Source organism: Oryx dammah, unplaced genomic scaffold, assembly GCF_014754425.2.
Source record: "Oryx dammah isolate SB20612 unplaced genomic scaffold, SCBI_Odam_1.1 HiC_scaffold_20, whole genome shotgun sequence".
NCBI lineage: Eukaryota > Metazoa > Chordata > Mammalia > Artiodactyla > Bovidae > Oryx > Oryx dammah.
This window is the reverse complement of record NW_024070204.1, coordinates 15,038,544-15,326,901: the sequence shown is the minus strand read 5'-3', so window position 1 is coordinate 15,326,901 and position 288,358 is coordinate 15,038,544. Positions and strand designations below refer to the sequence as shown.

Sequence of the window (288,358 nt, the reverse complement as noted above, 5' to 3'; positions counted from 1 at the left end):
CCACTGATAGCACCTTATTGGAGAAGTTGCACAATCAGCATGCTGTATGTCCACACCTGCCAACTCCTCCCTGTGTCTGGGCAGCTCATCTGTGGATTAAGATGCTATAGGACAGGTTTAGGGGCTGTTGGCCCCCCGGTGCCTCTCACATTGAATTTTTTTTTTCTCTCTCAAATGGAAGCTTTGCTCTGCCAGAACTAAATAGAAATAAGCCAAAGGCATAGATTTGAGGCTACTTGTCAGAATATGCCCACATTTACTTTGAGTATAAAATTCAACCTTTTTAACCTACTGTAATGACACAGACCAGAGTTGCATGATTTTGATGAAATGGATCACATGATGTGTCCTAAAGCTCTTATATGTTGTGGATTTTGAAATTGTTTTCACTGGCAGTTGTAATACTGTCAGGAAATCAGTGAGTGAAATTGGGCATTTACATTTTTTTTTTTTTTTTTTAGAATAACCACTTTTACGTGAAGCCCAGAGTTGCAGTCAACAATTTTGGAGTGAAACACTATGCTGGAGAGGTAGCTCCTGTTTGAATTTGTATGATTGAAGTGTGATTGATTTACAGTATGGTGTTAATTTCTGCTCTACAGCCAAGTGATGCAGTTACACACACATATATATTCTTTTCCCATTAGGGTTTGTCCCAGGATATTGAGTATAGTTCCCCACCCTATACAGTAGGACCCTGTTTGTCCATTCAACACGTAACAGTTTTCCTCTGCTAATCCCAGACTCCCCACCCCGCTCCCCCTTGGCCACCATGGGTCTGTTCTCGCTGTGAGTCTGTTTCTGTTTCTTAGATAAGTTCATTTGTGTCGTTTTGACTCCAGATATAAGTGATATCGTGACATTTGTCTTTCTGATTTCCTTCACTTAGTATGGTGATCTCTGGGTCCACCCCTGTTGCTGCAAATGGCATTTTGCTCTCTTTGTGGCTGAGTAGTATCCCCCTGTATATACACGTACTGCATCTTTATCCGTTCATCTGTCGCTGGGCATTTAGGTTGTTCCCATGTCTTGACTGTTGTAAATAGTGCTGCTACAAAAACAGGGGTGCCTGTGTCTCTTGGAATTAGAGTTTCGTCGGGATAGATGCTCAGGAATGGGACTACTTGGCCATACGGCAACTGTTTTTCATTTTTTGAGGAACCTCCATACTGTTTGCTATAGTTGCTGAACCAATCCAACCAACAGTGTAGGAGGGTTCCCCATACCCTTAGACAGGCAACTTCTTAATCAAGATCCCAGCTGATATTTGCCCATTTGGTATTTAGAGAATAGTAATTTCAGAAGCCGGTCATACTGAATGATGGGTCCAGCTTTTAAAGGGGATGCTTCTGACTTGAAATGATTCTTTTGACCAGTTCTTCTTTTCTCGTTTGTTGTTGCAAACCAGGTTCAGTATGACGTGCGGGGCATCTTGGAGAAGAACAGGGATACCTTCAGGGATGATCTTCTCAACCTTCTGAGAGAAAGCCGGTGCGTTGGTCTCTTTTCTGCAATGTCAGAGTGATGTCTGTGCAGGTGCTTTTAATTCACGAACATAGAAAAACTTAATATGGGGGCAACTTAATGAAGTGTGTTCTTCCCTGGGCAATATTTGATCAATAAAGTGACCTGAGAGATATATAAACGGCCCTAGTGGTGGTAGTGGCTACCATTTAATGAGGTGGCGTTGGAACACCAAGCCCATAAATGAGATACTTTTATTCATCCTGTTATGCAGGTGAGGAGATTAGGCATGGTGTGGTTAAGTGACTTGCCCAGGATTCTTCAACTAGATTTGATCTGTTTTGCTTGGTTCAAGAATCTAAAATTTTAACCAGCATGACCTAGTTTCTTCATAGCAAGCTTAGAGCTATGCATTAAATTGATGTCAGCCTCGGGTCTTGTAGGACCTTATGTCTCTAGTTAGTGTAAGGGTTATCAAGAGAAATAAACAAGATTTCAGCTAAAATTACCCATTCATTTATTCATTCATGAATTGTAAATTCACACCATTAAATCAGTAGTTAAGGAAAATATGCTGAAAAGTTTTGATGATGAATTCATTTGTTTGTATATATTAAGCCAGGAGGCTTCCTGCTTTTAGGAGGCTTTGTGAGAGAGAAAGAGGGGGAAACAGCCCTTAAAGTCATCAATATGTGTCTTAGATCCAGTGTGAATCTCTAACACAAATTTTCAATATCTAAGGAAGGAAAGTAGCACAGTCACTAAAAAGCTGTAATACTTTTAGAAATGAAAGTCCCAGGTGGCCACCCTGTTGCTCAGATAGCTGTGAATTGGGGTGAAGAGAACCCATCTTAAGTGTCAGCTTAGAAGTTCAGGGTTCTGATCTTTCAATGTGTCTTAACCCTCCTCTATGAAGATTCCCTAATTACAACCTTGTCGGCTATTTTTATTTTTAGGTGCGTTTTCAGACCTGTGAAAAAGGTGATGTTTTAACCATAGCAGATAACCTCTCTCTCAAAGCAGATTTAAATTGCTCCATTTAAGTAAAAGCGGGGTCTTGTAAATGGAACATTTGGTGATGAGAAGGGCCAAGGCCTGGAGGCCAGCAAGATGGTCTTCCATTGGTTGCCTCTATCATAACATTAAGTGGAATTGGAGGCAAGAGTGTTGTTTTAGCCCAGGTTTCTCTTTGCAGATGGAGAGGCTTGGTGTCTTTGCCTCTCTGCTCTCTTTTGCCTTTGGCATCTGTGACATTCTGCACTCGTCTCGTCAGTCACGTCCAACTCTTTGCGACCCCATGGACTATAGCCCACCAGGCTCCTCTGTCCATGAGATTTCCCAGGCAAGAATACCAGACTGGGTTGCTATTTCTTCCTCCAGTGGGACATTTTAATGGCATCCAAAGCTTTTCTCCAAAGTGTTCAAAGTAGAGAACTTCGAAGAGCGAGAATGAACGAAACATCACCCTAGGACAAAAGTGAGAGAGAGTTGAACAGAACGAGAAGTGATGAGGGAAGCACTTTCATTGTCCCCTTGATGGGATGCGAAAGCCAGACTGTCTCTCCTGGTTCTAGCAAAGCCATTACCCACTACACCCCTGACCCCTGGTTTTTATAGCCCAGAATATCTTCCATTCAAATAGGATCAAAAAGGTCCTGAGGATTTCCCTAGTGGCACAGTGGATAAGAATCCGCCTGCCAGTGCTGGGGACACGGGTTCAATCCCTAGTCTGGAAAGATTCTACCTGCCTTGGGGCAACTGGGCCCTGCGCTAGACCTTCAAGCCACAACTACTGGACCAGCACACCACAACTACTGAAGCTTGCATGCTCTAGAGCCAACAAACCACAACTGCTGGGCTTGAGGGCAGGAGAAGGGGACGACAGAGGATGAGATGGTTGGATGGCATCACCGACTCAATGGACATGGCTTTTGGTGGACTCCGGGAGTTGGTGATGGACAGGGAGGCCTGGCGTGCTGCGATTCATGGGGTCGCAAAGAGTCGGGCACGACTGAGCGACTGAACTGAACTGAGCTTGAGTGCTGCAACTGAAGCCCATTTGCCCCAGAGCCTGTGGTCCACAAGAGAAGCCCCTGCAATGAGAAGCCCACACACAGTAGCTGGAGAGTAGCCCCGGCTCGCTGCAGCTAGAGAAAAGATGTCATGACAACGAAGACCTAGTGCAGCCAAAAATATAAATTAAAAAAAAAAAAAAAAGCTCCTGAGAAGTCTTTTACTTTGTCAGTAGTGGCAGTAGATTTTCTAGAACTTTTTAATAATAATAACAGTGATCATCAACACTTAGGATGAGCCAGGCGTCACACTCAGCCTTTTGCCTCCATTTCCTCATTTCATCTTTACCCCAGCTTCCTAGGTTACATCCTAAAATGACTCTCATTTCCAAGTGAGAAAACAGGTGTGGAGAGAGACCAGCATCTTATGTAAGTCATACAACTAGGAAGAGGGGACAGCAGGATTGAACCAAGTCGTTCTCACTCCAGCCTGGTGCCCTTCTTCCACCTGTTAACTGACTTCATCTTCACCACGCCGAGTTGCACAAGGCAAACGCTTCCCTTCCACTGGGCTGCAAAGCTCAGCTCCGGAGTGGCTGGTCACCTGGGTCATTTTCACACGTCCTCTTCTACCCAGCAAGACTCCAGCACTCTGAAGCAGCCACGTCTGCTTCAGTGCCTGAAGCTCCTGGGCGGTGGTGGGTGTGAAATCTTGGAACACTGTCTTAGCTCTTGCAGGCCTTGGTGTGTTATTTTCAGTGGGAACCTGCATTATAATTACAGTGATCGAGCACCTAATAATTGGGTGTGCACCCCTCATGGCCCTCCTGCTCTCTGCTCACACAGATTCGACTTCATCTACGACCTCTTCGAACACGTTTCCAGCCGCAATAACCAGGATACCTTGAAATGCGGAAGCAAACACCGGCGGCCCACGGTCAGCTCGCAGTTCAAGGTTAGTTTATACTGCTGGTCTGGATGGAGCCATCTTTATTGTGACTTTAGGAACTTACAATCAGAATGAGCATCTATGAGGTCTATGAAAGGGTTTACTTGTTTTCTATCATCCTTTTAAAACAGGATTTTAGGAAGAAAAATATACTTTTGTTCCCTGAGCCAGATTTTTTTTAAAAAGGGTTTTTTTGACTTATTAAAGATAAATAACTACTTACTCTATGTTTATGAAATAGTCATTCTTTTTAAGGACTGTTTTGTTATTTGGGATTGCTCTGATTTGTATTTAAAGACTCAGATGCATATAAGGTATATTTCTTCCTGTGTCTGGATTTTTAAAAAAATTTTCCTCAGTAGGTTTACAGTATCATAACTAGGAAGAGTAACCAAGTGCATGGTTAAATAAGATCAGTGTCAGTCACCTTGTTCAGATGTCCAGAATTCAGGGAAAATAAGGAACGTTCTTATTTGCATCATAAATATCTAAGCCCTTGAGAGAGTTTAGAGGCAGAGCTCAAGAAGGCCATTTCTCTAATTTAATTGTCCTGTTTTACCCCCAGATCCTTACATGAGGGGGAATGGAGGCATGTCAGTCATCAGACCTTTATTAAATTTGCCCTCTGGGAGACTCTCTTTCACGTAGCTACTCGGTTGGATGCCACGGGGTTGGGGGTGCTCTGTGAGGTTTGTTGTTCGATGTGTTTGGGGATCAGTTCGACTCACAGTCCCATTGCTGGCAGTAGTGGCAGGTGTGAGCCTGATAGGATGTATTTAATAATAGCTTAATAATCACAGCTGCCGTTTATTATATACTCTTATGTTACAGTCATGGGGCTAACACCTTTACATATGCTGTCTTGTTCACTTGGCTCATCATCTTAGAAGTATGTATTATTGTCCCCATTTTACAGATGAAGAGGCTGAGGTTTAGAGGAATGGAGGCTTGCTCAGTCCCTTTGAGGACTGAAGCTAGGATTTGAATGGAACTTGAGTCTGTCTGACTCTGATCCCTAGGCTCTTATTCATCCAGTGGGGTCATTATGTCGTCTTTTTCTAAGTCAGTGTTGCCTGGAGTTGTCTTGGAAGACTTCGTGATGTTGGTGACTTAAATTGAACTAGGAATCAGGCAATGGAAGAGAATGGGCAGAGCTTCTAGGTGGAGACAAAGGCAGGAGGCAGGGTCCCAAGTCAGGAATGAGTCCTGTTCCCAGAGGACTGGACTCCTTGTATGATGATAAATGGATACCAGAGTATGAGGGGCTATGAATTCCAGGACATTCCATCATCTGTGAGAAATCCTAAGGCTTTCTGAGCACAGAAGTAACTAGTCAAGGTAGTGGACAATCCAGTTTATTCAACAGTAAAATTATAAGAAAGAAACAGACAAATTTAGAGACTGAGGGAAACATACTGAAAAGACATATCAACCAACTGCACTGCATGGATCTAATGATTTGCATTCTGATTTCAAAGAATAAACCATTTAAAAATTACGAAATTTGAGACAGTTGAGTACTTAAAAATGAATCCTGAACTCATTGTACCTTTTCATCTTGATAGTGAGAAATATGTGTTAATTCTTTTCAGGAATGATATTGTGGTTACCTCTGTACCATTTTAAAGTATTTAGCCTTTGGTGATACATACTGAAATAGTAAAGGATGAAACAGCACAATGTCTGGGATTTGCTTTTCTGCTAGAAGTGGGTGTGGTATGTACAGAGCAGGGATCAGATGAGATGAGATTAGCCAGGAGTTGAAGCTGATGATGGGTACTCCTTACATGCTCTGTCTGCTTTGGTAAATGTTAAAAATTCTTCACAATTAAAAAAGTTTTAAAGAAAAGACAGCAGTATTACAGGAGATTAATCTGCCTGGTGATTGAAAGATCGTGGTTCAAAGACCAGTGAGAAGCTGTCACTGTGGAAGCTGTCATTTCCATGGAAATAATTAATGAGAAGGAACAACTCCAAAGGAGAGTTGATACTTCTCAGGTTTTCTGTATAAACATTGAAATATCCCAGGGTATTTTTTATTTTTATTTTTTATATTTTTTGCTGGTTAACAGAATAGTATTTTTTAATGGTACTATATCAAAGAAGTTAAATGTTTGCATATGTGGAATAATTTCTATGATAATTATAATACCTTTATTTTATTAGAATAACATGATTAAAAATCAAAGGGGCTTCCTTGGTGGCTCAGATGGTAAAGAACCTGCCTGCAATGCAGGAAAGCCAGGTTTGATCCCTGGGTCAGTCAGCAAGATCTTCTGGAGAAGGGACTGGCTATCCACTCCAGTATATATCAAAGAAGTAACAAATGAGTTTTGCATATGTGAAATAGTTTCTATGACAACTATAATACTTTTATTAGAGTGACATGATTAAAAATAAAATCACTATATTCCTCAGGTTTGTTTTTTCTTGTTTCTAATGAGTGCCTAGGGTGCTAAGAAGTTTAAAGACATAGAAAGAGACCAAATCAACCTATACTTTTTTCTTTCTCATAGGATTCCCTGCATTCCTTAATGGCAACGCTAAGCGCCTCAAATCCTTTCTTTGTTCGCTGTATCAAGCCAAACATGCAGAAGGTAAGATTTACGACAGTTCTCCCCTGAGACTGTCTTATTTAAGGCCACTGCTTTCTGGCATAGCTACTTGCTGATTTGATTTCTCCAAAGTTCTTTCATTATAGATGGTTGGATTTGACATTATTGTAACATTTAGTGGGGAAAAAAATCCCTTTGTCTTTTGGACCAATTTGCTTTTGAATGATGCCGTTACACTTTAGAGAAACCTAGTCTAAAAGGAAACATTTCAAAACCTTCGCATTTTTCCTTTAGCATTGCTTTCAGATTCTTGGGCAAGCTCCAGAATGTGATATATACCTTTTGGAAGAAATGATTGGTGTGTTTTTTGTTTTGATAGATTTCTTTTTCATTTTTTTTTTTCTTTTGCTTTATTGTTAAACGTGACAAAAATTCTGTATTCTATGTAGTGAATAATGGATTTCAGGGACTTTAGTTAGTTGTAACTAATTAGAGGACTCCTGTCATCAAAAGTTTTAGTGTCTCGGCTCTCGGTTTTAGCTTTTTAATGCCATGCCCTAATCAGAAACAGTGTGCGTTTTATACAGAGAATCTGTCTGAAGAAAGAAAAGAAAATTTGTCATTGTTCGGCCACTAAGTTGTGTTCGACTCTTTACAACCCCATGGGCTGCAGCAGCCAGGCTCCCCTGTCCTTCATTGTCTCCAGAATTTGCTCAAATTCATGTCCATTGAGTCTGTGATACTATCTAACCATCTCATCCTCTGCCACCTCCATCTCCTTTTGTCTTCAATTAAGAAAATGTAGTATTAGGTGAAAACAGTTGCTCTAAGGCTAAATGGGTAACTTGCCTTCAAGTGCTGTTAAAGAATTGACATGATCTTGATCTGGCAAACATCTGCTCTTAGCCCTGTGAAGAAAGGAAATCCCTCAACAAAATAATAATGTTAAGGCCCCTCGTGGGGAAGAATTAGATGCCATCCCCATAAGGACTCAGATAAGGAATCTGACTTCGACTGTTTCCTGTGAGACTTGTCTTATGCTCCCTAATGCTGATGTCCATAACTTTTCTGGTGCGGATCTTTTATCTTGTTTCCCAGTTATCTCTGACTTAATACTACAGTAATTTCTTCTTTAGAATTTAAGGTGTTTTTTTAAAGAACCACAATTTTGAATTCTGTCTTCTAGGAAGTAAAAACTGAAAAAGGGGAGATTATAATCTGTTTGGTTTGTTACTCTGAGGTGTGATGGGGAGAATTTGTCGTTTGTATGGCCTAAAGTGACTGAGATTGTGGTTCTGTAGATCTGTGATGACTTACGGTCCATCAGGTCTGGCAGTTGAATTAGTAGCTCGTCTTTTTGTTTTTCAAATTTTTAATAAAATGTGTTAGATTATCACAAAATAACAGCAGCTTAACAATACATAGGTGTTTTTTTTGGACAGAATGTTGAAAGTTAATAGCTAAAACATAGCTGTGTTCCATGAAGGACCCTTTGTATAGCCCAGGGAAGTCTGCTCAATGTTCTGTAATAACCTAAATGGGAAAAGAATTTATATATGTGTATTAACTGAATCCCTTTGCTGTACACCTGAAACAAATACAGCATTGTTAATCAACTATGCTCAACAAAAAAGTTAAATATAACCATGTCCCATGTCAGCTGGTTTATATCCCTTTGCTGTGCTTTATGGAGAAGGCAATGTCACCCCACTCCAGTACTCTTATCTGGAAAATCCCATGGACGGAGGAGTCTGGTAGGCTGCAGTCCATGGGGTCGCTAAGAGTCAGACACAACTGAGTGACTTCACTTTCACTTTTTACTTTCACGAATTGGAGAAGGAAATGGCAACCCACTCCAATGTTCTTCCCTAGAGAATCCCAGGGACGGGGGAACGTGGTGGGCTGCCATCTATGGGGGTTGCACAGAGTCGGACACGACTGAAGCGACTTAGCAACAGCAGCAGCTGTGCTTTATAAAGCTTCCCTTGTGGCTCAGCTGGGTAAAGAATCCGCCTCCAGTACAGGAGACCTGGGTTCAATCTCTGGGTTGGGAAGATCCCCTGGAGAAGGGAAAGGCTACCCACTGCAGTATTCTGGCCTGGAGAATTCCATGGACTGTATAGTCCATGGGGTTGCAAAGGGTCGGATAGGACTGAGCGACTTTCACTTTCACGGTTTCTAAAACCCTAATTGGCAGTATCTACACAATGGATAGAGGAGCTTTGTGTTTGCATCTACACTTACAGGAGCTGTTAACCTCTGCCAGTGTTTCTTTCCTCTTTTTACAACAAGGGTAACGTTAATAGTACCATAATTTGGTTTTTTATATATCTTTTAAAAAATAGTTGTTTGGCTGTTCTTTGTCTTAGTTGCAGGTCACAGGATATTCATTGAGGCATGCAGACTCTCAGTTGAGCCAGGTGTGCAGGGATCTAGTTACCTAACCAGGGATGGAACCCAGGCCCCCTGCACCAGGAACACAGAGTCTTACCCACTGGACCACCAAGGAAATCCCAGTAATACTGTAATTTGAACCTACATGTTTGTCCCAAATTTTAGGCCATGGGTATTGAAATACAATGTACAGCTTTTTTGGCAAACCATAGTTTAATTGGGAACTTTTTCTGTCTTCTTAGTAATGTAGTAATTGTGCAGTTTTACAGCTGTTGGCATCTTAGATTCAATGAAATGAGGGGGGCCGGCCTTGCCAGGCCTTATTTATAAGGATAGAAATTATTTTAACTTTAAAACCTTGGTCCTCCATGATTTTGTTTTCCTTCTTGGATGGCATGGAGTTAGTTTTTTTCTGTAAATTGTAATCACTTTTGAAATTAGGCCTGTTTGAAAGCACTTCATTCAGAATGTTGAAGAAACTGCCTCTCTTTGATGTTTAGTTTTCCTTACTGGGATTTGGTTGCGTCTAATTCCTTTAGTGTTTGCATTAAAAAAAAAAAAAAAAAAGAGCCAATCCAGCTTTTGGTTTTATTTCTCTTGGCTTACAGCCCTTCCTACCTCCTGACCTATGGCAGGCACTAATTAATAACCCACCAGGAGATGGACAGGACTGTCAAAGACTTTGAAAACACATCTTGTTACCATTTTAAAGGCACCCAGCAAGTCAGGCAGGAGAACTGAGTTGTTTCAGGCCTAAGATGTAGGTGTGATACCAAGTGTAAAGGGGCTAATTAGACTATGTGAAAGGTAAATTATGACTCGCTTAGCATTTGTTTAGTTCCATTGGACATATTGGAGTGTTACTGGTGATGATATAGGAAGCGTATGTAAACAAACCTCATTTGTAGTTTCTTATGACTTTTGTCCAAAGATGAATGCTTCCGGAAATGTCACAGAGAAAATCTTGTTTGTCTTTGTCCAGTCGTGGGGAGTGTGTATTTCCAGGCTTCATCTCATACCTTTCTCAAGTCAGACATTCATCAGGGAGCCTTAAGATGTATTATTTTTTGGCCATATCACGTGGCATGAGGGATCTTCGTTCCCTGACCAGGGGTGGCACCTGTGCCGCCTGCAGTGGGAGCATGGAGTCCTAACCACTTGACCACCAGAGACGTCTTGGGGATGTATTTAAAAATGCATGTATATGGAGCTGTTTTGTACATCATTCAGGAACATGGATCATGGGTTTTGGCAGCTTCTAAAGATTCCTTTTGGCAATTCTGTGGCCCGAAAGGGGATGAGAACAATGGCTGTGAAGTCTGTGGCCTCAGGAAAAGCGGGGGAGCTGCCTGATGCTTTTAGGGACCCGTGCAGCACATCCGAGGCTCCCGGCAAGCATGCACACTCGGCTCGTGCGCCCCAGGCCTGTGTTACAGGCTGCGTCCTCTCCTTGGCAAGAGTGTGACACTCAGGATGGAGACTTGGCCTGAAGTGTCTAGAAATCCTCTTCGGGGAATATGATGGATTTTCATTATTGGGGATTTTTATGTCTTGCTTTGAAAAAACTGGTGTAAAAAAGTCCTGTGTGTCTGTGCTCGGTCGCGTCCGCCTCTTTGTGACTCCGTGGGCTGTGCCCGCCAGGCTCCTGTGTGCATGGGATCTCCCAGGCAAGAATGCTGGAGTGGGCTGCCATTTCCTCCTCCAGGGGATCTTCCCGACTCAGGGAGCGAACCTGCGTCACCTGCATTGCAAGCAGATTCTTTATCACTGAGCCACCTCGGAAGCCCATGTGTTTTGCTTTGAAAAGCTGGTGTAAACGGGGAGAATATAACTGACTTGCTGAAACAGTTCTGTCAGCTCTGCTATAATAGTCTGTGGGCCTTTGTTGTGAATGATTTGGAACTAACCTTGGGTATTGTATAGACGGCACTTTGCTAGCGTCACTGGGAAGTCCTCCTGGCACTAGTTATGAAGAAAATAAAGGCATACCTCTTGGTAGGGGCTGGTCTGCAGCCAGTTCTTTGCCTCAGAAGACACTGGGGAGGACAGTCCTCCTGTCAGCTTAGAATCTTCAGTTTACGGAGGGCAGGCTTCTCCATTAGATGGTTTTCGATTGGTGATATGACTGTGTAGCTTTTTCCTATTGTGATTTGCTTGTTGTTGTTCAGTTGCTCAGTCGTGTCCGACTCTTTGCAACCCCATGGACTGCAGCACACCAGGCTTCTCTGTCCATCACCAACTCCCAGAGCTTGCTCAAACTCATGTCCATCGAGTCAGTGATGCCATCCAACCATCTTATCCTCTGTCATCCCCTTCTCCTGCCCTCAGTCTTTCCCAGCATCAGGGTCTTTTCAAATGAGTCAGTTCTTCACATCAGGTGACCAAAGTATTGGAGTTTCAGCTTCAGCATCAGTCCTTCCAATGAATATTCAGGACTGATCTCCTTTAGGATGAACTGGTTGGATCTCCTTGCAGTCCAAGGGACTCTCAAGAGTCTTCTCCAACACCACAGTTCAAAGCATCAATTCTTCGGTGCTCAGCTTTCTTTATAGTCCAACTCTCACATCCATACCTGACCACTGGAAAAACCTTGGCTTTGACTATACGGACCTTTGTGATTTGCTTAGGCAGTAGTAGTTTCTGGCCAGATGTGTCCAGACCAACCCCAGGAGATATTGGTATCAGAGAAAACCTGCTTTGCCTCCTCAGAATTTCTCCCCCAGGGTATCCTGTGATCTCTGCCTTCTCTCCTTGCTTGTTGTTTCAGCAAGTAATTTTAGTCAGAGAAGTCCATTAGTAACATTCCTCAGTTCGAAATTAAAGAAGGGAACAGATGGATAAATATCAGGAGAGCCTTCCCGGGCGTCCCAGGAGGGAAGCCCTGCGGTCTGTGAGTTGGACTGCAGCCATGTTTGGAGCTGGACACACAGGGCCGGCCTGGCTGTGACGGCCTTGTCTTAAAGCACCGTCTCCAGGCTCCGAGATAGGAGGACGGCCCAACCGTCTCACACCGAAGTCGTCTTCTAGAGACTTCAGAGGAGGCCAGTTTTTCCCCTTAAGTGAGTCCTGCGGGCCTGTGTCCCTCTCTTCATGCAGCCACTGTTGACACTGGCCCAGGTCCCTCTTTAAGACAACACTCAGGACCACACACGAACTGAGAGTGCCATGTAGTGTTACGGAAACTGGAGCCTTTTGTTTCCAGAGGCATCGTGATTTGATGAACAGCTTCATGAATCCGGCACATTTAGTCCTAGGGATTCATGTTTGTGTGGTCCCCAGGGGTGCTGCCTGCTATGTTTTTCCTTAGGGTTTTTGTTTGTTTTCACAGAGTCCACAATTAGAAAGTTCTGATACTATTATAGTGCATTTCCTACCTTGACTGTTTTGTCCTGTCTTCTTTTTTCTAGATCTTTTCCCCCTCTCATTTTACTCATCTTGTTTCTCTCGAGCCTTTTTGAGTTTATTCCAGGGACCCTTTACATTCCTTTTTAGGCTTTGGTTTCTCTACGCCAGTGCTGTTTTCTGAGTGAGTGAGTGAGTGAGTCGCTCAGTTGTGTCCGACTCTGGACTGTAGCCCACCAGGCTCCTCCGTCCATGGAATTAATTCTCCAGGCAAGAATACTGGTGTGGGTAGTCATTCCTTTCTCCAGGGAATCCTCCTGACCCAGAGATCGAACCCAAGTCTCCTGCATTGCAGGCAGATTCTTTATCTGAGCCACCAGGGAAGCCCTGGCTGGCTTATTTTCTGAATAAGTTATTCCATAAATACAGAAGATCTTGACCATGTACAGCTTTGCTGGCTGTGTCTTCCATCTTTGTGCCCTGCTGTGTAGTCCAGTCCACATCCAGGCCCTCATGTGTGCTCAGTAAATGTTGAATTGAATTGCTCATCAAAGGACACCATGATGATGCTCATGATGTGTGAATACTTGACTTTGCCAGAGATAGACTTATGCACCATCTTTAATCCTTACTGCTGTAAGGCAGTGGCACCCACTCCAGTACTCTTGCCTGGAAAATCCCATGGACAGAGGAGCCTGGTAGGCTGCAGTCCATGGGGTCGCTGAGAGCTGGACATGACTCAATGACTTCACTTTCACTTTCACTTTCATGCATTGGAGAAGGAAATGGCAACCCACTCCAGTGTTTTTGCCTAGAGGATCCCAGGGATGGCGGAGCCTGGTGGGCTGCCGTCTATGGGGTCGCACAGAGTCAGACATGACTGAAGCGACTTAGCAGTAGCAGCAGCAGCTGTAGATTCCATTCTAGTTTAGTTATTTCTGGTCTGTTTTTTGCTGGATCATCTTTGATTTCTGCAGTCGGAAGTTACCCTGGGGATACACCCGTAGGTCAGTATTACAGTGATGTTCTTACTATGATTCAGCCTTTCTGTATTAATATGCTATCTTTCTCTCTCTCAGATGACCCCTTCTCAGATTCAATGTCCCCTGCCCCTAGGATCTGGAGCCCTTTGGAAAGAGCCAATCACAGCGCAGGAGACTCATTCACAAATATTCAGAGTTGGGCTTGCTGCTTCATACGCAGACACTCAAATCCTTAAGTGCGATTCCCCTAGGGAATGTGTTCTCTGCCAGGATTTGGCGAGGAGGTTTGGGTCTACAAACCTGCTGGATAACAAGAGTTGAACCTGAGAGGTTAAACGCTATATTTTAGCATTTTGATTGAACTTTCTAGAATTTGGGCTTCCCTTGTGGCTCAGCTGGTAAAGAATCCACCTGCAGTGTGGAATCCCTGGGTTAGGAAGATCCCTTGGAGAAGGGAAAGGCTACCCACTCCAGTATTCTGGCCTTGAAAATTCCATGAATTCTATAGTCCATGGGGTTGCAAAGAGTTGGACACAACTAAGAGACTTTCACTTTTCACTTTCTAGAATTATACATCATCTAGTTCAAACATTATTACCGTATTTTATTGACCCAAAGATTCCCATGGTTGTAAAGGCATCATTATTTATACATCATTCTAAAAGCAGAAGCTGTTCCTAAGCCACTTAGCCAGAGCACCATGCTTTTTGCTTTGCGAGGGGGGTCGTTGAAATGGTCGATGAAATGGGAGTCATTCGTCCACCACAGATCCTTGCTCTGCTGGTAAGAGTTACACCTTGTCGCTCCATTTCCAGGCCTTTCTGCAGATAAAATGACTTTCCATTTCTTTGATGACTCTAAAGAGGAATATTTAGGCTACATTTAAAGGCCAGCTGGACTCAGTGCAAGTAGTTGAAATAGTGCCTGTGATTTTCAAAGACAGTGAAAAGCTGTGATGAAATCCGTGCACATGCGGGTATGGAATTGCATCATGATGGCTGTTCGGATGTCAGCAAGCCATGGACACATTCAGGCGTACGGAGAAAGGAACATGTTTGCATAAAGAATTGATGAAATATGATCTGTTTGTCCCCTTTAAATGATATGCCTCCCTCTTCCTAAACTAATCCTCAGGAACAGATAATTTACTCTTTGTTTACACCTAAAGGGACCCTGTTATCTTTTCTTTCTTTTTATGCCCTTACTATTTATGAGAAAGGTCTTCACTGATACTGAATGAAATCTGCACTTCTTTATCTTCCATTTGCTGATTTTTATCCAGTCACTTGAGATGAAAGTAAAATGGCAAATATTTATTCGTATGAGTATGTCAAATATTTTAAGCTCTGAATAAGTATGCATTTTTCCTGGTCTGGTAACCAGGCGCCCGCAAGAAATGTTATCTTAGAATTTTCTGTCGCACATCCGTACATCAAACTGCAGTATCTCTAGGCTTTTGAGGACAGCTGGGTTTGGTAGAGCTTCGCCTTATTCCTAACTCTGCTTGTGTCTTTCACGCCTTTGCTTTTCCTGTTCTTTTCAGTGCAGCTGTTTTCCCACAGCTGCTCTTACCACTGCCCCACATGTCCCCAGCTGCCCTCTGCGTGCTCCCGGGTCACCCATGGAACCTGGGTGACTAGGTCATTCATTCATGTACCACACCAAGGGCATAGGCAGCTCTGCTCCACTGCTGCTGAGACACGGGGTGCAAGTTGCCCTGGGTCTGGGGAGTTCTGAAACCCTGAGGCCCCACCCATTTAGGAAGGTGATTGCGCAGCCTCCCAGATGCAAAGGCCCCTAAAGCACTGGAGTGGAATTGATATAAGACAAAGGTTATCCGGTCCATCCAGCCTCTTATCACCAAGCAGTCGTATGGCCTTGGGGTTGTTGCCTACTCTCCCAAGTGTGCGTAGTGAAGGTGCCTGCTGAGCCCGCCAGGCTCCTCTGTCATGGGACCCTCCAGGCAAGAATACTGGAGTGGGTTGCCATTCCCTTCTCCAGGCGATCTTCCCAACCCAGGGATCGAACCCCGGTCTCCCACTTTGCAGGCAGATTCTTGACTGTCTGAGCCTCACTTACGAGAGCAGCTGTGGGTATTAAATGAGATAAAAGGGACATGAAACAGCTACACTTCAGTGTGTAACGGTCCATAGTTGCATTTCATGTGTGAGGTGAAAAACATGCTCCTTTCATCCTCACAAGTTTAACCTCCAGTTTAAGCTGAATCAAGGAAAATCTCAGACTATGTCTAGACCTCCTCCTTTCGGAGTTTAGTTTTAAACAGAATACTTTTGGAAGATTGTTGTAACTAGCTTCTTAATCTTTTTTTTTTTTTTAATTTCCATTTAGCCTTTGACATGGTTATGGATGAACATTTTAATTTCTTTTTTTTTTAAGGAACACATTTGAGTCCGTTGTAGTGAGATGGATAAACCTAGAGCCTCTTACAGAGAGTGAAGTACATCAGAAAGAGAAAAAAAATATCGTATATTAACCCAAATACATGGAATCAAGGAAAATGGTACTCATGAACCTATTTGTAGGGCAGGAATAGAGACACAGACATAGAGCACAGGGTTTTGGACACAGCAGGGGAAGGAGAGGGTGGGAGGAGTTGGGAGAGTAACATTGAAACCTATACATATACATTATCATATGTAAAATAGACAGCTAATAGGAAATTGCTCTTTAACACAGGGAGCTCAATGGCGTGCTCTGTGACAACCTAGAGGGGTGGGATGGGGAGGGTGGGGGACATATGTACACCTGTGGCTGATTGATGCTGATGTGTGGCAGAAGCCAACTCAGTATTGTAAGGCAGTTATCCTCCAGTTGAAACTTGGGGCTTCCCTAGTGGGTCAGACAGTAAAGAATCTGCCTGCAATGCAGGAGACCTGGGTTTGATTCCTAGCTCAGAAAGATCCCTTGGAGAAGCAATATTCTTGCCTGGAGAATCCCATGGACAGAGGAGCCTGTGGACTCTGGAGTTGGACATGACTAAGCACCAACATCCTCAAATTAAAAATAAATTAAAAACTGAATAAACCTTATTTTTTTAGAAATTTTAAAATTTACAGAAAATTTGAGCATAGCATACAGAGAGTTCCCATATTACTCTCCCCTCCAACACACAGACACACACACAATTCCCCTGTTAGGCACCTCTTACGTTAGTGTACATTTGTTACCATTAGTGAACCGATGTTGATCCATTATTATTGAAATTGAAAATTATCATTAAAGTTCACTGTGTTGTAGATTCTTTGAGTTTTGACAAAGGCGTACCATCATGATGTGTCAAAATATAAATGTTCATCATCTGTTTACAACCTGGTGAGCACTTTTTCAGGTAATATTTTATAAGAATAGGATAGTTTCGATTGCCTGGCCAAGTGATTGAGAATGAAGTTTCTGTGGTGCACAATCTGATTGATATTGCTTTATAGTTGTTGAGTCACTCAGTTGTATCTGACTCTTTTGCTACCCCATGGACTGTAGCCTCCTAGGTTCCTCTGTCCATGAGATTCTCCAGGCAAGAATACTGGAGTGGGTTGCCATTTCCTTCTCCAGGGGATCTCCTGACTCAGGGATCGAACCCACATCTCCTGCATTGCGGGTGGGTTCTTTACCACTGAGCCACTGCTTTATTGAAGAGAGACTAAATGAAAAAATGGAGACACAGAGAGAGCAAAGGAGAATCCAGGAGCCAGGTTTTTTTTTTTTTTTTTAAGAACTGTCTGGATTATCAGACTGACTCCGCCCTACATTCACTTAGTCTTGCAGCCTTTCTCTGCATCTATACTGGACAAAGCCCTCTTGGAAGCAGTAACCTTCCAGAACTCTTCTGTCGTTCTGATTGCGACTCCTGTCGCCTCTTCTCCTGAAACCAGAGCACTCATCGCCTGCATCTCTGATTTTTGAGAACATCACCTAACCACAGTCTAAGAAAAGACAGCTCTACCTTTTCAGGAAATTTTAGCAGGGGAAGCCTTAAAGCTACCATTCTTCTCCCTAAACAAAACAATCTCACTAAACCCCTCAGTGGTCACTTGAATCCTGTTTACTGAGTTGTCATGGCAACTATTCAGGAGCCAAATGCAAAGACCAGGATAAATAGCCATAAATGAAGCAGGGCTCAAGGGAGGGCTGTTGTTCTCAGGGTGGAGTTTCCAAGGTCACCACTAAATTGTGGCGTTTTGTCCCGGGACATTTTTTTTTCTTTTTAATATTAATCATCTTTGAAAAGTCAGGCTTTCTGAACCTTCCTAATGTCTCTGCACACGTGTTGGCGCGTAGAAGGTGGTTCGTTTGCTTCTGTGGTTGAAAGTCTCTTGGGCAGTCTCTTTCCCGCCCCAGCCTCGCCAGGCTGGACTTCTTTCAGTAAAATCAGGAATTGAACGAGCAGGGCCCAAGACACCACATAAAAGACTGCAAAAAGCAGTGAGCTGAAGAAAGCCCGTTTTTGTGTCTATGGGCTCAGATGCTTGCAGTCCGGACTGCTAAAGATGCAGCCATTTACAGTGGACAAAAGCTGAAGGGGGCAAAAGAGACCCAAGGTAGGGTTTTTTTCTCTTTATTTGCACCGTTTAAAAGTTTCACGATGATCGCAGTACTGAAATTTTTGTATGGAGGAGTTTTTCAAGCCTGAGAAAACAGGGTTTTTGCTGTTTTCCTCAGGTTTCCCTGAGCAGCAGAAGTGTTTAATTTCTAAACAAATGGGTAAGTGCTGATTTTGATTGTATATGCAAGTCTGAACTACTGTTGCTGTGTAAAAACAAAAGACTTAACCACGTGGATAAGGCATTGGTGATGCAATGTATTTTGTTTATGGAATTCATCTTTTATAGGAAAAAAAAATCATTTGTCTTATTAGGTCACTCTGGGAAATGGTGAGGGGAGGGTTTCTTTTGTTTGAATTTGTGATGTCAAAGAAGTTCCCTTTGGAAGAGTATATGCTATAGTTCCGGGGATTTTTCTTGCCCTGTGCTTTATACCAACCTTTAAAGAAATGGGCACAAGAATCAGCATCTTTCTAAGTCGGGTTATAAACTGGTTGGTACACAAGGATGGGACTGGGAGAAGTTACGGGAACTGAATGGTCATTTGTTAAACATCCTGTGCTTGTTTCGTGCAAGCATGAACTTGCTGATATTTTGCAATCTGCCTGGAGAAACCTGGTGAGACCCATTTTCTTGAGATCCTCTTGTTCCTCGGAGTAGAAGTCCCTAAAGATTTAAAGAACATAATAAAAGAGCGTCTGAAATGCTAATCTCTGCCTCTACTGCCACTTGAATGTGTTTAGCTGATTTCTATTCAGTTGCTAAAAGTGCCCTTTAAGAGAATAAGTGTTTTAAATGTGAAGGTGGGCTTTCATATTAAATTGACTTGCATTTAAAAGAAATGAATAATAATGTGGCTGACTGCCACTTAGCCAAATCTGCCTTCACAGAAAGAAATTCCTAGTGCCAACTGAAAACTGAATGTTAGAATGTTTTATTTTTAACCGTGAGTTTTTTCAATCTTGTGTGTTAGTCGCTATGTTGTGTCCGACTCTGCGACCCTGTGGACTGTGGCATGGGAGTCTTTTCTGTCCATGGAGTTTTCCAGGCAAGACTACTGAAATGGGTTGCATTCCCTTCTCCAGGATATCTTCGTGACCCAGAGATTGAACCTGGGTCTCCCGCATTGCAGGCAGATTCTTTACCATTTGAGCTACCATACAGGAAATTAATTAGACATAACATTTATAACATCATCAGAGAAAGATGAAGTGCCACGTGTTTCTGGCTCTTTCATTGTATTGGACTTCTGGGTTTTCTCGCCTTTCTGTGCTTCAATATGTGGAACTCCAGTTCCAGAATCCTATTGTTGTTTGCAGTGAGAGAATACACTCCTTGTTGGATGAATACTATTTCACTGTGAAGAGTACCATGGCATGGTGAAGAGCATGTTGGCAAAGGCAGCCCAACCCACCTGCTTACTTCCCACCTCGAAGGTGCCATCTGCCATAACAGGGTACATGTCTCCCCTGTTCCCACCATTCCAGAGAGCCATGCCACCTCCCTGCAGCCCTCCAGTGGTGCATTTTTTTTTTTTTGGTTGGTCTTGATGCAACTTCTTGAATAGCATCCAACCAAAATGAGTGATAGTTGCTCAGTCATGCCTGACTCTTTGCAAGCCCATGGACTGTAGCCTGCCAGGCTCCTCTGTCCATGGAACTCTCCAGGCAAGATCACTGGAGTGGACTGCCATTTCCTTCTCCAGGATCTTCCCGACCCAGGGGTCCTGCATTGCAGGAGCCACAGTGTTTGAGCCCGTCCAAGACTACCTGTCAGTCATAGGCAGGCTGAGTGGCTCTGCGTTAGCAGCGATTTCTGTTTGTGACCTTGTTGTAAAGCCCACCCTGCTCACCCAGCATCTGGATGAAGGATTCTAAAAGCTGTTTCTCCTCAGCAACCTTAGAGCAAAGGGTCCAGGTTTTGGAGCCCAGAGGGTGAGCGCTGGGGGCTGATTGCAGTGTGGTGAGCACTGGGGGCTGATTTCAGTGTGGTGCTTAGGCTCAGAGTCTAGTGTCCCTGGGTTTTCTCACAGCCTTGGAGAAAGGTCAGTCTGCCACCTTCTCTCCTCAGCACTTCCCTGTGCTGGCCTTTGACCCTGGGGAGTTTCCTGTTTTCCTTCCTCAGGCCAATTTTCTCCCTGATACTCAAAAATACTACTGCCATGAAGAGTAGCTATAATTAAACCATTATCACAGTAGTCACTAGGTTTTTCTTCCATCCCTCTCCAATACAAAGGCCATACTTATTGAGTATAAAATATTTAGAAACAGTGCAGAATCCAAAAAAAATATATCTTTACATTAACCTATGATTTTACTACCAAGAGACAGTCCTGCTTAGATTTTGTTGTATGCGTAGTTTTTCCTTTAAACTGGGATCATAGTCAACCTTTTTTTTAAACCAACAGATACTTACTGAAGTTTAGTTGATTCGCTATGTTGTGCTAATTTCTGTTGTACAGTAAAGTGATTGTTACATATATACATTCTTTTTTAAAAAATTCTTTTTCCATTATCACACGATATCGAATATAGTTCCCTGTGCTATACATTTACAGGAGGATCTTGTTTATCCATTTTACGTGTAAAAGTTGACACCTGCTAACCCCAGCCTCCCACTCATTACCTCCCTTGACCCCCTGCCCCTCAGCAAACACCTGTCTGTTCTCTGTGTCCATGAGTCTGTGTCTGTTGTGTAGATGGGTTCGTTTGTGCCGTGTTTTCGATTCCGCATGCAAGTGATATCATCTGGCATTTGTCTTTCTCTGCACTTTCGTGTGATCATCTCCGGTTGCATCCGCGTTGCTGCAGGTGGCAGTACTTCATTCTTTTGTGTGGCTGAGGAGTCTTCCGTTGTATATATGTTCCACATCTTTATCCGTTCACCTGTCGACATGGAGGTTGTTTCTGTGTCTCAGCTATTGTGAATAGTGCTGCTATGAACATAGGGGGTGCATAAATCTTTTTGAATTATAGTTTTGTCTGGATATGGTGGCTTAGATGGTAAAGAATCTGCGCCACAGTGTGGGAGACCCAGGTTCAATCCCTGGGTCGGGAAGATACCCTGGAGAAGGAAACCGCAACCTACTCCATGGTTCTTGCCTGGAAAATCCCATGAATGGAGGAGCCTGGCAGGCTAGTCCATGGGGTCGAAAAGAGTTGGACATGACTGAGCGACTTCACTTTGTCTGGATATATATCCAGGATTGGAATTGCTAGATCATATGGTAATTTTGTTTTTAGTAACTTACTTTTTTAATTAATATATCTTAAAACATTCCTGTGCTTTTTTTCCATGATGATATAATTATCAGTGGTGTTGCTTTAAGTCAAATTTCTATTGTTGGATTATTTCCTTTATTTCTTGTTGTAAACAGTGCTGCTTAGTATATTATCCCCGTGTGTGTAAACACTTGTGTTCATTTAAGACTGTTTCCTTAAGGTAAATTGTCAGAAGTTTATCTGCTAAAATGAGAGTCTGCACGTTGTTATGCTGTTGATGTATACACACACGGGCAACATGCCTTTCATTAAGGCCAACAACCCAAAAACTTTTTGCAGAGTATAATAATGGATTTAGAGCTTTAATATGTAAAGAGCCCTCACCAATTAATAAGAAAATAATAAATGTTTTAGCAGAAAAATGAGTAAAACACATGAGCAAGAAATCTGCAAAAGTTATAATACAAATGGGAAATAACCTGACAACCTCAATAGTATCATCAGAGAAAACATAAAATAGTGAGATAATACTGCTGATGTGAAGTGGATGAGTTTTTGGTTTTCTGTTATCAGTCACACGTCCCAGAGACTGTGACTATTTGAGAAAATTCGCATTCATGTACTTTGCCGCTGGAAGTTTAAATTGTTGCAGGCTTTCTGAAGAACAGTCTCACCTTGTTGTCTTGATTTAACATTTTCTTGCTTCTCCCGAGACCATAGTCCATCATTTTTCCTCTGTTGGGCTATAAAGAGTTCCTTCTCCTTGGAGCCCATCCCCTGGCTGACACTTTTGATCTCAGGTGGCCTCGGCCTGCAATGGCTTGGAGCGGGGTTTGGGTTCCCAGCCAGGGACTGAGGTCAGGTTGTGGCAGTGAAAGCACCATATCCTACCCACTAGACCCATGGTCAGTAACAAGGGCCCTGGCCTTTTGGCTTTGCAGAAAAGAATTCCCACAAAGATGGAAAGTAGTGAAGTAGTAAAGTATTTATTAAGAGGAAAAAAGTACAGTGCATATGGATAGACACACAGGCAGACTCAGAGAGTCACTGAGTCCCACCCTTGTGGCAGTTTGAATTACTCTCATGGGACATTTCTTCCAGGTTTCCTTCGGCTGGTCATTTTGATTTGCCTGATTCACAGCCCATGTTTGATATCTCTCAGGATCCTCCCATGTGCGCACGTGCCTCTTTTAGCCAAGAAGGATTCTACTGAAAAGGCCTGTGGGTAGCTTAACATCACTCCCCTTTGACCTCCAAGGAGCCTTTCTGCACATGTGTGATCAGGGAGGTCTCTTGACTTCGAGATTGAGAAATTTGCGATCTGGGCAGGGCCCAGCCACCTCTCTTAACTGTCCTATTGTCGTCTTGGAGTTTCATCCACGGGGAATGAATTCCCTGTCACTTTACTCTGGGGATCCCATCTAGTAAGTGTTAGTCGCTCAGTCGTGTCTGACTCTTTGCAACCCCATGGACTGTAGCCCTCCAGGCTCCTCTGTCCATGGGAATTCCCAGAGAAGAAAACTGGAGTGGATAGCCATTCCCTTTTCTAGGGAATCTTCCCAACCCAGGGATCGAATCTGGGTCTCCTGCATGGCAGGTGTATTCTTTACCATCTGAGCCAGCAGGGAAGACATACTCCTCCTGTATGTAAATATACATATTTATTTATGTAAAAGAAAGAGGAGGTAGGAATGAATAGGAGCTTCAATTGAGTGGCCTTCTTTTCAGTGCTGAAACATTTCTGAAAAGAGTCCATGCCCATTTTCTTATTTCCGAGGTTCTGCCATCCAGGCTGCCTCTGCCTCTGTCTTGCTGAAAGCTTGCAGGTACAGTTTTTCCCTGCCCTGCCCTCCTAATCCCTACCTCCCACCCCCGTGGCATCACCAGCCACCCCCTCCTTCCTGGCACTTCTCTGACCAAGCCTCTCCCCCTCCCCTCCCCCTCCCGCTCTTAACTGGTTCCCTGGGTGTGGGCTTGGCCAAGGGCCTGTGCTCAACTCCTCACCTGTGCTGCTCCCATAGGAACACTCACTCCTGTCCTGCTCTCAGCCCAGGTGAGTACCTTTCCCTTGTGTTTTTCCAGCCCCCAGTCCCCCCTCTAAGCTTTGGCCTCCTAGTCCAGCTTTGTAACCTACTTTTTTTCCCCTGAGTTGTGCTTCAAACTTGAAAGGTGTCCATAATTGAATTTCACATCCTTTTCCTTCCACCTCCTTGTTTAAATATTTTTTAATTTATTGGTTTGGGGCAGAGTGTCTCAACCTTGGCACTGTTGACCCAGTTCTCTGCTGGCGGTGGAGTGGGAGTTCTGTCCAGTGCATCTTATAAGGATTTGTAACAACAGCCCTACCTTCTACCCATAGATGCCAGTACCAAACCACTCTCCCCCAAGTGTCCCCCAGAGGGCAGAATTGCCCCTGGCTGAAAGTCACTGGGTTAAGATATCAATGCTGATTATTTGTTGGGCTTTATCCTTATTTTTCCATTGCTCTTAGTCAAAGAAAAAAAAATGACATCCACAATTGAATTTTTATTATAACATGTGTTATGACTTTGGACCTTGTTTTAACTGTTGAATTTATGGTGAAAAGAGTATCCTTTCACATTTTTCACAATTATTGAGTCATTAAGTGAAATGTGTATTATTGTTTTCTTTCCTCGTAAGTAGTACTAGAAAATTTTAAATTTGGGTGGAGGTGTGGAGCACCCTGAATATCAGTGTGTCCTGAAGGATTACGTAATTGCCCTGTGCTATCTGCTTGCTCGGATGAATGGCTGTCCTAGTTTCAGCCACTGTGAAAGGATGAAACAGCCCATTAAAGTGCGCCAGATGCTTCGTTTGCCAGTATTTCACTTAAAAGGGGATACTGTTCAGCTTTCGAATTCTGTGATAGACTCAGAGTTCGCCTTTATGAAATGACAGTGTCCCTGTTAAAAATGCAGTGAAAATTTCACCAGCGAACAAATGTTTCAGATACTGTTTAGTGATGCTTTTGTAAAAAGTCTTTAGAAACCAGAAGATGAAGTTTTTGAATATGCACAAGAAGTTTGAGTTCCTGCAATTTCAGCCTTCATGCTTTAGGCAGAGGACAGAGGCTTGAATATGAAATCTTTCAGGCATCCCTTGACATTGTTTTCAATGGAACAGTTTAAAGTGGTAACACATATGAGTAATTATTCTTGTTCAGTCGCTCAGTAGTGTCAGATTCTTTGTGATCCCATGGACTGCAGCAAGCCAGGCTTCCTTGTCCTCCTCCATCTCCCGAAGTTTGCTTAAACACGTGTCCATTGAGTCGATGATGCCATATAAGTAGATGATGATTTAAATAAGGTCGTTACACTACAGAAGTAGAGGACTGAGGCCAATTGTGCTGAGCCAGTGAAATCAACCGCAAATGTAAAGAATCTTTATTATGTTGATTGTGGCTTGAGAAATTACAGAAGGGAAATTAGCCTGGCTTGGCTTCTTTTTCTTTCTCTTTTCCTTTTGTTGATTTTGGTATTAACTCTGAAAAGTTGGCCTCCATGTTTGATTCCATGCCTTCATAACATCGATTCCAATGAAGCGTGGACTGTTCAGTTTACACTGAGCTGCGGGAGCACACGGAGGCACCCCAGGGAGCCTTCTGCTTGGAAGTGCCTTGCAGATTAGGAAAGTGAGTCTTGAGTGGAAGTGGAAGGGCAGGTCGGACCTGGTGGTGATGTCACGTGATTTGGATTTCCAGGGTTCAGACCCAGCCCGTTAGTGCCGGGGTCTCGGATCAGATATATGAAACACTGCAAATCTCAGTGCCGCCCACCAGCTCTCGGGCCAGCGATGGCCTGTCGCCTCGTTGCATCAGCGCACAGCCCACTCCCGCTCAGGTGCGCTGGTTGCATTTGCAGCCGTGCTGGGCCATTTCCTGGTTCACACAGGCTTGGCGCTCTGCCAGTGTCGACTGAGTTAAAGCCTTTCCCTTCTCATGCCTGATCCAAAAAAAAAAAAAATGAACTACAATACAATCGCCACTTGTTCTGCATTACTCACCTTGCCTGCCCAGAGCACATCCACTCTCCCTGTTACAACATGTTGTCATGAAGTATTGAAACAGTTGAGAAAGCGGTTTGGGAATATTCAAAGGGCCTTCAGCAACTGCCGAGGGTGTGCAGGCTTTTCTCTTCTGGGTTCTGCTTTGAGCCTAAAACCCGGCTTGCACTGTTGGGTGCTGCGCGGTTGGTAAACTGTAGAGCTGAGAGCAGGTGTAGAGAGATGAATAGACTAACTGACGTATCCTCACTTGTCAGTCACTCAGTCGCGTCCGACTCTTTGCGACCCCATAGTTTTCAAAGTACACACCTTCCACCTCCTTGGTTATACTTATTCCTAACCATTTTATTGTTTCTGATGGTACTGTGAATGGGATGGAGCTTGTTGGTGTTCACTTGCTCAGTTGGGTTTGCTCAAACACCTGTCCATTGAGTTGGTGATGCCATCCTCTCATCCTCTGTTGCCCCCTTCTCCTCCTGACATATTGGCATAGATAAAGCAATACTCTGGTTGACTAGTAACTGTACTTGAGGGGTTGGGTGCAAAAATACAGGAGGAAATGAACTGATGAATAGGTTGTCTCTAAATCATTTCCATTTTGGTTAATACATCATGTTTTGGCCTCAGATATAGATGATGAGGCCAAATCATGGATGTGGGAAAAGGTGAAGCCAGACCCAGGAGGACTTTTGAGAACAGTCACCAGTGTATGATGTGTCTCTCTACCACACTGGTCTTGCCTGGCCTGATTCCGTGGTTTTGTGGCCTGAGTCGCAAAAGTTAACCTCTAGTTCAAACCTAATCCCAGCCTGCCCAGTGACTCTATAGCTGTCAGTTAAACTGGGCCTGTTTTTCTACACATTCTAGAACTGATGGCATAAGGTTTTATGATTCTCAGGGGACAAGTTGATTGTATTTCTGTTTGCTAGTGAATAAGGCAACCTGTCCTTCAGACACTCTATAGTACACAGACTGATAAAACTGGTTAGTCTTTCAGGGGTTCTAGATTAAAATGATTAGCAAAGATGTATTAGAAGCCATGTAGTGTGGTGGACTTCCCTGGTGGCTCAGCCGGTAAAGCATCTGCCTACAGTGCACGAGACCTGGGTTCAATCCTGGGTCAGGAAGATCCTCTGGAGAAGGAAATGGCAACCCACTCCAGTACTCTTGCCTGGAAAATCCCATGGATGGAGGAGCGTACTAGTCCATGGGGTCACAAAGAGGCAGACACGACTGAGTGACTTCATTTCACTTCAGTGTGGTGGACAGAGTGAAATCTTATAGGAAATGCTGGACTCCCTGCCTTTCACCAGCCGTGTGACATTGGTGTAGCCACTCGAGTTGCCTCCTTGATGGTGTGAGGACCGAAGTCACGCATTTTTAAGATGGTTGCAAGGTTAACTGTGATCATGTCTGTTGGCTCAGACTCTGGCACACACTGGCCACCACTGGCCGTGGTGGTAGATAAATAATAGCAATCATACTCGTCTCTCTGAAAAGAGACAGCATCTGTGCATTGGTGGAGCCCTTCCACACTGACTGTGGCTGTCCCAACATGAAGAGGCTTTTGTTTCCTCTTGAACTTGTTCACCACTTTCTTAACTTGGGACCACACCCTCAGATAGAATTTATGAAGGACATAACATCGATGTGGGATAGATGTATGGAAGAGTAAATTCATGGAAAAAGTATTACCAGAACCCTGAAAACTATGCTTTAAATCTAAGAATGGGAAACATCAGTTCAGTCACTCACTTGTGTCTGACTCTTTGCGACCCCATGGACTGCAGCACGCCAGGCCTCCCTGTCTGTCACCAACTCCCGGAGTTCACTCAAACTCATGTCCATCGAGTCAGTGATACCATCCAGCCATCTCATCCTCTGTCATCCCCTTCTCCTCCCACCTTCAATCTTTCCCAGCATCAGGGTCTTTTCAAATGAGTCAGTCCTTCACATCAGGTGGCTAAAGTATTGGAGTTTCAGCTTTAGCATCAGTCCTTCCAATGAATATTCAGGACTGATCTCCTTTAGGATGGACTGGTTGGATCTCCTGGCAGTCCCAGGGACTCTCAAGAGTCTTCTCCAACACCATAGTTCAAAAGCATCAATTCTTCGGCACTCAGCTTTCTTCACAGTCCAACTCTCACATCCATACATGACCACAGGAAAAACCATAGCCTTCACTAGACGGACCTTTGTTGGCAAAGCAACGTCTTTACTTTTTAATATGCTGTCTAGGTTGGTCATAACTTTCCTTCCAAGGAGTAAGCGTCTTTTAATTTCATGGCTGCAGTCACCATCTGCAGTGATTTTGGAGACCCCCCAAAATAAAGTCTGACACTGTTTCCACTGTTTCCCCATCTATTTCCCATGAAGTGAAGGGACCAGATGCCATGATCTTCATTTTCTGAATGTTGAGCTTTAAGCCAACTTTTTCACTCTCCTCTTTCACTTTCATCAGGAGGCTCTTTGGTTCTTCTTCACTTTCTGCCATAAGGGTGGTGTCATCTGCATATCTGAGGTTATTGATATTTCTCCCAGCAATCTTGATTCCAGCTTGTGCCTCCTCCAGCCCAGCATTTCTCATGATGTACTCTGCATATAAGTTAAATAAGCACGGTGACAATATACAGCCTTGACGTACTCCTTTTCCTATTTGGAACCAGTCTGTTGTTCCATGTCCAGTTCTAACTGCTGCTTCCTGACCTGCATACAGATTTCTTAAGAGGCAGGTTAAGTAGTCTGGTATTCCCATCTGTTTCAGAATTTTCCACAGTTTGTTGTGATCCACACAGTCAAAGGCTTTGGCATAGTCAATAAAGCTGAAATAGATGTTTTTCTGGAATTCTCTTGCTTTTCCCATGATCCCAGTGGATGTTGGCAATTTGATCTCTGGTTCCTCTGCTTTTTCTAAAACCAGCTTGAACATCTGGAAGTTCACAGTTCACATACTGTTGCAGCCTGGCTTGGAGAATTTTGAGCATTACTTTACTAGTGTGTGAATGGGAAACATGGTGAGTGTTAATAAGTAAATTGGATCGCTAAGGGAAGTGTGTCGAGGTGGCCGAGTGTTTCTGGTGATGGACTACTCCATTGTGCTCTGCACGCATGGGTTCCAGTCCCATCCTTGTCCCTTTTGGGCTTCTCTGGTGGCGCAGATGGTAAAGAATCTGCCTGCAGAGCAGGAGACCTGGGTTCGATCCCTGGGAGGGGAAGATCCCCTGGAGAAAGAAATGGCAACCCACTCCAGTATTCTTGCCTGGAGAATCTCATGGATGGAGGAGCCTGGTAGGCTACAGTCCATGGGGTCACAAAGAGTTGGACACAACTGAGGGAGTAACACTTTCAGGGGAAGTGTGTGAAACCCATTTTTCTAAGGATGGATGAGGAGAAAGAGCGTGTTGTCTCAAGTATGCTTTCTGTTTCCTGTGCCTTCCTTGAATTTTCTCACTGGGTCCTCTTCCCCAGGTAGGGGCGTCAAGAAGAGCTTCTAGATTTCAGCATCTGGAGTCACACAACTCTGGGATGCTGGGACTCCAGCCAGAACCAGTCCTGTCCAAGCCCCGGGGATGGGAATAACTAGGCCTTTGGGCGTCGCCTGACCTCCTGTTTCCTAGCAACTTTCAAGTGCTCAGCTGAATATTTTGTGGCGTTCCTAGTTTATACTTAACAGATATTGGCTATGTCTAAGGCTGGCTAATTTCCCATTATGACTCGTAGACAGCCACTTTAATACATGAATAAGCAAGAGAAAAGGCTCCTAGGAGGCCGGGCTCATCAAGCCCTCATTTTCCTGCTGGAGAGTAGACTTTACCAAGGACTTGCCAATATGATGCCACCTCTCTCAGGCCAGACCGCACCAAAAGGCTTTCAAGTAACGTTCTCTGTTTGATTTTTTCCTATAGCCCAACCTGTATTGATGAATATTTATAAACCAGCCACGTCCATTATCAATGAGGTAACTCTTTTCTTAGCACATTCTTTTAGACAAATGTAGACAGGTTGCTTCCTCTCAATTTCTTCCTGTATAAATGGGATGATGAGATGGGATAATTTCTTAAGCTCCTTCCAGCTCTCAACCAACAATTGAGAATCTGATGAAATTACATTCTTCCTAATAACTAATAATGTCTTTCTAATGACATTCTAGGTTTTAGCTCAAAATTTTCTGAGTTGCTATGTTCATACTTTCTGACATTTCAGGCTCTTTGGTCCTAATGTGAGTTTTTATTTATTTGTCTCTATTGTTGTTCAGTGACTAAGTCTTGCCAGACTCTTTGTGACCCCATGAACTGCAGCACGCCAGGCTTCCCTGTCCTTCACTATCTCCCAGAGCTTGCTCAAATTCATGTCCATTGATTTGGTGATGCTAGCCAGCCATCTCATCCTCTGTCATCCCCTTCTCCCGCCGTCAGTCTTTCCCAAGGTCTTTTCTGATGAATTGGCTCTTCGAACCAGGTGGCCAAAGTATTGGGACTTTAGCTTTAGCATCCTTCCTTCCAATGAATATTCAAGGTTGATTTCCTTTAGGCTTGACTGATTTGACCTTCTTATCTCTAAGAATCATTGGTTTTTCTGTCTCTAAGAACTGTGTTTTTCTGTGCATCCTGATGTTTTAAAAAGAACAATTTTTTGAAACTTAAGTATGGTGAACAGTCTCTAGTGTTCAATGGGTCAGAAGTGTTTTGTCTCAGAAGTTCAATTACCTTAAAGCAAGAAATCACAAGTTTATTCTCCTGGTTGTTATCTGTATACTGATTTATCATGATGGCATGCCCTAGTCCCAGCTGATCAACATCATAAGAGTAATGACTCTGGTGGACTATGACAGCTCTCAGGTGGACACATTTTCCTGGATGCCTGGCTCTTGGGCACCCACCTGTCTTTCCTCCTCATCCCCTGCTTTACATTCTCTGCCTCAGCATCCTTGTCATATCGACATGACCTGGGTTATTGCAGAAGCGACTTGGTAAGTTTCACAGCTATTTTAGCATTTTCAGGACTGATTTGAGCTTTCTTGCCGACATCAGAGAGTGACAGCTGCCCCTCAACTGGTATTTCTCAGCATGGTTTTTCACAGCAAGTCTGAATAAAAGGGACTATGACCTGTCCTGTATGGTGGACAGAGAAGTACAAATAGTCCAGCAGTGAAGAGAGTGAGATCAGGGCTTAGTTTGGCAAGATAAAAAGGGTTTACTTACAGTCATTAGATAAAATCACAGCAGATGGTTCCCAAGAGGGAGGCTGCTCTGTGAGGATTTCCAGATAGGGCTTATAGCTTTAGGTTTGGATCATCTGTTGGCTCTGTCAGGGTTTGTGGTCTGATTTAAAATAAATCTTTAGTCCTTCCCTCCCTCCCCATTTGTCTCTGTGTTTTTCTGAGGTTGTCTTTCAACACATATTAATTGACTCTCAGGATCTTTTTTTTTTTTTTTAATCTTGAACTACTAAATCTCTGATTTTACATATATGTGACCTATTCAGAATTTAAATTTGCCATCCAACCTGCCCTCTCATCTTCCATTGTTTTTACTCCCTCATTTAGAGAACTAACTCATTTCTTTCCTTTGCACAGACCTGGGCCCCTTAGTTCCTCTTGCTCATGAACCTGTGTTGGGATTTCATTGTTTTCTTGCTTCAGTTGGATTCATTTGTTGGCCTTTCATGTTCAAAAAATGGGAACACGGATCACATATTTTAAGGAGCCATCAAACCCTACGTGTACAGCTTTGTATAATCACATGGTGAGCCCAGGCGTGAAACAGCGTCTCAGGTCTGGGAGGACAGGTGAGCCATTTAGTCATGAACCTGCAGAGTCTGTGAGGTGCCTTTGGCTCACTGACCTCACCTCCCTCCAGATGGACAGCCTTGTCTTGGGTGATACTCATGTTCTCCTCTGTCTCAGATTCCATGGTTTGCTGGACAATACTGAGAAAAGTGCTCCAGTGGATTCTAGGGCACGTTGGCACCAGCCTTGGAGGTGACCTCTGTGCCCTTGCCTCCCTCCCTCGAAGCCTTCCCACACCCCTCACCTGATTTCAGCCTTTCCACTCCTGCACATGACCTCACCTTGTGACCCACCCAAGGCCTGAGAACCTCTCTTCTTTGCCAGCTCCTCTGCCCTCCTTCTCCTCCTCCTCCTCCTCCTCTTTCCCCTTCTTCGGCAGGTCCTCGCTACACTTTGAGAACCTCTCACTACACTTTGAGAACCTCTCGCTACACTTTGAGAACCGCCTTCCTCAAACCACCGTGTCCCAAGCCTCCTGCCTATCTGGCTGTTTCCCATGAGACCACCACATACTGGTCCTCACCGTGCTCACAGAACCTGGATCCCATTCATTCTGTCTTTGATTCCAACATTCCAGACCTAGATTTGAACTTGACCACAACCGTGGGATGTCTGTCTGGCTTTGGCATAGCATACCAGTTCACGTTGCCACTGCTGACCTCTGCTCCATGGCTCATTTGCCTTCTGGGTGTTTTCGTGGCTGACAGTATTAACCACTAGAGTTAAAACCAGTAGAGTTTTAAGCTATGTATCAGCCTTGCATTTTCACCACACAGCTTGATCTTTCTGGTCTAAGTCCGTTCCCTGTTGGAACTCCATACTTCCCAGGGGTGATCCTTCGCTTCTAAAATTGAACCTCTTCTGTCTACCATCAGACTGTACAGGTGTGTCACACACATACACGGCACCCCTCAGTGTCCCTTTGGGCAGAGCCCCAACTCTCCAGTGATAAGACAACATAGCCAACAGTGACCTACACAAGAATATACAGATCACATTTAATAAGAAGCATTTGTTCAGAGACTTTGCAATATCAGGGCTTTACATTGATGCATATGCAATTCCATTGGGTCCTTCCTCAAGGTCACAAAATGGCTGCCATGGTGGCAACCATCACATCTTCACAAAACATCCTCATTTGGTTCTTTCAGCAGATAGTCTTTGAGAATCTGTTGTACTCTTGGGATGCATCTCTGAATAAATCAAACCAAGGCTTTGCCCTCTTGGAGTAAACATTACTTCTGAAAGGAATCCGGACTGTGCCAAAAGGAGCAGCTGTCCTTTAATTAGAAAGAAAAAAATTTTTTTCAGTAGATTTGCCTCACATCTCCCTGGTCCTGGCTTCTCTGCTTGGTTCTAGGGCCAGCTTGAAGCCTGTTGCTGAGCCTCACTCCATAGAAAGTTTAGAGTGAATATCTGGCAAAGGGGAATGGGTTTGCAGAGCTCACTTAGAATGATCTCATTCCCAGGACAGCTGCCCTGAGTACAGTGGCAGCTCCATTAACAAGGGAGCGTTCATGGGTCCCACTGGAAAATAAAAGTTTAGAAGAGTGGAAAGGATGAAGCTGGAAATAAGGAACTACAAAAATGTTTGAATTATATCTTGTGTACAGTTTGGAGAACCTTTAACAAATGTGATATCAGAGTTTCTGAATAGGTACTTTGTGCTTGTTGACAATTTTGAGGAAGGATTTAGATAAGTACATTTTCCTTATCTGTTGAGCTTGATTTGATGTTAAACAATAGAAAGGGGAGTAAGTCCAGTACCTTCATGCAAGATTGATCATGGTGTAATAACAGCAGATTCGTGTACACATGATTATCAAGAAATTTCTGATAAGCACTACCCCAGGTTCAGCAGTACTTCTTAAAATACCTTTGGCAAGAGAGGAACCCTTTTAATTCTTGCTAATTCGTTGTGGACTGGTACTTCTGAAAAACAGAATAAAAAATGATGTGGCCATGTCATTTTGCTGTTGAGTTCAAAGTTCAGTTGCTCAGTCATGTCCGACTTTCTGTGACCCCCTGGACTGCAGCACGCCAGGCTTCCTTGTCCATCTCCAACTCCCGGAGTTTACTCAAACTCATGTCCATTGAGTCGGTGATGCCATCCAACCATCTCATCCTCTGTTGTCACCTTCTCCTCCTGCCTTCAATCTTACCCAGCATCAGGGTCTTTTCTAATGAGTCAGCTCTTCACATCAGGTGGCCAAAGTATTGGAGCTTCAGCATCAGTCCTGCCAATGAATATTCAGGACTGATTTCCTTTAGGATTGACTGGTTTGATCTCCTTGCTGTCCAAGGGACTCTAAAGTCTTCTCCAACACCGCAATTCAAAAGCATCAGTTCTTTGGCACTCAGCTTTCTTTACGCTGTTAAAGTTCTTAAATGCTTCCTCTCTTTTTTGGGATCCATCTAGCACCTGTACTAGCACCTGTCACAGGCCACACTTGGAGTCACGCCTTTCTGGTTTTCCTACAAGAAGGAAGACCCAAAATCTAGGCACAGATCCTAGTGCCTGCCAGTCACAGGACCTCGGACACAGCACACAAGTTGTATCCAATGCATGCAATGGAATAATCATTCCGGCTTGCCCACTTCTCTTAATAGCGTTCTTTCAGGTTTAAATAAGGTACCAAAATTCTTTATATAGATAGTCATTCATATTTAAATAATAGATAGCCATTATTTGCTCCTTTGCATTTTAGAAGAAAGCCATCACTTCCTTTCAGTGATGAGAATTAAATGCCAGCTCTACTTTTAGCAATCCAGGGGTCTCAAGTTTGCAGAAACTCTTTCTGTCTGCCCCACGTGAGAAGCAGAGGGCATACTAGAAAAGTTTAGGGTGCCTGGTCCCCAAGAGGGGTCTGATGTGCAGGCCTGAAGACCAGGCTCTTCCTGCAGGGTTTCCTGGGGATCCGTGGCCCATAGGGAGTCAGAGTGCCTTCCCTGTATGCAGGAGAGGAGAGGAAACCCAGCAGTGAGCTGTATTCCACGTGCATAGTGAGCAAGAAGAGGAAGGGCGGTCAGAGCAGCAGGTGCAAGGCTGGTTGTTAAAGGCAGGAAACCGGAAAGGAATAAGAATGGAAGAAAGAAGCCATGGGAGGGTGGGGGGGCCTTGTATTCTTGTAACTCAAGGAACCATTCGACCAAATGTTAAATACGTGCATTTTTTAGGCCATTTGTGGCACTTGGAGACAAGTATGGGACATGGGCACAATGGCAGCTAAGAATCAAAGGAGGAAATGCCCCATGGATCCACTTCAGATGCTCCAGCCAAACTTTGGGAGCTGTTAGCTTGTGTAGCCTTTCCAGGCATTTACTTGCCAAGTTTGGGGGAAAGATGAGAATGTATGTGTTCCTGTTTTGGCCCATTCAGTCTAATGTTATGAGAGATTCCCCTTGTGGTACTCTAGTTCATCATCACCATAGGTGCAGAAGATGCTAGGTTCAATGACTTGTCAAACAAGAAAACACATTTAATTGCTTGAAATATTCTGAAGTGATTTTGGAAACAAAACATAAATTCATTAGGAAAATGAGATCAACATATTTCTTTTTAAATTATTTTTATTTATTTTTTGACCTGCTCCGTGGCATGTGGGATCTTAGTTCCCTGACCAAGGATTGAACCCGCGTCCCTTGCACTGGAAGCACAGATTCTTAACCACTTGATTGCCAGGGAAGTCCCAGAGATGAACATATTTCACTGGAGAATCACTGTATTGGTATTTTACACTTTATTTGAAGTAAATGGAAATTCTTCACATCTCATTTCTTTGTGTAGCGTCATTGCCCTCATGAAAACTTCTTCATGAGGTTTCTTCTATTTCACATTATTCATGTGAGTGTTAATTTTCATCTTTGAACAATGGATAATGTTTTCAATGAGAAGTGATAGGTGGTGTTTGTCTCTCTATAAGCCTTGTATTAAAATAGTCTTGACAGTTCATTTATATAAAAGATGCTCCAAGTTTCAAAGTAGAATTACAGTATTAGGCTTTGTTATTCTTTCACTCTCCAAGTCATTACAGGGCAGAGGGTCAGCGTAATTTGTTAGAGCAGCATTATCCAGTAGAAATAAAATGTGAGTCATGTATGTAATTAAAATTTTTCCAGTAGCCACTTTTAAAAGGAAGGAATTTTTGTGGAATTAGGCTTTAGCCCAGTAAGTCTGAGGTGTTACTTCAAGATGTAATACATTTCAAAATTATTGACATTTTATATTTTATTTGCATATTGATTTCTCACAATCTCGTGTAGAGTTACCCTTGGAACACAATTCAATTTGTGCTATTTGAGTGTGCCTTTTCCCTGGCTTTGATTCTCCACCTCAGGGGTTGGCAAACTTTTTCAAATACTGGCAAGACAGTAAATATTTTAAGCTTTGCCACTGGCCTGTGAAAGTAGTCACAAGGCATGGCTGTGTTCCAGTAAAACTTTATTTACAAACCAGGTGGCAAGCCAGATGTGACTCCAAGGCTGTCCTTTGCTAGCCCCTGCTCCAGCTGAATATATTGTCTCATTTGTATTTTAATCCAAGAAATTGATATCTGTTTTGACTTAAAGTCTGCTACCAAGATAGCTATTGTGATGAATTTCATTCAGAAATATTTAGGGCAAATGTATCAGGAAACAAACTCCATTGTTAAATAATGAATACTCTTCAACTGCAGGAACTTCCCACCCCGCCTCCTCAAAGAGCACCTTGCAGACCAGCGGGATAGCTTGTGGGTCTAGTGCAGGCTTGGTCCTCACTCATTGGACTCTGTCTCAGAGGAGCTTTGTGACCCTTGTGGTTTAGTCCTGTTCTGACCGACTCTTTGCAACCCCATGGACTGCAGCATGCCAGGCTTCCCTGTCCATCACCACCTCCTGGAGCTTGCTCAAATTCATGTCCATTGAGTCGATGATGCCATGTAACCATCTCGTCCTCTGTCATCCCCCTCTCCTCCTGTTTTCGGTCTTTTCTAGCATCAGGGTCGGTCTTTCCTAGTGAGTCGGCTCTTCACATCAGGTGGCCAAAGGGTTGGAGCTTTGACTTCAACGTCAGTCCTTCCAATGAATATTCAGGACTGATTTCCTTCCCGATTGACTGGTTAGATCTCCACGGGACTGTCAAGAGTCTTCTCCAAGACCACAGTCAAAAGCATCAATTCTTCAGCGCTCAGCCTTCTTTATGGTCCAACTCTCATATCCATACATGATTACTGGATAAACCATAGCTTGACTAGATGGACCTTTGTTGGCAAAGTAATGTCTCTGCTTTTTAATATGCTGTCTAGGTTTGTGACCCTAGATAAGTTAATTAACCTCTCTGTTCCTGAGGTTGTGCATCTGTTAAATGAGAATGATGAGTGCTACCTTAAGAGTTGCTAAAGTTAAATAAAACTAGGGGCTTTCCTGCTAGTCCAGTGGTTAAGATTCTGAGCTTCCACTGCAGGGGGTGAGGGTTTGATCCCCCTGGTCAAGGAATTTAAGATCCAAATGCTCCCCAAAATAATAAAATAAAATCTAGTATTATGAGCTGAGCGTACAGCATGACACTTATATGTGAGCAGTCATTATACTGCTACCTTGACGCTGCTACTAGTCTGTTACTACTAGTAGTATTAGTACTATTCCTACTACACCACCACCCTAAAGATTCATAAATACAGACTAATCCACGCACCAGAACAGAAGTACATCAGCCACTCACAGACAATCATAACAGCAAGTCACATGATGTCAGTTTGGACTTGAACTTGTCTATAAGTAGAGGAGTTCCTACATTCTAGGGAAGTTTCGGCAGAATTTGCAGGAATTCTGATGTTAGAAGTGGGTGCCTATCATTCATGTGTCCAGGTAACTGTGACTTGGATTAGATCACTCATATCCTTTGCACCTGTGTAGTGAAGATGCTAATTGCTGCCCTGCCCACCTCACAGGGTGGTAGAGATGAACACATGGCATGTGATCTACACAGTGCTATGCAAATATCAGCTAGTAGCGTTTCCTGAATGTCTGCCTCTCTTCACCTTAATCACACATTTCATTTGATCATCATGGACTGATTTACTCAGAGGTTGCTTGTAAAGATTGAGATACTCGTAAAGTGGAAAGAGGTCCCTGTTCCATGGGTAGGGTTAAGATACAACCTTTTACTGTAACCCATCTCTTTAGGTTTCCATCCATCATGTGGACTAGAAATACTATTAAATGACCTTGTTAGAGGGTGACAGATGAGCTCCCAAAGTTCCGTGGTCTGAGATGCTGGAACATAGTAGAAAATTTGCACCATTGCGTTGCAAGTTAATCGTCTCATTGGTAGTTTCTGATTGATTGACTAAAATGTACCGAAGTGTTGTTGACACTTTATATAATCTGGGAGTCCATGGTATAATCTTCTCATAGATCAAGAGCCTGTCTCACATATCAGGTGTCTTAGTAATTGTTTTTCCTTGCCAGTAGAGGTGGGATGATCTCCATCTTGGAGGAGGTTATAAGACTTCACACTGGGGTAATCACCTTCTGTTCTCTGGGGTTCTAACCATTGGCATCAGAGATACAGGATTCATTCACCATGAAGCAAAGAGGGGGCCCGGGATGGAGGTACTGATAGGAAATTCTCTAGTGTGGGGACTCCAAGGTTCCACTTTATTTCCTTTCATTCTGTAAAAGTGGGATAGAAAACAGCTCAGGGGAGAAACAGCCTCAGTATTCCTCCATAGGGAGCTGATTACACACCCATTCTGGTAAAGACATAGTGTGTTGCTGTGAAAAAAAACATGGGAGGTCTGTGTGTCGTAACAAGGAGCTCTCCAAGATTACCTTGGGTGAACAGAGCAAAACGTCGAACATGTCTTTATTTGCTTTCAAAAGAAAAAAAACACAACATCTCAAGAATGTGTTCATTCGTGTGCAAAGGTGCATGTCCATATCCCTGTGCGCATAGAATACATCCAGAAGAAAACATGGGAAGCTGGCAAGAGTGGTTTTCTCCAGGAGAGCTGTGGGACTTTCATTGCATATATTCTCTATATTTTTTATTTTAAAATCCCTTGGCATGCATTATTCTTTCCTTCAACGATAATGGAGAAAAACCAGACTTTGCTTGCATCTCCTGGTATTTTACATCTGTCCTCATTAAACTCTGTGCCAAAAAGTGCTTCGGTACATGGTGGGCTGAACTTTTTACCATAGAAACACATTCCAGTTGTGTCTTATAAATCGTTGAAAAACTAGGTGGGTATTGAGCTGAGTTTGGGGCTTGTTCCTTAGAAACACATTTTGAGGATGACTTGGACCTTGCGACTGGCATCCTTTAGAGTTGAGGTTGAGACAGCATCAGATTTGGGTTTTTCTGCTGCTGTTTACATGCAAGTGAGTCAACTCTAGTTGAGCAGAATTCGTTTCCTTAAGGTCTTTTCCACCATGCATCTGTTTATTTGTTCCATTCCAGTGTAAAGGTACAGTGGTATCAGAATTGTTCATTTACACCCCCCAGGAAACCACTTTATCCACCACAATATAGTGCTTTTATGTGACTCCTTTTACCCCTGAGTCTTAGAATAGACTCCGTGTCCAACGCTATTGTCCTTTAGTTGCAGCTTTTCCGCTCAGTCCTTCCCGTGATGTTGTTTCATACATTTGTAATACATTCAGATTCTTCTGTGATAATCTGAGTTATTTCCTAGGATCCGCCAAGGTTCCTTCTTTGGCTGTAAAGTTCTATATGTCTTTAAAATTTTGTTTGTTTTTAACTGGAGGGTAATAGCTTTACAGTATTAGGGTGGTTTCTGCCAGACATCAGTATGAATCAGCCACAGGTGTACATATGTCCCCTCCCTCTTGAACCACCTTCCGTCTGCTACCCCATCCCACCCCTCTAGGTTGTCACCGAGGACCTGATCTGAGCTCCCTGCACCGTATCTGTTTGGCGTATGGTAGTGTATATGTTTTTCCATGCCACCGTCTCAGTTCAGTCCACCCTCTTCTTCCCACCCCGTGTCCACAGGTGCGTACTGGGTGCCCGTGTCTACATTGCTGCTCTGTAAATGGGTTCATTAGTACCATCTTTCTAGATTCCACATAACAGAAAGATTAATATGTATCATGTCAGGTATAGTATCATATGAAACAGTTTCCTCAACCTAGAATTTTCCTATTTTTGACCTGTTCAGCCCTCCCCGAGGCCCTGGCAATCACTCATCTTTCTGTTGTCTGCATCCATTTTGGCCCCAGGGAATGATTTCGTAGAAGACAGTTTTTCCACGGACCAGGGATGGGTGGGGATGATTTCAGGATGATTCAAGCGCATTACATGCGTTGTGCTCTGTATTTCTAATTCCATGCCACCGCTGACAGGAGGTACCAGTTTGCAGTCCCAAGGTTGCGGACCCCTACTTTATAGCTTTGCCTTAGTCAGAATGTCAGGTAATTGGAATCACATACATAGTATTGCATTGGCCAGAAAGTTCATTCAAGTTTTTCTGTAACCTCTTATGGAAAAACCTGAATGAGATTTTTGGCCAACCCAATATATGCCCATTTCAGAGGGGCTTCTTTCACCTAGCACTGTGCATTTAAGGTTCCACCATGTCTTCTGGGGACTTCAGAGTTTAAAAAAAAAAATCTGAGTAAAATTCCATTGAATGAATACCACAGTTATTTTTCCATTCACCTATTGAAGGGCATGATGATTGCTTCCAGCTTTTGATGGTTATGAATAAAGCTGTTATAAACATTCACATGTATGTTTTTGTGTGAATGGAAGTGTTCAACTCAATTGAGTAAATATAGTTAACACTCCTGATCCAAGGATTTCACATCCAGGAATTCAACCAACCTCAGATCAGAAATACTCAGGAGAAAAAATACCACAAAGTTCCAAAACACAAAACATGAATTTACCAGCAACTATTTACATAGCAGTTACATTATTTTTTATAGCTATCTAGGTAGCATTTACATTGTATCAGGTATTATGGGCTTTCCTGGTGGCTCAGATGGTGAAGAATCTGCCTGCAATGCAGGAGACCTGGGTTTCGATCCCTGGATCAGGAAGATCCCCTGGAGAAGGGCACGGCAGCCCACTCCAGGGTTCTTGCCTGGAGAATCCCCATGGACAGAGGAACCTGGCAGGCTACAGTCCATGGGGTCACACAGAGTCAGACATGACTGAGCAACTAAGCACTGAGGTGAATTATACAGGAGGATTTGTATAAGTTATATGCGGGGGTGTGTGTGTGCATGCACACACGCTTCATTTGCTGAGTCATGTCTAACTTTTTGGACCCCATGGACTACAGCCTGCCAGGCTCCTCTGTCTATGGAATTTTCCAGGCAAGAATCCACTGGAGTGGATTGCCGCTTACTACTCCAGAGGATCTTTCCAACCCAGGGATTAAAACCACTTCTCGTTGGTCTCCTGCATTGGCAGGCAGATTCTTTACTGCTGCACCACCTGGGAAGCCCCCAGAAAACAAACTTACCCTTTACCAAAGGGGAAAGCGAAGGGGAATCAATTAGAAGTTTGGGATTAGCAGGTACACACACGATTTATGAAACAACAAGGACCTACAGTATAGCATTGGCACTTATATTCAGTGTCTTGTAATAAAGAAAGTGAAGTCGCTCAGTTGTGTCCGACTTCTTGTGACCCCATGGACTGTAGCTTCCCAGGCTCTTCCATCCATAGTATTTTTCAGGCAAGAATGCTGGAGTGGGTTGCCAATGAAGTGTCTTGTAATAACTTATAGTGAAAAAGAATCTGAAAAAGAAATACATATATGTAAATATATATGTAATACACATATATAAATGTAATATATATAAATCTGGTTTTTATATATAAAATAACCGAATGACATCTCTATACACCGGAAACTAACACGATTGTAAATTCACTGTCAGTTAAAAAAAAAAAAAAGAGCATGATGAGGTCACAGACGGCACGAATTTATGCATCCAGGACAATTTTATTGAGGAGGGAGTATTTGCAAAGCCCTTAAAAGACCCATGAAACTCAACAGAGACAACGGGGAAACATTTTAGGTGGGGAAGCTGGCTTCAGCTGAGCCAAGACAGGAAGTTTTAGTCAAGGAGCTGCTAGAGTTACTTCTCATCTGAGTTAGATGTAGAGGGTGGGTGGGACGCATTGATGGGGAAAACAGATTGGAATGTATTGGGTGGGGGGCTTCAGTGGGAAATTGAAGCTTTTGTGTTAATTTGGTGTGTGTGGTCAGTTCAGGAACAGGCGGGGGAAGGACAGTGCTAACACAGTGCCTTAGAAGTTTCATGATGCGCCTGTGTGTTATTTATGTTCAGAGTTCCCTTCCCCATTAAATAGTTGGGGTTTGTGTGGATCCGAGGTGAGGACCACAGTGCCCACCTATAACAGCTTGGATTGCCTTGCTTTTTTTAACTGAGCCCATCTGGGAAGGGTGTGGTTTGAAGGCTGTATCTGGTGGGTGAGAAATTTCCAGGCTATATAATCTGACCCCTAGCACTGACTGACAGCTTCAGCCACTCGTGTAACCAAGATGCTTCCCATTCCTCACCTGGGAGCGGAGTAGGCTTACTTCTTCTCCAGGGGAAATTTGTTTCTGCCTCTTTCTCAAAATGAAAAACTTAACCAGTAGCAACAACTGCCTTGAATGTTGAACAGCCCGGGAGAGAAGTGACTGATGGGAGACAAAGAATCTTTGTCTCTAGTTTAATTGGCTGTTGTTTACTTCCTGTTCAAGGTCAGGAAACTTACACTGCTCCTTCAGGAACTGTGCTTTTGAAAATCATTCAAAAGCAGGATAAACCCCTGTCCACTATTTATTAACTGCTTTTGAGAGTTTGATGTAATGAAACAGCCAATAAAGATTGAGAGGTCTTAGGTCTTAATTTTTTGTTAATTAGTAAGACTTAAGGATGGAGTCTTGTGGAGACTCAGTCACTGTAAGGCCAGGAATAATATTTTATTAGTGTGATCAATTTTTGGTAAACCCTCCTGTAATATTTTTACTTCTTAAAGTTGATGAAGAATTATCAGCCTTCTTAATATTTGTTTGCTTTTAAAGTTGAATTAAGGTAAAGGTTTATCCCATGAAAAAAGTGAAAGTGTTAGTCGCTCAGTCTTGTTGGACTCTGTGCAACCCCATGGACTGTAGCCTAGCAGGCTCCTCTGTCCACGGGATTCTCCAGGCAAGCTACTGGAGTGGGTTGCCGTGCCCTTCTCCAGAGGATCTTCCCGACCCAGATATCAAACCTGGGTCTCCTGAAATGGCAGGTGGATTCTCTACCGTCTGAGCCACCAGGGAGGCCCATATCCATGATCTGATCTTAACACAAATATACCTAATATATTAAGTCCTCTCTATTACACTGGTGTCTCTCTTTCACTCCACAATGTTTACTTATCAAAATGAAGAGTTATGTAATGGTTTTATGCAAGAATCAACTTAACAGTTCTTGGGATGCTAGGTACTAATCCTCCATAATATGGACTGTGTAACAAGTTCCTCCACTGCAGAGCTGCCATGTACGTAAATTTGACAATGTTTCATCGAGGAAGCAAATCAGAAGCCATTAAAAAACACAGTAAAAAAAAAAGAACTCCTTATTAGTTTTAGAATGTTATACCACTCAGTTTCAGTCTACCAGTGTTGTGCTGGGGGAAGTCTTCAGAGAATATAAAGTTTTTTTTTTTAATTAATTGATTGATTTTTGGCTGCTCTGGGTCTTCAGTGCTGCTCGAAGGCCTCAGTAGTGGCAGCTCTTGGGCTCTAGAGCCCAGGCTCAGTTGGCACACGGGCTTAGTTGCCCAGCAACATGTGGGATCTTCCTGAACCAGGAATCAAACCTGTGTCCCCTGCATTGGCAGGCAGATTCTTAACCACTGGACCACCAGGAACGTCCCTGGAATATGAAGTTAAAAACAAATGTATTAGGCTACTAAAGTAGAACAGTAAGACACACTTTGGTATAAGGCTTAGATCCCATGTCTGGTAATTCTGTGTTCTGGGGACTCATAGTGCCAGACCCAGGGTTCACCTCCATGTTGCATTCCAAGCAGATTGGAACCAGAGAAAGCCTACATTTGTTGGGTCAAAGCAGGGACTAGATTTGCTCTGGTGCATCCCAGAGCTTGTGGTTGTTCAGTCTATGGAAAAGTAAAAAGTGAAATTGCTCAGTCCTGTCCGACTGTTTGTGACCACATAGACTGTAGCCTACCAGGCTCTTCCATCCTTGGGGTTTTCCAAGCAAGAGTACTGGAGTGGGTTGCCATTTCCTTCTCCAGGGGATTTTCCTAACCCAGGGATCAAACCCAGGTTTCCCGCATTGCAGGCAGACGCTTTACCGTCTGAGCCACCACGGAAGCGCCCAGTCTATGGAAGATTCTTAATAAATACTTTCAATTGATGAAAATAGTAATGTTTACTTTTACCTCATCTCTAAGACATTGTGATCCTATCAAGTGGTTAGTTTTTAGACTTCAAATAAATTAAGCATCTCCTTAAGAAGGGAGAAAAGGACTCATTCTGGAAATCAGTTGTAGCCTGTGTTCAGAAGTACCTGCTTGAATGATCAAGTTGCATTCGTTGTGAAAGCAGGCGCAGTCAGCATGAAACGTGTTGCCCAGGCAGGCTCATGCCATGGGGTGGGGCTCAGTGAGTGTCTGTTGTGGGTCAGCTCTTCTCCGACCCCTGTCCATGGCAGCTGGTACCCAAGGAGGGAGGCGGAAGGAGTTGCAGCCACCAGGGGCTCAAAGAACAGTTAAATTCTGTCGTTTCTCTGGGCTGAGATGCAATGAAACATGTTGTCAGCCTTTCATTGTCTGTGTTAACAGTTACCAAAGATGGATTTGCTCAGAATTCGCTGTTAGATTTTCCAAAAGGTTTCCTCTGTCCACTCGTTATTTCCGTACATAGATATTTGACTGAACTCACAGAGCAGTGAACCAGTTTCTGCTTTACATTGCCATGGCCCTTAGAATTGTGGTCTTTGATCACCCGCGTTTACATCGTGTCTGTTCCTGACAGGTTGTTTCTAAGGCCCCCTCCTCAGTGTTACTATTTTTAGATACTGTCTCCCTGTGCCCGGAAGACCCAGAGTTTCTGGAAGTGCTATAATACAGGACACATTTTCTGCCTAGATTTCACTGTACGCTTTTCCCTAGAGAAGTTTCCAGCTCACTCCTTTGAGAATAGTATCCTATGGAAATATGCCTCCAATTTTATAACATACCAGTTGGAAAACATGGCTTGAATCAAGTTTGATCCACATACTAGTTTTCAGGAATGCAAATCACTTTGAACTTTGAGTGATTTAAGCAAATATTAAAACTGGTTTGACCAAGTCTTTTAGCCTTACTCACTTCCAGTTTCCTCATCTGCAAAATGGAATAATATTACTCATCACACCCACCCCATCAAAGTTCTGCATTCAAGTGCTGTACGAGTTGAAGGATGGCTGTGGGAATCTCCCGCGTATCAAGTAAGAGGACTTGATTCCTGCAAGGCTGCTAAGAAACCATTTGAAATCCTATGTGTATACTCATCAGTAGTTCTTTTGAGGGTAGATTAATAGAATTCTTTTTAAAAATTATTAATGTTTTTAAGATTATGTTTTTATGGTTCTTATTTTAGACTATAAAAATAACATAGCTTCCATAAAGAAGCTGATAATCTGTTGATTAACATTTGTGAAGCCTGTTTTGCCAAAAATTAAGGCAAAATAAAATACCTGGTTAACAGAAGTGACTGTTGAGAAGTAGATTTAAGTTTGAGCTTCCTGCCAACCAAAGCAAAACGGTGAATGTGATGCATTTTCTACTCTTTGCTCCCTTTTCATCACTGTGTTTATTTCCAGTTTATTTTATCTTGCCTAATTCCTCTTTGACACAGTGTGCTTAAGTAAATCACAGTGAGTTATGATAGTCATCAATTTATGAGTGTATAGTCAGATAAAGCATAGCATTTCTTCTAGAGAGAATAGTTTTCTCCCCTCATAGCAAATTTTAAAAAAAAATTGGTCTCATAGATCCATGTTAAATGATACTACATGACAGTGAGACAGCAGAGTGACTTTAGAGTTGGTTCTGTGCCAGCCTGGCGTCCTTGTCCAGCTTGTCCTCTCCCCTCAGGGGTCTTCTCTTCAGGAGACTCCAAGGCATGGAGAGGGTCTCACCTTAGCAGGAGGACTGGATTTCCCCACCACCCCCGCCTTGGTTTCTGGTCTATGTGGTGCTTAATCAGTGTGTGTGTGTGTGTCTGTGTCTGTGTGTGTGTGTGTGTGTGTGTGTGTCTGTGTGACTTTTCCCATCAGAGGAGAGAGGATGCCTTCTGTCTGCAGTCCTGGCTGGTCCCAGACACACACACACCCCTGCCTCTGTGTGGCAGGCTGCATTCCCACCCCCTCTCCCTGGGCCCTTCTCAGGGCTCCTTGGTTTCAAATCTAGAACGTCTCAGATCCGTGAGGTCTCAAACACTGAAAAGCATTAGAACTTCAAGGGTCCACAGATAATTAACTCCTTCTATATTCATTAATTAAATAAACACAGATTGAGCATCTCCTTACTATGGACAGGTGACTATTTCCAAGTCCCACTGTCATACTTCTTACTGTCTCTCTGTGATATTTTTGGAATTATGGAAGGCTAGGTAATATTCAGGGTAATCGTGTTCATCAGCACACAGATGCATTTTTCTTTTTTGTTGTTGTAAAACACCTTCCCTGTCCTGTGTCCCTGTCTGCCAGAACTTCTGTTGCCCTTTATGTAGACATTTAGCTACCTTTACCCAAAAGCTTGCCTTTACCCATAATTGATTTTTGTGGAGGGCTTAGCATGCTCTGTTATCCATCACTTGTTTTATTGAGGCATTATGAAATCTTATTTTTTCAGATTGTAAGGGGAAAGGTTCTATTTTTTGTTTTGTTTTGTAGAATTAAATTACCTGAAGCTAAATGTATTTAGTCCTGTCTCCAGAATGCAAATTTTCTCTTGCATCCATCTCTTTTTGTCCATTTTAAATGCCTCGGTGTCAGTCTGGCTTTTACAATACTTTTTTTCTAGGCTTTATTAAGCTGTAAATCGCATTGCATACAGTTGACTCATTTTAGAGCATAGCATTCAGTCATTTTTCACATGTTCACAGATCTGTGCAACCCTCACCCCCGACACTTAAAGCATTTTCATTAGCTTAAAAAGAAGCCCTCTTACCTGTCAGCTGCTGCCCCTCTGTCTCTGCAGCCCCGAGCAGCCACCACTGTACTTCCTGTCCCTGTAGATTTCCTGTCCTGGACATTTCACATGAATGGAATCATGGCACATGTGGTCTTTTATATACCTGGCTTCTTTCACTTAGTGTAGTGTTCTCAAGGCTCATCCATGTTGTAGCAGGTAGCAGCACTTCATGTTTATGGCTGATTATATTCCTTGTCATGGATATGAAGCACATTTTCATCTGCTCATCAGTTGATGGACATTTGGGTTGCTTCTACTTTAAAGTACCCTTCTAGCAGCTTCTCCCCTGTTTCTCTGCCCCCATTTCCACCTTATTCCATGAAGGACCTCTAGAATCCATTCTGTACCTGATTTTTTCTTTTACTTTGTAAAAAAATTTTTTTAAGTGTCTTCAAAGATATACAGCCAAACAGAAATGTCTCATGTGGTATGCATGTATGTGATTATTTCCTTCTTTTAGTGCCATCTGATTTTCCCCCTTTTTTCTTAGCCGTCTCTTCTTCCCACCACCCATAATAGTGCCCCCCACTCCACAACAGCCTGGCATGTCTCCTCCCATCCTTTTCTGCACATCGTGTATCTAGATGTATATATTCACACACATGTGCATACGTAGAACAGGCGTCATGTTTGATGGGACCACTGTTTGGTTTACAGTAATGAGATTCTCATCATACTTCTCTGCATCTTGTTTTTCTCATCTTACAAAAGGCTTGAGAGTTAACTGGGGTATTTAAAAATACATTTAGTATTTATTTCTATGTGACGTGAAAGTCGCTCAGTCATGTCCGACTCTTTGCAACCCCATGGACTATACAGTCCGTGGAACTCTCCAGGCCAGAATACTGGAGTGGGTAGCCTTTCCCTTCTCCAGGGGATCTTCCCAACCCAAGGATCGAACCCAAGACTCCTGTACTGCAGGCGGATTCTTTACCAGCTGAGCCACCAGGGAAGCCCATTTATGTGTTATTTAATAATTTTATATATTATTTGTATCTAATATTTATTGCTTATTTAATTTGTTAATTTTTTTTGAATTTATTTTAACCACACCACTCAGCTTGTGGGATCACATTTCCTGATCAGGGATTGAACCCACAGCCTCATCAGTGAAAACACAGAGTCCTAACCACTGGATCTCCAGGGAAGTCCCTACTGGGGCATTTTTAATTTGTGCTTATTTTTTAATGGGCACATAACATTTCATGATGGGCATGATGTCAGCGTATACCCGGCCATTCCTCTGGTCTGGTTTCCAGTTTTGCCACTACCAAGGGAAGGGGGAGGGGAGGGAGGTCCGTCTACAGCCCAGGTCTGACCCCGGCCGGCTGCCCCTGAACCTGGAAGCAGTGGCTTCAGACTTGAGTGCCGTGTCCACGGTCAGCACAGGTTCCCTCTCCGCCTTTTTGGTGTGAGCTGTGCTCTCTGTGTAGAATGTCCCGTCCCCCCAGCACTGAGTTGTAGATACAAGAGTCCAGACTCTGACTTATGGGATCTTAATTCAAATTCATGTACCAGCTGTACCATCTCGGTACTTTTCTTTCTTCTGTATTCCCAAGGAACATGATTTTGTTTTTCAATGTGTTTTTAAATTCACTTTGAATTGGAGGACAGTTGCTTTACGATATTGTGTCTGTTTCTGCCATATATCAACGTGAATCAGCCATAGGTATATGTATATGTCCCCTTCCTCTTGAACCTCCCTGCCGCTTCCCACCCCTTCCCACCCTTCTGGGCTGTCACTGAGCGCCAGATTTGACCGCCCTGCGTCATGCAGCAAATTCCCACTGGCTGTCTGATGTTGCATGTGGTAATGTGTATGTTCCGATGCTACTCTTTCAACTTGTCCCACTCTCTCCAACCCCCACTGTGTCCAAAAGTCTTCTCTATGTCTGCGTCTCCATTGCTGCCCTGCAATAGGCTCATCAGTACCATCTTTCTAGATTCCATATGCACTAATGTATGATATTTGTCTTTCTCTTTCTGACTTACTCTGTATAATAGGCATCCACCTTATTAGAACTGAGTCACATGCCTTCCTTTTTATGGCTGAGTAGTATTCCATGGTGTATATGTACAACTTATTTATCCATTCATCTGTCGGTGGATGAAGTTTGATATTAGACTGTCTACTATATAAGCACTGATGTCTGACATACCTGTCACCCTCCTAAATTCCAGGGTCATTGGAGACAGAATCAGCCCGTGAGGCTATGCAAGTGAAGGGCAGAAGGTATAAGGGATTCTCTACTTTCCTTTCAATTTTGGTGTGAACCTAAAACTGCTCTTAAAAAAAATAACTGTGGAGACAGTAGAAATATGAGTGGTTGCCAAGGGTTGGGGAGAGGTAGAGGTGACTAGATGAAGCCCAGGATTTCTGGGCAGCAAAACCACTGTGTGTGAGGCTCTGATGATGGACACATGTCATTACACACTCATCAAAACTCACAGAATGTAAACACCCAAGAGTGAGCCCTGACGTCAGCTGTGGGTGATAGGATGTATCCTGTGGGCTCATCCATTATAATGAATCCACTACTCTGGTGAGCCTGTTGGTTTAAGACACAAAAGAATCTAGCAGGTATTTTTTATGTTTTCTCCCCAAGCATGAATCACAAAACCTTGATGCATAGTAGGTGTTTATTCATTTAATATTCGGTAAATGGATCTCCTGGGACTTTAATTACCCTAGTTCATGGCTGTTATTTCCCAAATCCTCCTTAGCTGTTGGCCAGCAAAACTTCCCAGTTAGGACACTGCAGGGAGTCTTTGAAGGGGGGCCCTCCAGTTCTGGACAACCAGTTACCAGTGTGGACTGGAGGCCATGAGGGAAGTTTTAAAAGGACACATGCCTTTGAGTTGTGACTTGTCCCTCACCCCCCTTAGCTGTGTCATCTTTGAACCAGAAAGAAAAGGAAGTTAAAACTCAGAAGAGACCCACCAATGGAAATACAGGTCTACTCCCCTCACGATGGCCCTGTGGGTTGCCCAGGGTGACAGTCTGCCCAGAGATCCGCCTTCCCCTGGGTAAATTTCTGTGAAGGGGCAGAAGCACAGTCACAATGGGAGCCTGGAAAGAGTGGCCACTCCTGGTGGCTGCCTCCTGCCCTCCCCTCCCTGGGCTCCATGAAACCCTACAACCACACCACACTAATTAGCCCGAGAATGGAAGGGGTTGTCATGGCGACCGAGCACTTTTTAAAGCACAGGAATGGTGTTCATTATTGTTCAGTGTCTTTAGCTGTGGCGAAAAGGTCAGTGTGGCAGTTGTTTTCCATATGAATTTTGGCCTGAGAGCGAAACTGAATGTGGAGTGTTCCTCGGAAGGACTGGAAGATGGTAAGTGCAGCTGGACTTTATGGATAGGGGTGTCCGTTTAGTAGTATTTTTCAGAGTTTTAATAACTAGTACCAAACTAAGGAATTGCATGGACTTTGTTAAGTAGAGATCGGAAGAAAAGGAGCAAGGGAAAAATAGTATGGGTGAGGAATGGTGAAAGTTTAGAGAGATTTTTTAAAAGTTGGACAAGTCTCGAAGCATCAAATGATTAAACATGAAATTTGTAGATTTCTCTGACTATGAATTTAACAGCTAACTAAGCCTGATGTCTTATTCAGTGTTTGTTTTATGTTAGCTCTCTGGTGGTGGTTGTGGATTCAGATTATATCCCCAAATAAATTGAAGAACTTTTAACCACATACCTTCAGAACTGTTACAGCTCTCTATCTTTTAATCCAAAGATTAAGCACAGGAGTAACCAAGGCTAATTTTTTCATGCTTTTATTCTGTTCTTTATTGTCTAAGAATATTTGAAATAATTAAGACTAGAAACCAATGAGCCACAATTCTTTGGGTATTTGCCCTAGTTTATTGGCTAGATTTGGGTAGAATACTGCCAAGCAGAGACAGTTTGACTACAGTGTTTTAGGAGAAATTAAATAAGAGAGAAGTCATTCTGCTGCATGGGACAGCAACGTTTCCATCAAACGCTGCAAAGATTTGCAGAGCATTCTTCAGATTTACGTTTTGCTAGTTTGGAAAGCCCACAGGATAACGTGCCTTTCAGCCTGATTTTGTGCTAATGACTGGCTGTGTTTTTACAGCTCACAAATTTAAGCCACTTTATGTCTTTGCACTTTTTAACAACATCTTTGGGTCCTATGGCACTATTTTTCAGCCATCTTATACACAGTTCTGTAAGATAACAAAATACAAGTTACTTAAAGGAAATGGGGTGTCTGGATTAAAAAACAAATCGCTGCTCAAAAAGCTGTGAATGGGAAATGGCCTACTTTGGGGCTTTTCCCTGAAAGACCATTGTCCTGTCAGCAGTGCCAGTTTGTTTGGCAACTGAGCAGATCTGAGAATACGATTCAGAATGTTAAGTCTTGGTTTGATTTCCTCTGCCTTTCATTTGTATGCCCCGGGATTAATATATTTAGTGTTCATAGTACGGAGTGTGATAAACAGCGTGTTTGACTAGAAGTTGAGAATTTTTGTTTCTTTTCCTCTCTAGCCCCTAACTCTTCCCCCAGTCCTCCTTGGGTCACTTCACTGCATTCCTCAGCTAAAAAAATGCCTGGAAATTGAAGTATTAAAAACAAAGTGATAAACGTATGACACTTTAGCTTCTTTGGAAAACATAGAATTAAAAATGGTGGTCTGGTTATGATATTCGTAAAATAATCAGAAATTTGAACCTGGATATTAATGTCAATGAATTATTGATATCTTTTTAATATAATAGTATTGTGATGAAAAGTGATCGGAGGGTTAGTTGCTTAGTCATGTCCGACTGTTTGCAACCCCATGGACTGTGGCCCGCCAGGCTCCTCTGTCCAGGGGATCTTCCTGACACAGGGATAGAACCCTGGTCTCCTGTACTGAAGGCAGATTCTTTCCCATCTGAGCTACAGGGAAGACTCCTAATAGTGTTATAGTTCTATTTAAAAATGATACTGATGGGGGGACTTCTCTGGTGGTCCAGTTGTTAGGACTCCACGATTCCACTGCAGGGACACAGGTTTGATCTTCATTTGGGGAACTAAGATCCTGTATGCTGCACAGTGTGGTTTAAAAAAAAAAGAAAAAGTAAAAAAAAAAAAAATGATACTGATACGTTTAAAGATTAGAGGGTGTGCCGTCTGGGACTTGTTTCCCAAAAAAGTCCAGGAATGAAGAGTATGTGGGCGAAGGATGGGGCAGGGTTGATAGTGCTGGCTATTACGACAAGTCTAGAGGGACACAGGATGAGTTCATTTTCTCTTCCATGTATCTGTGTAGGCCCAGAGTGTATGTGTGTACAGCTATGGCATGGGTGGTCTTGTTAATAACCTTATCTTCTCACCTCTTGGCACATTTTAGATGCCCAACCAGTTTGACCAGGCAGTTGTGGTCAACCAGCTGCGGTACTCCGGGATGCTGGAGACGGTCAGGATCCGGAAAGCTGGCTATGCCGTCCGGAGACCCTTCCAGGACTTTTACAAAAGGCAAGATGGAGCTGCAGAGACCCTCTTTCTTTTCAAAGCGATTGGGGAAAGGGTTGTAACCCAAGGTGATGCTGGACATTCTCACGTTGCAGGTATAAGGTGCTGATGAGGAATGTGGCGCTGCCTGAGGACATCAGAGGCAAGTGCACGGCCCTGCTGCAGCTCTATGATGCCTCCAACAGTGAGTGGCAACTGGGGAAGACGAAGGTAAGATTTCAGAGGGCGAATGGCTGGCTCGTCAGCCCCCAGAGAGATGTTTAAGTTCTGTGTCCTGTGATGACTGCTAATCAGTTGTTTGTCAGTATTAGGAAGATGGTATCATGGTATCACGCTGGCCAACACTCTATGTCCTTCCACCATTAACCTTTTATTTGAAGTCCTTGACTCTTTGGAGACTCTGTTCTTGGGGACCCACTGAAGCATCAGGTCCTGAGTATGTTTTCATTCAGGCGGTCAACAGATGTTGGCTGATAAGCAGCTCAGTGCCAGCAAAGAGCTAGGCAGCCTCCAGCATCTAAGAAGTGAGGCACCAGATCCTCTAACTTTGCATTGTCGTAACGCTGCACGTTCCCTGTGCACCACGGGAGCTGTTGGGTGGGAGACCAGAAATCGTCTGAAATCATGTAGGTTGCCCAAAGTCCAGTCCCGAAAGCCAAGGTGAAATCCATTCTTTACACGTGCAAATATGAAGCCTTTACCCCTTAGCTAAGTGGTGAGTGGTCTGGCCTCGATTGCAAAAGTTAGCCATAAAATTGGCAGTGCAAACTTTTCTCCCAGGATCAAAAATGGCCAAAACCCTCATTTGGGCTTCCAGCTTTGTCTCCCGCCCCACGTCCAGTGTCTTATCACACGGGAGAGGCAGAAATGCGGGCAGCTGGGGCTCGGCCTTTGAGTGTGTGGATGTCCTCAGAGTTGGAGGTCTTCCTCGAACCTCACCTTCTGACACTGCAAGCAGCAGTGTAGGGCCAGAGAAGTATTTTAAAGTCGCTGCTCAGATTATGTTTTTAACCCAGGAGTTTCTTTGTATAAAAAAAGAGAGGAAGAAGAGGGAAAGAGAGACAGGTATCTTGCAGTTTGACTGTCTTCGTCTTAGAGCTGCTCTGATAAAATACCATAGCATGGCTTAAACACACACATTTATTTCACACAGTTCTGGAGGCTGGAATTCTGAGATCAGGGTACCTACGTGGTCAGGTTCTAGCAAAGGGCTCCTCCTCTCTTTACAGTCAGCTGCCTTCTTATTATGTTCTCTAACGTGACCTCTGGTCTGTCTTCCTTCTTTCCATCATGGGACCTCACCCTCCTAAATGAAATTACTTCCTAAAGGCCCAACTTTCAAATACCATCACACTGGGAGTTAGGGCTGCAGCATATGATTTGGGGGCAAAGGGGTGCTAGACATTCAGTCTGTAACACTGATGTGAAATTAATGTCAAGTATTCAGGCATAAATTGGAGGTGACTTAGTACACATCTGTTAGGGTAGAAATAGCATGCAGAGGTATTGTGTTGGTTATCTATTGCTGTGTAACAATCAGCCATAAACTCAGCAGCTTTCACAGCACAAGTCAGTGATCTCCTAGTATCTGTGGGTCAGGGGTCCAGGCATAGCGTAGCTGGCCCTCTCTCTGGGTCTCAGTCTGTCAGCTAGGGCTGCATTCCCTTCTAGAGCTTGGGGTCCTCTTCCCAGCTCATGTGGCTCTAGAACTGAGTTCTTTGTGGTTGTAGGACTGACTGTTGTTGTTCAATCACTCAGTCGTGTTTGATTCTTTGCAACCCCATGGACTGTAGCCCACCAGGCTTCCCTGTCCTTTACTATCTCCCAGAACTTGCTCAAACTCACGGCCATTGAATCAGTGATGCCATGCAACCATCTCATCATCTGTCGTCCCCTTCTCCTTCTGCCCTCAGTCTTTCCCAGGTCTCTCTTTTCCTGCAGGCTGCTACCCTGAAATTACTCTCAGCTTCCCACCCCATTTCTTACCCCATGTAGTACACGAACACTCTGCTACACGGTGCACACAGTAGGAGCTCAGTCAGCGTCAAGTGCTTAAATCAACACACACACACACACACTGTTAGGGAATGACACGAGATTGTTATATGTTTAGTCACTCAGGAAGACACCCACTGGCGTTCTCACCCTGGGCCCACCCGCTTCTTCGGGGCCAGCAGGAGAAGCTTGGTGGAGTCTTACATATAATGTACCCCTTCCCCTGTGCCACGTCCTAAAAGAAAGTCACAGATTCCACTCACCGTAGTCAGATTAAGCAAGGGCGGAACCCACTGGGGCGTTCGGGGTCCCTTGGGGTGTGTGTCCTCGCAGGTTTGTAGGTCTCTGTACCGGGAACTCTCCCCTCTTCTTGTTTGAGCCAGTCTATCCTTCAAGTCTGCTTGGATGCAGACTGATGGGAATCCTTTTTTTTTTTTTTTTTTTCTCTTTTTTTGAATTGAAGTATAGTTGATTTACAGTGTTGTGTTAATTCTGCTGTACAGCAAAGTGACTCAGTTATACACGTATATACCTGCTTCTCCATATTCTTTTCCATCATGGTTTATCACGGAATACTGAATATAGTTCCCTGTGCTATCCGGTAGGACCTGGTTGTTGATCCATCCTATAATAGTTTGCATCTGTCAATCCCATGCTCCCAATCCACCCCTCTCCCACCCTGCGCCCCCAGTATATTCTCTATGTCTGTGAGTCTGTTCTGTTTTGTAGATGCTTTGATTTGTAACACAGTGTAGGTTCCACATGTAAGTGGCATCACGTGGTATTTGCCTTTCTCTGGGAATCCTTTTTGACGTGTTCTTCTCACCCTGCACTGAGACTCACCCCTAAATTGGATTAAGCCCCCTCCTCTGTCATGGCTTCCCTCATAGATCAGTTGGAAAGAATCTGCCTGCAATGCAGGAGACCCCGGTTCAATCCCTGCTTCAGGAAGATTCCCTGGAATCTTACATTCTCTATAATATATTACATTCTCTATATTATACCCTCCTCCTATCTCACTTCCTTGTATGGTGGAATAATATCAAAGATCATTGACTTACTGAGCCAGTAGCAGTCACTTTTTTGAGCACTGAGCACCAAAAACCCAATCCAACTTCATTTACAAATGGAAGTCAGGCCCCAGCACAGCTTAGACCTGGGTGTTGCACAGGGATATAGAGACATTAAAGCATTGCCCCTGGTTTACTTATTTGCTGGGAGATGTCATCTCATTATTATTGTTGTTCAGTTGCTCAGTCATGTCCGACTCTTTGCGACCCCACGGACTGTAGCCCTCCAGGCTTCCCTGTCCTTCACTGTCTCCCAGAGTTTGCTCAAACTCATGTCCATTGAGTTGATGATGCCATCCAACCATGTCGTCCCCTGCCCTCAATCTTTCCCAGCATCAGGGTTTTTTCCAATACAACGAATAAATTATAGTGTGATCTCTTTAAGGAATGAGGACACAGCTCCAGGAGAGAGCTCACTATGAATTGAAACGACGAGGATCAGAAAAGTATTCAAGAAAAGGAAGTCTTTAAAGAGGAGTTAAATTTTAACTGGTGACACGTTGGCAGTAGAATGGAGGCTTATCATTTCATGTAAATCTTCGGAAGTAAATGTAAACATGGAGAGCGTTTGAATTGTATCTGCTAAATAGCTTTGACCTTGACCAACTTTTGACTTAATCATATGCTAGCAGTGTTTCTGTCTGTGCTACTGCCAGAGGTCTTTGCATTTAAACCCGTAAACCACTAAGGAACATCCAGATCTTCTGGATAAGAAGTTTCTGTCGACACTTACACGGTAGAAGGAACCGTGGGCAGCACTGTAGTCAGGAAATTCAACATGGCACCAGGTCTGAATTCACAGGCTTAAAAACACATCTAGTTGTTGGAAGGCAAGGATTCGTGTCTGCTGGGGAAGCACCCCTAAAGAAGACGGGAGGCTGGCTGAGCCCCCGGAGCAGCCCAAGCAGGAGATGTGATGTGTGTCCCCACTGAGAAGCTGAGTTTAGGGAGGCAGAGGTGACAGCTGCTCCCCTCTTTTTTTTCCTGGCTTAGACTTTTCCCTCTGCCCTGTGACTCCAGGACGTTGCACTTTTCCGATCACCTGGACTACACTGCCAGACCTTACTTCTTCTGTGGCAATAAAGTCTGCAAGAGGTGTTCTAAAAAGACATGTTTATTAGAATAATCCATAGGCTCTTAAGCTATCTAAAGAAAGAATTTTTTTTTTTTTTAAGAGCCACAGGAAAATATTCATATTGGGTAGTGAGTCAAGGTTGGCTGAGCAGCCCCCTGAGTGGGTGTTGACCTTTCCTAAGCTGTTTGATGATTCCCGACAAGGACCTCCACTCACAGCAGCTGGATCCTGCTAACTTTATCTTGGCTGTGTCCTGGGAACATGGTGACGTGGCAAAAGACACCCTGGGCTGGAAGAACTGGCATCAATTCCCACGTGTTACTGCGTAAATTCAGGGTAGATGTTCTTAATGAAGCCAAGTCAGGTCTCTAAAGCATTTTGCTCCATTTTCCATTATGGAAAGAGGATCTAGATAAAGATGTGGGTGTAAGTCTAATGGGCAGAGCAGAGAGCTCTCTTTGATGGGCATGAAACTAAAACAGGTATTTCTGATTCTGATCCAATCAAGAGAGTCTTTAGGCTTCTGATTCGGTGTAAAACGCTTTTCCCTTCATGTTGTTGTTGTTCAGTTACAAAGTCATGTCTGACTCTCTTACCCCATGGACTGCCGCAGGCCAGAGCTCCCTGTTCCTCACTGTCTCCCAGAGTTTGCCCAAGTTCACATCCATGATCAGTGATGCTGCTGTCTCATCCTCTGCTGCCTTCTTCTCCTCCTGGCTTCAGTCTTTCCCGGCATCAGGGTCTTTTACAATGAGTAGGCTCTTCGCATTAGATGGCCGAAGTATTGGAGCTTCAGCTTCAGAATCAGTCCTTCCAATGAGTATTCAGGATTGATTTCCTTTAGGATTGCCTGCTTTGCCCTCCTTGCAGTCCAAGGGACTCTCGGGAGTCTTCTCTGGCACCACAGTTCAAAAGCATCAATGGTGATCAGCCTTCTTTATGGTCCAACCGTCACATTCCTGGGGTTCCCTGGTGGCTCAGTTGGTAAAGAATCCACCTGCAATGCAGGAGACCCTAGTTTGATTCCTGGATCAGGAAGATCCACTGGAAATGGGATAGGCTACCCACTCCAGTATTCTGGCCTGGAGAATTCCATGGACTGTGTAGTCCATGGGGTTGCAAACAGTCAGACATGACTGAGTGACTTTCACTTTCTTTCTTTCCCACATCCCTACTTGACTACTGTAAGCATCAGAGCTTTGACTATATAGACCTTTGTCAGCAAGGTGATGTCTTTGTTTTTTAATACGCTGTTTAGGTTTGTCATAGTTTGCCTTCTAAGAAGCAAGCATCTTTTTCCTTCATAAAGCTTCCTGTTTGTTCATGTGATAAATATATGGCTCTTTGGAATTAACAGTTTTGTTTTATTATGTCACCACCACCATCATCACTCTTCATCAAGATTTAACTTTAGTAATCCCGTGGGGGTCCAGCAGTTACAGCTTCATGTCCACTGTAAGGGGCACAGGTTTGATGCCTGGTCAGGGAACTAAGATCTGGAATGCCATGCCACACAGCTCTGCCAAAAGAAAAAAAAGTAAATGGCGAATGTTAAAAAAAAAAAAAGACTTTATTACTTTTTCTTTTAAACAGTAAGCAGAAGCATTTGAGTAAGCTCCTTAATGTAGAAGAGTCATCTCAAAGAGAAGTTTAAATATTTCTTTGAAGTCCAGTCTTGGTGAAAACTGCTGCTGACCCATGGTTTAGGTAGAGATTTATATTTCTGGAAACTTTTTATCGTTATCGAACAAACACAGTTTATGCTTGTAGCTTCTGCTTTTTACTTTTTTTTTTTTTTTTAACTAACGTTGCAGTCTCTTTATGCATCCATGGAGCATATTACTTGCAACTGTAGGAAGAGCATTGTATGAAAAGGTTTTCTGGGAGAGGTATTGTGGGAGAGTTTTACAGATGCTCAGAAATCCACAGCAGGAGTAGGTAAGGTTTCTGTGAGTCACATGGTGGTAGAATTCTTTATTTGCTTTTTTGCTCAAATGTCTTGGAAGAAACAGAGCAGAAAGTCTGGAAGAATGTGCCATCAGGACATGATGCATCGGTGTAGGCCAGAATGAGTCACAGGAGCATAAGTCAGGAAATCACGAATGAGGGAGCGTGCCATTTAACCCCCGACCAGTATTTGGGATTCGTTTTTTTAGGTAATAATTCAAAACTTCTTAGATGTGCATCACATTGGAAACTACAAAATTAAAAGCTCCCGCGATTGAAAAGTGAAAGTGTTAGGTGCCCTGTTGTATCCAACCGTATATGACCCGATGGACTTTAGCCCGCCAGGCTCCTTTGTCCATGGAATTCTTCAGGCAAGAATACTGGAGTGGGTAGCCATTCTCTTCTCCAGGAGATCTTACCAGCTTAGGGATGGAACCTGGGTCTTCACTGTCTGAGCCACCAGGGACACCCTGCCATGATTGAGGGGAGGGTCTTTTATTTTCATACTTTTTCAAATACTAGGGATTCTGATACAAATGCCAATTGCCAGACACATTTATTTTACGTAAATGACAAGCTTAGTATTGAAGTGCCCATAGGCAGAAACAGGCCAACAGATAGCTACCGTCTGTCTAGTCCTGATTCTGATTGTCTTGTGGTGGCTGTAACATCAGTGATACAGTGCTCATTTCAAACAGTTTACAGAATTACTCTTAAATGTCAATTTTTTATGTGCTTTATTTTGAGGCCAAGAAGCTTGATTGTAATCACTTGACAGCGTAAAGAGAGACTTTCCACGTGATGACAAATAACGTTTTACAAATGTCTTGGTTATTTTCCCCTCCGTTTCTTTCTTTCGTCAGGGAGTCTTTTAATGCCTCTTGTTACTTAGTGTAGACTAGTGCTAGTCCCTGAACTGTTTGCTCTGGCCCACGATGAGATAAGTGTTTATAAACTTCAGTGGCAGTTTCACAGTCATCTTACGCCTGTTGATCTAATAATAACCAAAAAAGTAGGACTTCTATGTTAAATATCCTTTGGATTTTTTTCTTTCTGGTAATATATTTTTGACTACATTTTACAAAAGTCTTAGTCTTTGACAGATGGGATATTAAAAAAAATCCTTTCCCTACTAGGAATTTGAGATTCCCTCTGCTGGGCAGCATTGCTTTTTGTGTTTGGAGCAAAAAATCGGAGAGAGAAAAAAAGCCTTACTGCCACCCCCCCCCCCCCAAAATGATCTCTGACTCAGAGAGGCCTTCCCTATACCTGCCACATTCTGCGGTTGTGACGTGTCCCTCCCTCCTGGGCAGGTCTTCCTTCGTGAGTCCTTGGAGCAGAAACTGGAGAAGCGGCGGGAAGAGGAGGTGACGCGGGCGGCCATGGTGATCCGGGCGCATGTCTTGGGCTACTTGGCGAGGTAAGAAGTGTGTGGAGGGGCGGGGGGGTGTCTAGCATGTTTCACCCGGTGGTGCTGGCTATTATATGCTTTCATTTAAAATAGACCCAGGCGGTTTCTTATCAGGACTAGGCTAAGCAGAGGGCCAGGGCAGCACTCCTAATTGGTGATACCAGTTAGCTTGACCTGGGCAGGAAGTGAAAACAGGGGCTCGTGATGTCTCAGAGCGGTAGCGTCACTAGGGGGCACTGGGCGAGATATTTAAATAGTTTCCCTAGTTCCTTGGAGCCATATACTGAAGCCACAGGCAGCTCACCTGTTTACTTTGGTGTTGACCCATGGGGTCCACAGCGGCCCCCTCTCCCAGGTTTGCCCAGTGAGGCAGGTACTTTCTTGTGCATCCCTAGACCAGCAGGCTGGTCCGCTGGTCATCATCTCATCATCATACATTACATTTTCTCAAACATAAAAACCATCCTGCTGTGGTGAATCCTTTTTCCTTTTGCTCCTAAGAACAGCAGAAAGTATCACATCCCTTGATTCTGTTTACAGCCTCACTTCCTGCCTGGACTTTGCAAAGTCAGTTATTAGGAGCGATTTGTTTATTTAGCCAATATGATGGCAGGCTTCTTGCTTGAGTTCTGTTATTATTCTTTTGTTTTTCTTCTGTTTTGCCCACAAGGGCCTGCTCATTGGCTCCCTGTAATGAGTCCCAGTAATGAGTGGATCAGCCCCAAATAAGGTCCTGCTCTCTTGTCGTGTAACATTAACGTAAACTCCTGTGAAGAGCTCGTGGCCTCATTCCATCCTCAGCAATACTGTTGTGCTGTTTTCGTTCTCGTTTTTCAGAAAGCAATATAAGAAGATCCTTGATTGTGTAGTGATCATACAGAAGAACTACAGGGCCTTCCTCCTGAGGAGGAGATTTTTGCACCTGAAAAAAGCAGCTGTGGTTTTCCAGAAGCAACTCCGAGGTCAGATTGCCAGAAGAGTTTACAGACAGCTGCTGGCAGAGAAACGGGCAGAGGAGGAAAAGAGGAAACGGGAAGAGGAAGAAGAGAGGAAACGGGAGGAGGAGGAAAGGTATGGGCTTTCCTTATTTGCATGAAACAGGACACCTTTGGAGTTTTTATGCTCTAGATCCAGCCTTGAGGCCGTAATTCCCAAAGCAAGCTGCTGAACCTGCTGTTGGAAACAGTACCTTTTGTTGGGTCAGATAAAATTCCTTGGCACCACTGAAGACCCAGTTTCGTGCATATTTTTATTCATGCAAAGAATAGCTGTCTGTATTGCCCAAGGAAGACACCCCGTTCATCCTGCATGCCTTTTAAGTCATCTTTAGCAAAGCTTTTGTTAAAAAGTTCACTGTTAGCTCCTAGTAATGGTAGATGCCATTCTTGTAGCCGTTAACAGTGAGTTTAGCATGATTTAAGGGTTTGGGAGGGATTGTTAACTTAATTATTGCTAGGTTTATTTTTTTAAAGGTTTACTTATTGCTGAGCTGGGTCTTCGTTGCCACCTTCAGGCTTTCTGTAGTTGCAGCAAGCAGGGCTACTCTCCAGTGCGTGGGCTTCTGATTTCTCTTACGATGGGGCATAGCTCTAGGCTTGCAGGCCTTAGTAGTTATGGCACACAGGCTTAGTTGCTTTGCACCATGTGGAATCTTCCTGGACCAGGGTTCGAACCCAAGTCTCCTGCATTGGCAGGCAGATTCTTAACTAATAGAGCACCACGGAAGCCCAGTTAGTGCTCGTTTTGAGATGTCTATGTGAATAGAGTTGGCACGTATGCAACAATGTGGAAAACTGGGAGATGGGATCACAGTAATCTATGTTCCTCTGGAAACCATTTGAATATTTGTTTTATGTGGATTTTTATTGATTTTTCAAGCATGCTACTAAAGCGTGCCCCTCAACTGCTGAGCAAGCATTTGTAGCTTGTGCATCGGCAGAATGCGCCAGAAGCTTAGTGTTGTGACTTGTTTTTTAAACAATAATCTTGGGGGAAAAGAACCTTGGCTTTCTGAAAAGTGGTTCTCAGATTTTTTTTTCATTGCTTTCATTTATTTTCACTGTCTTTTTTCCTTGACTGTTTTTAGAGAAAGAGAGAGGGAACGAAGAGAAGCGGAGCTCCGTGCCCAACAGGTGAAAAATGCCATGACCACGTGGCATCTTGTCTGTTACCTTCCGATTACTGACACTTCTGGAGAAGGAAATGGCAACCCACTCCAGTATTCTTGCCTGGAGAATCCCATGGACAGAGGAGCCTGGCAGGCTACAGTCCATGGGGTCACAAAGAGTCAAAGTCAACTGAGTGACTAACACTTTCATTGACAGTTTGCCTCAGGGATGAGAAACTAAAATAAAGATATAGGGAGAAGGATTCAAAACTAAAGACACAGGAAGAAGGATTTTAGAGGAGATGTTTCTGTTGGCATTTTTAACCCATAATACAGTTGGGTAAAAATGTGTGAATGTCTTCAGATTTTTGTGCCAATCACAAAAGCATGCTAGCTCCAAACTGGTAGCGCCCCTGTGCATTAGTATTTGCTCAGACTGCGATAATATGTAGTGCCACAGCCCAGAGGGAATTAAACAAAAGAAATCGATTGTGTCACAATTCTGCAGGCTCCAAATCCAAGATAAGTTTCTGCAACGGTTGGTTTCTTCTGAAGCTTCTCCCTGTAGGTTCATGGTGTGTCATTTACATGGTCTTACACCTATGTGCATACTTCCTGGTGTCTCTGTGTGTGTGTCCCCTCCTATAAGGACATCAGTTAGATCGGCTTAGAGCCCTACCTTGGGGCCTCACTGTAACTTTATCACTTCCTTAAGGTCCTGTCCCCATATCCAGGCGTATTCCAAGGGTCCTGGGGGTTAGACTACAGAGGATGAGATGGTTGGATGGCATCACTGATTCAATGGATATGAGTTTGGGTAAACTCCAGGAGTTGGTGATAGACAGGGAAGCCTGGCATGCTGCAGTCCATGGGGTCACAAAGAGTCAGACGTGACTGAGCCACTGAACTGAACTGGGGGTTAGGGCTTCACATGGCAGTTTGGCGGAGGGAGGGGTGCAGGTCAGCCCACAACGGGCCCCATCGCATCATGCAGGAGGGCCGCTGGCCCCCTTCTCTGCAGGGTCACTTCCTGACCTCTTCCTTCCTCCGGGATCCAGGAGGAAGCATCCCGGAAGCAGCGGGAACTGGAAGCCTTGCAGCAGGAGAGTCAGAGGGCAGCAGAGCTGAGCCGGGAGCTGGAGAAGCAGAAGGAGAACAAGCAGGTGGAGGAGATCCTGCGGCTGGAGAAGGAGATCGAGGACCTGCAGCGTGTAAAGGAGCGGCAGGAGCTCTCCCTGACCGAGGCGTCCCTGCAGAAGCTGCAGCAGCTGCGGGACGAAGAGCTGCGGCGGCTGGAGGACGAGGCCTGCCGCGCCGCCCAGGAGTTCCTGGAGTCGCTCAACTTCGACGAGATCGACGAGTGCGTCCGCAACATTGAGCGCTCGCTGTCGGTGGGGAGCAGGTGCGCGGGCGAGCAGGCCGCTGGGGCTGAGAAGCCCAGCTTCAACTTCAGCCAGCCCTACCCAGAGGAGGAGGTGGACGAGGGCTTTGAGGCCGACGACGATGCGTTCAAGGACTCGCCCAACCCCAGCGAGCACGGCCACTCGGACCAGCGCACCAGCGGCATCCGGACAAGCGACGAGTCCTCGGAGGAGGACCCCTACATGAACGACACCGTGGTGCCCACCAGCCCCAGCGCCGACAGCACCGTGCTGCTGGCCCCCTCGGAGCACGACTCCTCCGCTGGGGAGTCCACCTACTGCCTGCCGCAGACCCCGGGGGCCCTGCCCGCCCCAGAGGGCGACTACGATTATGATCAGGATGACTACGAGGACGGGGCCATCACCTCTGGCAGCAGCGTGACCTTCTCCAACTCCTGCAGCAGCCAGTGGTCCCCAGACTACCGATGCTCCGTGGGCACCTACAACAGCTCCGGGGCCTACCGGTTCAGCTCGGAGGGTGCCCAGTCCTCGGTGAGTACCCGCTGGCCTGGTGCCACCCACTTCCTCGCCCCCCGCCCCCTGCCGGCCCTCACTGGGCTGGAAGTTGTCTGTCATCCACGCCCCTGTTGCACCTTCCCTGGGATGAAGACATCCCCCCACAGGATGGGCCAAAGGCAGGCTCTTAGAGCTGGTCTGAGACCCATCTCTCTTGCCAGAAGCAATCGGGTGAGAAAATGGGCCTATTGGAGCTTCAACACAAAACCCAGAGAACTGCATTTTGTCCAAAGTCTAAGAAAACTGGCATGCTCAGTGGAGAATTTGGCCAGTGTCTGTCCTGGCTTTGCAGGAGGTTGGGAAATAAGGCCCACTGTAATCTCTAATGAGGCTCACCAGGGACCTTTCAGAGAAAGCTCCAGACAGTAGCTTCAGGCTCACCACAGGATATTGTGTATTGTTCTCATTGTAAGGGAGGAAACTTTGCAGGCTTCAGCAGCCCCTTTTTAGCTTCTGGATTTATTTGTAGTTTACTTTTTTTTTTTTTTCTTTCTTTTCATTGACCATGTGTTAAATACTCTATGGACTTTCCTAAGATTTGAAGATACATTTAGCACAGTAACCTAGAGGAGATTAAACTCTTGAGTGGTTTGATTAAAATTATATGTTTAAGCAGTAGTGTTGTACTTAGAACACAGAGTCTCAGGATTAAAGTATGTCTCGTATGCTCCATCTCAAGTCCACCGACCACTCGACACCAGCAGTCAGTATTTCGTAATTCTGAATTCTTTTGATGACCACACTCCATTGTATTGTGACAAATCGGCCTGTGACTTCTTTGTCAGTTACTTTTATTTTTTCAGTGTGGATCTGTGCTGGGCATTTCCGGTGATTGTTTTCTGTCCTTTTGGCTCACTGTTGGCTCTCTCTCTCTCTCCTGGGTCAGTTTGAAGATAGTGAAGAGGACTTCGATTCTCGGTTTGATACAGACGACGAGCTGTCGTACCGGCGGGACTCTGTGTACAGCTGTGTCACGCTGCCTTACTTCCATAGCTTCCTGTACATGAAAGGTATGACCTGCAGCCATCCTGGTGCCTGGGTTAGGAGGTGAAGCGGTGGGAAACCGAGGCTGATGGAAGGGGGACGGGGAAAATCGCCCCACACCCCCCTTCCCTGGTGTTAGGCCCTGTTGGGTGGATGGAGGGGATGCCATGGTGGTATGACATTGGTGACCCGATCAGACTAAGGACGAAGGGTCTGCAGCCACCATCACCGTTTTCAAGCCATCTCTCTCTGCCGCCTCCATGTTTCATGTGTGTGTGTTAGTCAGTCGCATCCGACTCTTTATGACCCCATAGGCTGTAGCCCACCAGGCTCCTCTGTCCATGGAATTCTCCAGGCAAGAATACTGGAGTGGGTTGCCATTTCCCTCCTCCAGGGGATCTTCCGAACCCAGAGACTGAACCTGGGTCTCCTGCATTGCGGGCAGATTCCTTACCGTCTGAGCCACCAGGGCAGCCCTTCGCATCTCCTATCTGTGCTGGCTTCCTCCCTCTCTCTGTCCCTACATCTTTTCCCCTCTCTCTCTTTCTTACACATGTACAGACACACTTGTGTGCTGCTGCTGTGGGTGGTGCAGCATTATTATTTCCCATTCCAATAATAAAGCTGCATTTTTGCCTCCATTATTATTTCCCATTACAGTAATTAAAGCTGCATTTTTGCCTCCCATAGGAGTCTTAGAGACCCCGGAGGGATGTCTTATACATAGAAAAGTAAAGATCTGAGAGCGGGCCGCCCCTGGCTTGAACTGCCTATGACATCTACTGTCTGTCCCTTGCTCGTGATGAGAATTTTAATTCTGTTTTCTCACTGCTGTGGAACTTGGAATGTATCAAAGTGGATCATGATGCTTGGGGACCTTGAAGCACCCTCCTTCTGGAAAAGTACTTAATCAGGACCTTGTCCCTGTGGCTTATTCGTGTTCTCGACCTTGACTTCCAAATCAGTGAGAGGGATCGAGAGAAAGCTTAATCATCACCAGTTTTATGTAGGGCATCAAAAGAGGGCATTGTCTGGCTTCTCGCTCAGCCCTGGACTGGCTGAAGGGAGAGGCCAGGTCTTGAGGGTCAGGTGGAGATAACAAGACCCACCCTCCCCAGGTGGTTTAGGGTCTTCGTGTTTTCTCTGACGCTTTGTTTCTGTGCTTTGCCTTTGCTTCTCTTTTCTGTTGGTATATTTTCCTTTTCTCATATCTCTGTTGTTCTCCTTAATACTTTTTCTGTGTGTACTTTTTTTTCCCTTTTAACTTGGTTTCTTTTTACTTCGCTTTCCTTCTTTGACATCTGTGTAGCTGCTAACGTCAGTCACTTACTTTTCAAATTTCTGCTGTTCTCAGCCTCAAAGGGCTCATGGAAACCTCTCCAGGTTTGTTTTAGGGGAGATCTTCCTATTGGTGAAAGGTACTTGTTGATGGAAATTTTTGTAGTTGCGTTGGGATGAAAAAGATTGAGGAATTCTAATCAAATAATTGAGTGTTCATTGGATGAGGGAAAAAAAAAATCATCACAGAGGAGAGTCTAATAATGTAGTATCTAATCATAGCATTTAAAGATTTTCTCATGCATTTCCCAGAATAAAGATAAGCTTTTTATTATCCTTATATTTTCCTCACCCCCTAATTAATCTAGTTCTCTAAATTAGCTTAAAAATTCCCTGTAAATCACTCTTAATTGTAATATATAGCGTTCATTTATTATATAATTGTCTTGATTAAAACAAATAAGATTATGAAAAAGTAAATATACATTCAGAGCACTCAGACCCCAACATTAAAGCGTTAAAAGCTCAAGAAGGTAAGCAAGTAAACTTTTGGCAAACTCATCTCTTAATAAAACAAATTATTGTGTAACTGCATCACCATTTAATCTCCGATACATTGTTGTTTGATGTTTAGTAAGGCCTTAAGTTGTGACCAAAAGTTTCAAAGAAACGAGTGATAAGGCAAACCTAACCATCAGATTATGTTTTGTGAGTGTAAATCAGTTTACACCAGCCTAATAACCTCCTGAAGGTGTTTACAGTCAGGAAACTAAGAACACTGATCAGATTCTCTAGATGAAATATGAAAGGAGCCCCCGGAATAGGGGAGGGAGGGCTGGGCGTGAGTCCCATCGATAACAGAAGCACAACAGAGTGACTGGTAGTGATGACTGTTGTAATCCGTGTCTTTGAAACAACTGTGAATAACCCTTATCATTCAAAGACGATAAGATAATAGGATAACTTTGTACTGCAGTTTCCTCTTGGCTTATTTTGAGAAACTTAGATTAAAGCCACAAATCAAGAAGGAAAAGTTTTCTTCTGGTAGTCCCTGGCAAGTTTGTTGTTTGTTAGGAAACAGCTCTGGTGCTTGGCATGATCACAAAGGCTTGTCAGCTAGGTAAGCAGAACATTCTGTAGATACGAGACAGGGCTGTCGTCTCTACAAGTCAGCGAAACACGTGTGCTCTGCAACGCACACACAAACCAGTGTTATCTTTGCTTCTCTTGTTCCACTGTGAGATTGAGATCTGTAATCACTGAGCAACCATTGAAAAAATTAATCTGAGAATGTCTGTTTTAAATATGTTTCTAATCTGTAAAAGGAAAGCATTTCCTCTATATTCATTTTCAGTATCTACATTTAGATACTTTTTATTTGTGTTACTGGTGGATCAAAGAGATAACTTATGGACATCTAATAGTTGTTGAAGTAGATGTGGTATTCTTCAGTGGATTTGTTAAAACAGATTCGTGACTCATGGTGGCAAAATGTCACTCTTGAGTGTCTTGGGAATCTAAGAATAATAAAATTATCCTTCTGGAAGACTATTAGAAATATTTTTTATGTTGTAAAAGATAATATCTGTATATCCTGGTCTAGTTTCCTTCAACCAGATTTATTTCCACGAAAGAAATTACAGCTAAATTCTCATGTTCACGGTGCTATCACAGTTTGGAGTCTTTGTTTCGTAATCTAAATTTTATACCTTGTACATGTAAACCATTTTCAGATAATGATGTTTTTCTCTGAAAAGATGTTTATTGGAAAAAGGGGACATGTTATTTTCCTATGTAAGTTAGAGTTTATAGCTGAACTCCTGAATCTTATAGATGTTGTTCCTCTCACATTGACTAAACTAAGAAGGAAAGTGTTAACTTGGACACAGTTTTAAACTGATTTCCCCTCCCTGGGGTGTCTGGACAGAAACACGATCCATAAGTATGGAAATGGTTCTCCCCCCCGCAACCCCCGCCCCAACCCCCATGGTCCTGCCTCACTCCAGGGTTAGAATATCAGTCCCTTTGTAGTCTTGGTGTTAAGCTCCTCACCAAGATTTCTAAGCTAAGTGAGTAGGAACTTCTTTGGAAATAAGGAAAGATTATATTTCTTTTTTTGGCTACATCTAATGGTGTGCAAGATCTTAGTTGGAAGTGCAGTGTCTTAACCAATGGACCACCCAGGAAGTCCCAGGAAGGCTTCTGATGTAATTCAAGCAAGCCAGTGTGGTCCCTACCTTGTTCCCCCTGAACATGACCCAGCAGTGCTATGATCCATCCTTGGGAGCATATCTAAAGGGAGGACATTTGGTGCAAAGTTAAGGATGGGCTGAACCTTAAGACCTGTTGATCTTAACATCCAACTTGATGGACTTTCCTCAAACCATTCCCTTCCCCCCCGAACCCTGGGGAGACAGGTGGCCTCATGAACTCCTGGAAGCGCCGCTGGTGCGTGCTCAAGGACGAGACGTTTCTGTGGTTCCGCTCCAAGCAGGAGGCCCTCAAGCAAGGCTGGCTGCACAAGAAGGGCGGCGGCTCCTCCACCCTGTCCAGGAGAAACTGGAAGAAGCGCTGGTTCGTCCTCCGCCAGGCCAAGCTGATGTACTTCGAGAACGACAGCGAGGAGAAGCTCAAGGGCACCGTGGAGGTCCGGGCAGCCAAGTACGTTGATGGTCCCTGGAAGGGGCTTGGGGCTGCTTCATCAAGTAGGTCTCTGACTCCAGGCTGACTGGGACACATTCTCTGAAGCAGTAGGTTGTAGGAGGTGATCAAGAGTCCTCACCATTCCTTTTCAGTGGGTTGAATTATTAGGCAATCAGAGAAATAAGACCATCTGGGAGAATTCACTTGAGTTTTCAAACATTCAGCTCTGGATTATAAGATGCTTGCTGAACATAGAACTAACCTGTTGGAAATGTGATTGGCCGTACACACGAGTCATGGTGTGGACATTGGTCCATTGGTTGAGCATCTTGTCATCCTTCCATGGATCAGCCTATCACTTTTATTTCTTCTCATGCTCAACTGTAGCCAACAGATGGTGGCTATCCTGGGAGTGGACAGTCCATCTGGAGGGGAGTGAAATGAATCATTTGTGTCCCACCTTTGCTAGATGTCATGTAGCTATTCCCCACTCAAACTGAGCAATCATGTATGTTTAAAAAACAGGTAAAAATAAGCTTTGAGAGACTGAATTAACCCCTGAATTCATGAGACCTAAAAACGACATCCTGTTTTTACTCAGCCAGCATCAGGAACTTTAGAAAATGGTTCATTGAAAGGTGGAGAGTTTAATCAGTTATGTATTTAATTTTAAGGACAAACACTGACTTTGGAACGAACAGCAGAGTATTGGAACTTTCCAGGCTGCCCCTTTGGGGCTCCTTAGGAGGATCCCATGTTCCATAGTCAGATGGGTTCGTGGGAACTTGAGTCTGAGTCCTGCAAACGTTTGCAGCGTGGCCCAGCTCTGAGCCCCCTGCAGTCTCCCTCCTGCCGTATATACCACGATGGTCCTCTCTCCACCCCATAGGCGGGGGGAGTCACAGACGCCAGGAGGCTGAGAGAGACAATTACGGTCGTGAATTTCACCGGTGTAAATTTGCTGGATGTTCCTTTTGCTGCTCACTGTATAGCAAATGAATGCTTAATGGAGCCCTGTTCTCCAAGTGTTCTGTAGAAATTATAGAGGTAAGGAAGTGTTAGTTCTTCAGCTGTTGGTCATGTTCTGTAGAGAGAAGGCAATGAGTTGTTAAGGTTTCACCATCATAAAGTTTTCTTCATTTTTTATTTTATTATAGAAAAAATATATAGTTTGTATTATCGAAAATTTCAGTCATATGCAAGCATAGGTTGGAGACTAGAATGAAATTCATGTGCTCGTTACTCAACGTTCAGTGGTTACCCACTCCCAGCCAGTGGTGTTTCATTTGTGATCCCACCCTGCTCTTCCCCACTGCAAATTACATTTTTTGTTGTGGTTGACTGAGCTATGTGACTCATAGTATCTTCGTTCCCCAACCAGGGTTTGAACCCACACCCATGGCAGTGAAAACACCCAGTCCTAATCACTGGACTGCCAGGGAATTCCCCAAACTACATTTTTAAAGCAAGCCCTGACCATATAATTTCATTTGTAAATATTTGGTATTCACTTAAAGATTAAGATGTTTTAAAACATATAATCACAATATTATTATCACATTTAAAAAGGAAAATGAACTTCTTCTGTCATCCAAATTCTAGTCATTATTCAGATTTCCCCAGTTATCTTCTAAATGGAGGTGATGGTGTTATTGGTTCGGGTTGGTTTCTTTCTTCAAATCAGAATCCAAATAAGGTTCATAGTTTTTGATCAGCTGACAGATCATATCCTGTAGTTGACACGCTGTGTTTATTGAGACCCTGACAGTATCATCATCTCCAGGGAAGCTTTTTATAAATGCAAGTCACTGGGTTCTACCCTGATGAACTCCACTTGGGTTTTCTGAATGTTCCCCAGGATTCTGGTGGACCTGCTGTGGCTCGGAACCATGGCACCCACTCATTTTATACACAAGGTAACTGAGTTCCCAGGAATCTAAGGGGCTGGTCTGGGATGATGTGGTCTGGTTAGATTTCCCCTGAAAATTGTCACCCTGCTCCAGAGGCTGCAGTATCAGACACCTGGCTGACCGCTCCCCCGTCAGGGTCACCTCTCTCTTCCACTCTTGAGAAGGCATCACAGACTCCTGTGTGAATTCTGATCTTCTTGGTTTTTCAAAATATTTTATCTTAGTTGTTGTTCTTCAGTTGCCAGGTTATGTCCAACTCTTTGCGACCCCAGGGACTACAGCACTCCAGGCTTCCCTATCTTTCACCATCTCCCAGAGTTTGCTCAAACTCATGTCCATTGAGTCAGTGATGCCATCCAACCATCTCATCCTCTGTCGCTCCCTTCTCCTCCTGCCCTCCATCTTTCCCAGCATCACGGTCTTTTCCAGTGAGTGGGGTGTTCGCATCAGGTGGCCAAAGGATTGGAGCTTTAGCTTGAGCATCAGTCCTTCCAATAAGTATTCAGGGTTGATTTCCTTTAAGAAATCTCATCTCAGTGATTCTAGCTAAAAGGTCATACCGGGTTTATTTTTTCTAAGCGGACTGCTGGATGTTCTAGTTGTAAAATAAGTGTTTTACTGGAAACAGCTGTGCTACTTCAGCTGTCAAAGCAAGCTGTCTGTATCCCCAACACCCTTCTTCAACAAGGAGATCGCCATCTCTGGTCCCATCCCAACAGCTGCTTGTCTTTTACCCTGCTCTTCTTAGCCTGGTCCACTGAGTTTGAACCTCTAGGGTTGTTTAAGAATGTTAGGATCAGATCCAGGTGGAATTGAGATCTAGAGACACTCAAGTCCTGCTCTTTACCCTGAAGCCCCTGGTGGAAATATTGTGCCCTTACCAGAGGAAGTCAGAGGTGTCAGCAGTGGCCTTAAACCTTGATGGACCACTGTGATGACTGAAAGAGCTCTTGCAGATTGGCTCCAATGTAGGGGTCCTTTACAGAGCAGTGGGGGAGCCAAGGGAAGGTACAGGCAGACTGGGGCCCCTGAACTGGGTGGGCCTTGGGTGGGCCACTGGGAGAAGAGAGGCCCCTCCCTAGAGAAGTCAAGGATGCCCCCCAACCCCATTCCCACCTCTCCACACCCCCACAAAGCAGACCCCCCAATTTTCGAGCAAGAAGGAGTCTCCCACCCCCAGAGGCTCCTTCATCATTTCTCAAAGTGAAAAGGCTGAAAGGACTGGTGTCTGATTTTTCAGTTACTGTGAAATTTCTCTTCTTGCCCCTCCTTAAGCATTCATTCTCTGTTCCTGATCTGCGTTGGGTGCTTGTGTTCCCCTGCAGGGAGATCATAGATAACACCAGCAAAGAGAACGGGATTGACATCATCATGGCCGACAGGACCTTCCATCTGATCGCGGAATCCCCGGAAGACGCCAGGTGAGGCGCTGTACTGTCGACTCGGTCGTAACTACATCCTCGTTCCTCTGCCAGCCTGGATGTCACATGGGTCACTGTTGAGCCAACCAGCCCTGAAAAGCTCTTAGCTGATTTTTCTAGTTGGGTATTTCTGATAGGATGGTTGAAGGACTGAGTAGGAAGAGCTGAATGCATTGCATGCTTGTCTCCTGGGGACTCTTTCATTGGGCTTTATGTCTGTTACCGTAACAAAGCACATGGACTTCCAGCTTCACTTGCCACTGGACAGACCGTTTGATGGGTCCCCTCAGGCTTTTACCGTCACCAGCGGCATATGGAAACTGCACTCCTACACACAGCTGAAAGCCACCCTCTGGAAGCTTCTGAGCTTTGGAAGGGAGCAGCTTCTGTTTGCTTAAGGGTTGAAAAAGCAGGATCATTCACCACTGGCTGTTTAAACAAATGCCAGGATTGTGGCTTTTGGGAGGGTGCTTAAGGCTGTGACAGTGAAGAATTCTGTGGCTGGAGAGTTAGTTAACACTTAGAGGGAACTTACTATATTCCAAGCAGTATTCAAAATGCTTCATGTGTACTAACTCATTTAATTCTCACAACAACCCGATGGGGTAGCAGGAATTACCGTTAACCGATTTTATAGCGTAGGAGACAGAGGTACAGAAAAGCTAGTATAATCTGTCAAGTAAGGCAAGCTCAGTTCTATTGAACAGAGGCAGAAAGCCTCCGTTAGGAGCTTAGACTTCTGACTGAGCTCAGAAGACAGTGGTGTCTCTTATTCGCTGTGGCAGGTTGTCTGACTTTCCTGGACCTCGATGTCCATTGTTATGCCAATGGGCACCAATTAAGGACTGGGGTCTGCCCCTCAGTATGACGCGTGGCAGGATCACTCAGGAGAGCCTGTGTCTTGTCTAACCCTGCTGCTTTCTGGGTGTGTCAGGTCAGGTTGGAGCTGCCTGTCATCCAACGCCAACAAAAGGGGCTCATCTGAGCTCAAAATGCTCATCTGAGCAATGCCACAAAATACCTTCTAATTTATGAGGGTGACATCCTTTGGCCTGTGTTCTTCACTTTTCAGAGCTTCCCTGGTGGCTCAGATGGTTAAGAATCTGCCTGCAATGCAGGAGAACCCAGGTCAGTCCCTGGATTGGGAAGATCCCTTGGAGAAGGGAATGGCAACCCATTCCAGTATTCTTGCCTGGAGAATTCGCTTTTCAGCTCAGAAATCACTAGAATCTTCCAGAGAGTTCTCGGGGCCTTTATGACCCCATGCCCTTTGGATGTTTCTGTGTTGATACAACACCATGGCAGCAGCATTAAGGGCAAAGAAAATAATTCTTCCCATGGGAACGAACTAAAACCCCCGCTGAGATCCATAAATCATGACACACGCTGGAAAAACAAGCAGACCTGGGATTACAACCCCATCATTCTGTCTGAGACTCCTGGAGACCACGTGTGGTTTTCTGCGGTCCAGGGAATGCCCACGGCTTTGCAACTGAATTATAGACCCAGCGCTTGGCAGCAGCCCTGTCTGTTTTATGCCATAATGAACCTGCTAAATTTAACATTTGGAATATTATAGCCAAGGAATTTTTGCCCTGACCAGTGGAGCACATTTTTACAAAATCTTTTTCAGATTCTGAGTTGTACTTGATTTAGGAGAAGAGATTTTTTTAGATTTGAGGGGGTCACCTGTACAGATGGAAACCGTAGCAAATTGTGTGTGTGTGTGTGTCTGTCTGTCTGTCTGTCTGTCTGATCCCATGTGACCTACATGTATATGAAGTCTTGCCTTTGGATTAACTAGAGTTGATGAACAAATTCATATTAAAGTGTTTCCATTGGTCTCCCTAAGAGTCTCTCTGTGTTGAGTATTTATCTTCAAGCTCTTTGTTACATGTTTCTGCTTTAGGAATCACAGAAAATTTTAGTGCTTTGCTATAAATAATTTACATGTCTTACTCTTAAATATAGTATTAATTTTTTTTTACTTAAATATGCCATTGGATACCAAGTACTTTCTCAGCTTTAGTTACAGGAGTGTGTATATGTGTCTGATCAGCCCCTTGCAGGAGAAGGATGTCCTGGAATCTCACATTCGGTACCTCTCACTTGTAGTTGCTTAGTAAATAATGGATGGATGAATTGACAGGCCAACAGACAACTGGATATGTGTAGTCATTTTTCTCAAGCGTGTATTGTGTTTCTAGTTACAACATAACTTTTGTTCTGCTTGACTTTTCTGGAATTGACCTGTTTTCCTTCATTATCTGAATCTGATGAGGCTGGAAGTACCAAAAACCTTTTGAAATGAAGACAGAAGAGTTCTCTAGTCAAAATAATTTTCTACTTTAGGCATTTGTTTTCTATTTCCAACTCTCCTATGGTTTCATGTACCTAGGTAGAAATCCTATCAGGTGTTTGGAAACCTCATCCTGGGATTGAGTAGACACCCAAGATGATGCTCTTACATTATAGGTCTTCTTATCTCAGATACTTTTTAAAACTGAGGAGGCATTTGAATGTTTCGTAGGTTATAAATAATATCTTCAGTAGAGACTGTTGACCTCAGGGTTTTGGATAGAACTGAGGGTCTCATTTCTTGCTGCCAATTTCTCTAGAAACTCATTATCACCATCCATGTGAATGTAGGACAGAGAAAAGGGTTTTCCCACTGATTGGAAGTTGCATCAGATGGTACTTCAAGGTACTTTGGCTGTTTGTTCTACCCTTGCTCCTTTGGTAGTAGTATATCCACATTTATGTGTGAGGAACAGGCAAGTTAAGAAAGTTGTTCAGAGGAGATGTCATCTTTCAGGGGAGGTGGAACAGGGTGTCCCTGTTTCGTAAGTGCAGAGACTGGCCATCCCTTGACCCTCACTGTCTCCTTCCCACAGCCAGTGGTTCAGTGTGCTGAGTCAGGTCCACGCATCCACAGACCAGGAGATTCGGGAGATGCATGATGAGCAGGCCAACCCACAAAACGCTGTGGTATGTAAGCTGTGCTGGGGTGAAGGGGGCAAGGGGACCAGGAACTTGTGTGCAGTTTTTTTTTTTTTTTTAAGTAAGTAAGAGTATGATAATTTGGCTTTCCAGGTGGCTCAGTTGGTAAAGAATCTACCTGCAATTCAGGAGATGCAGGTTTGATCTTTGGGTTGGGAAGATCCCCTGGAGGAGGGCATGGCTACCCACTCCAGTATTCTTACCTGGATAATCCCCATGGACAGTGGATCCATGTCCTGCGTCATGGAAGGCTATCATCCACGGGGTTGCAAAGAGTTGGACATGACTAGAGCAACTAGGCACACACACACATGCTCTATAATAATGAAAGAGAGAAACAGGAACATTTTGGTAAAAATCATGCAAAAACACAAGAAATTCTAGAAGATTGTGAGTAGTAATAGATTACAGTTTACCCATCTTGAACAAAAAAAATTCCAGTTTTTATGAACTCGTGAAAGCTTATTATATTTTCTTCAAAAGATTTACTGAATTACAAATCGTATTCATTCTGTCTAGTGCTCTATCCTAGACATGTGTAAACAGAGCCACAAAGCCATATTTTAGAAATAGTTTCCTTTTCATGTAAATATAAAATTCAAGATAGATCATAATATAAATCAGAAAATTGGTACGATTGAAAGAAGTTTGTAAACACCCTTTACTGAAAGTATTTTAGGAACAAGACAGAAAGATTCGCTTATAATTTATTTAATGAGTAGACTGTAGATTCTGCCCTGTCTCAAGGCTGTCTGTACTGAATGAAGGGGAATGTTTCTTTAGATAACTATTACTTCACAGTTAACACAAAAAGAAGGAGCCTTTTTCGTTTGCCTGCTTGGAGAGGCCTCATCTAGGGATGTTATCATGATGCGTGCTGTACTCCAATGGTTCTCTGAGTTTCTCTGCTTTTCGCTCCTTTCCAGGGCACTTTGGATGTGGGGCTGATCGATTCTGTGTGCGCCTCGGACAGCCCAGATAGGTAAGCTCAGTTGTGATGGTTAACAAAAGTACCTGCTCATTACCTGCAGGCACCCACAGGCCTCTATGCTCTAGTCTTGGAGATGACTCCAGGCTTCGTGTTCCCACCTGGTCCGCTCCAGCAATCACGGTCTTCCTCTCTGGGTGTCTTTGGTGTGCGGGGGATCACGGGTGAGGGAGACCATGGAAACCTAATTTAGACAATCATAGAGACAAACAGGTTTCCCAGGTGGCCCCGTGGTAAAGAATCTCCCTGCAGTGCAGGAGATGTGGGTTCATCCCCTGGAGAAGGGAATGGCAACCCACTCTAGTATTCTTGCCTGGGAAATCCCATGGACAGAAGAACCTATGGTCCTTGGGGTCACAAAAGAGTCAGATACAACTAGGCGATTAAACAATAACAACAAGAAAACAGGGAGGAACTTGGGATTCATATAGGAAGAAAATGCTTGCGTCCCCCCTTCTATATTTTAATAATGAACTGGAAAAGGATTTTGATGGAAGTTTATATAGAGAGTATTAATAAATTAAACCACAGTCATTTATTTTCCTTGACATGCCTTCCTTACCCGTGCCCTTAAAAATAGCATGTTTTCAGTTTTGCTTGTTTTGTTTTTGAAGGCAGATCATCTTGGCAGTGGTCTCAGGGGTCTTTGTACCCAGTGACCATCATCTTTACCATCTTTATTTTGCTTCTCCACTTAAGAATTCTGAGTACGAGTGGAAAGTGACTTCTGCCTTCAATAACATTGCTTTAGAGAGAATGGAAAGGAATTCAAATTGACAACAAAAACCTTATCTCCTGGGCCAAATGAGAGTTCTGAGGTGTCCGTCACTCACCGTTCGCGGAGGCTTTTCTGAACTCTCTTCTTTGTTTCTACTAGTCAGCCTGCCCCTCCTCGTACCCGGCTCAGGAACCTTGAACACGTGCATGTCATGTCAGTCATCGAAGCCCAGGTCCTTATTCTGACGGTCACGTTCCTGCCAGCATCTCTCTCCTTCTAAACCCCTTCATCTGGCACGTTGGGCGTGTGATGATCCATGGGAGAAATTTCCACTCCTACCTGGCTTTTCCCTCTTCCCCAAGTTCTCACCTTTTTCCTTTCCCAACTCTAGAAAAATCTTGTTTTTTTAAGGACCACCTGTCTGTCCATACTACAGTCCTGTTCCTCTTTCTTTTCCTTGACTTTTTGCAGCACTTAGTTTCAGCAAACATTGGAAAAGTTGCAAAATATTGTTCGTAGTTCCTAGCTCCAGTGATTAAGGATTAATAGAAGCAAGGTCCTATGAGAGATTCAGGGCATTGCCAGATAAAAAAGATGCAGGAGAAAGTAAATTTCCATTATTAATTTATCTCTGCCTGGAAAAGGCCCCCTTGTCAGCTCACACTGAGGTCATGGATCCAGGTGGCTGTCTGTTCCAGGCATAGTCAAGTGTATAAGATGTTCCACTTACAGCTGTTTACTGATCTTCTGTTACTGGTGTCTGACATTTCATTACCGACCCACAGAAATATTATCCAAGGCAGGAAGAAATTTACTTTGGAGAGGCATCCAAAAAAAATCTTTCCCCCACGGTCACTTTGGTTAGCCTGCCTGGAACCAAATTTCATCTGGAAAGTTTTGCATGAAGAAATGTTTTCCCTTCCAGGACCTTTCAGAATGTGTTGCTCCAAGTGTAAAGGTTAATGAGGCATGAAATAAATCCTGCAGAAATGAGCGAGGTTTGCCTCAGCAGCAAATACAAATAGCACTGCCATTTTTCTCCCCGTGACCCGTAAGCCAGGAAAAAGACGTTCAGTCTTGGTTCACACGGAGGTGACGGTTTCAGTCGAGCTAAGCGGTTTTGCTTCCTTCTCTCCCCACCGCTCAGACCCAACTCGTTCGTGATCATCACGGCCAACCGGGTGCTTCACTGCAACGCCGACACGCCGGAGGAGATGCACCATTGGATAACGCTGCTGCAGAGGTCCAAGGGCGACACCAGAGTGGAGGGCCAGGAATTCATAGTGAGAGGTGATGCCCTGAGGCTTTCTGACTTATGGAGCCCTGTTTTCATCTACATGAGTATCTGCTGAGTTTCCATTTTGAGCCTCTTTTCTGAATAATTTTGCCTCTTTTTTTTTTTTTTTAATTGGAGTATAATTGCTTTGTCCAAGTTCATAGACATCAATTTGGGCAGACTTGGGGAGATGGTAAGGGACAGGGAGGCCTGGCGTGCTGCAGTCCACGGGGTCGCAAAGAGTCGGACACAACTCGGTGACTGAACAACAGCATAATTGCTTTACCGTGTTGTGTTTCTGTTGTACAAAGAACTGAATCTGCTGTGTGTGTGCATATATCCCCTCCTCCCTGGATGATTTTGCCTGCTGGCGTTGTTAAAAATCATCAAATAAGGAAGAATTGTGGCCATTGCTAGCAGATGTATAGAAAGACACCCCATTTGTAAGCCAGTTGTCACCTGGTATGAGATATTGCTCATCCTGGTTTTGAATTAACACTTCAGTCTGTCTTTCCAGGGTGGTTGCACAAAGAAGTGAAAAACAGTCCGAAGATGTCTTCCCTGAAACTGAAGAAACGGTGGTTTGTGCTCACGCACAATTCCTTGGATTACTACAAGAGCTCGGAGAAGAACGCTCTGAAGTTGGGCACCCTGGTTCTCAATAGTCTTTGTTCGGTCGTCCCACCTGATGAGAAGATCTTTAAAGAGACGGGTAAGCGGTGCGGTGTGCTTCAGGCTGATCATGCTTGAGACATGGCCCAATTGATATTAGGAGTTCCGGGTTTGCTCAGAGCAAAGGGGCGAGGTCCCCACCTAGCGTATGTATATTTTCTCCTCTCCCCTCCAAAAGTATCTCTTTCCTTGCTTAATTATCTTTTGAGGCTATCCATGGTTACCTATATGAACACTTGATAATGTAAACCATAGTAAAGGGTCCTGATTTATTGAGTTGCAGAAAGATTCTTCTCAGGGCAATGAAATGTAAACAGTCAAAGGTTTTCCTGCAGAATGCCGTGTTTTTCTGTGCTTGTGTTTTCGTCTTTCTCACCATTGCACCCTGAGAGTCATAATGCAGCCTAAAAGCAAGGTAAATTCTGGGTGTCAGTGAACATAACCCAGTAGAATATAAAGCAGTCACACAAGCTTCTTTTTCTTTTCCCCTTTGGGTATTATGAAAGATGTTTCTGGATTTTTTATTTTGATTTTTGTTGCTAGTTGTGACTTTGTGCTTTTTTAGTATAGTTACTCCATTCAAAAAATATGTATTTTTTTTTTTAATTGAAATCACTCCATTGCACTTTTGTCTGGTGTCTGAACACTTGGACTGCTTGCTTTGCACAGTTTCTTTTGAAGGGAGGAGGGAGAATCCTAAGGAAAGGAAGAGAAGGAACAGAATGGGGGGAAAAAGTCAGAAATCTGAGGCAAGAGTTCTCACTCTTGTTCTAGAGCCTTGAACAAGGCTTTAGTTTATGCCTATTGCTTCTTTTAAAGCAGATGGTACTAATTATATGTTTGATTCTGGGCTTATCCTTTTAATGTTTGTCTCTCCCTCTCACCTGTAACCGCCACGTGATTTTGGGTATCTAGTGCAGGGCAGGGCATTTGGAAGAAGTCAGCGAGTAGCTCCTGGACTAAATAATAAGGGCCTTAGGTGGAGACGACGTGGGTGCTGGATTTCTGGGACTCTGGTACGGGATGCCAGCTTGGCCCCCAAGGGTAACACTGGTATGTGCGTGTCCTGCTCTCACAGGCTACTGGAATGTCACCGTGTACGGACGCAAGCACTGCTACCGGCTCTACACCAAGCTGCTCAACGAGGCTACCAGGTGGTCCAGCGCCATTCAGAACGTGACTGACACCAAGGCCCCAATTGACACGCCCACGCAGCAGCTGATTCAAGATATCAAGGTGAGAATGGCCATAGAGGTCCATGGTAGCTCACAGATTCTCACCCTCAGGACACCATGATGTCAGCATTAGTCACGCTTCATTTTCACTCTGTAATCAAAACGAACTCTTGGTCAATTTCATGTGTGTGCATCCGGGTTTTAAAAAATCTAAATGCTTGACTGCATGTGGAATGTGATGCTAAAGCTATCATGTCTCGGGGCGGGGGGTGTTAGGCGTGGCCACTGAGGCAAACCCAGCTGTAGAACTGTGTAGGCAGAGGGACAGTGGTCTGTAATTTGGGGTGGGGGCTCCCCAGTCGCAGGGACGTGGTGTGATCTGTGTGGGGGACAACCTGCATGTCACAGATTCCACTTGAGCCCAAGTTGGGGCCCTTCTAGGAGTCACAAAGTAATTCTGCTTTCACGCAACGGTTTCTAGACCACACAAGTGGATTCACTAGGAGCCTATAATCCAAAACTCATTCCTAGTGCTCAGTCATGTCTGACTCTTCGCGACCCCATGGACTATAGGCTACCAGGTTCCTCTCTCCATGGGATTTTCCAAGCAAGAATACTGGAGTGGGCTGCCGTTTCCTCCTCGAGGGGATCTTCCTGACCCAGCGACCAAACTCGTGCTTCCTGCCTTGGCAGGTGGATTCTTGACCCCTGAGCCACCAGGGAGAAACCCAAGATGGGTCTAGAAAATTGTAATCCTTGTTAGGTGCTTCTAAACACACAGAAGAAGCTCCCAAGTTTCTGGACCAACATTGACCTTGTTACATTGTGATTTTCTGTTGACAAGATTACTTGCTCTGAATAGATATTGAATGAGTGATTAAATGGCAGCCATGAACAAGGATCATGGCACGGCGCTCATTTTCCAGGAATGAAAATGGAGACGTGGGGTGTTCTGGTTGCATTGTTCACATAACGGGTCAGTTCCTCGTGCAGAAGCAAGTCAGGGGAATTATTTTTATGCTATTCCTCTAAGTTTTCCACGTGGGCAGGGTTCCAATACAAAGGAAAGAGCCAGAGCTATGACAGAAAAGATACCAGAATGATAGTAAGGGAGGAATTTATTTACTGATGTACGTCAAAAGGAAGGAACTCATCAGATCCAGGAGGGAAGCTGTGCCTTTGCAAAGGTGGGAGAGAGTCTAATGCATTGATAGGATATTATTACCCACTAAATTCAAGTCAGCTCCTTGATTCCAAAATGATATGTTTTCTGGGCATTTGGAGTCAAATCCCTGCAAGTCAGTTATCCTACAAACTGCAGAGATGTTTGGGGAACCCTTGAAACTAATATGTCATTAGGAACACTTGAAACTAATGATGTCATTTCTTGTCGCAAAAAAAAAAAAAAAGAATTTTTTGAAGATTTCCTGTGAGAAAAGAAAGAAAAAAGCATATATCAGCTGAACTTTCTCTTCAAAGCTATATCTTATCTACTCCTGTTTACTATATAAATCAAACATGAAAGAGTAAATAGTTTTTAACTGTGAAAATGTGATTCTTAACATTTAGAAGCACTTCTTAACTTAGACAAATACATGTAATTCATTTGAAATCAGATGTTTAAAAAGTAAGTAGAATTTTTCGATATGAAGCAATGCTTCTTAAGAAATGAGTCAAGTTGCCCTAATTATTTCCTTATCAGATTTTTTAAGTAATTAAAACACATTTCCCTCTCATTTTCAGTTGAGTGTTACTGAAAAAGTTTCATAGTGGAAATGAAATTGCTACAATAGAATGATTTATTGCCTCTCCTCCAACTTTTCTGTTGATTGAAAGTTCTAAAAATAATTGTGAGTTTTTCAGATCCCAAATTAATGTGTTAGGAACATGAATACATGATGAAATTCTCTGAGAGGAGCTCTTATATTTCAGGGGTTCTCAGGAAATAACAGTCTCACTGATTGCATATTACAGTGTCATTTTCAGATGGAGGATACGAAAGACCAGTGAGAGAACTAGCAAAATGTTTTGTTTTTTTTTTTTCTTCATAGCAGCTACTCCACACAGCTTGCAGAATCTTAGTTTCCCACCCAGGGATCAAACCCAGGCCCCCTGCAGTAGAAACTCAGAGTCCTAATCACTGAACAGCTAGGGAATTCCTATTTTTAAAATGAATTACAAACCAAGATAGCATGATTTGCCAAATGACTTATGGCTAAATAATTAGCAAAATAAGTTATTAATTTAAGTATATGTAATTTCCAGAGATTGCTCCTTAGAAGAAAACCTATGACAAACCTAGACGACATATTAAAAAGCAGAGAAATCACTTTGCTGACACAGGACTATATAATCAAAGCTATGGATTTTTCAGTAGCCATGTGTGGATATGAGAGTTGGACCATAGAGAAGGCTGAGTGTGGAAGAATCGGAGCTTTCGAATTGTGGTGTTGGAGAAGACTCTTGAGAGTTCCTTGGACCACAAGGAGATCAAGGGAATCAATCCTAAAAGAAACAAACCCTGAATATTTATTGGAAGGACTGATGCTAAAGTTCCAGTCTTTTAGCTACCTGATACAGAGAGCCAACTCATTGAAAAAGACCCTGATGCTGGGAAAGATTGAGGGCAAGAGAAGGGGATGACAGAGGATGAGATGGTTGGATGGCATCAGTAGGCATGAGTTTGAGCAAAACTCCAGGAGTGAAGTGAAGGACAGGGAAGCCTGGCATGCTGCAGTTCATGGGGTCGTTCATACACGACTTAGTGACTGAACAACACCACCAACAATCTCCAGAGGGAAGGTTTTTAAATAACATAGGAAAATATATGCAGACCAAAGAAAGAGAATGAGAACAAGCTATGTAAGAAAAACAGGAATGTGTGATTTGTCCTGAAACATCGCTTGTGGGTATCTTGGTGCTTGAGATGATCACTGCTGGATTCCCACCACCATCCCCAAGCTGCAGGTGTTTTGTGACGTATGAAAACCGTTCATGTGCAGGTGGATACGGGTGGCTTTGTTCTTTCACGTGTATGCTTCTTATGATAAGCTTGTGGGCGTTCTCTCATGGCCCCATTCTTCTCAAGGAGAACTGCCTGAACTCGGACGTGGTGGAGCAGATATACAAGCGGAACCCCATCCTGAGGCACACCCACCACCCGCTGCACTCGCCACTCCTGCCCCTGCCCTATGGAGACATCAACCTCAACTGTGAGTCCCAGATTTCACCCGGACCCAGGACACGGTGCTGCGGTTCCCTGTGAACTCTTGAGCTCCATCAGATACACATTGATTGCTTATAGGGCATGAGGATTGTTGTATTAAAGAACATGCCAGTTCTCCCCAGGAACTCACGGTACCCTTCGTATACTAGAACTGGGGTTCCCAACCGCCAGGATCCAATGCCTGGTGATCGGAGGTGGCTGATGTAATAATAATAGAAATAAAGTACACAATACGTGTAATGCACATGAATCATCCCCAAACTATTCCCACCCACCTCACCTGGTCCATGGAAAAGTTGTCCTCCACAAATTCGGTCCCTGGTGCGAGAACGATTGGGGAATGCTGTGATAAGCAGGCCCTAAACAGGTGTCTTACCTGTCAAATGTGGAGCTTGTTTGGCATAGACCAGCTTCTCAGTAAGCATTTTGCACAGTAAAATAATTCAGTTATGTGTTTAAATAGTTTAAACTACTGAAAATGGTTTAGCCTGCCTCAGTTTGGCTGATTGGTGGGTCCCGGGCACGTGGTGGGCACTGCATCCTGAAATAGCTCTAGTCCCCAGTCCTGCCTCTTGTCCGCTGCTCAGTGGGTACCTTCTCCGAACCTCACGTGGTGGGCACTGCTCAGAGAGTACCATCTCTGAACCCCTCGTGTGACTTGTGTTTGTTTTGCTCCTCCTAGTGCTCAAAGACAAGGGCTACACGACGCTTCAGGACGAAGCCATCAAGATATTCAACTCACTCCAGCAGCTGGAGTCCATGTCCGACCCTATTCCCATCATCCAGGGCATCCTCCAGACGGGGCATGACCTCCGGCCTCTGCGAGACGAGCTGTACTGCCAGCTCATTAAGCAGACCAACAAGGTGCCCCACCCGGGCAGCGTGGGCAACCTCTGCAGCTGGCAGATCCTCACCTGCCTGAGCTGCACCTTCCTGCCCAGCCGCGGGATCCTCAAGTACCTCAAGTTCCACCTGAGAAGGTACGAAGCGGCTCCCCCCATGTTGAGGGGTGCAGTGGCCCATGGCTCCAAAAACTCAGACCCAGAACAGAAGATGCCTGGTGTGGGCCAGCCTCCTAGGTCACCTGAGCAGCTTACCGGGGGCAGACGACCTTCGTGTCTCTAAACCACACGGGGCTGGTCCAGGGATCAGGTCACTTTGGGGATTGTGTCCTGATGTGTAGGACGTTGGATAAATTAAATGCCACCACTCTATATGAGGGCTTTCCTGGTGGCTCAGCAGTAAAGTATCCATCTGCAATGCAGGAGACGGGTTCGATCCCTGGGTTGGGAAGATCCCCTGGAGGAGGGCATGGCAACCCACTGCAGTATTCTTGCCTGGAGAATCCCATGGACAGAGGAGCCTGGCGGGCTATATAGTTCACGGGGTTGCAGAGAGTCGGACGTGAATGAAGCAACTTAGCACATGCAAACTCTATCTATATAAACAGGAAAAAAACAAAAAAAACCTTAGATATTCGTTTCAAATCAAGCAGGTGGAAACTGTCTGATTCAGAAGCAGATTACTGTGAAAAAGGGATTTTCACAGGACAGTATGAGGCACGTGGCTTTTTCAAACATAATAGCCCTGCAGAGGTCAGCTGGTAGCAAAAGTTGCTCCTAGTCATACTTGGGGTCTTTGGTCTCTGGATTTTCTGTCTTTCTTCCTTCCTTTCTCTCCCTTTCTGCTGCTTCCGTCTTTAAACGGCACAGGATGAACTACAGAAGTGGCTGGCATTGGCTCTGCTCACCACTGGGACCCCACTGGCCACATTGGTCTGCAGAACCTTGAAGCTGCCCAACTGTCCCTAGCCAGCCATGCTCAGTCTGGCAACTAACAGTCGGTGTTTGTCTCCTAGGATACGGGAACAGTTTCCAGGAACTGAGATGGAAAAATACGCCCTCTTCATTTACGAATCTCTTAAGAAAACCAAATGCAGAGAGTTCGTGCCTTCGCGAGATGAGATAGAAGCTCTGATCCATCGGCAAGAGATGACGTCCACAGTCTACTGCCATGGTGGGGGTTCCTGCAAGATCACCATCAACTCCCACACCACGGCTGGGGAGGTAAGCGGGAGGCCCAAGTGCCTACGCGCTTCCTCAGATCAGGGAAATTGTGCGCAGTTAGGCTGGCGCACTGCAGCTGCTCAGTAAACGAGGAAGTGCCCGTAATCCTGCTAATCTGAGAAGCAGTGGCGTGTCTAGTAGAGATTATGGACCTGACTCAGCCGCCATACAAGGGTATATCTGATCGTCTCTGCAGTAAAATATTTCTGTTTACCACACAAATAATCTGGAACATGGGGTCTTCCCAGGTGGCTCAGTGGTAAAGAATCCACCTGCCAGTGCAGGGCCCCCAGTAGACATGGGTTTAATCCCTGGATCGGAAAGATCCCCTGGAGGAAACCAAGGCACCACTCCAGTATTCTTGCCTGGAGAACCCCATGGACAGAGGAGCCTGGTGGGTTACAGTCCATGGGCTCACAAAGAGTCAGACATGACTGACTGACGAAACAACAACAATCCATAACACTAGGAGAGGGGAACACAGTTTCTTTCTGTCTCTTTTCAATGTAAACTTAGTATTAATATTGTAAAACTAATGGGCTAAAAGGAATAGTACAATAAAACCCAGGCAAGCTGGTGTGGCAGAAATATCAACGGAAATCACTGTTAGACAAAAGGGCTTTATTTTTGTTTTTGTTTTTTACAATTTTATCTATTTATTTTGGCTGAGCTGGGTCTTTGTTGCGGTGTGTGAGCTTCTCATGTCTTGGCACACAGGCTTAGTTGCCCCGTGGCATGTGGATCTTAGTTCCCCAACCAGGGATCAAACCCACGTCACCTGCATTGGAAGGTGGATTCATAACTACTAGACCACCAAGGAAGTCCCCAAAAGGACTTTAGTTTCATGCACTTGGCTAGTTTGCAAGAAACAGCCCAGTATCTGCCCCTACCAGGAGGCAGAATAGCCTGTGTTCTTTTTGGCAAGGAAGACAGAGAACTGATTTCAAGAGAACCAGGGGGAACGGCACCTTTGATGGCACCTTTGAAATTCCACACACAATGGTGTCGGAAAGCTGCTTGGACCCTCGTGTGTGCCGGCAGCGCCCTCTGGCTTCTGATAAAGGCATGTTCTAGAACCACAGCTGAGGACCCCGTGTGTTCCAGGTGGTGGAAAAGCTGATCCGAGGCCTGGCCATGGAGGACAGCAGAAACATGTTCGCACTCTTTGAGTACAATGGACACGTCGATAAAGCCATCGAGAGCAGGACCATCGTAGCAGATGTGTTGGCCAAGTTTGAAAAGTAAGCTCCTTCTCCCTGAAGTGCCAGCAGATTAGAGGAAAGAAGTTAAGAGAAAGAGGGTTTGAACTTCTATTCCATTTTCAGCTTCAGCGCGTTTGAATCCGCCTCATTTTACCTGTGTTTAAGCATATTTAATTTCTCATCTCTCTCTGCTGCCTGTTTCCCTATAGAGCCACTGTCTCAAATAGGATCCACTCATCCTTGTTCCTCCGCCCCATTCTTTCTCTCAGTCCCCTGTTCCCATTAGCTCAGAATTTTCTGATTTTCTCAGATCTTCACTTGTCGTTAGCTGCAAAGCTGGGCGAGTAGACAGAAGCCAGCTTATAAACTCTTCAGACTCCATTCAGTATCTCTTGGACCTACAATATTCACAGGCCCCAAGTAATACAGAAGATATTCCTACTTTAGAAAGATGCTAGTGCCAATAACAAGACTCCAGCCAGGCTGGGCCCTCGCCCTCCCCAACTGCATAAGGGGCAGAAGCAGCTTTAAGTTAGAAATGTGGCAGGGAACCACGAGGTTTAGAGCAACTCCAAGCTTCAAGTCTCTGAGAAGTGACATCTTCTCTTCTGGGTGGGCCTCGTCTAAGTGCTTTGTTGGAAATAAGCCAAAATGGAAAAAAAAAAAAGAGAGAGAGAGATTTCTACTTTATGTAAACACTGCTTCCCTAATATTCGTGTCAGTTTTTGTTTGGGTTTTTTTGTTTTTTGCTCTGCTGTGTGCTTGCAGAATCTTAGTAGACCAGGGATCAAACTTGGGCAGTGGAAGGGCAGAGTCCTAATTACTGGACTGTCAGGGAATTTCTCAAGTCAGTTGTTATAAATATTTGAGAGCTGGCAAAGGGAATGAAGGAATAGGCTTTGTTTCTTTTCTTCCTCTGAATGCAGCAGAATGCTTAGCTGGAACTAACCAGAATGGTCACTCACACTCGTTAGCTCAATTTAACTGAAGGCTGCCTGTTTGTTGTCTTTAAAACTAGGATGAAAGCATGTTTTTCGCCTCTGGATAAGTTAGCAGGGAACTCTGAGAAGCTTCAGTCTGGCTCTGTTTTCTCTCCCACCACTCCACCTCCACACTCTGCTCTGAGCCCAGACAGGGTATCTGAATCCTGATATAGAATACATCCCATGCGCTGATGGCCTTGTGGGTCACCCTTGGCCCATATCCGGTTTTACTTCCTGCATCTCTCTCCGCTTCTGTCTGTAGGCTGGCTGCCACTTCAGAGGCGGGAGAGCAGCCCTGGAAATTCTACTTCAAACTTTACTGCTTCTTAGACACAGACAACGTGCCAAAAGACAGCGTGGAATTCGCCTTTATGTTTGAACAGGTAAATGGAGTTCTTAGGCTCCTTTGCAGACACGCAGGGGTGAACCCATTCGTACCGTACCCTTCTCAAGTTAACTGCTAGTCCTTAGAAACCAGGCGTGGCAGTAGAATTCTCAGTGTAACCAGGGAGGGATGCTCTTTTATTCACTGGTAGAAGGAAACTTGCATACGTATTATGTGAACTCCTATACCAGGAACTGTCCTAGTTGGGGATAGAGAGAAGTGAGAGGGAGAGGAAATAATAAGTACATGTTTGCAGTGGTACCCATTGCCAGGGAGAAATTTAAAGCTGTGAAGGGGCGTTAGGGTACCCTTTTATGGAAGATGGCATTTGAGAGAAATCCTGATGGTTTGAGGGAGCAAGCCAGGTGGGCTTCGGGTCACACGGCAGTGTCTGGCCCTGTAAAGCCATCCACCGCCTCTTCGCAGGCCCATGAAGCCGTCATCCATGGCCACTACCCGGCCCCCGAGGAGAACCTGCAGGTGCTGGCTGCCCTGCGGCTCCAGTACCTGCAGGGGGATTACACACTGCACGCCCCGGTGCCGCCCCTCGAGGAGGTCTACTCGCTGCAGAGGCTCAAGGCCCGCATCAGCCAGTCCACCAAGAGCTTCACGCCGGGGGAGCGGCTGGAGAAGAGGCGCACAAGCTTCCTGGAGGGGACCCTGCGGCGGAGCTTCCGGACCGGCTCGGCGATACGGCAGAAGGCAGAGGAGGAGCAGATGGTGGATATGTGGGTCAAGGAGGAGGTGTGCTCCGCGCGGGCTAGCATCCTGGACAAGTGGAAGAAATTTCAGGGCATGAGCCAGGAACAGGCTATGGCCAAGTACATGGCCTTGATCAAGGAGTGGCCTGGGTACGGGTCGACGCTCTTCGACGTGGAGGTGAGAGCGGGCTGCTGCTTCCTGGGCCAGGCTGCACACCTGAGTCAGTGTGACCTCAGTCAAGGTCACGGGGAAGGAGGACTGGGTGGAACCTGTGGCTCTCTCACCCTCTGAGGTTGCGTGCATGCTAAGTTGCTTTGGTCGTATCAGACTCCTTGCGACCCTGTGGACTATAGCCCACTGGGCTCCTCTGTCCATGGATTCTCCAGGGGTAAATACTGGAATGAGTTGCCATGCCCTCCTCTAGGGCATCTTCCTCACCCAGGGATCAAACCCGTGTCTCTTATGTCTCCTGCTTTGGCATGTGGGTTCTTTACCACTAGCGCAACCTGGGAAACCCAGCCCTCGTAGGTTAGAGCTCCCCAGTTTTACCCTTAACATCACCCCCCACCCACCCAAAGTATTCTTCCTCCTTTTTGGTAAATGCTTTTGTAATGTTAGAAGCAAGTGGAAAATTAAGATATTATCTATTCTTAAACAACTGACTCTTTCTTATTCAAGCTGTACACCCAATGAAAAAGTGCTGGTAAAAATCTGCATTAAAGTTTTTTAAAATATCTTAGCACTATGTCCATAAAATTAGAAAATTTGGATATACTTGGCTTTTAATTTTTTTTTCCCATGGCTATTTGTAGGGAAAAATTTCTTTTACACAATTGGAATTTGGCTAAGTTTCCATCAACCCAGTACTGATTCATATCCTTTTTCTTTTTTTAAGTAGACCATTTATTGAAAGAAAATTTTATTAATGATCAAGATCAAGCCTTGACAAACTGCAGCCTGAGGGCCAAATGCTGCCTGCCTTTTTTTTTTTTTTTTTTTGTAAAGTTTTATTGGAATACAGCAGTGCTCTTTCTTTTATGTATTTTTCTCTGGCTGCTTTCAGGTTGAAATGGCAGAGTTGAATAGCTGTGACCGATACCACAAAACCTAAAATATTTACTATCTGTTCCTTAACAAATAAGTTTGCCAACTCTTGGTCTAGATGAGCATCTATTTTTCTTATGATCAGAGTCATTCAGCATGTTATTTGTTGACTTTTAAAGAAGGCTTTATAAGACCTTAAATATTGATCTCTGTTCCATGAGTTTTCACTGGATGCCATCTTTGGGTGGGTGGGTTGATTGGTTGAGTCAGTTACATTTGTTTTTAAGTATAAGTCAGATGCTTTGTACAGGTACCTCATCTCCTGTGTCACCGATGCATATCCCTCTTGAGTCCCATTGCCTGGTGTTGTCATCCCTATATCCCAGCTCCTATATCTCTCCACTTACGTGTGCAAAAAAGTCTGTTGGTAAACCAATGAAATCAAGCACCATACACACAAAAGGTCACTGCTGCTACTTGTCAAGAGATGTGTTTTTCAGGAGGAGCTGAAACTGCTCAGCACATATTTGGAGAATTTCCCTCTATGATCCTAGATTTTGTATTTGAAGAACAACCATCCAAAACAGGATTGAGGCAGAACTAGAGATAGACAGGAATCCCTAGGTGGCATTAGTGGTAAAGAACCCACCTGCCAGTGCAGGAGATATAAGAGATGCCAGTTCCATCCCTGGGTAGGAAAGATCTCCTGGAGGAGGGCATGGCAACCCACTCTAGTATTCTTGCCTGGACAATCCCATGGACAGAGGAACCTAGTAGGCTACAGTCTGTAGGGCACAAAGCATCAGACACAGCTGAAGTCACTTAGCATGCAGCGATAGACAGGCTACTTGATTTGATGGGAAATTACTGTCAAGTTTCTTGCCTGTGGCCACCTTCTAATAGCTAATTCACATGGCCAAGACGGTGGTGATATTGAGAGGTGGAGAGTCCAAGCAAGATGCTGAATTTACCAGTTGGTGTTCTCCAAATGCGTGGGGTTGATGAGTTGGTCAGAAATCAATCAAGACAGCCAGAGAGCTACCATTTCTCATGTCTTGTATTTCAGTTGCCCTCTGCATAAGACACATTGAAAGTGTTCTGTACTCTGCAGAGGGCTGGGCTCAGAGCCCATCTTGTGGTTTCTGTGTCCTGTTTCTGACTTTGCTGATCTGATCTTGCCCCGATTCTTGCCTGCCCCCCAGTGCAAGGAAGGTGGCTTTCCCCAGGAGCTCTGGCTGGGCGTCAGTGCCGACGCGGTCTCTGTCTACAAGCGCGGGGAGGGGAGGCCATTGGAAGTCTTCCAGTACGAACACATCCTCTCCTTCGGTGCCCCCCTGGCCAACACCTACAAGATCGTCGTCGATGAGAGGGAGCTGCTCTTTGAAACTAGTGAGGTAGGAGGCAAATCTTTCGTCCGTGGCCTTGATGAACTAGCAAGACAACATCCCATTGCCTGATGCCTTTGACCAAATAGCTTTGTTTGCATATTTCGCTCTAAGACATAGGAAAATACAGTATGGTGGTCCCTCCCCTGCTGCAGGTTTCTCACAGGCCAAAATCTGACAGTCCCACGTTTCTTCTGTATACCTTTGTAATGGAGAAATTTAGTTTCCAGCTGTCAGGGGGTTTTACCCTTGCAGGGAAAGAAGGGAAAGGGAAGTGACATAGAAATGAAGAAATCTGGTTTCCAGCTGTCAGGGGGACTCTTACCCTTGCAGTAAGAGAAAGGGAAGTGACATAGAGGTCCAAAAATATATATATATATACATATATATATGTGTGTGTATATATATATGTGTATATATACATTTTGGCAATAAAGCCTTGTGAAAATTGTTAGACAAGGTGGCAAGCCATGAGACTGGGGCCAGGCAGTGTCCAAGAAGCAGGAGGGAGTGAGTGGCAGACCGTCCTGGGAAGAGCTAATTCTCACAACACAAAAAAAATCACAAAAACACCTCTGTATATAGGCCGCCCCACTCCAAAGCATAAAATGTCGTAGTAATCATGATGAGAATGCAGGAAGCCTGTTGAGGTCTCCATGCAGGGAGCTGTTAACAAGCAAAGGTGAGAAATGGGTGTGAATCCCATGCCTCCCATTTGGCTACTGGTGTAAAGTGAGGGCGAGGAGCTGGGCGGTGATGACTGGACCACGGATGTGGTGCAGGAGGTGTGCAGTGGGATGGAAGGAGGTGGAGGCTTTCCTGGGAGGGTCCCTGGTGCCCGGCTGCTGGGTGTGGTCAACTCCAGTAGAGAGCAGAGAACCGCTGTGAAATCTTTGTGAATAGTGTGTCAGGACAGCGCTTTCACAGGGATGTCCGGTGGCGTTAGAAGGGAGAGAGAGATCAGGGAGACAGAAGCCAGTTAGGCTGTCTCCGCAGGGACCCAGGCCAGCCATCAAGAGGAATGGGCCAGAAAGGGGTGGCAGTGAACACACCATGAAAGAGCTACTGTGCATGCAGAGTTGGCAAAGAGTAGAACGTGCATGGGTGGCTCTGGGTGGGGTGGGAGGTGGTGTTCCCCATTTCTACCCCCACGGCCCCCCCCCAGCCCTCAGTTCTGTTTCTCCAGCTGTATCACGAGGTGCTGACCGGCAGGGTGGGATCCAGTCTTTAAAAGCTGTGATTGTGGCTTCTGTCGTGTTGCCCTTATTTTCAGTGGGGACAGTCATCCCAGCCCTGATCATACCAAGACCCTTAATGTGATTAGGTGGGGGCTTTATTTTATCTGCAAAATGCGACAGTTTTACATCAGCCAACCACCAGGTGGTGCAGGGGGGAAGGCCACGAGTCCCTTCTCCCCACCACAAGCAAAAGGGCAAAAGCGGTTGAACTTTTGGCCGAATCCACGGCTTGCACAGTGGATTCACACGGGCAGGCTGCTGGCTTTTGCAGGCGGGATGGACCCCTGCTTGCCCGCGCTGGGCGGAGGATGTCTGATTGTTAGCCTGGGCCCCCTGGCCTTGTGGACACTTGGTGACCGTGGTCCGACTCTACTCCCCTGGCAGGTTGTGGACGTGGCCAAGCTCATGAAAGCCTACATCAGTATGATCGTGAAGAAGCGCTACAGCACCTCGCGCTCCGTGAGCAGCCAGGGCAGCTCCAGGTGAAGGCAGCCTGAGTCCACGCGAACTCAAAACCTGCACGCGCCACCCTGCTCCTCGGCCCCCACAGGCTCCTGCGTCTGCTGTCTGAGTTGCGGCCACCCCAGACTTTCCAGAAGCCCCTCGTCGGAGGGAGATGTCTTGGGGAACCTTTCGCCCTGTCCATTCCAGCGATCGGTGTATTCGGCTGTACCACCAGTTTCCAAAGCTTTACTTCTCTTAGATGACACATGCCTTAAAAAGAGAGGAAACGAAACCCACGCTGCCACCAAAGCAGCCAGAAGTGCCTTAATTCCGTGGAGCCGACACGGACCCCCCGTAAACTGTGCTACTGAAGGGAGATAGATGCTCACCCCTGCTTTTTGGGAAGGCTTGCTGAGCTTGGGGTGGGGGAGGGGCGTCGATCCATCAATTCTGCACTAACCTGATTTCCCCTGGGAGGGAAGGTGAGGGAGTGGGGAGGGGGATGGAGAGAGAGCGTGAGGGGATGGTCTGTTTTAGGTGGAGAGCTGCTGGCAGCCTTCCTCACAGACGCCTATTAACTTTTTCTCTTTTGTTTCATCTTTAACGTGCATGCGCTTGCCTGTGCACGCATGTGTTCATCAACACACACATCACTTTCATCATTGTTCCGCGAGCCTTGAAAGCGAAGGGAAAGAGGATGTGCAATGAATGGTGTAGCATCTGTATATTTTAATCGTTCAGAGTCAAGAGTCCTCAACTGTTACTTTGCAAGGTGGTTTTTATTAACAACCCAGAATTCTGGATTTTTCCTGTCTTTGCTGTATTTCAAAAGCCACATTTTTGACTCCAGTTTTGTTTTACGTGTAGCAAAGTCTGCAATCTGTGTCTGCTGTATTATAAACAGATATGCAGCCTGCAAATAACTGTATTTATAAACCACTCTTAAACAGCTGGCTCCAAGGCTGTTTTTAGAACTGTATGAAGTCACTTTGGAGTCTTCAGTTTCTAAGAGATTTAAGTTAAAAAATGTTTTCTGGAAGGTTAGCTTTAATCACTCTGTGGGTAGATTGTGACTTAACCCTGTTTGAATATGAGGGAAAGCTGTCACCTTCCTTGAAAGCAACTTGAGCAAATCTTTAAAGGACCCTGACGTTCAATGCTGAGGCTTTAATAAAATACACACCTATTTTATCCCAAGTTTATAATGGTGGCCTGAACAAGGCCCCTGTAAATAAATCAGCATTTATGACTAGATAAAAGATAATCTGGTCTTGGACTTCTATTTTTATACAGAAAACTTGTAAAGACTTAGGCCAACTAAGTCTACCCAACAAGAGAAGAAACTTGCCTTATCCCTATGGATAGCCACGCGGAATCATTGTTTCTTGGCTCAAGAAAGTCTGACAATAAAAGATACTAGCTAATGTTCAGTGTCTTTTCTTTATGGGGTGGCTCTCAATACCACATGGGCTTTGCTTGTGTTTTTGTTGGGTTTTCATTTTAATGCTTAAGGCTTCAAAGGGCCAAAGCTGTGTGTTTCATGCACTTGATCATCAGGACTATATGTCAACCACGTAGTCATTTCAGCAGCTTTTTTAGACACAGCATCACCCCAAGAAAGCGGAGAAGGTAAAACACCAGGTTCAGTGAAATCACAGAAATCTGAGGACTTGAATTGTGGATGTTGGACTGTCTCCTGTAGCTGAGCCCCAAGACACCCGATGGCAGAGCCTCTGTCCTGCTACCTGCTGCAGCCCCGCTCACCTGCTTGTGAGCAGAATACATAGGGAACTTGTTTAGCGACCAATGTCCTCCAAAGAACCACACAGGCTCCTCAATCAGACATGGCACGTGACGTCACTGGTCCCCCCGGGGTCTTTCTCATCACCTGTGTGTCCTGGAGCCGCCGCCTCCCGGGAGCGATCAGGAGGTGATCCGAAGGCAAGTGCCCGCCCCCCCGCCCCCGGCCAGCACTTGGCCTGGAGGTGGCCAAAGGTGAGCTAAGACTCCGGTATTTTGTTGTTATCATTGTTTTCATTTCAAGCCCCAAGAGCAGCCGGCAGAAGTGCCTTTTCCCCTGCTGACCACTCAGGACCTCCTCTATAACGTCTCATACCCCAGAAGGATGCCCCACGCCCCCAGTCACATATGAGGAAGTGGACAGAGACAGGCAAAGTGACGTGGCTAAGGCATTGCAGCAGCGCCAAACTTGGACCCAGGTCTCTACACAGAAGCTTTTACCCATCAATAGCTTCAACTTAACATTTTATCAGCCCTGGGATTTCTTTGGAAGGAATGATGCTAAAGCTGAAACTTCAGTACTTTGGCCACCTCATGCGAAGAGTTGACTCACTGGAAAAGACTGATGCTGGGAGGGATTGGGGGCAGGAGGAAAAGGGGACAACAGAGGATGAGATGGCTGTATGGCATCACTGACTCGATGGACGTGAGTTTGAGTGAACTCCGGGAGTTGGTGATGGACAAGGAGGCCTGGCGTGCTGCGATTCATGGGGTTGCAAAGAGTCGGACACAACTGAGCAACTGAACTGAACAGATTCAGGGGAATAGAACGTACAGAAAGGCCTCTACACCCTTCACCTGGGTGTCCCCAGGAGTAACATCTCACACAATTGCAGAAAAGATGACAGCTAAGAAACTGAGTTTCCTCCATCTGCAGTTTATTCTGATTTCACCAGGTTGACATGCACTCATTGTGTGTGAGACTAATAGGTTGTGCATGTGACCTGTGGTGTAATGTGGAGTCTCTGCTTATTACAGAGAAAGACATCAACTTGGACAACCTAATTTTTTCATTTGTTCTAATTTTTAATTCTTTTAGAAGATAATACACATGGGTGGGGTTTTTCTTATTCAAACATTGAGAGTAAAATGACATTTTCACCCAGCTGTGATCCCCTGGTATACCCAATTTAATTCCCCAGAAACAATTATTTTTACCATTTTTTAGAATGTCCAGAAATATTCCAAGCATATACTCAAATATTCCCAACCCCTTCCATTTTAAGAAATACACAAAAGCATAAACTCTCTTGCAACTTCCTTTTCTCCCAGGATATTTTAGATATGATTGCACATGGTATCTCTAGAGTTGCCTAGTCCTTTTTGTGTCCTAGACAGCTTTGGAGAGGGAATAAAAAGCCCACTTGATTTATCTCTAAAAATAGTTCAGAAATGTAAGAAAGCAAACATTTGTGAGACTTTTTACTAAGCACCTTAAGTTGGGTCACATACACTTACAGTAAAATTCTGTGTTTAATCTGTCTCATCCATTGGAATCTTATATATTCTAGAAATACATGTGTCCTCTGGGTATACAAATACGTGCTTCAAAGAACATAAAAATTCTCATCCACTAAACCTTATCATCTATTAATAATAGTGAACAAAACAATATATAAAACTGAAGACCTGGGTTTGATCCCTGGATCAGCAAGATTCCCTGGAGAAAGGAATGACAACCCACTCCAGTGTTCTTGCCTGGAGAATCCCATGGACAGAGGAGCCTGGCGGGCTGCGGCCCATGGAGTCGTACAGGGTCAGACATGACTGAGTGACTTTCACTCACTCACCCAAATTTAACCAGCACCTTTATGCCTATTTTGAACAATTGATCAGAGAAACATCGTGATATTTGGGAAAGCATTGGATCTGGATTCTAAGTTTGGCATTACCATTTTCAAGTCTGTAATTTTGATCTTTTAGGTCAGAGGTCAGGAAACTACAGCCCAGAGACCAACTGCTTTCTAAATAGTTACTGGAGCACATCTCTACCTGCTGATTTGTGTGGTATCTAGAAGTGTGATTACCGTTCAACAGCAGAGGTGGTGAGTTGTGACAGGAGCTCTTGCAAAGCCCAAGTATTTACACTCTGGTCCTTTGTGGAAGGAGTTTGTGGACCCCTGTTTTAAGTAATCACAGAAGTATGCCATCTCCTTTGTGACTAACTGTTGGCTCTAGTTGGGATTTTGATTCCACATGTCAGACATGGAATAGAATCCCTGGTTTTGGATCTGTTGCTTTGTCTTGTCCACCATATTGAATAACCTTCTTGATCGGCCCTCCTTGCATTTCTCAGCACAGATCTGGTTTCTACCTGATCAGTCCCTAGATTTTGATGAGAGCTTTTTCAGGACAGAAAATGTCTTCTGTCCACGTGCCCAAGAAATCCAGCATGGTGCCCTCCGGGAACGCCGCAGAAGCTTGAGTTTAGCCAGACACAGTGATCAAGTCCCAGCCCCAACTCTCCAGGAGTTGTGGAGATCAGACAAATGCAGGTGAAGATGCTCTGTGACCACACGAGGCGGCACAGCAGTGGTTGGGTGAGCTCCAGGAAGTCCAGGAAGCAGTGTTCCAGGTGCCCAAAGCACGCAGGTCCATGTGACTGGGAGCGGGTGGGGGGGGGCACCCTTGAGGGGGAGCCTCAAGAGTGGGGCAGCTTGAGTGGGTCTTGCCCTGTGGCAAAGGGGAGGAATTCCTGGGGGGAGGGCCCCTCAAGGAGCCTGAGCACAGAGCTGTAGGCATGGAGCAGGTGTCAGGACAAAGAAACCATGTCCTAGCCCCCCAGCCCCAGATGGCATCTTTCTTGGTCTCCATACTTCCATCTTTGGTACCCTTCACCCCAACCCCATATGCTATTCTCCACAGACAAGATGCCCAGAATGTCTTTATCAAACATAAATCCAAATACGCATGCATACTCAGTTGCTTCAGTTGTGTCCGGTGACCCTATGGACTGTAGCCCACCAGGTTCCTCTGTCCATGGGATTCTCCAGGCAAGAATACTGGACTGAGTTGCCCTCCTCCAGGGGATTTTCCAAACCCAGGGATCAAATCCAAGTCTCTTAGGTCTGCATTGGCAGAGTGCCACCTGGGAAGGCCAATACACGCTTGCACTGAAAACTCTCCTATAACCTAACCAAAAGATGAATCTCTACTACACACCCTGTGCTTTCTGCCCGCCTGCGTCCAGCCTTGTCTGATGTGCACACTCTGCCTCACCCACGTATCAGCCCATGTTGCTGGCTCCAACTCAGTGGAACATACCTTGGCCGGCTGGCCCTACTTTAATTTTGCCCCCCTTTTGTCAGCCCAGCTTAGAGCATTCTTCTGTCCAGCAGTGGGAAGATGACCCTGATGTTTACTGCTGAGACCTAGTGTCTGAACTCAGGACGACAAGAGCTGTAATTCTCCAGCACCCAATGTTCCAGCAGTAGTGACTTGCTGGCAGATAAATTCATCTCCAGGCTCCCCAGGGAAAACAATCCCACTTTGTAGTGTTTGCTGATTTCCAGGGTGGCAATATTCCCACTATGGCTGATTGCAAGCTCCGAGGTGACATTGCTGCACGCAGAGTTGAAATGAGATGCATAGTCAGCTCCCCAAAGCTGGTAGAAGCTGGATCCTTTACCCCCAACAGAAAAGACACATCAATAAATAATTTTTCAATAAAAAGCAGCATCTTAGAGGAAACTCTCTGAAGGAAGTAAAAAGGAAGATGCTTAGAAAGCCTGCAGCATTTTGAGTGAGGGAAAGATGTGGGGAAATTAAAGATGTTTTCAAAGTATAGAGACAGTGCCTATCTTTAGTTCACCCAGGCACTTTTATTTTCTCTTTCAGGTAATAACAGGTTCAGAGTTGATGAGCAGTTTGAGACATAAACAGGGTCTACTGTCCCAGAGGCATCCAGACGTTTGTTTGGTGGGAACCAGTTGCCAGATTAGAGGTCTCCCTATTCCCTCCTGGGAATGCCAGGAAAGAAAATGAATAATTCCTCTAACTCTGATGTCTTGGGGGAAATCATTCTCTGTACATTTACTTGACACTGAGGAAATTTAATAGTCCTCTTGATTAAAGATATGATAACCCCAAGAATAACACCAACCAGAACATAATTTAATTAATTTACTGAATATTTACTACATTCTTGCTGTTTGGATAAAAAAGCAAAACACCATCTCAGTGGGGTTTGCCAAGGAAACCCAAGAATTATCTAAATTGCTTAGAGCCTGAAAGTTGAAAGTATTAGTCACTTAGTCATGTCTGACTCTTTGTAACCGCGTGGACTGTGGCCCACCAGGCTCCTCTGTCCATGGAATTCTCCAGGCAAGAATACTGGAGTGGGTAGCCATTCTCTTCTCCAGGGGATCTTCCTGACCCAGGGATCGAACCCAAGTCTCCTGCATTGCAGGCAAATTCTTTACCATCTGAGCCAGGAGAGAAACTGAGCCTAGCTGGAGATAAAACCTATAAATACATGAAGCCAGAAGTTGATTCTAACATATGCTGACCATTGCATATTTGTTGAAACGTCCAGAAAATAAGAATTCGAGGAGGAAAGTTTTCAAAGGTGAATAATGAGCCAGAAAATGCAGGTTTGTGATGTGTGATGTGAGCTCATGCCAGCAGGAACGAGTCATTCCTTCTCACACTCCCCTTTCACTGTGTTTTTCCCTTGACCATCTCTCTCTGATGTGACCAGTGGCCTTAGTTAGCATTTGCTCAGCACATGTAATGGTTCAGGCTTGGTGTCAAGTACACAGTCGTCATCATCTCATTGTGTCCCTTCAGTGGCCGTGATGTAGTTGCTGGCAAATCTATTTTATGCTGAGGACACTGGGGTGTAGAAGGTCATTATTTATTTAACTAGCTGTAACAGCTTTGTTGTGTAACAAGTCACTCTAGAATCCAGTGGTTAATGCAACAAGGCTTTATTGAGAGCATGATTCTGTAGGGGACAGTTTCCCTGATGGTCTCACTCATGACTCTGCAAGTCACCTGCAGCCAGTCCTCTTTGTTGATCTTGCCTTGTCTTTGTCCTGTGCCTGTGAGAGACCATAAAGAAAGCTGAGCACCGAATAATTGATGCTTTTGAACTGTGGTGTGGGAGAAGACTCTTGAGAGTCGCTTGGACTGCAAGGAGCTCCAGCCAGTCCATTCTAAAGGAGGTCAGCCCTGAATGTTCATTGGAAGGACTCATATTGAAGCTGAAACTTCAATACTTTGGCCACCTGATCCGAAGGGCTGACTCATTGGAAAAGACCCTGATGCTTGGAAAGACTGAAGGCAGGAGAAGGGGATGACAGAGGATGAGATGGTTGGATGGCATCACCAGCTTGATGGACATGAGTTTGAGCAAGCTCCAGGAGTTGGTGATGGACAGGGAAACCTGGCGTGCTGCAGCCCTTGGGGTCGCAAAGAGTAGGACATGACTGAGCGGCTGAACTGAGCTGAACAGAGGCCTCAGATGGGTGGTTGCTCTATGGGGTCTCTTGTCCACTACTTAACTAGTGTTAGCTGATTCACAGGACATTTTGGCAAGACCTCAAGAAAGCTAGCAGGCAAAGTCTCTTGAGACTTAGGTTTAAAATAGTCACATGATTAATTCTGCCCCGTTCTATTGGCTAAACCAAAACCCAATGCCAGACCAGAACCAAGAGATGAGGGAACAGACTCCATGGCTTAAAGGAAGTTGCTGCCAAGTCACTCAGTCAGAGTGGGGAGAATTGTGGCCACTTTTGTAATCTGCCTTGCTGGCTGAAAAAGCATAAAACTACAACGGACAGAAAATTCAAACCTGGGTTCATGTGAAATCTTGCTCACATCACAAAGCTATATTAAAATCCAAATACTTCCTCTCTGTTTCTTCATAAGGCCACCTCCATCCTAGGGGGCATAGTTTGCAAGCATCCCACCGACAGCTTCCTCTAAATAGCTAAGCACTCTTAATGTAAACAGACACACATGCCCACATCACTCCCTCCTCCAGGTTTCTGTTCATGTTCTTCCCTTGCCTGAAATGCCCTTTCTCCCCTTGTATGTTTTCTTCATCTTTGGCAATCTGATTTAGATGTCAATTCCTCCACAAAGCTGACTGTTGCAGAGATGGCTAACCATCCACCAGGCATCTATCCATTCTCTCCTTTTACCTTTTAGTAATAAAATTCCCCTAAGCTTTAGCTTGCACCAGATACTCAGCTACAGAATACATTTCCCAGCCTCCCTTGCAGCTTAGTGTGTGTGTCTATGTGTGTGTGTGTGTGTGTGGTAGATTTAAAATATGCTGCAACTTCCTCATATTTGGACCATAAAAAGGTGAGTTCTCACTTTGTGAATAAAAGACCAGCCTTAATGACTCCAGGCTTCCCTGGTGGCTCAGCAGCAAAGAATCCGCCTGCAATACAGGGGTCACAGGAGACTCAAGTTCAATCCCTGGGTCAGGAAGATCCCCTGGAGAAGGAAATGGCAACCCACTCCTAACCTTGCCTGGGAAATCCCATGGACAGAGGAGCCTGGTGGGCTACAGTCCATGGGTCCCAAAGAGACACGACTGAGCAACTAATACCAGCTTAGTGACTCCACTTCTTATAAACGGGATGTGGTGAAAATGATCCTTCCTAGCTTACAAGCCAGGCCAGCAGCGGTGGCCTATCTTCACCTGCTCTTTCTCTTGGGAACCACACCTTAAGTGTGCTGAACTGACAGGAAATCCCCCTACCTGAAGCGGCAGTGCTGAAAAGATTATGTCAGGAGGCCATGTAGAGATAGACAAGCCCCAAGTGGACCCTCACCCACTGTTGGTCTCGTAAATCTCAACCATAATGTGTGAGGGTCTTTAGAACATCTCAGCCACTAACTTATTTTTACTTTTTTTAAAAAATGTTTTTTAAAAATTGTATTTATTTTTGGCTGCTTTGGGTCTTTCTTGTTGCGTGGGCTTTTCTCTAGTTCCGGCAGCCGTGGGCTACTCTTCGTGGCGGTGCCAAGCTTCTGGTTGTGGTGGCTTCTCCTGGTGCAGAGCACAGGCTCTAGGCCCTTGCGCTTCAGTAGTTGCAGAGCACGGGCTCCGTAGTTGTGGCTCACGGGCTTAGTTGCTTGGGAGCATGTGGGGTCTTCCTGGATCAGGGATCAAACCTGGATCTCCTGCACTGGCAGGTGGATTCCTACTGCTCCTCCACTAGGGGAGTTCCTCAGCTACTAACTTTAAATCACCCTTCATACAAAGTCCACTCCCTCCCTCTCCAGACCCATCAATGTCTTATCCAAGGCATCAAGTTCATGCTTGAGGCCTAAGACCTTGTCATCTAAATCAAGCTCCACTGTGAATGAATTGCCAACATCTGCTGGATCATTGAAAAAGCAAGAGAGTTCCGGAAAAACATCTATTTCTGCTTTATGGACTATGCCAAAGCCTTTGACTGTGTGGATCACAATAAACTGTGGAAAATTCTGAAAGAGATGGGAATACCAGACCACCTGACCTGCCTCTTGAGAAACCTGTATGCAGGTCAGGAAGCAACAGTTAGAACTGGACATGGAACAGACTGGTTCCAAATAGGAAAAGGAGTACATCAAGGCTGTATATTGTCACCCTGCTTATTTAACTTCTATGCAGAGTACATCATGAGACATGCTGGGCTGGATGAAGCACAAGCTGGAATCAAGATTGCCGGGAGAAATATCAATAACCTCAGATATGCAGATGACACCACCCTTATGGCAGAAAATGAAGAGGAACTAAAAAGCCTCTTGATGAAAGTGAAAGAGGAGAATGAAAAAACTGGCTTAAAACTCAACATTCAGAAAACTAAGATCATGGCATCTGGTCCCATCACTTTGTGGGAAATAGATGGGGAAACAGTGGAAACAGTGTCAGACTTCATTTTTGGGGGGCTCCAAAATCACTGCAGATAGTGATTGCAGGCATGAAATTAAAAGACACTTACTCCTGGGGAGGAAAGTTATGACCAACCTAGATAGCATATTGAAAAGCAGAGACATTACTTTGCCAACAAAGGTCCGTCTAGTCAAGGCTATGGTTTTTCCAGTGGTCATGTATGGATGTGAAAGTTGGACTGTGAAGAAAGCTGAGCACCAAAGAATTGATGCTTTTGAACTGTGCTATTGGAGAAGACTCTTGAGAGTCCCTTGGACTGCAAGGAGATCCAACCAGTCCATTCTAAAGGAGATCAGTCCTGAGTGTTCATTGGAAGAACTGATGCTGAAGCTGAAACTCCAATACTTTGCCAACCTGATGTGAAGAGCTGACTCATTGGAAAAGACTCTGATGCTGGGAGGGATTGGGGGCAGGAGGAGAAGGGGATGACAGAGGATGAGATGGCTGGATGGCATCACCGACTCAATGGACATGAGTTTGGGTGAACTCCAGGAGTTGATGATGGACAGGGAAGCCTGGCGTGCTGCAATTCATGGGATCGCAAAGAGTCAGACATGACTGAGCAGTTGAACTGAACTGAACTGAACTGTGAATGAGGCTCCTTGGGTGTGGTCCCCAGGTATAGCTCATTGATTAAAGTCTTATTGATTGAAAGGTCTCTGCACTAAAGAGACAAGTTTTCTATGCTCCCAATACCATAATGGGACTGGCAAAAGATAACAGCTGTGGACATTAATTTTTAAAGGAGGGAGGATAGGAGGCACATAGCCATCACTGTTGTTGTAAGTGTTCAGTTGCTCAGTTGTGTCTGACTCTGTGACCCCATGGACTGCAGCACGCCAGGCCTCCCTGTCCATCACCAACTCCCAGAGCTTATTCAAACTCATGTCCATTGAGTCGGTGATGCCATCCAGCCATCTCATCCTCTGTCGTCCCCTTCTTCTCCTGCCTTCAATCTTTCCCAGCATCAGGGTCTTTTCCAATGAGTCAGTCCTTCACATCAGGTGGTCAAATATTGGAGTTTCAGCTTCAGCATCAATCCTTCCAGTGAATATTCAGGATTGATTTCCTTTAGGATGGACTGGTTTGATCTCCTTGCAATCCAAGGGACTCTCAAGAGTCTTCTCCAACACCACAGTTCAGAAGCATCAATTCTTCAATGCTCAGCCTTCTAATCAGTCACTAATCCATAGCATTTAAAGAGTAATGAGTGGGAGGAATGTTCAAGTGGGAGGGGACACGGGTAAACCAATGGCCTATTCATGCTGATATTTGGTAGAGACCAACACAATACTATAAAGCAATTGTCCTTCAATTATAAATGAAGAGAAAAAGAAAGAATAATGACTCAGAGGATAGACCCAAGAACCCATGGAGAATGATTCCCCGTTAGTAGAACGGAGTCCTGATTGTATGTTAGCTGAATTTCAGAAGTGCATGAAAGAGAAAAGTCGATAATTTGGACCAGGGGACCAATCATGGTGGCTTTAAATGCATCCACAAATTCTCTGATAACCCTCGCATTGTAAGGTGGAGTTCGATTCTCCTCTCTTTCTAAAAAGTAGAATGTGGCAGAGAAACAATGTTCAACTCCCAAAGCCAAGTCATGAAAATGGACACAACAGTTGTTTTTTTTTTTTAACTCTCTTGTGGGATGTGTGCTTTTGGAGTACAACAGTTGCTGTACTGGAGTCGCCAGGTAAAAAAGCTATAGGGAGAAAGATAGCTTAGGCACCAGATGTCAGCTAATCCTAGAAACAAAAATAGGAGGAAATCAGTTCATAACCCAGTTTATTATACAGGTGAAGTAGCTAGACTCACCATTTTAATTTCATGGTCTTCTTAAATGATGCTTAGTGTAAAAAGTAATCTAATTTCTAATAAGACAAAATATATCCTTTAATGACAAAATCTCATCTATTGGTAAGTTGGAAGACTTTGCTTGAAATGTTTGTTTTTAAACCATCTGGCCTTCTGTTGCTTGGTAGAATCATGAATTTTTTAAAAGTAAATTTCTGCTGCTATTCACCCAGAGCATGCTACCCAGAATCATCCATGTGAGATGGCAAATTGATACCTGCCATTAAGGTCGCCTCTTCTTCCCCTCATTCTGCACAAATGGCTCTTTGTCATGCAGGTCTTGGTTTGATTGTCATCTCCCTAGAAAAGCCTTTCTTCACCACCAAATATAAAATGGCGAGACTTTTATCGCATCCCTGTGGTTTAAATAGCACTTGCCACAAATGGTAGTTTCTTATTTAATTGTTTCTTGCATGTCTTCCCCAGTTAGGATGTAAGCTCCAGGAGAACAGAAATTGTTTTATACTTATCACTGTGGCTCTGTTAACTAGAACGTTGTCTGAACATAGTAGATGTTCAGTAATTATTTCTTGAATCAGTGAAGGAATAAGTGGTGACTTTCAGCTGGGGGAGGAGGCACAGCAGATGAGATTCCCTAGAGAACACAGCCCAGGGCAGAGATTAACTGCTGAGGCTTAAAAAGGCCAATCCCAGGGTGGATGGGAAGCAAGGCAAAGGACCTTGTCACTGTGCCAGCCGCTGCCTCCCAGGGAACCGTGAGAGACCCCCCCGGGTACTCAGCAGGAGCCTCTCTGGGGCCATGGGCGATGTCCATGCACAGGTCCCCCAGGGAATTCCTGCCTCGGAGCTCTCCTCCAGGAAGGAGGAAAGAAATGTCTTCTTGGATAGGTCCTGCCTCCTGGTTCCCATTGGTTGAATTTTGCCACATAGGGGAGTCAGTTCCCTCACCTTTGGGCTTTCCCAATAGCTCAGCTGGTAAAGAATCCACCTGCCATGCAGTGGCCCCCGGTTTGATTCCTGGGTCGGGAAGATCCCCTGGAGAAGAGATAGGCTACCCACTCCAGTATTCTGGGGCTTCCCTGGTGGCTCAGTTGGTAAAGAATCTGCCTGCAATGTGGGAGACCTGGGTTCAATCACTGGGTTGGGAAGATTCCCTGGAGAAGGGAAAGGCTACCCACTCCAGTGTTCTGGCCTGGAGAATTCCATGGACTGTATAGTCCATGGGGTCACAAAGAGTCCAACAACTGAGCGACTTTCACTTCCTCCCTCACCTTTCCATGTCATCTGGTGTCTTTTAAGCCACGTGGGAAGCTATATTCCCCACGGTGGCAGGCTGAACTGTGGTCCCCAAAGATACCCTCATCCTAAAGGAAGATGTGGTACATATATATGATGGAATATTACTCAGCCATTAAAAAGAATGACATAATGCCATGTGAAACAACACGATGGACCTGTAGACTGTCATACTGAGTGAAGTAAGTCAGACAGAGAAAGATAAATATCATATGATTATCACTTGCCAAACATATATGCCAAATCTGAAAAGAAATTATACAAATTAACTTACTTACAAAACAGAAACAGACTTATAGACTTAGAGAATGAACTTACAGTTACCAGGGGCATGGGGGGAAAGGTGGGGGGAAGAGACAGTTAGGGAGTTTGGGATGGACATGTACACACTGCTGTATTTAAAATGGGTAACTAACAAGGCCCTATATACAGGACAGGGAACTCTGCTTGGTGATAGGTGGCAGCCTGGATGGGAGGGGAGCTTGGGAGAGCATGGATGCATGTATATGTATGGCTGGGTCCCTTTGCTGTCCACCTGGAACCATCAGAACATTGTTAATCAGCTGTACTCCAATATAAAATAAAAAGTTAAAAAAAAATCCTCATCCTGATCACCAGGACCTGAACATGGTACCTTGTAAAGCAAACGAATGGAAACAGTGTCAGACTTTATTTTGGGGGGCTCCAAAATCACTGCAGATGGTGACTGCAGCCATGAAATTAAAAGACGCCTACTCCTTGGAAGAAAAGTTATGACCAACCTAGATAGTATATTCAAAAGCAGAGACATTACTTTGCCGACTAAGGTCCGTCTAGTCAAGGCTATGGTTTTTCCAGTGGTCATGTATGGATGTGAGAGTTGGACTGTGAAGAAGGCTGAGCGCCGAAGAATTGATGCTTTTGAACTGTGGTGTTGGAGAAGACTCTTGAGAGTCCCTTGGACTGCAAGGAGATCCAACCAGTCCATTCTGAAGGAGATCAGCCCTGGGATTTCTTTGGAAGGAATGATGCTAAAGCTGAAACTCCAGTACTTTGGCCACCTCATGCGAAGAGTTGACTCATTGGAAAAGACTCTGATGCTGGGAGGGATTGGGGGCAGGAGGAGAAGGGGACGACTGAGGATGAGATGGCTGGATGGAATCACGGATTTGATGGACGTGAGTCTGAGTGAACTCTGGGAGATGGTGATGGACAGGGAGGCCTGGGGAGCTGCGATTCATCGGGTCGCAAAGAGTCGGACACTACTGAGCGACTGAAATGAACTGAAAGCAAACGTAACTTGGCATATGTCATGAAACTAAGGATTTTGAGATTATTCTGCATTATCCGTGTGGGTCCAATGTACTCACGTGTCATAAGGAGGAGATAGGAGATCATAGTCAGCAGGAGGAGAGGAGAAGGAAGCAAGAGGTTGGAGTGATGCAAAGAAGGGGCCACAAGCCAAGGAATGCTGGCAGCCTCTGGAAGCTGGGGGAGGAGTGGGCTGGATTCTCCCTTGGAGCTCTCAGCGAGAACCAGCCCTGCTAATAGTATTGGTCTTACCCAGTGAGCCTCATTTCAGACGTCTGAGCTCCTAAACTGTAAGAGAATCAACTACTGAGTTTGTGTTAACTTGTTCCAGCAGCGACAGGAAATTAACACACATGCCCTGTAGGGGGAGCTCTTCCTCCAAATCTGTGGCAGGAAGATCTAGAGGCCCCCAGATTACAGACACAGGTCAGTCTCAAGGGGTGGAAAAGGATGGGCCTGCAAAATGGCCATCAGCTACTTGACTCTGAGAGCCTAGTGTCCGACCAGGCCAGGGCACCTAAGGAGGTATGTGACATGTACACAATGCAGGGACTGGTATTTATTTATTTATTTATTTTGAAATTTGGCTATGCTAGGTCTTTGTTGTGGCACGTGGGATCTAGTTCCCTGACCAGGGATCAAACCTGGGCCGCCTGCATTGGGAGAGCAGAGTCATAGTCACGGGACCACCAGGGAAGTCCCAGGGACTGGTATTTTAAATGACCACGTATATTAAGAAGTTTTCTGCTCGGTCACTCAGTCATGTTCAACTCTTGCAACCCCAAGAACTGTATGTAGCCTGCCAGGCTCCTCTGTCCATGGGATTTTTCAGGCAAGAATACTGGAGTGGGTTGCCATTTCCTCCTCTAGGGGATCTACCTGACCCAGGGATCGAAACCTCATCTCCTGCCTCTCCTACACTGCAGGTAGATTCCTTATCACTGAGCCACTGGAGGAAATGCGTACACACTGACTGTATTAATATTGCATTTTATTATACTTCCTTTCCAGTCATGGTGAGAAATAGCTGCCTAGCTTCCTGGGCCTCCCAGAGTGAATTCAATACTGTCCCATAATATGTATCTGAGTCAGACCATCACAAACATGCCTTCAAATCTGGTCATAATCTACTGAGGCAGAAACAATTGTATTTAATGTAAATTTGATATAGAATTTATTTCATCCGAAAGAAAATCAGTCTTGAACATTCATTGGAAGGACTGATGCTGAAGCTGAAACTTCAATCCTTTGGCCACCGGATGCAAAGAACTGACTCCTTGGAAAGGACCCTGATGCTGGGAAAGATTGAAGGAGGGAGGAGAAGGGGATGACAGAGGATGAGATGGTTGGATGCCATCACCAACTGGATGCACATGAGTTTGAGTAAACTCTGGGAGTTGAAGATGGACAGGGAGGCCTGGAGTGCTGCAGACCGTGGGGTCACAAAGAGTCGGACACAACTGAGTGAATGAACTAAACTGAACTGTATGAAGGTAACTTTAGCAAACAAACTCCTACATTTGACTGCCTAATACAATTAAAGGTAATTTCTTACTTACATATCCATCCTATATGGGTGTCCTGTAGAGAGGGTGATGGTTTTGCTCCTGTGGTTATTCAGGGGCCCAGGCAGATGCAGGCCTTGCTTTCTTCTACATTTACCATTCAAGCCATCTTACTTGTAAATTGGTGGCAGAATGGGAACGGTTGGGTAAGGACGTTCACCTTTTAACCTCCACGGCCTGCAAGTGACATCACTTCTGCTTACAACCCTCCAGCAAGATCTGGTCACATAGCATTACTTCTATGCGGGGGATGCTGGGAAATATAGTTTCAGGCTTTTTGGTAACAACTGTACGTTAGATAAAGGGAGACTGAAGGTTTGGTGGATAGCTGCTCCTCCAGACAAGAGCTATCCATGAACATTCTTTCCCCCAAATATGGAAAACTCTTCCTCCAGCCAAAAAAAAAAAAAACCACCAAGGCACCAGGGGAATTTAAGCCAGCTTTTTCACTTTCTTTCACCTTCATTGAGAGGCTCTTTATTTCTTCTTTGTTTTCTGCCATTAAAGTGGTTTCAGCTGCGTATCTGAGCTGTTGCTATTTCTCCTGGCAATCTTGATTCCAACTTGTGAGTCATCCAGTCCAGTACATCACATGATGTACTCTGCATATAAGTTAAATATGCAAGTATTTGTCAAGACGGTATACAGCCTTGACTTACTTCTTTCCCAGCTTTGAACCAGTCTGGTTCTAACTGTTGCTTCTTGTTCTGCATACAAGTTTCTCAGGAGACAGGTAAGGTGTCTGGTATTCCCATCTGTTTAAGAATTTTCCACTTAGTGACTGACATGACTTAGTGACTGAAAAACAACAAAAAGGGAATTAACTCAAAATCCTATTAGGTACTGAGTCTCTAGGAGCAAGACAGATGGGTAGCCAACAAGAGATTGCTCAGCCTATACGGTGAAAAGGAGCCAAGGATGTATGATCAGAAGGTGGAAGCTGCCATCCCATAAAAAGTCACCATCACTTGTCCAGGTTCCAGATCAGAGCCAGTGTTTGGACCCAGGCCCATTGATTGAAGAAAGACTGTATCCGCAGGAGGCAGAACCCTACAAGATTACACAAGTGTATGTGGTCTTGGGTCTCCCAGTCCTTTACCAAAAGGACCTTCTTGGGCAACTCAAGTGAACTCTGAAGGTTGCCCAAGAATTTTGGTGACCAGCAGGCAAGGTCTTAGTAGACACTGACACCTAGAAACACTAATCACAATCACAGGCCTCTGTCAGAGTATAAGAATATTGGGACTAGAATACAAGTGGAGTTCTGAAGAAGGAAATGTCAATTCACTCCAGTATGCCTGCTGGGAAAATCCCATAGACAGAAGCCTGGAGGGCTTCTGTTGTTCAGCTGGACATGATTGAGCAGGCACACATAGAAATGGAGACCTGGCCAGATCCAACGTCCAGTGGGTTCACTGTGTCTGTGGCCCCAGCTAGTGGTCATTTCCTGAGAGCCTAAATGCTTAATAGTTGCACAACCTCACATTTGTTCCTTGGCTTCGAGTAAGACCACCAGAGTGCAGAGGCCAGGGAGAGTGCTCTGAAATGAATCCCCTCCCTGACCAAGATGGTGAGTCAAAACTGACAGGGTGCCCTGGGGAGAACGGCAGAAATCAGCATCATCCCTAAAGACCTAGAGGACCAGGGTGAGGCTCCCCCCATGCTGCCCTTTAATGCACAAGTCTGGACCCTGAGAAAACCAAACACGTCCAGTGAACCATGGCAAAGTCAACCAAACATCATCCCAGTCGCTGTGACAGATGTGGTCTCACGGCCGGCTCAGAATAGCCTGGCCTCAGTGTGTGCTGTGTGTGATTTAACATTCATTCTGCCTTGGAATTGTTTTCTGGACTAATTTCAAGTGAGCTGAAATCAGAAGATACAATTATATGTCTGAAGGTATATAAGAGGTTTTGTTGTTGTTGTTTAGTCGCTAAGTCATGTCTGACTTTGCAACCCCCTGGACTGTAGCCCATCAGGCTCCTCTGTCCAATCTGATTTCCCAGGCAAGATTTCTGGACTGGGTTGCCATTTCCTGCAGAGGATCTTCCAGACCCAGGGGTCGAATCCTTATGCCTTGCATTGCTAGGTGAATTCTTTACCACTGAGCCACCAAGAGAAGCTCATACAAGATGTTTAGGAAAGGGTTAATTGTTTTCAAAGAGAGTTATATAATTGAAGCTTAATAAATGACATAATAATAATAAAATTTTCATATGGTACTTATTTGGCAAGCTCAGTCATTCAGAACACGGCCAAATATTTATGAGGAAGTAAAACTTCACCTCGCAGCAGTAATTAATAATTGTTTGCTGCCTGGGTGCAGCCTGCTCTCCTTGTTTTAACCTTCTTCTTGTTTAGTGAGCATGCCAAGCTGGTCCTAGCTTCAGGATCATTGCACCTGCTGTTCCTCCATCCGTCATGTCCCTGCCTCCAGAACTGCACATGACTGGCTGTCTTCCTTCATTTAGGTCTCTGATCAAAAGTCACTTCCCTGACTGCCCTGTCTGTTCAAGCCCCCTCTTCTGAGTTAATTGTCTTTTTGCCCTATTCTGATTTTCTTCATTGCATTTCGCACATGTTAGGTTGTTATGCTTATGGTCAGTCAGTTCAGTTCCATTGCTCAGTCATGTCCAACTCTTTGCGACCCCATAGACTGCAGCACACCAGTCCTCCCTGACCATCATCAATTCCTAGAGTTTACTCAAACCCATGTCCATTGAGTCAGTGATACCATCCAACCATCTCATCCTCTGTCTCCTCCTGCCTTCAATCTTTCCCAGCATCAGTCTTTTCAAATGGGTCAGCTCTTCTCATCAGGTGGCCAAAGTATTGGAGTTTCAGCTTCAGCATCAGTCCTTCCAATGAATATTCAGGACTGATTTCCTTTAGGATGGACTGATTGGATCTCCTTGCAGTCCAAGGAACTCTCAAGAGTCTTCTCCAACACCACACTTCAAAAGCATCAATTCTTTGGTGCTCAGCTTTCTTTATAGTCCAACTCTCAAGTCCATACATGACCACTGGAAAAACCATAGCCTTGACTAGACGGACCTTTGTTGGCAAAGTAATGTCTCTGCTTTTTAATATGCTGTCTAGGTTGGTCATAAATTTTCTTCCAAGGAGCAAGCGTCTTTTAATTTCATGGCTGCAGTCACCATCTGCAGTGATTTTGGAGCCCCCCCAAATAAAGTCTGTCACTGTTTCCACTGCTTATGGTCAGTTCCTAATGAATCCCATGCTCTTGTGTTGTCCCCTCTCATGACGACTCTGGGCTTAGCCATGCCATTTACCTTGGCCATTGGGATATTAAAGCTGTGCTAGATAAAAGCTTGCACATTAGATTGCCTTCATGGAACCCCAGATGCCAAATGAGGAGCCAGAACTAGCCTACTGGAGAGGCCGTACGGGACAGCTGGCAGCCTCCTGCAGCTGCCATGCACCAAATGCCAGTTGATAGCAAATGCATAAGTGGAGCCAGCAACACCATGGTGTGGATCTGAGACATGCCTCTCCAGGCAGCCTCTCCCCAGTCTCCAACCCATGGAATCATGAGCACATAAAAGTCATTTTAGGCCCCTGAGTTTGGGGATGGTTTGAAATGGCAACCCACTCCAGTGTTCTTGCCTGGAGAATCCCAGGGACGAGGGAGCCTGATGGGCTGCCGTCTATGAGGTCGCACAGAGTCAGACACGACTGAAGCGACTTAGCAGCAGCAGCAGCAGTTATGCAGCAGTAAATTATACCTGTCACTATTTGAAATTTTATATCTACGTGAAGATTTGCTCATTGCCTGCCAACCCTTCTAAAATTTCAGCTCTGTGAAGGATAGGAACTTTACCTTGGGTACACCATGGTCTCCCAGTCTGTCTGGCCCATAGCATAGAGACTCCCAGAAGACATTTTTTGTTGAATGAATGAACAGTCTCTTATGGAACAGCCTCATCTGGTCCTCTGGCTTCCAGTAAGCTCTCTAAATTTGGCCCGTTAAACAGATCTGTCCCTGTGTTGTATTTGACCATGCAACAGGATCAACTAAAATTCAACATTTTCCAAGCTGATGTTATTCCTACCATGCCCACCCCCTCAGATTTGTTCCCAGCCATTTCCCTCTACTTCACATTTTAGTAAGGGCACAAAAATACAACCGGTCTTTAAAAGGGCCATGATGATGGTTAATTTTATGTGTCAACTTGGCCAGGCTTTGGTGCCCAGCTGTTCAAACATTAATCTAGATGTTGCTGTGAAGTTACTTTTATAATAAAATAAACAATAGATTTATTGATAAATAAATTAGATAAATATCAAGAAATGATATAAATATGACAAAATTTTAATAAATAAATATAAATGTGATTAACATTTATATCAGTTCAGTTCAGTTCAGTCACTCAGTCATGTCCGACTCTTTGCAACCCCATGAATCGCAGCATGCCAGGCCTCCCTGTCCATCACCAACTCCCAGAGTTCACTCAGACTTACATCCATCGAGTCAGTGATACCATCCAGCCATCTCATCCTCGATCATCCCCTTCTCCTCCTGCTCCCAATCCTTCCCAGCATCAGAGTCTTTTCCAATGAGTCAACTCTTCGCATGAGGTGGCCAAAGTACTGGAGTTTCAGCTTTGTATCATTCCTTCCAAAGAAGGGCTGATCTCCTTTAGAATGGACCGGTTGGATCTCCTTGCAGTGCAAGGGACTCTCAAATGTCTTCTCCAACACCACAATTCAAAAGCATCAATTCTTCGGCACTCAGCCTTCTTCACAGTCCAACTCTCACAACCATACATGACTACTGGAAAAACCATAGCCTTGACTAGACGGACCTTAGTCGGCAAAGTAATGTCTCTGCTTTTGAATATGCTATCTAGGTTGGTCATAACTTTTCTTCCAAGAAGTAAGTGTCTTTTAATTTCATGGCTACAGTCACCATCTGCAGTAGACCCTGAGTAAAGCAAATTACCCTCCATAATTTCTGTGGGCCTCAACAATCTGTTGAAGACCTTAAGAGAACAACCTGAAATCCCCTAAGGAAGGTGGAATCCTGTCTCCAGACTACATGTGGACTCAAGACTGAACATCAACTCATATGGGAATTCCCAGCCTCCCAAACTCCCTTGAAGGCTTCCGACTTGCCTGTGCCTACAACTTCATGAACCGATTCCTTAAACCTGCCTCCCTTTGTCGCTACACACACACACACACCCTGCTGGCTTTGTTTCTCTGGAGAACCCTAATACTACAGGGGTTATCCTGGCCCATCTCCTCTCCTCCCCTCCCAGCACTCCTTCGGTCCTGAGAGCCAATCAGTGCTTTGTCACGTCTCCTGCATTGACCCTTTCTCTGCCTTCGCCTACCCCGTCTTGCTTTAGGCTCTCAGTTAGCATTTCTCATCTCAACTATTACAAAAGTCTATTAGTCTCTCTGTCTCATCTTTTCTCAATCTCCTGCCACTCCACCACCAGGGTTATCTTTCAAGATAAGAATCAGATCACGTCACTTACTGTCAGAACCTTCCCAGGATCTACAGGATACGACTCAAACTCTTTAGTATAACATGAGATCTCCTGATTAGCCTCCATCTCTCTTACTCCTCCACAAATCCCCTAAATCTGAGCTTTATTTTACTACTTGGGGATCTCCAAACATGTTGTGATTCCTTGATAACTTCATGCATTTGCATACTTTGTTCCATTTGCTTGGACTGCCTACCAGTCTGTCTTGAAAATATTCTGACTTCCTCTTCAAGTTCTAGCTTACAGCTACTCCGTTCCAAAGTTGTGCCTTGGTGCCTGGTCATAATTTTTAGACCGTGATAAAGATCTTTTCATCAATCTTATTATATTGATATTCATGTATGTGTCTGTATTTCTCCAAAGACAAGGGGCTTTTTGATGGCCAGGACTGTGTCTTATTCATAATCAGATCCCCAGTCCTAGTCTTTCCTTTAGCTCATACGAACCACTCAAAGCATGTCAAGTCCATGTTTACATGATATTTTTAAGCCCTTTGAAGGCACGCATGGTACCTCTCAGAGGATCTTATATATAGTTGATGTTCAATGGAAGAAGATTAAATTCCATAGGTAAGCTACAGTTCTCTGGAGAAAACCTAAATATTTCACTTCCTTTTGCTGTCTTATGTCAGAAATCATCTGATTCCTATGCTCTGTGGTCACAATGATTTTAAGTCAAGCAGGAGTTCTTGGAAAGAAGAAATCATCAAAGGTCACAATCTTGGGCAAAAGAAAATAGAAGTGATGTGTGTTTTAAGATATTTATATATGAAAATTTTTTTATTTCTTATTCTCTCACATAGTCTTCTAAAAAATAGTTGTTTCCTTTGACCACATTCAAACCCACAGGAAAGTTGAAAGAAGACAACAGTGAACACCCAGATTCCCCTCATACAGACTCTCTAGTGTCTTGCCACACCCATTTCCTCTATGTCTGTATTTATATACCTCTCTATATACACACATTTCCTTTTTGCTGAAAGCAGATGGCTGCCCCCTGGTATTTCACCTCTAAATTTTTCATATTGCCTCACTCAGAAGTAGGACATTCTCCTACACCACCACAACACCATTATCACACCTAAGGAAAGCAACATTAATTCGACAAAATCACCTCCTGTGCATTCTGGACTCAAATTTCCCTAATTTTCCCTCCAAATGTCCTTAATAGCTAGTTTTTGATCCAGAATCCAATTAAGTTTCACACACCGACTTGGCTGTTGTATTCCTTTATTTTCAAGTTTTTCCTCTATTCTTGATATCAAACACTTTGAAGATTCAATCCAGTTGACCTCCAGAACATCTTAAGTTCAAGATTCCTCTCTTTTGTCAGGATTTGATGGAGAGCAAATGTTTCCAGTGGGTTTTGTTGTGTCTCACCCATGGCAGGAGGTCCATTCTTCAGAAGGTCAGATTGTCACACTACTGGTGATGCCAAGTATGACAAGAAGCAGATAAGGCCTCTCCAGTGCAAAGACACACTTTTGCTTTTGTAATTAAAAAGTAACCATGAGATTATGTCTATACCCTCTTTCCTAGAGTTTATTCCCCAGTGGTTTGTATTTTTCATTGATGAGCATTGCTTGAATCAGTTATTACAGTGAGGGTTACAAAAAGGTGCTTTTCTAAATCTGTAAGTTAGTCTATACTTACTGGCTTATAATTTTTTAAATTAATTTATTTTTTATTGAAGAATAATTGCTTTACAGAATTTTTCTGTTTTCTGTAAAACCTCAACATGAATCAGCCATAGGTATACACATATCCCCTCCCTTTTGAACCTCCCTCTCATCTCCCTCCCCCTCCCACCCATCTAGGTTGATACAGAGCCCCTGTTTGAGTTTCCCGAGCCATACAGCAAATTCCCCTTGGATATCTATTTTACATATGGTAACGTAAGTTTCCATGAGGGTGAGATGTACAGAAAGAGTAACAGAGAGCTTATAATCTTTTGTAAAGCAGAATTTTGTCTCTTTCTCTTTTGAGTCACTATCAGTTCAGTTCAGTTCAATCACTCAGTCGTGTCCGACTCTTTGCGACCCTATGAATTGCAGCACGCCAGGCCTCCCTGTCCATCACCAACTCCCAGAGTTCACTCAAACTCACGTCCATTGAGTTGGTGATGCCATCCAGCCATCTCATCCTCTGTCGTCCCCTTCTCCTCCTGTCCCCAACCCCTCTCAGCATCAGAGTCTTTTCCAATGAGTCAACTCTTCACATCAGGTCACCAAAGTATCAGAGTTTCAGCTTCAGCATCAGTCCTTCCAAAGAACACCCAGGGCTGATCTCCTTCAGAATGGACTGGTTGGACCTCCTTGTAGTCCAAGGGACTCTCAAGAGTCTTCTCCAACACCACAGTTCAAAAGCATCAATTCTTCAGCACTCAGCCTTCTTCACAGTCCAACTCTCACATCCATACATAACTACTGGAAAAACCATAGCCTTGACTAGTCGCTATGGAATCATAAAATTTTTTTAATTCAATATTTTGTAATCATTCACCAAGATTATTCCTTTTGATCCTCAAAGTTTCCCAGATTTTGTCAATGGAATCCCTTTCAAGTTGGCTTCTGTGTCCTTTTGATATGAACTATTAAATCATCTTTGAACACGTCTTTGCTTTCTGGCAGGCAACATGTTCCTAACTCAGACCTAGCATCAGCCAGTTCTCTAAGGAGCCTAGTTTCTTTTTTGGTGGAAACCAGGGCCTTCCGATGTGGCTTAGTGGTCAAGAATCCGCCTGACAATGCAGGAGATGCAGGTTCACACCCTGGGTGGGGAAGATGCCCTGGAGAAGGAGGTGGCAACCCACTCCAGTATTCTTGCCTGGAGAATCCCATGGACAGAGGAGCCTGGCGGGCTACAGTCCACGGGGTCACAAAAGACTTAGAGACAGCTCGGTGACTGAACAACCACAACAAACAGTAACAATAAGCTAGAAGCCATCTGCTCCCTAAGTGAGCTTATTGCTACAGGGTATCAGGTATTGCTACAGGTATTGAGTCAGGCTCTTTCTGTGGGCAGAGTTAGAATATTATCAGATCATGACCTCATACTTACTGATATCTCCAATTCAAACCCTACACCTCAGCCCTTTGATGATCTAGACTTGAGGCTTTTCTGCAAAAGCTGGGCCTTACCTGTGTCTGCATGCTCATGCTCACTCATGTCTGACTCTTTGCAGCCCTGTGGACTGCAGCCCGCCAGGTTCCTCTGTCCCTGGCCTTCTCCAGGCAAAAATACTGAAGTGGGTTGCCATTTCCTCCTTTGGGGGATCTTCCCAACCCAGGGATCTAACTGGTATCTCTTACATCTCTTGCATTGGCAGGCAGGTTCTTTACCACTAGCAGCACAAAGGTGGTGGCAAAATGACACAGAAGGAACGATTCCCTGCCAGTCAGCTAGCTGTACACCAGGGTGGCTGCCTGCCCGGCTTCTTGCAGTGGACAAACTTCTGTACAGAAAGCGAGGGCCCTCTCACAAGGGAAGGCAACTGTCCAAATGAACATTATCAAAACAGCCACTTGGGATCCAAAATTTACTTGCCTGTGGATTTTTTTTTTTTCAACATAAAATCAGGCTTCCCTGGTGGCTGTGACGGTTAAGTGGTGGCTCCGACTGTTAAGAATATACCTGCAATGGGGGAGATCCCCACGTCAGAAAGATCCCCTGGAGAAGGGAATGGCAACCCACTCCAGTATTCTTGCCTGGACAGAGTGGAGCCTGGCGGGCTACAGTCCATAGCGCTGCAAAGAGTCAGACATGACTGAAGCGACTTACACTTTCACTTTCTTTCAGCTTTTGAAGATTTTTCTACTTAGGAACAAATTAAGGACAAAGCTGCTTTTGTTGTTTCCATCTTTACCACTCAAAGCTACTTGACACATTACCCTGGAGAAAGGTTCCCTTTATTTCCTCTGAACAGGCTTCTCAGTGGCATGCTGTGGTTAAGCCACCTCTGGGGGTGAGACTAGTTTCTCTTTCCGATTCCGCACAGTGCAGAGGATGCTGTGAGATTCTATTAGTATACAAACTTTGGTATGTGTTGCAACAACTTTTGCACGTGGTATATGTCTTCCCGTGAGATGCTGGGTGATGATTACAGACTGGCTGGGGATAACATCTAGGTTCCCCACCCCAGGTCATGACTAGATTATCTCAAGTCATTCCCACAACGTTCTTGAGACTCATGTATTGACCCAGAGATGGCACTGAGTGAAGTAAACCAGAGAGGAGACATAAGCCATTCCTTATATGTGGAATCTTAAAAGAAATCAGATGAATGAACTTACTTACAAAACAGAAACAGACTCACAGTCTTGGAGAAGGAACTTACGGTTACAGAGGGGAAGGATGGGGGAATGCGTAGTTAGGGAGTTTGGGATGGACATGTACACATTGCTCTACTTAAAATAGATAACCAACAAGGACCTACTGGACAACACAGGGGACTCTGCTCAGTACTATGTGGCAGCCTGGGTGGGAGGGGAGTTTGGGGAGAAGGGATATAAGGATATGCATGGCTGAGTCCCTTTGCTGTTCACCTGAAACTATCACAACATTGTTGATAGGCTATACCCCAATACAAAATAAAAAGCTTTTTAAAAAGAAAAAGATGAGGAGGGGACTTCCCTGGTGGTCCAGTGGCTAAGACGCTGTCCTAATGCAGGGGCCTTGGGTTCGATCCCTGGTCAGGGAACTGAATACCACATACCGCAACTAATACCTGGTGCAGGCAAATAAATACATATATAGCTCAGCTGGTATAGGAATCTGCCTGCAATGCAGGAGAGCACGGTTTGATCCCTGGGCTGGGAAATTTCCCTCGGGAATGGCTAGGCTACCCATTCTAGTAATCTAGCTGGGAGAATCACCATGGACAGAGGAGCCTGGTGGGCTACAGTCCATGGGGTCGCAATGAGTCAGACACGACTAAGCACACAGCACACACCTATTAAAAAAAAAAAAAAAAAGATGAGGAAACCAAGACTTAGTGTTATAACAGAAAGCCAGAGAGTCACTATATTGATTCTAAGATGGCATAGATTTGAAGGTATATTTCATTCCCAGGTATGTTAAAATGGAGGTGGGGAGGACTTCCCCAGTGGTGCAGTGGATAAGAATCCACCTCACAGTGCTGGGGACACAAGTTCGATCCCTGACCCAGGAAGATTCTACCTACCCTGGGCCAACTAAGCCCATGCAGTGCAACTACTGAGCCTGCGCTCTAGAGCCCGGGAGCTGCAACTACTGAGGCGGCCGCACCTGGAGTCTGTGCCCCACAGCAAGAGAAGCCACCGCAACGGGAAGTGCACGTGCCGTAAAGGAAAGTAGCCCTGGCTCACCACAGTCAGAGCAAAGCCCGAGCGGCAACACAGACGTAGAGCAAGTGTAAGCAAATAAATATAGGGGAAAAGTGAGTCTTAAAACTGATAAAACGCAGTGGTTAGTGCTTGGACTTCCCTGGTGGTTCAGGTGGTAAAGCATCTGCCTACAATGCGGGAGACCCAGGTTCGATCCCTGGGTTGGGAATATCCTCTGGAGAAGGGAATGACAACCCACTTCAGTATTCTTGTCTGGAGAATCCCATGGACGGAGGAGCCTGGTAGGCTACAGTCCACGGGGTCACAAAGAGTTGGACACGACTGAGTGACTTCACTTTCACTTTCAGCGCTTGGACACTAAGAGCTACAATCAATGTAAGATCTTCATGACTTTGAAACCCAGGCTCTTTGCACTTGAGGAAGGATTTCTGGACAAGGACTGGAAAGCTACAGATTGGGGAACTAGGGCTTGAGAAGACAGGGAAAGGTTTTACTGAGTCAGCAAAGGCATAATGAGAGGGCTTGTGTGGAGTGTGGACTCAGTGAAAAGTAAATCTGACTATAGCTGAGTGTTCAGATTAGCATTAGTTAATGGCAGCCCTAGTGTTAAAGAACCCACCTGCCAATGCAGGAGACATAAGAAACGTGGGTTCAGATCCCCTGAAGGAAGGTAAGGCAACCCACTCCAGTATTCTTGCCTGGAGAATCCCACGGACAGAGAAGCCTGGAGGGCTACAGTCCATAGGGTTGCAATGAGTCGAACACGACTGAAGGGGCTTAGTAGCACAATCTGCCTATAAAGAAGTGCAACTTTTAGAGAGAGGTGACCCAGAACGTTAGAAGGTGGCTTATAATTATTTCAGTTTAGGGGTCCTGGGTAACTGGCATTGTTGGAAGCATTTGGGTGGGTGTTCCATGTTGCAAGACGTGTTTTGGATGAGACATGTATGGTGTAGATCAGAAGAGAAGGGGTTACTGCAGTTCAGACAGCACAGCAGGTGATGAGTCTGGGACAGAGAAGGTGGCTCTGAGACTAGAGAATAAGAGAGATGGGCATGGGAACATTTGGGAAGAAGGGTTCTCAGCGGTCGCTGACAAATGAGCAATGGATGGGCGTCTATATAGTTTATCATCCAAACCTGGACACCTTGAGAAAGAAAGCAAAGTGCTATTAATAACCATGCCAGACAGCAAGCATAAGCCAGGGCTGTTGTGGGCAAACCCGACATATGGTTACTCCAGACAGAGAAGGAGGGAGAGACCAGACTCAAAACTCACCCCAGTGTTTCTTGCCTTGGAGACTGCGTGTTACTGTGGTTCACAAGGCAGTCATAAACGTTCCCTCTTGTGCTGGAGTGGGATTTCTCTTTGTGATCTTCCCTTTTCCTCTCCAACAGGGCTTGTAAGGAATCAGTCCCACATAGGATGGGTTAACTCAAAAGAAATGCTGGAGCCGGGGAGTTCTCTGGCACCCATGGTGGGGGAGCATTCCCAAAGAAGGAGTCTCATCGTTCCAACTCTGTCCCCTCCCTTCTTTACAGGGCAAAAGTGACAACCAATTCGGGGCTTCCCAGGTGGTGCTACTGGTGAAGAACTCATCCACTAACACAGGAGATGAAAGAGACATGGGTTTGATCCCTGTGTCGGGAAGATCCCCTGGAGGAGAGCATGTCAGCCCACTCCAGTATTCTTGCCTGGAGAATCCCATGGACAGAGGAGCCTGGCAGGCTACAGTCCATGGGGCTGCAAAGAGTCAGGCATGATTGAGCAACTATCACTATCACTCAAAGTGACATGAGAGAACCACTTCCTCAGTGGGAGAAAAAATGGTCTATAGGTCCACTGGATGCAGTGGTTGGCAGAGTTTGGGAAATCCAGCTGTCCAGAACACGGGGAATATGAGAGCCTGTGGGTAGCTGGCTTTGAAAGTGGAGGCCTCTGAGTCTGTGGGACCTTAAGTTCACATGCATCTTCTCTCTGGAGAAGAGAGAAAGGCCTTCAGTCCCAGCCCAGCCCTTGTCCAGGCAACTGAGAGGAAGCTCCCAAGGCCATTTTGGGGGACCTGGTTTAGAGCAGGGGTGGGACAAGAGTGAGCATGCAGTGGGGGAGACAGAGACCATCAATTTTCAATAAATTGGTCTCCAAGCCAATACAGTGTACTGTGGATGCATGCTCAGTTATTTCAGCCGTGTCTGACTCCTTGTGACCCCATGCACTGCAGCCCGCCAGGCTTCTCTGTCCATGGGATTCTCCAGGCAAGAATACTGGAGTGGGTTGCCATGCCCTTCTCCAGGGGATCTTCTTGACCCAGGCATTGAACCCATGTCTTCTGCATCTCCCGAATTGCAGGGAGATTCTTTACAACTCAGCTACCAGGCAAGCCCCTGTAGTATACTATGCCGCTGCTGCTGCTGCTGCTGCGTCGCTTCAGTTGTGTCCGACTCTGTGCGACCCACCACGCTCCTCCATCCACGCGATTTTCCAGGCAAGAGTACTGGAGTGGGGTGCCATTGCCTTCTCTGGTAGTATACTATGAACTATATTAAATGCAATCTCCTAGTTCCTTTGATGACTCAGAGGGCACTTGAGTCCTGTAAAGCCTAAGGGTCCCCATGAACAGCCCTGGCTGGGCCCCTCCATGCACAGGTCTCAGAGGATGCAGGTGACACAGCCTGATTGCAAGTGCTTGGCAGTGCCTGTGCCACTCTGCCAGCCCAAAAAGTTACCAGGTTTTGTGCCCAATTTCTAATGAACTAAAATTAGTAAGAGGTGACAAAACAAATACAGACTTTGAAGGGATGTCCATGGGATGTAACACTTGCAGTGATTCCATGACATTCCACCACTCTAATTTTAGCTTCGAGAATACCCCTCGAGACTGAAGGCCTGATTTGGAGACCTGCATTTAGAGACAATCATATTCACGGTTTTGCTTTGACGATGGACGTCCAGCTGGAATTCCTGGGCCTCAGGCCCTGGAATTCTATCGTTTCTGCGGTAAAAACAAAGGAAAAGACAATAAAAAAAGAAACTCACAAATTTCAGGATTCCTCCTTTGCTCACAGAATTGGGTCTAAACTTGGCAGATGATGCTCAAAACTCCCTTCTGTTGATCTGTCTGTCCGAAAGTCTCATCGCATTTTCTGTTGCACGTGGTCAACCTGATCTGGCCTGTGAGCTCACACCAACCTCGCCCCTCTGCCAAGTTCTCATACAGGCTTCCTCCTACCTCTGATCCAGCTCTTGTTCAAAACCCCTGCTGCTCTCCGAGCCACAGATCCCGTTGCCCACCTGCTACCTGGCTTTTCCAAAGATGCTCCAACCCCCCCTTCCTTGTCTCCCCGGTCTTAGTGAAAAAATCTGTCCCAGGGTCTCTGCCAGGCTCTCTACAAGCCATTGCCCCAGATACTTTTCTGCAACACCAGCCAGGCCACTTGACTCTCCTGCTGGAAGCCTACCCAAGGTCCCAAAGCTCAGATTTCTTAGTGGTCCATCGGAGGAGACAGTAGATTTCCACCCCCAGCCGCCAGCATCCTGAGAGCTTGTTGGTGGTGGTGTCTAGTCCCTAAGTTGTGTCCTTCCACAGAGGCCTTAATGGAGCTCAGTCACACTGACCACCCAAATGATCTCAACACCACACCTGTCTCTCACGGCCGTGTCCTCGGGACCCCTCCCGCTGTGGGAAGAGTGGGCAGAACATACATCCCAGGACCGAGGAGGGGATGTGGTGCCTCCAATCACCTGGGTCCAGTTTGAGTGTCCATTAGAGGTCTCTTCCTCTTGGTGAACTCCTTCAATAGGACCGGAAGGGTGGCCATTCTGCTGAGGTGAGTGTAACTGCTGGGCCCGTGGGAAGGGGTTGACAGTTAATTCTCTGAAATCATTGCTGCTGCTGCTGTCTGTGTTGATGTGTGTGCCTGTGGGTGGATAAAAGAGTACCTTTCCAGGATATCCACTCCTGCAGTGTGACCCCAGGTCCCTTCAACAAACCCTCCTGAAGACTTGCAAAAGCTCTTTTGTATATTACTAGGGAATGATACCTAACACTGAGTACCCCAACTTGGTGTGGTTGGCCACCATGCTAGAGTTCATTTCTGGTAAGCATCCCCCTTACAGAATGCTTGTCAAATTAGGTTAGTCTGGTTTGGATATTCCAGTTCTTATAAGCACAACAGTCAGTCCCGAACAGAAAGGCAGTTCCTTTTGTGACCTGGGCCTTGGAAACCAGGCACACTCTTCCTTTGCATTCCCTCTGTTGCTGCTGCCATGGTGTGCTGTTCTTACTTCTCTCTGCTCAGTGTGATCTATTAGGCTCTCTCGTTGATCTTGTTCAGTCGCTAAGTCACGTCTGACTCTTTTTGTGACCCCATGGACTGCAGCACACCAGGTTTCCCCGGAGGTATCTCCCGGAATTTGCTCAAATTCACATTCATTCAATCGGTAATCCTATCTAACCATCTCATTTAACCATCTCATTCTCTGCCGCCCTTTTCTCCTTTTGTCTTCGATCTTTCTCAGCCTCAGGGTCTTTTTTAATAAGTTGGCTCTTCACATTAGGTGGCCAATGTATTGGAGCTTCACAAAATTAACAAAGCTTAACAAAATTATCAGCACACAAACATCTATCTGCCAGACCAATACAACACAACATGGGTACACAGCTCCTTCATGTAAGGACCTAGGAGTCTAACATGAAACATTTTAGGGGAAGAAAATATGGAGGCATTTCCCTCTTGTCCTAAGGCTTTAGCTTGAGGTTGCCTATGTGGCCTCCTAGAGTAGGAATTAATTATTCATTGCTTTTTTCTCCTATTACAAGCTTTCTAGCTACTTTTGGAAGAGAAAGGTGAGTGACCTCTTTTAAGAGTTCTTGTGTGTATTTTGGCTTTCTTTGCCTGACTGGTTATTTTCTAAACTGTCACTTAGATTCAGTGGCTATAACTGTTTTCTTTGTCTCGCTCTCTTCTTTTTTTCCCCTCTGACATATCCCCAGTCTCCTTGCTTTCCTTGGATCTATGTTTTCAAATTGTCTACCTCATTAGTCTGAATCACTCTGTTCCCCATACATGGTGATGCAAAATTCAGAAGAGAATCTTAAACGATAAGGTTACTCACAGGAGTTTTAAGTGTGATATGTTGTAGAGATGAGGGGACAAGATTTATTTTAAGCATCATTAGTATTATTTTGAGGCAGTCTTAGCACTGAATACATTATTCACACATTGCAAAGTTAATCAGACAAAAACAGTACTCTTGCCTGGAAAATCCTATGGATGGAGGAGCCTGGTAGGCTGCCGTCCATGGAGTCGCTAAGAGTCGGATACGACTGAGCGACTTCACTTTCACTTTTCACTTTCATGCATTGGAGAAGGAAATGGCAACCCACTCCAGTGTTCTTGCCTGGAAAATCCCAGGGACGGGGGAGCCTGGTGGGCTGCCGTCTATGGGGTCACACAGAGTCGGACACAACTGAAGTGACTTAGCAGCAGCAGCAGCACTCAGTTATGTGTCTAGGCCAGCATCTGCTCCTGTGACATTATTTGCTAGTAATCATTAGAGGTCAGAGGTGAAAAAGACAGATGACAGCACTTACTCTAGCTGTGTAGCATTTTAAGAGAGAAGGAAAGATTTCATAGAGCTGTGAGGAGGGAGATTTATCAATAAGTGGAGGTAAGCATTGCAACCCACACGTAGCAACTGAAGTTGAGCTTTTATGTGTCTTGGCTGTCAACAGCTTTTACTACTTCAGCATATCCTGATGACAGTAATTAAATTCCAGGGAGAAGAAGAATGTGTAGGATCTTGCAGACATGTTTCTAGAAGCACATCACCCTGGTTTGGAAAATGGGGATATCAGGTTTCTCAATTCCTCCCTCCAGTTGCAGAGTCTAGGGCAACCCTTGGGCTGTCTCAGTCCTTTGCTAAGCAAAGGCCAGATGACACAACAAAGCATCCTTTATCTTTCAAAAGCTCCTGCACCAATGCTAAGAGAGGGCACAACACTCAGGGGAAAATTGTTGTTGTTTAGTCATTAAGTAGTATCTGACTCTTTTGTGACCTCATGCCCACTGGGATCCTCTGTCCATGGTATTCTCCATGCAAGAATACTGGAGTGGGTTGCCATTGCCTTCTCCAGGGGATCTTCCCCACCCAGGGATCAAACCTGTGTCTTTTGCATTGGCAGGTGGATTCTTTACCATTGAGCCACCAGGGAAGCCCCAGGGAGAGACTGTTTCTTCTTTGGTGGTAAAAACACCAGAACTGTTTCCATATTGCTTTTTCATGCCTCCCTGGTTACTGTATTGGGTTGTCATGACTCTACTCACAGACAAGCTAGAAACATGAGACTCTGCGTTGCTGGCAGGTCAAAAACCAAACTTCCTTCCACTAGTGGATCAGTTGAGGCGATCTGCTGCAGATACACATAAGGAACCATGACTTCCACCTGTAAGTCCAAAACTTCGCTTGGGTTGATCTCCTGACAGACATGATTGCCTCTCCTTCCCTACCCTATCCTGCCTTTACTGTCCAGTTCAATTGCTCAGTTGTGTCTGACTCTTTGTGACCCCATGGACTGTGGCAAGCCAGGTTTCCTTGTCCATCACCAACTCCAAGTGCTACTCAAATTCATGTCCATCGTGTTGGTGATGCCATCCAACCATCTCATTCTCTGTCGTCCCCTTCTCTTCCTGCCTTCAATCTTTCCCAGCATCAGGGTCTTTTCCAATAAGTTGGTTCTTCACATCAGGTGGCCAAAGCATTGGAGATTCAGCTTCAGCATCAGTCCTTCCAATGAATATTCCTTTGCTGCCCTCCTGCTTACAATTCAGGACAGACACCCTCTATTCCAAAAAGCTCCCGGAAACCTGACTCCTCCACTTGTCCCTAATTTTGGACACATGACTGAAGTAAGGACTCTTAGCCCTGAGTGATTATTTCCATCACGGCAGTGATCACAATTGTCACTGGCCCTTCCTTGGACTGTGAGCTTCCTGTGGGTGGAAGCCATACCCACAGAGCTGAGCAAGGGGTTGGGTACATAGTAGGTGCTCAGTAAACCTCTAAGTAAATTAGGCTTACACCCTTTTTAGGTATAACATACACACAGGAAAGTGCGTACATTTGCAATGTACATGAGTGAATTTCTTCATATGTGTACACTGAGGTATAAACATATATAATAACCCCCAGATGAACACTCTAGAACATTCTCCAGAGGCTCCCTGGAAACAACAGGCTTTAAATAGCTCTGAGAATGAGCTCTATCCATCCTGTGAAAGAAGTTAGTTGCCGGTAGTAAACTCCAAGAGGATGTAAGATGCTCTGATTCATCAAGGTAGCATGCTCTGCAAAGGGAAGGAACATTTTATTCTAGAGGAAAGTGACAATGGGGATGAAGGAAGAGAACATTTAGAAAATGCAAATAGAGAAAAGTGAACATAAACGTTTACCTTTCATCCCAGCCCCCGCCCCTCCAATCACCCAGAAGCACCAGGGCCAGTGAGGCCAGGTCTGAGAGATCTCAGAACTCCTGGTCACCCCGTCACAGCACCTGACCCCTGTGTCCTGATGACTGCTGTGACCACAGTGACTGTGGCCAAACCTGTGTAACACACCCAAGCGGTCCTGCGTCTCAGCTCCCCGCTCACCTGTGCCCTCCATAGACCAGCGTGCATTTTTGGAGCCAGATGACTTTGTCCACAAGTCGGAGAGAGGAAGCCCCCTGCCACAATGCGGTGGCCTGGCAGAACCAGAGGGCCACGTGCTTCCGAATGGACCCAAAATGTTTCGCCCCCCCACCCCCCTCCTCCCGGGCCCTTTTCTTTCTCAATCCAGCCTTTAAATCATCACGTTGTTCTTAAGAGTCCTGAAGATTTCGGCTATGAAGGTGCAATCTGCCCCTGCAAGGGCACTCGGTGGGGATGCGGGACGGGGAACTAGGGGCTGAAACACGCTGCCAGGCTCAGGGGCGCCCCATTATGCTGCAGGATGGGCGATCGGAGGCCCTGGCCGGAGAAAGTGAGGACGGCCAATTGCTTCCGCCGGTGGCCCGGAGACTCCCTTTCAGATAAGCGGGCGGACGGAGGCTGGGAAGGGAAAAGGGGATCACGTTCCGGCGGCCCCGCTTGAGGGCCCCGGCTCGCCCGGGGACGCCGCCCGGCCCCGCCCAGCCCCGCGCCAACCCGGCCGCACCCACTTCCCCCGGGAGGCGCCCCGCCGCGGCCGACGCTGACGTCACAAGGCACCCAGCCGCCGGCGCCCCGCGGTGCGCGCCCCGCGCGGGGACCCGCCGCCCTCTCCGCGCGACACCGAGGCGCGCGCGCGCCCGAGCCCGTCCCCGCCCGCGCCGCCGAAGATGGCGAGCCCGGCGCCCCCGGAGCCCGCCGAGCAGGGATCCCCGGCTCCCGCCGCCGCCCCGCAGGCGCCGCAGCCGCCGCCCCGGGCTCCCCCCGAGGAGCCGGAGGGGGCCGCGCCCCCAGAGGAAGGGGCGGCGGCGGGCGCGGGCCGGCAGGTGGAGGAGGCCGCGGGCGGGGTGGCCGCCGCGGTGACCTGGCTGCTGGGGGAGCCGGCGCTGTGGCTGGGCAGCCGCGCCGAGGAGCTCCTGAGCTGGAAGAGGCCGCTGCACAGCCTGGTCGCCTTCGTCGGGGCCAACCTGGTGTTCTGGTGAGAGCTCGGGATGGGTGGGGCGGGGGGCCAGGGGTAGAGGGTGCGGGCAGGTGACCTTGGGGCGCCCGGGAGCGGCCGGAGGGCGCGCCCGGGGCCCGATATGGGGGGGTGGGGGGCGGTGCACGGCGGACCCTGCGGAGGAAGGTGTCCGCCGTGGCCCACTTTCGCGGCCACCCTTCCCCGCACAGGTCGACACACACTCCCAACTTTCCTCCAGACGCACCTCCCCCTGTAAGCAGCTGTCATCCTCCGTGTGGGTAGCCCAGCCTCGCGGACGAGACGATGGGCTGACCCCGCACGCACCTGGACCGGCAGGTGTGCCCCCGAGCGCACTGGACCTTTGGCTTTCTGAAACTCGCAGGTCGTGACCTGCTCGCCCAAAGCCCGCCGGACCACACGCACTTGAACCTGTGTCCGTTCTTGCCCCCAGAGAGGGCATATCTGGACCAGCTTGGGCACACGCTCAAGACTGAGCCATCGCCATCAGCCAGCTGAGACGGGCACCGAGTGATTTGTTTTTCTATCCCACCTGGAGGCTTGGGTGTACTGTCTCTACTCCCCGAGAAGAAAACAGGAGGCAGACAGGTGGATTATGGACATCACCCCGCCCCCAGGTGTGCATAGTGTAAAAAACAGTCTTATTTTTAGCTGAAGAATAAAGAGACTACCCAAGACTGTTCTTTGAAAACTCCCTGATCAACAGGTTTGTCTCTTCCAAAAGCGCCCTTCGCCCTAAAGACGGGGAAACGTCTGGCTCCTTCACGGAAGCCCCTGTCTGGTCATCTACTACCAGTCTAAGGCGGTGGAGAAAAAGCTGCTTTGTTTGTACCTGTGTTCTCATGACAAGCATGACCGACACTGTGCAGAATAAGCAGAGCTTCAGTGACCCATACCTTGTCACAGGACATTGATTTCTTAACCTTAATAAAGTTAGGAAATAAATAAACGAACAAAACATACCCAACCTGCCACTTCCTCAGTCAGCTCGTTTAACCATAATGTTTTTCTGTAGATCTGTGCCAGACTGATCTGGTCTTGAAACAAACTGTTTCTTCATCGAGCCCCTGAGTGTGAATTAGCCTTACTTTGGGTCTCTTAGCTATCATTGTTTCTAGAGCTTATTTTGTATTTCTCTAACCTGTTATGAAGTTATAGTGAACACTCAAAATCAGGAAGATATATGTATGATGCTAAATTGGGCAACAATAGTCATAGGGCTGTATCTCTCTCATTTTACCAATGAGGAACATGTTTTTAAAATTCTTAATTTTCAACTTTATTTATTAAAAAAAAATAGCTAATAGCCTCAGAGTTCACAAGTTTAAGGTACAAAAAGTTAAACCGTCTGTAAATGTCTTTCCCAGGCCTCTCTCTGGCTACCCACTTGCCTACCAGAAGCAACCAGTGTTACCAGTTTCCTGTGTATCTTTCCAGATAGTGCATATTTCAACAAATACAAAATATTCTCTGCAAATTGTGGACTACTGTCTGGGCTATTTTTCTTCTTAGGGCACTTTGGCGATCACTTTCTTGTGATCAGCTGAATCCCACTGTATGGATGTCTCAGATTAACCTGTCTCCTACTGACAGAATAAGATTATTTCCAAACTTTTGCTATGACAGCATTAAAGGGTCTGAACATGCATTATTTTGCATGTAAACAAGTATTGCTGTAGGAGGAAGTCCCAGAAGTGGAATTGTTGGGTCAGAGGGGGTTCGCCCTTGTAGTTTTGATGGCTGTCATTGTATTATTATACTTCCTTGGAGTGTTACCAATTTATGCTGCTAGCAACAATGCATGTGACTGCCTATTTCTTTTTATACCCTTGCCAACAGCATTTTATCAAACATTTTGATTGGTAAATCTGATAGGTAAAAAAGGCTATCCAGTATGGTTTTATGGTTTTGCATTTCTCTGAGCTTAAGCATCAGAGAAGGCAATGGCACCCCACTCCAGTACTCTTGCCTGGAATCCCATGGGTGGAGGAGCCTGGTAAGCTGCAGTCCATGGGATCATGAAGAGTTGGACACGACTGAGCGACTTCATTTTCACTTTTCACTTTCATGCATTGGAGAAGGAAATGGCAACCCACTCCAGTGTTCTTGCCTGGAGAATCCCAGGGATGGGGGAGCCTGGTGGGCTGCCGTCTATAGGGTCACACAGAGTCAGACACAATTGAAGTGACTTAGCAGCAGCAGAGCTTTAGTATTTTTTATTATGTTCAGGAACCATTATAATTATCTTTTCTATGCATTATCTGTTTACAGAAAACTTTTATCCATATTTTTAATTGAGTCATTAGGCTTTTCCTACTGAGTTGTTAAAACTCTTTTTATATTAATAACTTTAGCCTAATTTCTGTAACATGAGTTGCAAACATTTTTTCCTATGATGTATTTTTAATGTCTATTGAAAATAATGATTTTTGCATTAAATAATTGAAAGGCATATTTAATTTTATTTGGGAATGATGTCTTCCATCCATATATTTTTTAATAAGTATGATAGCAAGGCAAACAATGGCCATAGGTTTTCTGTTTATCTGTTTTATTTCTCCTTTTTGGAGAATTTACAATCCTATGGGTATATTTTCATGGACAGAAAAATGACTGTCCTGCTTTTTAAATTTGAAGCACTTGTTAATTGGAATTTCTGACCCATTTATTAATTTCATTAAAATGTTGTAGTTTTCCCCATTGTTGCTCCTAGGTTGAAATATTCTTTCAAGGACTTTGTCTTCTCTAGATAGTGTACCTCTTATCAAGCTATCTTAAATTATGTGGCACTGACATTCTGTGTCCCAAGAACTCTAAAACTCTGTATTTTTATGCTCACTAATGTTTTATTTATAATAGTGAAAATCGAATAAAACTTAAATGACAAAACATAAGAGTGGTTTCATAAACTGAAGTACTATGTCTAAAGAGTAGATCATGTAGTTGGCAAAGTATAATTAAGTATATGGCATAACATAAAGCTCTGTGTTTTTTTTTTATAAAAAATCAGTGTTAGAAGCATGAAGAACCCAAATTTGTGTGAAGCAATCATGATGATTTCACTTTGACTGATGTTATTTTTGTGAAAATTAACTTTTTAAATACATATTTTTGACTGTTTAGTACCTGGTACCAGCAGTAGCTCTCAGGATTTTGAGTTTGAGTTCAAAAGATCTAACATTTATTATCTGCCTGTTTTTTGCAAGATTTTAGTGCTGTGTATTGGAAGGACAACGCTGAGACGGGCATGACGGTATGGGTATAACTCAAGGCTGAATGGCATGAGTGTGGTTGAAGAGTCAGAGAAGGAATCATTCATTTTGATACAGCTTTTTGTTGGGCAGGTGGCATCCTGGATAGATGAGACTGTGGCGTCTTCTTAAGGAGACCCCATGCTTGAATCAGATTTTGACGGACAGGAATGATTTGAGTAGATCTAGTGCATGGCGGACAACCCTCCAGACCTAAGGAATTGTACTTAATGTTTCCAACAATATATTCAACTGATGCAGTGCCACATGAGGTAGTGGAGAAAAGTAGGGGAGATGAGACTGGCTAGGTGTTTTGGAGACCCATCTGGGGGCAGTGGTTGCCTCAAGAATCTGTTTTTTCTATAGCAATAGTGAGTGAAAGTGAAGTCACTCAGTCATGTCCGACTCTTTGTGACCCCATGGAGTGTAGCCTACCAGGCTCCTCCTTCCATGGGATTTGCCAGGCATGAGTACCGGAGTGGGTTGCCATTTTCTTCTCCAGCGGATCTTTCCGACCCAGGGATCAAACCCAGGTCTCCCGCATTGTAGGCAGACGCCAATGGAGACCCCAAAATGACTTGTGTAAGTGCCCCGGAATATTTTAGTGGGCAGGTAAATTGTGATTTATTCATTTATTCTTATCAAAAATTCTTTCCATGGAGCAATAAAAATAAACTAGAGCTATAGGCAACAGCGTAGATAAATTTTACAAATGCAATTTGGGGAAGAAAAGCACCTTTAATAACATGTACAGAATGATTCAGTTTTTTGAAAGTTTTAAGATGTCCAAACCTGAACAGTATTGATTAGGGATATATAGATAAAAGACGTTCTTATCTGTAAAATCAAGAGTAGAGGGAGAAGGTTTGATCACAGAAGTCACATGAAAGTTTCTGGAGTGTAGGCAGTGTTCTGTTTTTTTTACTTCGGTGGTGGTAGTTACCTGATGTTCAAGTTATAATTATTTTAAAACTGTGGTTATGTGTGCACATTCTTATCTTTGATGTATTTTTGAAAAATACTAAATTCCTAAATAATGCTTTAAACAATTGTTATTTACTCAGAGCTCAGAGGAGTTTAGTACAATGCAGACCATATAGTTCCTGTCTCAAGAAGCAGGGTTTCCATAACCTGAAATAGATTGGGCAACAGTCCAGTAGTCATAGGGTTGGGTCTCTCTCACTTTACCAATGAGGGACATGTTTATAAATTCTTTTTCTTATCTTAAATTTTATGGATTTAAAAATGGCTAATACTGCCTCATAGTTCAGAAGTTTAAAAGTATGAAATTAGATGTCTTTCTCACGCCTGTCCTTGACTGCCTGTTTCCTCCCATAGGCAACCAGTGACACCAGTTTTAAGTACACCATCAAATAGAATGAACCCAGTGAAACAGAAAATGCCCCATTTGCTTTTGTTTTTAAAGAAATAACTTCTTGCAGTATACTGTCAATAAAAATACACACATTCTAAGGGAACAGCCAAGTGTAAACACCTGTGGAATCAAAATGGCAATCAAGATCTAGAACATTTCATCTCTTTTAAAGGTTACTTTGAGTTCCTTTCCCATCCACACCCACCCCAGGGATTGATCTGTTTTCTCTCACTGTAGATTAGATTTGTCTTCCCTAAAGTTTCTTGTAAATGATACCTTATAATATGATGTCTTTTGCGCCTGGCTTTGCTTACCCAGTGTAAAGCTTTGAGATTCAAACATTATTGTGTTTATCAGCGGCTTCTCATTTTTGCTGACTAGTCTGCCTCTTCGGAGAAGGCAATGGTACCCCACTCCAGTACTTGCCTGGAAAATCCCATGGACGGAGGAGCCCAGCAGGCCGCAGTCCATGGGGTCCCTAAGAGTCAGACACGACTGAGCGACTTCACTTTCACTTTTCACTTTCATGCATCGGAGAAAGAAGTGGCAACCCACTCCAGTGTTCTTGCCTTGAGAATCCCAGGGATGGCGGAGCCTGGTGAGCTGCCGTCTGTGGGGTCACACAGAGTTGGACATGACTGAAGCGACTTAGCAGCAGCAGCAGCAGCAGCAGTCTGCCTCTTCCAGGACTTTCTGGAGGGCTCAGTGGTGAAGAATCCACCTGCCAGTGTAGGAGGCACAGAAGTCTCGGGTTTGATCTCTGAGTTGGAAAGAGCCCCTGGAGGAGGAAAGGGCAACCCATTCCAGTATTCCTGCCTGAAAAGTCCCATGGACAGAGGAGCCTGGCGGGCTCCAGTCCAGGGGGTCGCACAGAGTCGGACAGGACTGAATGAGCGTAGCACAGCACTGCTGCTTCAGGGATATACCACAATTTGTTTATCCATTTGCCAGCTGATATTCTTTTGGGTTATTTTCACGGTTGGCTGTTATGAGTGAAGCTACTGAAAAAATTCAGGCTCAAATCTTTGCATGAAATGTCTGGGTTTGGTGAAAGGAGTGATAAGCTCTCACTGTGCTTTGTATGGCCATATGGTGATTGCCTTGGATAGCAAGGGCTGGAGGAGCAGGTCCCTCCTGTGCTCCATGATGGTCATGATACTGAAATTGAGTCCTTCGCGATGCCACCCAGAAAGCTGCTCTGATGTGATTTGGTCTTGAACACGCAGCTGGAGACCATGCATGCGGAGAAGTCTATGCCGGGCCTTTTTCCTCAGAGCATCTATCACACTCACATGGTAACAATACCTTCCACTTACACAGTTAGTTCAACTGCAAGAAAGCGATTAGCCTGAGGTGATGATGCAAGGGTCTGCCTGGCAGGAGACCTTGAGTCCTCTGACTTTTGCCATTTCTCAGACTGGGCACCCGTGCAGTCTGGAATGCCCAGGACCCACTGGGAGTCCTTGGAGGCCCGTCCTCTAGAGTTGATTTGGAAGACTGCAGAATCCAACTCTCACTTGATGTCAAGAGCCCCCTCTATGCCATTACTGATGGGTTGGGCCAGCTGATGTCAGAGTAGTGCCCCTCAAAGAGCCAGTAGCCACCAGCATCATCATGACCGTCTCCAGGGTGCTTGTAGAGATGCAGATCGTGGGTTCCACCCCATTCCTTGAACCAGAATCCCTGGAGGTGGGGCCAGAACATCTGAGTTTTCTCCAGCTCCCCAGGGGACTCAAGTTTAAGAATCACTGCATTTGAGCACTCTCTGGGATCATGAACTCTTCTCCATAAGGCAGCACTTCCACTGTCGGACAACTCTTGACCAGCAACTATTTTTCTAATACTGAGTCAAACTCACCTCTTTGTTACCTCTCCAGCTGCCCAAGATCCGGGCTCCCTCCCCACGACAGTCCTTTATCTGTTTCAAGATTTGTTCTGTTCTCCATTTCTGCTGAGTCTCTTTTCCCCAGGGGAGAAATCCTGGGCTCCTTCGACTCACCAGGCTCTTCTGAACATGCTTCAGTTTATCCACATTCCTCCTCAAAAGCAGCATTCTGAGATGATCTGAGCAGTGTGAATATTCCCCCATCCTCCTGGACAGCATCCTTCTGTTCACATGGCCTGAAATATAAATTCTTTGTTCTACTTGATAGTAACTTGACAGCCGCTACTATAAATGATTGCGGCTCTCCTCAAACCATGCCTGTATATATAACTGTAGAAGCAGGTAGAGTTTGTCAAACTACAAATATTAAAATGATTAAAGACGCTCACAGTTAGCTCCTCATTAAGTCTTACAACAACCAGGGAAGCAGATATTGTTCCCTTTTTACACAAGAGGAAACAGACTGATAGAAGTTAATTGAATGATTAAAGATGACTTTGTACTGTTCCATAGGAAATTTGCAGTGATGGAAACAGTCTACATTTGTTCTGTCTTGTAGGGTAGCAAATAGCCTGCTGTGGTTATTGAATTTATAGTGTGTGGCTAGTATGACTCAGGAACTGTATTTTAAATTTTCTTGAATTTAAACTTTAATTTAAATAGCCACATGTGGTTAGTGGCTACCATAGTCAATAGCACAATCCTAACCTGGCTCCTGGGCCTAGCTCATGAAGCCATGTACTTTCTTCTTCTCTTCTTCTTTTTTTTTTTTTTTTGTTTTCATTCTATCACTCTAAAGTATAATAGAAGACAGATATGGGAACAAACTGCAGGAGGCATGGCAACCCGCTCCAGTATTCTTACCTGGAGAATCCTCATGGACAGAGAAGCCGGGAGGGCTACAGTCCAGGGGGTCGCAAAGAGCTGGACACAACTGAGCGACTAAGCACAGCACAGCATACATGGGAGCCAAAAATTAAGGCTTACATTTTACAGGTATTACAGAATTTCACTTAATGTTTTCAGCATAGGTGAAAATAATTTTATTGGGAGAGGATTGTTTCTACATTGAGAGGCATCTTTTTAAGCCTATTAGCAAATCTGGTTCACATCCTCCACCTTATCTCAGCTCCATCTGGGCCTGAGGAGCCATGGAAGAGTGTCTGCTTCAGGCCTACATGGCGCTGGGCCCAGGGGGTATACCAGAAGTCCTCGGTCTGCACTCAGCGCTGAGAGCTTGCTCTCTGCTTTTAGAGATATAGCTGGTTCAGTGAATTGGTTGAAACAATGTATCACACTTCTAAATTGCATGCCACAGGCTCTCTGGGGCTTTACAGTTTAGGAATAGTGACTATCAGAAAGGTTTGGCATAGTTGATAAAAGCTTTGTATGATTTACTGTATGTATGGCCTAGCTTCCCTGGTGGCTTATAGGTTAAAATCCTCCTGCCAATGCAAGAGACATGGTTTCAAACCCTGAGCGGGAAGATCCCCTGGAGAAGGAAATGGCAACCCATTAAAGTATTCTTGCCTGGGAAATCCTGTGGACAGAGGAGCCAGGCGGAGTATAGTCCATGGGGTCGCAAAAGATTCAGACAAGACTTGGTGACTAAATAACTGCAACAAAATAGGCCTAGAAGAGAAGATGTAACTGTAAAAGTAAGGTTAACAGTGAGGGTTTTCTGTGTGGGACAGACCCAGGAATAAATGGGGGACAAGCGCTGGGTATTGTCAGTCTAGGGAGACTCACCTGCCTCAGGCTGAGGATATATATCTGAGAAATTCTTATTCTCAGATACCTGAAACCATCGTGGGGTCTGAAATGCTATAGATATACTCACAAAGGTTTAGTGAACTGGGGTGGACTAGAGGATATTTTGGAGAAGGAAATGGCACCCCACTCCAGTACTCTTGTCTGGAAAATCCCATGGACGGGGGAGCCTGGTAGGCTATAGTCCATGGGGTCGCGAAGAGTTGGGCATGACTGAGCGACTTCACTTTCACTTTTCACTTTCATGCATCGGAGAAGGAAATGACAACCCTCTCCCGTGTTCTTGCCTGGAGAATCCCAGGGACGGGGGAGCCTGGTGGGCTGCCGTCTATGGGGTCGTGCAGAGTCGGACACGACTGAAGCGACTTAGCAGCAGCAGCCGCAGAGGATATTCCCCTATACTATGCTTGTATATATGTAACTATATAGGCAGGTATAGTTTGTCAAACTACAACTATTAAAATGATTAAAGATGCTCATGGTTAGCCTGGATAGGGAGAGGATGGTTTAAGGAAGGTCTTGCAAAATAGAGAATCTTCAGGTCATTGAAAATAGTGGGCAGTTTTTATTTTCAGCAAATGTTTCTTGAGTGGTGGCCACATGTGCTTATTATTAGACCCGGGGTACCTTTCATGAGTTTCTCTGTAAGGCTTTTCTCTAGATCTTGGTCTTTGAAGACCAGGAGCTGCTGGTGGGAGGTCCTAAGAAAGAGGGCTGTTTTTAACCAGATTAGTGTTTATTCTAGAAACCCATCAGGTTTTCTTCTCTAGTGTAATAACCACAAAGCTCATCTTTAGTGATTTCTCACAGTTTTATGGTTATGCTTATTTGGGTAATAACTTTGTCTCAGCAGCTTCTTGCTACTCTTTCTCTTCTTGTCCTGCTGTGCGTGAATGTTTTTAAGCTGCCTGATTGATCCAAACGAGTACAGATAAATGTGTTGTATCATTATCCCTAGCTGCTGGGAATATAGTGATGACTAAGACACATTCTGAACCCTGGTGAGAAGTGCAGATTAGTAAGCAAGTAATTCTAAGGTTATGCTGTGAGCTCTAAATTATCACACATGGGCCAAGAGGAGCCAATAGGATTTCCTTAGGCAGCAAATGAGGATATGGAGGCTGGGGAGAAGACAGGATGATCAATATATAAAAGTGGAAGAGAACTAATATGTACTGAGTAGTTATTATATACTGGGTGCTCAGTTAATTCAGGGATGCCTGAACAATGTCTACACACTGCTTATAAATGCTTATATTCATTTATACATACTGTGCTCAGTTGCTCAGTCATGTCCAACTCTTTGTGACCCCATGGACTGTGGCCCACCAGGCTTGTCTGTCCATGGGGATTCTCCAGGTGAGGATATTGGAGTGGGTTGCCGTGCCATCCTCCAGGGGATCTTCCCAACCCAGGGATTGAACCCAAGTCTCCCGGACTGCAGGCAGATTCTTTACCATCTGAGCTACAATGGAAGTCCAATAGGAGAAGCCGGATGTTGGGTGCTGGGCAAAAACTAAAGTAGGGACAAAGGACAGGTAGGGACAAGGAGATGCTACCTTCCTGGAGGACGGTCAGTGCTGGCCTCTCAGAGGAGCGACCATGAGCTGATGTCCAAAGAGCAAGTTAGGGAAGAATCCAAGCAGCTACCTCTGTGGTGGAATGCTCTTGACACAAGGAACGGGATGTGCAGAGGCCCTGGGGTGAGTGAGCTTGGGGTGTTTGCAGAACAGCATGGAGTCCAGTGTGACGGGTTGGGTGAGCAAGGGAGAGACACTGTTAGTTCTAGCTCAGAGCTTCATGCAGCGAGTGGACCAGATTCTGCTTGCTGGCTTTCCATCGCCCCTCCTTGGATGAATTAGGAGAGGGAAAACCCAGAGCCAGAGGTGGGTCAGGACCCCTTTGGAGGAGCATGTGGTGGTGAGGAGAGGCAGTGGGGTGGTGGAGACTCTGGAAGTAACATCGAGGGGGCTGAGGGATTTCTTAGGTGGGAGGAGGAGGGGGGAGTGACTCAGCCTCTCAGGGTAAGTGAGGAGTAGCTGGTATTAACTGTTCTGAGGGTCTCTGGGGTTCAGCAGGTTGGGGTCACGGGGGAGGAGGGTGTTTTCCTGATTGGGTGGGGGGGTGCTGTGCCCATGGGCCATCCACTGAAGTTACCCAAGTCAGTCCCCGCGAGGTTGATATATGGGAGATGCCTAGGGACAGGTTAGATTGAAGGACAGATTTGGGTGTGTTGGGATGCAGGTTTGGGGTGGTGACATTTCCCAGGACCACCTTCTGGGTCAAATGAGAAGAGAGCCCAGGAGGATGGAGAAAACCGACAGCAGGAAGGTGGTTTCAAAGGAGCATCTTTGGCAGGGGGGTCAAAGCATGGGGTCCCCGAGGGGCCAGGTCAGCTCGCAGCCGGGTCTGCTAGGATTCCAACCAGCAAGTGCCCTTTCCCGGCCAGCATGAGAGCCTGGTTCCTCGTCACCCCAGACAGGGGGACCCTCCCTTCCTCCCCGCGCCTCCCTGCCTCCTCCGGCCCCAGGATCACGGCTCAGCCTCTGTGGAGATTCCCTGCCCCGGTCCGCCTGGTCCCCTCTTTGTCTAGGTCCTCCAACCAGCTGCAGCCTAGGCCAGCATTGAGTCCAGGCAGCATGGGAAATCTGCTCTCTTCCCTGCGCCTGCCCTTCAGGCCCATCAAGATCTCTGATTTTGAATGTCAGTGGTGGGGTTTTAGCTGTTTCCATGTTCACTCCTTCCGTAGAGTTCTCATCACCTCCCCATGCCGTTCTCCACCCCCAGCTGCTTCCCAGATGCTCGGTGGGTCCTGTGAAGGGCGTGGGCCCTTGTGAGGTTGGAGGAAGGGAGAAGGAAGGGTGGAGATCGGGGGGGACAGGGACAGCAGGGGCTCTGGGGGAGCCCACGGGGGCTGGACTTAAAGGACACCTCCTCCTCTGACTCCTGAGGAACAGGGGGAAAGCTGGGCGCACCAGGTGGGCAGGTGGCCGGGGTCCCCTGCCAGTGGTGGCTAATTTCTCTTTGAAGGAAGAGGATGAGCTCCTGAGGTTGAGGAGGCTTAGGGAGGAGGAGACTGACTGTTGATTTCATGGGGAAGGGTAACAGGAAACCAGAAACTATTGGGTGGGGCGTTGAGGGGAAGCTCGGTTACATTTTCTTGGCTTTCTGTGTGTTTGTTGGGCTGTTTCTTCAGTGAATGCATTTTTATCAGGGTTGTGTATTTTCATCTTTGTCCTCATAGACCAGTGATTTTTCAAGGGCACGTTTCATAGAACAGCACCAAATTTAGTGCTGTGGTCACCTCTGTGCTCTATGAGCTTAACAGGAAATATTTTAGGGGAAGTTTCCCATTTCCTGAAGAAGCGAGATCGCCTGTGTCTGGGGTTTGCACATGTCACTACACGCATGCTGTCAGAAGTGTACAACGCAGGTATTTTCAAAGATTCTTTGTTCTCTGCTGATTTCAGTTCATTGTTCTCTGCCGATTTCAGTTCACTGGGGCAGTAAGTGTTTTTGTCTCGGGCATGAAGGCAGCACTCCCGAAAGGGAAACAGGTGGATCGAGGTGTGACCGCCTCTCACTCCAGGTAGCATCTTCTTCTTGTTTAGTTGCTAAGTCATGTCCAACTCTTTGTGACCCCATGGACTGTAGCCCTCCAGGCTCCTCTGTCCATGGGGATTCTCCAGGTGAGAATACTGGAAAGGGTTGCCATGCCCTCCTCCAGGGGCTTACCTCTTCCCACTCCAAGTCCTGTTTCCCAGGGAAACTATTGTTAATATTTTGCTTTTAGCTCTGTTAGGCTTTTCTAGATAATGTGCTTAAAATGCCATTTCTTTTTCCTCCCCTGCATTTATTTTACATTTACATGAGTAAAATTTGGGGGGTATAATTGAGCTTAGTTGCTCAGTCGTGTCCAACTCTTTGCGACCCAGTGGAATGTAGCCCGCCAGGCTCCTCTGTCCATGGGATTTCCCAGGCAAGAATACTGGAGTGGGTTTCCAGTTCCTTCTCCAGGGGATCTTCCCCACCCAGTGATCGAACCCGTGTCTCTGGCACCTCCCGCACTTTACCACTGTGCCCCCAGGGAAGCCCCATCACCACGCACAGTTACAAAATTTTTTACAATGCCATTTCTGGATGTAGCAATCCGTTGACGACCTCCCTCTACTAAAATGAGGTCAGTGTTTCGGGTTCTGTCTCAACATCAGCGTGGTTCATACACGAGCTGGAGGAGGATGCCACGTTCATGGTCCCTTTCTGGTACAACTATTTTGCCCTTGCTTCTAGCATTTTTTTCTGTTAGGTCTTTGTAACTCTCCAGCATTTCTAGAAAACTCCTTCTGTTAAAGATCAAGCCTATCAGGCCCACACTTTAGTTTCTCTGTCTCTTTCCCAGGGAGCCCCCTCTCTTGGAGTCCTCACCCCCCACACTGTCCCCTGGGCCTCCGAGCCCCCAGGATATCTGCATCATCACCTCACCCTCACCTCCAGGGTGAGAGCCTCTGCTACTGGCCTGCTGCTGAGAGCAGGGTCGGGACAGTCAGCTGAAATGGGGGAGCCTCTGTTTCTTCTCCTTGAGGTTATTCCTGATGGTTTAAGGTTTCCTTGTGTTCGCGCTTTGCCTCTGTCTCTTTTCTCTGTTGCTGAACTCTTTCTTGGTGGACCCTTCGTCCTGAGAAAGCACACCCTCTACCCTGGAGAGAGGACAGAGGAAACAGCACATTTTGAGAACTTGTGTGCAGAAATGTCTGTATCTCACCCATCCAGCAGGCTGCTGATTTGGCTTGGCATGGAATTCGGAGCTTGGAGTCATCTTCCTTTAGAATTTTGAAGCACCACCCTCTCTCACTCACATCTAGGGGTGCATTTCACAGAGGATACCTTTCCAGTGCCCCATCTTGGTGGATCGTCTGTAGTTGGTCCACCCAATGGTTTATCATTTCTGGTACTGGGGTAAGGAGTTGGCCTGAGTGCTGTTACTATAGCTTGTGCTTTAGATCTTTGGGGCAAGCTCATTCCTCTTTGCCTGACTTACTTCTGGGACCTAAAGCCCGCTTGCCTTGTGAAGGCTGCATCTGACTTCAGTGGTCTATTCTCGAGGTGGATGGAGTTGAACACGGGCTTCTGTGTACCTGCCAGGGTTGCTCATGCAGAAATGAGCCTGAGTAACACCTGTTGCCCCACCCCATGCCCACTCTGCTGGTCCCACAAGCTTGGCTGAGTCGTGCCTCCAGGGCGTCAGGCCTGGTACCTGACCTGGCTTTGTGGAAACTTACCATCCTAGGATAGGTGGGCCTAACTGAACTACTATGCAGAGTACATCATGAGAAGCGCTGGGCTGGAAGAAGCACAAGCTGGAAGCAAGATTGCTGGGAGAAATATCAATAACCTCAGATATGCAGATGACACCACCCTTATGGCAGAAAGTGAAGAGGAACTAAAGAGCTTCTTGATGAAAATGAAAGAGGAGAGTGAAAAAGTTGGCTTAAAGCTCAACATTCAGAAAACGAAGATCATGGCATCTGGTCCCATCACTTCATGGGAAACAAATGGGGAAACAGTGGAAACAGTGTCAGACTTCATTTCTTTGGGCTCCAGAATCACTGCAGATGGTGACTGCAGCCATGAAATTAAAAGACACTTACTCCTTGGAAAGAAAGTTATGACCAACCTAGACAGCATATTAAAAAGCAGAGACATTACTTTGCTAACAAAGGTCCGTCTAGTCAAGGCTATTTTTTTTCCAGTAGTCATGTATGGATGTGAGAGTTGGACTGTGAAGAAAGCTGAGCACTGAAAAATTGATGCTTTTGAAATGTGGTGTTGGAGAAGACTCTTTTGAGAGTCCCTTGGACTGCAGGGAGATCCAACCAGTCCATTCTAAAGGAGATCAGTCCTTCATTGGAAGGAATGACGCTAAAGCTGAAACTCCAGTACTTTGGCTACCTCATGTGAAGAGTTGACTCATTGGAAAAGACTTTGATGCTGGGAGGGATTGGGGGCAGGAGGAGAAGGGGACGACAGAGGATGAGATGGCTGGATGGTATCACCGACTGGATGGACGTGAGTCTGAGTGAACTCCAGGAGTTGGTGATGGACAGGGAGGCCTGGCGTGATGCAATTCATGGGGTTGCAAAGAGTCAGACACGACTGAGTGACTGAACTGAACTGAACTGAACTGAACTAAAAGGCTGGGAGAATTCATACCTTGACCTCGTTAGCACAGCGCTCAAAACAGGTGGTTCTATAGTATGACCAACTCAATGGACATGAATCTGAGCAAATTCTGGGAAATGGTGAAGGACAGGGGAACCTGATGTGCTGCAGTCCATTGGATCACAAGGAATCAGACACAACTTGGTGACTGAACGATGAAAACCACAGAACAAATAGTTTCCTTACTTGTCACAGACCAGGACGCTTGAGTCCAGAGTCACTGCTCCCTTTCTGGGTCTGGCGTGGAGCCGAATGCTACGTAGGTGTCCAATTCTGCTTTGTCTGCTTCCATAAAGCCTCATGGGTGCTTCCATGTGTGTGCTTTGCTGACCTGTGTATCACTGGATGAAATGGACATCTGGAGTTGCAGGTTGCAGCCCAAGAGTCATTGAGTAAATGTACTAAAATCAGCTAAGACCCTGAGCGCCCCAGTTCTCTGACGGTACAGACCTGCTTTTGGTATTTCAAACAACTGGGGAAGAGGCTTACTTCTACAGTCAAGTTGCAGTTGCTCTGACCTAGTAAATGTATTATTTATTTCATTAGTAACTAAAACCTTTCAAAGGCAGGCACCTGTGTGATGAAATAAAAGGTAGGTGATCTTTGCTTCAGTTTAATCACCTCATTTTATAGATGAAGAAACTGAGGCCCGAGGCCTCACAGAGAGCTGGTGACAATGCAAACCCTCCTCCAGTTTTAAAAAATATTTTTTAAAGTTGATATGTTGTATTTTCGGTTTTATTCAGTTCAATACATTTTTCTTTTTCTTCTTCCCACCCCCTTTTTTTTGGCTTCATGGCATGTGGGATCAGACCTGCACCCCCTTCAGTGGAAGCGTGGAGGCTTCACCACTGGACGGCCAGAGGGGAGTCCAACCCAACCCCTTTTGATAACTGCACACTGCCAAGGGTGGAAGCAGTGAGCAAGGAAACTTAGGAAGGTGGAATCCTAAGGTTCCCAGGGCAGAATCGCCCTTCAGATTTTGCAGGCCTGTAGAGAGGCTTTGCTGAGTTGATCCAACCATGTCTTTGGGGGGTCTTGAGCATCTGCAGTAGGTATATTGACCGGTCTCCCCAAGACTTGTCAGGCCCCTCCAGAGCTCCTTGCTGTGAACCTCAGGCATTTCCTCCAGATTTCACCCTCACTTCTTACTTACTGTCCCAGGATCCAGTTCGTAAAAGTCACTTTTGACAAAAGGGGCTTTCTCCTCTCTCGGTAGTCAAGGCTCGCGTTTGACTGCGTCTACTGGAAACAAGAAGTCTGCCGTCCAGGTGATGGAGATCCACCTTCTTTCAAGTGATGAGGTAACTCCATCCTGGGAGACCTTTCTGAGGGGGAATTCGTGTCATTTGAATATGCCTTTATTATTCAAAGGAAATATTTTTATATGTTCTTGAACTACAAACGGATAACATTTGCTCAGATATCATCCAGACCTGTTAAACTTGGCAACGTACTCGGTAACTTTGTTTCCAAACCCAGCTGAAGGACTTTTTTGTTGGTAATAAAGTCTCTTGAAAAGAGCTCTTGACCTCTTCCCCTCCAGCTCTCCTGTAGCTGCTACACATAATAAAAAACAAAAAAATAATTATGCACGCACTCAATATTTTTAAAAAGTTCAAAGTTTCAGGGGAAATAACAGCCAAATAAAAAAATGAGGATTAAAGCTATTCATTCGAGCAGTGAGGTTTAGGGACTGTGGTACACAAGATGGCAGCTGCTACTGATTTGCCCAACCTTGGTCCCGCCAGGGGAATTTCACTGGTAGTCCGGAGGTGGCCTTGTGCTCTCTTGCCTGGGGCTCTGTTGCTCATGAGTTACATAAAATCCAAATCCATCTTTGTCAATGGAGGGAATGGCTCATAAACTGGAGGAAAGAATGGTAATGAAATTCCTTCTGCAGCTGAGTTCCTGTAGTTGAATGAATATGTTTTGGACTATTGACTGTAGCTTGGAAACCTTACTTCATCTAAGTCATCTTTTTAGAATGAATATATATTTTCTTGTCATACCTGATGGATTTAACTTCCAAATACCTTTGGGATAAGTTCAAAACAATAGCTTGCATTGTTACATTGTGTAGGATATCTGAGAGTTATAGCGAAGCACTTTAACCAGTTTATTTTTATAATTTATGAAAAATATGGTACGTATGTGAAACTTCAAAACTTTTTCTTATAAATAACATCCAAATATTTAAAGATATTTAACAATGATGTTTCCCTTTTTGCTCAAGTTCTAAGTTTCTTAGATTTTAAACTATAATCTAGTGGAAATGGAAAATATGATCTTAGGTTGATTTTTTAATTCACTAGCAGGAGCAGACTCTAGTTTTCATTCATCAAAGTGGAAATTGATCAGTTCCATTAAAATTTTCAGTTTTAGTAATATCCTGAGTATTTTAGCTCTTATGTTGTCCGTGGAATCTCTGCTGTGTGTGGATTTGCCTGGCGCAGAACGTGGATGTCTTAAGCCTTAACAGCCCCAATTCATGCCACGCTTGCCGCGTGCCTCTGGCATCCAAAAGCAAGGCTGTTAAGAGAAGACCCATTGTTGGGTATTGTCTTCAGAGTGTCAAAGATGATCTTTGGCTTCTAGTTAGAGCTCCTGGATGTGTGGAAAGAAGCCCTGGCTCATACTGCTTTCACGTAAGCCTGGCTGCTTAGACAGTGTGCCATCATTGGCCAGGGCACCGTCCTCGGGGACCTGACCAATCACATCATTGCAGCAGGGCTTTATTCAGCACCGTGGCAAGTTCAGAGGGCCAGACTGACTTCCCATTAGAGAGATACATATTCACCTAGGCCAGAGTCCCAGGGCCATCATCTTATCAGTTGCTTTTCAAAAGGTCTTCCAAAACTCTGCAGAAATATTTATCTTCCATAGGCAATTACTGTCCCTTCCCCCCTACCTCTCCATTCTGGCAAGCTGTTACTGTTGTGATAGTATGATGGTGTGCTTTAGGGAGTTCATGATTCTCGATAACGTTAATTACATGCATAATTATTTAATTATGTTAATTGACCCATCCATTGAGTAAACACTGAATGAGCCACAATGCCAAGAGGCATTCTTGAGCACCAGTGACCAGCCAGGTGGTGGCCTTGTCCCGAGCTGACATTGGTGAACAGGACAGAGGGGACCCTTCCCTCCTGGAGCTAATGGTTTGGTGTCAGCAAGTGATACACAAGCAAATGACTGTACAGGTAGGACTCAAGATGAGTCATGAAAGGAATAAACGTTTTTCTGGGAAAGCAGAAGGGTGACGAACATGATCACAGTCAGCCAAGGAGACTAGTTCTCTGGGCTCTGTTGCTACTGCGCGTGACCACGGGGCAGTGTTTTGACCGGGTGCCTTTACCAAGCTTTTGAAAATGCCTTTTGCCAGAGAGCTCCTGTCATCCTTGATCAAAATAGCCAATCCCTTTTGAGAAAGCAGTTTTGCTGTTCTGATGTAGCTGACTGCATGGTGGGGGTCATTTTTAAAAGATGTGTTGGGAGGGACTGGTACCTGTACCTGTTTTCTGGAGGGTGGAGAGAGCTACAGTGTGATCCAGCAATCTCACTCCTGGGCATGTATCTGGAGAAAAAATAATTTGAGAAGATAGATGTGCCCCAGTGTTCACTGCAGTTCTGTACACAGTAGCCAGGACATGGACGCCACCTAAAAGTCCATCAACAGAAGAATGGATAAAGCGCTCAGATGTAAAAAAATAAAACATTGCCATTTGCAACAACGTGGATGGACCCAGAGATTCTTATACTGGATGAAATAAGTCAGACAGATATTATGTGATAGTGCTTATATGTGGACTATAAAAAAAGGCTACAGATTAACCATCCCTGGCTTGGGAGGATCCCCTGTAGGAAGGCATGGCAACCCACTCCAGTATTCTTGCCTGGAGAATCCCACGGACAGGGGAGTCTGGTGGGCTACAGTCCATAGGATTGCAAAGAATCGAACAGACTGAAGCGACTTAGCACTCAAGCACGAGCTTATCTATAGAACCAAAACAGAGTTACAGCTTTAGAAAATAAACTTAGGGTGACCGGGGGTTAAGGAAGAAAGGGATAAACTGGAAGATTGGGATTGGCACCTGTGCACTACTGTATATAAAACAGATAACTACTGTGGACCTATCGGGGACCTGCTGTATAGCACAGGGAGCTCAGTTCTCTGTGACGGCCTGTATGGGAGAAGAATCTAAAAAACAGTGGATGTGGGCGTGTGTATAGTGGATTCACTTTGCTCTGCACCCAGAACTTGCACAACATTGTAAATTAATTATTCCCCAATAAAATTTAAAGAAAAGACATGCTGGCAACTGACCGAAGGCATCTTTCTGTTATCTGTGTGTGTGTGTGTGTGTGTGTGCGTACACACGTGTGCTGAGTCGTATCTGACTCTCTGCAGCCCCATTGACTGTAGACCACCATGGCCCCTCTGTCCATGGGATTCTCCAGGCAAGGATACTGGAGTGGGTTGCCATTTCCTCCTCCAGGGGATCTTCCCAACCTGGGAATCAAACCTGCGTCTCCTGCATTGGGAGGGAGGTTCTTTACCCCTGTGCCACCTGGGAAGCAGTTTTACCTCACATTCATTTCTCATCTGATTGAAATGCCTGCTTATGACTGAAATGTGGATCCTGTCCGGTGTCAGGCTCCTTGTGTCTGCTGTTTGCCGTCGCACTGAAGCGTTTTCTCTTATCGTTCATGTTTAATGTCAGGTGTTACAAACACAGGCGGAGTCGCTCATTTGGAGACCTTAGTGGGAATCTGCTGTCTTTGCTCATTATATTTGCTTTTAGTCTGCTTCCAGGCATTGTTTTTCACGGGCGTTGTCTGTATGTTTGGAGAGTTAATTTGGCGCTGGGAATCTCAGGTGGGATTCTCAGGAGGACCTGAGTTTTCCGTTGGAGGTTGGTGAGGGCTGTGCTAGGGGATGGCTTTGTCTCCCTTGTTTAATTAGAGAGAGTTGTACCGCTGCTGTGCAGGTGTGCACAAGAAGGCAGGCCTGTCGGGTGATGCTTACACCTCCTAGCACACCCACGGGAGTTTTGAAACTGCGTGTTTTAGAGCAGGTGGCTTGGTTTCCTCCCATAACACTTCCAACCACCATTTATCTTGTCTTTCTTTTATTGCTCCTTTTGGACAGACAGTCAAAAGCATTAAACCCCAGCATCTCCAGAGATTACCTTTTTTTGGTAACCATTTTTTAAATTGAAATATAGTTAATTTACCGTGTTGTGTTAGTTTCTTGTGTACAGAAAAGTGATTCAGTTATAGACACACACACACACACATCTATCTTCTCTTCGGGTTCTTTTCCTCTATGAAAGTGAAAATGTGACAAGTGTTAGTTGCTCAGTCATGTCAAATCCTTTGTGACCCCATGGAGTGTAGCCCTCCAGGCTCCTCTGTCTGTGGGATTCTCCAGGCAAGAATGCTGAAGTGGGTAGCCATTCCCTTGTCCAGGGGATCTTCCTGACCTGGGGGTTGAACCTGGGTCTCCCACATTGCAGGGGGATCCTTTACAGTCCAAGCCAGCAGGCAGACCCTTTGTAGGTTGTTGTAAGATACTGAGTGTAGTTGCCTGTGCTGTACGTTAGGTCTTTGTTGTTCATTTCATACGTAGTAGTGTTTATATTTAGTCGCAAACCCTGTCTCCCGCCCATCTCTTTTGTAACTGTAAGTTTGTTTTGTCTTCTGTGTCTGTGAATCTATTTTGTTTTGTCACTATGACCTTTTATATCATTTTTGTAAGATTCCACATACAAGGGATAGCATATGATGTTTGTCTTTCTCTGTCTGACTTCACTTTTAACAAGTCAGGGATGCATTGTTGTTCAGGTCGTTATTGCATCTCCCAGGCTTTCAAAGTGAGCTTGACGTGGTTGTCTATGATTTCACTACTTCACTTACCCACTAGCTATATCTTAATTGATGAATTCTTTTCCTATTAAGAAGATGAGGAAATGTTCACTGTTTTAGTTTGCCTTCTACTATTGAGGATGAGAAAGGATTTTGCTAGTGATGAAATATCAAGTTCTTACCCCAAGGAGGTCATCTCAGAACCAAATTTGTGGCTGTCATTTTGCATCTCAACTCTTGGTTTGACTTCTTGTGGGCTAAACTTAACCTGAGTGATTGTCTTGTCTTCATTTTTCCTCTCTCAGTTGCTTTTTGGATTGAGATAGAGTAGAAATAAATGCTCATGGAGGCAGACGAGTGTATGCGTGTGTGTCTGCCTCTCTCACTGTGTGTGTGTGCTTGTGTGAGGCTAAGGAGGAGGGGTGAACTGGAGGTGAACTACCTTCTAGCAAGATGAGCTCGGTTAAAGGACTTAATCTCTCTGAGCTTCAGTTTGCTCGTTTGTCAAAAGCAGTAAGGATTACGGAGCCAGACGCCTCACGTTCTCAGCACCCCAGCCGTAAACTCATTCAGGCTCATGCCCTGGCCTCGTGGCTTTTTTTCAGAATCACAGTTTCCCACTTAAAAATGCTCCATTAAATTGCATGTTACCACTTGTTTGTGCTATATATCAAAAGTTATTCTTTTTTTCATCATAAGACGTGAAAGAAGACATTAAAATATTCTTTTAAATAAAAATAACTTCTTAGGGGCTGGAGGCCTGATTTATAGGTTGCCCTGCACTTCCAGGAGCAGGCTCCACCAATCCAGGGCAGAATAATTTTGTGACAGTAGCGCTCCCTCCCACCGGCAAGTTCCCACATGTTCTCCATCTGGGAGGGTGGGAGAGGCTCTGCTCCGCCTGCTCAGGGATCCTGTAGGTCCCAGGACCAGGGGCTGGAGTTGGGGACCCTGAAGAATTGACATCCATCAAAAAAGATTCGTTCCTGGGGCTTCCTTGGCAGCTCAGTGGGGAGGACTCTGTGCTTCCAGTGCACGGGATGTGGGTTTGATCTGTGATCAGACAATTAAGCTCCCACATGCCGCGAGGCATGGCTGAAAAAGTAAAAATTTAAAAAATTCATTCATATCCGAAATTTACTCTTGGTTTGGAACTCTCCAGAAACACATTTGAGGCCAGGGGTCCGTGAGGCAGCTGCTGGTCCTCTCGCATGCCTTGTGTACTGATGAATAGCATAACCCCTCTTCCTGGCCCCATATATCTGTCTCTGTCTCTCTTTTCTCTTTTGATTGGACCCATAGGAAAGAACCAGAAAGGATTTTCCTACCTGGATGGCAGAGTGCAGGCTTGGGCCTGGACGCAGCCCTGTCAATCAGAATCCAGGCAGACAGTGGCCGTGGGCCCAGAGTGGGCCTTTCTGGTGGCCTGGGTTCTCCCCTCCTGTGCCAGCAACTGGAAGGACATCCACTGGACCTGCACACATGCTTTTGGTTTCTACTCAAGTTTGGAAAACATCTCCCACCCTGTGTTGGTCAGGCAGTCACCCAAGTAGGATTATAGTCTTTAGCTTTGACTGGCCTGGACTTCCCTTGTGGCACAAATGGTAAAGAGTCTGCCTGCAATGCCGGAGACGTGGGTTCAGTCCCTGGGTCAGGAAGATCCTCTGGAGGAGGGCATGGCAACCCAGTCCAGTATCCTTGGCTGGAGAAGAGGGCATGGCAACCCAGTCCAGTATCCTTGTCTGGAGAATCCCCATGGACAGAGGAGCCTGGCAGGGCTGCAGTTCATGGGGTAGCAAAGAGTCAGACATGACTAAGCAAGTAACACTTTCACTTTGACTGGCCTGTCCCCGTGTTGCCTTTTGTGGGGACAGACGCCCACCTGTGTCATCACTGTTGTGCCTCCTGAATGTACCTGTGGAAACTGTGATGACACGATTTCGGGTTGATGTGATGACAAGATGACTGGTTCTGGGTAGTATGTAGTTTTTTGAATGTTTTTGCATCAGATGAAGGTGGGTGATTTTTTTTCCTGGCATAGCTCCTGAATATGGTGTTCCTGATATTAAGGGAGTGTTTGTGGGGGGAAGCTGCTTACTCATATTCTTAGGGGAGCATGTTGGTAAATGGGGTGATCCATGAAGCTTCAGTTCAGTTCAGTTCAGTCACTTAGTCGTGTTCGACTCTTTGCAACTCCATGGACTGCAGCATGCCAGGCTTGCCTGTCTATCACCAACTCCTAGAGCTTACTCAGACTCATGGCCATTGAGTCAGTGATGCCATCCAACCATCTCATCCTCTGTCGCCCCCTTCTCTTCCTGCCTTTGATCTTTCCCAGAATCAGGCTCTTTTCAAATGAGTCAGCTCTTCCCATCAGGTGGCCAAAGTCCTGGACCTTCAGCTTCAGCATCAGTCCTTCCAATGAACACCCAGGACTGATTTCCTTTAGGTTGGACTGGTTGGATCTCCTTGCAGTCCAAGGGACTCTCAAGACTTCTCCAACACCACAGTTCAAAAGTGTCGATTCTTTGGCACTCAGCTTTCTTTATGGTCCAACTCTCAAGTCCATACATGACCACTGGAAAAACCATAGCTTTAACTAGACAGACCTTTGTTGGCAAAGTACTGTCTCTGCTTTTTAATATGCTATCTAGGTTGGTCATAACTTTTCTTCCATGAGGCTTCAGTATACTGATAAAGGACACTTGATCTTGGCCATCCGATAAATGGCCCTCCCAGGATGGCAGAGTTACTAACTCAGTGCTCAGTCTGTTTGATGTTTTCGATATTTGAAACAAATTAAACTGGTGCTTCTCTGTGTTGTATATTTGGCTCTTTAGTGGTTGAGCATGTGATCTTCTGTCCAATCCTAAGGACACCAAACAAGGTGTCAGGTAGGATACTATGGTTTCTCTAGTCTTAAGTCACCTGTCTCTTCTAATTTGCAGTTTCTTATAGTTTGTTCAGCTCTTTCAGCCTTGGCGTCTTTGTTAACTGAGTGTAGCAGCCTGAGAGAATGTCTTCTCCCTAGCCGGGAGGGAAGAGACAGCATGGTCCTCAGCTCTGCAGGGTGGCCCTGGGGCAACTTTAGTCTCATTCACTTTGACACAGTAGACCTTGCCCTGAGCAGTTCAGTCCAGACACTTGGCCCAAGGACTGTAAAAGCCTCAGTCCTAGTTCTGGAACATTATGGGCTCAGACGATGAGGCGAAGGTCTGGGCTGTGTGAATCTTGCTGCTGAGCCTAGGATCTTGACTTGGGGAACGGTCATTCCAGGAGGCCCACTGAGGTGAGACTGTGATCCTGTGTACAGTGTACAAGGATATATGTACAGTGTATTATTATAATACACTAATAATAATACAGCCTAATAATACAGTGTATTATCAGGGTGTGATCAAGATTTGATCACCTGGATAGGGGTTGGCTGGAGCTGGGGAGGCAGAGTCCTGGCCAGGCTTCCCATGAGGAACAAGAAAAGGTCCAGGGTAGGGATGGGCTGGAGAACCAGGCTGACCAACAGGGCAAAACCAAGTGGGGCGGGAGCCACATGGAAATACCAGTACTAGGGTGTCCAGTTCCTTCCATCCCTGGTTTTCAGAGTGAAGAAGCTGGAGGAATAAGATCATTGACAGCTGGAGCATTGCTGTCGGAACTGCAGGGTGTCTGACCCTTGTGGGGCCCTGGACAGGGAGCATTGGAACGGGGTCTGGGAAAGAATGAGCATGAGAGGAGCCCATATGGCAGCTGCTCTTTCAACCCTGCGATCTAGGGACTTCACTGGCGGTCCAGTGGTTAAGATGCCTCACTTCCACCACAGGAGGTGTGGGTTCGATCCCTGGTTGGCGTATGAAGACCCCTGCGTGCCTCACCAGGGCCCCAAATTTTTTTTAAAGAATCCAAGCAAAACAACCACTCCCCTGCTATCTAAAAAATTCTGGTGCTTTATATTGGTTGGTTAAAGTGGGAGGCCAAGGGACTCTGTAGATGGTATGTAAACAGAGCAATGGACTTGAATCAAGAAGATGCAACTCTTTCAGTTACATGCTGCACGTTTCGTGACAAGTTGCTCTAACCTAGTCTGTTTATAAGTGTGTGATTTCCAAATACCTAGCTTCCTGGGTTGTGTAGGAGCATTAAATGAGATGAAGGTGTAGAAAAACTTACGGTTATCAAAGGGGAAAGGAAGTGGGAGGGAGGGATAAATTACGAGTATGGGATTAACAGATACAAACTGCTATGCTCAAGAGAGAGGTGTGTGTGTCTGTGTGTGCTAAGTCGCTTCAGTCATGTCCAACTCTGTGCGACCCTATGGCCTGTAGCCCGCAAGGTTTCTCTATCCATGGGATTCTCCAGGCAAGAATGCTGGAGTAGATTGCTGTGCCCTCCTTCAGGGGATCTTCCTGACCCAGCGAGCTAACCTGTGTCTCTTACATCTCCTGCACTGGCAGGCAGATTCTTTACCACTCGTGCCACGTGGGAAGCCCACACAGAGAGATAAGCAACAAGGATTTACTGTACAACACAGGGAACTATATTCAGTATCTTGCAATAACCTATCATGGAAAATAATCTGAAAAAAAAATGTATATATATAACTGAATCGCTTTGCTATACACCTGAAACTAACATAATAAAATGAGATGAACATGTAAAAATATTTAGCGCATGGCAAGTCCTTATGACACCTCAGCTTCTTTTTTTCTCAGGCTCACCCATAAAGGTTCATTGAATTCCTTACTGTGTGTCTGGCCCCCCTTACCCTTTCCCAAGAGCGAGTCTTCTTAGAAGCCTCCACCCCTGCCACTGTGCATTGCATCAGTGTTTTCATTTATTTATTTATGAAGGAAGAGGCCCCAAGTTCAGCTCGGATTTGGATCAGCCCTAAGGTATTACTTCTGCGTTTACGGTTCATGAACTCAGAGGATGTTTGGATGGGAAATGCCCAGGGGAATCATTGCAGTTCACTGTTTGCAAACCTGGCTGTTAACACGGAGACTCCTGTGCCCCACCCCAAGGATTCTGCCCTCCTAGGTCCAGCACGGAGCCCAGGAATCTGTATTTAGAAAAAGTGTCCTGCGTGATTCTGATGGTCAGTCAGTTTGGGGAAGGACTTATCTAGCCAGTGTCCACTTTGCAGATGAAAATACTGAAGCGTAGAGAGGAGGATGGAGGTGTTTCTCACTGGCCGTGTGATTTGGGGCTGAAATTCAAACTTTGCAGTTGCCAGTGGGCAGACACACCATATATCTCCTTGCTATTGGCATAAAAGCCTATGTAAACCCAGGTGGCTCACTGGTAAAGAATACACCTGCTGATACAGAAGACACAAGTTCAATCTCTAGGTCTGGAAGATCCCCTGGAGAAGGAAATGGCAACCCACTCCAGTAGTCTTGCCTGGAAAATTCCCTGGACAGAGGAGCTGGTGGTAAGGGGGTGGGCAATACAGTCCATGGGGTCGCCAAACAGTCGGACACGACTTAGCGACTAAACAACAAAACCAACAGCGATGCTGAAAACAGATGCTTGACCTCGTGTTTATTTTTTTCCCTCCTCTGTGCTTCTGGGTCCCACTGTCCCTTTTCCGGTCTCCACCATCCCTGACCCCCCCAAATCCCCTTCCCCTTGCCTTCCTTCCGTCATGCCCCATTGCAGTGCATGGCTTTGATAGCATCTTTTTTTTCTTTTTCTAGCTCCTTTCTGTGACGGAGTCTTGCAGTTAGTCTTTAACTTACTGGTAACTCAGCTGGAATGGGCTGTAGAGGTTGACTGACTCACCCTACTTGGAAGTCAGCTTCTACTGAGCTGTGGAGACCACCTGGGACAGGTGTGGGGCATGGTGGATGGACAGATACTGTACCCCAGGTGGCGGTGCTAGAAACCCACTGCTCGCCGGGATGCTCCTGACTTGATTTGCCCGTGGCTTTTCTCCCAATTCCTTTGCAGAGCTGGGGGAGGGCAGGCCTGATTTTGCCTTGCCTTAACCTCAGTTGGACTTGGTTCCTCTCCAGCTGTGCCCTTGGCTTCTCCCACTCCCTGGGCTCAAGAACACAGACGCCCCACTGCTCCTCCCCACAGTCTTGTGGTTTGTCCACCGTGAGTTGCTGAGCTGGGCACATTCCCTGAATTCACTGGATTATCACTACTGGTTTCTCCTGGAGCCAGCCCGACTCCCTCCTCCACTGACTGCAGTGGACCCGTTCTGATTGCCTCATTCTGATGCTTCCCTGCCTGTGGGTGGCTTCCAAAATGTCTCACCTCCCCGGGTCAAGAGGCTCACCTCTTTATTTTTCTTCATACTGCTCAACTCTCTTGCTTCTGATTCACTTTTTTGGTCATTGCAACAAAAGTACTTCTCTGGAAAAAGAAAAAAAAAGCATTTCTTCGGAGACTAACACTTCAGAATTAGTCTCTGATTTGCAATTTCTTGAGTCATTACTTTATCTCACTGGATTGCATGATTACCCTCTTCTTTCTCAATTATTTAAAATGTGTATTTAGCTGATTTCTAAGAAATAAACCCCTCCTCCCCTTGGCATATCTTCATGTTTAAACAGATTTGAATTTGGGATGCATTTTACAATTCAGAGGGTCATAGTGTATTTGGCAGATTTTTTTCCCTTTTGTGGGGTGCATGCTCAGTCATGTCTGACTCTTTGCAATCCTTTGGACTGGAGCCCGCCAGGCTCCTCTGTCCATTGGATTTCTCAGGCAACAATACTGGAGTGGGTTGCCATTTCCTCCTCCAGGGGATCTTCTTGACCCAGGGATTGAACCTGTGTCTCCTGTGTTGGTGGTGTGTAATTTCACATGGCATCTTCAGACAGTATTTTTGTTGGAAAAATTAAAGGCAACTTCAGTGAAGATTCAGAATTTTGTGATATTAAGGAGGACTGCTGCCAGTACACCTAACTCTTGACAAGATGATGGAATTATTTTTCAGAAAAATGTGATCTGGAGATTGAATAATGTTGGATAAGTCATATGAGGCCCTTCTTTTATGCTTAGAGCCATGTAATGTTAATATAATATTTAATAAAGCTCTATCTAGGCAAAGCCTATGGTTCTGTATATTTCAGTTAAAAAAACACTAAACTTCCTTTTTAGATCTCTGTTGTGAAAGAGCTGCAAAGCCAACACTATAGATGAATTTGTGCGTGAGAACTTGGAGAGTTTCAGTGCTTTTGTCTTTCTCTGGAGACAAAAAAAAAAAATGTGTTTTTTACCTGTCAACAGCCTTCATTTCATTGTAAAAAGTGAGTTATACTTTACCCAGAAAGGAGGGTTAGGTTTTTACATGTGGGTTGAGCTAAATATTGTCTTTTTCATCCATTAACAAAGAAATGGTTGTTTCCTTTTGTGAATTATCTCTTTCTTTGCTTCTTAAGAAATGTATCCTGTCAAGCCATTTAATTTGACCTTGCAAAACTCATCATGAAGTAATGGAAGATTCAGTTAGTGTTTCCTTATCAAATCGATGCACAATTAATCCAAAAAAGAAAAAGGTTTAGAGGCTGTAGTTGGCCACCGAGAGGTTCACAGAAGGTCGCTTGCCTCCTTTTCATCGTGCCCACTGTCCACGCAGCCCTTCCTGGGGCTCTCCCAGCCTGGCCCCGTGCTCGGCCTGCCCCCAGTCGTGAGCTGGAGCAGGCACCCTGGAGCCCCATGCACCTTTGCAATGCCTGAAACCAGGGCAGGGCCATGGAGAAACTGTGGCCCTGAATGCCGTGTGCACAGGACGCTGAGATGATGGGAGACTGGAGTGTAATTTAGTTCCCACCACGTTGTTTTCCTTTTTGAGCATCTTCATGGAGGGGTGTCCAGGCTCCTCTATCCATGGGATTCTCCAGGCAAGAATACTGGAGTAGGGTGCCATTTCCTCCTCCAGGGGATCTTCCCAACCCAGGAATCGAACCTGGGTCTCCTGCCTTACAGGCAGATTCTTTACCGACTGAGCTTCAAGGGAAGATCCCCCTGTCCATGGCTTAATAGGCAGTGATTTCAGACTGATTTTATATTAGTCAAAGCCCATAGTTTGATCGGAAATTTCTCTACTTAAAATCACAGTACTTTCCAAAATGGACATCATTTGGGAGTTCCCTGGTCTCCTCTATTTTTTTTTTCACCATTAGAAGAGTCATGAGGTCACAGTCATGCAGATTTTCTCTGAGTCTGTTTTCCTGATACCCTCCCTTGTCTCTGAGCATATGGGTTGGGTCTTATTTCTTAGCAGAGCAGAGACTAGTGTTATAAACCATCCTAACAATACCAAGTGGACTGTGGCCATTGGTGACTTGGAAACTAGATTGAAATGCAAATTGATGTACCCGAACTGGAGAAGAAAGTGTAGAATAGAGAAAGGACAGAAAGAAAAAAGCAAATAGACAAATCTATTTATTCCAGTATAAAAATGAATCAGAAATGATGCTATGCTAGTATGGCTGGAAATCATCCGTAAACTGTAATTATCACAAGCTAGACATGAGTCAGCCTGGTCATGCAGTGTTTTCTTGAAGCAATCATTGCACTGAGATGTAGAAATTGGACACAACTTGCTAAAAGAAAATACACACAGTGAGATGCAGAACTTGACCTTTCCAATAACTGTTAAACCATACAGTATGTCTTTATAAGACAGAGGGGTATTCATATATACATATGATTTTATATGTATAAGCATAAATAATTTAATATATTTGTATGTAACGTATGATTGTTATACACAGTATTGACCTACCATGATGTGTGCGTGCTAAGTTGCTTCAGTCCAACTCCTTGCAACCCTGTGGTCTATAGCCCGCCAGGCTCCTCTGTCTGTGGGATTCTCCAGGCAAGAACACTGGAGCAGGTTGCCATGCCTTCCTCCAGGGGATCTCCCCAACCCAGGGATTGAACCTGCACCTCTTACGTCTCTTGCACTGGCAAGTGGGTTCTTTGCCACTAGCACCACCTGGCAAGCCTCACCTACCATGATGTATATATGTATATTATAGTTTGTCATATGTAATATATACCTGTCTTGGCTTTCTGAGTGTGGATTATCCATTGTCAGATAAAAGAAGTACATGTAGTGTACACTGTTATATTTAAAATGGGTAACCAAGCAAGGACCTACTGTAGAGCACGTGAAACTCTGCTTAGTGGTGTGTGGCAGCCTGGATGGGAAGGGAGTTTGGGGGAGGATGGAGACAGGTATATGGATGGCTGAGTCCCTTTGGTGGCTGTTCAGCTGACACTATAAGAGCCTTGTTCATCATCCACACCCCTGTACAAAACAAAAAGATTAAAAAATATGCATGTAACTGTCTTAGTAAGCAGAAATGATGTTTTAATTTAAAATGGTATTTAAATTTAATTGGTTATGAAAAGCTCACGTGCAGAACAATCAGAGCCCGAGACTTAGGGGCTGGTAGGGCTTCTTACTGTTCTCACTTTGAGGAAGCATCTGTTGATACAGTCAGGATCCCTTGGCTAATTTGGAGAAAGACAAGTGTCTATGACCTTTTTATCGAACTAAAGCCTCTTGATGAAAGTGAAAGTGGAGAGTGAAAAAGTTGGCTTAAAGCTCAACATTCAGAAAACGAAGATCATGGCATCTGGTCCCATCACTTCATGGGAAATAGATGGGGAACCAGTGGAAACAGTGTCAGACTTTATTTTGGGGGGCTCCAAAATCACTGCAGATGGTGACTGCAGCCATGAAATTAAAAGACGCTTACTCCTTGGAAGAAAAGTTATGACCAACCTAGATAGCATATTCAAAAGCAGAGACATTACTTTGCTGACTAAGGTCCATCTAGTCAAGGCTATGGTTTTTCCAGTGGTCCTGTATGGATATGAGAGTTGGACTGTGAAGAAGGCTGAGTGCCGAAGAATTGATGCTTTCGAACTGTGGTGTTGGAGAAGACTCTTGAGAGTCCCTTGGACTGCAAGGAGATCCAACCAGTCCATTCTGAAGATCAACCCTGGGATTTCTTTGGAAGGAATGATACTAAAGCTGAAACTCCAGTACTTTGGCCACCTCATGCGAAGAGTTGACTCATTGGAAAAGACTGATGCTGGGAGGGATTGGGGGCAGAAGGAGAAGGGGACGACAGAGGATGAGACGGCTGGATGGCATCACTGACTCAATGGACGTGAGTCTGAGTGATCTCTGGGAGTTGGTGATGGACAGGGAGGCCTGGCATGCTACAGTTCATGGGCTCGCAAAGAGTCGGACACGACTGAAGGACTGAACTGAACTGAACAATGATTTTAAAGTGAAAGAAAAAAAACCTTTCCAGGGCTGGCTGAAAGGGCATGTGACCTGTGCAGACACGCAGAGCCTGGTGCCCAGAAGGCCCTGCACTTGGAGACTGATGCTCTGAGGCTTCAGTCTTATAATTCTTAGCCCTTCTGTCGTGGGATTTGTGTTTCACCCGTGAAGTGCAATAGGACAGTGAAGCAAGGGCAGCAAGGAGCCTCAGCTTAAGTGTGGGGTCTCCTCACCAGGGTGCTGTATGGGCGCCCCCTCCCTGCCACTGGGTGCTGGCGCTGCCAACCTTCCCCTCCCCACCCCACCTAGGATGGCTGCCCCAGGGTGGTGGCCGGGTTGCATCAACAAGAGGAGGCGGGTGTTCCACTGTGACCTCCCGCTCCTCACTGGGGAGCAGGTGTGAGACACAGACCACCACCTTTGCTCCTGCCCCGAGCACCCCGGTGCTCCGAGTGACCAGTCGGCAGGGGCCTCACCCCTGCCCTGGATCCAGGTCCCAAACCCACCCTGGAGTAGGGGCTGCAGTGTCTCGGGGAGCCCCCCTTTGTTGGGAGTGGGGCCTGCAGCCTGGTGGAAGGGGAGGTTGATTCTCCACTGCCAGCGCCTGCATGTTCACCTTGCACTGGACTCGGAGAGCCACGTAGGCCCCAGCGTGAGAGACACCTGTCCACAGCCTCTTCCTCTTAAAAGTCTGTGCTTTTTCACTCTGCTTCCTGGGGCCTTATGGGCATCCTGCACTGGGACCGCAACCTGTCTCTGAATCGTTGTTCAGCAGCGTTCAGGAATCCTCTGGCCACCTGGGTGTGGCCATTTCTGCTTCAAAACTCCCCCGTGGGTGAGGGGCTCACTGTGTCTGTCCGTGAATTCTGTGAATGGGTGGATCAGCAGGGTCACCTGGGTCTTGGACTCAGGTCAGTCTGTGCCATGTGATATTTGCTGGCAGGTCCTAACGTTGTTTGATTCTACTGAGAATGTTCCCAAACCTCACAGTGTGAGCCTCAGCGTCAGCCAAGCAGATGAGCACTTATAGACACTCAGACCCGAGGAGTGCAGCAGGTTTCAACAAGGTGTTTAAGAAAAGTCTCTCATTATATCTTTATGGACAGGATGGACTAACATGGGCAGAAGGTAATGGCAAGCTGGATGGTCTGTCATATTCATACAGTACTGATTAATAATAGTAAACTAGGTCTCCATGGGAATCACCAGGCTCTAGTCCTGATCCGTCTTTGATGAGGATGAGGACAGATGACACACAGACGTCAGATGTGTGGGAGTCATGGCACTGGGTAAGAGAATGAAGGTGGTTGATGCCACCAGTAAAGGCTGTAGGTTTGATTGATGGGCTGTCAAACAGGCACCAACGTAATAAGGCTTACTGAGATTCAAAAGCTGCAGCAGAAAAATAAAATCCGTGGAGGTTTTAGCTGCCTATAAATTGAAAAGCATGCTGATAGAGCTATTTTTAAAAAGGCTGTGTCCAAGTGAGTTAATGAGTTGAAAACTTATGAATACACAAAATGCTGCATACACATTTTCAGAGAAGTTTTATTTGTAATTGCCCCGAATTGGAAGCAACCAAGGTGTCCTTCAGGAGGACAAGCAGTGGTACACGGATAAACGGTGGTGCAGCATATGATGGGATGTTGCTGCTGTTGCTGCTGAGTCACTTCAGTCGTGTCCGACTCTGTGCGACCCCATAGATGGCAGCCCAACAAGGCTCTCCCATCCCTGGGATTCTCCAGGCAAGAACACTGGAGTGGGTTGCCATTTCCTTCTCCAGTGCATGAAAGTGAAAAGTGAAAGTGAAGTCACTCAGTCGTGTCTGACTCTTCACGACCCCATGGACTGCAGCCTACCAGGCTCCTCCATCCATGGGATTTTCCAGGGAAGAATACTGGAGTGGGGTGCCATTGCCTTCTCCATATTCAGTAATAAAAAGAAGCGAGTTATCAAGCCATGAAAAGACAGAGGAACTTAAATAAATACTAAGTGAAAAGAGCCAGTCTGAAAAAGTTACCTGCTATGTGATTGCAGTTATATGACGTTCTGGAAAAGGCAGACTCCTAGGTACAGTAAAATGACCAGTGGTCACCAGAGTTTATGGGGAGAGAGAGAGGTATGACCATGTGGAGCTCAGGGATTTTTAGGGCAGTGAAAATATGCCGGGTGACACTGTCATGATGGATACATGAAATTCTGCATTTGTCAGAAGCCACAGAATGTGTGACACAGAGTGAGCTCTCCTGTGATCTATGGACTTGGTTAATAACCTATCAGTATTGGTTCATCAGTCATAACGCATGTATCACACTGAAGCAAGGTGTTAATGCTAGGAGACACTGCAGGTGGGATGGGAGGATAAGGGAGGAGGGGATATGGGAAGTCTCTGCACAGTCTACTCAGTTTTTCTGTAAACCTAAAACTGCTCTAAAAACACAGCCTATTAATTTTTAAAAAACTGTATAAGTAGAGCTTTGGAATCCAGAACGAAGGGATTCAAGGCCCCTAGGGATTCCTGGCTCCCCTACAGAGGCCCAGTGGGAGCATTTGGTCTGAAAAGAGTCAACCCTGGAACCCCGCCAGAGTGGAATTAGACATGGGGAAGAGGTGACAGGACCAGGGTTGTCTGTCCTGACGAGGCATGATCATGACCCCCGCTTTCTGCAACCTTGGTGGTGGTGGCCCGTGTCACTGAGGAGTGCTCTTGGGATCTCTTGAGTCAGTTCAGCACACCCTGAGCAGACATACTCTCCAAACTCGGTGACAGCCCTTCTAGCTATTCTCATGTAGTAACAGGAGGAGGAAGAAGAGTAGCTTGTGTTTTGGAGGTGTTTTGCAATGTGGTGAGAGAGTGGCTTAGAGCCAAGCTGTTTGGATTCCCAGATCCCATCTGGATTCTGGTCCCACCTCCCCTGATGATGAGGCCTTGAGCAAATTTCTTAACCTCTCCTTGCTCATCTGCAAAATGGGGCTAATTATAGTAGCTTCCTCATGGGATTGTTATAAGGATTAAATGAGCGAGTACATACATTGTTGTAAGGATTAAACAAGTGAATACATACACTGTTATAAGGATTAAGCGAGTGAATACATACATTAAATGATGTCTAGAGCCATGCTTACACTCACTAGACATCAGCTGTTCTATTCACTGCAATGTGGTTTTATAGTAGCTTCCTCATGGGATTGTTATAAGGATTAAATGAGCAAATACATACATTGTTATAAGGGTTAAACAAGTGAATACATATATTGTTATAAGGATTAAATGAGTGGATGCATAATTTAAATGATGTCTAGAACCATGCTTGCACTCACTAGACATCAGCCATTCTATTCACTGCAATGTGGCTCTGGATGGCAGAACTTGAGCCTCTGGGTTGAGGGAGGCCGGCGTTAAGGGCACTTTCTCACTCTCCTGTCCAAGCCTCTCGCTGTTCCCCTGCTTGCCCTGTTCCCCAACCCAGAATGCCTTTAGTGCCTTTTTACCTGGCAAAGTCCGGCTGTTCTGGGGGAGTCGAGAGCTTAAACGCCACCCTCTCTCGAGAGCTCTCTCTGCCTTTCCTATGTGGTCATCGGTCCTCTTTCCTGTTTCCACAGTCTTGTGGAAAGTACTTGGGTTAAACATAGCTGTTTACTTGTCTGCTTCTCAGCTTCTCTGGGATTTAGTCATCGGTGTATCCCTGCAGCTAGCCCAGGGCCCGACAGTCACTGGTTATGGAATGAAATGGGATTTCCCCTTCCCCCAGTAATAAAAGGACACTGTAGGAAACTGGATGCAGAAGACATGCTGAGCTTCCCCATATGAGATGTGTTTCAGTAGGACTGGGTGATGCTTACCGAGGGAATCATGGATTGGATGAAAAAGTGTAGTCTTTCTCTGAGTAGTGCCACAGAGTGCCAGAATCAGAATCGCTTATGGCCAGCAGGCAGGGATTTTTTGTTTGTTTGTTTGTTTGTTTGTTTGTTTTGATGTCCTATAAGACAATTTTCATAAAAGAAAAGATTGGTTCAAAACAACTCTGTTCAACTATTTTTTTTTAAAGATGTTGCTTATTTATTTTATTTTTGGTTGCAGTGGGTTTTCTCTGCTGTAGGAGGGCTTTCTCTAGGTGCAGCAAGCGGGGGCTACTTTCTGTTGTGGTGCTGGGGCTTCTCATTGCTGTGGCTTCTCTTGATGCGGAACTCAGGCTCTAGGTGAATGGTCTCCATAGTTGTGGCACACAGCCTTGGTTGCTCTGAGACATGTGGGATCTTCCCAGGCCAGGACTCGGACCCATGTCCCCTGCATTGGCAGGCAGATTCTTTACCACTAGACCAGCAGGGAAGCCCTCTGTTCAACTATGTTTTTAAAAAAAATATAATTTGATTTAGTCAGATTGCAACCCTTGTTATTCTTGAGCTTTCAATTTTAGCTATCATAGCATTATTTTGTTTATATATCCAACAAATTTTAGCAGTCATTCTCAGGAGAGTCTTTGATGAAAGATTTGTGTGTTAGTGGCTCAGTTATATCCAACTCGTTGTGACCATGGGCTGCAGCACGCAGATTCTCTGTCCATGGGATTCTCCAGGCAAGAATACTGGCTGCTGCTGCTGCTGCTAAGTCGCTTCAGTCGTGTCCAACTCTGTGCGACCCAGAGACGGCAGCCCACCAGGCTCCCCATCCCTGGGATTCTCCAGGCAAGAACACTGGAGTGGGTTGCTATTCCCTTCTCCAGGGGAATCTTCCTGACCCAGGGACTGAAGCCAGGTCTCCTGCGGTGCAGGCAGATTCTTTATCATCTGAGATCGGTTTCATTAGAAAGTTTCATTAAACTCCCTTCCACATGTTAAACTGCATTTGTAAAGTTTATATTTTCCCTGTCCCTTTAAAGTGTTTTATTATCAAAGGTTACTACATTTTATACCAAAGGGACTCAGGAACCAACCTGATTAAGCTCTCACAAACCACGATGGGCCACTTGAGGGTCCGTAGGGGTGAGACTCCAGGGGCTGTGGCACATCATTCATAAACACTGAAAAGGAATGAAGGAGAGCAGCCTCTCTACCTTTACCTTAAATCTTAGTATTAGAGGACACTAAGGTCTCATTTTCTTGAAGGCTGGTAAATAAAGAGAAGGAATCAAGTGTTGATCCCGCCTTTGCCTTGAGATCCATCTCTCCTGGTCATCCGACATTGATGAAGGGAAGTTTCTCTTGATCGACGTGACCCAGCTAACAACTGAGGCAAGAACGAAGTGCTTCCACCCCTGGGTAGCCCCTGAGGAAGTATCGGCCAGACAGCCATCACCAACGGCTGCTAATGTCACAGAATCGAGACAGCGGTCACTGTGTACCTCCTGATGGGAACACACAGGTCCACCTGTCATGCAGCTCTACAGAAAAAGAAACAGCTGAAATCTGGTCAAGACTGTAGATGCAGCTACCAGTTTTCACAGTCTGCAGAAGGGGTAAAGGAAAGTGTTACACTAAACCACAAGGATACAAGAAATGATTCTCAGACTTTGGAAAGCTTTACTGGACAAAATGAGTCTTTTTCTTCCATGATAATTTTAAGCAGAAACAGTAATAATAATAAATAAAAGAGAGAGAGAGAGATGAGGGGCAGACAGGAAACATACAAATTACAGGAAACTTAAAACTCACATCTGTCCGCTTCAGTGTATGATTTTTTCAGATTCTGGTTCAGTCTTTCAGTGTTTTCGTGTGTGTGTGTGCACATGGGTGCAACAGATGACTGGGCAATTGGGAATGCTGACAGGTGCCTGATGACATTAAAGAATGTTTGCCTTAAGGACATTAAGCAGTATTATTAGATGTGATAGTGATATTGTTGTTAGGTTAAAAGTCCCTTTTTGTTTTTGAAGATAAATGACATTTGCAAATACACACACACAAAATAAAATTTTGTGAAGTTTGATATTTGCTTCAAATAATTTAGCTGCGTATGTGGTGGAGAGAGCTTCAGTTCAGTTCAGTTACTCAGTCATGTCTGACTCTTTGCAACCCCAGGGACTGCAGCATGCCAGGCCTCCTTGTCCATCACCAACTCCTGGAGTTTACTCAAACTCATGTCCACTGAGTCGGTGATGCCATCCAACCATCTCATCCTCTGTTGTCCCCTTCTCCTCCTGCCTTCAGTCTTACCCAGCATTAGGGTCTTTTCAAATGAGTCAGCTCTTCTCATTAAGTAGCCAAAGTATTGGAGTTTCAGCTTCAGCATCAGTCCTTCCAATGAACATGCAGGGCTGATTTCCTTTAGGATGGACTGGTTGGATCTCCTTGCAGTCCAAGGCACTCTCAAGAGTCTTCTCCAACACCACAGTTCAAAAGCATCAATTCTTTGGTGCTCAGCTTTCTTTATAGTCCAACTCTCACATCCATACATGACCACAGGAAAAACCACAGCTTTGACTAGACGGACCTTTGTTGGCAAATTAATGTCTCTGCTTTTTAATATGCTATCTAGGTTGGTCATAACTTTCCTTCCGAGGTGTAAGTGTCTTTTTACTTCATGGCTGCAATCACCATCTGCAGTGATTTTGGAGCCAAAGAAAATAAATCTATTTATTTTTTAGATTTGTTTCTCCACTGTTCTCCATCTATTTGCCATGAAGTGATGGGACCGAATGCCATGATCTTTGTTTTCTGAATGTTGAGCTTTAAGCCAACTTTTCGCTCTCCTGTTTCCCTTTCATCAAGAGACTGTTTAGTTCTTCACTTTCTGCCATAAGGGTGGTGTCATCTGCATATCTGAGGTTATTGATATTTCTCCCGGCAGTCTTGATTCCAGCTTGTGCTTCCTCCAGCCCAGCATGTCTCAGGATGTACTCTGCATATAATTTAAACAAGCAGGGTGACAATATACAGCCTTGATGTACTCCTTTTCCTATTTGGAATCAGTCTGTTGTTCCATGTCCAGTTCTAACTGTTGCTTCCTGACCTGCATACAGGTTTCTCAAAAGGCAGGTCAGGCGGTCTGGTATTCCCATCTCTTTCAGAACTTTCCATAGTTTATTGTGATCCACACAGTCAGTGGCTTTAGCATAGTCAATAAAGCAGAAATAGATATAGAAATAGGAGAGAGCTTCGGTGTGCGGGAATATAAAGAAACAAGGCTGGCCATGAATGGAGAATGATTGAAGCTGGGTTTACTCTACTTCAGTTTCTCTTTTTGTATATGTTTGAAAGATACCAAAATAAAAGTTTTAAAAAATGACCTTGTCTGACAGCCAAGATCTCCCAAATATTAGGCATTTCCCATAAAATAAATACATTCATAAGTGTTCCTATGATTTGAATTTCAAATCAGAAGTCTAAATTATGCTACATATTTTCATTGGAACCATGAGATGAATCCTCATAGGCAGTGTAAATAACTATAATACCAAAAATATGCAGGTTTTTCCTAAGTACAAATTATTAATATTAGGACTTTGTTTCTTAGACATTTCTATTCTTAACTCTTGTACTGCAAAGACACTCATTGACCAAGGAGACATATACAATCCCATACAATTTTGGCATTTCCACTCCAAGTATAGAATAGTGATTGGGTTACATTCTCATTTGGCTGAGGATCTTTCATGACCAATGAGACCCTTGGGCAAGATACCAACTAGTCCCTGGCTCAGGGCACATGAGGGGCATCCTCAGGGCTCTTGGAGTTGCTATGGCAATGCCCTCTAAATGAGAGCTATTAGCAGCCAGGGCGATGGGTCAAAGTCCTATCATTCCCTAATTTTTGTATTCCTGGAAGATTGTAATTTCCACTAAAAGAATAAGTAATGACCAGCACTGATTCAGTTCATTTTGCATTTCTTTGGTTTATAAGAGATCCTTAAATGGCTTCCTGGTTATCTCAAAATATCTTTAAACTTGAGGGAACTTTCTCTCCTAGGTCTTTACCTGACTCTGAAGCCAAGGCCTTTCTAATGAAACATAGTAATCTAACATCTGCAGATTCCTTCTGATGCAATGTGAGTCACACTGAGTTACAACTCATTTGTGGAGTCAGTTAAGTGAGTCGCGGTCAGCATTTTAAAATATAGTGGAATTGAAGGAAAGTATCAGAAGTCATCACACATTATAAGGACAAATATCACTTTGAAGCTGGTTTCATCTGTATGTATGTAGATATAAATGAATTTCTTACAGTAGATCATTATCAAAAATTCTGAGAACTGCCACTTCAGTGTGTTGTGGTTCAGTTGCTCAGTCATGTCCAATTCTTTGCGACCCCATGGACTGCAGCACGCCAGGCTTCTTTGTCCTTTACCATCTCTCGTGCTGGCAAAGTAATGTCTCTGCTTTTTAGTATGCTGTCTAGATTTGTTATAGCTTTACTTTCAAGGAGCAAGCGTCTTTTAATTTCATGTATGCAGTCACCATCTGCAGTGGTTTTGGAGCCCAAGAAAATAAAAGTCTCTCACTATTTCCATTGTTTCCACAACTATTTGCCATGACATGGCCCAGTGTAGGCCCCCATAAATATATTTATTGAATGTAAATACTAGTATTTAAACCACCTATTTCAGAGGTTCTGTGGGGAGGAGCCTGGGGTCTGGGAATCTGTATTTTAACAAGCTTTCCAGGCAGGCAGGCTGCTAACAGTTGCAGAACTATACTTAGGAAGCACTGACCTATTCTACCCACTCTGGCCCAGGTCACACACAGACAATTAGCATAAGAACCAGACCTTGAACTTGGGTTGTCCACATTCTGGGAGAGGGTTTACCCATACTTTACCAGCATCTCATGTTGGCCACTTCTCACCAAGCACACTGCATAACCTTCCTGAATGCCAGTTTCCTCCCTATCTCCCTCATCTTCTCTGCTGCCCTCAGGCATTTCCCTAAATCACTCAATTTCATTTTCCTACTCTATATCTTTGGCTTTTTCTCTACTGTTAAAACCAAACTCCCTATATATCCTCAGGGCTTGCCACAGTCAGCCCTGAGCCTGGCACCTCAATCTCTTCTCTCTGCCCATCTCCCAACTCTCTTCTTTATCCCTCTGCTTCTGCTGGGGCTATCCCAGACCACCTGCATGCCCCAGGCACACCTCACTCTTGTCTCATTCTTCTACTCATGTTATATCCACTAATTGGAACTTAGCTTCTATTTTCCTCTGAATTGCATCTCCTCCCATACCAAGTTCAATGCCACTTTTCTAGATCTTCCTTGATTTGGAGTTAATAATTTCTCCTCCTTTGCTTCTCTTTTCTCTTTGCCCATGTTTTGCTATAGCATTAAGACTCATTGCCTTGGATTTTGTTAGCACAGCCTGTGTTCATTTCTCTGATGAGGAAGCAAGTTCCTAGAAGGCAGTTTTCATGTATTCTTTGCTTTTTTATATTAATACATTCTACACTGCTTTACAGTTAGTGTTGTGATAAATCTGTTAATTTTTCTGAGTTATGGTTGCCCCAAGTGAAAGGATTCCCTAGTGGCTCAGACAGTAAAGAATCTGCCTGCAATGTGGGAGACTTGGGTTCAATCCCTGGGTCAGGAAGATCCCCTGAAGAAGGAAATGGCAACCCACTCCAGTATTCTTGCCTGGAGAATCCCATGGACAGAGGAGCCTGGCAGGCTTCAGTTCACAGGTTTGCAAAGAACTATTAATTAGCAGCTTAACCAACTAACTTATATAAAATGGGCTTCAACCTCTGTATGAAGGCTCTAAGCTCCCTGTGACTTCTTTGCCTTTCCATTCCTTTATAAAACCAATCAAAAACAAACAAGCCAAAAAAGTACTGTAGGGTTTGTGTGCTGTTCATCATAAAGAATTCTTTGTTTTCTTCTGGAGAGGAAGTGGGCAGATAGACAAAAGAGCAGTGATATTAGAGAGAAAGGGCTGGCAAACTGGGTTCCTAATAACTGCTATTTTTAAGAGATGGGTGGGAAAATGGGTAGGAGTTAAAGAAATGAACACGACATAAAACAGAAACTAAGACAGGATAGTAAGTAAAGAGCATCTACTTTAGCTACTCTCTGTGCATGAGGAGAGGCTTCCCTGATAGCTCAGTTGGTAAAGAATCCGCCAGCAATGCAAGAGACTCCAGAGAGAGTTTTGCCAAGAGAATGCACTGGTCATAGCAAACACCCTTTTCCAATAACACAAGAGAAGTCTCTACACATGGGCATGACCAGATGGTCAATACCAAAATCAGATTGATTATATTCTTTGCAGCCAAAGATGGAGAAGCTCTATATAGTCAGCAAAAACAAGACAGGGAGCTGACTGTGGCTCAGATCATGAACTCCTTATTGCAAAATTCAAACTTAAAATGAAAAAGTAGGGAAAACCACTAGACCATTCAGGTATGACCTAAATCAAATCCCTTACGATTATACAGTGGAAGTGACAAATAGATTTAAGGCATTAGATTTGATAGAGTGCCTGAAGAACTATGGATGGACATTTGTGACATTGTATAGGAGACAGGAATCAAGACCATCCCCAAGAAAAAGAAATGCAAAAAAGCAAAATGGCTGTCTGGGGAGGCCTTACAAATAGCTGTGAATAGAAGAGAAGTGAAAGGCAAAGGAGAAAAGGAAAGATATACACATTTGAATGCAGAGTTCCAAAGAATAGCAAGGAGAGATAAAGCCTTCCTTAGTGATCAATGCAAAGAAATAGAGGGAAACAATAGAATGGGAAAGACTAGAGATCTCTTCAAGAAAATTAAAGATACCAAGGGAACATTTCATGCAAAGATGGGCTTAATAAAGAACAGAAATGGTATGGACCTAACAGAAACAGAAGATATTAAGAAGAGGTGGCAAGAATACACAGAAGAACTATACAAAAAAGATCTTCGCAACTCAGATAATCATGATGGTGTGATCACTAACTTAGAGCCAGGCATCCTGGGATGTGAAGTCAAGTGGGCCTTAGGAAGCATCACTATGAACAAAGCTAGTGGAGGTGATGGAATTCCAGTTGAGCTATTTCAAATCCTGAGAGTTGATGCTGTGAAAGTGCTTCACTCAATATACCAGCAAATTTGAAGACTCAGCAGTGGCCATAGGACTGGAAAAGGTCAGGTTTCATTCCAATCCCAAAGAAAGGCAATGCCAAAGAATGTTCAAACTACTGCACAATTGCACTTATCTCACACGCTAGTAAAGTAATGCTCAAAATTCTCCAAGCCAGTCTTCAACAGTACATGAACTGTGAGCTTCCAGATGTTCAAGCTGGATTTAGAAAAGGCAGAGGAACCAGAGATCAAATTGCCAACCATCCGCTGGATCATGGAAAAAGCAAGAAAGTTCCAGAAAAACATCTATTTCTGCTTTATTGACTATGCTAAAGCCGTTGACTGTGTGGATCACAATAAACTGTGGAAAATTCTGAAAGAGATGGGAATACTAGACAACCTGACCTGCCTCTTGAGAAACCTATATGCAGGTCAGGAAGCAACAGTTAGAACTGGACATGGAACAACAGACTTCAAATCAGGAAAGGAGTACGTCAAGGCTGTATATTGTCACCCTTGTTTAACTTATATGCAGAGTACATCATGAGAAATGCTGGGCTGGATGAAGCACAAGCTGGAATCAATATTGCCGGGAGAAGAAATATCAATAAACTCATATATGCAGATGACACCACCCTTATGGCAGAAAGTGAAGAAGAACTAAAGAGCCTCTTGATGAAAATGAAAGAGGAGAGTGAAAAAGTTGACTTAAAGCTTAACATTCAGAAAACGAAGATCATGGCATCCGGTCCCATCACTTCATGGGAAATAGATGGGGAAACAGTGGCTCATTTTATTTTTCTGGGTTCCAAAATCACTGCAAATGATGATTGCAGCCATGAAATTAAAAGATGCTTACTCCTGGGAAGGAAAGTTATGACCAACCTAGATAGCATATTAAAAAGCAGAGATATTACTTTGCCAACAAAGGTCTGTCTAGTTAAGGCTATGGTTTTTCCTGTGGTCATGTATGGATATGAGAGTTGGACTGTGAAGAAAGCTGAGTTCCAAAGAATTGATGCTTTTGAACTGTGGTGTTGGAGAAGACTCTTGAGAGTGCCTTGGACTGCAAGGAGATCCAACCAGTCCATCCAAAAGGAGATCAGTTCTGGGTATTCATTGGAAGGACTGATGTTGAAGCTGAAACTCCAGTACTTTGGCCACCTGATGCGAAGAGCTGACTCACTGGAAAAGACCCTGATGCTGGGAGGGATTAGGGGCAGGAGGAGAAGGGGACGACAGAGGATGAGATGGTTGGATGGCATCACCGACTCAATGGACATGGATTTGGGTGAACTCCGGGAGTTGGCGATGGACAGGGAGGCCTGGTGTGCTGCGGTTCATGGTGTCGCAAAGAGTTGGACATGACTGAGCGACTGAACTGAACTGAACAGAGACAGCATATTAAAAAGCATAGACATTACTTTACCAACAAAGGTCTGTCTAGTCAAAGCTATAGTTTTTTCGGTAGTCATGTACAGATGTGAGAGTTGGACTATAAAGAAACCTGAATGCCAAAGAATTGATGCTTTTGAACTGTGGTGTTGGAAAAGATTCTTGAGAGTCCCTTGGACTGCAAGGAGATCAAACCAGTCAACTCTAAAGGAAATCACCTTGCTTATAGTTTCCTTTGTTGTGCAGAAGCTTTTAATTTTAATTAGGTTCCATTTGTTTATTTTTGCTTTTATTTCCAATATTCTGGGAGGTGGGTCATAGAGGATCCTGCTGTGATTTATGTCAGAGAGTGTTTTGCCTATGTTCTCCTCTAGGAGTTTTATAGTTTCTGGTCTTACATTTAGATCTTTAATCCATTTTGAGTTTATTTTTATGTATGATGTTAGAAAGTGTTCTAGTTTCATTCTTTTACAAGTGGTTGACCAGTTTTCCCAGCACCACTTGTTAAAGAGAGTGTCTTTTCTCCGTTGTATATTCTTTCCTCCTTTGTCAAAAATAAGGTGTCCATAGGTGTGTGGATTTATCCCTGGGCTTTCTATTTTGTTCCATTGATCTATATTTCTATCTTTGTGACAGTACTATACTGTCTTGATGACTGTGGCTTTGTAGTAGAGCCTGAAGTCAGGCAGGTTAATTCCTCCAGTTCCATTCTTCTTCTCAAGATTGCTTTGGCTATTCGGGAAACTATAAGCAAGGTGAAAAGACAGCCTTCCGAATGGGAGAAAATGATAGCAAACGAAGCAACTGACAAACAACTAATCTCAAAAATATATAAGCAACTCCTGCAGCTCAATTCCAGAAAAATAAATGACCCAATCAAAAAGTGGGCCAAAGAACTAAATAGACATTTCTCCAAAGAAGACATACAGATGGCTAACAAACACATGAAAAGATGCTCAACATCACTCATTATCAGAGAAGTGCAAATCAAAACCACAGTGAGGTAGCATTTCACACCAGTCAGAATGGCTGTGATCCAAAAGTCTACAAGCAATAAATGCTGGAGAGGGTGTGGAGAAAAGGGAACCCTCTTACACTGTTGGTGGCAATGCAAACTAGTACAGTCACTATGGAGAACAGTGTGGAGATTCCTTAAAAAACTGGAAATAGAACTGCCTTATGACTCAGCAACCTCACTGCTGGGCATACACACCGAGGAAACCAGAATTGAAAGAGACACGTGTACCCCAATGTTCATCACAGCACTGTTTATAATAGTCAGGACATGGAAGCAACCTAGATGTCCATCAGCAGATGAATGGATAAGAAAGCTGTGATACATATACACAATGGAGTATTACTCAGCCATTAAAAAGGATACATTTGAATCAGTTCTAATGAGGTGGATGAAACTGGAACCTATTATACAGAGTGAAGTAAGCCAGAAAGAAAAACACCAATACAGTATACTAATGCAATGAAATTGAAAGAGGAGAGTGAAAAAGTTGGCTTAAAACTCAACATTCAGAAAATGAAGATCATGTCATCACTTCATGGGAAATAGATGGGGAAACAGTGGAAACAGTGTCAGACTTTATTTTTGGGGGCTGCAAAATCACTGCAGATGGTGATTGCAGCCATGAAATTAAAAGACACTTACTCCTTGGAAGAAAAGTCATGGCCAACCTAGATAGCATATTGAAAAGTGGAGACATTACTTTGCCAACAAAGGTCCATCTAGTCAAGGCTATGGTTTTTCCAGTGGTCATGTATGAATATGAGAGTTGGACTGTGAAGAAAGCTGAGTGCCAAAGAATTGATGGTTTTGAACTGTGGTGTTGGAGAAGACTCCTGAGAGTCCCTTGGACTGCAAGGAGATCCAACCAGTCCATTTTAAAGGGGATCAGCCCTGGATGTTCTTTGGAAAGAATGATGCTGAAGCTGAAACGCCAATACTTTGGCGACCTGATGCGAAGAGTTGACTCATTGGAAAAGACCCTGATGCTGGGAGGGATTAGGGGCAGGAGGAGAAGGGGACGACAGAGGATGAGACGGCTGGATGGCATCACCAACTTGATGGACGTGAGTTTGAGTAAACTCTGGGAGTTGGTGATGGACAGGGAGGCCTGGCGTGCTGCGATTCATGGGGTCACAAAGAGTCGGACATGGCTGAGTGACTGAACTGAACTGAACTGAACTGAACGCATATATATGGAATTTAGAAAGATGGTAATGCTAACCCTGTATGCGAGACAGCAAAAGAGACACAGATGTATAGAACAGTCCTTTGGACTCTGTGGGAGAGGGAGAGGGTGGGATGATTTGGGAGAATGGCATTGAAACATGTATAATATCATAAGAAATGAATCGCCAGTCCAGGTTCAATGCAGGATACAGGATGCTTGGGGCTGGTGCACTGGGATGACCCAGAGGGATGTACAGGGAGGGAGGTGGGAGGGGGTTTCAGGATGGGGAACACGTGTATACCTGTGGCAGATTCATGTTGATGTATGGCAAAACCAATACAATATTGTAATTAGCCTCCAATTAAAATAAATTTAAATTAAAAAAAATAAAGGAAATCAGTCCTGAATGTTCATTGGAAGGACTAATGCTGAAGGTGAAACTCCAATACTTTGGCCATCTGATGCAAAGAACTAACTCATTTGAAAAGACCCTGTTGCTGGCAAAGATTGAAGGCAGGAGGGGACAAAGATTGAAGGGGACGACAGAGGATGAGATGGTTGCATGGCATCACCGACTCAATGGACGTGAATTTGAGTATACTGCAAGAGTTGGTGATGGACAGGGTGGCCTGGCATGCTGCAGTCCATGGGGTTGCAAAAGGTCGGACACGACTGAGCAACTGAACTGCCTGACTGACTGTGCCTAAGAATACCCGGCAGCTCTGGCTTTGTTATAATGATTCTGCTCCAGGTCAATTCTATTCCATCTAGCAAAGTGCTATTTGGGCCATACCCAAGATCGCAAATCCTTTGCCCAGATGGGCAGTTAGAGCAGAAAAGCATGGCACAAAAGTGCACATGGCTCAGGTGCTCTTATTTCATTGTCTCTAATGCCTATTAAGTAACTTTCTTTCTTCTTTAATTTTTGGCTCCTCTGGGTCTTGGTTGCTTTGCACAGGCTTTCTCTGGTTGCGGCGAGTGGAAGCTGTTCTCTAGTTGCGGTGCTCGGGCTTCTCATTGTGGTGGCTTTTCTTGTTGCATAGCATGGGCTGTAGGTACACAGGATTTAGTTGTTTCACCTCGTGGGCTCTAGATCACGAGCTCAGCAGCTGTGGTGCACAGGCTTAGTTGCCCCCAGACATGTGGGATCTTCCTGAACCAGAGATCGAACCTGTGTCCCCTGCATTGGCAGGTAGATTCTTAACCACTGGCCCACCAGGGAAGTCCCAAGTAACTTTCATATGGTCACGTTGTGGGTGCTTTTGACAAGTGAAATCATTTATTGAATCTGTTTTATGTTTCTGTGGCAGAAAGTAAACCTGATTGTTTAAAAAAGGTTAAATCCTCAAATAGAAACAATGATTTGTCTGTTTTTTGCTGTTATAGGTTCCTTGCACTGACTCCATGGAGAGTGTATCACCTGATTTCCGTCATGATCCTTACACGTGTTATTATGCAGATAATAAAGGATATGATTTTGTCTAGAACTAGAGGTAAGAAAACTTTGAATTCACTTTTTGGCATTTAATTTTCTAGACCCTGAATGTCTGACCTTTGTGTAGACATTTTAACTAAGTGGTCTTTGAAAAGGAACAAAATAACAGATTGTATAGGCACTGGCTTTTTTAGTTTAAATCTTTGTTAGGTGTTACTTTTAAATTTATTAAATTTATTTAGGTATTTATCATTTATTGAACAGATGTGTCCTTAGTCATACTGCTGCTGCTGGGCAAATGGTTTGTGTGTGCTGGTTTCTCTTTTGGCTCTGAGCGCTGTTATTCTAAATACCATTTTGATATTCAAGTAGGCCGCAGTGAGGATGACAGTTAAATATTTATTACATCCCACATGACGAAACTGAGCCATTGGAAAATGGACTGCTGCTGCTGCTGCTAAGTTGATTCAGTTGTGTCCGACTCTGTGCGACCCCATAGATGGCAGCCCACCAGGCTCCCCCGTCCCTGGGATTCTTCGGGCAAGAACACTGGAGTGGGTTGCCATTTCCTTCTCCAGGGGATCTTCCTGACCCAGGGATCGAGCCCAGGTCTCCTGCATTGCAGGCCGATGCTTTAACCTCTGACCCACCAGGGAAGCCACAGTGCTCTATAGTTCACTTTAAATCCGGTTTATATTTTAAGTCTATATGGTTCTTAAATTAACTCATGTGTAAACCATTTAGAAAGATTGTTTCACATGGCCGTGTTTCAAGGTTTGGAGGTGATTCCTTGGAGGTGATACCTCCAAGGTTTGGAGGTCCCTGTTCTGAACAGATTTGGTTTTGTCCAGTTACCACTTTTCTCAAATCTGTACAGGTTGGTTTATATTCTTGGACGTATTCTTCCTTCTTGCTCTGTCTCCCTCCTCCCCATGCCCCTCTTTTCTGTTTCAGAGAATAGGCTCCTAACTGTCTCCCTTCTAACCCTAACCGGGCACCCGGTGCTTTCTGTTCACCCTAACACATGTGTGCATGCTCAGTTGTGTTCAACTCTTTGTGACCCTTTGGACTGTAGCCCGCCAGGCTCTCTATGCCTAGAATTTTCTAGGCACGATTACTGGAGTGGGTTGCCATTTGCTCTTCCAGGGGATCTTCCTGACTCAGGGATCAAACCCACGTCTTTTGCATTACAGGCAGATTCTTTACCGCTGAGCCTTTCGGGAAGCCCCTCTGTTCGCCCTAGAAATACTAATTCTGCCTAGAGTTGGGGCTTCCCTTGTGGCTCAGATGGTAAAGAATTTGCCTGCAATGCAGAAGATCTTGGTTCGATCCTTGGCTTGGGAAGATCCCCTGGAGGAGAATATGGCAACCCACTCCAGTATTCTTGCCTGGAGAATCCCCATGGACAGAGGAGCCTGGTGGGCTACAGTCCATTGGGGTCACAAAGAGTCGGACATGACCGAGTGACTAAGCACAGCACAGAGTTGGGGCATCTCCATGCTGTAGAGCTTTGTACTCGGGTGGGTGGGAACAACCCATGGTGATACCTGTGTTTCTGCCTGGGTTATAACTAATAGAGAAGAGTCTGTTTCTCTCAAATAGGCTTGGTAACATCTTCACCCTCCAGAAGCTCCCTCAAGGGAATGTTAGAGGAAAGATTATATTCTTTCTTAGAAGAAAGAAAATAACCACTTACCTATTTTACCTGCAGTCATTTTAGCTCGATAGGGCAAGTGGACTCACAACAAGCTGAGCATCTCAATGTTTGCATTGGTATACAGATCTGGTCCAAGGCCAGGCACAAGTTATAAAGAACAGACAAATGGGGAGGCCAAGGATGAAGTGGAAATTCGACTTAGTAACTGTTCCTTTTCTCACTCTTACAAGGACCGTTCCCTGTGTTAACTCACCAGCTTGATGCTGTTGCACATGTGGAACTTTCATATCAAGAATTGCAAGCTATGGAGAAGGCACTGGCACCCCACTCCAGTACTCTTGCCTGGAAAATCCCATGGATGGAGGAGCCTGGTGGGCTGCAGTCCATGGGGTCGCTAAGAGTCGGACACAACTGAGCAACTTCCCTTTCACTTTTCCCTTTCCTGCATTGGAGAAGGAAATGGCACCCCACTCCAGTGTTCTTGCCTGGAAAATCCCAGGGACGGGGGAGCCTGGTGGGCTGCCGTCTATGGGTCTCAAAAAAAAAAGAAAGAAAAGAAAGAGAAAAAAAAGAATTGCAGGAACGCTCTCCAATGCAAAAATTCAATTCTTTAAAGTATTAAGGTGGTAAGGTGGGAAACACACCAACCTCCTAGAGCTAGAAGGCACCATTTCTTAGCAGTGGAGAGGCCTCTTCATAGACTATTGGCTTCCTCTGGCTGCAGTGACAAATTACCACAAGTTTGGTTCTTCAGTACAACAGAAATATCTTCACTTTCAAAATCAGTATTCCTGGGCCCAAATCAAGGTGTGGGCAGGGCCATGCTCCCTCCAGAGGCTCTCGGGAAGGATCCCTTGTCTGACCTGCCTTCTGCCGGTTCTTGGTGTCCTTCGCTTGTAGGACATCCCTCCAATTTCTGCTTTGTGGTCCTGACACCTCCTTCTCTGCCTGAGTCAAATCCTCCTCTGCCTTCCTCGTCTTACAGGAACACTGGTGATTCCATTTGGGCCCCATGTGGATAATCTGGGACAGTGTCTCCATCTCATGGCCCAAAACTTTGTCACATTTGGTTAATACCATTTTCCATATCTGAGGGCTTCCAGGTGGCACAGTGGTAAAGACTCTGCCTGCAGTGCAGGAGCTCCAGGAGACAGGGGTTTGATCCCTGGGTCGGGAAGACCCCCTGGAAGAGGAAATGGCTCCCACTCCAGTATTCTTGCCTGGAGAATTCTCAGGGACAGAGGAGCCTGGTGGGCTATAGTCTATCGGGTCACAAAGAGTCAGGCACGACTGAATGTGCACACATAATATTTTCCACATAAAGTAACATTTTGCAGGATTCAGGGATTAAGGCCTGATAGTTTTTTGGGCCGTTATTCATCCTCTTACGTAATCGGAACCTCTTTATCCTATGATGAAAAATCCTTCTTATACCACCGAGTTGTGTAGAGGTCAGACAAGAGCATTAAAAAAGAAGTACCTACATTAGTATGGGCCCCTCTGTTCAGCTTCCAGCCCATCACCTGAATATCACGGGTTTGGGCACCCATCAGTTTGTCCATATCGAGGGCCTTCCTCTAGCCAGGTCCTGTTGTGAGTGCCTCTCTGACCAAGTCCAGCTCTCACGCTTCTGCCTGTAGGGCCAGAATTTGGAATGGACCAATCTTTCTGTCCGAGTTTTCACTGGGGGACATTGCTCTCAATACAGCGTTTCTGCTGCATGAGGAGAAAAGGAGAAACAAGATTCATCCCCATGCATTCCCAGGACTCCCTCTCTGTGGCTGAAGAAGCCCTGGTGCCTGCTTCATCCTTTCTGATCCAGTCTTTTAGAACAAAGGCCCATTGAATCCCATGTGTGGTTGGCAGGAGCCTGGTCTTACAGGCCTTCAGCCTAGGGCCCTGTGGTGATGAATTGGTCTCCAGGAGGCACAGAATTGGCTTGAAGTTGGACCCAGAAATGGGAATTGGCTTCCTTTAGAGCTGCTGGGCTCTCATGAGACACCCTGGCCCCCCAGCAGGAGTGGTGAAGAAAGGACCCCCGACTCATCTGTCTCCTCATCTCTCCCCAAACTTTCCTGCTTCCCACAGCATTTCTGGCTACAGATATTAACGAAAATCCTCTTGTTAAGAATTTAATTGTATCCCTCCTTTCCCTTCATTGTATCTTTAACACCAACTCAGACACTTAATATGAAATAGATGAGCAAAAGTGTGGCTGTACTGCCTTGGAACTTAATCACTGTAAAACCCATGACGCCCCATGTCTCTGGTTTCTGAGTCACTAGTGTGGATGCCCCCTGGCTGTGATAGATTTCTGTCTTGCTTTTTGTGCCCAAGTGCCTGCTCCCAGCATTAACTCCTTAGTCTCGTTCCTGGGCAGGCATCTGTAGTGTGGGAAACTCCTCCTTCACCTTTCAACTTCTCTATCACCATCTTCTCTCTCTTTACTAAAGAACCAGTCATCTCCACACTCTGCTCCACCTGCCCCTCACTGTCTTGAGATGCTCTTCACCTACTTCCCTGGGCAGTGGAGGAGGGCTCACTCAGCAGAGCCCCACATGCTCCCTGTGGAGCATGGCCAACCACCGTCCCTTTATGCCTTTTCTCCTGCCAAATCTACACGATCCATTTGATACAGAACATGGACCCACCTGGAATCATGGCCTATGAACTGTAGGTGTTTGTGCTCACTCTGTGCTGTCATTCCAGCTTGTGCCTTCATGGCTTGTGTGAAGGCCTGGATTTGGTCCCCTAGACTGTCATCGCATCTTGGACCTCAGCCTTTGGAAGTGCTGTCTCCAACCCCTGCCAAGGCTGGAGGGTGCTTCCTTCTGTTCAGCCTCACTACCATTGAACCAGTTCTGTGCCCCCAGTTCAAGTGTTCTCCTGCTCAGCCTCTCACCACTGCCCATCCTCAGCCCTGAGCAGCCACAGCCTAGTCTACGTTCAGTGATGGTGGTGCTGCTGTCTTCATCATCCTAATTTTCTTGCTCCCTTAGGCAGGAACCATTTTTCCTTTTTTTTTTTTTTTTGGTTATAATTAACATACAATATAAGCTTCAGGTGTATAGCATAGTGAAAATATTTTACACATTGAAAGTGAAAGTCACTCAGTCCAACTCTTTGCAACCCCATGGACTACACAGTTCATGGAATTCTTCAGGCCAGAATACTGGAATGGATAGCCTTTCCCTTCTGCAGGGGATCTTCCCAACCCAGGGATCATACCCAGGTCTCCTGCGTTGCAGGCAGATTCTTTACCAGCTGAGCCACAAGGGATGCCCAAGAATATTGGAGTGGGTAGCCTATCCCTTCTCCAGAAGATCTTCCCAACCTAAGAATTGAACCATTGAACTGGGGTCTCCTTCATTGAAGATGGATTCTTTACCAACTGAGTGCTTAGGGAAGCCCTCTTTTATACATTATGAACTGATAACTGCAGTAAGACTAGTTACCATCCATCATGTCACCACACAAAGTTGTTACAATATTATTAATTATATTCTCTGTGTGTGCATTGCATTCCCATGATTTATTTATTTTATAGCTAGAAGTTTGTACCTCTTAGTCCCCTTCACCTATTTTGTCTATCTCCCTGACCCCTCTCCCCTTTGGCAACCATCAGCAGTTTGTTCTCTGTATCTATGAATTTGTTTCTGTTCTGTTTCTTCATTTGTTTTGTTTTTTCGTTCCACATGTAAGTGAAATCATGTGGAATTTCTTTCTGACTCATTTCACTTAGCATAATACTCTCAAGTCCTTCCACATTGCTGCAAATGGCAAGATTTCATTCTTTTTTCATGACCAAGTAATACTCCGCTATATATGTATATTGGGTTGGCCAAAAAGCTCATTTGAGTTTTTCCATAAGATGTTACACTGCATCTTCTTTATTTGTTCATCTAGGTGAAAGGGAACCCAGATCAATTATACAGTTCTAATAATCTGATAAAAAGATGTAAGCAATTTTGAGAATCTTCCTGGGGCTGAATTCTAAGAAGACTTTACCACATAGATCTTTGAGAGGGGCTTCCCAGGTGGCTCAGTGGTGAAGAACTCGCCTGCCAATGCAGGAGATGCTGGTTCGATCCCTGGTTGGGAAGATCCCCTGGAGGAAGAAGTGGCAACCCACTCCAGTATTCTTGCCTGAAAAATTCTGTGGACAGAGGAGCCTGGAGGGCTATAGTCCATAGGGTTGCAAAGATTTGGATACAACTGAAGTGACCGAGCACACAAAAGCATGCAGTGATACAAGAGGGACAACATCTTTATTTGATGGAAAAAAAAGCAGAAACTGCCACATGGCCGTTTCTTGTCTTGAACTTCATTAAAGCTGGTATCTGGGAACACAGTATCAAGACATAGTCTAATGAAGAAAGTCATTGGAGAATTAAGAAAGCAAATGAGATCTAGGTGTATGTTTATACATATATACATGTATATATATATTAATGTTGATTTCATTTGAGCCTAGATACACAGTCAAAACACTTAAAGAATGGATAAAAATCTCCTTTCTCAAATAATAATTGTCCCTTTGTCAGTACCATTTCAGAGTTCACCTCAAATACCACCTCTGTCATTGGTGCTTTCATGACCAGCCACATTTTTCTGTCCTCCCTGAACTCTCATGGCTTACGTTTCTTGTAAAGTTCCTACATCCCCTACCTTGGTTCATGTTCACTTGAGTGCAGGTTCGGTCTGCCCCATGCGACAGTACAGTCCTCCAGGCAGGACCATGTGTTCTCTGCGTTCCATCTCTCCTGTTACCTCTCCAACGGTTTTGCATATATTAGAATCTCAATGGATATTTGTGGACAATTTTCCTGAATGAGTTATGGTACCAGAGGTAGACAGTGTGTGATTTGAGAGTTTCTAGAGTTTAAAGATCCAAGCATTCCATTTTAAATAGCCCAGAATCTTTCTAAGTTGATAAATACCTTAAGAGGAAAATACCTCCACTAACGTTTCACATTTACTTCTATTGCAGGTGCACAGTTGTGGAGGAGCCTCAGTGAAAGGTAGGGAACTTGCTTTCAACATTACCACTGATGAAGGGCTGGTGGGGGAGGTGACTGGGCCACCGAGATGCACCTCTGAAATCATAGTTTAGCAACAAGAATGAAAAAAGTAATCTACAAGAGTGGGAAAATAAAAATACAGCTGAACTGAGGATGAGGATAAAATTGGGACTAGCTCTTGGAAGTAGCTCGCATACTGCTGTAATATTGTGCTACAAGCATGCTTGAGAGTCACAGTGTGTGAAGGAGTAGGGAGAGGGAAGAGTTGGGGGATGGGTTTCATTGGGGATTTCCTCTCCAATCTCATTTTGGGGTGTGAGCATCACTGTTGAGGTGGCTGAAAAACAAGGTGACCTCAAGGCCTGAAACTCTGCTGGAACGTTCCTGAAGGTTAACCAGGAGAGAGCTGTTGGTTCATAGAGCCCTGGGTTTGGGAACAGCGAGGAGGAGTGGGAGGTTCATTTAAGCATGACGAGGTAGCGAGTGTCCATTGGCCTCTGGGCTCCTGGTGCAGCCGCAGGCGAAGTAGTTGCGTTTTCATCCAGCGTGCTCCACCCGGAAGTAAAGGTGGTCCACCCGGAAGTAAAGGTGCTCCACTCGGAAGTAAAGGTGCTCCACTCGGAAGTAAAGGTGCTCTGCTGTGTGGAGAAGGAGAGAGCTGGGGCAGGTTATGCGGGGAAAGTAATCAGTATCACGAACTGCATATATGAGAAGTGGGAAAGTAAAGAAGATGTAAGGGTTAACACCCCAGTAAAACGAATTTTTGTAGTTATTTATTTTTTTAAGTTTTGCCTTCAAAGTATTCGCGTATGAGTGAAAGAGAGGGTTGAGTGCTCAACTTACATCCAAGTGGACTGTGTGCAGTGAAGGCTCAAAAAGGAGACAGGGTAATGCCTATAAAAATCCATGGAAAAAACCCCCCATAACCTGGTATATAACATACCCTTAAAAGCTGTGTGTTTATTTTAGGTGTAAAGGCCAATTTTATGACCAGCTGACATCTGTGTGCTTCTTCATTTTGGAGCCCGTATTTTCAAGGGGGGTTGGGGTGGGGGATGTAAACTTGCCAAGAGACTCAGCAGAAGGAGACGTTGGCTCTAAGAAGGGAAATGTGATCTTCCGGGCACAGACTCACCCCAGCCTGGCTGTCTAGGGCCTGGGTTCTGTCTTGTCCCTGCTGACACACTGAGCCTCCTGGAATAAGTGTCTGCAGATGTGTCCCCAAATGTCAGGTGGAGAACTTGAGCATGCTCCCTGATTTTGGCTGGGGGAAGATCTGACCAAGTCAGCGGGTGTAATTTCAAAGGAATTTTAAAAGCTCTTCGGTGGGATATCTACTCAGACGGGTTAAGGCATTGCCTATCTTTACTATAGCCCTTGCCCTCCACAGCCCTGTGAAGTAGCTGCAAGGTGCCTGGGAGAGTTTCCATGGCACGCTTTCTCTTAGCGTGGAAATTAGAGTATTTGATAAGGGTTTGGAGAAAAACCTTAGCTGTTGGTGAGCCGGGCATGACCAAGGATCTCACTTGGCCAGTATCAGGTTAGCTCCTTACAATGTGGCTTTTTAAAGACTTGTAACATTTTACTCCTTTGGGGAAGTGCTTGTGTGCCCCCAGAGAAGCCATGCTCATGGAAATAGTCCTTTCTAGCGAGGTCTCTTTTACTTCAAAGTCACCCGATTGGATATTCAAGTGCAACTAATTTTCCATACTGGTCCTAACCCTGCTCCTAGTGGTCTTGCCAAGTTTACTGCTCTCTCGGCCTCAGTTTTCTCATCTGGAAAGTGAGAGGTAAAAGAGAGAATCATCTCGAATATTCATTCCAGCCCTAAAAAGTCTGCGACGTGATTCAAGGGGATTAGTGTCACTTTCAGCTTCCCAGGAGTAGGAAATGGCAACCTACTCTAGTATTCTTGCCTGGAAAATACCACAGACAGTGGAGCCTGGAGGGCCACAGTCCATGGGGCCACAAAGAGTCGGACATGACTGAGCGAGTACATGTATGCATGCAGTGTTCCTTTCAGATTGTTACCCTTTTACCTTTCTGTTTGGCCAGTGCCTCTTTCAAAGTGATTTAATTCTCACTAGAAGGATCAGTTCAGTTCAGTTCAGTTGCTCAGTCGTGTCCGACTCTTTGCGACCTCATGAATCACAGCACACCAGGCCTCCCTGTCCATCACCAACTCCTGGAGTTCACTCAGACTCATGTCCATCGAGTCAGTGATGCCATCCAGCCGTCTCATCCTCTGTCGTCCCCTTCTCCTCCTGCCCCTAATCCCTCCCAGCATCAGAGTCTTTTCCAATGAGTCAACTCTTCGCATGAGGTGGCCAAAGTACTGGAGTTTCAGCTTTAGCATCATTCCCTCCAAAGAAATCCCAGGGCTGATCTCCTTCAGAATGGACTGGTTGGATCTCCTTGCAGTGCAAGGGACTCTCAAGAGTCTTCTCCAACACCACAGTTCAAAACCATCAATTTTTCAGTGCTCAGCTTTCTTCACAGTCCAACTCTCACATCCATACATGACCACTGGAAAAACCATAGCCTTGACTAGACAGACCTTTGTTGGCAAAGTAATGTCTCTGCTTTTCAATATGCTATCTAGGTTGGTCATAACTTTTCTTCCAAGGAGTAAGCGTCTTTTAATTTCATGGCTGCAGTCACCACTAGAAGGATACTTCCCCCAATTTTCTTACTGCATTTTCCACTGTATAATTGCATTCTATTTTCTGTTCATCACACTGGAGATGTGAAGTTAAAATGTGGATTTCTCTCATTTCTTCAATGGTTTGATTTATTCTTTACAGTGATTCTTAGTATCTGGTACTGGCTAGTACAGTGGGTTTTTTTCTTACTTATTTTTATTGAAGTATAGTTGTTTGGACTTCCCAGGTGGTGCTAGTGGTAAAGAACCTACCTGCAGGTGCGGGAAATCCAGGAGACACTGGTTCGATCCCTGGGCCAGGAAGATTCCCTGGAGAAGGGCATGGCAACCCACTCCAGTATTCCTGCCTGGAAAATCCCATGGACAGAGGAGGCTGGCAGGCCATAGCCCACAGGATCACAAAGAGTCAGACACAACTGAAGCGACTTTGCACACCTGCCCAAGTAGTTGATTTACAATGTTATTAATTCCTGTTTTACAGCATAGTGATTTGGTTTTACACACACACACACACACACACGCGCGCGTTCTTTTTAAAGTATTTTTTTCCAGATGGTTTATCATAGTTTGTTTGTTTTTTTTGGGCAGATAATTGCTTTACAATGTTGTGTTAGTCTCTGTGGTATGACAACATGAATCAGCTATAAGTATACATATATACCCTCCCTCTTGAACCTCCCTCCCACCTATCCCCCATCCCATCTCTCTAGGTCATCACAGAGCACCATGCTGAGCATTGAAACATTCAAAACCATCTTATTTTAAGAATAAAGTGCAGTGATGAGTAGGAGGATCTTTGCAGGCAGAAGGGGGTGGGGTTTTGCTCCTGTGAGGCAGGTCGGATGAGGGTCTTTCCACTTGCAAGGTCTGCGGTGTTGAGCTCAGAAGTCTCTCCCTCCCTTTGGCTGTAGTTAGACATCAACATTTCTCCTTCCCCTCTCCCATTACAGCCCATACAGCTGGATTCCCAGGTCTGTCAGCCTAGCTTTATTCTTCCTCACCCCAGCTTGGCACTAGTGGTTTGTGCTTGGTCCCAGAATGAACCCAGCCTCTTCTCTGAGGGCTGCGTTTACGGGCCATGAAGTTCACTGTTCAAAGGTGGATGGAATGATGGACCATTCTGTATGACAGCCTCTGGGTCCACCCATGTCTCTTCAAATGGCTCAATTTCGTTCCTTTTTATGGCTTAGTAATATTGTGTTGTATATATATACCACATCTGTTTATCCGTTCATCTGATGATGGGCGTCTAGGCTGCTTCCATGTCCTGGCTACTGTGAACAGTGCCGCCGTGAACACTGGGGTGCATGTGTTTTATTAACTTGGGTTTTCTCAGGGTCTATGCCCAATAGTGGGATTGCTGGGTCAGTCATACAGAGTGAAGTAAGTCAGAGAAAAACAAATATCATATATTAACGCATATATGTGGAATCGAGAAAAATGGTATAGATGAACCTGTTTGCAAGGCAAAAATGGAGACACCGAAGTAGAGAACAAATGTATGGACACTCAGCGAGGAAGGTGAGACACTAAGGGTGAGGTGAACTGGGAGATTGCGATTGACTTATATATACTAATATGTGTAAAATAGATCACTAATGAGGACCTGCTGTATAGCACAAGGAACTATCCTTAATGCTCTGTGATGACCTAAGTGGGAAGGAAATCAAAAAAAAGAGGGGATATATGTATACATTTCGCGGTACAACAGAAGGTAACACAACATTGTAAAGCAGCTATACCCCAATTTAAAAAAAAACAGTGGACCACTTTACCTTCATGATGCCATTGTAGAGTTTTTCCATTAATAAAGAGCTCCTCGAAAAGGGAACTGTTGTGTGCTCTTGCTAGGAATGTAGATTGGCACAGCCGCTACGGAAAATAGTATAGAGGTTGCTCAAAAAAATTAAAAATAAGCCATTCTGATGGTGGTCCAGTAATTGCACGCCCAGCTCTAGATCTGAAGGGAACGACATCACTGCCCTGAAGAGGTGTTTATGCTCCATGATCACTGCAGTATTATTCACAGTAGTCAAGACGCAGAAACAACTCAGTGTCCACCAATGGATGAACCGACAGAGAACACTGGTATATGTACACAATGGAATATTATTCAGCCACTAAAAAAAGAAGGAAATTCTGTTATTCGTGACAACGTGAATGAACCTGGAGGGCATATGCTAAGTGAAATACATCAGACAGAGAAAGACAAATACTGTGTGATCTCACATGTGGAAACTAAAAAAGTTACTCATTAAAAAAAAAAAAAAGAGAGTAGAATGGTAGTTGCCAGGAGCTGGGGAGTGGAAGTGAGAAGCTGTTGGTCAAAGGGTACAAACTTCCGATCATGAGATGGGTGAGTTCTGGGGACCTAACATGCAGCATGGGGACAGTAGTTAACAGTACCACATTGTTTACTTGAAGGTTGCTGACAGTAGATCTTAAATGCTTCCACCGCCACCATGACAAAGTGATAATAATGTGAGGTAAAGAATGTGTAAACTACCCGCTGTGGTCATCATTTTGCAACAGGTACATCTGTCAGATCACCATTGTACACTTAAACTTGTGTAATGTTGCACGTCAATCATATCTCAATAAAACTGGAAAGAAAAGTAATTTCTCCTTCCTACAGTCCTAATGGCTTATTTCCATAGAGTCTGAGAAAATTTGCTTTGTCAGCTAAGCTTAAAGTACTTCTTCCAAAATTTAGCACAAAGATAATGACATCTCTGTGCGTGCATGTTCGTGCATGCTCATTCGTGTCTACTCTTTGCAACCCCATGAACTGTAGCACACCAGACTCCTCTGTCCATGGGATTTCCCAGGCAAGAGCACTGGAGTGGGTTGCCATTTCCTTCTCCAGGTTATCTTCCCTACCCAGGGATTGAACCCATGTCTCCTGTGTCTCGTGCATTGGCAGGTGGATTCTTCACCCCTGCACCATCTGGGAAGCCTCTGTACATGAAGGATGTTCTCAAGTATAATGTGTTACACTGAACTAGTAAATAACAGTAAAGCCAGCATCAAACGTCTGATGTTACCAACAATAAAAATTGGATCATTTTAATCAGATGCCATTCACACACCAGTTTCTGTACCTGGAAAGTTCATTTTGTGCAAATATGATTCTCAGTGGGTAAGTCCTGAGGAAAGCTTGTGCTTGACCTTATTCTTTAATAAACATAAGGCCCAGCTCTGCATTCTGAACAGGATTTGTACGGAGTGGTCTGTCAACTGAACCAAATTAACATTTTCTGTGGCTCATTTCTAGTAACATGAAAGCTGACCTGGGGTATCATCGCTCTTAATTCTCGTGTGACCATGGCTGTGACTGAATAAAACCCCTGCTAACATAGGAGAAATTGTCCCCATTACCTTTAAAAACATAAAATTGGTTTCAGTTTGGCCTGATTTTTCTAAGTAAGTATAAATCAGAAAGAAGTACTTTTACTTACATATATACTGATCATTTAAAATTTCCCAGATTAAAGAGTTATAACCCAGATTAAAGAGTTATTTTCATCACAAACCCTGTTTTACAGTTCAGTGTCAGTTTACAGAAAATGTTTTTTTCATTAATGTTACAGATTTGGGGAGTTATGGCTGAGAACCCTGGGGTTTTCTTACAGACATCCCTGGAACCCTGACACCTTGGCTGTTGTCTTTCACAGAAAGTGGGGAGTGGCTGTCCAGGGGTGTAATGAGGGCCAGGTCTACTGTGCCTGACCTCGAGCTGACTCTTGGGCACAGCAGAGAATTAGCAGATACTGCCTTTCTAGAGCCAGCTGGGATTAGCTAGAGTTGTGGGCTTTTTACCTCCAGTTCGGTCAAATCCCAGGACTCCTCTGAGCTTGCTCTCGTGCTCTCTCTCTCTCTCCCCCCGCCCTGCTCCTGCTCTCAGGAGAAGCAGTTCTGTGGCCTCACTTTGTGGAGTGAAATGCCCTTTTGTCTTGTCAGCTTCCAGATCATTGCCAGTCAAAGCATTCTAGCTGATTCTGATTTTTTTTTTTTTCCCAAGGAAAAGGAGCCAAGAATTATTGGTCGTAAACCCCAGTCCTGAGCTGGCCCCAGCTCATAGATCCAGAACCAAGTAAAGCATTAACGTGAGGGCTGTCTAATTAATTAAACCCTGGAGCACAAACTCACGCCTTGGTTGAAAGTGAAGAGTCATCTAGCATTTACTAAATTGTCTCCTTTGAGGAATAGCATTCAGTGTGAAAACTGCGTTTTCTTATTTATGAATCATCATTACTTGTCAAAATTCCACAGCCAGGATGAATTACCAAGTAAAAAGAATTAACAGGTCACATGGTAGCTTAAAAAGTGTCTTCTTTGCTATTAGTGTGTGTGTGTGTTAGTCGCTCAGTTGTGTCCAGCTCTTTGTGCCCCATGGACTGCAGCCCTCAAGGCTGGCACAGCAGGAATTCTGGACTCATGCACTGAAATTACTAGATTTCACAGTTTTTAGTATTTTCAAAAGTGTCTAAAATCACCTCGTAACTTGTATTACCTTTTTTCATAAGGCATCCTGTTTTGAAGCTGTATTTTTTAACTTCAGCCAGGACTAGAGTTAGGGAGCCATATCTCCATGAGTTTTAAAAGAAAATCTAGATATGAAGGATACATTTACTTGGAATGAATGAAAAAATTATTTTCCTCAGAAGAAAAATACTCACTTCAATTCAGAACCTGCTGGATTTTAGCACAAGCGTATCTGAGCCTGTGGCATCTCAGGCTGCAGATGTCTGGCCAGCCTGCAGGCAGAGCGCCGCCTTGAAAGTCTCTACCCTGCCAACACAAAAAATGCGAATAGGCCTTTTATTCCTTTTTTCAAAAATCATAACTGAGCACAACTCTGTAGTCATTTATTGTAGCATGGAGGGCTGAAGTCCTTTTATTCCCCTCTCTTGGGGAAGAAGAGACCCATTCAGTGACTGAAAGACGGCCAGCTCCTAGGCAGCGCTGCCGCCGTGTGAACGTTTCTCAGAATTCTTCATCCAGATTCCAGTCTGTTGTGTTCATTTCTCAAAGTCGTGCTTTGACAGTCAGACCAGCTGAAGACAAGTACAGAGCAAAGGACAAGCCAAGTTTTTTCTTTTTTGTTTTTTGGACCATGCCACTCATGGCTTGTGGGAATCTTAGTTCCCTGACCATGAATCAAACCTGCTCTCACTGCATTGGAAGCATGGAGTCTTAACCACTAGACCACCAGGGAAGTCCTCTTTTTTGGGAAAAAAAAAAGGAAAAGTTAAAAAAATTTTTTTTTACATTTTATTTTCCTACTTAAAAATTTAAAAATTTTATTAAAAAATTTTTTTTTCCTGCAAGCTGTTCTTAAAGCTGTTTGAGAACAAGAGGGCTAATTCTGCTTGCTTCCTGTCTCTTCACCATCAGTGGGGTCTCTACATAAAGAGCATTGACTTCCTGAAAAAGCCTCATGCTAGACATTCAAGGGCATTTCCCCCCCTCCTCAGGAGCCCATCAAGCTAAAAACCCTACTTGAAACTGACGTGCATCTGCACAATTGCAAACTGATCTATTTCTTAGGCATTAAAAATAAAATGAAACAGGAAGTACAAACTGTTATGTATAAATGAGCTACAAGGATATATTGTACAAAGCAGGGAATAGAGCCAATATTTTCTAATAACTGTAAGTGGAATATAATTTTAAAAATTATGAATCACTGTGCTGTGTACCTGTAACTTATTCAACTTTACACATCAACTACACCTCAATAAAATGAAGAAAATGAAACAGGAAGTACGTTTCATTGACAAGGGAGATAAATTGCTAGACCTGTTTCCGGCTGTATAGTCCTTTCATGAGTAATATATTCTCCTTATATTCAAGCAGATTCATCAAAGTCAGAATGTGGGTGGAAAACCCCAGGCCAGGCTCTTGTTGAATCTGGAAGCAGCGGCCCCTTACTTAATACTCAGGGCTCCTAAGTGAAAAACATTCGATATTATATTTTATAATAATTTATAGTTTTTGGCTTTTATAATTTGGGCCATTCGTTAAATTTGATAATCTGATTTAATGAGTCCAATTAGTTTCCCCCCCATTATTTTAGAGATACTCCATTTCTGCATGATTCAAGCTGTGTGTCCATCACTGTGTCCTGTGGCCACACCACAGGTGTCTACAGCCACTTGATAAGAAATGAAAGTTCTAGCTTTGATCATTTTAACTCATGTTTTCAGATTCTCTTAGCCTCCTAGCTTATTAGGTTTGATTTGCTACTGGACCCTGTGTATTGGGTTTCCCTGGTGGCTCAGACAGTAAAGAATCTGCCTGCCATGCAGGAGACACGGGTTGGATCCCTGGGTCAGGAAGATCCCCTGCAGAAGTGAATGGCTACCCATTCCAATATTCGTGCCTGGAGAATTCCACGGACAGAGGATCCTGGTGGGTTATAGTCCATGGGGTCGCAAAGAGTCGGACATGACTGAATGACTAACACTTTCACTACATTTTTTCCCTGTGTTATTAAGGATTTGAGAATACAGTTCACTTATAAATATATAAAATACTTAGGCTAGACTAATTGTTACCTAATAGCAGTCTTGCTTTAATAAATGTAAATTACCAGAGAAGGAAGAATGATCAGTAGTTAATAATATTTATCTTAACTTGCCCTGACCTTTGTTGTGATTATTTGAACATAAATTAAAATTTCACAGGTAGTTGAAGGTTTCTGTTCTCTGCTTGTCTTTGTCTCTTTCTCTGTCCTCTTTGTCTTTCTCTATTGTTCTGAAACAATATTTATAGTCATATTTTCTAGTAGCGTTTAAAACAATTTTTCCTGATTTTAAAAAGTAATACTTGCTAACTTAGAAAACTGAAAATGTGAGAAACTTATGATAAAAAAAATAAAAGAAAAGCTCCTTGGAAGAAAAGCTATGACCAACCTAGACAGCATATTAAAAAGCAGAGATATTACTTTGCCAACAAAGGTCCATCTAGTCAAAGCTATGGTTTTTCCAGTAGTCATGTATGGATGTGAGAGTTGGACTATTAAGAAAGCTGAGCACCAAAGAATTGATGCTTTTGAACTGTGGTGTTGGAGAAGACTCTTGCGAGTCCCTTGGACTGCAAGGAGATCCAACCAGTCCATTCTAAAGGAGATCAGCCCTGCATATTCATTTGAAGGACTGATGCTGAAGCTGAAACTCCAATACTTTGGCCACCGGATGTGAAGAACTAACTCCTTGGAACAGACCCTGATGCTGGGGAAAATTGAAGGCAGGAGGAGAAGGGGACGACAGAGGATGAGATGGTTGGATGGCATCACCAAGTTGATGGACATAAATTTGAGCAAGCTCCGGGAGTTGGTGATAGATAGGGAGGCCTGCTGTGCTTCAGACCATGGAGTGGCAAAGAGTCTGACCCGACTTAGCAGCTGAAATGAACTGATGATAAAAAAAAGAAAACAAACCTTATAAACTGTCACCTAGAAATTAAACTCATTTTCAATTTTATGCTTTTCCAGTCTTTTTATGAATGTACTTGTTGTTTTTGTTGTTTTTAGGTGTTTAGTTGCTTAGTTGTGTCCAACTCTTTTTCAACCCAATGGACTATAGCCCACCAGGCTCCTCTGTCCATGGGATTTCCCAGGCAAGAATACTGGGTTGGGTTGCCATTTCCTGCCACAGGGGATATTCCTGGCCCAGGGATCAAACCTATATCTCCTGAATTGGCAGGTGGATTCTTTACCACTGAGCCACGTGGGACGCCCATTTGTTCATTCATCCCTTTCAACAACTATTTATTGAGTGCCTTTGTTGCCAGTACTTCTAGGCATTTGTGGAATTAAATAAAAACAATGACAGACAAACAACTCTCTCCTTCTGGAGGTCACATTCTAGTGAGTGAAGCCAGAAAATAAATAAACTGCTACAATATATAATGTTAAGTGGTGAGCCATGTTTAAGGGAAACTGAAGCAGGAGAGGAGATTAGGGAGGGTGAAGGTGGGAAGTGAGGGTTGAGTTGTATTAAAGTCCTCAGCAAGATTATTTTTGAGTGATGACTTGGAAGAGGTGAGGCTGTGAGTCATGTCTGGTTGAAGAGCTTCTAGGCAAAGGAATCAGCAAGTGCAAAGACCGTGGGGCAGGAGTTGTATGTGAGGGTGATTTTTGTTTTACATCATTACTTTTATTTTTTAAATGCAACTATTGTAACTAGAATAAATGGAATATTATGTATCTGATTAAGATCATATTTCATTGTGTTTCATGAAGTTAATTTCATACTTTGTAAAGAGTATGATGATGGAATATGGGATGTGAAAATGTATCATTTACTGCTAATTGTAAAAAAATTTGTAGATTTAAGGTATTGTAGGGTGATATCATACATGGTACATTACAGCTATATGCTGGTACATGTCTAGAAGCTCTGGGTGAGGGGAAAACAAGTAGTCTTTAGTTTCTTGATTTGTTTACCTTATCACATTTTTCCCCCTATAATGAGCATGCACAGCCTGTAACCTAAGAGAGATGACAGGTACTCAGAGAGGAGAGCGTCCCACCAGGCAGGTGAGGCCTGTGACTGTGGGCCTGGGAGGTGACACATCGCTTCAGGTACTCAGTTCACGTGAGGGCTCCGGCCTGCGAGCTGGTGTTCAGAAACGGGGCTCTGGTTATCAGGATGGCACAGCCCAGGCCTTGGAGACAGGTCAGGGCTGAAGTCCAGAGATGCAGCGGGGCTCAGAGGAGAGGCCGGAGCCTCAGGGATACATCAGAGGCATCACAGGGGGCACTGAGCAGCCCAAGTGTTGCTTGATACTAAGCCTCCGAGGATTGGGGTAAAGAAAATGATTAATGTGTGATTAAGTGATAAGTTAAAATGGTGAATTTCCAAGGTCAGATGGTATTGGAGGGTGGGATGAAAGTGCTTCCTCCTTTCTGAGGCTCGGTGGCAGGCACAGGTGAAAGGCCCTAGTGTGTAGCTTCCTGACTCAGACGCTTCTGGAAAGCTTATCGCAGTAAAATTTGGAAACTCTTTGTATCTTCCAGATAAGATTTATATCTTATTTATGTCTCAATCCTTATGCTCCAAACTGCAGTCTTGGGACAATTCAAACAAGAATGAACCTGAGAAGCCATTGTGTTCTCTTCTGAATACCCCATCTCTGGGTTATATAGGCCAGTCCTGTCTGTCTTTCTATCTGTCATCTCTGTCTATACAACCTAGTTAGGGTGCATAGTCTATACCTTTGCATATTCCTTAATTATCTTTTAATGATTGTATTCGATATGTTGAAGAATGTAGCTTTTCCGCTAGCATGTATGGATGTAAGTGTTAGTTGCTCAGTCGTGTCTGACTCTTTGTGACCCCATGGACTATAGCCCTCCAGTCTCCTCTGTCCGTGGAATTTTCAGGCAAGAGTACTGAAGTGGGTTTACATTTCCTACTCCAGGGAATCTTCCTGACCCTGGGATCAAACCCACATCTCTTCTGTTTCCTGGTCGGCAGGCAGATGCTTTACCACTGCGCCACTTTTGAAGTCTATTAAAAATGGTACTGTAATTACGTCGTCTTCTAGAACCAGTGTCTTAACACTAAACCTTTTTCAAAAAGATGAATCCACGCAGCTGTGTGTGGCTGTGGGTCCTTCCTTTTGTTATAATATTCCACTCTGTAGTTATACCACAATTGATTTATATGCTCTCTTTCATTGGACTTTGGGACATTTTTTACCAGACTGTCCACTGCTTCTGTCACTTTCTGAGTTTACTGTATGACAGTACCAAAGCTCAGAAAACGGGGAAAGGCAAATACTTAGCACACAAAGTGAATGGTTTTCTAGGCCAGAATACTGTAATTTGAAAGCTTGTGTAAAGTCTTTGTCATTTCTTTGGCTCAGACAGCTGTTTTAGTAGAATGACGATTGCCTTACTCTCTTGGATTCTTGGCAGTGTTCTAGTGCTGGCCACCACTAGAGGGCATAGGAGACCTGGGCCATCAGCGTGTTGCAGAAGCTTAGAATAAGGTGACTGCTGTTGAAACCTAGACCTGTGGCACCAGTGTTTTTAGTAGTGCACATTTCAGCAGGGCGAAAACATCCGTATCGCTCCAGTTACAGCAAGAAAATACAATTAAAAGTCACATCTGTATCTGCACACGTCTATGCCAGGTTAAACCCACAGTTTAGTGTTAGTTAGTTCAGTCGTTAAGTCACACCATAACGACTCTCTGCCACCCCATGGACTGCAGCACACCAGGCTTCCCTGTCCTTCACTATCTCCCTGAGTTTGCTCAAACTCATATCCATTGAGTCAGTGATGCCATCCAACCATCTCATCCTCTGAAATGAATAAGGATGAAGAGTAGCATCAGAGAAGAATAAGACAGATTGGGTGCAGAGGAAACTCACATACAGATGACCCAAAACAATGACAGATGACTCTTCTCAGATGAGAAACAAGCTGATGTTCAAAGCCTCTAAGGACTCAATAGTGTTTTGAGTGTATCACCCTGTTCCTACGTATTTCTATCCAGTGTTTTAAGAAATCTTCTGAATGTTCTCTATTATGTGATTTCCAAAGTCTCCTTCCCTCACTTAGTACTTTTTCCTCTCTTGGAAATGAAGAACTTCCCACAGAGCTCTGTTGTTGCTGTTTAGTTGCTAAGTTGTGTCCGACTCTTTGTGATCCCATGGACTGTAGCCCACCAGGCTTCTCTGTCCATGAAATTCTCCAGGCAAGAATACTGGAATGGGTTGCCATTCGCTTCTCCAGGGGATCATCCTGACCCAGGGATTGAACCGGCATCTCCTGAAGTGGCAAGCAGATTCTTTACCACTGAGCCTCCAGGGAAATGTCCACCCCTCCCTCCCCCAGAGCTGTAAATAACCTTGGATCAAGAATCCCAGAAAATGGCTTAATTTGCAGTTTGATGAAGAGAGGGCTTCTTCTGAGTTGAACAACAAGTTGATCAGAACAACTTCCGGTCAGTTGTTGAGCAACTGATCTGTGAAATACTGAGGACAAAGGTCCCTGCTTGTTGGAAACGTGCGAAAGAAAGGAAGGGGCTGCTGAGATGTGTCCTAGACCAAGTCACGCCCCAGCACCCACCTAAAGATGCCCATATGCAATGCCCAGAACCTGTGAATTTATTCCTAACATGGCAAAGGGACTTGGCAGGTGTGATGACGCTGAGGGTCTTTACGATGGGAGATGATCCTGGATCATCCACATGGAGAGGGAGGCAGGCAGGCAGAGAGGAGAAGAGATGCTGCTGGGCTTGGAGATGGAGCGTGGGGCCTCGAGCCAAGGGCAGGCAGCCTCTAGAAGCTGGAAGAGCTCAGGAACCAGATCCTTCCCTAGAGCCTCTAGGAGGAAGGTAGACCAGCAGACCCATGTTAGACTCTGGTCCCCAGAACTGTACGATGATAAATCTGTGTGGCTTTAAGCTACTAATTTGGTAACTTGTATAGCGGCAATGGGAAACTCTACAGTGTTCCTTATGATGAGAAAGAACCAGCTTTGTTTGAAAAGGTTCAGGGTAGGTTTACCGACTCACATATCCATCCCCCGAAGAAGATGCTGTCTGACCCCAGCATGTGGGAGAAGCACCTCCTGAAACCAGGAGGCCTCGAGTGATGCCAGGCAAGGTGATGCAGCTCCAAGAAAGGACAGGGAACCCAGGATGGCCGGGGAGAATGTTCCCACTGGCAAGTAGGTATTGGAGAGCTTGGAAAGGAAACACAAGGTCAAGATGGACCAAAAGAGTCTTGAAGATGCCGTACTTGTGGTCCAGGCTGCCTGGTCGCTGGCGTAGAACTTGCAGGGAGAGTCACTCGTGGGGCAGGATGATGTCTGGGGGAGAGGTGGACCTAGGCACGTGATTGGCATTGCTTTTCACCCATAAATCTCTTCTGGAGCATTGAAGATAGTGTGAGATAACTCAGCAAATGCCGGAACGCCTGCTGGGGAAGCTGAATTCTAGGCAGGCTGCGTGCCTCCGGCAATGAGAGCATTGCTTCTGAAGGAGGCATCCAAGAATGTGCCCTTCACTTGTCATTTTAGTCATGTGTCCTTTTTAATTTTTCTTTGAAAGAGGAGGGGACTGTGCAATTGGGGAGTGGGAGGGGACAGCATTATGACTTAGAGGTACTTCATAAAAGAAGGAAGAGGGCCCTGGTGCCGTCCCCTTATTGGGGTAGATTGCATTACTCATGTGCTGTTTTAGGTTTTTTTTGAAGGCTATTCTTACTTGTGCCTGTTTTTAATACCTGAACAACTGGAAGAGAACTTATAATCCTGCAGTCATTTGGCTTGTATTCTTAGAGAGTATTTTTAAACTCTTAACTTTCAAAGCCCTCTAATGTCATTTAAAGCACAAGAAGTGCTTTCAGTATCCATTTCTGGCCAAGTGCAAGTTTTTGATTTTAAATAGGATTTTTGCTTCTGCTGAAAACACCTTTCCATGATGTTTGGGGTTTTTTGGGGGGAAGGTGGGCTCAGATGTTGTTGTTATCTTTATTAAAATGAATGATATTTTCAGTCATGACTCAGGAGTCACCAGCTCTGGAAAGAGAACTAACTGAATTCTGAAGCTTATCAAGCTGAACATCCCCAAGTCAGAAATGGATGTTTATTTTGAATGAGTTACACTCTTAAATACATTTATTTTTCCTGGGGGTGAGTTGGAGTGAAATCATCTTCCTTTATAGAGCTTTTAACAGATGCACTAGGCTTGGAATATGTAATGAAAACTCCGTAATTGAGATGATCTTTAAATGAAAAAGAAATTTGTATTTTAAAATTGAGAGCTGGATCTGAAATTGATTTGTGGTCACAGCAGGACTGTCCCAAGTCTAGGTCTTCAGTAAACTGAACTTGGAAAGACTGCCTTTCTCCACACTCCTGCCCATAGATAAGCTGTTCCATGAATACAGAGATGACTGGGTTGGATCACTTCTGCTTCTCTCATGGAAGGGGGTGCTCAGTGGTAAAAAATCTGCCAGCAATGCAGGAGACTCGGGTTTGATCCCTGGATCGAGAGGATCTCTTGGAGGAGGGTATGGCTACCTGCTCCAGTATTCTTGCTTAGAGAATCCCATGGACAGAGGAGCTTGGCGGGCTACAGCCCATAGAATCGAAAAGAACTGGCACGACTGAATGAACTGAGCACGCACACATGCAGGGAAGGAGGGAAGTGACCCTAGTTTGAGGAATTTGTCTGTGCTCTTTGTGTAGGGCACAGAGAAAGCTTGAGACTGACTTATAAGTTTGTCTTTGTCCCTTGTTTGAGGCACAGAAGTCCTCCAACGGTGAAAGAATGCAAGGCTTACAATAAATGAATTATATCCTGCTCATTAAAATGTGGGGCTAATAATTTAATCAATAACAGATAGCTATTTGTAAAATCCTAGAGAAAGCTTTTCCTTTTAATACTGCCAGTTGATTTCTAGAATTAAAAGAAAAAAGCAACTTTCCTCTGCTAAGCATGTGATTTTGAGAGAGAGAGAGAGGCCAATGAGAATTGAGTGAGGCTGGATGTTGCCTGAGCTCATTACTTAGACTTTGTGTGACCTCCTGGCCTCAGATTCTCTTCCTGCCCATCTCCTCCATTTTACCCTTTTGAATTTAATAATGAGGGTAAGAAAGGGAAATGAAATGGTTGATACAATTCATAAAGAAGGCAGAATTACAGAGTAAGATGAAGCTACAGGTAATCCAAGCCTCCGAGAAAGATTTTAATGAAACAAAGTTATAAAGATAATCTGTCCAGCACTCAGATTCCTACAGAAGGGATTATTTCATAGTCAGTTTTGGTTAAATGGATTCCCCGGTGGCTCAGCTGGTAAAGAACGTGCCTGCCAATGCAGGAGATGAAAAAGACCTGGGTTCGATCCCTGGGTGGGGAAGATCCCTGGGAGAAGGAAATGGTAATCACTCCAGAATTCTTGCCTGGAAAATTTCATGGGTAGAGGAGCCTGGTGGGTACAGTCTATGGGGTTGCAAAGAGTCAACTAAGCACACACAGGTGGCTACCCTTGGTTAAATTGTTCTAGCATCTCATGACCCCCTGAGATACAAAGGAGAAACACTCCTTTTCATATTCTTTACAGACTCTCTTTCCTGCCTATTACAAATTAGCTCTCGTACTCTCGAATTACAAGGGTTATTTTAAGGGACGTGGTAGATATTTCAGTGTGGACCGCAGGGGACTAAGCCATTTTCAGTCACATACTGCCTTCAATCATTTATATTTTGACACCTTTCTTTATAAAAACTACATATTTGTTTATTTACTTGCTTATTTGTCTGCAACAAGTCTTCAGGGTGGCACTCGGGATCTTTGAACCTGGGCCCCCTGCATAGGGAGCGTGGAGTCCTGGCCACTGAACCACAAGGGAAGTCCCTAAATCTGGACTCCTTTGGAAGATAACTTTATAGCCACTAATTCTGTGGTAGGCACTGAGGGTAGGAGTGCATCACATGGCGGGGATACCTAGCGTCAAGACAATATCATGGGCAGAGCTGACTGTCAACCCTAGTCATCCTCCTCTCCCCAACCCTGGAGTCGCATGATTTTAGGATATGAAATTGTTGGGACTTTTGACATGACGATGCCATATTTTGTATATATTCTTCCAGACACAGCTGAAGGGTTTTGTAAAACCAACTGTTAACAGAACTGAAGGTATTATATACCTTTGTGTTTATGGAAAGGTTGCATTGTACACATTGAAAAGAGAACTTGGAAGAACCAGAGATATTCTTTGGCCAAACCATCCAACTATTTCTGTAGCCAGAATTCATCCTGCTGAAGCAAGAGTTACTGTTTGGGGACCATAAACGGTCTCCATTGTTGGTAACATGCTCATGGTTATTATTTAACGCAAGACAGCAGAAAGCCAGCTATGCGCTCGACTCTGCAAGAGGGTGGTGGGAAGTGGACGTGGGATGCATTAAAACCGTTCCTTTTGTTCCGAGGAAACCCAGGTCTCCTGTGATCTGCTGAGGAGATGGTTAACCCTCTGTGCTTTTCCTCCCTTAAAATCTCTTTCATCTTGGGCCTGACTTTGAAATTCTGCAGTTGAACTTCTTGTGATCTCTGCAATGGGATGAAACACTTTACAAATGTCGATCTCTTGGGTCGTGAATGGAGAAGGGGAGGTGACGGTGTCCATGGTCACCTTCAGTCTCTACAGAGCTGCTATTTTGGATTCCTGCTTAAACTCTGGGGCCACTTGCCCTGTTGGTGTCTTGAGCTTGAATCAGCAGCTCCATTCTTCCAAAATTAAGCACACAGATGCCTGCTGTGTATAAGGCACTCCACTGGACGCCTGGCATGGCCCCTCATGTTCTGTCAAGAGCTGATTGTATTTCCCTTGATGTTGGCACAAGGGGTAAAGTTCTCAGACATCAGAGAAGGGGTACAAATAATAAGAGAGTTGTGCATTGTCAGAATTGGGCTGAAGCTGTCAGTTCACTTTTAAATAATTTTAAAGAGAGTCTGTTGCTGCTTGCTCTTCCTAAAGGGAGAGAGCCAGTGGCACCCAAATGAAAATAGCTGTATTACATCATCAGGAAAAGTTTTCATTGGTACTTTGTGTCTTGAGGGGAGGAAGTCTGCAGTTATATTTAGGTTGACTCAGTTTTGCTTTTTGAAATGGTAATTTCGAGAGAAAGTAAGAAAAAAGGAAGGGAGGGGTACTTGAAGAAGTCCACCAGGTTTATCTTGTACACGTTGATTAATGTGGCATTAAGTTCTGTGTGTATTGAATCCTCACCCTATCTTATTCCTGTTTTCCAATCACCTATTATATCTCATTTAAACCATAATAGCATCTTCGAAGTAACACGTTGCTTCCAACAGTGCACCTCTTTTGAAATGTCAAATGTTTCTTTACCAGGAATCTGAAATTTCAAGATTTCTTCTGTGGAAAACAGAGGTACCAAAAGAAATTTTTTTCATGCTTTTTTTTTTTTTTATCTTGGCATTTCAGTTATCTGAATCTCAAAGCTTTGCTTTTTATGACCTGTGAAGACCAGACTTGTTTAGATGCTGAGGGATAAAAGTCTTTAGCTTACCACGTGTATGATGCATTTCATCAGAAGCCAGTGGTGCCCCCAGCCCAGCACTCTTCCTGGGCCCCATGGAGAAACAGTGTCTCCACATGACCCAGGGGAGTGAGATGGACCATGAGAACCACACTCAGGGAGATGCTAATTCACATGGCTTCCCAAGGAAGTGTCTATGATAACAACAGACAGAAACCCCTCCATCCAGCATTCAAGAAGGAGAGGTTATTATTTGGACTCAGTATCACATGAAGGCTGAGAGTCTGAAACGTAAGGAAACAGAAGCTGGAAAGTGACTGGAACAGAAACTACTAGAAGGCGCCCCGGGAGTCTGAGGGACACTCACAGAAGGGGAAGGCCTGGGATGAACATGATGGTAACTTGTGAAGAACCATCATCTGTTAGTGCCAAACATATGCCAGGCGCTGTGCTAAATATGGGCTTCCCTGGTGGCTCAGCTGGTAAAGAAGCCACCTGCAGTGTGGGAGACCTGGGTTCGATCCCTGGGTTGGGAAGATCCCCTGGAGAAGGGAAAGGGTACCCACTCCAGTATTCTAGCCTGGAGAATTCCATGGACTGTATAGTCTATGGACTCGCAAAGTCTCCCAGGTGGCTCAGTGGGTAAAGAATCCGCCTGCAATGCTGGAGACACAGGTTTGATTCCTGGGTTGGGAAGATCCTCTGGAGGAGGGCATGGCAACCCACTCCAGTATTCTTGCCTGGAGAACCCTATGGACAGAGGAGCCTGGAGGGCTACCGCCCATAGGGTCACAAAGAGTCAGACACGACTGAAGCCCTTGAGCATGCACACATGTGCTAAATATTACACTTTCAGCTTTACCTGATTTACCTGCCTGACAGTTCATGGGGCAGGAAGTGCTGGCCCCATGTAAAAGAATGCCACAAGGAAACCACAGCTTGGTGAACTTGATTAAAGTGATGGAGGGAAGACATCGACTCACGTCCACCTCCGAAGGGCTGGGTTTACCTCTGCGTTTTACTGCATCTCTTACCAAACTGCTTCTATTTCCTTTTCCAGGGTATAGCTGCTGCTGCTGCTTCTCTTTTTCAAAATTCACTTATTTGGCTTCATCAGGTCTTAGCGGCAGTACACAAAATTTTCGTTGCATTGTGCTGATCTTTCCTTGTGACGCACGCGCTCCAGAGGAGGAGGGCTCCGAGAGGAGGAGGGCTCCGAGAGGAGGAGGGCTCCTTGGTTGTGGAGCATGCTCCAAGGCGTGTGGGAGCTTAGTTTCCTGACCAGGGATTGAACCCGAGTCCCTTGCATTGCAAGAAGAATTTTTAACCGCTGGGCCACCAGGGAAGTCTTCCCAGAGCATAGCTTCTTAAACAGTGTATAGGCAAATTAAGGTATAGTTAAGAGTCTAAAATGTTTTCACCACCTCACTGGCCAGCAGTGAAGAAATGAATGGAATGTTGGTGGCATTATTGTGCAAGGATTAGAGATGCTCAGAGGCCTTGGGGACACTTGAGCTAGGTGGAGCCCTGAGTGGGGCAGTGGGGTGGGAAAGTGAAAGTGTTAGATGCTCAGTCCTGTCCAACTCTTTGCGACCCCATGGACTGTAGCCCACCAGGCTGCACTGTCCATGGGGTTCTCCTGGCAAGAATATTGGAGTGGGTAGCCATTCCCTTCTCCAGAGGATTGTCCTGATCCAGGGATCGAACCTGGATCACCTGCATTGCAGGCGGATTCTTTACTGTCTGAGCCACCAGGGAAACCAATGAGATGGGAAGGAGGTCTCTAAAATTTAGAGTTGTGCTTTCTTTGTGACTGAAATATATTTATATATTTCTTTGCTTTTGTTAAAAGCTGATTGTTCATAGTTGTAAACAGAAATGAGACTGTATTTTAATAAAAATATGTTGATTTCTGTCATTTCAATGAATTTTTTCTTGGCATAGACTTTCTCCTTGCATGTAAAAGAATTGAATCTTAAGAGATGATGTGTCGCCAATGGAAGACAGTTTGGACTTTGAGCAAACAAAGTCGACTCTTGGGCCTCAGTTTCTTTACCAGCTAAACCAAGTGAGCAGGCTTCTTTTAAAGCTATGCTGGGACTTCCCTGGTGGTCCAGGGGTTAAGACACATGCTTCCACTGCAGGGGACATGGGTTCAGTCCTTCACTGGGGAACTAGGATTCCCACAAGCCTCACGGTGTGGCTCCAAAAAAATAAAAATAAAGTGATTTTTGAATTATCTTTTCGTTAAAAACTTGTGCTAATCTAGGCAGAGTAGAGTCCAGAGATAGACTCACACATATATGACAACTAATTCTCAACAAAGATTCAGAGGCAGTTCAGTGGAGAAAGGATGAAAGTGAAAGTCGAAGTAGCTCAGTCGTGTCCGACTGTTTGTGACCCCATGGACTGTAGATCATCAGGCTTCTCTGTCCATGGGATTCTCCAGGCAAGAATACTGGAGTGGGTTGCCCTGCCCTCCTCCAGAGGATCTTCCCGACCCTGGGGTCACATCTGCATCTCTACATCTCTCCATCATTGGCAGGCGGATTCTTTACCGCTAGTGGCACCTGGGATGGCATTTAACAAATAGTGCTTAAAAAGTTGAATATCCATGTACAAAATCATAAACTAAAGGATGGCTTCTAACAAATAGTGCTTAAAAAATTGAATATCCAAATGCAAAATCATAAACTCTGATCTACACCTTATACAATACACACAAAAAATAACTTAAAAGGGCGTTGAAACACAGGCCTAAGTGTAAACCTACATCTATCAAACTTCCAGAAGAGAAATCAGGGAACTCTCCATCATCCTGGGTCAAGAAGAGGTTTGTTGGATAAAATGCTGTAGGCATGACCCATAAAAGAAGTAAAATGACAAAGTGGGCTCCATCAGGATTAAAAAAACCTTTGTTCTTTAACTGGACTGTTGAGGGAATGAAAAGTCAAGGCACAGATGGGGGTGAGTTTTGTAAGTCATATAGCTGCCAAAAAAATCATACCCAGAGTCTATAAAGAACTAAAACTTAATAAATATCCCAATAAAAGAGGTCCAAAGGGTTTAAACAGATATGTCAACAAAGATACATGAAAAGATGCTCACCATCATTAGTCACTAGAACTGCAAATTAAAACCACAGTGAGACACCCCCATACCAATTTGAATGGACAAACGGTATTTTATTTTCTTCTGTTCTATTCTGTACCACACTGCAAAGCTTGTGGTTTCTTAGTTCCCCAACCAGGGACTGAACCTGGGCCCCTGGCAGTGAAAGCGAGGAATCTGAACCATTGGAATGCCAGTTAATTCCCAGAATGGCCATTTTTTTCTTTAAAAAGGACTGAGTTTACCCTGTTTTATGAGGATGCAGAGCAGTGGCAGTTGTCGTGTCCTCACATTCATATAGATGGAATGAACGTCAGACTATGTACAGCTGTATATAAAAGTGATGCGTAATCATGTCTCCTCAGACAAGCAAGCCCTGGGCCAGGGCAGGGTCAAAGGTGATGCTTGTCCAACCATCTCGTCCTCTGTTGTCACCTTCTCCTCCTGCCTTCAATCTTTCCCAGCCTCAGGGTCTTTTCCAGTGAGTCAGTTCTTCGCATCAGGTGGCCAAAGTATTGGAGTTTCAGCTTCAGCATCAGTCCTTCCAATGAATTTTCAGGACTGATTTCCGTTAGGATGCACTGGTTTGATCTCCTTGCAGTCCAACACAACAGGACAGTTCTAAAATCCTGGCAGGAATTTTCTGAAGTTTTCTCCAGGTAATCAGAATTTTCTGAAGTTTTCTCCAGGTAATCCCAAAGCTAGTTCCCACACCCTTCCATGTGGCTGAGATGTCCCTTCACATGTGCTGTGTGGCATGCATTTCTTTTAGTGGAAACAATTAAGCAGCCCTTTGACTTATGAAAACAATGTGTCATACTTTCAAAAACAAAAAGAGATGCTTTCTGGAGGCACCGTGCAGAGATGGACAGCATAGACCTGAGTTCTGAGCTGAGTTCGCTGGGCTGTGGGTCTCAGTCTTCTCGTTTGCCCTTCATGGAAGACCACCACCAAAGAGGGCTGGGTGTTTGGAGGACGCCAGGGTTTCCCTGGTGGCTCAGACAGTAAAGAATCTGCCTGCAGTGCAGGAGACCCAGGTTTGATCCCTGGGGCAGGAAAATCCCCTGGAAGAGGAAATCACCACCCACTCCAGTATTCCTGCCTGGAGAATTCCCATGGACCGAGGAGCCTAGAGAGTTACAGTCCATGGGGTCTCAAATAGTCAAACACTGCTGAGCAACTAACACTTTCACTTATAGGTTCTACCAACTCTGGGACACTCCCCCACCCCCGCCCTGTCTTTATAAAGCCCTGTCCCCTGCTAGCATTGTACATAGTGGAGCAAAATAAAGTATGCTTGTGCTTTAACACCCCCGTGCACACACACACAAAGCCCTCGGGCAGGAGTCAGGTGGAGCGCTCCTCCCTGGCACCATTGCTCCTGGGCAGTGATGGAAACCGACCAGTGGCTACCAGGGCAGGGTAGGTAGGTGTTCAGTAGGAGAGTGTTGGAACTGTTCTGTATCTTGCTTCTGGTGGTGGTTCCACGGGTGCAGTCATCTGTCAAAACTCACCCAATTTTATGCTTTGAAAAGTGAAAGTGAAGTCGCTCAGTCGTGTCTGACTCTTTGCGACCTCATGGACTGTTGCTCACCAGTCTCCTCCATCCATGGGATTTTCCAGGCAGGAATACTGGAGTGGGTTGCCATTTCCGTCTCCAGGGGATTTTCCTGACCCAGGGATTGAATCTGGGTCTCCCGCATTGTAGGCAGACACTTTACCGTCTGAGCCACCAAGGAAGTCTTATGCTTTAAACGCATGCAGTTTATTCTCTGAAATTTTATCCCCATGAAGTTGTTATTAAGGTTGTATTTTATTTTTATCTTTGGCTGTGCTGGGTCTCCTCTGCTACACGCAGGCTGAGTGGGGGTTACTCTTGTTGCGGCACATGGGCTCTCGAGGGGCAGCCTTTAGTGCACACGGGATCTTCCCAGACCAGGGATTGAACCTGTGTCCCCCGCATTGGCCGGAGAAGGCAATGGCACCCCACTCCAGTACTCTTGCCTGCAAAATCCCATAGATGGAGGAGCCTGGTGGGCTGCAACCCATGGGGTTGCTAAGAGTCGGGTACGACTGAACGACTTCACTTTCACGTTTCACTTTCATGCACTGGAGAAGGAAATGGCAACACACTCCAGTGTTCTTGCCTGGAGAATACCAGGGACGGGGGAGCCTGGTGGGCTGCCGTCTATGGGGTCGCACAGAGTCAGAAATGACTGAAGTGACTTAGCAGCAGCAGCAGCAGCCCCCACATTGGCAAGGCGGATTCTTAACCAGTGGATCACCAGAGAAGTCCCAAGTTGTTAGAACTCCGTACCTTGTCTGCCCTCAGCTCTCAACTCTAGAATATAACGGCCCCTCCACACACAGTCTGATTATGTTTTAATAAGATAATAATATTTTTGCCTCCCTTGGTATTTCTTGGAACAAGAAAGCATAGGCAGGTACATTAGATTTTATTGTGAAACTTGGATGCTCTTCCTTTACGTCTGTGTTTCTAAGGACAAAGTCAAGTGTGAAACTGCAGCCATTTGTTTTAGCTAATGGAACAGGAGAGAAAGTGATGCGTATAATCATGTCTTCTCAGACAAGCAAGCCCTGGGCCAGGGCAGGGTCAAAGGTGATGCTTGTCCTGGAATCTCCCAAGCACAATGATACCACATGATAAATGTTTCCTGTTTACTTGTCACTTGACAGAATTGATGCTTTTTTTTTCTGCTTTAGTTGTGGTGAATCATCCTTTTACACAACTGCTGTTTCCCTGATCCCCACAAAACACACACAGGACGTATCAGCCAGCCATGACGAATGTCTTCCCAGTCGCTTTGCGTCACCAGTTCTGTGCTCAGAAAGGTCATTTCTGTTTGGTTCCCTGGATCCCGGGGGCACTGATGGACATGAGTGCCCAGCACCCCTGCTTGTTGGGCACAGGGCCCTGATACCCCTCTCCTTCCCTTCCCTTGTTATGTAATCATCAGTCAGCTCCACGTTACTCATTTACCAGCCTAAATCTTTCTCAGATTTGATTTTCCTACAGCGACCAAGTGAATCATTTACAGGTATGTGGATTTCCTAAAGGGATCAGAACCAAAGGGTTTCAGATTCTCAGTGTTTAAGATCCTGTCGCTCATAATTGAATCTGTGGTAGAGGTGAGCTCATTCTTTAGCTCCGGCCTGTGTCTGCAGAGACAGGAGCTTCTGTGTGACAGAAGCATGAATCCTGAGTCCAGCCTCATCAGATCCCACTGTCTCTCTCTCCCCTTTAGGCTGGTACACTTTGTCCTCCCAAGTTTTATCAGTGATTGACTTCACAAATGACTGTGATCATAAACAAGCATAATGAGATCACTGATTTGTTCTTAAGAAATTTACAGGTGCTTAAAAGGCATCAGTAGGGTAGAGGCCAGTGCCCTGGAAGCTGAAACTGCAGGTGTTGGTTGTTTTCAGTTGGGAGATCCAGCTTGCATCAAGAAAGCTCTGGACTTTGGCTCACTTTTTTTGTTGTTGTTCAGTTGCTCAGTCATTTCCGACTTTGCGACCCCCATGGGCTGCAGTACGCCATGCCTCCCCGTCCATCACCAACTCCCAGAGTTTACTCAAACTCAGGTCCATTGAGTCAGTGATGCCATCCAACCATCTCATCCTCTGTCACCCCCTTCTCCTCCTGCCCTCAATCTTTCCCAGCATCAGGGTCTTTTCCAGTGAGTTGGATCTTTGCATCAGGTGGACAAAGTGTTGGAGCTTCAGCTTCTGCATCAGTCCTTGCAATACATATTCAGGGTTGATTTCCTTTAGGTTGATCCTTTTAGTCCTTGCAGTGAATATTCAGGGTTGATTGGTTGGTTGGATCTCCTTGCAGTCCAAGAGACTCTCAAGAGTCTTCTGCAACCCCATAGTTCAAAAGCATCAATTCTTTGGCGCTTAGATCCACATCAAGAAGTATTCCCAAAGAACCAGTTTTCATAAATCTGCTCACTGAATGTCTATTTTCTTTTCAGCAGCCACATCCTTTGTCCTAACCAAAAAAGCAGTCAAGAATCTAAAGAAGATAACTTAGATATTCTACGTTAGAATAATTATTTGAATGTGCACTTTCCTCCAGCAGAGTTCTTATCTGTTCATTGAAATGTGTCATTCACATTTTCTACTCTGAGCAAAGCTGACTTGGAAAAGAAAAGTTATTTTAAAACATGTCTTTCAATTTGGGTGTATTGGATAAGTAAAGAATCTGATAGAAGTAATCACTTGACAATTCAAATTTTGACAATTACTCAAAACATGTTTAAGACGAGTCAAGGAAACAATGAGATCTGCTTTCAGTGAGAGTGAAGTGACATGGTGAGACATGGTACCAGGACAGTTGGCTCTGCTGGCAATTGTGGGGACGGGACCTGGGGGCCCAGGGCCGGGCAGCAAGCAGGGGCCCCGGAGACAGGACAGGAGAGGAGGCCGGGCTGGCAGGACGAGAGGCTGGTCTTGACCTTTCCTGTCTGGCTCGCTGAGTCCCAGCCCTAGATTACGAAACATGTTCTGGAAATTATTTCCAGCCGGCACACATCCCTGCGGTGACAGCTTATTTCTGGATTCCTGGTGCAAATGCCTGGGCTCTGATGACATTCAGGGGTGTGTTTTACAGCCCATCATCTGATTAGTCGCTGAATTCTGAGGACTCTTCCCGCTGGCGATGGGACAGAGCACGTGAGCGCAGGAACAAAATAACTTGTTTATTTCCTCCAGGCTCCTTGTAACAGACCGCCAAGTCAAGGCCTCCCTGCCTCTGTGTCCCCTTTGTGAATGTCCCCAGCCACGTGGACGTGAAGTGCGGGGCCCTTCCCGGGGAATACCCCCAAAGCAGAGATTTTTGAGCTGCATGTAGGGACATTTCCAACTTGATATCTGAAGAGATGATTTCAGTCATTTCTGAAAATTTTTGAAATACAAACGAGTCTGTAACAGCTTCTTACAAGCCGACCTCAGCTTTCTTTTGGAGAAGAGCACTGCCACCCCTTTTCAGTTCTCGGGGTTGGGGACACCGAGGACAGAATGCAGGGTGTTCTAGGAGGCCAGAGGTCATGCCAAGAGGCAGAGTCCTGGTTACGACAGACTTGAGTTCAGACATCTCCTGACCTCATTGTGCTCATCTTTAAAATGGGTATAGTGATAGACTTCCCCTCCCAGACCTCTGGGAAGGCTTGATGGAGATCCTGTATGTATAGCATCAAACAGAACATGCTGTTTTGTGTTGAACAAAACATGGCAGAACAGCTGCCACGGCTGTTGTTACTTGGGAATCATTTTCACGAGACGTAGAGGAGCCCCTGAGGCTTCCCAAGTGGCTCAGCGGTAGAGAGTCCACCTACCAATGCAAGAGACGCAGGTTTGATCCCTGGGTTGGGAGATCCCCTGGAGAAGGAAACGGCAACCCGCTCCGGTATCCCCGCCTGGAGAATCGCACGGACAGAGGAGCCTGGAGGGCTGCAGTCTGTGGAGTCGTAAGGAGTCTACAGGACTGAAGGCCTGAGCACACGCCTGAGAGGAACTGCTGATCTAAAGCTGCCGCCCTGCTCAGAACAAGCCTCCACAGGGAGCCAGGGGGTGCAGTAAGCGGTCACCCCTCAGGTTCCCTTCATTCAGAGCAATCTAGAGCCGGGGTCACCTCTCCCAGAGTGGTGGGGGGTTAACTTTTCAAATCCTCTCCGGGGGCCGGGCTCTGTATGTCTTGCTCTGACTTGGGTCCTGCTGGAACTCTCTGTTAGTCACCACAGATATCCCTGGAGGAGGGCATGGCAACTGCAGTATTCTTGCCTGGAGAATCCCCATGGACAGAGGAGCCTGGTGGGCTACAGTCCATGGGGTCACACAGCCTAAGATATCAGATATCACAGACTAAGCACAGCCACAGATATCAGTAAAAGGAGCTAAGTCCTCCCTGTGAAGATCCTTGAATACACACGAGTGCTGAGTTCCTCCGTATTCTGTGACTATATCGGGGGCGGAGAATTCCTGAATTTGATCTGCTTGCCATCTACTCCCACAGCAGCACCCCTGCCTGCAGCCCGGGGCAGAGTCCTCACACTCCCCTTGGCAGATGAGGGGCCCCTGGGACCTGAAGTCACCCCATGGCTGCCCACACCCATGCCTCATGCTGTTTTTTTCCCTTTGACAAACCAGAGCCTTGGTTTCATCTGTGGTCATAGCCATACACCATGTAGGACCTACGCCCAAGCCCCACCCCACAGTTGAGCCGCTGCAGATGCTGGCAGCTGGCAGATATCCAAGCAGAACAGGGGCAGCATTTACAGAACGGGCTCTGAGGCTCACCACCTGGGGTTGCAGCCCAGCTCTCTTTCCTAGGCACCTGGCTCTGGGCAAGTTCCAAAACCTCAAAGCCTCAATTCCTCATTTTTTTTTGGCCACAGCATGCAGCCTAAGAGATCTTAGTTCCCCGACCAGGGGTGGAACCCAGGGCTCTTGCAGTGGAAGCACAGAGTCTTAACCTTAGACCACCAGGGAAGCCCCTCGTTTCTTCACTTTTGATACATGGGAAATGCTAGTTAATGCAGGGGTCATGATGAGGGTAGAAGCCATGGAACCCTGCCAAGGGCTTGGCTCTTCCCAGTAGGGGCTCCAGGAACAAGGGCGGTTCTCTGACTTGTGCCACCGTCCAGGGTCGGAGGGTAGGCCCCTCGAGGGAGAGTGGGATGGGTGGGTGACGGTCAAGGGGAGAGCAGGCAGGGGTCCAGAAGGACTGTTGGCTGAGATGGGACCTCTTGCCATCTTGGGGCCCTGTTTCTGTGGATATGCCCTCCTCACCCTGACAGCTCATCCTGGGGGCACCCTCAAGCAAGTCCGTATTTGAAAAGCCTTCCTCTGGTCTTCTGGCCAAACTCCTCCCCTAGGTGTCTCAGATGAACTTGGAAGCCTCATTATTGGTAAAATCTTCCAACTCTGATATTTTGTTATTGTTATTTTTTTTTAACTTTAAACTTTTTATTTTGTATTGAGGTATAGCCAGTTTAGCCCACTCCAGTATTCTTGCCTGGAGAATCCCACGGTCAGAGGAACCTGGTAGGCTACAGTCCATGGGGTCGCAGAGTCGACAACTGAAGCGACTTAGCGCTCACGCACATAGCCGATTAACAATGTTCTGGTAGTTTCAGGTGAACAGTGGGAGGGACTCAGCTATACATATACATGTATCCATTCTCTTCCAGACTCTGATTGGGTTGACTTATAATCCTTGTTGCTGTCAGATTCCTCCCATTCAGAGACACAAAGGAGTGAGTTTGGGTTTTATCGACACTAATCAGCTTCAGGGCAGTTTGTGAGATCTTCTCTCTGGGGATGAATAAGAAGGCTCATGGACTTCAAGGCCACCCCTGGGAAAAGGCAGGCTTCTTCGTTGGTGAAAACTGGTCAGAAAATTGTCATCAATCCCAGCATTTGGGTGGTCCGTTCCGAGCAAGAGACAAGAAAATGGTTGGGCACAGGAGGTGGGCTGCAAAGAAGAGAAAAGGACTCAAAAGCTCTCATGTGCTCCTGTGTGGCTTTTTCAAAAAGATATTTATTTGTTTATTTGGCTGCACGGGGTCTTAGTTGCAGCCTGTGAATTCTTTTGCTAAGTGCTAAGTCGCTTCAGTTGTGTCTGACTCTATGCAACCCCATGGATTGTACCCTGCTGGGCTCCTCTGTCCGTGGGATTCTCCAGGCATGAATACTGGCGTGGGTTGTCATTTCCCACTCCAGGAACTCTTAGCTATGGCATATGCGATCTAGTTCCCTGACCAGGGATGGAACCCAAGCTCTCTGCATTGGGAGCGTGGAGTCTTAGCCAGCAGACCACCAGCGAAGTCCCTTTGTGTGATTTTAAATCAGGCACTGAGGCGTGGCAGACAGCTCTGCTGACCCAGTACAGGGTGCTTCCCACACCTATTCTATAGCTCCTGCCAGCTTGGAGACCGCTCCCTCCCTTGGTGCCTCTGAAATCGACCAAGCGCTCAGATCTCCTGAGGACTCATGCCACCTGCAAACATGCTTGTACACATTTGGAGGTGGAGAAAAGAGAAAAACATGGGTGGTCTGCTTTAAATCCTTCGTTGTTAGGACCCAGAGCTTAGCTTTGAACCAAATGGTCTTAGCTCTTAACCAAATGGGCCTTTATGTGTTGGTCTGTGGGCTTCCCCATTGGCTCAGTGGTAAAGAATCCACCTGCAATGCAGGAACCTCAGGAGACCCAGGTCTGACCCCTGAGTTGGGAAGAATCGCTGGAGGAGGGCATGGTAACCCACTCCAGTATTCTTACCTAGAGAATCCCATGGACAGAGGAGCCTGGCCAGCTACAGTCCATGGGGTCTTAAAGAGTTAGACATGACTGAAGTGACTTAGCATGAACACACATGTTGGTCTTTGTCTTCGGTTGCTTCAAATTCAGCTTCTCTACTACCCTGGGAGCTCCATGACTTCTCTACTACCCTGGGAGCTCTATGAAATGGAGATTGTGTCTCCTGGATCTGCCCCTGTGACCCCCGCCCCCCAGGGCCTAGCACAGTGCCTGGCCCTTAATACGTGCTCCCTAAAAACACTTGATGAGTGAATGAGTGACCAGAGGCCGTCGTTTCCAGAAGAAAAATGACAGCAGGAGACACCGCCTTGTGGGAGTTTGGCAGGGATATTGTAGCAATTCAGCGATCTCTGCGACAGAGTATAATTCTAACGGGGCTTCTGCCCTGAACAAATTAGTAAGATGGGTGTTCTGAGTCTCCTGTGAAAAGCGGCTGGTAAGCGCTCAGCAGAGGAAAATGCGAGCTGGCCAGGAGTGAAGTGTGAAGGTTGCTGTGAGTGCAGAAATCCCCGGGCCACCCCTTCTGATTCATTCACACATTATCACCTGATGGTCTTGGCGTTGATAAGGTTGGCTGAAATAAGCAGAGCAGCCTCTCCTCTCCACCCGCTCTATACGTCTGCACTCTGCAGCGGGGCCGGGCAAGCGTGGGGCACCCTGCACTTCACACAGTAACCTAGGGGAGCATCCCATCACACGGCATCACACCAGCGGGGACCTCGTGTCTCGTGTCTTAGAGTGTGTGTAGACAACACACTTCTCACAGTCAGAACCTCGGTTACTCGGAACACATACTCTAATGCTGGGGTTTTTCGTTGTTGATAACATGCTCATTGTTGTAAGTCAGTGGGTGTAGAGAAAATGTGTCATTCATTTTGATTGCCCAGACCTTTGCCCTGAAGGAGAATTTTCTGGCTTATCACTTCAGGCAAAGAATTCATGCCATTATCTTCTTGTTCAGATAATCAGTAAACATTTCTTCACAAATATGCAGATAATTCAGTGTAATATGCAGATTTTACACTTGGCAAAAATGCTTTAAAAATCGCATCTAGGTAATTGCTTTCAGTTCAGTTCAGTTCAGTTCAGTTCAGTTGCTCAGTCGTGTCCACCTGTTTGTGACCCCGTGAACTGCAGCACACCAGGCTTCCCTGTACATCACCTACTCCTGGAGCTTGTTCAAACTCATGTCCATTGAGTCAGTGATGCCATCCAACCAGCTCATCCTCTGTCATTCCCTTCTCCTGCCTTCAATCTTTCCCAACATTAGGGTCTTTTCTAGAGAGTCAGCTCTTCCCATCAGGTGACCAAAGTATTGGAGCTTCAGCATCATTCCTTCCAATGAATATTCAGGACCAATTTTCTTTAGGATGAACTGGGTTGATCTTGCTGTCCAAGGGACTCTCAAGAGTCTTCTCCAACACCACAGTTCAAAAGCATCAGTTCTTTGGCGCTCAGCTCTCTTTATAGTCCAACTCTCACATCCATACATGACTATTGGCAGACCATAACTTTAATTAGACGAACCTTTGTTGACAAAATAATGACTCTGCTTTTTAATATGCTGTCTAGGTTGGTCATAGTTTTTCTTCCAAGGAGCAAGCATGTTTTAATTTAGGTAATTGCTTTAGGTGTTCCCTTTATCATCTGCATGGAGACCCAGCATGAGGGAACTGAAAGAAAAAAAAAAAAACATGAAAAAGGAAAAACATTTTGAACACTAATGAGTCAATTAAGATGAAACCTCTGATGTCCTGGGAAACTGCATCACTACCCTGATACCCACAGACGTGAGTGACAGATAGGCTACTGATATTCCGTGTCACTGGGTTTCCATTGGACGCTGGGCATGTGTGCTGAGCTGCTTTATTTGTGTCCGATTCTTTGCGACCCTTTGGACAATAGGCTGCCAGGTAGCTCTGTGCATGGGATTCTCCAGGCAAGAATAGTGGAGTGGGTTGCCATGCCCTCCTCCAGGGGATCTTCTCCACCCAGGGATCGAACCCATGTCTCTTATGTCTCCTGCACCGGCAGGCAGGTTCTTTACCTCTAGCTCCACTGAGATATCAGTGTCTGCCTTCCAGTGTCTGTTTTTAAAGGACAGCTTCTAAGGCCAAGGAGGACGTGGCCTATTCCCTCCAGCCTAGTGGTCTAAGTCCTTTAACAGTGCGGCAGGGCTTGGAAGGGCCGATGGTTCCCAAGGATGCCGCTTCCTCATGTTGGAAAGGAACCGGGCAGCGGGAGGAGGAGCACAGACCTCCCTAACCAGGTTGCTGGCCACACGTGCTCCAGGGAAAGCCTGACGCAGGCTGTCCACTGCCTCGTTTGTTGGGAGAAATCCTGGTTAATGCCTGGGGGATCTCGTTCCCCACCCTCCTCCCCTGCATTCCTCTCTAGCCCGCCCCCTTCTGTGCTCATCGTGTGCCTCTCTGTATCACCCTGTCCTTGACCTGTCCTGACAGCACATTACTTTGTAATTGCCCCTTGATTTGTGTTGTCTTCCCCACCAGACAGACTTGGTGATAACAGGGAGCTTTCCTAATCTTTGCCCTCCTGCTGTCTGGCCTATAATTGCCATCAATAAACACTTATTAGATGAATCAGTCATGTAGCCGAACGATAGAATTAATAAGCAACTCAGATGAGTCTAGAATGGCGCTGTGAGCAACGAGTGATTCAGCAGAAGAAACAGAGCCCTGGCTCAGCCCGTTTCCACGTCCCTCCTGCGGCCTTGAGCAAGATGCTGCAGCTCTCTGTCTCTTCCTTCCTCTGTGAAAGGGGATTGGAACAACACCTTCCCTAAGATTTTCCAAGGATTACATGAAATAACAGACATAAAGCCCTTGATCCATTAGTAAGCAGTCCCTGGTGCTGTTATTATTATCAAGAGGAGGATTGGCCAGCAGTAATGAAGGATCAAAAATGAAAGAATGTACAATATTTGTCTTTCTCTTTCTGCCTTACTTCACGCTTTAGAATAGTCTCTAGGTTCAACCACCTCATTAGAACTGAATTAAATGCATTCCTTTTTATATAGCTAAGTAATAGTCCATTGTGTACCACAACTTCCTTATCCGTTCATCTGTGATGGACGTCTAGGTTGCTTCCATGTCCTAACTATTTTAAATAGTGCTGCAGTGAACGTTGGGGTCCGTGTGTCTTTTTCAGTTATAGTTTCCTCAGGGTAGGATGATTTGAGGGGCTAGCGTGGAAGCATAAATATTACCATATGTAAAATAGATGACCAGTGGGAATTTGATGTATGACACGGGGAGCTGAATCCAGTGCTCTGTGACAACTAGAGGGTCCGGGGGCTGGGGAGAGAGGTGGGGAGGGGGGAGAAGTGGAGAGGGGCACTCAAGAGGGAGGGGACACAAGGATACCTCTGGCTGATTCGTGTTGATGTATGGCAAAAGCCATCACAATATTGTGGAGTCATTATCCTCCAATTAAAAAATAACAAAATATAAAAAACATTAAAAAATGATAGAATAGGAAACCTAAACATCAGTTCCATCACTCAGTTGTGTTTGACTCTTGGTGACCCCATGGATTGCAGCACGCCGGGCCTCCCTGTCCATCACCAACCCCCGAAGCTTGCTCAAACTCATGTCCATCGAGTCAGTCATTCATTTCTTATATTGATATTCCACTGAGAGTTAGATGAAGGAAAGATCGTTGTGATTGGAGAGAGCACCATGGAAAACGTGAGACTGAATCTCTGTCTCTCGTGTGTGTTTTTAAAGCCAACACGTAGGACAGTCAGAACCCCCGCGCTGTCCTCTATGTTTTGCATATGACAGTATCTCGTTTAATCTTACACGCTCAGTCTAATCCACTTACAACATTTACGTGTGCCTTAAGTCTTTGTAGCCCCTGTTACCAGTACTTTTATGATCCCCATTGCACAGATGAGGAAAGGTCGAGTCGCTTGCTCGAGCTCACCCCGCTGGTGGGTGATGGAGCTGCATCAGGACCCAGGCGGGCTGCCTGCGGGGGTCACTGGGTACTACTGCCCAAGGAACATGCCGTGTGCCCAGCACAGCGAAGGGACCAGACACCAGCAGGTTTACTGCTGGGGGTGAGGACTCACAATGGCATTGGAAGTAAAGAACATTCAGCAACAGAGGAGAGGTTGATGGCCGGGGTGGGTTTCCTGGAAGTGGACTGGGGGATGGAGATGAGCCACAGCACGGTTGTCTGGATCAAGACCTGGGATGGGGGGGGTGCGGCAGGGGAAAGGGGGCAGGGAGGAAGTGGAGCTGCCACTTGGCCCAGCCTTCTGGGCGGGGAGGACAGTATCAGATGATGGGAGACCATGAACCTGACTGTGTGCAGGATGAGGTGAATGGGAGAGGCTGAGGACAGTATCCATGAACTTCAAGGTTAAATTTCACCCTCTGCCCAGTTCCATGGGTGGATGCACACAGATTTGCCACTGTGTGCAGTGAAGGACATGAAAAATGAAAGCAGTGAGACAGCTGGGGGTCCTCGAGACGGTCCATATTCTCTGAGGTTCCTCTTGCTACTGAAAAATGCCGCCAGACGGCCTTTCTGTGGTCTTCGGTGGGCTGAAGTGTTAGTCACTCAGTTGTGTCCATGTCTACTCAGTTTGTCATCCTGTGAATTGTAGCCCACCAGGCTGCTCTTTTCATGAAATTTTCCAGGCAAGAATACTGGAGTGGGTTTCCATTTCCTTCTCCAGGAGACCTTCCCGAACCAGGGACTGAACCTGGGTCTTCTGCACTGCAGGCAGATTCTTTACCATCTGAGCCACCAGAGTGGGCTGGTTCAAACCAGAGGCGGATCCAGGAAGAGAGAGTTTCTGGTTTGTTCAGTTACCACATTAACAGCGACTGCTACGGCTTTGATTTGCACCTGATATGATAAGAGACTAATTATATGACAGGGTGACCCACATGGCAGGACGATTTCGGTCATAGCAACACAATATTTACCTGGACTGCACACCATCCAGCTGCTAAGTCAAGATGCAATCTTTTCCAGGGACTCAGCCAATGCAGTGAAAAACAGCCTTCCTTGTTCCTCACACAGGCTCTCTCCAGTTCTAGGAAGCATGACAGGTTATTTTCTTGTCATCTACAGATTTAGAATTTATTTACTGATGACCTTTTCCATAAGTATTTTTATATTAAAAAAAAAATCTCTGTTTGAAAGTGTGATCAATGACAGGACACCAAAATACAGTATCCTGACTTTGTTTTTTCTTTGTAGATTTGTAAAGGTAGAATTTCACACTTTTGGGGGGTAGATTTTTATCTGACTACATATATCCATGTGGGGAACTTTTTGAAAATACTTGAAAATCACAAAAGAAAATAGAAACCGTAGAGATGATTGCTATAAATATTGGGTTCCTTTTAACAGTTCCTTCCTGTTGGTTTTCTTTAATCAATTAAAAATACCACATACTCTAACTGGTGGTGGGGGTGTGTTTAAATAACAGAGGTTTGCCAACTGTGGCCTACATTCATTCCTTTACATATTGTCTGAGCTACAGTTGTTTAGTCATTAAGTCGTATTTGACTCTTTGCGACCCCATGAACTGCAGCACACTAGGCTTCCCTGTCCTTCACTATCTCCCCAAGTTTGCTCGAATTCATGTCCATTGAGTTTGTGATGCTATTTAACCATCTCATCCTTTGCCATCCCCTTCTCCATTTGCCTTCAGTCTTTCCCAGCATCAGGGTCTTTTCCAGTGAGTCAACTCTTCAAATCAGGTGGCCAAAGTGTTGGAGCCTCAGCTTCAGCATCAGTCCATCCAGTGAATATTCAGGGTTGATTTCCTTTAGGATTGACTGCTCTGATCTCCTCGATGTCCAAGGAACTCCCAAGGAGCTTCTCCAGCACCACAGTTGGAAAGCATCAATTCTTCAATGCTCAGCCTTCTTTATGGTCCAGCTCTCACATTCATACATGACTACTGGAAAACTGAGCTACAGTAGTGGAGTTGATTAGCTGTGTGATAGAGACTATATGGCCCACAGATATGAAAATGTTTAGTATGGGGCCATTTTGCAGAAAAGTTCTCCAGGCTTTTTTAATATGTTGGGTATCCTAGGCCATTAGCTATTTTTCAAAGACGTGCTTTTAAGGACTTCATGGGGGTCAGGTGTATACACTGAAGTCATATGTGGTTTCACCTTATTCATATTTCACAACTTTAGTCCATAAGGAAACCTGCTTGGCTCTATCTCCAGAATGTGACCTAGACCCCCAAGCCCCACTCTGTCATCCCCTTTGACCTGGGCCAGATCTTACCCCTGACTGACCCCCACACTTCCTCTTAACCCTGAAGAGGGGTCTTCATGCAGCAGCCAGGACTATTTTGATGATTTCTCCTTCCATTCAGAATACAATTCATACACAACATAAGGGCACCTTGAATGTGTGTTGGCTCTCTGTTCCATCGCCAAGATCCAGGAAAAGTTTTAGGCCACTTTGCCTACGTCAGCTTCCTGGAATGTAAATAGAAAGAGTCCAGTTTTTGACTTGTAGTAATTGTGAAATCACTGTTAGCTCACTGTGTTGATAGATATAAAATCAAAATAACATTTATGCATATTTAGTTTCAAAATGCTGTTTTTCCTCTTCTCCTCACGTCAATTTTATTAGAACGAGGGCCACTTTTTGGCCTTAACACGTTTTCCAGGACAAGTTATTTTCTTTCCTGAGTTGTGATAGAGGACTAAAGTCACAGAAATTGATCCAAGCTATAAACAGCTATTTCAGTCAGTCACTTTTTCACTCTATTTTTATCCCTCCCCCTCCCGTTTTATTGAGATATAATTACCATACAACTTTGTATAAGTTTCAGGTGTATAAGGTAATTATTGAGTACAAATACATATTACAAAACAAAGTTAACATCCATTGCCATACAGTTGGACTTCCCTGATGGCTCAGTGGTAAAGAATCTGCCTGTCAAGGAGGAGACTCAGGTTCAGCCCCTGAGTTGGGAAGATCTCTTGGAGGAGGAAATGGCAACCCTCCCATGTTCTTGCCTGGAGAATCCTACTGATAGGAGTCTGGCGGGCTGTAGGTCATAGGGTCACAAAAGAGTCGGACACGATTTAGCGACTAAACGACAGCAACCGTACAGTTGCAGTTTTTTTTTTTTTTTTAAATATTCGTTCATCACTTATTTGTTTGGCTGCACCAAGTCTTAGTTGTGGCACTGGAGATCTTTAGTTTCGCCATGTGAACTCTTAGTTGCGGCATGTGGGATCAACTTCCCTGGCCAGGGATCGAACCTGGGCCCCTTGCACTGGGAGCACAAAGTCTTAAACACTGGACTACCAGGGCAGCCCCCAGTTACTCTTTTTTTGTGTGTGTGACGAGAATTGTTAAGGTTTACTCTCTCAGCAACTTTCAAATATACGATATAGTGTAATTAACTATAATGACCGTGCTATATGTTGTTACATCCCCAGGACTTGTTTATCTTAAAACTGAAAGTTTGTACCTTTTGTCCACCTTCACCCAATTCCCTTCCCACAACCCCCATCTCTGGAGAACCGCATGGCTCCATCTTTGGCACATGAATACTTAGTAATTTTCTTAAAACTTTTTATTTTGTATTGGGGTATAGCTGATTAACAATATTGTGATAGTTTCAGCTGGACAGCAAAGGGACTCAGCGACACATATGCATGTATCCATTCCTCTCCAAACTCCCTTCCCATCCAGGCTGCCATATAACATTGAACAGAGATCCATGTGCTAGGATATTGCTTTTTGGAGAAATTTTTGCTAACCTTATATTAATGATAACACAGCCGCTTAAGCTGTGAAGTTGCACACCCCAAAATAATTAAGAAATCTGTGATAAATGTCTTTCTCTTTAATTTGTGTTATTTTTTACCCACCTCTTTAATTAGTGTGATTATTATTTTTACCCACCCTATCAATCAAGCAACCGCTGTGACATCTAAAAGCTTCCCAAACCAGCATTGATTGATGTCATTTCAGTCATTCTTCCTCTCCTAGTGCTTTTCTATTCAAAATTTTAAAGTTGAATGCACAACCCTGGTCTCTGACAGATTACAGACATGTGACAGCTCCTTGTTTGGAGGGATTTGTTGTTGTTGTTCAGTCGCCAAGTCATGTCTGACTCTTTGTGACCCCATGGACTGTAGCATGCCTGGCTTCCCTGTCCCTCACCATCTCCCGGTGCTTGCTCAAACTCATGCCCTTTGAGTCAATGATGCCATCCAATCATCTCATCCTCTGTCACCCCTTCTCCTCCTGCCTTCAATCTTTTCCAGCATCAGGGTCTTTTCCAATGAGTCAGTTCTTCACATCAGGTGGCCAAAGGATTGGACCTTCAGCTTCAGCATCAGTCCTTCCAAAGAAAATTCAGGGTTTTCTTTAGGATGGACTGGCTTGATCTCCTTGAAGTCCAAGGGACTCTCAAGAATCTTCTCCAGCTTGAAATAATCTTTTAGAGGGATAATTTCTAGCACAATGCAGCAAAGCATGTTTTAAAGAACTGTGCCTGTTTGGGGGCCTGTGGGCATGCATCCAGTGAAGCCTACTTTTCAGGCTGACGCCCCTAAAGGAACCTGTTTTGCCCTTCGGGTTTAATATCATCACAGAGACCCCAGGAACAGCTGTTTCTCATTGTTGGGGCGCCTCCCTGTGAACCCCTTCTGTGACAGCAGCTGCACTTGATGGGAGAAGTGGACCCCCCGCTCACCCTGGAAGACACGTGGAAATGTGGTGTCCCTGCTCACACACCCATCGAGGCTGGTGTCGGAAGACATGTTGCTTCCTGACTTCTGTTCCAGCCCCAGACACTGCCCATCCCTCGCTCTTTGCTGACTTAGGACCAAGGCGGTGTGTACACTCTTATTGCTCTTGATGAACACAGAAGCTTCTTCAGGGGGCGTCTTCACCTCTCATGGGCCTCTCCAGCTTTCAGTACAGTGTAGGATTTCCTTGTCATGTGTAAAGTCAAGTCTGATATAAAATTCGCATTGGTTTTAAATAAGCAGATCAGAAAGCTGTCCCTGGCAGAATAAATCTGCTGTGAAAACGTATGATGAACTATGTGTATGAAGTTGCCATGGTTTTGATGCTAAAAGTAGGCACAGGTGAAGAAGCCAAGTCTCCTTTCCATTTTTAAACTGTGGACTTCCTCTGTACTCAAAATAGGAAAGACACATGAAACGCGGGACGCATGGCACACGTGGAAAGGAAATCTGAACTTAGTTACAGACCTGGACGTTTTATGAGAGTAAGGAAAAAATAGCAGGTGGTCATGGTTTCGTAAGAACACGCTGGTGTGCAGATGGCTCACCTCCGAGGACACCGTTCACGGCCGGTGTTACCCCCCAGGGGGGCACACACAGCGCCCCCACCTCACCCATGTCTGTGGAAATGGTCATGCACGTGTGGAGCACAGGCTTTTGCTCCCATGTCTGCCCACCTCTGACTTCTGAGTTCAGTCTCCGTATTGTCCCTTGGCTGGTGCTTACACTGAGTGGGAAGGAAGCAAGATGATGTTGGGGGGCTTCAGGTGCACTGTGGTTGATCCTAAGCCCAGCTGGAGAGTGAGGGCTGGAGTTGGGCCAATCAAGGGGGGAGCAAAGAGGTGGCCTCTCTAGGTCTCTTAAGGGGCTGGAGGAGGAGTCGTGGAAGAGGGCAGGGTGGCAGGGTTGGCAGCTGAACAGTTTGCATAACAAAAAGTCCATCATACAGCACTGGCTTATGGTGTCCCTGGTGGCTCAAATGGTAAAAGAGTTTGCGTGCAACGCAGGAGACCTAGGGCTGAATCCCGGGTTCAGGAAGATCCCCTGGAGAAGGGAACGGCAACCCACTCCAGTATTCCTGCCTGGAGAATTCCGTGGACAGAAGAGCCTGACTGGCTACAGTCCATGGGGTCACAGTCAGACTTGACTGAGCTACTGACATACATACACATACACACTCTGAGTGCTCATGAGTCCGCCCTGATTGATATACCTGAATAGATGAGTCAGCGAGGGAAGGAGGAAAGGCAAGTCTTCCTTCCAGAAGAATTCTGAAGAGTTGAAGTTGCTCCCCCTGCCTTCAGGGGGTGAGCTGTGTCTCTTGGGCACCACCTCCCTCCCCCTGAATGTGGGTGGGACTTGGATTTGCTTTCCAAGACCAGAGTATGGAAAGGGAAAAGCGATAACTTTGCAATGGGGAAACCTGGCAGACACGCTGTGTAATCTCAGTGATTAAGTGACTGTCACCAGGGAGAAGTCATATGGACATCAGGAAAGCCCCAGTGTGATGGGAAGGGCCCTTCTCCTCCGGCGTCGTCTTGCCCCCAAATCCATAGTGAAAGTCATTCAGTCGTGTCTGACTCTCTGTGACCTCATGAACTATACAGTCCTTGGAATTCTCCAGGCCAGAATACTGGAGTGGGTAGCCTTTCCCTTCTCCAGGGGATTTTCCCAACGTTCGACCAGGGATCGAACCCTGGTCTCCCACATTGCAGGCGGATTCTTTACCAGCTGAGCCACCAGGGAAATCCATAACCTCAGTTGACTCACAAGACAAATATCAGAAAGATCCAAACTGAGGGCATCCTACAAAATTATCTGATAGCTACGAAGTACTCCTCACAACTGTCAAGGTAAAGGGACTTCCCTGATGGCTCAGCGGTCAAGACCCTGTGCTTCCACGGCAGGAGGCCCCGGTTTGGTCCCTAGTTGGGGAAGTTCCACTTGCCATGCAGGGTGGTCATAAAAAAAAAAGAAATGTGTCTAGGTAGGAAACCAAGGGAAGAGGAGCAGCTCCTCGACCACAGAAGCTCAGGGGGTATCATGACTGAATGTACTGTGATGCCCCGATGGGATCCTGGAACAGAAAAAGGACATTAGTGGAAGAAACTAAAAATAAAATCTGGTGTTCATAGTCATCTACTGATGCTGGCATGTAGTTCTGATGGATGTGCCGTGGTAACATAAGATGTTAACCCACGGGAATCTAAGTGAGGGGGGTGGGCAGGTGCTCTGGGTACTATCTTCGCAGCTCTTCTGTAAATCTCAAATCTTTCCCAAATGAAAAGGTTATTACAATAAAACACGTTTGTTATGCTTATAGGAGTGAGGGGCTGGGTCCTGGGGGAAGCCCCTCATGGGGAATCATTGTAGAGGCTGGAGATCAGAGATGAACCCTGTCAGTTTTGGGTTTTTTTTTTTTTTTAATGCGGACCATTTTTTTAAAGTCTTTATTGAATTCCTTACAGTGTTGCTTCTGTTTTATGTTTTGGTATTTGGGCCATGAAGCATGTGGAATCTTAGCTCCCCAACCTGGGATAGAATCCACACCCCCAGCCTTGTAGGGCGAAGGCTTAACCACTGGATGACCGGGGAAGTCCCTACCCTGTCAGGCTCAATGGACCCAGTTTCTCTGCTAAGGCTTCCTTCAGGTCCACCGTTTGGATTTGTTTCATTTGGTTTTTAAAACGCATTGCTTTTTGCCAGTCATTGAGAGGGCTTTACTCACGCCTGCTAGAAATGAACTCACTCAGGGCTGCCTTAGCTGGAACCTTGAGGTGGTCGGAAGAAGAGATACTGCGTTTCTGAGAGGTCAGGTTTATTATCAGGCGGGCAGACAGTGGCTGAGGTGATAAGGAGATGCTGGTCCTATAGTTTACTGGAGGGAGCCACCCTGCCATGAGAAGCAGATATGGGTCTCTGCAGTGAAGACTCTGTCTTTAAAAAAAAAAAAAAACTATTTATTTTAAAGTGAAAGTGAAGTCGCTCAATCATGTCCGACTCTTTGCGACCCATGGACTGTAGCCCACCAGGCTCCTCTGTCCATGGGATTCTCCAGGCAAGAATACTGGAGTGGGTTGCCATTTCCTTCTCCAGGGGATCTTCCCAACCCAGGGATCGAACCCAGGTCTCCCACATTGCAGGCAGATGCTTTAACCTCTGCACCACCAGGGAAGCCCTTTATTTATTTTAATTGGAGGCTAATTACTTTACAATATTGTGGTGGTTTTTGCCATACATTGACATGAATCAGCGATGGGTGTATATGTGTTCTCCATCCTGAACCTCCCTTCCACCTCCCTCCCCATCCCATCCCTCTGGGTCATCCCAGTGCACCAGCCCTGAGCACCAGCCCAGTCTTATGCATCGAACCTGGACTGGCGATCTGTTAGTGAAGGCTCTCTTCACTGATCAAGACCAGCAAGAGACCAAAGTCTGTTTAGTCAAAGTTGTCGTTTTTCCAGTAGTTATGTACAGATGTGAGAGTTGGACCATAAAGAAGGCTGAGTGTCGAGGAATTGATGCTTTCCAACTGTGGTGTTGAAGAAGACTCTTGAGACAGTAAGGAGATCAAGCTAGTCCATCCTAAAAGAAGTCAGCCCTGAATGTTCTTTGGAAGGACTGATGCTGAAGCTGAGGCCTCAATACTTGGGCCACCTGATTTGAATGACTGCTGCTAAGTCACTTCAGTCGTGTCCGACTATGTGCGACCCAATGGACAGCAGCCCACCAGGCTCCCCCGTCCCTGGGATTCTCCAGGCAAGAACACTGGAGTGGGTTGCCATTTCCTTCTCCAATTTGAATGACTGACTCATTGAAAAAGACCCTGATGCTGGGAAAGATTGAAGGCAGGAGGAGAAGGGGACGACAGAGGATGAGATGTTTGGATGGCATCACCGACTGAAAGGACATGAATTTGAGCAAACTCCAGGTGATAGCAAAGGACAGGGAACCCTGGCGTACTGCAGTTCATAGGGTTGCAGAGTGAGACACGACTGAGCGACTGAACAAGACCAGCAGATACCCAGCTTTTTTTGTAGCAAGCATTTCTAAAGGGACTGATTCACCTCCAGAAATGCCTGGAGGCCATCGGATGCTAGCCAGGCCTGGAGAACATTCCCTGAAACGCAGTTACCTGGAGGGGAGGTTCTTTCAGTGTCTGAGATCTTTCAGCCTTCCCCAAGGCTGGGGCAGCTGGTGGAACTCATCCAGCCAAGGCCACAAGGGTGTCAGTTGATGCGTGGTGAAATGGGACTTGAAAGGGATTCTTTGGTCCCCGGCCCATACCCTCAAAGCTAATAATGATTAACTAGTACAAGGCTATGGAGCTGGATAGTCTCCATTTCAGTTTGGCTTCTCCACCAAATACTGGGTAAATGTACAACCAAGAAGCATCTTATCAGGTGCTATTTAAGGAATGAAAACTACTTTTTAACACTGACTTAGCAACATGTGATAAGGAAGATTAACAGATGAAAGTGTTACATAATCCTTGGTTAAACATAGGTTGTCATTACCCTCTGTTTTTCATTGTGTTTTTTTAAATTAATTAATTTATTTTTAATTGGGTCAGATGCAGATGTAGAGAACAGACTTGTGGACACAGTGGGGAAGGAGAGAACGGGATGAACTGAGAGAGGAGCGTGGAAACGGATATGTTCAGTTCAGTGGCCCAGTCGTGTCTGACTCTTTGTGACCCCATGGACTGCAGCACGCCAGGCTTTCCTGTCCATCACCAACTCCTGAAGCTTGCTCAAACTCATGTCCATTGAGTCGGTGATGCCATCCAACCATCTCATCCTCTGTCGTCCCCTTCTTCTGCTTTCAATCTTTCCCAGCATCAGGGTCTTTTCCCGTGAGTCAGTTCTTCACATCAGGTGACCAAAGTATTGGAGCTTCAGCTTCAGCATCAGTCCTTCCAGTGAATATTCAGGACTGATTTCCTTTAGGATTGATTGTTTTGATCTCCTTGCTGTCCAAGGGACTCTCAAAAGTCTTCTCCAGCACCACAGTTCAAAAGTATCAGTTCTCCGGTGCTCAGCTTTCTTTACAGTCCAACTCTCATCCATACACGACTACTGGAAAAGCCACAGCTTTGACTATATGGACCTTTGTTGGCAAAGTTATGTCTCTGCTTTTTAATATGCTCATTACCATATGTAAAATGGATAGTCAGTGGGAATTTGCTGTATGACCCAGGGAGCTCAACCCGGTGCTCTCTACAATGTATTTTTAAGTGCAAGAGATAAGTTTTGGCTTGAGCTGTGTGCCACTCTTGTTTGAGTCACTCCAGGCTTTACCATCCACAAAGACCTCTGTCTCTACGATTTGTGGCTTTAGAAATTTTCCATTTCCTTATGTTTACTAAGAGCAGTAAGACCTGCCAGAGTTCTTTCTCTCTTACTGCTATTTGTCCTAACTTTCTTGGAACCAAAGATTCTCTGTCAAGGACTTTTAACCCCTGAAATAAACATAAAGCCTGAGAAAGGAGCTTTCAATAAGCACACAAGATTATGCAGAAACAGGATTGTTATTCTTCTGGACTATTCTGTGAAGGGAAGCTTGAACCAATAGTGGCATTGCAAGCCTTGGGAATTTGATTTCTACCATGTCTGTACTCCTGCTGGAGTTTTATACAATTGGGAGTGGAGGAGTTCGAAAAGGATGGGAGGGAGAAGAGATAAAGAAATAACCCCTCTAACAGAGAAGAGCATCACCAATGTTCTAAAGAAGGCATGAGGAAGTAAGTGGGAATGAAACCAGTCACCATTGACAACAGGTCCTTGGAGAAGCAGTCACAAATAGGACTTTGGAGAGACCCTGTTAAGTGCATTGAAATGGGTCTCAGTAAATGATACACCAGTAATCATGTATGGATGTGAGTTGGACTATAAAGAAAGCTGAGGGCTGAAGAATTGATGCTTTTGAACTGTGGTGTTGGAGAAGACTCTTGAGAGTCACTTAGACTGCAAGGAGATCCTACCAGTCCATCCTAAAGGAGATCAGTCCTGGGTGTTCATTGGAAGGACTGATGTTGAAGCTGAAACTCCAATACATTGGCCACCTGATGCAAAGAGCTGACTCATTTGCAAAGACCCTGATGCTGGGAAAGATTGAGGTCAGGAGGAGAAGGGGATGACAGAGGACAAGATGGTTGGATGGCATCACCAACTCAATGGACATAAGTTTGGGTGGACTCCAGGAGTTGGTGATGGACAGGGAGGCCTGGCATGCTGCAGTTCGTGGGGTCGCAAAGAGTCGGACATGACTGAGAGACTAAACTGAACTGAACTGAAATGACACACAGACACACAACCCAGGCCAGTGAGACAGGGTGACGTGACTCACGAGGTCCCAGCACCTGGCTGGTTTCCCGGAGCCCTCTTCTCCTTGCTCTTCCTTAAGCAGTTGCCAGGCAGCCTCCTCTTCCTTTCCAGTCTCCTGAGGCTACTCCTGTGCCCCGAATTCACCATCCCTTTCTTGCTCCTCCCCAACTGCCATCACCCCACCGTGAATCTGCCGAATGAATCGGCAAATGGTTACTTGTGTTGTTTACACTTTCCTTCATAGGTTCAAATGGTCATTCACTCCTAAATATCACAATTTAAAATTTAATAACACATAATGAACTTTTATTAAGAAACACATAAGCCAAAGCAATGGTTTTTCTAGCTTCCACGTATGGATGTGGGAGCCTGATGATAAAGATTCTGGCTAAGCACCAAAGAATTGATGATTTTGAATTGTGTTGGAGGAGATCAAACCAGACTGCAGGGCGATCAAACCAGTCAATCCTAAAGGGAATCAACCCCTGAACATTCATTGGAAGGACTGATGCTGAAGCTGAAGGTTTGGCTACCTAATGCAAAGAGCTGACTCATTGGAAGAGACCCTGATGCTGGGAAAGACTGAAAGCAAAAGAAGGGAATGACAGAGAATGAGATGACTGGATGGCATCATTGACTCAGTCGACATGAGTCTGAGCAAACTTCTGGAGAGAGTGAAGGACAAGGGTGCCTGGCATGCTGCAGTCCATGGGGTGGCAGAGATGTGGACACGACTTCGTGATTGAGCAACAACAACAAGAAGCAAGGATGTACTTACTGTATAGCACAGTGAACTATATTCAGAATCTTGTAATAACCTCTAATGCAAAAGAATCTAGACAAGAACGTTATATATATGTATATATACAGATGTGTATATATGTATTATATATATATATATATATAACTGAATCACTTTGCTGTACATCTGAAACTAACACAACATGGTAAATCAAATATACATCAATAAAAAGACTTTGATTTAAACTTCAGAGCATCAGATACAGCCCCACAGAGATCAGCATGAGCAAGAGGCACTGGCATAAGACTCACCTCTTGGGGGCTGTTGGGTCTTTCACTGTGCTTCCTCCCTTTTCCCTACCCCGAAACTTCTCTCTACTCCTTCACCCCCTTTTCCCTTCAGCCATTCACTGATTCTTCTCCCATAGTTTGATCCTTCCACTCCTGAGTGCTGGCTCCTCCTTCATCCCTGAGGCAGCTGCATCCACAAACGTCCAAACCACAGTTTCCAGACAGCTTCGCTCCAGCAGTATCTTTTTAAGGAAAGGACGCAGTTCAGTCAGCGATGACAAGTCAGAAGATGCATGTGGTATGGACCAGGCTGGAAAGGTGTGAGAGGCATTCCCTAGCTAAACTGAATGATCTGTGGCACAGACTTGGCTCCAGTTGAGGGGCATCCCTGTTGAGATAGTAACAAATTATGCGGTAATAAAAACAAAAATTGAGCACAAATTAGCGGCATGGAAGTTCTAATAAGTAAGAATGTGGTAACATGTTGGGTTATCCTACAACTGGTGACCTAAACAGGGACACTGATGACAGTGCAAGGGGTCTGTTATTGATTATATCAGGACAAGAGGTGAAAATGAGGACTGTCCCATGCCAGGAAATAGGATGACTACAGTGGTACCTCCAGCAAAAGGAAGGAGGAGGTTGACCAGAAAGCTGGAGGACAGGACCTCAGAGGTTCCATGTGTTGGTTACAGAGTACCAGCTATGTTTGGATGAAAAGAAATTTGAGGAAAATGCTTCATAACTTTAAGCTTAAAAAAAAATAAAATGGGTAACTGAGTTGTTGTTCAATTGCTAAGTTGTGTCTGACTCTGTGACCCCCGTGCACCCCAGGTTCCTCTGTTCTCCACTGTCTCCCTGAGTTTGCTCAGATTCATGTCCACTGAGTGGGTGATGCTATCTAACCATCTCATCCTCTGTCACCCCCTTCTCCTTTTGCCTTCAGTCTTTCCCAGCATCAGGGTCCTTTCCAATGAGTTGACTCTTCACATCAGGTGGCCAAAGTATTAGAGCTTCAGCTTCAGCATCAGTCCTTCCAATGAATATTCAGAGTTGATTTTCTTTAGGATTGACTGGTTTGATCTCCTTGCTGTCCAAGGGCCTCTCGGGAGTCTTCTCCAACACCACAGGTTGAAAGCATCATTTTTTTTCTGCGCTCAGCCTTCTTTATCCAGTCAACTGGGTTGATTCTGTCCTAATTATTATAAGAAGCAACTGAGAAATAAAGATTCCCATTTTCTCTTCCTGGCTGTCCAGATGATCCTGGTCACAGTTTTCCATCTGCATGTCATGCAACTCTGGATTTCCAAGGACTCAGTTCAGGGGCTGCCTTTGTGCAGAATTGAGTCTGCCTCTCAGTGCCCTGCCCCCAGTTAATCCTGAATCACTCTTTTGGGTTGTTGTATCTTTTATACACTAAGTTTTGTCATAACAGCATTTAGGGAAAATAGAGTTTTTTCTGTTTTTTTTTTTTTTTTTTTCACTTGGAAAGCCACAGATCTAGGACAAGTCTCAGTATGACTCCACCAACCAGAAAGCAAGAGACAGGTACCATCTCTCAGTGTAAGATGTTATGACTGTTCATCAGATCATCACTACTGGATGACATTATTCACATGGTATACATGTATAGTCATTTGAGCCTTTTATTTCTTTTTAATCTAAGAGGAAAAAGATGTCCTTTTCCACTTTGTTCCAGAAATGCGTTGGCTTTGATGCTAATTGACATCCTTATTCCAGTTTTGCAACGTGCATGATGTATACGCTGACTTCTCATGGGAAACAGTTTCTGTGTTGGCGACACCACCTTCTTCTATGAAGAATATGCATTGAAAGTCTTTAGTGGGATTCCCAGGTGGTGCTAGTGGTAAAGAATCCGCCTGCCAATACAGGAGACGTGAGAGACACAGGTTTGATCCCTGGGTCGGGAAGAGGAGGGCATGGCAAACCCACTCCAGTGTTCTTGCCTGGAGGATCCCATGGACAGAGGAGCCTGGCAGGTTACTGGGCTACAGTCCATGGGATCACAAAGAGTCGGACACAACTGAAGCGACTTAACATGCACGCATGAAGAAGGTGGAGAAGGGGAATTCTTGTCCTCTCAAGTCAGTGGGTGGAGGGAGGGCTTGCTTCTGTTTTCTTTCTCTCGTTCTTTCAGTCAGCACGGATCTTTTTCTGAACAGCCAGCTGCTTATAGACGGGAACTCTTTCTGGTCTGGCTTGTGGGAAAAAGTTCTGAGGCCTTGTTTCTCAACTGAAAGAATATAGATTTTTTTTTTTCCTTTAGTGACAGGAAACCACAGAAAATTTTTTCCCTTCCACTTAAAAGTAACCTTTTTTTCTTTTTCCTATTTTAAGAACATTTTCTTATCAGATGAACCATTTGTATTTGTTGCTGAAAAACAGGCAAAAAGAATACAAGTGAAAATTTATTGTTTTCTTAAGCTGGAAAAAAAAAACCCACAATTAATAGCTCAGTATAGGTCCTTTGAAACATTTTTCCTTTCTCTCCCCTCCCCCCTCCTCTTCCCCTTGTCTCCTAGTTTCCCTTTCTTCATTCATATCTTTGTTCAGATATTTTCATCAATATATAACTGTATATTTTTACATCAATGGGAGGCTATACATTTTGTTTTCTAGTCTCTTTTTAAAGCTGACTATATTATGGAAAGATTTTCATAATCTCATCCTTTTTATCATAAGATTTCATTGCACTGAAATATAATTAACCCCTTGCTGATAAGCCTCCAGGTTGTTTTTTTTTTGGGGGGGGGTTGCAATTATAAAGAATGCCTGTATTTATTTTATCTCTATGTGTTTTTATTTTATATATGATGTATGAAATACATAAAGTATTTGCAAGTCATGTATGTATATCAAAATATATATGAAGATGAAGTCACCATGGATTTGGAGAGTGTGTCCTGCTAGGGGTGCTTGATCACAAACATTTGGTGGGCTCTAGCCAAAACAACAGATGACGCTGGACTGAAGTAGGACAATAAGCACAGCAGGCATAGCCTCCAGGGTGGTTACAAATACAGCTCACTTGTTAGAGTAGATAGTACTTAGTGAGAAGTCTCCCCTGGCTGGTGACAGAGAGGGAAGAATGAATATAATCCCCATGTTTTTGTCTTAGTTGACCATTTGGAACATTTCTTCATGTACTGATGTAGCTAATACTAACTATCACCCTAAGATAATATGGTCTGTGCTGTTCTAGGAGCTAAGTCTGCCACACTCTGTACTATTGTTGAGAAACAATAATGAACAAGAGGCTGAGATCCCAGGGTATCTGCTAGTTGGGAGGGAGGGATTCAGATAACTGGCATGTCAACAAGCAGCGAAGATCCATGGAGATGTTGCTAAATTCTATGAAGAAAATGCATCATAAAAATAAGATTGAGAATGATATGGGAAATGATTTTTCTAAAGAAAGAAAGAAAAAGAAGAGGAGAAACAGGAAAGGATAAGGCAGAGCCGGTTGCTGAGAGATGGTGGGTCCTCTCTGGACTTGTTTTTAGAGATGTTTGTGGGAATTCCAGGTATTAAAAGATACACTGAGGCATATTAAGCATTTAAAGAGTTTATTTGACAAAAAAATCAATTTGAACCTGGCAGCACCAAACCAGAAGTGGTTAGGATGCTCCATTGGCGGGAACTGGGGACAAATGAGTCTTTTATAGAGAAGACACAGAAGCAGAGAGAGGAAATCATCTGATTGGCTTTAGCCTAAGTGGTTGCTGACAAAGGTCTTTCTAGTCAAAGCTGTGGTTTTTCCAGTGGTCATGTATGGATATGAGAGTTGGACTATAAAGAAAGCTGAGCACCGAAGAATTGATGCTTCTGAACTGTGGTGTTGGAGAAGACTCTTGAGAGTCCCTTAGACTGCAAGGAGATCCAACCAGTCAATCCTAAAGGAAATCAGTCCTGAATATTCATTGGAAGGATGGATGCTGAAGCTGAAACTCCAGTACTTTGGCCATCTGATGCAAGGAACTGACTCACTGGAAAAGACCTTGATGCTGGGAAAGATTGAAGGCAGGAGGAGAAGCAAAGACAGGATGAGATGGTTGGATGGTATCACTGACTCAATGAACATCAGTTTGAGCAAGCTTCAGGAGTTGGTTGGTGATGGACAGAGAAGCCTGGTGCGCTGCAGTCCGTGGGTTCGAAAGGAGTCGGACACGACTGAGTGACTGAACTGAACTAAGTGGTTGCCCTTATTTGGGAAATCCTGGCTGGATGTATGTGATTAGCAGTTCTTATGTTTCTTAACCTCGCAACATTTGTAGGCTCAGGGTATGATTGTATTACGTAGGCTTCTAAGGCCTTAGAACCACCTGGATCTGATGGCGTCCCTATTTAATTAATTTAACACAGATTCAGATGTCTAGTAGGCAGTTTTGTGTGGGTACGTTTCTAGCAACTGTCAGTAGGGAATAGCAGCTGATATGCAGCATTTGCCAGTATCCATGCCATGGCTAATGCAAGCTACCTCCTTCACAGCACTGAATGTGGGGTGGTAAGAAATGGTAAGAGTTTTCATGAGCAGATCAGAAGCAGCTTTGGTGCATCACAGCTAGTGGGTGACAGGACTCAAAGCTTCCTCAGGTTATGATAGGGTTATGTCCTGATAAACCCATTGTGAGTTGAAAATGTTGTAAGTCAAAAATGCATTAATACACCTACCCTACTGAACATTGCAGTTTAGCCGAGCCAGTCTTATATCTGCTCAGAACACTTCCATGAGCCTACAATTGGGCAACATCATCTAAAAAATAAAAATAAAACAGTAGTCGCTCAGTCATGTCCGATTCTTGGCAACCCCCATGGACCGTCGCCTGCCAGGCTTCTCTGTCCCTGGAATTCTCCAGACAAGAATACTGGAGTGGGTTGCCATGTCCTCCTCCAGGGGATCGTCCCAATTGAGGAATTGAACCCTGGTCTCTTGTATTGCAGGCAGATCCTTTACCACCTAAGGCACCAGGGAAGCCCAACGTCATCTAACACAAAGCCTATTTTATAACAAAGTGTTGACTGTCTCATGTAATGTATTGTCCCAGGAGGCACTAATGGTAAAGAACCTGGCTACCAATGCAGGAGACAGAAGAGACACAGGTTCAGTCCCTGGGTCAGGAAGATCCCCTGGAGGAGGGCATGGCAACCCACTCCAGTATTCTCACCTGGAGAATCCCATGGACAGAGGAGCCTGGAGGGCTACAGTCCATGGGGTCGCAAGAATTGGACACGACTTAACGACTAAACCACCTACCAATACCTAACCAAATCCCTCACGTCTCATCACCTGGCCAGCCTTCAGCAAGAATTTTGTTAGGTCAGTTCAGCAAAGAGGCAACCCACCCCTCTTAGTAATTTTCTCTCTACCAGTGACAACCACCTCCTCCCACCACCACCACCACCACCACCACCACCATTTCTTAGCCATTCATCCTGATATTGCCCAGTAACTTCCAGGAGAGGGAGGGTCCCTCCTCTTGATTCTGAAAGTTCCAGAGTCTCAGTCCACACCACTGTAGGAATGATGGGGAAAACAAAGCTCTCAGACCAGTGATTGTGTGGAGAGAAAAAGTGCATTAAGCAAAGTGGAAAGGGACTTCCCTGGTGGTACACTGGTTAAGAATCTGCCTTGTAATCAGGGACACCCATTTGATCCCTGGTCAGAGAGCTAACAGAGAAGGCACCCCACTCCAGTATTCTTGCCTGGAAAATCCCATGGACGGAGGAGCCTGGTAGGCTCCAGTCCATGGGGTCGCTAAGAGTCGGACACGACTGAGAGATTTCACTTTCACGCATTGGAGAAGGAAATGGCAACCCACTCCAGTGTTCTTGCCTGGAGAATCCCAGGCACGGGGGAGCCGGGTGGGCTGCCGTCTATGGGGTCGCACACAGTCAGACATGACTGAAGCGACTTAGCAGCAGCAGCAGGGAGCTAAATTCCAACGTGCCGCAAAGCAACTAAGGCCAAGTGCAGAAGCTAGAGAAGCCCAAACACCATAATAGGGACACAGTGCAGCCGAAATTTAAAAAAAAAATTTTTTTTAATTTTTTTAAAAAAGAAAAGTGGACATTTAGCTTTGAAATGGCATTTATTTTCTTAGGCCATAATACTGTGTGATTAAACAGCAAGAAAAAGTGGAAATGTTCGCTTAAAATATACTACTAAAATTAAACGCATACGAATTTCAAAAGAGTATGGGTATAAGAGAACTTGAACTGTACACGTGTCTGGCCGTCTGGGTGCCCTTTTGCCGGAATGAGAGGCTCTGCCATCTGTTCAGCCGGAGGAATGAGAAGAGCCCTCAGGACTGGAGGCTGTTGCTGGCTCTGACCCCAGCAGCTCACCTCACTGCTGGGCCCCAGTTCCAGCATCTGAAAGTCTTGGATGGCTTTTGTGGCCCTTCGGGGTCTTTCCCATGTCTGTATTCTGTGAGACCTTAAACTCAGGTGCCCAGTAGATTTTGAATTGGTAATGACGAGGGGACCCTGGGCATCCTAATCCCCTGCAGGACCACAGGTGTCTTTTGGGGCGAGGAAGCCTTGCCATGTGTCCTGCACCCTGGAGTTTGTTATCTGTGCCATTACTCTCTCCCTCCTCACTCCTGTGAATTTCAGAAATTAACACAAATATGCTGAAAGGGGAGTTTACAGTTGGAGCAAGAAATTCAAAAATGCACGAAGGCGTGCTTAAAGGAGGTAATGTTAAAGGAAATTAAAGAAGATATTTTATGGTAGTGATGAGTGATTCACTTCTCACACCGATCAGTTAATTGTCCTTTAAAACTGTGAGACTGGTTTCAGGGATCTAGTGGTCAGTTCTGTAGTCATCCACAGCTGAGTTCAGCAACAGCTATACATAGATATTCAAGAAATTAGTACAAGAGGAACTTATAAGAATTTTAAAAAGGTAAAACAATTAATGAGATAGAATTTTAAGAGAATTAGAACATAGAATTAGCATTGTGGTTGATCAAGGGAAATAGTTGCATGGATAATATTCTCATGAAGTTTTCACTTCATTAGACCTGGAATTTTTAACACAACACATTGCTCCAATCTTGGGAGGCTCGGGCATACGCTGATCTTCAGAACTCTGCTTATGACTGTTTTCTTCCAAGGTCAACAGTATTTGAGTTATGTATTTGAGTAACTGCAGCAACTTACTCTTAGCCTTTGAAGTCTAAAACTTTAGGTCTTGTGTGGAATACTAAAGGATTGTCTCGAATTGCAACATGCTTGTGTCACAAAATAGCTAATACTCCTAAAAGAAAGTAGACAATATTTGTTTCCACTCTTCATTATACTCTAGAAATCACTTCAGAGACTTGTGACTATTAAGTGTACATTGAATATAGAGATATTGCAGGGATTAGCTATGACTAATCCTGTGACAATGGAACACATTTTAAAAAGTGTACCGTTTTACGTATACACAGTGGAATATTACTCAGCTGTTTTAAAAATTCATTTGAATCAGTTCTAATGAGGCGGATGAAACTGGAGCCTATTATACAGAGTGAAGTAAGTCAGAAAAGAAGAGCACCAGTATAGTGTATTAATGCATATATATGGAATTTAGAAAGACGGTAATGACGACCCTGTATGTGAGACAGCAAAAGAGACACCGATATAAAGAACAGACTTTTGGACTCTGTGGGAGAATGCGAGGGTGGGGTGATTTGAGAGAATAGCATTGAAACATGTATATTACCATATGTGAAATAGATCACCAGTCCAAGTTCGAAGCATGAAACAGGCCACTCAAAGCTAGTGCACTGGGACAACCCAGAGGGATGGGATGGGGAGGGAGGTGGGAAAGAGGTTCAGGATGGTAGACACATGTACACCCGTGGCTGACTCATGTCAGTGTATGGCAGAGACCACCACAATATTGTGGGGTAATTAGCTTCCAATTAGAATAAATTAATTAATTTTAAAAATAAATACTAAAAAAAGTGTACCATTTTGTTTTTATTTTTAAAATTAGTTTTTATTGGAATATGGTTGGTTTGCAATGTTATGTTAGTTTCAGGGGTACAGCAAGGTGAATCAGTTATACATATATCCACTCTTTTTTAGATTATTTTCCTATATAGGTCATTACAAAGTATTGAGTTGAGTTCCCTGTGCTATGCAGTGGGTTTTATTAGCTATCTATTTTACATATAGTAGTGTGTATATTGGGCTTCCCAGGTGGTGCTTGTGGTAAAGAACCGAAGACGAAAGAGATGTGGGTTTGATTCCTGGGTTGGGAAGATGCCCTGGAGGAGGGCACAGCAACCCGCTTCAGTATTCTTGCCTGGAGAATCCTATGGACAGAGGAGCCTGGCGGGCTACAGTCCATAGTCTCACAGAGTCAGACACACCTGAAGTGACTTAGCACGCACGCACACGCGCACACTGTGTATATGTCAGTCCTAATCTCCCCAGTTTATCCCTCCCCCCTTCCCCTTTGGTAACTACAGCTTGTTTTCTACATCTGTGACTATTTCTGTTTTGTGAATAAGTTCACTTGTACAATTTTTTTAGATTTCATATATAAGTGATATCGTATGATACTTGTCTTTCTCTGACGTACTTCACTCACTCTGACAATCTTTAGGTCCATCCGTCTTGCTGCAAGTGGCATTATTTCATTATTTTGTATGGCTGAGTAATACTCCATTGCATGTATGTACCACATCTACTTTACTCATTCATCTGCAGATGACAGTGAGGTCATGTCCTAAATGTGGTTGTTTACATGGCTATTGTAAACAGTGCTGCAGTGAACACTGGGGTGCATTCATCTAACGAAAATATATTGTTTCTTAATAATTAGATCTTACTTGTGGTCTTACTTTGCCAACCAGGAACAGAAATGGTTTCAAGTTTCTGTGCAAAGCGTTCAGGGTACATTTCTAAAGGGATCTCAGCGTTTTGCCCAGCTCTTTTGAAAGCAGGACGAAGTAATTTTTGTTGGCTTCCCTGGTGGCTCAGAGGTTAAAGCGTCTGCCTCCAATGCGGGAGACCTGGGTTCGATCCCTGGGTCGGGAAGATCCCCTGGAGAAGGAAATGGCAACCCTCTCCAGTATTCTTGCCTGGAGAATCCCATGGACAGAGCAGCCTGGCAGGCTGCAGTCCATGAGGTAGGTCACAGAGTCAGACACAACTGAAGCGACTTGGCATGCACACGTGCACGTGATGAGGGGCCAAGCTATCAAAACATCTCAGGCCAACAGCTCAGCCACGTTCCAGTGTCAGGCTGCTCCCCGATGACAGAGGGAGGTCCCTCAGAAGAAACCTTGTTGCCCAAAGGAACTCACAGGCTCATGTTTGTGTGCTTACTTCTGAGTTGAGAAATCTAGATGACCCAAAGGAAGATTTTCTTGCAAAACAATATCGCTCCAAACACAACTGTTTATCAATATCTCCCCCCCACCCCCACCCCAACCCTTTTGTGTGTGTGTGTGTGTGTGTGTGTGTGTGTGAGAAGTGATCTTTTTGCTGAGTGGCTGTTTCCAGAGCAAGCAAACCTCTGGCTCTTACAGTCCTGCCCATCTGCTCTCCGCCCTCCAGCCCCTTCTGTGAGTTGGAGATCTGATAGCCCAGGCTGAAGTGTGAAGCTTCCCCGGTGGCCACGCCGCCCTTCGGAGGGGTGCCTTGTCAATGCCAGGAAAAAAAAAAAAAAACAGGAAAAAGAAAGGGTAGGCTGGCTTCGGTGAAGTCATCCCACTAAAGGTTAATAGCTGGGCGGTGACACCTCCTCACAGGACTGGAGCGAAAATGCTGGGCAGCCAGGCAGCGCTTTGCTCCCAGCTGCCTGTCACGGTCCCGAGAGTAAGAGGTGACCGGTTTATATTTAGAAGGGGACAGTCCTAATAACCCGACTCCCAGCTTCATTCAAGGCAGGCTGGTGCTTCGGAAGTTTGTAAACACCTACTTTCTGAGTAGGGGAGGAGTGCTTTTCTCCAAAAAGGAAAGAACTTCACTACTGGGTTTTTTTTTTCCCCTCCTGATAATTATCATCAGTGCAGAGAAGAAACTGCTATAGCACAGAAGGGCTGCAGCTTTCTCCACTTGGTTATTATTTTTAAAGGGCAGAAATGCCTGAAGGTGAAGACTTTGAACCAGGCAAAAGGTAATAATGATCTGTATGTACTTTTTCCTTGAGTTTATTTCCTATGCTAGTTATCTTTTCTTAAAAAATTATAACTAATTTAAAATGTAGTTGAAACTAAAATTTAAAAAGGAGTGCAAACCCTTTAATTCCAGGAAAGGGAATTTTCTTTAGCACAAAGAGAGAAACCTAAAATTAATAGAATATACCCTTAGAAACATATGCCAATAAGCGCTTTTCTTGAACGAGGAAGGGACAGCCTGAAATTATCAAAAAGTGCTTCGACCTACACCCTGTTAAGTCTACTTGGGGTTTTTTGATGTTTCATTTTTAACTTTATGTGGTAGTTGTTAGAAATTTAAGCTAGTGAACATTTTGCAAAAATGCTTGCATTTTAAAGACTTGTTGAACATTTCTAAAAGTTAACTACTAGACCAATATACCCATTTTTATATTAAACACTTTAAAAAAAAAAACTGCAGTGTCTGTCTTTGAAAATATGATCATTGGGGCCCCCATATACAGGACATTAACCAAATATTTTATTAATACCTGGCTCTAAGAAGGGGTATAGAGATGGGAAAGGAAGCAGGTAGTTATTCCTATGAATATGAACATAACTTGTGTCCATACTGAAGGTTTCCATTTCTAGCCCCACTGCACTGTTAACAAAATCTGTGTGAATTGGTGTCATTGGAGTTCTGATTCGGGTCATTGAAATTCGTATGTGAAAAAGTAGAAAGAAACTTGTTTTAAAAAAGGACAAGAGATTATTACCAATTGTCAAAGAAAGCAGAAGCTGGTAAATCTCTAGGAATAAGAGTAACACAGTATTTTTTTGGTCATTGTATGAGCATCCCTTTTCAGCCATAGTTGTATGATTGTGTGTGTGTGTGTGTGTGTGTGTGTGTGTGTGTATGGACTATAATATAGCTATAATCATGTCCTTAAAAGCTGCTTTTGTTTTTAGTTTTCTAGTTTCCATTTTCTTTCAGATTCCTTCCCCGTCCTGAAGAAGGGACATGAAATTCACATTTAATTGCCTATTAAAAGAGATTTCTATATAAAAGGAGACATCAAATCAAGTGCTTGAAGATGGCAATCATACATGTGCCTAGATTTAGGACACAGACTAATTGATTAAATAGTTAAGAAAATATTTTCAGAGACGTTTAAATGTCAGTTTTGGTTTGAGATGATGGGTGATCTACCGGGATACCGGGATTGTACGTGTCCCCCTTATGACATTTTAATATTTCTGAACGCAGGACTTTCCCTTTTTCACTTTACATCATGGCATTCCTAACAACTGCATAAATTTTTGCATAGAACAGGCATTTTTAATAAATATTTGTGAATGGAATGTATTTATAAACCATTTGAACACTTGTAAGAAGTATCTTGGGGGCCTGACCATTTCAGAGACTGAAGGGAGAGGCTTGGCAGAAATGTAATAAAGACTGCCTTAATGAAATGTAACATTCCCACAATTAAATTAAATCATAATTAATTGTGGCTAATTATAAATACTTCGAGCTAGCAGTTTATGATGTAAACTAAACAAACATAAGTTTTTTTCTGAGAATGTTTTACTGGTTACAGGGTAAACAGGCAAGAATGGGAGCCCTGTATACACAGTGCATGTATATCTATTAATAATAATTATTCCCAAAGAAAATAACTTGTGGAAAGTGGAAAACAGCCTCGCACTGCTCTGAAGTCATGTGCCCCTGCCTCTCCTTGTTTATTCTGCTGACATCCTCTCAGCAGCCGATGGTTTCTATAGAATATACTTTGCTTTGCCTCGTACGGTTTGTTTCTACCATATCTGTGCAAGAGAGTTAGAAAGGGCACCCCAGACAGAGGGGATGTTTAGAGCCAGGCAAGAAGTAAAATATTACACGAGAGGGAATTTTCAGTTCAGTTCAGTTCAGTCGCTCAGTTGTGCCCGACTCTTTGAGACCCCATGAGTCGCAGCACGCCAGGCCTCCCTGTCCATCACCAACTCCCAGAGTTCACTCAGACTCACGTCCGTCGAGTCAGTGAGGCCATCCAGCCATCTCATCCTCTGTCGTCCCTTTCTCCTCCTGCCCCCAATCCCTCCCAGCATCAGAGTCTTTTCCAATGAGTCAACTCTTCGCATGAGGTGGCCAAAGTACTGGAGCTTCAGCTTTAGCATCATTCCTTCCAAAGAAATCCCAGGGCTGATCTCCTTCAGAATGGACTGGTTGGATCTCCCTACAGTCCAAGGGACTCTCAAGAGTCTTCTCCAACACCACAGTTCAAAAGCATCAATTCTTCGGCACTCAGCCTTCTTCACAGTCCAACTCTCACATCCATACATGACCACAGGAAAAAACATAGCCTTGACTAGACAGACCTTTGTTGGCAAAGTAACGTCTCTGCTTTTGAATATGTTGTCTAGGTTGGTCATAACTTTTCTTCCAAGGAGTAAGCGTCTTTTAATTTCATGGCTGCAATCACCATCTGCAGTGATTTTGGAGCCCAAAAAATAAAGTCTGACACTGTTTCCACTGTTTCCCCATCTATTTCCCCTGAAGTGATGAGACCAGATGCCATGATCTTCGTTTTCTGAATGTTGAGCTTTAAGCCAACTTTTTCACTCTCTACTTTCACTTTCATCAAGAAGCTCTTTAGTTCCTCTTCACTTTCTGCCATAAGGGTGGTGTCATCTGCATATCTGAGGTTATTGATATTTCTTCCGGCTATCTTGATTCCAGCCTGTGCTTCTTCCAGCCCAGCGTTTCTCATGATGTACTCTGCATATAAGTTAAATAAGCAGGGTGACAATATACAGACTTGATGTACTCCTTTTCCTATTTGGAACCAGTCTGTTGTTCCATGTCCAGTTCTAACTGTTGCTTCCTGACTCTTGCTAAATTTGAGGTGGAATGTCATTGGACATGCCCTTTGGTATCACTCCTGAAAGAGAAATAACTATTGTAAGTCTCGAATTTGCTGACAAAATGTGTTGTTGGAGCTTGATTGTGGCAGGTTCTGGGTGAGTCCCAAATTTAGGGCTCCTTCATGTTATTTTAGTTCCATTTTGGAATTTGCTGAGTGGCTCTGTAGCTGGCAGTGAGCTAACCCTGAATTCCATTAGTGGAAAGCAATCGAGGGGAGACTTCATGAGGGTATCCGGATGCACGCTTAGGGCACCACACAGGCGGTTGCTGTGTGGCTGTGGTCCAGCAGGCCCGATGCAGTGTGGAACATTCACCAGTGGATTTCACGTGAACACAGCCACCGGGGGGCTGGGGAGGCAGAGGAGAGACCCTCCTTCTGGCCCTTTATCTCACTGCGTCGCCAGTCATAAGCCCTTTCGGTAAGAACCTCCAAAGACTCCACACCAGTTTCAAGGTCAGGAGATGAGGGGAGAGGGTGTGAGAGAAGGCCACTCCGATGCTGGGTGGGAAGGCAGAAAGCCAGGCGTCAGTGCCAAAGGAGAAGGAAGGGAGGGCCATGGCCGGAGGCACACCGGCTCAAGGAACGCCAGGAGAGTCTTCCTTGCCCCGGGGGCTGGGCACTGCGTGGTCCCTTATCCCACCTCTCACCTCATTTGGGGGCCCCCCTGAAGGTAGCAGGCGGGCCCTGGGGTGTCTTCAGTAGCCCAGTGAGGTGTGTGTGGGGGGTGGGGCGGGACGCGTGTGGACAGAAGAACCGGTTTTCTGTTTTTCTGTTGCAACTGTCTTGAAGGGTGTGGACCCCAGGCCAACCAGATTGAGTTCCGAGTGTGTTTTATCACAGAAGCCCTTCCACAAGAGATCATTCTTGTGGAATGCATCCCCTGGTTCACTTGGGGCGTGTTTAATCAAGCTGCATCTAAGCTGATGGCTGTGCCGGGTGTGATGGTTTAAGCCTGTGCTTTCATGGAGCACACAGTCTGAATGGGGGTGATTGACTTCACAAGTTTAAAAAAATCAGTTAAAAAAATACTTCTGATAATAAGGGTTAGAATAAAATATAAGAATGGTCCTGTGGGAGATGACCTGGTGGGCGTGTGGGGTGAGAGAGTCTTTAAGCAGGCCTGTCTGACGAAGTGCCCTTTTGGGGCTGAGATGTGAAGGGGTGGTCACGTGGAGGTGTAAGTTCCCCAGGAAGGAGACCCAGCTCGGGTCAAGATGCTGAGTGTGTGTGTGCTCAGGCGCTAAGTCGTGGCCGACGCTTTGCAACCCCATGGACTGCAGAAGGCTAGGTTCCTCTGTCCCTGGGATTTCCCAGGCAAGAAAACTAGAGTGGGTTGCCATTTCCTCCTCCAGAGGATCTTCCTGACCCAGGGACTGAACCCGCCTCTCCTGCATTGGCAGGTGAATTCTTTACCTCTGAGCCACGTGGGAAGCCCGACACCCATTAGAAGCAGAAAGACGGAAAAGAGCAGTGACTAGGAGAGAGGGTTACCAAGTCTGCAGCACCTCCTAGGCCTCGGCAGGGGCTTGGATGGTCCTCAAGGGCATGAGAAGGTAGGGAAGGGTCTGAGACAAGGGGCTGAGGGGGCCTCCTAAATACTCGAGAGATGCCATGAGGTGATACATGCTTTCATGAATTGATCTCAGGACCTTAACATGGTTTCTAATTTCTCATAGAAATATGGATTTGGAAGGTAAAAATGCTCATTTTAAGACCATATCTGAGTTTATAAGTTGGAATGAGAAAAGCCTCACAAAGAAGTCTGACCAGTACACGCCCCCCCCCCCACACACAGCTCAAGCTTTGTGTTGAGATGGGTTCCCTGAGCAAGTATATTTCAGCGTTCGCAAGCCTGCCAAAGTCCTTGTGCTGCCTGCCATTTGGTTTTGAAATAAGCGCAGAGAGGTGAAGTTAAAAAATAAAGGTCACACATCATTAAGTGAAAGAGTTGCTGTTTGAAGGCAGACAGCTGCCTCCTGAGTCTGTGCAGTCAGACACATGCATAGTTATATGGTGGTGACCCACAGCATGGGCTGGACACTTAGAAAGGGCAGTGTGGTCAGCACACTCGGAGAAAGGAGAAGGGTGGCTGGAGGTGGGAGGGGGAGGTGTATAGGATCCTCTCACCGGGCCTTGTAGTCAGTGGTGTGTTGGTAAATTTTCAACAACCGGCTCTCTGTTCTTTAGCATTTGTTGATTCCTGTGATGTAAATACAACCACTGTGGTCAATTTCAAACCACCCTCATGTGGTCAGTGAAAGTGGGGTTCAAAGGAGATTGGAAAAACTGGTTCTTGCAAACCTGCAAGGGTCAGCCGCAATGTACAAGTGGTGCACGTGGAGTGAGTGAAAGTCACTCAGTCATGTCTGACTCCTTGTGACCCCTTGGATTACATAGTCCATGGACTTCTCCAGGCCTTTCCCTTCTCCAGGGGATCTTCCCAACCCAGGGATCGAAGCCAGGTCTCCTGCATTGCAGGCAGATTCTTTACCAGCTGAGCCACCAGGGCAGCCCAAGAATACTGGAGTGGGTGCCCTATCCCTTCTCCAGGGGATCTTCCCAACCCAGGAATGGAACCGGGGTCCTGCATTGCAGGCAGATTCTTTACTAACTGAGCTGTGAGGGAAGCCCAAGTTTAGCCTTCCCTAGTAGTCAGTAGTGCAAGAGCCAGCCTTTAATTCTATTAAAAACTGCTCCATCTTCATTTATATATCCTCAAGGCATACTAGACATTCAGGAAAGCTTTGTCAAAGGAATGAATGGTTTATTTTCCTTCCACCCTTTGATGCGGTCGTGGAAAATATCTCTCAGGCATAGACAATGTTTAGCATTTTCGAAATCCTGCTTTGACCCAGCTGGGCTAATATTTGAAACTGATTAAGAGCTTGGAGAAAAATGTGATCAGTCCTTGTTGCAAGAGTGTGTTTAGTGGCGATACCTTTACTCACCAGTTAACAAACCGTTAACTTCCCAAACCCTCACGGCTCCCCAGTAAGCTTCTGGTAGTCAAGCCCTGTTGAAACTCATTTCTGTTTTATCAACACAGGGTAACTCATTCTCTGCAATCCTTAAAATGTGATGAAGGTGGCCTTGGTTTCCATTGCCAGAGGAGGGCTGCAGCTGTTGTGTGGCGGACCACCAAGAGGCCTGTCCCCAGGCTGCTGCGAGAAGCTGTCCCTGACAGAGGGGCTGTCCCCTCATTCAGGCCACCCTTACTCCCAGCTGTTTGTCTCTTCATGGGCAAATCTGTGTCTGGAGCCACTCGGTGTCTCCTCACTATAGAAATCGGATTCCCATAGAAGGCATGGGAGGGCACAGGCTCGCCTGAGGACCAAAACTCATACACAAGGTTTTCCCACTAAAGATGTTATGACTGTTCTTTGGGGAAACCAAAATCGTATTAGAGAAAAATGAATGCAAAAAAGAATGTAAGAAAGGATCCATCATAATCTTACTACCCTAAAAAAAAAAAAAAAAGAGGATTGTTATATTCTGTCTTTTCTAGTACTTCCTTGGACAGGTTTTCTTGGCAAAGTTACATCATTATGTATTTTACACACAGTTTTGTATGTTGCTTCTTCCTCTTCTAAGCACCTCTCAATGGCATTAAAGATTTGGGGAACCTTTTTTAATACTCTCACCTTTGAATTTCTCCCATTTATTAGTATTACTCTGTTGTTCAAGATTATTTTGTCATATATAAGTGGGAGTAAGGTATACCACTTTAACTTTTCTCAGGGGAATGCTTAGATCTAAGGCTAAGAAGTCTGAGCTGCCAGTTTCCTAAGGCCTGGTTCCAGAAACTGTCCGAGTATCATTCCCACCATGTCCTGCTGGTCAAGCAGTCAATCCCAGTTTGAAAGGAGAGGACATGAACCCCAGTTTTCCTTGGGAAGAATGTCAGTGAATTTGGGGGGTTTTATTTTAAAATTTGTAGACTGGGAAAACTTGTTAACTTACTATTGATTTTTATAAAATGTTATCAGTTGTCATTTGAAAGGATATCGATGGTAAAAATTACAGTCTGGCTCCCTCTTCAGCTTTTAAAAACAATTGCAGGCTAGTGACATCTAAGAGAGGAATGCTCCAGTGGTCTGGTTTTTGGTGACTTTTTTATATAGAATAACTTCTTAGTTTGTTGATGCTCACATTTTTACACAAAAACACTTAACTATTTTAACTCTTCTGTAGAGTGCAGACATGGTCTGTGCGATGATGCAAAGCTGTTTCCAGTTCTGGCTGCAAATCCCAACTTCACCAATGACTAGCTGAGTGGCATCTTTGAACTTCATTTTGTTGTCATTAAAATGGGGATTAATAATACTTCCTTTATCAGTTTGTCTTATAGATGAAATATGGTAATCCACATTAAATATTTAGCTTTATAAGTGGCTCATCGTAAGCCCTCAAGAAAGAGTTAATGATAATAATACTTGCATAGGTTATATACTTCCTTAGGGAATATAGAATAGATCACTTTTAAGTGAAAACACCTCAACCATCTGTGGTTTCATCTTTGTGAATATTCTGCTTGCTGGTCATGATCCATGCAGAGGGTGTTCAATGTGTGTAATCCATCCACTCTAGATGGTGGACTCACCCTTGGGTGTGTACAGAATTGGCCCGTTCCTGTTTGGTTTGTTCGAGACGGTCGGATTAGATAGGGCCACAACGGGGTGGGTGTTCAGTCCACATTGTTTGATTCTTCGTGGGATTGGTGTAACCCAGGTGAGCAAGTGTGTCACGCCAGTGACCTGTGTTGAGTCAAAGTACTTACTCTTTCTTGGGGGAACGAGGATGTCTGTGCATCCAACAGAGAACTGAGTGCCCACAGGAGGGAGTTCAGTGCACGTGTTGTCCCTTGTCTAAGTGTGTGTATGGTAGTCGCTCAGTTGTGTCTGACTCTTTGCTATCCTGGACGGCAGGCCACCAGATTCCTCCTTTCGTGGGATTCTCCAGGCAAGAATACTGGAGTGAGTTGCCATGCCCTCCTCCAGGGGATCTTCCTGACCCAGGGATTGAACCCAGGCCTCCTGTGCTGTAGGCAGATTCTTTGCGGCCTGAGCCACCAGACAAGCCCACTTGTCTAAGTGGTTTGCTTTAATCTTATGGGCACCATGATTCTTCTAAACAATCATATTTACATCTCTGATTTAGCCATTTTGGGGTAAATCACAGCTCACTTCTAGATGGTATGTGGGACCCTCCAGATGTACTTCTATATCTTCTTCTTCCCCTGGGTTCTTCTATTTCCTCTCCCATCAGGCGATTTAGTCTTGTTTCCCTGTAGGGCCACAGGCCCCATGGCTGCAGGGGTTGTATTCAAGGCATCCAGCTGAGAGAGTCAGTGGAGGTGGGGGCCACTGAAGTCCATCCTGGGCTCCACCCCCAAGCCCTGTGCCCTGGAATGACGCTTCATCTCCTGGAAAAGGTGCACTGTTTTGTACAAATACAGCCTGTGGACTAACAGGCTCTGCTCCCTGAATTGTTTATTTATCCCTTGTTCACTATGTATTTTTTATAAGCGACCTCAAATCCTTTCTGGACCAGAGTGAGATAAAGTAATTGCCAAGGGAACAGCCTCTGCCACAGACGAAGATGCTGTGAAGGGTTGAGGACAGGAGAAGGGGATGACAGAGGATGAGACGGTTGCACGGCATCACTGACTCAGTGGACGAGTTTGAGCAAACTCCGGGAGATAACAAAGGACAGGGAAGCCTGGCGTGCTGCAGTTCATGGAGTCGCAAAGAGTCGGCCACAACAACAACAGCAACATGTATAAAGAAACAGAAAATGAAGTGTGCCTCTCACCCAGTTTTAAACTTTAGACAAAGGGACAAAAAGGATTCAGTACTGGAGAAGGTCAGTTATAGGTTGAAGTTAAGGGGAAAGAAATTCAGTGCCTCAGTTTTGTGTTTGAGAAAATAGGGCATCCGCTTACAGTCTTTTAAACGAAGATTGCTTTGAAAATCAGAAGTTTTCTTTAGGGATCACGTTGCTCTTTCAAATAAAATCAAGGAGTTTCAGTTGGTTTCTGGGGCCGGTTGGCCACATCACAGCCTAGTAAGAGTGTATAATAAGAACCAGCCCAAAGTCAGAGGAAAGACCTTCAGGCAGAAGTGAGTTAAAACTGTTGATGTTTCTCCAGCTGTTCTTGTGAAACCACCAGTGAACTCTGAATAGGAAAATAAAAGCGACCTCCTGGGGGAGTCCTGGCTTCTGGTTCTTCAGCCAGAGTGACCTCATCTCATCCCATGTTTTGTGAGAGAGATGATCAGTTAGGACAATTCTACCTGAGCTGTTCCTCCCTGCATTTTTTTCTAATTTCTCTCTCATCCTCTCCTGCATCTGTTCTGTCTCTAATCTCTTTTCCCTGGTATCTTCAACCCAGGAACTACTTTCTCACTCATGGTACTCACCCACCTCTTCATCCCAAACTGCCAAAATCCTGGATGTAGCAACGCATGGCAGTACATCTAGGTCACACACTGTCCCGTTGCAGACGTTGGGAAACAGTAGGGTAGGGCGTGTCCTGGCTGTTCTCAGAAGGCACACAGAAGCTCAGTGCTAAGGAGGACACACGTGGGACCCTTAGAAGGAGGCTCCCATGAGCCCTCCGGTCAGAACATGCTCCCCTACCCACCCCCACCCCCACATCACAACCTCATTTCTCCAGGGTTGCCCTGCCCTGGGCGTGATTGGCACCCACTGGCACAGTGCCATGGAGGGCTACTAAAGATGCTAGTCTGTGGATTCAGCAGTGTCTGGAGAGGGGCCCCCAGCCCACATGGTCTTCCTTGGAAGGGGAGATATGGAACGAGGTGCGAGAAGGGCTGAGGCCCCCACCTGCCTGCTCTTCTCTGTAACTCTGATTTATGATGGGTTGCTGTGTTTCCAGGGTGGAGACTGGCTCCCCAGAGCTGGGCAGACACCCACTTGTGGTGGTGCTCCCCAGAGCTGGGCAGACACCCACTTGTGGTGGTGCATCAGAGGCGTCAGCTTGTAATTACCAGCGAGATGCATCCTCTTTGCTCGCTGAAACTGAACGAGCAGCCATGCACCGGTATTATCCCGTGACTCAGGAAGGAACATCTTCTGGTCAGTGTTTTAGCTGAACTCTAAGCAAGTGTTTTATTTTTTAAAAGAAAGCCCATCTGTCAGAGCGTTTTCACATTATGCCTGTAGAAACCATGCCTATAGACTCTGTCTTCAGAGAAGAGGTTGTGACTGTTGTTGTTAGTCACTCGGTCGTATCCAACTCTTTGCCACCCCATGGACTGTAACCCGCCAGGCTCCTCGGACCATGGGATTTCCCAGGCAAGAATACTGGAGTGGGTTGCTATTTCTTTCTCCTGGGGATCTTCCCGACCCAGGGATCGAACCCGTGTTTCCAGCATTGGCAGGCAGATTCTTTACCACTGAGCCACCAGGGAAGCCCAGAGAAGATGAGGGGATTATAGATGTGTTTCTATGTTTTGGGGAATTATTAGCATCTACTACTGGGAGTATTCTCTGCAGAACTCATTAATTATGTGGCATGAACGTGTTGGTCATCCAGTTGCATCCTGCTCTTTGTAACCTCATGGACTATAACCCTCCAGGCTCCTCTGTCCATGGGATTCTCCAGGCAACAGTATTGGAGTGGGTTGCCATTCCCTTCTCCAGGGGATCTTCCCGACCCAGAAGTTGAACCCAGGTCTCCGGCATTGTAGTTCCTGCCGTTTGAGCTACCAGGGAAGCCCATTATGTGGCATATGTATGTTTAAATGTGGCTCTCTTCTCTAAGAAATTAACTCAGTGTTTCTGGAGTAACTTATTACATAAGTAGTAGATAACTTTCCTTCCAAAGTGATTAAAGTGAATATGAATTCTAAATAGTCATAGTTTCCCCACTTTGTAATACTAAGAAAACTTCCTTTTAGAAGTGTGTTTGTTTGTATGAAGGAAGACTTGAGACATAGGAATACACACATCAATAGATTATAAACCTAGACTTAATTGACTTGCTTGCTGAAACAAGAAGAGATTTGCTCAGTAAACTAAGATACAACAGACATTGGCAGCAACAATAAAGGGAGAAACATATAATTCCTTTTTTGGGCACTGCAGAGGGGAAAATAGGAGGCGGTTTGTTCCATAAGTGTTGAGGGTTTGGTGGCAAATGACTTAATTATCTGATGCCAACTCATATAAACTGGAAATGGGGCCTGGAGCTCTGACGGGATTTTGAGGCCTCATTGGGAAGATTCTAGAAAGAGTATGATGACAAATTAGCACGGTCTGCTGTACTTGGGGAGGGTAGAGTGGTTATGTGTATGAAGCCCACTGCACATGGGTGAGGAGTTGGGGTTGGAGTTGGAGGGGCTGGGGTCTAATCTTTGTTTATTTAGATAAGCTTTAAAAGACCCTAAAAGTTTTCAGTGGTATTTATGGCACCTTGACTTTTCCACTCCATTAGATACCAGGGTTCTGAAGCTTAGCAGCTTCACCTAGGGAAAAGTCTGAAGGTTAGATGCCTTTTGCTAAGACCTGGATAAACTTCTGGGACAAGGACTATTTTAAGATCGGAGGAAATTTTTCTCACTGTAATACTTGACAGGTCAAATCTGGCATTCACCAGCTTCAACCAGTAATATGACAAACTGTGTGCTTATATTTCATTAACAAAAGGACTGTTTTGGTAACCACAGGCTTGAGAGGCTGGTGGGTTGGAGCTGAAAAGACCTGGGTTTAGATCCTGAGTGCTGCTGCTCTTGGTTGTGTCCCCTTCTCATCTGGAAAATGGGGGCATTTAGTCCACCTTGTCAGATAGTTGTGAGGATTAGAGAAAATGTTACCAAGCTCCTAATGTAGTTCCTGGGCTTCCCTGGTGGCTCAGAGGTAAAGAATCTGCCTCCCAAGGCAGAAGAGGCAAGAGATGGGGGTTTGATCCCTGGGCTGGGAAGATCCCTGGAGGAGGAAATGGTAACCCACTTCAGCATTTTTGCCTGGAGAATTCCACTGACAGAAGGGCCTGGCAGGCTACACTCCATGGGGTCACAGAGTCAGACACGATTTAGTGACAACAACATGTAGTTCCTCGCATTTGGTATGTGCACAATAAGTGGAAGGTGTTCTTGGACTAGAAGTCCTTTGAATGGTTCCTGGTTGGCTCGCTGGGCTAATCAGTGATCCTTGTCATCATAGTGAAGCCCTGAGGCCAAATCTACCTGTGGCCTGTTTTTATAAATCAAATTTTCCTGGGACACCCCATGCTCTTCCGTTTGCAGGTTGTCTGTGGTTGCCCTCATGCTGTGAAGCAGAGCTGTGTATACAGACTGGCCAGCAGGGCCCAAATATTTGCTCTCTGGCCCTTTCCAGAACACGTCTATCTCCTCTACTCTAGGGTATAACAGCTTCCACTGTTCGTCGGCATTCTGAGTTGTGTGTTCATTCTCAAATCTCTTAATAGCCGTTGTTGTCACTACTGTAATTGCATAATTTTAATGATAAATAATAATAAACTGATGAAGTAAGGAGTATTATTGTCGGAGAGTCTACTGGCTGTCCCCAAATCCTTGACTTTCTTTCCTTTGGTAATAAGAATCTCAAGTTCCAGCTGGAAGATGGCCACCAGCAATTTAATTACATTTCTTAGGCTCCCATGCAGCCAGACATGACCATGTGACTACATTCCAACCAGTGGGAGGCGCTTGGAAGTTTCAAATACCACTTACAGGTTGTGATTTCAAAGGGAGAGGGAGTGCCTTCTGCTTCCATCCCATAGACCACGGGATGCCTATGTGATGTTGAGAACATGGAGCAACAAGATGGAAAGAACCTGGGTCTTCAACATTACAGAGATCTCATGTCAGCCCTGGACCACTGTGCTCTGCTGTCTCTGAGGGAAAAAAGAAGTGCTTTCTTGTTTAAACCCCTGTCACTTTGACATTTGACACAACAGGCAAACTTATATCTTAACACATACAGCTGTTTATGAAAATTAAGTTAAATGTATTAGAATCAGTAAGGGCCAGTTACAAAGTAATAATACTATTTTTAAAAAGTGGACAAACAACTGAAATGGTCTGTGGGAAATAGGCATAAAAATTGAGAATGATCCTTTATGTAGGTTATTTGACTTATTAAATTCTCGTTCCTCTGTAAATAAATGAAACAAGAAATTATTATTAATTCACTAGGATGTGTTTTATGCCAGAACACCAGTCTTGTTCTAAGCTCTAACTCAACTGGCACATTTATAATTCCCACAGCACATATGCAAACATTAGTGTTTACTAGATTGAGTTGACTGACCCACAAGTGTACTGCTTGGTTTGCCAGTCTCTAGTCAGCATTCAAGTTCTACCCTGAGCCTAAGGATATTCATACCAACTTCTCATTAGCATGGCTGAGAATTAATCATCTACATGAGCTCAGATAGGGCTTCCCTGGTGGCTCAGTGGAATGAATCCACCTGCCTTCCGGGTCTAGGAAGATCCCCTGGAGAAGGAAATGGCAACCCACTCCAGTGTTATCGCCTGGAGAATCCCATGAACAGAGGAGCCTGAGTCCGTGAAGTTGCAAAGTCGGAGGTAACTTAGGGACTAAACAATAATAACAACAACTGGAATAGGGAAGTTATCTAATACTGAAAAAGTAGCTTAAAAGTGACCATGGTTTGCAACAGATACAGGTGGGTTGTGTTTGCTCTTTTAATCCCCATGATGAAAATCTAAGATAGGAAGTTTAATCACTCCCAGGTAATTAGGCCCTGATAGTAAGGAGCACCCATTGCTTCTGGAAAATTTGCCTTTGCCTTCTGACCCTCCTCTCTGCCATCTTCGGATCAATGTTTCCAGTGAAATCAGAGGTCCTGCTTTGACCAGACATAGAATTTCGACTCACATGTTTTAGCAACTTTGGAAAAGAAAGATAACAAACCAGTGAAGGTTGGAGCCCTGGGGCCACCTCGAGGGTCCAGCTGATTGAGCCTGTAGAGGGTGGGCTGGCTGGATGGGGTGTCTGCTCTGGCCTTGTGGTCCCCAGGGCCTGGCCCGGAAATCAGTAAAGGAGAGATGAACCTTCCTTGTTGTTCTGTCGCTCAGTTGTGTCTGACTCCGCGACTCCGTGGACTGCAACACGCCAGCCTTCCCTGTCTTTCACTATCTCCCAGAGTTTGCTTCAACTCATAAAATTCCTTATATGGTTTTAGGTTTCTCCATCCTAGGACCACAAATATGGACAGTTTATATCTTTAATATCCTCACAGCCTCAGAGAATGGAAGCAGATGGGGCCCTCATAGCTTATTAGGAGGTCTGTTTGCTGGGAACCTCTCTTGGCCTGAGATCTGACACTTTGACGTCAGTACTTGATGAGTCGCTGATAGCTAATGGCAGAGGTTCTTTTTCCCATTGGTATCACCAGGGGTGTGTTAAGGGACGTTGTCAGCTTTAAACAGTTCTCTCTACAGTTAATGTCAGTTTCTAAGTCGACTCTTTGTAGTAGAAAATAAACGTTTATTTCATGAAAGTAGAGGGCATATCTAGAGTTTTCCTGAATTCAGGTAAACATGTGGATGGATTATAAAATCCTTGAACTGAAGGTGTCATTGATGATCGAATCCAGCTGTACTCAACCTGGGGCCCACGAACCCTCTGAATCCCTGAGATATTTCAAAGGAGGCTAAATATTATCCAAAACCAGTTAATATCCAGTCTGGTCCAGTTCCTTAGTTTATAGAAACCTGAGTTCCTCCTGTGGAGTAGTCAGAATGGCTCCCCAGTGACTTCTGGGGTTGCTGTGCCACTGATCTGTATATTATTATATTCCTGCATTCTTTAGCATAATTCATTAAAAGAACATTAATTTCATTTCCTCTTATGATTCCAAAGAGTCCCTTCATAACAGAGTTGATTCATTCTTGGCCTCTCGGGCTATATATTCAAAATAAACTTAATTTTTAAGTGAACCTAATCATATTCTTAGCATCTTGGGTGTCTGGTGATTACACCATGTACAGGGATTGTTCAGACCATGTCAGTATGAGATAGTTTTGTTAAAAGGTACATAGATTAGAAGGTATAGGCTTTTGCTTATGACAAGAGAAGCAAAGGCATATATCTGTCTCTAGAAGCAATTACCTTTTCTAGAACCCAACATTTTGATGAGCTATCATTTCCATTTCTTAAAAATGCATGGTAGCATGAGCTAGGGGAAAAAAAAAAAAGAATGTGCATGATAAATTCAGCCCTGATCAACATATAATTCTAAACATAAAATATGTTTCAAGACAACGATTAAAAGATCTCCCTCTCTCTTTCAGTGCATATTTGTTTAAAATAGTCATCATGTTGTTTAATTATAGATGATTTTCTTTGACCATCTGCCTCCATTGGTTTTATTTTGGCTGTGGTCAGTTCCCTGAAGACCCGTTATCTTTAAGACTCTCACCAAGGATGATGAACTTGCATGGAGCTCAGGATGAATATTTAGCACCACTTTACTGATCCACTTAGGGCTTCTCTGATAGGTCAGTTGGTAAAGAATCCACCTGCAATGCGGGAGATCCTGGTTCGACTCCTGGATCAGGAAAATCCCCTGAAGAAGGGAAAGGCTACCCACTCCAGTATTCTGGCCTGAGAATTCCATGGACTGTATAGTCCATGGGGTCACAAAGAGTTGGACATGACTGAACGACTTTCACTTTCACTTACTGATCTACTTAACTGGATGGAGACCACCCTGGGAATGTCCAGGCCCAGTTACATGCCGTGTCGCAGTAGTCTTGTCCTTGTGGTTCTGGATGGTTCCACATGGGAAAAAGTGTTAAGGCAATCCGAGTGTGGGTTGGAAGAGAATTTGCTGACACAGAGCATTTCAGAAGAGGGTGAGTTTATTAAAAGCAAAAGGCAGAGATACTGAGGGTACTGCAAATGCAGTGTGCCAACCTCCTGACAGACCAGGGAGAGTCAACACTTTGTGAGGGTTAGTAGCCAATTTTTATAGCTTCAAGACAAGGAAAATTCCTGCTGGAAGGTTGGCATTAGAAGATTGGTTAGGATGCCATAGGGTGACTTCCGGGGTGGGCATTTTTGCCTAATGAGTCAGGAAGCCTGCTCGTGATGATCAAGGAGGTTTTTGGCAACAGTCACAAAGGGGCTCAGTCGGCTTCGGAGATGACCTTGGTTCTGGGCTCCGCTTCTGTGGCCTTGCCTCACACCTGTGGCCTTGGTGCAGGACTCAACAAAAAGTAAACGATTAAGGCTGATCAAAGAGCTATTTCACCTTACTCAGGCTCTTATCAAGTTTATTTCATGTAACTATATTATAGTGTTGGGGAAGAATAAATTTTCCTCAACTCTTCTAGGTCCTTCTGGCCAGTCTGAGAATCAAATTGTCATGAGCTAGATTAACAGGATAAAATCAAACAGAAGTTTATTAGCATGTGAATACAGTTACTCAGGAGAAATGAGTAACTCTCCACAATGGCCAAAACCTTCACCTTAACTACCATCTTTAGGTAAAGACACAGAGAATGTTGAGGGTAGCGGTTTTGGACTTTTAAGGCTAGAAGGCAGTTGACATGGAGATAGAAAAGCAAATGTCTGGGGACTTCTCTGATGGTCCAATGCTTAAGACACCACACTCCCAGTGCAAGGGGCAAAAGTTCAATCCCTGGTCAGGGAACTAGATCTCATGTGCCACAGTGAAGACCGGGCACGACCAGATAAATTTTAACAGAAGCAAATGCTTGGTAAGTGAAGGCTAGCTGGGCCTGCACAGCAGTGGGACACAGAGTGGACTCTGATCTCTAGGCCTGCCGAGTTTCTCCCACCATGCTCAGATCATGTTCTTTACAGATATCTCTGATTCTCAAATATCTCTGATATTCTCAATATCTCTTGGTTCCTGGGACAGGCCCTCTATCTCATTATTTTAGGCATTTTAGGGAGAAAGTCAAAGTTTCTTCCTGAGTTTTTTGGGCCTTGGTTGTTTTCAGCTCAAAATAATCCACAATTTGGGGTGGCAGATTTTGCTCCCCTGCAATACGGTACAAGCAGAACATGGGATCATAATACATTCTGTGTGTAAAAACATGAAGGCCTGTAGTGTTTTACTGACTAGACAGTCCAGTAAACAGTGACCTAGAGGGAGAGGAGTAATGGGTATGGATATATTGTGCAAAGTGCGTTCGGATTTTTCCCATAACTTCTTATGGAAAAACTGGAATAAACTTTTTGGCCAATAACATGGGGCCCAAGCAAGCTGGGGAGGTGTGAACACACACTCTCTTAGGAGATCTGATTCAGTGTCTGTAGCTTCCTAGAAATGGTTACAATATTGGGCAAGCAGGTGTTCTCCAATGTACTGGCTTGGCAGTTTATCCACCCAGAAATCGCTTGTGGCAGCCTTTAGATTCTCCTGAACACCACAGAAGGAATTTGCATTCTGAACGCAGCCGTGAGTGTCTGCAAAGATGAAAGGGGACGGGGGAGATGGCAGGCACCTCTCTCACTGGCATGAAGTTCAGCCTAGATCATTCCAGTCTCCTTTATTTGCATCAAACTACATTGCACAAGGGAATATGAATTTTTAAGAGTAAGGTTTTCTAAGCAAATTATTATTGTGAATGGAAATGAAATGTTGGGGGAAATGTTTAAATAAAGTGTTTGCAGAAACCCTTTCACTTTTCAGGTATAAAATGAACAATAACAGTTATCAAGGTGGTGAAAAATGCACTGAAGGTAACTCCTTTTTAGTTCATTATCAGCCAAATTCTATTTTTTTTTAACTTTTTATTTTGTATTGGGGTCTAGCTGATAAGCCAGTTAATAATGTTGTGATAACTTCAAATGAACAGCAAAAGGACTCAGCCATACATATACACATATCCATTCTTCTCCATGTGGTGTTGGAGAAGACTCTTGAGAGGGAGGCCTGGTGTGCTGCAGTCCATGAGGTCACAAAGAGCTGGACACAACTGAACAGCTGAACTGAACTGATTCTTCTCCAAACTCCCCTCCCAACCATGCTGGGACATAACACTGAGCAGAGTTCCCTGTGCTACACAGTAGATCCTTGTTAGTTATCCATTTTAAATATAACAACGTGTACGTGTCCATCACAAACTCCCTAATTATCCCTTCCGCCCCATCCTTCCCCCGACCCTGGCCCCTCACAGCCATTAAATTCTCAGTCTGTGAGTCTCTTTCTGTTTTGTAAGTAAGTTCTTTTGTATTGTTTTTTTTTTTTCAGATTCCCCATATAAGGGATGTCATATGCTATTTCTCCTTCTCTGTATCAGCCAGATTCTTACTGCTGCTCTGTGTATGATAAAGTAGGGGAAATACATTCCTGTAACAACTCTCTAAAAGCAGACAGGCTGTGTTAATTGCTTTTTAGAATTTTTGTTTTCCTAAAAAAGCTATCACTAGGAGAAATAAGTTCTGAAGTTTGTCTTCACTCCACGGCATCACCCACTGCACCCCCTCCCCCGACAAAACGCGGCTCCTCGGTAACCTGTGCCGGGCCCACCTCTCCCCCCCCCACCACATACTCCTTTCTAGTTCATGCCAGACCCACCCCCACCTTCCGCCATGCTGCTGTTGGGTATGGCCTTGTACTCATTCACCATTAAAACATGCAATATCCACACAGCAGCTCATTGTTAAAAATCTGCTTTTAAGGGAGGCTGATGGCCAGTTTAGCAAGCAATAAGACATCATAATGCGACTCTCATTTTTTCTATGACTGGTAACAGTGATCTTCTTGGTAGGGGCACATTCTTATGAAGTGAAGTGAAGTGAAGTCACTCAGTCATGTCTGACTTTGCAACTCCATGGACTGTAGCCTAACAGGCTCCTCTGTCCATGGGATTTTCCAGGCAAGAGTACTGGAGTGGGTTTCCATTTCCTTCCCCACACTTTCTTGTAGGAATCATCAACATTGTTTACTGGCTTTTAAAAGAAAATAAATGGGAAATTCACTCTTTAAAGATCTAAGGTGAGACTAGAGCCTGTGATTTAACAATGTAGCATTTGTGTGTGTGTGTGTGTGTGTGTGTGTGTGTGTGTGTGTGTGTGGCTGTGCTGAGTCTTCTTTGTTTTGTTTAAATTTATTTATTTTTAAATGAAACAAAGATGAGTACCATGATGAGAGGAGAGAGACAGAGAAATTCACAGAGAAGATAGACACCAGAAACCATTGGACACCTAACAACAAAGAAACAAAGATACATAAAGCACAAAGCAGAAGAAATATAAGGGACAAGAAATATATGTATAATCATAGTGAGACATATTCTTCATTACAGTGCTTGGGCTGCTTCTGTGGTGGTCCTTGAACTCAGTTGCCCCATGGCAGGTGGGATCTTAGTTCGCTGACCAGGAACCGAACCCATGTCCCCTGCATTGGAAGGTGAATTCTTAACCACTGGCCCACCAGGAAAGTCCCAGCAGTGTAGCATTTTTGATAAACACCTCAATGATAGGTAGCCACTGACTTCCCTTTTGCCATATTCCAAGGTATCCCTTTAACACAAAGGCTGCCAACAAATTCTCAAAACAAAATTGATGTTAATTGACCTTTATAAAAAAAAATGCCCCTTGGAGGAACTTGATCATCATTCAGCCTGTTTGAGTTGTATATACCTGTTCCAGCCCAGTGCTATGGCTAAGGTTTCTCAAAAAACAAAATGAGGAGCTATACAGTTAATGAAAAATTTTGCACCATAAGAAATACATTCTTCAGTATTGTCACAGAAGCTTAGGCTTCATGCAGCTAGGCCAAAGGGTTTTGTTTGTTTTAAGAAAAAGCAGGGAGGGGACATTTTCTTTTGACTCCAACTATAGTAAATCCTGGATGGTACTTCACTGGAAATGTAGATCCCAAACAGAATAAAGAAAAAGGCTTATATCTGAATTAGCAAACATGCTTCCCAAGAACAATTTCTGTTTTCTTTGGAGAATGTTTCCTGGTTCTCAGGTATTGTCTGTCCTTCAGGGATAAAGTAGAAACCTTTTCTTTCCTCAGGGGTAGTTATTAAAGCAGATTTCAGTGTTTACAAATGAAAGGGTGTTGACTTTCTTGAAGGTCTCAAGTAGGAGCTTGTTAGGAGCTTGTAATGGAATTTAAATTGTTCATGCCCTCGGCTTAGGAAAGTCTACTTGTTGAAAAATTAACAAAATTGAAAACGCTGGAAAATAACTACTGCGGGCATCTGTTCATAGAAGCTAGAATCATAGAAGAAGTAGTGTGATGGGCATCTAAAAAGAAATTATAGAAACGAACTTACAAAACAGAAACAGATCCACTGACTTTGAGAAGGAACTTATGGTTTTGGGGCGGGGGGAGTAGGAAGAAGGGGGAGAGGGATAGTTCGGGAGTTTGGGATGGACACATACACATTGCTGTATTTAAAATGGATAACCAACAAAGACTTACTGTATAGCACAAGGAACTCTGTTCAATGTTATATGGCAGCCTGGATTGAGGTGTGGAGTTTCAGGGAGAATGGATACATGTATATGTGTGGCTGAATCCCTTCACTGTTCACCTGAAACTATCACAGCATTGTAAATCATCTATACCCCAATACGGAGAAGTTTTTTTTTTTTTTTTCCAAAAGTAATGTGATGAGCAACCAAATGCCAGGATTCTAGAAGGTCTTGGTAAATTGCTCATTGATGATCTCTGCTCCCTGGGGAAGTGGCAAGGCAGAGATTGAGGTGGAAGGAAGGGCAGTTTCACAAAGTGACTGATCTCTAATTCCTTTGTGACATGGTATAAAAAGAGAGAAAGAGCTCCAATAAAACCCCAAGTTGCCTGGAGGGAGGTGAGGCCCAGCTTCTCAGGGCAGAAGAGCCCACACTCAGGTGGGCCTCCGAGTGGTGCCTGGCAGGGGAGAAAGATGTCCATGTGGCTCGTTGATCTGAGAAAGTGAGGGCTTCACATGGAGTGCTATATAATTTCTTAATCTCGTGTTTGCTTATTTAATCCTCCAGTTGACATGTCTCATTTGCTTTGTCATGGTTCTAATTCTGTGACTGTTTGTGCAGGGAAACAAATCCCTGTTTTTTATTTTGTTTCTCTGCCTACGTACCCTCACGCGCAAACACACCCGCGTGCAGGGGAACACGCCGTGGATCTGGAGGATTAAAAACAGTCATAACACATTGCACTAAGAAATGTCCAGATCTGTAACTGGAGACTGACTGACTTTTCTAAGAAAAATTCAGCAGTAGTTAACATCAACAGATGTTCACTACCAACAGAGAACATGAGACCATTAGTCACCAACTGAGAACGACAGGGCGATGGAGGGCTCGGGGCCAAAGTTTATTTATAGGTGTGATGGGTGAAGCAGCTATTTGTCTCAGTTGCTAGGTGACAGTTTAGGTTATAACAAATTCCTTCCTTCAAAAGTTTGTCAATATATGGGATGTTGATGTGTTAACTTTCTATAAAATATGGTTCAGCTTCAACTTCCAATCCGTATGGATTAAAAATAAAACCAGAAAGTGTAAAATAGTGTATTTTCTCTGGAGGTAATTTGACAGTTCTTCTAAAGATCTTTGGAAATGGTTATTGTAATATGAGGGCTTAGGGATATGGAAAATCTAAAAAGTGAGTAGAAAGGTGTGCGTGCGTGTGTGTGTGTGTGTGTGTGTACTTGTTCATGTGTTTGAGAGAAAACAGCAATAGCTAAAAATATTCTTTAATGGGTTGACATTGCTCAACAGCAACAAACATATCCTTCTGTCCCGATAGCAAGATGAATATTCATGGAGTTTCACATTCTGGATGACTTCACGGGCCCCAGTCCTTTCTCCATGGGTCTCACTGGTGCTCGTGAGTCACGTGAAAGTAACAGAAGGTAGGCCTGGATCCAGGGATCTCCATGGCATTAAGACGCAGGTTTTACCAGAAGGAATTCTACCCAAAACACCAATTGCCAGTTCAGGAAACGTTTGGAATAAATGAGCCCTATTTCCTTATTACCTAATTTCAATGACACATTAATGCTGCATTTCCAAGAAGAAAAGATTAAAACATTCCATGTAAGTGAAAATTAGTTTGCAAATTATTTAGCCTTTTTGCCTATGGTATATTCTTACACATATAAGGGAATACACACTAAATATTGTAATAGGTAACATATAGAATCATTCAGATAAATGAATAAAAATCATACATGGTGTCATTAGACTTGGCATGGGATATGGAATCACTTGAGGGTCTTGGAATATAATTAGCTGAAGCAGTGGAGAGAGGAAATAGAAATCTAAACTCCTGGGTCCCGAGCCTCACCCTGGAACCTGGATGAAGCTGAACCTTCTTCAGCATCTCTAGTCCTATAGCTCAGCATTCTGGGAGTCCGTAATCCATCCGTGTTAACTGCTCTAGCGTTCTTTCCCACTCATCTTTGAAATGGTGCCAAGTTCCATTCCAGGAAGTTCTTCCTGTGTCTCACTTCTCGTGATCAGCATATTCAATTCCATTTATGAAGGTCTCCTATTCTGTGTGTATTTGTTCTCTGACCTCAGTAATGAACGTATCTAAGCCTCAGTTTCCTCATCCATAGGACAGAATAATAAATTGCATCTCACGCATAGGCTGGATATAAGGATTGAATGTGATGGTAAGTTTTCAACATTATAGCATGGTGCTTGGCTCCTTGTAAGAATTAGTTGTTATTCTGATTTCACATTGTCTGGAACCCCTTTACTTGAACTTCTCGTCATCTTCTTTGGTGTGAGTTTTTTATTCTGTTTCCATCCTTCCATTCTATTAAAACTTTATTTAAATGTCATCTAAATAGAACTTCTAAAAAGCACTAATTTGAAAAGATACATGCACCCCAGAGTTCATAGAAGCATTATTTACAATTGCCAAGATATGGAAGTAGCCTAAGTGTCCATCAACATATGAATGGATTAAAAAGATGTGGTGTATACATATGATGGAATATTACTCAGTCATGAAAAGAACAAGACTGCCATTTGCAAAAACATGAGTAAACTTAGAGAGTATTATCTTAAGTGAAATAAGTCAGACTGCAAGTTCTAAAGTCAGATACTGCAAGTTCTCACTTATATGTGGAATCTAAAAAATATAATAAAGTAGTGACTATGACAAAAAAATAGAACAAACTAGTGGTTACCAATGGGGAGGAGGGGACAGGGCAAAATAGGAGTAGAGGAGAGTAAGAGGCACAAACTATTAGATAAAGCATAAGCTACAAGGATATATTGCACAATGGAGGGAATATAGCCAATATTTCATAATAACTATAAATAGAGTATAACCTTAAAAATTATGTACAACTATATTATATACCTGTAACATATAATATTGTATATCTGTATTACAAGTTGATTGTACACCAACTATACTTAAGTACAAATAAAACAAGGTGAAAAAACTAACAGATGAAACCATTCGAGTACTAAAAACTAAACAAACAAACAAAAAAACCCAGAAAGTAAAAGTTGAAAATCGCTCAGTTGTGTCCTACTCTTTGTGGCCGCATGGACTGTAGCCTGCCAGGCTCCCCTGTCCATGGGATTCTCCAGGCAAGAATACTGGAGTGGGTTGCCATGCCCTTCTTCAGGGGATCTTCCCAACCTAGGGATCGAACTTGGGTCTCCTGTATTGCAGGCAGATTCTTTACCATTTGAGCCCGCAGGGAAGCAAAAAAGAAACTGAAGTGTCATAATAAACTCTGTGGAATCTTATTCCATAACTCTTTTTAATAGTTGTTTCTACCTTATAATTTAAAATACATTCTACAGTTCTCCATTGCACCCCTCCTCCCTGAAAAATGTAGCACTTTGTTTTACATTGTAAATGCCAGAAATCAGACTGAAGCCAGCTAGAGCCAAAAAAGGGGGAATGGGCTCTACAAAGAGGGCATCTATGTTTGGGTTTGTTTTAGACTCAACAGAAACCCGATGACCTCACACTGAGCATCAGGAGTCATTCATAGCCTCTACCCCCACTCACCCCTACTCCTCACACTCCTTGTCTCTCTCCGTCTGCTCCACGATTCCTGTCTCTTGTTGGTGATTATCTCCTCAAATCTAAAGCTCAAGAAATATGTGCAAGAGTTATTCCAATATGCTTAGATGCAGACACATACTGTCTGCACTTACATAATTCCACTTATATGAGGGACCTTGTTGTTGTTCAGTCAATAAATTGTATCCAACTCTTTGCGACCCCGTGAACTGTAGCACACCAGGCTTCCCTGTCTTTCACCATCTCCCCGAGCTTGCTCAAACTCATGTCCATTGAGTTGATGATGCCCTCCAACCATCTCATCCTTGGTCTCTCCCTTCTCCTCCTGCCTTCAATCTTTCCCAGCATCGTGGCTTTTTCCAGTGAGTCAGCTCTTTATATCAGGCGGCCAAATAGTCGAATTCATAGTCAGAAAGTACATTGGTAGTTGCCAGGGGCCAGCTGAGGAGTGGGGAGGGGGACGGGGAATTGGTGTTTAACAAGGACAGAGTTTCAGTTTAGGAAGGAGAGAAATTCAGCAGACGGATGAAGGTGAGAGTTGCTCAACAATGTCAGTGCACTCGGTGCCACGTCACTGAACAGTTAAATATGGTTAAAATAGTATGTTATGTTACTCTGACCACAATTTTTAAAAAAACATTAAAAAGGAAATATGTGCAAAGATTTAAACTTTGGTATATTAAAACCTGTTCTTTTGCTTTGAAAAATTACTTTCAGTTTTAAAAATATCTTCTGAGTTTTAGGTTCACTGTGCTCAGTCGCTCAGTCACGTCCAGCTCTTTGTGACCCTGTGGACTGTAGCCCGCCAGGCTTCTCTGTCCTTGGGATTTTTCAGGCAAGAACACTGGAGTGGGTGCCATTTCCTTCTCCAAGGTTCACTGCTGCTGCTGTTGCTGCGTCACTTCAGTTGTGTCCGACTCTGTGTGACCCCATAGACGGTAGCCCACCAGGCTCCCATCCCTGGGATTCTCTAGGCAAGAACACTGGAGTGGGTTGCCATTTCCTTCTCCAATGCATGAAAGTGAAAAGTGCAAGTGAAGTATCTTAGTTGTGTTTGACTCTTCACGACCCCATGGACTGCAGCCTACCAGGCTCCTCTGTCCATGGGATTTTCCAGGCAAGAGTACTGGAGTGGGGTGCCACTGTTCACTAGTATATACTAAAAAGATTTATTATCCTATAAAACATACAATAATGAAACGATAGTAACATATTCAACAGCCTCTCCTCGTATATCCAATCCCCAGCTTGGTTTTTGAGTGTCCCCACCAACCCACCCCCCCAACCCCTAGCAAATAGCCCTCAATTCATTGAAATGTTGTTTTATAAAAGTGAGTTTCATATATAACGCGAGCAGGAGAGAACTCATTTGGGGGTCACTGGTTTATTCACTGGTTGAGATGCAGTCAGGCCACTCACTGGTCATCTTGAGATCCCTGAGGTGGGACTGGTGACAGACAGACAGCTGCACTCAATGCAGGTTGATTGAAATGAACCGAAAGGGAAATGATACTGAAATGCATTGTTTGCTCTCTGCCAGGATTCATTTATTTCAGCATTATTTTTGGTTGTGCTCAAAGACACTTGGGAGTGGAAGAGATAAAACAGGCTGCCAGCACGTGTTCTTTCCTCCGGAATTACCGTCTATTTTTAAAGAGCACCCGGTCGTCATATTTCTTAGTCTCACAGAACCCCCTAATGGAGAGAATTGTGTGCTGCACCCAGAAAGCCAAGTGCATTCCTGGTTCATGTACGGAGCCCTTAAACTGTGCAAAGGCTAGTTAGCCTTTTAATATAAAATTTAGACAGTGTTTTTGTTAAGTAGATTTTAAAAAAAAAAAAGATACACAGTCAAGTAAAAGGTACTTTGCTGTATACGTGAAACTAACACAATATTGTAAATTAACTATACTTCAATGAAAAAAGATGAAGAAAATTCTTTACTGCTGAACTATAGTGCCACTATTATCATTTGTTAGTTTGATATTTTGTTGAATAAATACTGTGCAAGGAAGTCAGTCACTATGCATATATTAAAAGAGTACATCATATATGACAGCATCAAAACCCATGAGATTTCTAGGAACAAATGTCACGAAGGTTGCATAACCTCTACACTAAAAGCAGTAAACAAAAGATAAAAGAAAAACCAAATTATATGTTCATACACATCTGTGTGTGCATGTATATTTAATAGCTTTACAATAGATCTTGAAATATGGTAGCGTATGTCTGAACCTTGGTGCATCTTTTTCAAGATTTCCTTGGCTGTTCTAATACATTTGAATCAGTTCTAATGAGGTGGATGAAACTGGAGCCTATTATATAGAGTGAAGTAAGCCAGAAAGAAAAACACCAATACAGTATACTAACGCATATATATGGAATTTAGAAAGATGGTAACGATAACCCTGTATGCGAGACAGCAAAAGAGACACAGATGTATAGAATGGTCTTTTGGAGTCTGTGGGAGAGGGCGAGGGTGGGATGATTTGGGGTAATGGCAATGAAACATGTATATTATCATATGTGAAATGGATCACCAGTCCAGGTTCGATGCATGGGACAGGGTGCTCAGGGCTGGTGCACTGGGATGACTCTCAGGGATGGATGAGATGGGGAGAGAGGTGGGAGGGGGGTTCAGGATGAGGAACACATGTACACCCGTGGCTGATTCATGTCAATGTATGGCAAAACCACTACAATACCATAAAGTAATTAGCCTCCAATTAAAATGAATAAATTTATAAAAAAAGAGAGGAAGAGACACCAGGGCTGTCTCTCCATGTGCACACAAAAGAGTCACACAAGCACACAGCGAGATGGTAGTCATCTACAAGCCACGTAGAGGGTCCTCGCCAAGAACTGTGTCTGCCAGCACCTTGATCTTGGACTTCCCAGTCTAAAGAAGTGTGTTGCTTAAAAAATAAATAAATTCTCATGTAAACTTTGGGATTAGGCAGCCAATTGGCATAAAATCTGATGAGATTTTGAATTTGTAGGTCAAATTGGAGACAATTGACATATTTACAATATGCCAATATAGCTACTCCGTGAACATATTCCTCTATTTACTAAGGTTTTCTTAAGTTTTTCTTACTAATATTTTGTAGCTTTTAGTGTAGCGATCTATGCATCTTTTGTAATATTTATTCCTAGGAATTTGGTGGCTTTTGATGAGACTGTAAATTATATACTTAAAAGTTTTTTGTTTTTGTAAGTTTCTATGTTATAAATAAATGAAAACTCAACTGCATAAAAAAGGTATGAAAGAAAAAATTAGAAAATCATTTAGATCCCAGTTTGACCTTGTGGGTTATTTGGTCCATAAGAAAACTCGCCACTTTTTATTCCTATGTATGACAGAGTTTGGAGGAGGAAATGGCAACGCACTCCAGTATTCTTGCCTGGGAAACTACATGAACAGAGGAGCCTGGCGGGCTACAGTCCATGGGGTCACAAAGAGTCAGACACGACTTAGCCACTAAACGACAACAGCATAACACAGTTAAATTACTTTAAATCAGTTGGATCCTTTGAGACCTTGCTTTTAAGCCGTGTTAGGACCACAGTGGCATTTCAGTCTGGACTCATTGTTTTCTGCTACAGAGGTCGGACCTCTGAGTACTCTACCAGTTGTGTGAATTCTGAGCATTTCTAGTCCCGTTGGTGGGATCCAGTGTCCTCCCCAGCCCTGTGAGTACAGGACTCCCTTCCCTCATTCCCTCACATCTTTGCTGATGCTTTTTGTTTCTCACTCGTACTGTGGTCACCCTCAGCTGGAGAGTCCAGGGGACCCTGGAGGTGGCCTGTGTTCTCTGTTCAAGCTTTTACCCCTCTCCCCTGCACACACTGTCGTGCCAACTCCAGCCTCTGCTTACTCTCACATCTGCCTCCTCAATTCAGCTAGTTGTCAGGACCCGCCTTGGGAGGGGATGGCACCTCCCTGCTCTGGAAGGACAAGTTGGGTCCCTGCTATACCACCTTGCCTGAAGCAGAATTCCCCTCTTGTCTCCTATTTTTGAAACAAGAATCCTATGTGATTTTCTCACTGGGTGTTTCTTATTTTGATCTTAGGATAAGAAACACCTGACTCAAGATGAACTTATTTGCAAAGGGGAAATAGAGACACAGATGTAGAGAACCAATACTTAATGGACACCAAAGAGGGGAGGCGGTGCAGGATGAATTGGGAAATTGAGACCGACATATACACTCTATTGATAGTATCTAGAACCTACACAGGAAACTCTACTCACTGCTCTGTGGTGACCTAAATGGGAAGGAAATCCAAAACAGAGAGGATATATGGATACGTATTCCAGGCAATCCTAAAGGAAATCAACTCTGAATACTCATTGGAAGGACTGATGCTGAAGCTGAAGCTCCAATACTTTGGCCACCTGATATGATGAGCTGACTCATTAGAAAAGACCCTGATGCTGGGAAAGATTGAGGGGGGAGAAGGGGTTGACAGAAAATGAGATTGTTAGACAGCTATCACTGACTCAGTGGACATGGGTTTGAGCAAACTCTGGAAGATGGTGAAGGACAGGGAAGTCTGGTGTGCTGCAGTTCATGGGGTCAGAAAGAATCAGACAGGACTTAGCAAGTGAACGACAGCAAATCGCTGATTTACTTTGGTATGGTAGAAAATAACAAAGAAAAGAAACACCTGCCTGAGAGTCACCTGGGATGCTATTTTCAAAGGGCAGATTTCTGAGGTCACCCCAGGCCTGCTCTGCCAGAGTTTCTGCAGTAAGGCCATGACCGCTGTTTAAACAGTGCTCTGGAGTTCACACATACTTTCCACGTAGTAACTGCCTAAACAGATTACTTTGGCCACATGAAATGTCTATGCCTAAGTGTATTCTAAGAATTGCCTGATAGCTTAGTTGGTAAAGAATCCGCCTGCAACATGGGAGACCTGTGTTCGATCCCTGGACTGGGAAGATCCCCTGGAGAAGGGAAAGGCTACCCACTCCAGTATTCTGGTCTGGAGAATTCCATGGACTATATAGTCCATAGGGTCGCAAAGAGTCAGACACAACTGAGCGACTTTCATTTTCACTTAGTTTTCATTTTCTCAGTTCCATGGACAGAGGAGCCTGGCAGGCCGCAGTCCATGGGGTTGAAGAGTTGGACATGACCGAGCGCATGGTGTGTCCATACACACACACACACAACAGATGTGGAGGCAGAAGGAAGGGATGTTGGCTTCAACTTCTCCTGGGAACCCAGAGCTCCCTTCTGGGACAAAGTGAGGCTGCTTGTCTCAGGAGCCATTTCCCTTAGAACTTCTCAGGCTGGTGGAACCATGTTGGTTCTTCAGTAAGCAGCTGCTTGTCTTGAGCAGGTTCTTTGTCCAAAATCTATCCCTTTAGTTTCACTTAAAAAGGAGATTGTAATTTGCTATATGACTCTGGGAACTCAAACTGGGGCTCCGTGACAATCTAGAGGGCTGGGATGGGGATGAGAGGGTGGCTAAAGAGGGAAGGGACATACGTAAATGTGTGGCTGATCCGTGTTGATGTATGGCAGAAACCAACGCACTACTGTAATTAGCCTTCAATTAAAAATAAAGCAACTTTTACAAAAAGGAGAATGTAACTAAATGGACATTTTGGAAAGCTCTGCACAGCTGCAGACTCTTGGGCAGAGCCCAAGTGACAGATGGGAAGGCTGGGAGGTATGGCTTCTCCGGGAACCATGTGACCTGAATTCTTGGAGAGTCTGGGAAGCTGGGGCTGATGGTAATGACGGAGGGACTCTCACGTGGTCCTTGTCTCCTGGCAGGCAAAGATTCATTCCTTTGAGAGAGAGAAAATTAGTGGGGGAAGAAAGCAAGTGAAGGTAGGGAGGAAAGAAGGAAAGAAAAAATGGTAGACCAACAAAAGAAGTGCATGTTCTCTCTCAAACTGTGGAGGAAAAATCCTTAGCCTTGGAATATTAATGTTGAAACCATTGGTATCTTTTTTTTTTTCCTCTTGAATGAACATCAGTCATAGAACACTTAACAGTCTTTGGTGAAGAACTTGGTGAGTCAGACAGAGAAATAGAAGTATCATATGGCATCCCTTATAAGTGGAATCTAAAAAGAAATTATACAGATGAACTTACAAAACAGAAGCAGGCTCACAAACTTATGATCGCTGGGGGGAAGGATGGAGGTAAGGGGTAGTTAGGGAGTTTGGAATGGATATGTACATGCTGCTATGTTGAAAATGGATCACCAACAAGGACCTACTGTAGAGCACAGGGAACTCTGCTCAGTGTTACGTGGCAGCCTGGATGGGAGAGGAGTTTGGGGGAAATGGATACATTTATATGTATGGCTGAGTCGCTGATTAACAACTATCAGAACATTGTTAATCAGCGATTCCCCAATGCAGAATAAAGAGTTTAAAACAATTTTTAACGATTAAAAAAAAAAAAGAACTTGGCCAAGATTCACACCATTTTTCAGCCTCCTTTCTCTTGGTTGGGTCTTTCGTTGCCGGTTGATCAGCGCCAGGGATGGTGGGAAGAGAGCCACATGCCATGTAAAAGATCTGTCTCTCTAGCATTGTCCAGTATTCACAGCAGATCCTTTCTCTGGTTATGCGTTTTCCAGAGGAGGCTCTCTAGGAAAACCTAGAGTTTGTTTCTGGAGCAACTCAGAGCCTGTGTGCACCCATGCATGTGAGTACGTATGTGCAGCTGTAACCTGTATTAACTTGTCAACCACCTATCAAGCATGAATCTTATGTTCTGATGAATATTTGGATTCTGATCAGGAAGTACTCTTTTCTTTCTGTAAAGAGTTGGTCCTAATGATGCCCTGTTGGTCTTGGTCATAACCCATTCCCCCTGACTCTAAAGGAGTGAGGTTGATCAGCTTATGTTCCTTCTTGTTCTAAATTACAATACATGGTCTCTTCCAAGATGTCATTGAACAGATTCTTCCCTTGAAGAGGGCACATGTTTTAAAGGGAAGAGAACTGTATTGGAAATCAGGCTCTGCCCTGAACTAGCTGAGAAAATAGGGATCTCCCTTTCGCCATTTATAAAAGAAGGGAATTTGAAAAGCTGCCATCAAGTGTCCCATCTCATTCTAAATTCTAACTTTATTATTCAAATATATTATGTAACTGAATTACCTAAATAGAACTGTGGTGATGTCAGTTACTGGTAGACTACACATAATGGAAGACAATAGAAATGTATAGCCCACTGGTCCTCAGAATTAGCCACTGGAAAATTGAAAAGTACTATGAAACTCCCAGAAAGTAACTGTACCAGGTGCATGTTTTATTTAGAGTGTACGTGTAGAGTGACATCTCTTCTTGGCCCTTGAGTTCCCATTTTGTTCTTAAATCATATTTCCATTAAATTTTATTCAGGACAATCTATATAGTATTTTTATCTCAAACATTTATACTCTTTCCAAAACCCATTTGGTTAGATGATATTTTCATGATTTACACGATGAATTTCTCATTTCTGTTTGTGATTTCTACAGCAATGCGGGTATCATTAGAATAGTTTAAGGCATTTAAAAAGATGTTTTGATAAGCCTCAAGTATTTTAGTTCCCCACATAGAGATTGAATCCTGGCCATAGAGTGAAAGCACTGAGTCCTAACCACTAGCCCATTAGAGAACTCCCTAAGGGGATTTTGTTAAAAGTAAAGATGAGTAACCAGTGGAATTTGTTGTCCCAAAGTACTGTCACAGGAGGTAACATTTGTATTTTGACTATAAGATGTGAAGTGGGATATACTCATGTAAGAATGTTACTCATTTAATTAAAAGAATGATTATACATTTAAGCATTAAAAATCACTGCAGATGGTGACTGCAGCCACAAAATTAAAAGACACTTGCTCCTCGGAAGAAAAACTATGACAAATCTAGACAGCGTATTAAAAACCAGAGACATTACTTTGCCAACAAAGGTCCATATAGTCCAAGCTATGCTTTTTCCAGTAGTCATGTATGGATATGAGATTTGGACCATAAAAAAGGCTGAACACCGAAGAATTGATGCTTTTGAACTGTGGTGTTGGAGAAGACTCTTGACAGTCCCTTGGACTGCAAGGAGATCAAACCAGTCAATCCTAAAAGAAATCAATCCTGAATATTCATTAGAAGGACTCATGGTGAAGCTGAAGCTCTAATCCTCTGGCTACGTGATGTGAAGAGCCGACTCACTAGAAAAGACCCTGATGCTGGGAAAGATTGAAGGTGGGAGGAGAAGGGGACGACAGAGGATGAGGTGGTTGGATGACATCACTGACTCTACGGACATGAGTTTGAGCAAGGCATGCTGCAGTCCATGGGGTCGCAAAGTGTCGGACACGACTGAGTGACTGAAAGGCAGCAACAATCAAGAACAATCAAGAATAAATCGAGGGTGTGAATGTGTACATGTATCTAGCTTTAAGAACAGTAATACTGATGCGTCGTTCCTGTGTATCCAGCACTTGAATTAAGATATATAACATAAGGATATTCAAGAATTGCCATCTTAAGTCTTATTCCTTACATACTCTCATCTGAAGTAACTGCTCTCCTGAATTTTGTTTTTTTCTGGTTTTAACGTTTCCTTGCTTAAAGAACTGTTAGCTTAATGTGATTTTGAGCTTTATAAAAATGAAATTATGCTGTGTGCATTCTTCTGTGATTTTTTTCCCTCAATATTATGATCCCAAGGTTCATGTACAAACTTGGAACCTGTGTTCCTTCATTTCCATTCCGTCTTTCATTTCTGAACATAGCTCACTTTATTTGTTCATTATCCTAATGGAAGTATATCTTAAATTTGCTTCAAAATATAAAATGTTCATTCATTCCATTCTAATCATTAAAATAATAATAATCAAATTAGTTCCATTATGTTTTTCATAGATTTTTGTTAGAATTATATTTGCCAGTGAATTTAACCAAATGCTCATATACTACTTACTATGTCTAGAGAGTAGAAATAAAAATCTTTATTTATTAGGTTAGGCAAAAATTTTGTTGGGATTTTTCCATAAGATGTTACCCCAAATGAACTTTTTGGCCAACCCAGTATGTCATGCACTGAGCCAGCCGCAGAGGAGCCTGCCCTTGGCAATTTGTTAACAAGCCTATGTTGTTGTAGAAAGGAAGCCATAGGTTAGTAGCCAGTTCAGTTTTTACTCCCCTGTACAAAATCATTTCCCATTAAGTTGATACACTGGCAAGGTTTTGTTACAGATAGTGACCTCCTAGCTATGCACTTACTGTTTCTTTTAATAGGTCTAGAATCATTCACAGGATATGCAGGCCTAGTGCTAGATTTGGTCACCAGTGTCAACAGGCTTGCTCAGTGAGTCCTGAGTGGGTAGAGTTTATGAATACATAAACTGACAGCTAAATGTCCCCAAAAGTTCATTTCTTACAATAGTTGGGAAATCATTTGGCAAATGTCTACTTCATGGAGTAGCATCAGCCTGAACACTGGAGGCTCAGTGACTGTCTGGAAGAGCTTTGGTTGAGGCTGATAGAGCAAAGAGGAAGGACAAGACTTTTTTTTTTTTTTTTTTGCCTTTTTAATGCTGTCGAACTCACAGTTTCTGGGTAGTTGAGCATCTAAGGGCCAAAGTGGCTTTGATTTATCATAGGGCTGAGTTGAAGGCAGGAGGAGAAGGGGATGACAGAGGATGAGATGGTTGGATGGCATCACGGACTCAATGGACATGAGTTTGAGCAAGCTCCGGGAGTTGGTGATGGACAGGGAAGCCTGGAGTGCTGCAGTCCATGGTGTTGCAGAGTCAGACGTAACAGAACCGCTGAACTGAAAGTGAAAGTGTGTGGAAGTGTTAGTCGTTCAGTCGTGTCCAACTCTTTGCGACCCATGGAATGTAGCCCTCCAGGCTCCTCTGTCATGGGATTCTCCAAGCAAGAATACTGGAGTGGGTTGCCATTCCCTTCTCCAGGGGATCTTCCCTACCTAGGGATCGAACCTGGGTCTCCTGCCCTGCAGGCAGACTCTCTACCGTCTGAGCCACCAGGGCTACTAGAGTCCAATCTAGAGATCAGTCTCACTCTGGCACCCTTGTAGTCACAGTTCAGAGGACACTTCACTAACAGTGTGTCCTCTACTAGACACATTTGTTTAAAATTATCTATGAAATGATTGAATTTGGGGGCCCTTGGTAGATCTTGTTTGGTATATTTATGTGATAAGGTAATATTTTAAGAGTGGCATTTGAACTTGATGGCTTTGTAACTGTAAGAAATGCCCAGTGTCTGCATGTCTCCTTCCTGGAGCAGTTGTGAACAGTTTTTAGTTCCTGTAGAAAAAATGAAGACGGGGACCCACAGTACAGATGATTGATAAAAGATACTGTAGAAAAAATATGGGGTATTGAGAGATCTTGTTGAGCTTAACAGTTTTCTACTGAGTTGACCAACATGGAGTACCACTGATCCTTGAACAACCCGGGTTTGAACTGTGTGTATCCACTTAGAGTGGATATTTCTCAACAGTAAACATACAGGGTCTGTTGTTGGCTAAATCCTTGGATGCAGGGGAACAACCAACATGAAGGGCCAACAATAAACTGTACATACATGGATTCAGCATGGCGTTGTGCAAGGGTCAGTGGTACTGAAAATATTGTACTGAAAATGCAATATTGGTTTTGATGTTGAGGATGATAAGATTTATGCCAAGGTTTCTTTCAAGGTGCTGTGGTTTCTGTATCCTTAAGGTTTAAAACATTACTGAGAATCCCACAAGGTCTCTTCCTATCATCCCAGCTCCCTGCAATGTCATTCTGTGGTTTGCTCTGCTGCAGCCACACCAGGCTCAGTGGTGCTTCAGCTCCATCTCACACCAGGGCCTCTTGCACACGCTGTACACTGTTTTGTCTGGAACCCTTCCAAGCCCTTATAGGACATAGTGCAAATCCAGATCGTACCATAAAAGTGACAACTTCAAGGATGCCCCAGAACCTCCACCCTATGCTTTTCCTTTGTTGTGACCAGATAATCATGGAGTTCTGTGCTGGCCTTGGCCTGTGAACTTCCTGGGACAGATATCTGACTTGTTCATCTCTGAATTTATATGGCTTTTCCAGACAGTGTAGTCACTAGGAGGTGCTCAGTGAATATCTGCTGAAGCAGTGACTATTGAGTGAATTATCCAAAGTTCAGTTAAAAGTTTTGTTTTCTTTTTCTCTCTTTAGCTGGGAAGTTATCAATTCTAAACCGGATGAAAGACCCGGGTTCAGCCACTGTCTTGCAGAATCATGGATGAATTTCAGCATATTTCTTCAAGAAATGTCTGTGTTTAAACAGCAGAGCCCTGGCAAGGCAAGTTTTCCAGGGAAGGAGAATGATGTGTGTGCTTTAAGATGTGCCATAAACTTGGAAACAAATGAATTAACCTATTTCATCAGCTTGTAAGAGTTCTCCAACTCTGAATGTAACATACTAGGAACTGTGCCATAAAAACTGATATTAGCAAGGTCTGGAAATGTTAGTGTGTTACCACCAGAAAGTCCTCAACCTTATAATTTAATTGGAATTGGATTTCTATTTTATCAATATCTATGTAGCTTATTAGCTAAAATAAAATGAATGATGATTTGTCTTCTCACTCAGTTAGACCAAAGATAAAAATGTGTTAGGGGCTCTGTGACAACCTAGAGGGGTGGAATGGGATGGGAGGTGGGAGGAAGGTTCAAGAGGGAGGGGACATATGTACACCTAAGGCTGATTTACATTAACGTATGGCAGAAACCAACACGACATTGTAAAGCAATTATCATTTAATTAAAAATCAACTAATTAAAAAAAGAATTTCAGTTTATGTTAATCTAGACTAGTTCTCAAGTCAAAGGGAGATAGAATGAACACATAGCCCTTTGAGGATGCTTTTGGAGGTAACTTTCAGTCTAAAAAGTGAAGACTCTTGTATGATTTACTTGAGAAAGGAAACCTTTGGCAGAAACATCCATAGTGATCATATGAATGGAATGAGTGTTTTTCCAATGAAGATGAAAACCCATGAGGAGCAGAGTCGAGAGTGGTTTAAAGGGGCTGCATGGAGAAATGCAACTGTAGTGTTTTATGTGTAGAAGCAGCTCCTTCTATATCCTGACACCCCGGGTGAGGTCCAGTGCCATCAGTAGACCCTCCCCTTCCAGGGCTGCAGTCAGGTTTCTTGAACGTCCCCCTGTCATTGGAAGGAAGGACCTAGGAATGTCCTCATTTAAAATCCCTCTCTTACAGGAAATCTAACCTTCAATGAAGAGTAGAACTATACTTGGACACCTTTTGAGCATACTAACGTTGCAATATTATATATGGATAAATAATTTTAATCACTGAAGGCAATTTTTAGAATAGATACCAATATGGTGGTGAGGGTAGAATAAGTCATGCTTTTGTTGCTTCTTTTACTGAGATGATTAAACACATTGTCAGAAGATTCTGGACTTAAACTTTTGCATTGGGTTACACTAATGTGTCCCAAGTCAGTTAGCCTAAGATGATGATGCTTTTCATACAGATTTAGAGGATAATATGAAATCCCTTTGCAAAACTGAATTCTGTATATGGTAATGCCTTGATTTGTTCTTTTAAGGTTGACGGTCTTTCCTCTTCCATTTTGCAAATAGAGCTCCATATTCTTCAAGGACCCCTGATACTTGAGACACAACTCTTAATTTTGTTCCCATAGTTTCATCTGTTTTCCTTTTGACTAGTGAATTTGTTAACCCTGTGCCAAAAATGAAAAATCAAAATTAATCTGAATTTTAGACCCACTTCCTCTTTCTCTTTATCAGTAATTGATCAGAATTATATATGCTGTCCTCATGACTTATTTTGAAATTCTCTTAATGAATTTTCTTGGCTTATCAGTGAAATTTAGTACCATAATTTAAAGCAAAGGAGTAGATAGTTTAAAGAATAGAGTATGAAAAAGAAGTGAAGACTTTATGGGACAGTTTTTCTATCTTGATGTTTTAATTTCCTAAAACAATGGAGATTCTTTAGGCCACAACTGACAGGGAGAAAGAAAATAACTGAATTTCACCATAGGAATTTAGTTTCACTCATCGTTGGTTTCCAGGTGACCTAGGGGTGGAATCGGTTTGAGGAGCAAGTGATGAGAAAGGAGGATAATAATGGCCAGTAGATTTATCCTACAATCTACTGGTAATCTGCAATCACAATTGCTTACCAGCTGGATAAATTGCTGTTATGTTTATGTAAATACCTGTAATTTCTCTAACGTGTTTTGCTGGATTTGTGGATTTCCATGGACTTACAGGTGTAGTTTGAACTCACAGATTTCATTCCTGGGCTGCATTGTTTTCAGAGAGTGAACATGAGTGAAAGAAGTTTCCAGGCACGTACTACTCTTCAGGTCTCTCACATCTAGCAATGTAGCCGATTAACGGGAGATGTTCTCTGTGCCAGAAATTAACTTCTGGAACCTTCAAAATGATTAGTATTAAATGTGAAAGTGGATTAAGGCTCGTCGAACACAGCAGTCATTAGATTTAAGTGCAGAGAACACTGTTTGAAGAACATTTGCCATAACATGATAGATGACACATAGATCAATGAGTGTGTGTGTTTCCTGTGCTCTGGAGTGTCTTGGTGTTATGAGCGAGTGTGTAACGGTCCCATTACTTCTGTTATTTCTAGTTTTGTCTCCTGGTCTGCAGCGTGTGCACCTTTTTTACCATCTTGGGAAGTTACATTCCTGGAGTTATACTCAGCTATCTACTGTGTAAGTATGTGGAACGTTCGGCTAATTGATACAACACATACGATGTTATCTCATGGTCTATAAGAACTTCCATAGCTTAGAAGAGCAGGTATGAGTTCTTGATTATAAAGCCAGTTGACTATTTAATTTTGTGCTCTTCAAAGTTTCTGCTTTTTCTAGAGACACGTTGCTTTTCCACATTTGTACAAATCACTCTCAAAAAGCAAGGTTGTAAGCGACTCATTTTATTTTAAATTATGTCAATAAAACAATCAAGTTATACTCTTCACTCCCTCCCCCCAAACACATTAATTCCTTTGCCATTGTGCATGATTGGCAGCTCAAATGTAATTAAAGTCACAATGAGGGCGTCCCTGGTGGCTCAGTGGTGAAGAATCTGCCTGCATGGACTCTATCCCTGGTCTGGGAAGATGCCACATGCCTTGGAGCAGCTAAGCCCATGCACCACAACTACTGAGCCTGTGTTCCGGAGCCCGGGAGCCACAGCTGCTGAGCCCACGTGTTCCAACTGCTGAAGGCCGCACACCCTGCAGGCCGTGCTCCACAACAAGAGAAGCCACAGCAATGAGAAGCCCTTGCACAGCAAGGAGAGAGTAGCCCCTGCTCACCCCAACTAGAGAGAAGCTCACGCAGCAATGAAGACCCAACACAGCCGAAAATAATAAATAAGTAAAATTATTTTTTTTTAAAAAGCACAATGAGACACCATTATACCCCCACCAAAGTGGCGGAAAAAACTACTGACTGTGTCAAGTATTAGGCAGGATATGGAACAATTAGAGTTCTCATGAATCGGTAAAATGTCTCAGCCACCCTGGCTAACAATTTGGCAGTTTTTCAAATGACCCAGCCATTTCAAAGCAAGGTATTTATTTACCCAAGAGAAATAAAAGCATACACCTTCACAAAGACTTGTCCACAGATGTTCATAGAGGCTTTATCTGTAGTCTACTCACTCCAGTATTCTGGCCTGGAGCATTCCATGGACTGTATAGTCCATGGGGTTGCAAAGAGTCAAACATGACTGAGCAACTTTCACTTTATCTGTAGTAGTTGAGATCAGAAGATAATTCATATGTCCATCAACAGATAAGTGGGTAAACAAATTGTTATATATCCATACAGTGGATTACTACTCAACACTAAAAAATTGATATATGCAACAATCTGGATAAATATAAACGTAATTAGGTGAGTGGGAGAAGCCAGGTTATAATACAGACTACACACTGTATGATTCCATTTATATATAATTCACAGTAATCTTTAGTGACAACACACATAAGTGATTCTCTGGGGATGGGGTGGTTGGGGTGGGGAAAGGCAGGAGAGGAAGGGCTAAGAGAAACAGGAGGAAACTTTAGGGGCTGGCAGGCATGTTCATTATTTGTCATAATGATAATTTCTTAGTTATATGCATGTGTGAAAACTTTGCAAACTGTACACTTTAAATGTATGCAATTTATCATATATCAACTATAACTCGAAAGTGCTGTAAAGAAGTTGTGACTTCATGCTTTTCCTGAAAAATGTGACATTCTGGCCTTGCCACCTTTTTAGATGGGGCAGCAACTCTCCACTAAACTAACCTTATTTCCCTGTTTTTCTTGCACCAGCCTTTACATTTTACATATACCTACTCGGCTTCTAAAGATATTTGAGTTTACAACTCCTATTTAAAAAAGGTAAATGGGCATGTGTCCTAACAACTGCAAAGAAATAAACATGAGGGCATACAGTATTGATTAGGGCATACTGTGTTGATCTTCATTTCTTTTCATATTCCAAAAGCCTAGCACAAAAGGCAGATGAAGTGAAGTGAAGGTCGTTCAGTCATGTCCAGCTCTTTGTGACCCCATGGACTGTATAGTCCATGGAATTCTCCAGGCCAGAATACTAGAGTGGGTAACCTTTCCCTTCTCTAGGGGATCTTCTCAAACCACGGATTGAACCAAGGTCTCCCTCATTGCAGGCGGATTCTTTACCAACTGAGCCACAAGGGGAGGCAAATGGTCAGGGCTCAAATTCATTCTCCCAAGTAGAACTCATGGAATGTTTCAGCCCTTGAGCTGCCTTGTTTAAGAGAGAAAGGAGAAGAGAGCCAGGCAAAGAGTGTCTAAATAAGGGCCAGGCGTTATTCAGATGGTCTGTATTCATCTCAGTTATTCTTCACAGCAACCCCCAGAGATGGTGGTGTTATCCTAATATGGCTGATGAGAGGCTAATGGATAGTGATAACTTTTCTATGGAGAAATGTCATTTAACAAATAAGTAGAGTTGATATTTTCATCCAGGACTGTTGTGTGAGATGCATGTAACCTTTGTATGAATTTTGAGTGTAAGAGGGTAGAGTGGATGGAGTTATCAAATTTCAAGTCTTTGAGAACAGTGATCATGGGGTGTGTGTGAGTGTGTGTGTGTGTGTGGGTGGGTGTGTAGGAGAAAATGTTTTCATTACAAGGAGAAGAATGAAATTATGAACTTATTTCATAGAGGCATTTCCCCAAGGGAAAAAATCCCAGTTTGTCAGTAAAGGAACTGAAATAATTTTGTGAAATACTAATAGGTAGTTGGAAAGCAAGGTCATTTCCCCTGACCTCTCTTCCTCCTTATCTTTCAGTGCTGTGTGCATTTTTGTGTCCACTGTTCAAGTGTAATGATATTGGACAAAAAATATACAGCAAAATCAAGTCATTTCTCCTGAAACTAGATTTTGGAATCAGAGAATATATTAACCAGAAGAAACGTGAGAGATCTGGTAGGTAACATTTGGATTTTAGATTCTGCACCTGAAATGAGGCATTGCTGGCTCGTTTATTATGAAATCACTTTGAATGCATTTTAGGGTGTTTTAGCCATTAACTACATATTATTACAGAAGGAGATCCCCCACAAAGTAACATAGCTTTTTCCTACTCAGGCGTTTATTATTCTTTTCTCATACATATAATAAAGTGGCTTTTTAATCCAAACTATCGGGGCAAAGAGGAAAGGCTTCAGAGGCCTTTATTTGCTATTTATTGTTTACTTTCTCGACATCATTTGCTTTTGGGGTAGCTGCTTGCAAATAACAAATGACACAGGTAGGGCAGAGAGTGGATGCCATAGAAGAGGGGAAAGAAAAGAAAATGGAGAGAAGGCCAGTGTGATCCTTTTTCACATTTTAACTTGGCTTCTGACCTTATAGAGTCTCAACTAGAGCTAGCACCAGAAGTATCTCGAGAGTGTCTTAAAGTTTAGATTACATGGCTTTCCCCAGAGTGTCTGATTGAGTTGGTCTGGAGGAGGGCCTGGGAATTTGTATTTCTAAAAGATTCCCAGTGCTGCTGTTACTGCTGTGGTCCAGGGGCCATGCTGTGAGAGCCACTGATATGGACCATTTCCCTCGGAAACCAAACACTTGCAAATATGTGAAGCTCGGGATGTGCAAACATTTAATTATATGGAGGCAATGGAGGATATGAGGATTGTGGGATCAGGATAAATAATGGATAAAATACACTCTGAGCTGGCCAGGAAACTGAAAGCTTCCAATTTTTTTCTCAACAGAAGCAGAAAAAGAAAAAAGTCACAAAGAAGACAGTGAATTAGACTTTTCAGCTCTTTGTCCTAAGGTATTTTTTGTTCAGTTTTCAATTCATTCCTGTGTGGTTTGCCTGTCAATGTATCTACTTGTACCAAAACTGGAATGATTTTCTTAATACCACTTCTCCTATTTCTCTAAGATGATTGAACTATTAAAAGGAAAATACTCATCTGGTTCTTACTATTCTGACATTTTCGGTGTTAGTTGGATTTTTAGAAAGACATCCCATAGAAGTTTGAAATGTGTCACTGGCATTTATATTAATACAGATCAGCCTCACCACTGCCGCCAAAGAATTGTCTGTGTCTGACACCGATGTGTCTGAGATCTCCTGGACGGACAATGGGACCTTCAACCTCTCAGAAGGATACACTCCACAGACAGACACTTCTGACGGTATGCTCACACCTGTAGATGCTCTGAGTGTTATTTTGAGCCCATGCAATAGTATTTAACTGTGTCAGCTTCTGACTGGATAAAGTATGCTACAGCTATGCAATGGAATATCACTGGGCTATAGAAACAGTGACACTTGCTACAATATAGATAAACCCTGAACATGATATGCTGAGGGCAGGAAGCCAAACACACAAGTCCACACATTGTGTGACTCCACTTATATGAAATGTCCAAAACAGACAAGTCCATGTGGAAGGAAATTAGATGAGTGACTGCCAGGGGCTGGGGGAAGAGGGACTGGTGGGTGATTGGTAATTAATATGTTTCCTTTTGGGTGATGAGAATATTCTAGAATTAGATAGTGGAGATGTTGTACAGCCTTGTGAATGTACCAAAGACACCTAACTGTACACTTTAAAAGGGTAAATTTTATAGGATATGAATTATATCTCAAAATCTATTATTTAAGAGTGTGAGAAAAAAATCTAAGCCAGTCAATGTCCAATTCTGCCTTTATTTTGAAAACAAATAATTGACAATGAAAAAAATTCTGGAATATCTGGTGGCATTGTTTATAACAGTAATAGGAAATAGTGAGACACACACACACTCAGTCGTGTCCAACTCCTTGTGACCCCATGGAATTCTCCAGGCAAGAATACTGGAGTGGATAGACATTCCCATCTCCAGGGATCTTCCCAACCCAGGGATCGAACTCGGGTCTCCTGCTTGGCAGGCAGGTTCTTTACTATCTGAGCCACCAGGAAAGACCACAGTTGTGGGAGAGAGGAAGAGAAAAGCTAATCCCATGTATCCAGGGCTAGCTCTCATTGAGAGGGACTGAACCATGGGGGACAGGTTTCCTGAATCAAAAGCTGACTCCAGGGTTGCTCATATTCTTCTTCCAAGTTAGTTTAAAAAAAAAAAAAAAAAGCTTTCTTCTTTTTTATAATTGGGTTAAGTACCATTTAAAATAAAATTTAAGACAACTCTTGTGCAATAACTTTTGCTGGTCTCATTGGATTATTTCAAGTCATTTTAACCATATACTGAAAATATAAGCAATTATAATAAAGGATTATGAATGAATTATTTTACACATGTCTTTACAGGCAAGAACACACTTCCTCTTCCTAGAGGAAGGAAGAAGGCTGTGTGATGTAGAAGATTGGGAGATTAGGAAATCCACGTGTAGCCTTGCCTTTGTCATTAACTTACTCTATGGCCTTGCAGAGGTGACATAATTTCTGTGGATCTCAATTTCCTCATCTTTAAAGTGTATTAGAACAAGAGGCTCACTGAATTCCTCTCAAGCTCTGCAAGCTGTAAACATCTGCAAGACCAGGATAACAAACCCTTTGATCTTAAGCATCCTGTCTCAGGGGCTTCCCTGTGGCTCAGATGGTAAAGAATCTGCCTGCAATGCGGGAGACCCGGATTTGATCCCTGGGTTGGGAAGATCCCGCTTGGAGAAGGAAACAGCAGTCCACTCCAGTATTCTTAAGTGAAAGTCGCTCAGTCTTGTCCAACTCTTTGCAACCCCATGCACTATGGAGCAAGGCCTGGGTTGGATCCCTGGGTTGGGAAGATCCCCTGGAGGGTTCTTCTGGAGTAGGCTGGTTCCCCTGGAGTAGGAAACCCTACTCACTTCAGTGTTCTGGCCTGGAGAATTCAATGGGCTGTATACAGTCCATGGGGTCACAAAGAATGGGACATGACTGAGTGCCTTTCACTTTCATTTCCAGTATTCTTGCCTGGGAGATCCCATGGACAGAGGAGCCTGATGGGCCGCAGTCCATGGGATTGCCAAAGAGTCAGACACAACTTAAAAACTAAACACAACAGCTTCATCAGTTAAAAGTTGAATCATTAAAAAAAAAAATTATTATGGTGCTTAAGCCTCAACTCCTGTTCTGCGTTTTACAGATCTTGACCGACCTAGTGAGGAAGTTTTCTCTCGAGACCTTTCAGATTTTCCATCACTAGAAAATGGCACGGGAACAAACGATGAAGATGAATTGAGCCTTGGCCTGCCCACTGAGCTCAAGAGAAAAAAGGAGCAGTTGGACAGCGGTCCCAGACGGAGCACAGAGAAGTCAGCAGCTGGTCTCACCCTTCCTCTGAGCAGTGACCAGACCCTGCACCTGATGAGCAACCTGGCTGGGGACGTCATCACGGCTGCGGTGACCGCCGCTGTCAAAGACCAGTTAGCGGGCGTGCGCCAAGCGCTATCTCAGGCTGCTCCCAGCCTGGGGGAGGACACAGACACGGAGGAGGGTGATGACTTTGAACTCCTGGACCAGTCAGAGCTTGATCAAATTGAGAGTGAATTGGGACTGTCACAAGACCAGGAAGCAGAAGCCCAGCAAAATAAGAAGTCTTCAGGTTTCCTTTCAAATCTGCTTGGAGGCCATTAGTCTGGGAATCGGCTTATTATGACAGAGCACAAACTACCAAAAAAAATTCAAACAAGCAAAAAAAAAAAAATCAAATCTTTTCAAACTGTGAGCTTTACTGATTACTTTAGAATTTTTTTGGTCTTTCCCCACCTCCTTCTGCAGTGAATTCATTGGATATATGTCAGCTGACACTGATAGATCGATATTTCTCATAGTTATTTTTATGTAATGAGCATGGAAATGACTTTATATATATGTATATATATATACACACCCACTTACTGTGTTGTCGGAGTTGAATATTAGAGGTTGTTTTTCAAGTAAAATGAAAACACCCAATTATTGAGATCCTCCCATAAGTATTCCTTACGTTTTCTTCACAATTTTTCAAGCATGCAAAAACAGGTTTAGTGTAACTCACTGAAATATTAACAATTGTGAACACATGCTATATTGGCTCCTTGTTCCTAATACTTGGACACAGTTAAAAATTTTTGGTGGATTTTTGACATAAAAAGACAAAAATTATCAAAGTCACTTTGGTTGAAAGACTTGGGAAATACTATTAAAATCAATTTCCTAGGATAATTTTTTGAAAATATATTTACGTTGGATAGGCTGACACATTTCCATGTTATTTCTGCAGTTGTAGACTTTAGGCTTCCTTGTAAATGGCATGCTCCATTGACTGCCAGCTCGAGTCTTGGCAATGGGTGATATTAGCGTGTAGAAAGCAAGTACTTAGATATCACGTGTCTATGTGGTTTTGATGTAAACAGAGATAGGCTGCACTTCCTTGTTTCAGTTGTCATGTATTTGTGATAAGGATATTGTGGGTGCAGATCTATTCTGCCAGCTCAGAACTAGGTTAAACCCTCATCTTTCATATTACGGAAAAAGTCTCTTAAAATAGTTCCTGGTATGTTCTATGAGTGATGTGGTCATCCACCATAGAGAAATAAGAACTGTTTTCATAGTCCGACTCCCCGGCAGGAGAGAAACTTGCTTGGCTTTCAAGTGTATTTATTTGCCATTGAAGTCAAAACCTGTAATCTGTTTCTTCTTAGGAAGCTAGAATATATATTTTCTTTTACTTTAAACATTTTAGATCACTTATAAATAATCAAATTTGACTTAGGTTTTTAACAAAGGACTAAAGAGCAGAAATCAAGCTAATTCTGTTTGTGCGATAGAAACTTCTAATAGTGTCGAGGGACCATGTCAGCAGCTACCAACCATCTCTTCAATCTTCAAGTAGAGCTGGCATTTTGACAGATGCACACAGACACCTGAGCCCCTCAGAAAGGAAGGATAATCCAAGAATACAGGAAATCGGCGGTCCCCTCTCTTTACTTCATCCCTTCCCTTCTGTGTCTAAAGAGTGATAATACATCACCTGACATTTTAATGTAGCATCTCATATTTAGTTTTTCTTTCTGAGGTATTAAAATATGTAGACTAAATTTTGCCAAATGTTAAAGGGAGAGAAGTGACTGAAGACTCGGACCGCTTGCTTTTTGTGATTGACGATGCTTCCGTGTTATTAGTGCCTCATGACTGTGTTTGATGTCCTTTATCAATACAAAAGTGAGCCTGTGCCTTCATCATCTTGCCCATTTCGGTACAAATGGAAACCTGGTGTTAGATCTATGAGCTGTGTGGGTTTGTGAGGAATATCCCTGACTTCTGTTTCAGCAAGAGTTTCTGGACATGGAGAAAAATACAGTCATGTATTTATAAAATAGTTTGTTACCAGGTTTCATTTTTTATGTGTATGTTTCTTCATTGGAAAAAATATTCTTGGCCATGAAGTCAGAAAGTTTAAAGGTCTTTTCAGTTTCTTATATGAGGAGAAAAATAAGTTAAATAACTCAGATAATTAAAGAATGTGTTACAAGCTTCAGTCAGTTCAGTTCAGTGCTCAGTCCTGTCCGACTCTTTGTGACCCCATGAGCTGAAGCTTACAAATTTACAAGGAGATAAACTCAAGATTTGATGGTATAAATAATAAAGCTAGAATCAAATGTTATAAACTATAAATTAAAAGGGGTTGGGGATAGGGAGGTAGGTAGGGTAGAAAAACGTGTTACCAGCCCTATGTTGGAGACATACCAACTCTCTGTGGACACTTGCATTCTAACTACATATGCACTTTAATAGTACTTATGGTGGTGGTTTAGTTGCTAAGCCATATCTGACTCTTGCGGCCCCATGGAGTGTAGCCCGCCAGGCTCCTCTGTCCTTGCGATTTCCTAGGCAAGAATACTGGAGTGGGTTGCCATTTCCTTCTCCAGGAGATCTTCCTGATGCAGGGCTTGAACCCAGGTCTCCTGCAATACAGGCAGATTCTTTACGAATTTATGGATTCTTTACTGAGTCACCAGGGAAGCCATATGTGACTGTAAATTTACACGATGTAATAATGGTACTCTTAAGTCTATCAAACATTGGGATGTCGAGGGTTTTCATCTTATGTGTGTGTGTTTCTGGCAGGTTGGGGTGGAGGGGACATTACATATAGTCCTGTTTCTGGTTTTAAGATGTGCTAACGATAAACCTAGTGATTGATTCAGTTCAGTGGGAAACTACAGATCTGCTACTATGAGAATTTATACAGTCATTAAAATGGGAAGCATGGATTTTTTTTTTAAATTGTAGAGGAGCTATAGAAAGATGTCTTGTTCACTTCTCATACGAAATGCTGAGCAAAACCATGCAATGGGAAAAGCATACACTGACCATGCGTTTTGATCTGAAACAATAAAGCAGGGCTCAAGTTCCTTTTGGAAGATCAATCTAGGTTTAAAGCAGTATTTATATTCTCATTCTGCAACATTTTTACTGTTTTCACCCTAAAAATCTTCAGAAGTGACTTTTGAAAACACATTAACATAGTACCTTGATATGTTGAGGGGAAATTTAACTCAATGTTCTCTTGGTCAGTGGGCTCACATTTATCAGGGACCTGTTGGCCATAGGCCTTCTCTTTTCTACTGTTTCTCCAATCAATTGCAGATACTGCTGCTGGATTTACTCAAGGTCCAGTTATATTCCTCATGCCCATAAAAACAGAAACACTCTGAGTCTTTACTGTTTACCAACTGCAAAGTGAACGGCAAATTCTAGAATTCAACTCTTTACCCAAAGGTGATACCTTAATACTTACTTGTCTTTTTTCCCTTTCTTTACCATATCTTTTGTATCACACAAGCTAGGTATGTAATCTTCCTAAATATGCCCCTTATTTTCCTCTGTCCACAGGATCTCTTCTTTAGCCCCTTTTTCCACCTACAGATGAAGTCTTCATTGTCCCCACCTCCCTCAGTACCCATCTGAAATGTCAACTCCTTAATGAAAACTAATCTCCCTAGTTGATGCCATTTTTCTAAATACCCATCACCACTTCCTTTGTATCTCACTGTACTTGACCCATCTTTATTCTATTAGTTACTTGTGAATTTCTTATTATCCTTAACAAGACAGAAAAATCTCAAAAAAAGGTGTATTAATTTAGAACCAGTAGGATATTATGTATGTGATTTTGTGATAATAAAATACAGACATTCGGTCTTTGTCCCATTCCTGGCATGGAGCTCCTAAAACCCTTGGAAGGTCTTAAATGATGAGAATGATAAATGTGTCTTTGTTATCTTGATGAGGTGACTTTTGGACGGCCCTGTAGGCTAGCTGAGAGGATGTCATAAACAAAACTCCAGAGAGAGAGGATCTCTTGTTTGGGACCTTTCCAACCTCACTCTAAGTATCTCTTCATTGGGCCGTTCATTTACATCCTTTAGTTTCCTTTGTAGGACGACTTCCCCAATGGCTCAGTGATAAAGAACCTGCCTGCAATGCAGGAGACACAGGAGATGTGAGTTGGATCTCTGGGTCAGGAAGATCCCCTGAAGTAGGAAATGGAAACCCACCCCAGTATTCTTGCTTGGAGACTCCCATGGACAGAGGAGCCTGACAAGCTATAGTCCAGGGGGTCACAAAGAGTCAGACACGACTGAAGCTACCTAGCAGTCACCCCTGTTTCCTTTGTAGTAAACTGGTAATCTAATGAGTAAACTAGTCTCCAGATTTCTGTGAGCTGCTCTAGTAAATTACTCAAGACTGAAGAGGACATCTTGGAAACCTCTGATTTACAACCAGTTGGTCAGAAGCACCACAACCTGGACCTGGAATTGGCTTCTGAAGTGGGGTCAGCCATGCAGGACTGAGCATTTTGACCTGTGGGATCTGACTTCATCTCCAGGTAGATAGTGTTAGAATCAAGTTGAGCTGGAGGACACTAGCTGGTGCTGGAGAACTGTTTTGTAGTCTGGGAAAAAACAAACATTCCTGGAGATACAGGTAGTGAGGAGAGGTGATAGGAGATACTGAAAACCAGGCAAAGGAATGTAACCTTCATCTATGGGCAACAGATAACCATTTTTGAGCAGAAGGAGCGACATGAGAGAAAAGATGGCTGAGGAGAATTATTGTAACAATCTCTGTGTGCTGAGGGTAGACTAAGAGGAACGAGAAGGCTCTCCAGGAGACCAAGTATTAATAGAATTGCAGCCCTTGGGGAAATTCACATGATGGAGAAAGCAGAGTCCCTTTGAAGGAAAAGTAAAAACACTCGGTGAGTTTAAAGGTGCTGAAATGAGTCATGAAATAGATGGAAGGAGGCAGGGAGGAAATAATGACCTGAAGAAGGAGCAGATGCTTGAAGAACCACAGATAATGGAAAAGAGAAAACAGAAATTCTTTACTTAACCATTCTCTGCTTTAATTTGAGAGAAAGCTTGAAAATATACATTGTTTTGTGTATCCCTGCTGGATTCATACTAATTACATTTCTTAAGACGGGTATCCAGAGGACTCAGCTATTTTAAAAGATTTTGATAATCTCAGAATTTTCTGGAATAAAAATCATCACAAAAGAATCGTTCAACACATACTAAATAATCCATGTGCCAGCACTGTTCTAGTTTTGGGGTACATAGCAAAGAAAGGAGTCCCTGTTCCCAGGAAGCTTGTAATCTGGAAATGGAGGACCAACCCATAATGGGACTGACTATTCTGGTCTGCCCAGGATGGACGCAGTTCATGGGATGCTGGACTTACAGTGCTAAAATTGGGAAATTAGAAACAAACAACAAATCCTAGTGGTGGCCAATTTCCCTAACTGGTCCCCAAAGACACCCCATTCATGTACTCACATACCCCCTCCCACACTGATTAGGGCTGACTTTTGTAAGTAACAGCATATTGTAGAAATGACCGTGTGTGACTTAAAGACATTGTGACTTCCACTTTGCTTACTTTGAGGGAAGCCAGTTGCCATGTTACAAGGACACTCAAGCAGCTCCATGGAGGAGCCCAAATCCTCCTGCAAACAAGCCTCTTCTGAGGGGATCCACCAGCCACAGTGAGACCTTCAGCTGCCTTAGATTCTTGATGTGACTTAAGTTCTGTCCCCTGCAACTTTATGAGACGGTGAGCCACTCCAACTCCTGACTTACAGAAATGGAAATAAGCAAGGTCTGTTTTCTTGCTAGATGTTGGGGGTAATGTGATATGGAGTAATACATGTCTAGTACAGTAATGTGTAAAGAATGGTAAAAAAAAATTCTCCTGCAATTCAGGAGACCCAGGTTCAATCCTTGGGTCAGGAAGATCCCCTGGAGAAGGAACTGGCTACTCACTCCAGTAGTATTGCCTAGAGAATTCTATAGACAGAGAAGCCTCTTGAGTCCATGGGGTTCACAAAGAGCTGGACACCACTGAGCAACTAACACACACATTGCTGTGGAGAAAACGTATGCTCAGGAAAGATGTATGGGCTGGGAGTAGGCACTACTATGACAAGAGGGTGTGGATAGGCCTCTCCTATAAAAACATTTGGGTAAAAACCTTAAAAGTAAGGGAGCAAGACAGCAATAGTTGATACAAGCAGAATAGTAAATGATTTCTGAAACATAATACCAACAAAAGATGCTTGCTTAGCCTTGTTAGAGGAACAATAAAAGTGTCAGTGTGACTAAAGGGGGTAAGCAGGGTAGGGCAGGAGGTCAGGGGTAGGTGTAGTGGGCATTGTAGAATAGAAAGGGAACCCTCTTTGTCACTTTGGACTTCCCTAGTGGCTCTGACAGTAAAGAATCTGCCTGTAATGCAGGATTTGATCCCTGGGTTGGGAAGATCTCCTGGAGGAGGGCCTGGCGACCCACTCCAGTATTCTTTTCTGGAGAATCCCATGGACAGAGGAGCATAGTGAGCTACAGGCTATAGGGTCACAAAGAATTGGGACAGGACTGAAGCAACTTATCACACATGGACAATAAAGTATTACAGACTGGGTGGCTTATAAACAACTTCCCCTTCACCCCTCACAGTTCTGGAAGCTGGAAGTCAGGGTGCCAACATGGTCTGCTGAGGGCCCTCTTTGTAGTCTGACTTATTGTATCCTTTCCTGGGTCTCTTTTAGAAGACCACTAACCCCATTGGGAGAAATCTGACCACACACCCTAACATCTCCCAAAAGGCCCACCTTAAATAATACCATCATCTTGGGCACTGTTTTCAATCTATGAATTGTGGGGGAACACAAACATTCAGACCAGAGCAGGAAAGTGTTTGAATTTTATTGTGAGTCAGGGGAATCCACTGGAAGGTTTTCAGCAAGAAGAATACAAGACTAGACTTGATTTTTTTTTTTTTTAAGTCTTTTCTTTGCTGCTCTGGCTCCCTTGTATTCAAAACATGTAGCCATTCAATTCTGAAACAGGCTGATTGCTTCAGCTAGGCTGTGCACAGAAGTATAAGAACTCCCCTTTCCATCAACATAAGTGCCTCCTATAGAACTGGGCTTGGACAAATGAAAGGACAGAGCTAACAGAGCACAGGAAATGAAGCTAGTCCAAAGTGCTGCTGCTGCTGCTAAGTCGCTTCAGTCATGTCCAACTCTGTGCAACCCCAGAGATGGCAGCCCTCCAGGCTCCTCCGTCCCTGGGATTCTCTCCAATGCATGAAAGTGAAAAGTGAAAGTGAAGTCGCCCAGTCGTATCCGACTCTCTTAGTGACCCCATGGACTGCAGCCTGCCAGGCTCCTCTATCCATGGGATTTTCCAGGCAAGAGTACTGGAGTGGGTCGCC

The 288,358-nt window shown here is 44.5% G+C and overlaps 2 protein-coding genes across 3 annotated transcripts in view; both read left to right on the top strand.

The window, feature by feature from the left end:
• The window catches only part of MYO10 (myosin X), a 256,528-nt gene extending 162,826 nt beyond the window's left edge, over nt 1-93,702 (top strand). Inside the window, exons 15-41 of the mRNA XM_040262479.1 lie at nt 1-44; nt 462-530; nt 1,409-1,491; nt 4,323-4,431; nt 6,942-7,022; nt 51,875-51,999; nt 52,092-52,206; nt 59,397-59,503; nt 60,332-60,565; nt 61,581-61,626; nt 62,660-63,514; nt 64,425-64,548; nt 68,218-68,461; nt 71,679-71,774; nt 74,669-74,762; nt 75,701-75,756; nt 77,628-77,770; nt 78,274-78,468; nt 79,507-79,664; nt 82,692-82,815; nt 83,512-83,809; nt 84,688-84,895; nt 86,000-86,136; nt 87,343-87,463; nt 87,892-88,344; nt 90,414-90,605; nt 92,219-93,702. The exon at nt 1-44 is cut by the window's left edge and continues 49 nt beyond it. Coding sequence (XP_040118413.1) covers nt 1-44; nt 462-530; nt 1,409-1,491; nt 4,323-4,431; nt 6,942-7,022; nt 51,875-51,999; nt 52,092-52,206; nt 59,397-59,503; nt 60,332-60,565; nt 61,581-61,626; nt 62,660-63,514; nt 64,425-64,548; nt 68,218-68,461; nt 71,679-71,774; nt 74,669-74,762; nt 75,701-75,756; nt 77,628-77,770; nt 78,274-78,468; nt 79,507-79,664; nt 82,692-82,815; nt 83,512-83,809; nt 84,688-84,895; nt 86,000-86,136; nt 87,343-87,463; nt 87,892-88,344; nt 90,414-90,605; nt 92,219-92,320 — 4,613 coding nt within the window. The 3' untranslated portion in view covers nt 92,321-93,702. The remainder of the gene's footprint in view (nt 45-461; nt 531-1,408; nt 1,492-4,322; nt 4,432-6,941; nt 7,023-51,874; nt 52,000-52,091; nt 52,207-59,396; nt 59,504-60,331; nt 60,566-61,580; nt 61,627-62,659; nt 63,515-64,424; nt 64,549-68,217; nt 68,462-71,678; nt 71,775-74,668; nt 74,763-75,700; nt 75,757-77,627; nt 77,771-78,273; nt 78,469-79,506; nt 79,665-82,691; nt 82,816-83,511; nt 83,810-84,687; nt 84,896-85,999; nt 86,137-87,342; nt 87,464-87,891; nt 88,345-90,413; nt 90,606-92,218) is intronic.
• Nucleotides 93,703-127,139: 33,437 nt separating this feature from the next.
• On the top strand, nt 127,140-282,959 carry RETREG1 (reticulophagy regulator 1). Of its 2 annotated transcripts, XM_040262477.1 has the most exons (9): nt 127,140-127,447; nt 174,028-174,134; nt 180,724-180,754; nt 272,274-272,400; nt 274,747-274,831; nt 277,452-277,589; nt 278,381-278,445; nt 278,687-278,813; nt 280,743-282,959. In XM_040262477.1, the coding sequence occupies exons 1-9, from the start codon at nt 127,140-127,142 to the stop codon at nt 281,231-281,233; spliced, it is 1,479 nt and encodes a 492-aa protein (XP_040118411.1). In that variant the 3' UTR covers nt 281,234-282,959. The 2 variants fall into 2 exon arrangements, with proteins under 2 accessions (XP_040118411.1, XP_040118412.1); XM_040262478.1 differs by lacking the exons at nt 127,140-127,447; nt 174,028-174,134; nt 180,724-180,754 and adding an exon at nt 236,554-237,168 and having other exon boundaries at nt 280,743-281,574.
• The last annotated feature ends 5,399 nt before the right edge of the window (nt 282,960-288,358 follow it).

What these genes read in the sequence shown, in the direction of transcription:
- RETREG1 (XM_040262477.1), top strand. Translation starts at nt 127,140, where the DNA reads ATGGCGAGCCCGGCGCCCCCGGAGCCCGCCGAGCAGGGATCCCCGGCT. An exon ending in TGGAGGAGCCTCAGTGAAAG is followed by an intron (nt 180,755 to 272,273) that starts GTAGGGAACTTG and finishes TTCTCTCTTTAG; the next exon opens with CTGGGAAGTTATCAATTCTA. An exon ending in TATACTCAGCTATCTACTGT is followed by an intron (nt 274,832 to 277,451) that starts GTAAGTATGTGG and finishes CTTATCTTTCAG; the next exon opens with TGCTGTGTGCATTTTTGTGT.